This window comes from Balaenoptera physalus (genome assembly GCF_965194825.1).
Source record: "Balaenoptera physalus genome assembly, chromosome: X".
NCBI classification, from domain to species: Eukaryota; Metazoa; Chordata; class Mammalia; order Artiodactyla; family Balaenopteridae; genus Balaenoptera; species Balaenoptera physalus.
The window spans coordinates 104,515,140-104,803,497 of NC_138903.1; the positions used below are offsets into that span (position 1 = coordinate 104,515,140).

General features: G+C 43.5%; 3 protein-coding genes and 3 long non-coding RNA genes across 15 annotated transcripts; 3 read left to right on the forward strand and 3 right to left on the reverse strand.

Moving 5' to 3' along the window:
• Window positions 1-10,658: 10,658 nt before the first annotated feature.
• Window positions 10,659-19,428, forward strand: ZCCHC12 (zinc finger CCHC-type containing 12). 3 transcript variants are annotated; one of them, XM_082446128.1, is made up of 5 exons: window positions 10,659-15,708; window positions 15,877-16,386; window positions 16,739-16,790; window positions 17,019-17,158; window positions 17,585-19,428. In XM_082446128.1, exon 5 carries the CDS (start codon window positions 17,694-17,696, stop codon window positions 18,903-18,905), a length of 1,212 nt encoding a protein of 403 aa, XP_082302254.1. In that variant the 5' UTR covers window positions 10,659-15,708; window positions 15,877-16,386; window positions 16,739-16,790; window positions 17,019-17,158; window positions 17,585-17,693; the 3' UTR covers window positions 18,906-19,428. The 3 variants fall into 3 exon arrangements, with proteins under 3 accessions (XP_082302254.1, XP_082302255.1, XP_082302253.1); XM_082446129.1 differs by having other exon boundaries at window positions 10,659-16,557; XM_082446127.1 differs by having other exon boundaries at window positions 10,659-16,386.
• A 1,426-nt stretch (window positions 19,429-20,854) lies between these two features.
• LOC309652097 lies at window positions 20,855-118,077 on the forward strand. Of its 4 annotated transcripts, none has more exons than XR_014258566.1 (8): window positions 20,855-30,704; window positions 35,766-35,899; window positions 38,761-38,915; window positions 55,733-55,774; window positions 57,043-57,096; window positions 65,436-65,509; window positions 100,026-100,193; window positions 114,568-118,077. It is a non-coding gene; the product is annotated as an uncharacterized lncRNA (long non-coding RNA). The 4 variants fall into 4 exon arrangements; XR_014258568.1 differs by lacking the exon at window positions 114,568-118,077 and adding an exon at window positions 39,697-39,820 and having other exon boundaries at window positions 20,869-30,704; window positions 38,843-38,915; window positions 100,026-105,968; XR_014258569.1 differs by lacking the exons at window positions 100,026-100,193; window positions 114,568-118,077 and adding exons at window positions 39,697-39,820; window positions 87,849-90,887 and having other exon boundaries at window positions 20,869-30,704; window positions 38,843-38,915.
• Window positions 51,158-55,725, reverse strand: LOC309652114. The gene is made up of 2 exons (XR_014258593.1): window positions 55,218-55,725; window positions 51,158-55,181 (listed from the first exon to the last, which is right to left on the reverse strand). It is a non-coding gene; the product is annotated as an uncharacterized lncRNA (long non-coding RNA).
• Window positions 78,072-120,647, reverse strand: LOC309652109. Its single transcript, XR_014258587.1, has 3 exons — window positions 120,538-120,647; window positions 114,717-118,047; window positions 78,072-87,923 (listed from the first exon to the last, which is right to left on the reverse strand). It is a non-coding gene; the product is annotated as an uncharacterized lncRNA (long non-coding RNA).
• On the forward strand, window positions 119,245-156,977 carry LONRF3 (LON peptidase N-terminal domain and ring finger 3). Of its 4 annotated transcripts, none has more exons than XM_082445502.1 (12): window positions 119,245-121,212; window positions 123,768-123,886; window positions 127,059-127,181; window positions 131,128-131,283; window positions 133,277-133,559; window positions 134,254-134,344; window positions 142,304-142,418; window positions 144,615-144,736; window positions 146,886-147,044; window positions 147,634-147,814; window positions 148,826-148,975; window positions 152,100-156,977. In XM_082445502.1, the coding sequence occupies exons 1-12, from the start codon at window positions 120,396-120,398 to the stop codon at window positions 152,253-152,255; spliced, it is 2,472 nt and encodes an 823-aa protein (XP_082301628.1). In that variant the 5' UTR covers window positions 119,245-120,395; the 3' UTR covers window positions 152,256-156,977. The 4 variants fall into 4 exon arrangements, with proteins under 4 accessions (XP_082301628.1, XP_082301629.1, XP_082301630.1 ...); XM_082445503.1 differs by having other exon boundaries at window positions 119,248-121,212; window positions 147,652-147,814; XM_082445504.1 differs by lacking the exon at window positions 131,128-131,283 and having other exon boundaries at window positions 119,252-121,212.
• Window positions 156,978-213,612: 56,635 nt separating this feature from the next.
• Window positions 213,613-286,979, reverse strand: KIAA1210. 2 transcript variants are annotated; one of them, XM_082445488.1, is made up of 14 exons: window positions 260,390-262,141; window positions 257,508-260,309; window positions 254,964-255,051; window positions 254,339-254,406; window positions 244,018-244,088; window positions 238,252-238,420; window positions 231,603-231,729; window positions 231,138-231,287; window positions 227,658-227,813; window positions 224,511-224,619; window positions 220,031-222,730; window positions 218,704-218,867; window positions 217,155-217,257; window positions 213,613-215,690 (listed from the first exon to the last, which is right to left on the reverse strand). In XM_082445488.1, the coding sequence occupies exons 5-14, from the start codon at window positions 244,043-244,045 to the stop codon at window positions 215,515-215,517; spliced, it is 3,882 nt and encodes a 1,293-aa protein (XP_082301614.1). In that variant the 5' UTR covers window positions 244,046-244,088; window positions 254,339-254,406; window positions 254,964-255,051; window positions 257,508-260,309; window positions 260,390-262,141; the 3' UTR covers window positions 213,613-215,514. The 2 variants fall into 2 exon arrangements, with proteins under 2 accessions (XP_082301614.1, XP_082301615.1); XM_082445489.1 differs by lacking the exons at window positions 254,339-254,406; window positions 257,508-260,309; window positions 260,390-262,141 and adding an exon at window positions 280,914-286,979.
• Between the last annotated feature and the right edge of the window lie 1,379 nt (window positions 286,980-288,358).

A 288,358-nucleotide genomic window follows, 5' to 3' on the forward strand; every position in this document is an offset into this window, starting at 1 on the left:
TAGCAATATTAGAATCTTAGAATGTTAGAATTCAAATCTTAACTCTTTTATTTATGTTTCTAAAAATGTTTAAAATCAAAAGTAGTTTTTTTCTTTCTTTCCTTTTCTGTTTTTCTTTTTTCTTTTTTTACTTTTCAAGTTGTCAGAAAAAAACCGCACAGATCCACTTTCTCCCCTCACCCCTGGGTTAGATTAAAAACTGGAAAAATAATGCTGGATAGCTGCTCCTTGACAGTAAAATAGGTAGTCTGGAGGCCAACTAACCATTTTCTCAGGATGGGAGTGCAGTGCACTAAGGAGGCCAACAGATAATCGACAAAACTCAGCCCCAAGAGGAGATTTGGATTAGCTGTGACCTTCACAGCCAAGAGCCTCTCTGCCTGCACGTAGGCGCCCCGAGGAGACCAGAACTAGAATTACAGAGGAAGAAAGCCTGTAAGTCAGGGACAATCTAACTTTGCTTTCTCTATTTATTTATGCATTTTTTTCAACCAGGAGTGATATTAAAACTATGTGACATGGGCACCAACCAATCAGATCTGATGCCAGCTGTAATTTCTTGGTAGGGTCATACTAGTATGTACCAATCCTGGATTCAACAGATTTTTTTTTAAGGTTTTTAAAATAACATTTATTTCTTAAAAGTTAACATGTGCATAATAGGAAACCAAAAAACACAAGAAGCAAAAAACAAAGTCATCCATCATCACAAGCAGTTTGCCATTTGATGTGTGCTTCTAGGTCTCGTTTGTGTATTTATACAACTAAGCATCCATTTTTATGTAATTAAGATCATACAGTTATGTATCATGCTTTTTCACACATCATGAATATTTACCATTTCAAAGTCCCAAAGCTATGAGTATCTTGATAACCAAGAATACACTACACCAACTCAATATGGAAGAAAAAAATGTAATCCTGTCTTTCTTGGTGAAAAAAGTTTCACAGAAGACAAAAATGGCAACAGGCTTCTAGATAAAATTATTGTCAGAGTTATGATTAAAATACTACATTCCCTTAATATTCCATTAAAAATGAGACATGAAGCAACAGAGTACACAAAGTATAATGCTTCTAAGAGGATTCATTATCCGATCTAAACTATTAAAGTATTAGCAAGGAGGCATGTTTCCATTGAATTACTTAACAATGTATTCCTATAGTACAGCCAAGAGATGCACACACATGCATGGTTATCATCAAAATATAAAGATGAACACATCCACATACATCCCTCCCTTTATACTTCCTTCTGCCCCTCTGCTGCCAACCTAATGAACAAGTCCTGACGTACATTTCTCAGAGATGGTTTAACAATTCCATGTCCAAGATGCTGCTTTTTTATCAACTATAACAAAGATATTTACAAATTGGTTAATTCACTAGCTCTACTTTTTATCATACATTGTCACCTCAGGACATCTAAAAAGCCTAGATGTTGCAAAATAATGAATGAACCTTGTCCATAATAAACATAGGTACTTTACAAAAAAATGCACATATAGACCTGTGGTTATAACCTAAAACTGACTTTTAGATATGGAGATATTAGCCAAGAGCCCTCCCCTTCACCCTTCCTCTTACCCCTCCTCCAGCATTTCAGCTAAGTACAGGACTACATCTAGCTCCAAGAGGTGGATTAACATAGACACTCCCAGAAGATACAGCCCTTCCTAAAAACCAACAAAAGGGCATTTATTAAGGGATTATTTTACTACCTCTACTTTTTTTTTTTAATTTTTAAATTTAGTTATTTATTTATTTATGGCTGTGTTGGGTCTTCGTTTCTGTGCGAGGGCTTTCTCTAGTTGCGGCAAGCGAGGGCCACTCTTCATCGCGGTGCGCGGGCCTCTCACTATCGCGGCCTCTCTTGTTGCAGAGCACAGGCTCCAGACGCGCAGGCTCAGCAGTTGTGGCTCACGGGCCCAGCCGCTCCGCGGCATGTGGGATCCTCCCAAACCAGGGCCCGAACCCGTGTCTCCTGCATTGGCAGGCAGACTCCCAACCACTGCGCCACCAGGGAAGCCCACTACCTCTACTTTTAATATACTTTGGGCATTAGGACTTGCTTATTCTTTAATACACAGCAACATTAACTAAAATGCACAAATAGAACAATGGTTAGACAATCTGAACTTGTCGAAAGACTCATGGGCGCAGAACCCTTCTCTCTGCACTTCCTTCCCTGCCCCCTCCCCCCTCCACCCAGTGAACAGTCAGCTTACTCTCCAAGACTCAAGTTTAACAATTCCACCCTCAACAGATATTTTTTGAGAACCTACCACGCCCCTGCACTGCACGATGCTGGGCAAGTCAGTTCCTTTCTCTTAGTTTCGGTTTTCTCTCCTGTGAAAAGGAGTAGGTGATCTACAGGAGCCCCTTCCGGTCTAACCTCCACAATCAATAAAATGATAACATTTGATTGTTTTTAGAACAACAGTGGAAGCAGATATAGAAAAACAGCAGCTGACCCAAGACTTGTAGATTTGAAAATGTAGACAAAAACAGAAAATGATTCTATGAGTTATTGTTTGACTTGAGAACTGGACTAAGAATGAATTCTAAATGTCTTATCTCCATGATGTTTCAAAAGGCACTAGAGGGGAGACAAAGTTAGCTCTACCCAAAAGGTGAGTTTGTCTTACAGCTTTGACATTCCAGCTGCATCCCACTAGCCCTCACCAGCATGCATATGCAAGATACCTTCCCTCTTTTGAGTCTACTACTTTCTTCCAGCATTCTCTCTCCAGCTGCTACCGCCCCCAAATGCTCTCTTTCAGTGGCTGGCAGTGGCTTGTCCACTCTGGCAAGAGTCCATGTTCCAGGCCTTTCCCAACTTCCTCTCTTTCCAGACTCGCCCTGCCTCATTTCCTCTTCCTTTTGGCCTCTGCCTCATTTTAAGACATTTGGTCAGTTCATCTTCGCTAATGTGGTCAAGGAAGTCCAAGATGTTTGTGGATAATTATTCCTGGATAAGATTCATATTACAAGGAGCCTCCCCAAAACCATGCTACCACTTCCATGGTAGATTTTTGAAAATCTTTTATTATAGAAAAGTTCAAACATAAAAGTAGAGAGATTGTTACAATAAATGACCGACCATGTACCCATCATCCGGCTTCAACAATTCAACATGGAAAATCTTATTTCATCTATACCTCCACCCATTCCCTACCCCCCACAAAATGAATTATTTTAAAGTAAAACCCAAACATTATATAATTTCATCTGTAAGCATATCAGTATACATCTCTAAAAACTATGGATGCTTTTTATTTAAAAAATAACTGCAATACCATTATTACACTTAAAAGTTAACAATAATTGCTTAATATTACCAAATATCCAGTCAGTGTTCACATTTTCCCAATTGTCTCATAATTTTTTTTCTATAATTTGTTCAAATCAGGATCCAACCAGGCTCATGGTGGATTTTTGAATATTGATGCTTCGTGATATGCAGGGGCAAGGATTTGGCAACAAACAATTGTTGGCCCTCAAAACCATACCATGTTGGCATCTAGTAATGAATATGGCCCTGTCACCACAAAGTAGCTTTTTTTCTCCTTTCCAGATTGCTGTGACTAAACATAAGTTTAGTGTCCAACTGGACTCCGGAAATTCTTTATAAGAACAGTATGACATCTGTGAAAGAAGTGAAAACTCAAGTTTGGCCTTGAAATTAGAAAGCTCTTACACAACCAGCACATAGGTTTCCTTGGAAAAAAAAACCCTGCACGCTTGCATGAGCACGCACACACACACACACACACACACACACACACACATGCAACCAAATGCCAACTTGTAATATGTCTAGAGAATGGTTTTGCATATGGCAGTACAAAGCATATGTGTGTTGTATCGTTTTTTCCCTCAGGATAAGGATCAATATAAGCACATTGGAAATGTGATATTGAAAGAGCATTTCAGCGTGGATTAAGACCAAAATGGTGCAACCCCTTCATGATATTTTTAAGTGCACTGAAAATCTGAAAGCAGGGTAGAAAAACAGGCTTATGGGTCTGAATATTAGGCCGAGAAAAGTTATGCATGGTTAAGTATGTGCTTCTTAAACCTGCTGAGTGTACACTTAGTCATTCAGCTTTCAGTAAGTTGCTGCTTTGAATACCATTGGGAAATATTGATAATACACCATGTCTATCACCAGCAGGATATAGTAGATATATTGGAGTGAAAAAAAAAGCTGATTAAATTGAACTGTGGAATCTGGCAGCAGCATTCCTGCTGCCAGGGTCTGCTCCATTCCACTTTTAAAATTCATTCATTCAAGAAGCCTTGAAATGAGTATAGATTATGTGCAAGATGCAGTGGTGGATTCAAAGAATAGCACATGCTTTCTGTCATAATGTTTCTTATAGTCTGGGGCAGGGATGGAAAATTTGTTTAATCTTGTGGACCAGTTCTGCCTAGAGTACTGTTTCGAGAAGGATTTTGAGATTGAATTTGGGCCCAGTAGCAAGACAGCTAGGATCGAATAGTGATGTCTCTTACTGTGTGCCGGTGGGAGATGAGTTGAAGCATTTGTGCCACACAGTTGCCACCCTGGGCTGAGGGATGGAGGGACATCTTCATCTATATAAATAATGAATAATCTGCAAGGCAGAATGTTAAAAATTAGAGCTATAAAAAGAGGTCCAAATAAAGTGCTGTAGACAGGCAGGGAAAAGAGTGATAGAAAAATTTCTTAAAGAAGGTGCTAGTTGATCTGCATCTTGAAGTGTGAGTAGAATCTGATGAGATTAACAAAAGGGGACATTCTTATCCTTGGAGGAGTTTGAGTGAAGGCACAGATCATGGTGTCAGGCTGGGTTGTGGGGGAAGATAATGGAGACAAGCAGATGTGTTAGGAGCTCAGTCGAGAGGTGCTGAGGATCTCCTGTGCCAGGCAAATTGGAGAGGAGGGTGCAGATCCGAAATATTTTAGAGGTGGGCTCACCAGGAATGGATGGAAGATGTTTAAGATGATAGAGAGAAGTGGAGGCTTGAGTGGGGGGTCGGGGACGGGGGGGATGAGAAGTAAGAATTCTGTTCTGGACATGTTGACGTGGATTGTTGGAGGGAACCATCGGGTCGTGATTTCCATCAGGGTGGAGGGCACTCAGGGATGGCAGTGAGAGGAGAACGACTTCAAGAGTTGGGGTCGCGGGAGCCAGGCGCCGGGGAAAGACCAATGGGGGAGGGGCGGGCACTCGCAGAAGAAGACGCATTGCAAGACTTCACGGCACAGGGTGAGGAAACCCCAAATCTAAGCTTACTATGGGTCAGTCACGGGACTCCCAGCGAGACGGAGCGCTCACCAGTACCTTTCAGCTCAAGACTAACGCACTGCTGCCATCTGGGGGCAGCATGTAGAATCTGTAATGGCAGCTTTGCGAAAGCCGCTTAGTGACAGGGGACATATTTTGGAGCCAGCAAGAAAGACCTCGCCTCTCAAAAGTCTTTTACAGTTCTTCCTGGAATTTTTTTTTTTTTGGCCACGCCCTGCGACTTGCGGGATCTTAGCTCCCCGACCAGGGATTGAACCCGGGGCCATGGCAGTGAAAGCACCGAGTCCTAACCACTGGACCACCAGGGAATTCACCCTCGAATTCTTTTTAGCTAGCTTGATTTCTCGGTCCCCAATGAAGAAACCATGGGGGCATGTGTTCTGTAGCATCCTTTCTTTCCAGAAGGGTTTGACCTTGACCACAGACTGCTTCCAGTCTGGCATCCCAGCACTGAATTGAGATCTTTCCTGCTGCTCTTGCTATCCTGTAGCTACTGACCAAAGTTCTGGCCTGGACCACAACTCCTTGCTGGACCCACCAAATCCCTGGCTTTGATTGAGTCACTGGCTGGCTCTGACTTTTGATACTGCTGTAGAATATCTTACGTTTTGCCTGCAGGGGCACCACTTACTCGTTGATGTTTTCTTTTGCTAACCTCCTTTTCTGTAATGGAACTGGACCTTCATCTTTTCGTTCATTCGTTCAACAAACATTTATTGAGTGGCTATAGTGTGCTAGGTACTGAGGATACATTGAGGAGCAAAAACAGATGGGACCCCTCCAAAAGTTGTATTACAGTCTAACTGTAAAGACAGAAAAACAATCATACTAAATGTGATCATTGCTATGAAGGAAAGGTTCATGATGCAGTGAGAGCAGGTAACAAGGGAATTCGACCTAGTCTTGAAGGGTAGTAAAAACTTTTCTAAGGATGTGACATTTAAGCTGAAATTTGAAGGATTAGTCAGAATTAGCTAGGAGTTAACTATTCTAAAAAATATGAAACCCACATGGCCAGGCAAAGAAGGAGCCATCCACCTGGTTCCTCTGTCTTCTAGACTGATAGTGCAGTAGGGAGACTCCAAGCTTTACACAGACAATCCCTAGGAGAATCTTTAATCCTGAGTTGGCATGTCAATTAAAGTGAAAAGTGTGTGTTTAAAATCAAAATAATAATTACAACAACAGCAATCAGAAAATCAGGAAACATAGAAATAGAGATAAAAAATAACTACAAGGACTTCCCTGGTGGTGCAGTGGTTAAGAATCCACCTGCCAATGCAGGGGACACAAGTTCGAGCCCTGGTCCGGGAAGATCCCACATGCCACGGAGCAACTAAGCCCGTGTGCCACAACTACTGTGACTGCGCTCTAGAGCCCGCGAGCCACAACTACTGAGCCCTCCTGCCACAACTACTGAAGCCCACGTGCCTAGAGCCCGTGCTCTGCAACAAGAGAAGCCACTGCAATGAGAAGCCCACACACCGCAATGAAGAGTAGCCCCCGCTTGCCGCAACTAGAGAGAAAGCCTGTGCACAGCAACGAAGACCCAATGCAGCCAAAAATAAACTAAATTAATTAATTAATTAATTAATTAAAAAAAATAACTACAAATTAGACTGCCCCTTTTGGAAAAGAATAGAAATAAGTAGATAAAGAAATATTAATTTTCCTGAACTCTTGAAATACTAGATTTTGATTTCTTTCATTTTTATTTTTTTAAGAATTAAACCAAATTTTATTTATTTAAATTTGTATCTATTTATTTATTTATTTATGGCTGTGTTGGGTCTTTGTTTCCAGGCGAGGGCTTTCTCTAGTTGCGGCAAGCGGGGGCCACTCTTCATTGCGGTGCGCGGGCCTCTCTTGTTGCGGAGCACAGGCTCCAGACGCGCAGGCTCAGCAATTGTGGCTCACGGGCCTAGTTGCTCCACGGCATGTGGGATCCTTCCAGACCAGGGCTCGAACCCGTGTCCCCTGCATTGGCAGGCAGGCTCTCAACCACTGCGCCACCAGGGAAGCCCTTAAACCAATTTTTAAAATCTCCATATACACTCACTTGAACTGGAACATAATGTCTTAAATGTTCTAACATATTGGACCTGAACCAAATTAAGATCTCAAAATCTATCTGAACTTCAGATGCCTCATTGTTAAAATAGGAATAATAAGAGCTGCATCCTGCGGGGGCGGGGGGGTTTGGAGACATAGTGAGTTAATACATGCAAAGCACTTAAACTGGCCCAGTAAGCACATAATACATGTTAGTATTATTATTTCAGGGCTGACCTGTTTATAGAGCATGTCAGGGGAAATAGTTTCAGGCTAACGGAACACTGAAGCTGCTTCAACAGCAGGCTACGGAAGAGGCTGGCTACTCCAGCTACACAAAGGGCCAACTCTGACACTAGCAATGGTAAGAGAAAAAAACAATCAAGCCCAGTATATTAATCCTGTGGATTAATGGTTATGTTCAACCCCAGGGCAACCTGATGCAGTGGGAAGTGCAAGGACTTTGGACTTAGATGGACCTGTTTTCAAAACATGACCTTATTTCTTCCAAGCTGTACAACTTTAGGCTTCTTAACCTCTCTGAGTGTCAGTTTCTATTGAATGTAGCAATTCACGGGATATGTTTGAGGATTAAGGGAGTTGGCATACGTCTAACACGTGACTACTCCTTTGGGCTGAGGAAGCAGAACCAGTCTGAAAGAGTGAAACGTCAGAAATGTAGATTTTTTTAATGAAATTTTAATATTTTCATATCTATGAAAAATGGAAAGTAGGACAATAGCAGACATACAACAGGGATTCAGAATTAATTTCTTCACCTTATTAAGAGCTTTAGGAAGAAATAATAACAAATGATAGTTACTGAGCACTTGTGTGTCAAAAACCATTGTCAAGACCTTACAAGGTTTAGCTCTTTAATCCTCACAATAACATTTAAGCTAGATGTGATTATAAACTGCCTTTTCAGATGTGGAAACTGAGGCACAGGAGGAGTCAGAAACTAAGAACTAAGTGGCAGATGCAGAATTTGAACCTAGTTGCTTTGGCTGCAGAGCCTGGATACTTCACCACTATTACCCCATCTTTAGCGCTTTGCTCAGGATCCCAAGGGGTAGTACTTCTTAGGAAAGTCAAATACTCTTCTTTCTTCCTCTACCCTACTCCCTCTCCACCTCTACACCCTCTCTTAATCTCACGGACACTTAATACAGCAACTCTTTTCTTTAAATATCTGGAATAAATAACCTGCCTCAGTCCAACATTTTAACAATTTAGTGTAGTCCACATAAACTCATGCGAATGAGTTTAATTTTATTGTTTTATTCAAAATAGGGCATTTATACAGAAATGTGCATAAAGCACGTATATACATTTTAAAAAATAGAAAAAAAACACCCATGTAACCACCAGTCAAGGTCAGGAGTAGAACATTGGGGAAGCCCTCTGGAGGTCTCTTTTCAATCAAAACTTCTCCCTCACCTGCAGGGTAACCACTATCTTGACTTTAATTTATTTAATATTTATATATTTACTATTTCCTTGCTTTCTTTTCGTTTTATCATCTCTGAATGCATGTCTGAACAATATAGTCTCACCTGTGTTTGAGCTTTACATAAATGGATCCATACCATAAGTATTCTTTTTTTAAAACAGCTTTATTGTGATACAGCGCGCATCCATAAAAGTCATCCTTTTAAGGTGTACAATTCCGTGTTTTTTAAAAAATACATTCAGAGTTGTACAATCATCATCACAATCATTTTAGAACATTTTCATCTCCTCAAAAAGAAACCCTGGGGACTTCCCTGGCGGTCCAGTGGTTAAAACTCCGTGCTTCCACTGCAGGGGGTACGGGTTCGATTCCTGGTCTGGGAACTAAGATCCTGCATGCCGCGTGGTGCAGCCAAAAAAAAAAAAATACAACGAAAGAAACCCTGTACCCATTAGCAGTCACCCCCTTTTTCCTCCTTCTCCTACTCCCAGCAACCATTACTCTACTTTCGGTCTCTCTGGATTTGCCTATTCTGAACATTTCCTATAAATGAAATCATACAATATGTGGCCTTTTGTGACTGGCTTCTTTCATGTGGCATAATGTTCCCAACGTTATAGCGTGTATCAGAACTCCATTCCTTTTAACTATCCATCAGTTGATGGACATTTGGGTTGTTTCCATTTTTTGGCTATTACCAATAATGCTGTTATGAACATTCGTGTACAAGTTTGTATGTTGATATATGGTTTCATTTCTCTCGGGTATTCACCTAGGAGCGGAATTTTTGCATGGTATGGTAATTCTGCATTTAACGTTTGGAGGAAATTCCAGACTGTTTTCCAAAGTGGCTGTATTATTTTATATTCCCACCAGCAATATTTGAGAATTCGAATTTCTCCATATCCTTCCCAACACTGGTTATACAGACATCTTAGTAGGTATAAAGTGGTATCTCATTGTGGTTTTGATTTGCATTTTCCTGATGGTTAATGATGTTTATTGTGTTTGGTTGTGATGGTTTCATGTGTTTATTGGCCATTTCTATATCTTCCCTGGAGAAAGGTCTACTCGGATCTTTTGCCCAATTTTTAATAGGGTTATTTGTCTTTTTATTATTGAGTTATAAAAGTACTTTATATATTCTAGATACAGATATATGATTTGCACATATTTTCTCTCATCCTATGGATTGTCTTTTCCCTTTCCTGACAGTGTCCTTTGATGCACAAAATATTTAAACTTCGATGAAGTCTAACTTATCTATGTTTTCTAATTTACCTGTGTTGCTTGTGCTTTGGTGTCACAGAAGTCTTTGCCTAACTCAAGGTCACAAATTTTTACTTCTGTGATTTCTTCTAAGAGTTTTATCATTTTAGCTCTTATATTTAGGTCTATGGTCTATTTTGTGTTAATTCTTGTGCGTGGTATGAGATAGGAGGCCCACCTTCATTATTTTGTATGTGGATATACAGGTGTCCCTGTGTCATTTGTTGCATAAACTATTCTTCTCCCCCACTGAATGGTCTTGCTCTCCTTGTCAAAAATCAATTGACCATAAATGTATGGGTTTATTTCTGGCCTCTCAATTCTGTTCTATTCTGATCTGTATATCTATTCTCATGCCAATACCAGGCAGTCTTGACTCTGTAGCTTTTTATAACTTTTGAAATTGGGAAGTGTGAATCTTCAAACTTTATTCTTCTTTTTCAAGATTGTTTTGGCTATTCTGGGTCTCCTGCATTTCCACATGAATTTTACGATCAGTTTGTCAACTTCTACCAAGATGCCAAGTGGGACTATGATAGGAATTACACTGAATTCATGGCTCAATCTGTATATCGCCACTTTAGCAATATTATGTCTTCCAGTTCATGAAGATGAAATATCTTTCCATTTCTTTAGATCTTTAATTTCTTTCAACAATGTTTTGTGGTTTTCCTTGTAGGAGTCTTGCACTTCTAAAATTTATTCATAAATATTTTATTTTTTGATGCTATCGTAAATTAAATTGCATTCTTAATTTCATTTTTGGATTGTTCTTTGCTAGTGTATAGAAATACAATTGATTTTTGTGTCTTGATCTTGTATCTTACAATCATGCTGAACTAATTTATTCATCCTAGAAGTTTTTTCGTGGTTTCTGTAGGATTTTCTATATGCAAAATCATGTCCTCTACAAATAGAGATTGTTTTACTTCTTTTTTTCCCAATCCAATGCTGTTTATTTCTTTTTTCTTGCCTAATTTCCCTGGCTAGAACTCCAATACAATGCCGAATAGAAGTGTCAAGAGAGGACATTCTTGACTTGTCTTTATTGCTATGTCATTAATTTATATTCTTATCTTTATCATTTCATGTTTTCCTAATTTTGCTGGGCATATCTTTTTTGCTTTCTTAAATCTTGAAATGGATACTTAACTCATGAATTTTTTTGGCCTTTCATCATTGCTGAAAGATACTTTTCCTTCTAAGCACTGCTTTAGCTACATTCCACAAGTTTTGATATATTTTCATTATTGTTCAACTACAAATGTTTTAAATTCTACTATCATTCTTCTTTGACCCATCAGTTATTTCAGAGTGTGTACCTTAATTTCCAAACATACAGAGATTTTCCAGTTATCTTTTATATTTATCGATTTATAACTTATTTGCATTATGATCAGATTTCAATTTTTTGAAATTATTGTGACTTGCTTTCTGGCCTAGTATATGGTCAAATTTTATAAATGTTCTGTGTGTGTATTCTATAGTTGTTGGTGGGCAGTGTTGTATACATTGGCTATTAGCTCAAATTATTAACTGTATTGTTCAAATATTCTATATCCTCAGAGACATTTTTTTCTCTCCTTGATCAACTACTGAGAGAGGTGTGGTAAGACCTCCCATTCTGTATATTTGTCTATTTGTCTTTTTAGTAAGTTAACTTTGCCTTTATGTAGTTTGAGGTTTTGTTATAAGTGCATAATCATTCCTGGTGAATTGAACCTTTTATCATTATAAAATAACCCTCTATATCTCTAATAATGCTTTTTGCTTTTAAGTGTATTTTGTCTGATACAAACACAGGTATACAAGTTTTCTATCACTTAATTGTTATTTGCATGATTTATCTCTCTCCATCTTTTTATTGTCAACCTATCTGTATCCTTATATTTTGGATTAGTCTCTCTTAAACAGCATACGGGTGTATTTATTAATCCCATTTGACAATATTTTTTAACGTGAGCATTTAGCCCACAAACATTTAATAAAATTATTAGTATATTTGGGTTTCAAGCTATCGTTTTATTTTGTGCTTGTATTATTTCCACCTATTTTTTTTTCCACCTATGTTTTTTTAACCTCTTCTTTCTTGACTTAAAAAATTGACTCAGAATTTTTTTATTCAACTCTTTTCCCTCTCTACTAGTTTGGAAATTTATATTCTGTTGCTATTATTTTAATAGTTACATCCTATTAATTCCTACATACGTAATTACCTTATCAAAGTATAAATTTAATAAATACCTAAATCCCTTTCGATATGATACAAGGCCCTTAGAAAAGTTGAACTCCATTTATGCCCCTCGACGTCTTTTCTTATTGTACGGTACTTTAAGTTTATTTTTTAAAAACAGAATAGACGTTTTTATGATTCCTTCTGTCGTCAGTGTTCACTTACATTGTCCACATACTATCACTTTCCTTGCTCTTCATTCTTTCCTGCACTTGGCTCTTCTAAAATCACTTTCTTCCTGAAGTACATCCTTTAGAATTTCCATTAGTGCAGTCTGCTGGTGACAAACTCTCCTAGTTTTTGTTTGTTTAAAAATATCCTTATTTCACCCTCTTGTTGAAGATTTTCATGAAAGATGCTGCCCTCAGGGTCCCAGTTTATTATGGTCAGGGTCTCCTGGAAGCATCCCCATCCCAGCTTTGACTTCTGATGAGCCAAAGCCCTAGTGTGAAGTGCCTGCATGCCCTCAGCTCCTTTGATGAAAGAACGATGTCTATCTCAACAAAGTTGCTGGAGATGCTTACGTGAGATAACAGAGGGAAAATTCCTGGCACAGAGGAGGAAGGCAGCCGAAGGTAGCTAATACTGTTTCAACTGAACGCTTTAGCTCCTAACCTACAGGTTTTTAAGCTTTCTGTTTTTGCAATTGGAAAATAAAATGTGGCCTCCTTAGGGCCACCAGAGCTGAATCTTCGCGATTGGAAGTGTCCCCCGACACCCGGCAACATGAGACCAGGGATGCTCACTACCCAACATTCTTCCCCTAGCCCTACATGGAGTGACCCTGTCTTTGTTCAAATGACCCCACCCAGGCACCTGATACACAGTCCATTTCCTTCCAACATTTTGTCAGAGCTCTGAGATCTAGTCTTTGTCTTTTATGATGCCACCATGTCCAACTGCAGATCACCTGATTTGGTGATGAAGCTATTTAAATTCAGAACAAGGGTGTGCTGAGAGGCTAGGGTCAGATTTCACAGCACTGGTGAGCCGAAGGAGGAGTCTGAAGGTAACGCATGAGCTAGCTACCGCCAGCATCACCCTTGACTCTGCCGGGTGACCAGCCTGCCTTCTCTCTACCTCCACCACCCTCCACCCTCTGCCACCACCCCCCCACTGTTCCGTCCACAAGAGAAAGGCCACACTCCTGACATGGAGGGGGCTTCATCTCCAAATTGGGATTGTCTACTCCAAGGCATTCTAAGTATTGGGGTTGGAAATAAGAAAGCAGAAAGGAGCAGGTGACGTACGTTAGCAGGCTAAAGAGGAACCCAACAGCAGCCAAAGGACATCAGATCGTTCACTTGCTTCCAAATGTCAGCAGTCAAGGGACTTCCCTGGCGGTCCAGTGGTAAAGAATCCGCCTTCCAATGCAGGGGTCTCGGGTTCTATCCCTGGTCAGGGAACTAAGATCCCACATGACACGGGGGAGCAAAGCTCACGCGCCACAACTACAGAGCCCACGTGCCCTGGAGCCCGCATGCCACAACTAGAGAGAAGCCCGCAGGCCACAGTGAAAGATCCCGCATGCGGCAACTAAGACCCGACACAGCCAAAAATAAAATAATAATAAAGAAAAAAAGCACCAAATGTCAGCAGTCAAGAACAAGAAGCAGCAACAACTTTGCACTTGTGCAGTGCATGCTGCCACCACCCTGACCCCCAAAAGCCCCACAGGGACCTCCTAGTCACACTCTACATGAAGGAAAGGAGACATGTTTTCCCAGAACCAGAAGTAAGGGAAAATAGAGTGTTGTGAGCTGAAACGCATCCCCCCAAAATTCATATGTGGGAGCCCTAGCCCCCAATACCTCTCCTGTATTTGGAGATAGGGACTTTAAAAAGGTGATTAAGTTAAAATGAGGCTGATAGGGCAGGTCTTAATCCAAACTGACTGGGGTCCTTATAAGAAGAGGAAATTTGAACATCAGGGACTTGAGCACACAGAGGGATGGCCCTGTGAAGAGGCAACAAGAGAGCGGCCACCTGCAAGCCAAGGAGAGAGGCGGCAGGAGAAACCAATCCCTGTGGGCACCTTGATCTTGGTCTTCCAGCCTCCAGAACTGTGAGAAAATAAATAAATTTCTGATGTTTAAGCCACCAAGTCTGTGAGACTTTGTTATGGCAGCCCCAGCGCCCTAATACATGGAGCCGCTGGCTTCACCGCCGATTCACTCCGGACTGCCCTGCATGCTATTTCCATGGAGTTACTCCTCTGAGGCCAGTGATGCCAAATCCAGCGAAGGACAGGTCCCCTCAACCTGTCCTTAGCTCACAGAAGAGCAGCCTAGCAACCTGTCTTCAAGTTGAGAAATGGAAGAGTTGTATCAGTAGCAGAGAGCTGTGCTGTGTGTAATCAAATTGTGTTTCGTTTCTTGCACTTCGTCCTCAAGTACAAATGGAAGGAGGAAAATATGAATGAAGAAAGATTGTAGGGGAATGGCTTTTAACCACTATTTAAATATCTACAGGACTTCCCTGGCGGTCCAGTGGGTAAGACTCTGTGCTCCCAATACAGGGGACCCGGGTTCGATCCCTGGTCGGGGAACTAGAGCCCGCATGCCGCAACTAAGAGTCTGCCTGCTGCAACTGAGACCTGGCGCAACCAAAATAAATAAATAAATATTTTTAAAATATCTACAAAGCTATGGACTCGGCAAAATACAGATTCTGTATTAGTTGCCTATGGCTGCTGTAATTAATCACCACAAACTTGGTGGTTTAAAAAAAGAGAAATTTATTCTTTCATAGTTCAGGAGGCCAGAAGTTCAACATCAGTGTCTCTGGGCAGAGCTGTACTCTCTTCCTTGCCTCTTCCAGTTTTTGGTGGCTGCCAGCATTCCTTTGCTTGTGACCACACAATGTCCGCCTCGGTCTTCACGTCACATTCTCCTACTCTGTGTGCATCAGCCCTCTCTCTTCCTCTCTCTCTTATAAGAACACTTGTGGTCAGTTTTGGGGCCCACTCAGATGATCCCGGATAATCTCCGCCACATCAAGATTCTTACTTTAACCGCACCTGCAAAAACTCTTTTACTTTATAAGGTAACATTTACAGGTGCCAGGGATTAGGACTTGATATGTTTGGGTGGACATTATTCAGCCTCCTACAGAGTCCAAAATCTTTGTATACAATTTCAGGAAGATCATGGACTCCAGGAGGAACATCTGCCCTGGCGTTGCATTTCACCATAGGTATGCTGTGAACAGATACGCTGGAGGCAGGTCTATTATCCACCATCCTCTTAACACCTCAGAATCAACTACAGTGCTGGTTAAAAATACAAAATCCCACCCCCAGCTCTAGCCCTCGTCAGTCAGAATCTCCCAGAGGCCGGGCCCAGAATCTGCATTTCCAACAAGCTCCCCAAAATGATTGAGGCAGCCAGCCTTGCACGCATACTTTAGTGAGTATTGGTTAAGAGCCTGAGTGCCCAAGTCCCCTCACTGTTAAATGGACGTGGTACTGCCACCTCCTTCACAGTAAAAAAAAAAAAAAAAAAAAGTCTGTGCGAGCTGTTTGCACAAAGAAAGCGCTAACGCTCTTTTCTTTTCTCCACTCCCCCTCTACGAAGGTGAAGAACTTTTATTGCTTATTTGATTTCCATTCCGCCTCATGTTTAATGCACCTGCCTTCAAAGCCCAGGGTTGAGGCAAGGACGAGAGGGAGAGAGGAAGACTCGAAAACTCCTCCAGTCCCCGCAACCAAGCTGCGCTTGACTTCCCGGGGACCTGCTGGTCACCGCCCCCCGCCCCTCGGCCGCCGGCGCACATTTGCATCCTGCCCGAGGCGGCGCGGGGAGTCCGCCCCCGCGCTCCATTGATTGGCCCCGTCTGCCAGCTCGTCACGCTCTTTTGTCTCGGGGGGCAGAGGATAAAAGCAGCCGCGGCTGCCGTGGGAACCGTGCTGCCTCGACTCGGCTACCACTCGCTGGGTGGCCGTGCGAAGCAGCTCCGTCGGGAGGTCCTGGGTCGCTCAGCGGCCGAGGAGGCGCCCGTCCTCTCCCCCTGCAGGGCCGCGGAGACTGAAGGCGGAATCACAGCTGTCAACGCCGGAGCGTCCGCTGCCCACCAGCGGAACACAGGTAAAGGAAGGGGGCGCGATTGCCCCGCGAGGAGAGAGGAGGGGAAGCCCTACCAGGACTGGGCGGCTCCCCGTTTGGGAAATCGAGGACTGTGCGGCAGGGGGAGGAGCACTCCCGCGGCCCGGCTGCGCTGAGGGAGGAGGTGGGGTTCCACTGGCTGCTGCCGAATGGGTAGGATTTGCCTGGATTGAGAGGGGGGGCGTTTTCGGGGGGAAGTGGCAAGGGGCGCGTTAGTATTGGGGGGAGAATCGCAAAGTGACTGCCTTGAACCCCTTTGCATCTCCTCATCCCTTCCTGGGGGAGGAGTACGTGGGTGTGAGCGTCCAACTCCTATTCCCTTTCTCCGTGGCAGGCGACCAAAGCCGAATCCGAACTTGAATTCTGTACGGCTGATTGCAGAGCTGGTAGGGCACGATTTCCCGGGGGAAATGTAATGGGCGGGGGGCTTGCTTTGGCTTGTATTCAGAGGTGGGAGAAGGAATTTTCCGTCTGGGTACTACGGAGGCTGCCGGAGGAGGAGGCGGGGGGGGAGGGGAGGGGGAGGGGGCGGGCGCGGGGTGGGAGGGAGCGGGATGAGGGATGCGGCTGCTTCTGACCCTTCCCTCCCTGCCCTGCCCTCTGCGGCGGCGCAGTCTTGACGCCCTAAGGTCCCGGATCGGCGACCCCCGGTGGACAGCGATCGACCGTACCCCAGAGGCGAGCTTTCTCACGGAGGCCACCGGTTGCAGAAGCTGGAAGTGAAATAAAGGCGCGCGCTTGCTCCTGAGCTCCTGTAAGAATCTGAAAAATAATGGGGCGGGGGAGAGGGGACTTTAAGAAAGGGGTGTGGTTGAGACCGGAGACCAAGAGGTTAATGAGATCTTATTTATTCCCACAAATCTTTGACCGCTGTGCTCTATTTTGAGAGCCCAATATCAGCTCCATACACTATTACACTTAGAATTAGAAGCAACAGTTGCCGTCCCTCTTGAAGGACTGGCGGGAGGGGATGGATGAGGCTGTAAAAAGCACCCTGCTAACCCGGAGACACCGGCTGGCTCCGTGAGGTTGTAATTGCCAGTCTTCTGGAGGATATTTTTAGGGCAGTGGGCAGATATAAAATGTACTGCAGGATATTCAGGAAGGGAGAGAATACAGCTGCAGCCGGTCCCTTATGAACTCCTCCTCCCGCTTTTTGTTTTGTTTTCTTTTTTTACAGTTCCTACTGAGATAAGAGGAAGGCAGAGCCCCCCAGCACGCCTGCAGATTAGGCTCTTCTAAAGAGCCTGAGCATCTTGTTACGTTCAGAAACGCGGTCTTCGTCCGTCATGGCTAGCATCATTGCGCGCGTGGGTAACAGCCGGCGGCAGAACGCACCCTTGCCGCCTTGGGCCCATTCTATGCTAAGGTCCCTGGAGAGAAGTCTTGGTCCTTTAATGGCCAACTTGGCAGAGAGAAACATGAAGTTGTTCTCGGGGAGGGTGGTGCCAGCCCAGGGGGAAGAAACCTTTGAAAACTGGCTGACCCAAGTCAATGGGGTCCTACCAGATTGGAATATGTCTGAGGAGGAAAAGCTCAAGCGCTTGATGAAAACCCTGAGGGGCCCCGCGCGGGAGGTCATGCGTTTGCTGCAGGCGGCCAACCCCAATCTAAGTGTGGCAGATTTCTTGCACGCCATGAAATTGGTGTTTGGGGAGTCTGAAAGCAGTGTGACCGCTCATGGTAGATTTTTTAACACCCTGCAGGCACAAGGGGAGAAAGCCTCCCTTTACGTGATCCGTTTAGAGGTGCAGCTCCAGAATGCTATTCAGGCAGGGATCATAGCTCAGAAAGATGCAAACCAGAGTCGCCTGCACCAGCTCCTTTTAGGGGCTGAGCTGAATGGGGACCTGCGCTTCAGGCTGAAGAATCTTCTCAGGATGTATGCAAATGAGCAGGAGCGGCTCCCCAGTTTCCTGGAGTTAATCAGAATGATAAGGGAGGAAGAGGATTGGGATGACACTTTTATTAAACGGAAGCGGGCCAAGAGATCTGAGTCAATGGTGGAGAGGGCAACTAGCCCAGTGGCATTTGGGGGCTCCCCACCCATAGTGATCGGTAATGCCAACTGCAACGTGATAGAGATAGATGATACCCCCGATGATGACTCAGATGAGGATGTGATCCTGGTGGAGTCTCAGGACCCTCCACTTTCATTCTCGAGTTCTCCTCCCCCCAGACGCAGGGCCAGACCTCGGAATCAAGTGCTAGTCATTGATTCCCCCAACAATTCCCGGGCTCAATCTCCTTGTACCAGCGGGGGTTCTGGGTGTAAGAATGATGGTCCTGGGGATATGCGTAGAACCAGGAAGCGAAAATACACAATCCGCTGTTCGTACTGTGGAGAGGAGGGCCACTCAAAGGAAACCTGTGACAATGAGAGCAACAAGGCCCAGATGTTTGAGAACCTGATTATCACCCTGCAGGAGCTGACACATACCGAGGAGGAGGGGTCAAGAGAGGCCCCTGGCGAACCCAGTGACCCTTCTGAGCCACAGTGAGGTGCTAGTCCCCAGCTTTAAATGAACCCTAACCTATATACAGAGTGCAGCAATGGGAAAAATGGCGGGTGGTGGTTCTAACTGCCTGAATTAATCCACAAGGTGGCTTTCTTTTGGGATGGAAGACAAAGGGTCTTGAATATTAGCACAGTGGAGGGAGATGGCCTGACCTCCGTCCTTGCTTCCAATCCCCTGCTGCCCAAGGGTCTACCTTCTGTGTGTGCCCCTTTCCTTGATGGCTTTATTCTCTTTGTGAAACTGGTATAATTCATTGTTAAATATTAAAACAATAAAGGGAAGTACAAAAAGTACAAGTAACCCCAAACCCTCCAACCCTTATATAACCATTGTCAACCCTGTGATGAATGTCCTTCTAGATAGTTCCCTATACCTATGTACCCAGATAGATAATACGTATAGATAAAAGTGATCAAATATAAGTGCTGTTCTAAAGTGTATTTTTTCACCAAATAATATATGTTGTAGGCTTCTTTCTATGTCAATAAATATATATCAGCATCTATCTTAATGTCTCTGATACTATTTTAGGAAGAAGTAAAGGAAAAAGGAATAAGAAAAATACAGTAAAAAGCTATAAACGGTGGGGTTATACCCTGAGGTGGAGTTTTTATTAACTGCCCTTTGCAGATGAGGAAAAAGGAAGAAGAAATGGGCTGACATTCCCCAAAGGTAAATGGACAGAGCCCCTTTACCACAACTGACCTGTCCCTTAGGTCACAGAGCCAAACTATGGCACCCACTAGCTGACAACACGCTAATGCTTTCTTCTCTAATGTGTCCAGAAGATTCTGACAGTGGGGGAGTCTGGTGCTGAAGTAATAGCCCAAAATGAGGATCCCAGGGGCTCCGTTCCTGACCGCTTTGGGGAGGGGCAGCTCTCCCTCCTCTGGGTGGATTTCTGAGATCGCTGCTGCCGCTGCTTCACCACATCCTGGTCACAACCGGGAGTCTCTCCTGGGGGCTGACATGGCCCTCTGCCCACTCCCCAGTTAAGGAAAGGGAGCCCAGCACCAGGAAGCTCAGCTCCTGACAGCGCCCTGAGGACACGGGCAGCCCGAGGACGCCAAGCCTAACCCCACTCAACCCAGGAACTGAGAATAGCTGGGGAGGAGCGAAAAGCAATCCAGTTGCCAGGATGCATGAAGGAACACGGGGATCAGAAAGCCTGGAAGCCCTCCACACTATTTTAGTGGAGTGGTGGGCATTCATGGCCTGGAGAGGCGGGACGGGGTTGGGGGGCATGGAGAACCTTCCCAGGAACCTGCCCTGTCCCCTCTCCTGATCTCATATTGGAGGGTGGTAAAAGAGGGAGTATCTGACCTCAGACCCTGAGGGTCCCTATGCTTCTTGTAGGTGTGTAAGTTCCTACCTCTGTGAGCAGGACAGGCTGGGGTGGGTGGTGGGGGGGATGACTGCATTTAAGCCAGGGGGTGGAGCGAAACGAACGCGCACACCTGGGGACCTGAAGCAGCTGTCCTGCAGGAAATCGGTGCTCCATAGAGCCGAGAGGACAGCGCACGCAGCAGCGGGAGATGGTGTGTCAGGGGCTAAGCACAGAGTAAGAGGAGAGCGGCTGAGGGCCCGATGCCCAGGGACACTCACATGGAGACTGACGGGGGCAGGAAGCCCGGTGGGAGTCACAGATTCCAGGGTTTCATACAGAACTCTGGGCTGTGTGTACCAGGAATGGCACAGGTTGAGGCGCCCAGGGAGCGGTAGTGGGCTTCTAATTATGTTAGCAGTTGAGGGAGGAGGGAGGGGGAGATGCCAGGCGCTGTAAGAAGCCAGTGCAGCCTTCCCTGGGCTGCCACGCCTTGAACCTGCCTTGAAAGACACCCCACCCCCGGCACCCCACACACACTGCCACACACTCTCTCTCTCTCGGTGCAGGGGGGTGGAGGCTCAGCCTCCCTAGCTCTGCCATTACTCCTCCCCCACCCCTAGCATCCCAGGTTTGCCTTAAGCCTCAGCGTCCTTAACCCTGCTGGCCAGAGGGAGACTGGGAGGGCCTCTCTGCCTCGGACCCTTTAGCTGAGAACCGGCCAGGAGTGCAGACTCCAGAGGCCCTCTCCTTGCATCCATCCGTGGCACCTCTGGGACCTTTGTAGCCACCTCCATCTCTCCAGAGCCAAAGAGGACCCCCCCATCACCTTCAGGCAAGAGGCAGCTCCACTCAGGCCCCCAAAGCCACAGGGACCACCACCATTTCCCAACTCACATAGATTTTTAACCCTTAATTCCTCATACCTCTCCCCTTCTGCTCATCTTTTCTTAATTTTACTTTATAAACACTTGTTGAATATTTGCCCAAAGACCCCCTTTATGTTGCCATAATTTCTTTCTGGCACCAGGTAGAAGAGAAACCTGAAATGATAGATAAATAAATTCTGCCCATTTCACTACCCTCCTTTTCACTGGAGTTAGCTTGGGAGTTCAGTATAGACCACTGCTTTGAAAATTTGTTCTGTGATTCACCCCCCTTTTCTTCCCTCCTCCATCCTCCTCTCTATTGTATGAATTTGAGATTGTCTAAGTTTTTATTTCGCCAACCTGATGTAATCTGACATTTCTTTTTTCACTTTGTGTGACACTGGCTTTTTCTTTACTCAAGAAATATGTATTCTCCCTAATTAGGAGACATGGAACCAAGACCTGGGCATTCAGATCGGACTAATGGGGTTAGCCTAAAAAAGGCTTCATTTCAAACTATAGGCTTCTTTTCTTCCTTTCTGCCTTCATTTCTCATTGGTCGCTAAGAGATGAAAATCACCCTTTTGTCTTGTCAGAAGAAACTGGCCTCCGAGTACCCTTCTGCGTTATGTCTCTCTCCTTCCGGGCACTCTTTCCCCTTGGTTTCCATGATACCCCTCTCTCATGGTTCCCCCCTCCCTGACCTTCTTGGTGCCCAGTTCTCAGTCTCCTTTGCTGAATCTTCTTCTTCTTCCTGATCCTTCCATAATAGTAATCAAAATCAAAATCATTACAACTGTGATTTATTAAGAGCTTATTGAGTGCCAGGCACCCTGTACCAAGTCCTTTAAACGCATTAGCTCCCTTAATCCTCATATCAACTCCATAAAATAGGTATTACTATTAGCACATGTTTCAGATGAGGAAAGACTCTGCAAAGTTAAGAAACTTGCCTAGGGGCATGCAGCTAGTTAGTGGTGGAGCCAGAGGTCACTCTCCCAGGTGAGAAGGCTATGCTTCTTACACGTCTTAGCTCTCCTGTGTTCACAGCACCCTACGATGTAGGTGTTATTATCTGCATATGAAGTATGAGGAAACTGATGTTTGTAAATTCAGGATAATAAGACCTGTTTTCCCCAGGTGCCCAGTGTATGAGTGCTTAGCATAGGGCTGGTCCATTGTGGGCTCTCAAGAAATGGTAGCTATGATTACTTGGCTAGAATGCATTATTCTGCTACAGAAGGAAGGACGGGGAAAATTCAATGCAGTTCATGCTACGCAGGCAGTGCTTATTCAGTGTTACTCTGACACCATGACAGTTGGGCTCCAGGAGCTACGCCGAACCTGGCCCCTGACAGGCACAAGAGTGGATTCAGAAATGCCTGAGTGTTTAGTGATGGTGATGATGGTGGTAATGATGATGATGATGATGATGATTGATGATGGGATGATAAGGGAACACTTACTGAATGCCGAGGTGGATTTCTCCTAGTTTTGCGTGTCCCCAGAGGAGGTCTCCTTCCCCCACATGTCAGAGGCACTCCTATCCTTTCAGATAGGTCAAGACCAGCCAAGTCTTCCCCAACTCAAACAACTCCCCTGAGCAGCAGACGGGAGCTAGGGGTCAGGGGAGCTGATCTCAGAGGGTCACACAGGCTCCCTAGTGCGTGGCTGGAAGGAGACATGACTGAGGTCTGAGGAGTCCTTTACGATCCAGATAACCCCCCAATCCTGTCACTACCAGGGATCTCAGGGACAGGATAAAAGGGGGCAGAGGGAGTGGGGCTGGGTCTCCCCCCGCATCCTGACAGGGTGTATGGATCTCCAGCTGCAGCATCTCATCTCAGATCGGAGGTCACAGTTTATCATGGCCTCTCACAACTGCTTTCTCAGATATGTACCACGCTCACCATCCCCACTTTACAGACCAGGACGTTGACGCACACATGGTTATAGGACCTTGCCTAAGATCAGACAGCTAGTAAAAGTTGGAGCTGGAACTGAACATCAGATTTGCCCCTCCCCAGAGACTGTAGTTTTTACCATTGTGCTGTAAAGTCATTCCTAAGGTAACAGGTACAAGACATCTGATCATTCTATTGGCTGCATCCTGGGTATGGATTTCTGAATTGTCATACTCACAACCTAAGCATAGTAGGATGGCCTTGGTCTCATTTCTTTTACTGAACAAGGCAGAAAAAATTATCATTTTAGGAAACTTCCATCTCAGAGCCTGAAACCATCTTCTCCTCATATTTATTTTTGTATCCAATTTCTGGGATAAGAAATTACAAATTGTTGGTGAGGACATGGGCAAGAGGCTCTCTCCCACACTGCTGGCAGGACTGAGAATTGACACATTCTTTCTACAAGGCCAACGGGAAAATGTATCAAAGGTTGAATGTGAAAACCCTGAAACCAGCCGTTTAACTTCCTGAAATTGACGCTAAGAAAGTAACTGAACAAGAGTAAACATTCTTATGAACAAAGGTGTTTATTCTAGCTTTTTAAGTTTTTTGTAACAGTGGAAAACTGGAAACAACTTGAAAGACCAGGAGTAAAGTTTGGCTGAATAAATTGGGCTCCACACTTGGAATGGAATGCTATGCTTTTAAAACTCTGGGAGTGCTTTCAGATCATTGGGCCTAACCAGACAAATGAAGAGTGGCCCCTCTAGAAAAGGGCTTAGAAGACCACCAGTCCACCGGGGCTTCTGTGTTATCTGTGACTCCCAATGTGCTGTGTCTATCAGCGTGGTCCTCCCCTTCATCTGGCAAAACTCTTGTCAAATTTCTAGTATCATCTCCCCTGGCACTCCCTCGGGACAGCTTTCTCTGACTCCACTAAAGGTCATTCCTTTCAGCTTAGGTAGTACTTTTCATTGTAACTTCTTGTCTAATTATCTGTCCTCCCCAGGAGGCTTATAACCCCTGTGCAGAGCACAGGGAGTTTTCAATACCTTGGTACAGAATCCAGGCACACTCTCACCTCACGTATTTGCCCTGGCTATTGTAACTCTTCCTCTAGATATCCCTGTGCCTTGACTCCCCACCATGTTCAAGTATTTGCTCAGATGGCACCTCCTCCTGAACAGCCCATTTAAAACTGCACACCTGGGCTTCCCTGGTGGCTCAGCGGTTGGGAATCCGCCTGCCAATGCAGGGGACACGGGTTCGAGCCCTGGTCTGGGAGGATCCCACATGCCGCGGAGCAACTGGGCCCGTGAGCCACAGCTACTGAGCCTGCGCGTCTGGAGCCTGTGCTCCGCAACAAGAGAGGCCGCGATGGTGAGAGGCCTGCACACCACGATGAAGAGTGGACCCCGCTCGCCACAACTAGAGGAAGCCCTCGCACAGAAACGAAGACCCAACACAGCCAAAAATAAATAAATAAATTAAAAAAAAAAACACTGCACACCTGCACCCCCCCAAAATAAAATACTTAGGAATAAACCTGACCAAGGAGGTGAAAGACATACGTTGAGAACTATAAAACATTAATAAAGGAAACTGAAGATGATTCAAAGAAATGGAAAGATATCCCATGCTCTTGGACTGGAAGAATGAATATTGTTAAAATGGCCATACTACCCAAAGCAATCTACAGATTTAATGCAATCCCTATAAAATTACCCATGACATTCTTCACAGAAGTAGAACAAATAATCCTAAAATTTATATGGAACCACAAAAGACCCAGAATTGCCAAAGCAATCCTGAAGAAGAAGAACAAAGCAGGAGGCATAACCCTCCCAGACGTCAGACAATACTACAAAGCTACAGTAATCAAAACACTGTGGTACTGGCACAAAAACAGACATATGGATCAATGGAACAGAATAGAGAGCTCAGAAATAAACCCACACACCTATAGTCAATTAACCTTTTGACAAAGGAGGCAAGAATATACAATGGGAAAAAGACAGTCTCTTCAGCAAGTGGTGTTGGGAAAGCTGGACAGCCACATGTAAATCAATGAAGTTAGAACACACCCTCTCATCATACACAAAAATACACTCAAAATGGCTTAAAGACAGCATAAGACATGACACCATAAAACTCCTAGAAGAGATCATAGGCAAAACATTCTCTGACATAAATCGTACCAATGTTTTCTTAGGTCACCCTCCCAAGGCAATAGAAATAAAAACAAAAATAAACAAATGGGACCTAATCAAACTTACAAGCTCTGCACAGCAAAGGAAACCATAAGCAAAACAAAAAGACAACCTACAGAATGGGAAAAAATATTTGCAAATGATGCGACCGACAAGGGCTTAATTTCCAAAGTATAAAAACAGCTCATACAACTCAACAAAAACAAAAAAACAAACAAAAAATGGGCAGAAGACCTAAATAGACATTTCTCCAAAGAAAAAATACAAATGGCCAATAGGCACATGAAAAGATGCTCAACATCACTAATTATTAGAGAAATGCAAACGAAAACTACAACGAGGTACCACCTCACACCACTCAGAATGGTCATCATTAAAAACTCTACAAATAACAAATGCTGGAGAGAGTGTGGCGAAAAGGGAACCCTCCTACATTGTTGGTGGGAATGTAAGTTGGTACAGCCACTATGGAAAACAGTATGAAGCTTCCTCAGAAAACTAAAAATAGAATTACCATATGATCCAGCAATCCCACTCCTGGGCATATATCCAGACAAAACTCTAATCCAATAGCCAAGACATGGAAACAACCTAAATGTCCATCGACATGATGATGAATGGATAAAGAAGATGTGGTATATATATACAGTGAAATATTACTCAGTCATAAAAAAGAATGAAATATTGCCATTTGAAACAACAGGGATGCAACTAGAGATTATCATACTAAGTGAAGTAAGTCAGAAAGAGAAAGACAAATACCATATGATATCACTTATATGTGGAATCTAAATATGACACAAATGAATCTATCTACGAAACAGAAAGAGACGCATGGACATAGAGAACAGACTGGTGGTTGCCAAGGGGGAGGGGTTTGGGGAGGGATGGAGTGGGAGGTTGGGGTTAGCAGATGTAAGCTATTGAATATGGAATGGATCAACAACAAGATCCTACTGTATAGCACAGAGAACTATATTTAGTATCCTATGATAAACCATAATGGAAAAGAATATATAAAAAAGAATTGTATATAACTGAATCACTTTGCTGTACAGCAGAAATTAACACAACACTGTAAATCAACTATACTTCAATTAAAAAAAAAATAGAACTGCACACCTGGACCAGCATTCTCATTTCCCTTTCCCTGCTCTGTTTGCCCATCACATGCCTCTCTTCTAGCATACTACATAATTTACTGATTTATTATGTTAATTGTTTATTCCTGCCTCTCCTCACTAGACTATAAACATTTTAGTCTGCTTAGTTCACTGGTGTATCCTCAGCTCCTAGAACACTGCCTGGAACATAAGCCGGAGCTCAATAAATGTTTGTGGCTGGAATGAATAAAGTGCCTGTCACACAGTAGGCACTCAGCTAATGGCAGCCTTTATTATTGCTCCTTTCCTGGAACAAATTTTACTGGAGGGGAGTCAGTCAAGGAGAGAACAGTGTACACTGCTGAACCACCATCCATCTAGTTGAGATCAGAAACCTGGGAGACTTCCTAGATCAATTGCTTGCTTCTCACTCTCCCAGGCTGTCACTTATTAGTTGGACCATTCACTCCTAGCATGGCAGAAAGTAAGAGATGGGTTTCTTTGTGGCTACATACATGTCACATCATCAGACCTTAGGTTTAGGTGTTTCAAAGTCCCAATCACTCCATGTGCATTTGTAAATATTAAAGATAACTGCCCTGTAAAATATGAATGTTTTGGGTAGTGTTTGCTCTTTCCCTTTTATTAAAGGATAATTAAGAATAATAATTATGTGGTGCAGCCACTATGGAAAACAGTATGGACGTTCCTTAAAAAACTAAAAATAGAGCTACCATATGATCCAGCAATCCCACTCCTGGGCATGTATCCAGAAAAGAGGAAAACTTTAATTCAAAAAGATACATGCACCCCAATGTTTATAGTAGTACTGTTTACAATAGTCAAGACATGGAAACAACCCAAGTGCCCATTAACAGATGATTGATTTAAGAAGATGTGGTATATATATACACATACAATGGGATATTACTCAGCCATAAAAAAGAATGAAATATTGCCATTTGCAGCAACATGGATGGACCTAGAGAATATCATACGAAGTGAAGTCAGACAAAGAGAAATACTACATGATATCATGGAATCTAAAAAATAGTACAAATAGTACTTATTTACAAAATGGAAACAGACTCACCGACATAAAAAACAAACTTATGGTTACCAAAGGGGAAAGGGAGGGGGGAGGAATAAATTAGGAATATGGGATCAACAGATACAAACTACTGTACATAAAATAGATAAGCAACAAGGATTTACTGTGTAACACAGGGAACTATATTCAACATCTTGTGATAACCTATAATGGAAAATAATCTGAAAAATATATATATAACTGAGTCACTTTGCTGTACACTTGAAACTAACACAATATTGTAAATCAACTATACTTCAATAAAAATATGTAAGACTTGCATGCATAATAAATAAATAACCTAAGATGTAAAAAAAGAGTAAAATAATGAATATTATTTTCATTCGCTATGTGTTGAACATGTCAATGATATAGTAAGAATTATTAACCCCATTTTAGAGGCAATAAATGGGTCTCAGTAAGAGACAGCAACAGGATTAAGGTGTTATATGCCAGTAAACAGATGGTAAGTCTGGCACCAAAGCCTATGAACTTTCCATCATATATCTGAAGTAGAAGTGTTGACATTAATGAGAAAAACTGTATCACAGTGGAAGATCAGTTATTGGGGCAGGGGTACCAGGAAGATATGAACATCTGATCAATTTCCTGTTCATCAAGCACAGGTTAAAGCTGTTTGAAAATCTGTAAGTAAAAGAACTTAAATTTTACTAGAGGGAACATGATGGAGGTTGATTTTAAATATCCTGAATGGACCAAGATCTAATTTAGCTCAGGGAAACATAATTGAAAATAGAATGTCTTTAGTATCACTGATCTCTGAAACTCAAGAAATGACACATAAACTTTTTCCTTCTCTGTCTGCCAGAATGCTTGGTAAAACTATTTTATTCACTAAATAATTTTAGAGTTGTTATAAAAGTAGAGTATTTAGAATGTCACAAAACTATACAAAAGATTTTACATGGTTAATATTTAAATAGCCATAAAAGTATACAGGAAGAAAAAATAAACCATAGGTGAATACTGAACATTGTGCCATCTTTCTTTTAAATCCTTTTTCTAACTTTGTGAGTGTAGATATAGGCACAATTTATTGAGTAAATTTTGTTCTTTTTCTGTTAATAAGTGCAATAATTTCAAAAGTAGAAAATAAAGATTGGCAAAAAGAGAAGTAAGGGGGTGGTAAAGCCTGAGCAAATATAAAAACATACCCCCCAAAAAATACAAGAAATAAACACTGTGCTGTTGCTGGCTGACAAATAATGATCATTAATTGTAGTAAGTATGATTATTTTCATAGACAAAGCAAAAGAATTGGTGGAAACGTTTCTGAAAATAAAATGAGGGACGTTAATGTAAAATCTGAAAGGCTTAGGAAAAGAAAATGATAAAACTCTTTTTACCATTAGAAGATACGAATGAAAGGAGAGAACTGAAGCTCAGCTAGAGGATGGTGGGTGAGCGTGGTGGATGTAGAGGAAGACATTATCATAAAATCACCCAGGCCCCAGCCACATCACAGGCTGGACCTCACAATTACAATGCAGGGATCCTCTGCCCCACTTGGCTTACTATTAAGTGCAGTAGCTCATTGGAATAAAACAAGAGTGGTGAGAGCCACGGCAGGGGTGAGTCAGGGGACAGTCAGAACACAGAGGAGGGCCCTATAATCCGCGGGGTCAGGCTTCTCACAGGGGGTCATGTGTAGGCTGTAGGACTAGTATCCTCAGCAACTGGGAGCTCAAAGGGATCAGAGCGCTGACCAATGTGAAACCTACGTACCTTACCATTGTGGTCAGAGAGCCCCAAGCTGGAGGCCCAAGAGGCAGGAGGAGCACACTTTTCCAAGTTGAAGGTCTTGAGCTGTGGTGCTGAGGTCTCAGGGGCACTGGATGCCAGTGGGGACTTCAAAACCGTCAAGTGCTGGCTTCCCAGATATCACCAGTGCACCTGTTGGTATGACAATGCTGAATTTATCGCTTACCTCTGTAAGGGAGAACCCTCACCTCACAAAGCTTTGCCAGTGTTTCAGGGAGGAAAGAAAGGGCAGAATTTATTGAGAAATGAAAGCATGGTTTAAGGCAGAGGGTCTTTCAACTCTGGGGCTTGATTAGGATTGGGTAAGGATCATGATACCAACAGTCTGGGACTGAGGGAAGCTGCAAGGGGAGGATTTTGAGGAGAGGGACTTCAAGAATTTCAGAGAGCAAACTGTTGCTGCTTTCCATTGAAGAGTTGATGGATCTTTGGGGACGTTGCTGTAGTGAAGAAACTATTTGCCTGGACAGAGGAGTCCTGGAAAAGTAATGCCAACGAAGACAGTGGGCTGGCAAGACACATTTATGTACATAGGATGGCGTGGTTTCGCTTCACAGTGTCCAGGCTGAGTGTGGGGATGGACTGTTTTCTCATATACAAAACACTTTTATGAATAATTCACCTTAGGTATGCGTTTATTTGGTAGTGTCAAAATCCTTTCGTTTCTCTGAATCCTGAGGGAAGATAATACCTACTCTTATCCTGAGAAACAAACTAAATAGCTAGCTTTAACAGTCTGGTAAACCCTTTGGGTGGATTATTTTATTTAATCCTCACAAACACCTTGTGAAGTTGGTACTACTATTATCCCTATTTTATAAGAGGAGGAAACTGAGGCTCAGGGAGGTAATAATTAGCTCACAGCGATGCGGCTACAAATGCATTTTTTCGTAACGTCAACAAAAACCATCTTCAACAAAGCTGCCTTATTCTGTTGCGTTTTTGCAGAAGGGAGCTGGCATCCAGGTTCGAGATAATTATTTGACCATTCTGTCCTGTTTGGGGTCCTTCTCCCTTTGGGGAGAAAGGAGGAAGGGGTGGAGGCCGCCTCCACCTACTCCACTTTGGATCTGGGTCAGCTCCCCTCGGCATCGCCGCTTCGCCCTGGGCCAGCGGCGCGGCCATTTCCGCCGCAGACGCCTAAGCCTCTGCTTGGGCTGCCCCGCGGACCGGAAGCCACTCGCTAGTCCACGCATGCTCCGACCAGCTGGTGACAACAGCGCCGGTTTTGCCCGCTTCCGGCTACCAGGGAGCGCCACGACATAATCGCGCGTGCGGGGAGGGGTGGCGGCTACGTGGTCGGGGAGCCGAGCGCTGGGACGTAGGGGACCGCGGCTTGGAACTCGGGATGGCTGCAAGCCTGCTCAGGCCGCTTGCCTTCCTCCATCGCCTTCTTTCGCTGTGCGCAGACCACACGGTGGGACTGTAGCGGCGAAAGCGACTGAGGTCTGGGCGCAGTTATCTGTAACCTCTTGGCGACCCTGACAAGCAGACGCGTGAGTTTCCCGGGCACCAGGAGGCCCTGGGAGGAGACACCTCACCCTGACTTTGTAGCAGTTTTTGCCCGTTCCGCAACGCAAAGAAGGAGGGACTCGGTCCTAACCTTTCCCCTAGCTCGGAGAGGTGCTGTTCCACCCCCCGGCACCTCCCCCATCGCCCTTAGATAGATGTGCTTTCCTTTAGAGTATCCCAGGGGGCGGGTCTGGAGGGGTGGAGTTAGTATCTATCAGCTGTTCTGGCAGGACATCCTTGCCTAGTAAGCACTGACCAAATTGCCAAAAAAACCCCCAAACACACAAACAAAAACCACTAACATTTTCACAGATATGCTGTAATAGAACAATTCACCTGGTTGTGAACAAGGCTTGAGAGTTGCAAGAAGTGAATTTGTTACCTGACTACAGTTTATTGCTTGGAGTAGGGGCCTGGCACACTCACACTTAAACTGGCAGACCACGGATTGTCCAGATTACACACTGGGATCACCCAACCGGAAACGCATTGTACACCTCATCACGCAATATTCAGAGAGGCTGACTTTGATGTTTCTGTCAGCACAACCCCAAACCCCAACCGACATAAATGCCTCAGAAACTTCATTTACCACAATTCTTACCAGGTCTTGTCATGGAGGAAAAAAGTTAATTTAGAGAGAAACTAAATAATGTAATTGAGGGATTTTTAAAAAAAAAGAGCCTTATACTTTGCATACCATTAAATTCACTCATTTTACGTGTACACTTGTTTTTACTAAACTTATGGAGTTGTGTAACCATCACCAGAATCCAGTTTTAGAGCATTTTTATCACCCCTCCCCAAATTCCCAAAAGACTATTTGTAGTTAATCTCTCCTCATACCTCTAGTCCTAAGCAACCATGTAACCGCCCTCTGTCTCTATAGTTGCTTTTTCTGAACAGTTCATGTGAATGGAATCATACAATATGTGGTCTTTTGTGAATGGCTTCTTTCACTTAGCATGATGTTTTCCAGGTTCATCCATGCTGTAGCATGTATCAGTACCTCATTGCTTTTTATGGCAGAATAACATTCCATGGAATGGGTATACCGCATTTGTTTATCCATCTATCGGTTGATGGACATTTATTTCCACTTTTTGGTTATCATGGGTAATCCTATTGTGAACATTTGTGAGGACATATGTTTTCAATTCTCTTGATTTCACTGCCCTGCTCGGGTGCTGCCGTAGTGCCCTTAGCAGACCTCTGTCATAACACTTAACACACTGCCCTATAAGCTTGGGTTCATTCTCTGTCTCTGCACTGGAAAGGGCAAGGACCATGTTCACTTGTTCCCTGGTCTGGGAGTGGGACTTCTGGGTCATAAGGTGACTGCATGTTGAACTTCTTTAGGAATTTCCAGACTGTTTTCTAAAGTGGCTGCACCATTTAATATTCCCGTCGGTAAATGTATGAAGGTTCCAATTTCTCCACATACGCACCAACACTTGTTTTGTCTTTTTGTTTGGCATCTCATTGTGATGTTAATTTGCCTGACTTGAGTGGTATTTAGCTAGTTTCACTTCACTTTAATGAATACCTATTTTAATATTTTAATCTAGGAGCTGAAATAAATAATACATGGTCCCTCCTTGCAAGGAGCTCATATACAGTTCCTTCAGGGAGACAGGTAGAGATACAGATAATTACAGTACAGTGTGTTAAGTGTTCTGATGGAGCTGAGCAAGGGATGCTATGGGCAGCAGAGACGAGGGACACCTAACCTAGTCTGGGGGGTAGGATGGAGGAAAGTATTCTTTTCTAAATTGAAGTATAGTTGATTTACAATATTATGTTAGTTTCAGGTGTACAGCAAGGTGATTCAGTTATATATTTTTCAAATTCTTTTCCAATATAGGTTATTACAAGATATTGAATACAGTTCCGTGTTCTATACAGTAAGTCCTTGTTGTTTATCTATTTTATAGGTAGTAGTATGTATCTGTTAATCCCAAACTCCTAATTTATCCCTCCCCCCCTTTCCCCTTTGGTAACCATAAGTTTGTTTTCTATGTCTGTGAGTCTGTTTCTGTTTTGTATCATTTGTATCATTTTTTTTAGATTTCATATATGTGATATCATGTAATATTTGTCTTTCCCTGTTTGACTTACTTCACTTAGTATGGTATTCTCTAGGTCCATCCATGTTGCTGCAAATGGCAATGTTTCATTCTTTCTTATGGCTGAGTAATATTCCATTGTGTATATGTACCACATCTTCTTTATCCATTCGTCTGTTGATGGGCATTTAGGTTGCTTCCATGACCTGGCTATTGTAAATAGTGCTGCAATGAACATTGGGGTGCATGTGTCTTTCTGAAATATGGTTTTCTCTGGGTATATGCCCAGGAGTGGGATTACTGGGTCATATGGTAATTCTATTTTTAGTTTTTTAAGGAACCTCCATACTGTTCTCCATAGTGGCTGCACCAATTTACATTCCCACCAACAGTGCAAGAGGGTTCCCTTTTCTCCACACCCTCTCCAGCATTTATTATTTGTAGATTTTTTGATGATGGCCATTCTGACCGGTGTGAGGTGATACCTCTTTGTAGTTTTGATTTGTGTTTCTCTGATAATTAGCGATGTGGAGCAGCTTTTCATGTGCCTGTTGGCCATCTATATGTCTTCTTTGGAGAAATGTCTATTTAGGTCTTCTGCCCATTTTTTTGATTGGGTTGTTTGTTTTTTTGATACTGAGTTGTATGAGCTGCTTGTGTATTTTGGAAATTAAGCCTTTGTTTGCAAATATTTTCTCCCAGTCCGTAGATTGTCTTTTTTGTTTTGTTATGGTTTCCTTTGCTGTGCAAAAGCTTGTAAATTTGATTAGATCCCATTTGTTTGTTTTTGCTTTTATTTCTTTTGCCTTGGGAGACTGAATTAAGAAAACATTGCTATGATTTATGTCAGAAAATGTTTTGCCTATGTTCTCTTCTAGGAGCTTATGGTGTCATATCTTATATTTAAGACTTTAAGCCATTTTGAGTTTGTTTTTGTGTACAGGAAAGTATTAAAAAAGCCTTTTCTAGAAGGCGCTTTAATGTGCCTTGGTTTTCTTTTGTGTATTTTTATCAAAATTACACATGTACATAGTTTTAAAAAGTCAAATACTTCTACAAGGTTGGCTATTTTTAAAAAGAGGAGTCCCCAGCTTTCCTCCCCATTCCCTGCTTCCCCCAAACCAATCAGTTTCTGTTCTTTTAACTCTTTGGATATTTATCTCTATATCTTTAAATAGCAAGCATATTTTTATTTTAAAAGAAAAATTATCAGCCCCAACACAGGCCGAACAATCACCATCCTCACTTGCAGTGATTTCTCAATTGGTCAGCCCCATTTAATATATTTATTTATTTATTTATTTGTTTATTTATTTTTGGCTGCGTTGGGTCTTCATTGCTGCACACGGGCTTTCTCCAGTTGCAGCGAGCGGGAGCTGCTCTTCGTTGCAGTGCACGGGCTTCTCATTGCGGTGGCTTCTCTTGTTGTGGAGCACGGGCTCTAGGTGCGCGGGCTTCAGCAGTTGTGGCTCGCGGGCTCTAGAGCACAGGCTCAGTAGTTGTGACGCACGGGCTTAGTTGCTCCGTGGCATGTGGGGTCTTCCCGGACCAGGGCTCAAACCCATGTCCCCTGCATTGGCAGGCGGATTCTTAACCACTGCGCCACCAGGGAAGTCCCAGCCCCATTTAATATTAACACATGGTTAATCGTGAAAGCCACAGTCACAGTGCAACCTACCTTACCATTTAAATGAAAGAAGACAGGCATTACCAACAGTTAGGTACCAGAATAACTGAAGTAAGACAAGATATACATTTTAAAGGAGCAGCCAAGGAGTTGTTTTCCTCATTGGTATTTTCGTACCATATAACTTCAATAAGCCAGAATCCAATTACAGCTGTCAATTAGGAAGAATGTTATTTTCATTCAAACTTTCAAAGAAAAAGCCAAATCACAGACAAGCAGCATAGTATAGGACAGAGGTTGGCACACTATGACCTGGCAGCTAAGAATGTTTTTTCAGATGAACATTTACAATCAGTTTGATGATAGGGAACACTAAGTTTCAACCACAATAAAACAAAATATTATTCTTCAATTCCATTTTTTCATTGGTAGACCTGTATTACAAAACCGTATAATCAATTATTATTATATTTTGGGTTTCATCAGTAAAGAATTTATGGAAATTTTTTTCTGTCATTATATAAGTACCTACATAATATCCTCGATTTTGCTTCTTGGCCCATATGGCGTAAAATGTTTACTATCTGACCTTCACAGAAAAAGTTTGCCGACTCCTGGTTTAACAGAAGAAACCGAGAAATTGCCATGTACTTGCTGGGTGACCTTGGGAAGTCACTTTACTTCTCTGGCCTTGATTTTTATTATCTATAAAGTGAAGATAAAGGGTGGTGGGTGGATGAGATAAGCTCGAGGGTGAAAGCCCCCCATCTCCTAAGTTTTTTATTAGTTACTTAATTACGCAAATATTTGATCTACTCCTGTGTACTGAGAACTGTTAAAGGCATTGAGGATACATTGGGAAACAAAATTCCTGTCCTGAAAAAAGGATACTGTTCTAAATGAAAAGAGACTTAGCTTGCAATGTGTGGTCTGAGATTGGGTCTTAATTTGAACAGACTAGCTTTATAGGACATTTTGGGGGAAAGTAAGTGGCTATGAATATGGATGGGTCTTAGATGAGATGAAAACTTCTTAACGTTAATTGAGAGAAAGCATTATGCACATGCATTACCTCATTTTGGTAGAAAGTACATATACATATTATATATACTTAGAAAAAGATCTGGAAGGATGTATACTAAGCTGTTAACGGTGGTAATTTCTGGGTGGTAGAAATGTAATGTTTCTATTAATTTTGGTTTTCTAATTTTCCACAGTGAACAAACATACACTGCTTTTGTAAAAATAAGAGATTCTTTCTAATTTAAAAAGTAATCTCTCTCTTCATGGAGCTTACATGCTAGTGCCTCTTATAAGTATTAATATTGCCAAATCTGTCACTTTTTTTCTAGGGGAACACAAGTAAGAATGGAGGGTGTTCTTCCTCCCGCCCCACCCCGAAGGTAACAAAGGATCAAGGCTTTCTCCGTGAAATAGCTGCAGAATGTACACTGAGCCTGCTGGCATTTCCCTTAGAGTTTTACTGGTAAGTAGAGCTTTCGTATACTCAAGGCTTTAGGATGGGGTGGGAATTTTGTAGGGTGGCTGGCATTAAAAAAGGAGGACTAGAGAGGCAGACGTTGGCAGTGTCCAGCTAAGCAGCGTGTCTAATCTGATAGCAGAGACAGGTTTATCTCCTCCATTGATGGACACATCAGGCTACAAAAGCCTGATGTGATCAAGCATTTGAATCATGTAACTACTACTCCTCTTATTCTTATTTTAGGCCAGGGATCTATAAACCCTGACGTCTATTGTTGTAAATAAAGTCTTATTGGAACACAGCCATACTTCTTTGTTTACTTATTGTCTATCATTGCTTTTACCCCGCAATGGCAGAGTTGAGTAATTGTGACAGATGTGAGTATATGACCCACAAAATCAAAAAAATTTACCATCTGGCCCTTTAAAAGGAAAAGTTTGTGGATCCTTGTTCTAGGCTCACCAGAAAACTGTCTTAGTAGGCAAGCCTGTGGGGAGAGAATGCCCACTTTACAGTTAAATTAATAAATTGATGTTGTAATTTATAAACTTCATTCTCTTCTGAGCTTTATTAGCATGTGTCAGTATTCCCAATTTCACATGACTCTAAGTTACTTACAAGATTGGAATTCCTTTTTTTAAATTGAAATATAGTTGACATGCAATATTATGTTAGTTTCAGTTGTACCGTAGAGTGATTTGGCATTTGCATACATTGTGAAATGATCACCATGATAAGTCTAGTAACTATCTGTCCCCATACAAAGTTATTACATGTTATGGGCCATATTCCTTATGCTGTATATTACATCTCTGTGACTTATTTATTTTATAACCGGAAGCTTGTTCCTCTTTATTTCCTTCTCCTATTTTGCTCCCACCACCCTCCTGCCCTTTGGTAACTACCTGTTTGTTTTCTGTATCTGTGAGTCTGTTTTCGTTTTGTTTATTAGATTCTACATGTAAGTGAGATCATACAGTATTTGTCTTTCTCTGTCAGACTTATTTCACTTAGCATAATATTCTCTAGGTCCATCCACGTTGCTGCAAATGGCAGAACTTCATTCTTTTTTATGGCTGAGTAATACTCCAGTGTGTGTGTGTGTGTGTCTGTGTGTGTATACACCACATCTTCTTTATCCATTCATCTGTCGATGGACACTTAGATTGCTTCCATATCTTGGCTATTGTAAATGCTGCAGTGAACATGGGCGTGCATATATCTTTTCAAATTAGAGTTTTTGTTTTCTTCACATAAATACCCAGAAGTGAAATTGCTGGATCATATGGCAGTTCTATTTTTAATTTTTTAGGCACCTCCATACTGTTTCCATAGTGGCTGCACCAGTTTACAATCCCACTCAACAGCACAAGAGGGTTCCCTTTTCTCCACAAAATGGACAAAAGTATGATGAAAAACAGTATACATGTTTATAGTCTCAAAGTATCTCCCCACAAAATGCTTATTCGTTACGAAGGGCAAAATAGTAACTTCACTGGGGAGAAACCTGGCAGACACCACATTAACCAAATGATCAGAGTTAAGATCAATAGTTGTGGAACAAACTGATACCATGTGCCTCTTGGTAGGATGCATTGAGAAGGACACAACATCACATCTGTAGTATTCTTGCCAAAACAAATAATCTAAATTGAGTCATGAGGAACCATCAGACAAACCCAAAATTGAAACCAGTCAGTATTTTTCAAAAGTGTCATGGTAATGAAAGACCAAAAAAAAAAAAAAAAAAAAAAAAGACTAGTGAACTATGCCAGATTAAAGGAGCTGAAGGAGACAGGTGTGATCCTAGACTAGAAAAAGGACATTGTTGGGGCAATTGGAGAAAATCATATAGTCTGTTGATTAGGTTATAGTGTTGTATGAATGTTAATTTCCTGATTTATAATATTGTACTGTGGTTATGGAAGATGTTAACATTTGGAGAATCTGAGTGAAGGGTATATGAGAATTCTTTGTGCTATTTTGCCACTTTTTTCATTGTCTGTACTTCCAAAATGAAAAGTTGAAAATGAAGCATGAGGGACTTCCCTGGTGGTCCAGTGGCTAAGACTCCGTGCTCCCAATGCAGGGGGCCCGGGTTTGATCCCTGGTCAGGGACTAGATCCCACATGCCACAACTAAGAGTTCGCATGCCTCAACTACAGATCCCACACGCAGCAATGAAGATGCCACATGCCACAACTAAGACCCGGCACAGCCAAATAAATAAATAATAAATAAATAAAAATAAATTTAAAAAAAAGAAAATGAAACATGAGTTATTTACCTCACCCCCAAATATCCCTAGGTGATCTGACTGCCGTGTGCAGCGTGGCTTACAGAGGGGCCAGAGTATAAGTGGGGGGACCAGTCAGGAGACTGTGGCACTAGACCAGGGGAGAGATGATGGTGGCTCAGACTAGGGGGATGGCAGTGGAAATTGAGAGGGGTGGATGGATTCAGCACGCATTTTGGCGTCTCCACAGGAAGGACATTGCACAGGAGGGAATAGAAGGGAGACCAGCCTCATTTGAAAAGGATGTTCTCTGCACATTACCTTCAGATAAAGTATAGAACAGAATAGACCCTGCATGTCTATATGGGCTTTTTCATTGGTTTTGTGGATTCTAAATCCTCTAGCATGGAAGCTGGACCATTTATCATGGAGATTGTATTTTATCTTTTTTTTCTTCTATAGTTTTTAATAGTGTTCCTCTCACCCAAGGAAAAACAAGGAAAGGAGCTTTCTTTGTTTACCTGCTGTGTCTACCTCTGCCAAGGAGTTTTCTCTTGAGAATCCCTCTCTGCTCTTTTTAAGAAAGAGTTTGAATTCTGTGTTGTCACTCAAATTGTGACCTTTACAGGGTCCTGTTGGTCAACTTGGGTTTCCACATGATGTGCCCTTCCCTACATTTACGCTCAATAAAAATTTGTCTGTTTTTCAAGGCTCAGCTCAAGAACCACCTCCTCCAAGTTGTCTTCCTGGATTTACTCAGCCTAAAGTAATCCTTTTTCCTAGGTAAGTCATAGCTCTTAGTTTATTCCTTTTATTTAGCCCCCATTCACTCTTTCACAGTTATACTCATTGCTTTGTACTTATTTGTTTATTTTGTTTGTTTGTTTGTTTTGGCTGAGTGACATGTGGGATCTTAGTTCCCCGACCAGGGATTGAACCTGTGCCTCCTGTAGTAGAATCGTGGAGTCTTAACCACTGGACCACCAGGGAAGCCCCTGTACTTATTTGTATTCATGACTTACCTCCTCTACCAGATTTTAAATTCCTTGAGGGAAGGGTACTTAGGTTGTTCGACTTTAAATATTTTCTTTCTCATCATCAGATGCAAAAGAAGTTCAACAGTAAAATAAGTTGATAAGTTCCCCCGTGTACCTTGAATCTAATCTTTAGTTTCTCTTGTTTCTAGTAAGGACTTTTCCTGTGAAATGCTGGAGTCACTCCTTTGTCTCCAGCGATCTCCTTTGTAACTTAAAGCCTGTTTTCTATGACTTTCTTTGCCATTGCTTTAATGGAGCTGCTTCCACCAGGGGGAGCTCCTTACTATAGCTAGGTCAATTTTTTTTTCTTTAGAGGCAAAAGAAAGGAGACTTCATCAGGCAAAATATCAAAGCAATGGGAAAACAAATAGTAGGAAGTAGGAACTGCACATAACATCTCTTGGGACTTGACTTGGTCTCAGCACCAGTTGGCCCAAACGCCATTTCACTTGTTATATTGGGTTTTGGTATGATTCTGGCCCATGTGTAAAGATTTCCCTCTTCCCAATCTTTTATTTCTTCTACAGATATATACTGAGCATATGCTTTGTGTCAGATATTGTTATAGATGCTGAGGCTTCATCTGTGAACAAGACTGACCAAGTCTCTGACCTCATGGAGCTTATTTCATATGTGGGCAACAGATAATAAGTAAGTTAGATAGATAATAATATGTAGTATATTAGGTAGGGATAAGTGCTAAAAAGAACAAATAATGCAAGGCCTTGAAGGCCATTGTAAGAACTTTGATTTTTACTATGAGTGAGATGGGAAGCAGTGGGGGATTTTGAGTAAGAATGATGTGATCTGACATGTTTTAAAAGGATCACTCTTGTTTTTTGGATAATACATTATGTTTAAGGGGATAAGCTTGAGCCAGGCTGGTAACAGTGGAATTTGGGAGAAGTTGTTGGATTTTGGGGTATATCTTGAAGGTGGAGCCAATTGGATTTGCTAACAGATCAGAATGAGGAATCAAGGAAAACAGGGTCACCATGTTACATAACACCAATAGCATTGCATAAAATGTGGCTCGTGCCCTCTGGAGTTGTATAACACAGTGTTTCTGTTCGAGACGATGCCAAGGTTTTCATCCTGAGCAGCTGGAAGGATGGAGTTGCCACTAACTGCAGTGATAAAGACTGTGGGTAGACAAGGTTGGGAGTATATCGGAAGTTGACTTTGGGATATGTTGAATTTCAGATGCCAGTTAGACATCTAAGTGGAGGTGAGGAGTGAGCTGTGGGATGTATGAGCCTGGCACTCACAGGCGCGGTTAGGGCTGGAGATAAACATTCTTGAGTCATAGGCATCTAGATAGTATTTAAAGCTGTGAGATGGATGAAATCACTGGGAGTGAGGAGAGTTAAGAGAAGGGGACCACGGACCCCGCCCTGGGGCAACTCCCACAGCCAGAAGTTAGGCAGACAATGAGGAACCCACAAAGGGGACTGACAAGGAGTGGCCAGGAAGATGGAAGGAAAACCAGAAGAGGATGGTGCCCCGGAAGCCGCGTGAAGAAGGTGCTTCCGGGAAGAGGGGATGATCAGCTGTGAGAAGTGCTTCTGGTTGGCCAAGCAAGATGAGGACCGAGAATATTCGGTGGACTCTAGCAACATAGAGGCCAGTAGTGGCCCGGATAGAAGCCTTTTCAGTGGACAAAAGCTTGATTGGAGTGGGTTCAAGGGAGAAAGGGAAGAGAAAAATTGTACACGGGGAATATAGACAAATCTTTTGAAGAGTTTTGCTGTCACGAAGAGGAGGGAGATGAGGCAGTAACTGGAATGGTGTGTGGGAGAGGGGGTCAAAAGAAGGTATCAGAATGGGAGAAATAGAGCCCAGAGGTAAACCCACGCACCTACAGTCAATTAATCTACAACAAAGGGGGGAGGAATATACGATGGGGAAAAGACAGTGTCTTCAGCAAGTGGTGCTGGGAAAGCTGGACAGCCACATGTAAACCAATGACGCTAGAACACTCCCTCACACCATCCACGAAAATAAACTCAGAATGGGAGAAATAATGGAACGTTTGCCCCAGGAGTACTCACTGGTCGTGGGAGTTCACTAGTCCGTAGTCACATGCGTTTCTGGGCATAGTAGCCAGTAATCCTCAGAGAAGCTAGATGTTGAGGGAGGGGAAGTTGCCAGGTTTGACTGGAACAAACTCTAAGGAAACCCGTGGGCAGCCTTTAATAAAACTGGGCTCAGACCCTCTGCAGTTAGGGAAAGGGAGAGTATCTCCACGTGTGGAAATGGTTGGGGCCATGAGCTCTAGCCATCCCCCTTGTCCACTGGGTGATTCCAGCCTCCTTTGCCAACCTTGAAGGATCTGGCCTCAGTTACACTGCAGACGGCCTGTAGATCCGCTTCCAGAAACATTATTATCCCTTATTATCTCGAGAAGGGAGAGGAAAAGAAATTTCTATAGATACTGTGAGCATGACAAAACCCTAGGTAGAGTTTGAACCAAGTGGGAAAAGTGACATAAAAATTCACGTCACAGTTCCACTAATGACGTCCCTGTTCCTTGGCAAGAAGTGGCCTCAGCAGCAGAAGCCATTGTCGAGCCAGGCTTGCTTCTTAGCTCTGTGTTTTAGTAGTGATGGCTTTGAAAACACAAGTTTTACTGGTCTCCATGTCCTGTTTTTATTTGAACTTGTTTCCGATTCTCATGTCTTCAAGGCCCAGCTCAAGTGTCACTTGTTCTGCAGAGCCTTCTGTGAGCCCCGTCTCAGGCAAAACGAACCATTTCCTTCCCTGAGTTTCTATACCACTTTTTCTCTTTCTATCTTCTCGCACATGTTACGCTGAGTTGTGTGCGGTTGTAAACAGAAAAGGCGGCAGAGTGTAGTGGATAAGAGCACGGGCTCTGGAGCTAGGCTGCTTGGGTTTGAATAGTGCTTCTTGCAAATTGCTTAATCTCCTTTTGCCTCAGTTTCTCACCTGTCTCATCTCAATATAATAATAATAGTAGTAGTAGTGCCCTCATAGGGATTTTGTGAAGAGGAAAGAATATGTGTGAAGTACTTAGAACAGTGCCCAGCCTGTAGTAAGTGCTCAGTAAGCTTTTGTTATTTGTCTCTCTTCTCCTTGAGGAATAAGATGATGCCCTTATGTTAGCACTGGGCTTGGCACAGAGTGCTAGGTGCTTAATACATTTTTGTGTGACTAAACCAGGTTCATGTTTAATGGTTTCATATGTGTATAGCCCTTTCATCAGCTCACTTATTTATTGCTGTGTACTGCTCCACGTAGCGGTTAAGAATGAAGGTTCTAGAGCCTGATGGCCTAGTTTGTGTCGTTGCTTAGCCACTTACTAGCTTCTTAACCCCTCATTGCCTCAGCTTCCTCATCTGGAAAATGAGAAAAAATATTGGAAGTTAAACACAGTTACTGAACATTCGGATATTAACTATATTTATTATTAATCTTATCGTTAATTAAATGATTTAATAAACACGTACCATGTTCCATGGACTGTGCTAGACAATAGAGATGCAGAGGGGCGTACGGCTTGCTTCCTGCTCTAAGAAAACCTCTCAGCTAGTGAAGGCAACAAGTCAGTATGTATAGAGCCTGGCGGAGGGAGGGAGCAATGAGGGGAAATGGGAGGGCAGTAAGGTTTTCTGGAGCAGGTACATCCTGAGCTTTGCATCTGTGGGTTGAGGATCCTGGAATAAGAATGCCAAATGGGTATCAAAATCCCTTTTGTGGTTCATCAGAAATGAGTTTTATAACAGATTTCTCCCATCAATTTCTTTAACAAGACCCCTTAACGAGAGGCTCCACCGTGTATTTGGAAACCCAGAGAAACCATTCTGGGCCAACAACAACGTATCATCAGGCCAACCTAAGTGTACCAAAAATGGTTTTGAACAGTTTTCCTTGAGCAAAACTCCTCTTTCCTTTTGTAGTTAAGCCAGAGAGCCCTCGCAGGCAGAAGACTGTATTCCAGATGCCTCTGTCCTGCCCTCTCCCTCCCTCCCAGTGAATTTTCTGAAAAGGTTGGCATTTATCTTCCCTTCCTCACCCCAACAATCAGGTGAGAGGGAAAGCAGAGAGCGGTGTGTTTTCTAAGAAAAGACCAGGACCCCTTTCTAACTCACACTTGTAATAGGGACCTCTCTGAGATGGTGGGATGGGGCTATATTTACATTCTTGAGATCAAGGTCAGAGTATGGGTAGATGAAAACCTTTGTCTTTTGTCTCTTAGAAAACCAATAAAGCCAGTGAAGCTTGTCTATATTCCCCAAGTAGTTCATAAGAACAATAGAATTCAGAGTTCCTGGTGTTCCTCTGGAGCTGATTTTGGCAAGTGATAAGCAGCTTGTAAAAGGGCTTATTATTGAGTAGAGTTTTGGCTGCCTGACTTTTAAGGTTGGTTATTTATTTTGCATGTTGTATAACAGGAGCATTGGGCAATGCTCAGAAGAGGCCTTCTGGGTCAGAGAGTAAGGACTTCTCTGACCATCCTCTCCTGCCAGAAGATTCCGGGTGCGGAGCACGGGCCCAGGCCGTGGCTTTTGTGTAGCCCCTAACCACCAGCAGGCCTTCTCTTAGGGGTTGAATACATGAACATTTCCATCCAGTCCCAGCCCGAGAAAAATATATGTGTTTAATTTCTCAAACTTACACCGATAATGTGACCTGCCTTTGAAAGACGTGGGGTTTTTTTTGTTTTTTTTTTTTAAAATTAATTAATTTATTTATTTATTTATTTTTGGCTGTGTTGGGCCTTCGTTTCTGTGCGAGGGCTTTCTCTAGTTGCGGCGAGTGGGGGCCACTCTTCATCGCGGTGCGCGGGCCTCTCACTATCGCGGCCTCTCTTGTTGCGGAGCACAGGCTCCGGACGTGCAGGCTCAGTAGTTGTGGCTCACGGGCCTAGTTGCTCCGCGGCATGTGGGATCTTCCCAGACCAGGGCTCGAACCCGTGTCCCCTGCATTGGCAGGCAGATTCTCAACCACTGCGCCACCAGGGAAGCCCGAAAGACGTGTTTTTAAAGACACGTTTTGGTCATGTACAAGTAGTCATATACGGGGTCCTTGTCATCTGAGTAGGTAGGTGCTCTGAAAGGTAGGGCTTCCAGCAGCTTGTGAGGAGTGCCCAGCCAGAAGCATCCCCAGCCCTTTCAGTTCAAGCTTTAAAGCGATGTGCCTCCTACCTCATGCCGGCCTTACTGGCTCTCCAAGAGAGATCCAGACATTTTAGAGACAGTGAGTGAGGGAAGCTCCTCTTTTTTCCTATTCCAAACTTTAAAAGTGAATTGAGCCAGGGCCCTCACGAAACTGAGATGGTCTCGACAGAGAGAAGCTTACTGGTGGCTCTTTTTTCACTTTTCTCTTGTTTGATTTTTATGGGAACCTGAATTTATGAGAAACTTCTGTTTATAGAGGCTATAAGCCAGCATTTGTGTCCAGTGATGTTAGTAAAATGGGAAACAGCAGGAGGTTATAGGTGCCTGGGAAGAGATTTCATGAGCCATTGAATGAGTTTTGGATGCTTTATGATATTTTGAAGACACATGTCTTGGGAAAGGTGGCCTTTACACTTGAAGTTACTGTTTTAGGATGAACCATCCTCCCTCAGAGACAATGTTTTGTTGAAGAAAGTCTTGGAAAACATGTGAGATCCAATCATCCTCATAGAGTTTGTGAGTGTGACTAGGTTAAACTTAGTGCACTAAAGTCTCTGGCATTGGGGATAGGCCGCTACTTTGGCTCCTGTATTAGTCAGGATAGGCTAGACTCTGATGCAGTAACAAATAAACAACACAGGATTATTTGTTGCTCACGTAAATAAGGTTTGATGCAGACTGGTTGGCTCTGTTTAATCTTGTAGCCATGCCATCTGGCACACGTGACCTCCAAGGGCACCATGGCAGAGGAAAAGACAGCTGGAAGCCCGTATGCCTTAGTTGCCTCATCCCAGCCCTGACACACATCACTTCACATATTTCAGTGGCAAGAACTAATCACTTCGCCCCAATCTAACTGCAAGGGGTACGTAGAAGCATACCTGGTGTATTTGGTGGCTGTTAACAGTCTCTGCTACATCACCTGGGTACCAACTGACCCTTAACTTCCCACCCCACTCTCAGGGAATGTATGAGTGATGCTGATTTTCTAATTCTGTAACAGACCTGACTGTGAACACCAAACCAGCTCTCCAACCTGACAGACAGCACTTGTTTTATCTAAGGAAAGGGGACAGGACGGGCAGTGCTCACCTGTTTGACAGGTACAGTCCTTTTCCTTGTCCTCCCTCGTCGCTCACCATGAAGCACACATTCTCACTTCTGCTCTGTCCTGAGAGTCACACTCATATGAACATAAGAATTGCCCCCAGGTCAGGCACCTTTGTCACTCTAGTCCCAGGTTCCAGGTCAGACTGGAGCTGCGGGAGTGTTTGATGAGAAAGTGCAAGAGTTGGCGTGTGTATCTTTCTGCAGGGTAGGCCCTAGACCAGATGTAAGTAAGTTAGCTGCAGGGTGACTGCTTGGCTGGTTAGCTGGTTGGCTTAGAAGAGTGTGAAGGGGCAGCAACATAAGGAGGTAGGGGTTAGGCAAGGCTGTATCTGAAAGAGGGGCAGGATGATTAGTTTTTCCTTTCTCTCCTTTGGCTTCATTGTGATACTCTGTGTGGGTCTTGTTAGCTTGAATCTGGATGAGACTCACCCAAATAGAAAGTTCTGAGATACAGCTCACATCCCCTTACCTTCTAGAATCACTGCCAAACTCATTATGGTTAAAAGATTTCTAAGACTCAGGTACAGCATTCACTTTGGTTGGAGTTTGCCATTTAAATTTATTTCACACATATAAGCATTATGTCCTTTATGATGTGTTTTTAGTTGTTTATCAGTTATTCCAGATTGAACCACTTTTAAAAATTTCTTTGTGTTTTCTTTATGGGAAAACATCGTTCGATGGTTGCTGTTTACATTCCCCCCTTTCTTTCCCAGAAACAAAATTTCAATTCTTCACTTTGACGTTTTCATGTCTTCCTCTTCCTATTTCATACTCCTACTGTTGATTGACACTTTCCTCACTAAGTTTCCTCCTACTTCCCAACATCAAAACCTAAGCTTTTTTCTCTTTTCCATATCTTTAGTTTGAGATGTTGTGTATGATTTCTAGTAAAACTGTTAAGTGATTGAAGATATTTAATTTTGAGCCAGTTAGAATCTCTCAGACTTCTGTGATCTTTCCAAGGACTTCAAAGTAATTCACCTTAAAAACTAAAATATGTCATTGTAGTACTTCATTTATCATCTCCAAATATCTGGGAACTAGGTAGGGGCAAGTTTTATCCCTTCTATCTTAAGAATGGTCAAATCAAGTTTCAGAGATGAACCTCATCTTCATCCTGCTGGCTGTTTGATGTCCAGGCCAAAGTAATCAAATGCTGACCTGTGGATTCTGCATTATTACCTCCATCCTGGGCTAAAAATGACACTGGGACAGGCTGAAGGAGACTGCTCTGCATCGTGTGGGTGCTAATGGTCTGGCAGAGGCAGGACTCTGGGGTCATATGTCCCCAGAAGGCAGGGACCCCAGCATCTAGGCAATCCTCCTTTTATATCTTGTGCGTAGCTGGGCCTTTGCGGCCTGACCCAGCTCTCCCAGCAGGACCCTGTGGTAATCCTCGTCTACAGAGGATGTGGACACAGTGGGGATTTAGCTGTCAATAATATTATAGACAGTAGAAAATTTCAAATGTTGCTTCTTAAAGTAACAAGTGATGGCTGAGGATGCGAGAGAGAATGGCCTTCTCTGCAGTTTATCAGTGAAGTATTGACTATGAAAATGGTTTCTAAATTGTAAAAACATGGAACACATGATGGCTATTGGTACTACATTATGAATTGCATGTGTTGCTTTTCTCCCAGGATTTTAAAGAAAGACCTCAAAGATCTCAAGTATTACCATAGTTAAGAAACTTCAAAATTCACTTTATTTACCTTACTTCTGATTAGTGCATTTTTGTTTTGCTGGAAGGTAGAGCCCATGGCTTAGTTATTTTTTCTCCAGCTTCACTGAGGTGTAACTGGTATGTAAAAAACTGTAAATAATTAATATATATAATTTGGTGAGTTTGGACACATGAATGGACCTAGAAGACATTATGCTAAGTGAACTAAGTCAGTCACAGAAGGACAAGTACTGCATGATTCCTCTTATATGAGGCATCTAAAATAGTCAAAAGTAAGGATGGTGGTTGCCAGGGGTTGGGGGGATGGGGATATAGGGAGGGGGTTGGTGTTCAATAGGTATAAAGTTACAGATATATAGTACAAGATGAGAAAGTTCCAGAGATCTGCGGTACAATGTAGTGCCTATAGTTAACAATAAGGTATCATGTGCTTAAAAATTGATGAGTGCATTTTTTTTTATGTCATTGGGTTTCTCTCTGGATCTGCCTAAGCATGAGAATTCACCTTTTTATGTTTATTTTTATTTTTCTGGTAAAATCTGTGTACGCACATGTTTTATTTACTTATTTACTTATTGGAGTATAGTTGCTTTACAGTGCTGTGTAAGTTTCTGCTGTACAGAGAAGTGAATCAGCTGTATGTACACATATATCCCCTCTTTTTTGGATTTCCTTTCCATTTAGGTCACCACAGAGCATTAAGTGGAGTTGCCTGTGCTATACAGCAGGTTCTCATTAGTTATCTGTTTTATACATAATAGTGTATATATGTCAATCCCAGTCTCCCAATTCATCCCACCCCACCCTCCCCACTTGGTGTCCGTACATTTGTTCTTTACGTCTGTGTCTCTATTTCTGCCTTGCAAACAGGTTCATCTGTACCATTTTTCTAGATTCCATGTATATACGTTAATATACGATATTTATTTTTCTCTTTCTGACTTACTTCACTCTGTATGACAGGCTCTAGATCCATCCACGTCTCTACAAATGACCCAATTTTGTTCCTTTTTATGGCTGAGTAATAGTCCACTGTATATATGTGCCATGTCTTCTTTATCCATTCATCTGTCGATGGACATTTAGGTTGCTTCTGTGACCTGGCTATGGTAAATAGTGCTGCAATGAACATTGGGGTGCATGTGTCTTTTTGAATTATGGTTTTCTCAGGGTATATGCCCAGTAGTGGGATTGCTGGGTCATATGGTAGTTCTATTTTTAGTTTTTTAAGGAGCCTCCATACTGCATACTGTTCTCCATAGTGGCTGTATCAGTTTACATTCCCACCAACAGTGCAAGAGTGTTCCCTTTTCTCCACATGCTCTCCAGCATTTATTGTTTGTAGACTTTTTGATGATGGCCATTCTGACCGGTGTGAGGTGATACTTCATTGTGGTTTTGGTCTGTATTTCTCTAATGATTAGTGATGTTGAGCATTTTTTCATCTGTTTGTTGACAATCTATATATCTTCTTTGGAGAAATGTCTGTTTAGATCTTCTGCCCATTTTTGGATTGGGCTGTTTGTTTTTTTGATATTGAGCTGCATGAGCTGTCTGTATATTTTGGAGATTAATCCCTTGTCAGTTGCTTCATTTGCAAATAGTTTCTCCCATTCTGAGGGTTGTCTTTTGGTCTTGTTTATGGTTTCCTTTGCTGTGCAAAAGCTTTCAAGTTTCATTAGGTCCCGTTTGTTTATTTTTGTTTTTATTTTCATTACTCTAGGAGGTGGGTCAAAAAAGATCTTGCTGTGATTTATGTCAAAGAGTGTTCTTCCTGTGTTTTCCTCTAAGAGTTTTACAGTGTCCGGTCTTACATTTAGGTCTTTAATCCATTTTGAGTTTATTTTTGTGTATGGTGTTAGGGAGTGTTCTAATTTCATTCTTTTACATGTAGCTGTCCAGTTTTCCCAGCACCACTTATTGAAGAGACTGTCTTTTCTCCATTGTATATCCTTGCCTCCTTTGTCATAGATTACTTGACCATAGGTGCGTGGGTTTCTCTCTGGGCTTCCTATCCTGTTCCATTGATCTATGTTTCCTTTTTTGTGCCAGTACCATACTGTCTTGATTACTGTAGCTTTGTAGTATAGTCTGAAGTCCAGGAGCCTGATTCCTCCAGCTCCGTTTTTCTTTCTCAAGATTGCTTTGGCTATTCGGGGTCTTTTTTGTCTCCATACAAACTTTAAGATTTTTTTTGTTCTAGTTCTGAGAATTCACCTTTTTAATTTCCTCAGTGCTTCACAGTTTTGGGGATAGTGCAGGGATGCTCCTCTGTTGGAGGTTAGAGCAGATTCCCCAAGCCCATGTTGCCCTTACTTTGTCAGCACTTCACTTTCTGAAAGAAGAATCTGGCACGGCCTCATGTTTGTTCTTGGTTATTCTTCCCAATTTTCTGTCACTCAGAGCTGTCTGAGCCAGGGAGTTGGTGTGGGCACAGGGGATTTTGAGGCCTGGCCTGATCCCAGGCAGATATTCAGTAGCACAGAACTTAACCCCAGGCCAGGTTTCTGACAACTTCTGTTCTCTGGAAATTTTCTCCAAACCTGGAAAGAAGAAATAGCTACAAACTCCCTCAAACACACAGAGATAGCACTAAAGCCACAAACTTTATTCCCCAAGGCACTTTATTTTCTAGTGCCTTGCTTGTAACATAGCTATAAAGAGTTTTGTAATCTGGTTCCTAGCTGTACAGATTAGAAGCAACAGGAAGAGATGTTGGAGTGGGGGATGGGGGGGAAGAAGCTCAGAGATACTGACAGAGGAAGTGCTGGCTGAAGGCCTGATATCCTGAAAAGAGACAGAAAAACAAAATAGCATAACATAATAAACATGTTGATTCTGATTACTCTGAATTAGCCGGAAAAACATCGAGTGAATTAAGAAATCTGGGAAGTGTGTAATATATACACATATATTTCATGTCAACAAAGATACTGTTTAAATGTTTTGGTGCTTAAAGGGTACGATTCCCTTATCTGTACAAATCCAGTTATTTCTAACTCTGCCATACCTCACCTAAGCTAGAATTATGGGGTATTTCCTGTGATGACAATATAATGCTTTTTTATAGTGAGGATTTGAAGCCCTGAGAGGAGCTGAAGCTAAGTCTTGTTTTGTGAGAGTGATTCAGGCATTTAGTAAGAATGTGATTTGAATCCTGAATTCATTCATTCTCGGATTTGGTACTCAGTAGAGGCATCACATTTCAGACTTTATCTAAGGCTCCCTTAACTACCTCTAGGCTTTTTCTGACATTTTTGCGATTGGCCTAGAAGCCACCTGTGATAGTCCATGGAGGTCCGAGCTGTGTGGGAGTGCAGCTCAGGGCTTGGGGGTCCCAAACAGGAGGTGACTTTGGTCCTCAAAGAAGTCACTGCCAGCCTGTCGTCTGGGTTCACTGTGCTGATGAACCAGCCCAGCCTCTTCGTCACCACCTCTGAGTCAGAAGTCTGGGCAGGGCGCAGAGGCTGATGTGCAGATTCCACTCTGGCAACCTATCCCGTTCTCATGGCCATGAGCTTTCTGACCGGCTGCTGTGAACTGGCAGGCCTTGGGTGGGAGGGATGCTGGTCGGGCCAGGGCTGTCTGCTGCCGTCACATGCATCTGCAATTACCTCCTTCCTTTTGCTGGTCGATTAATAGTCTGGCCACGCACCTCTGCCGGCAGGAAAGTCTGTTTTGTTCACTCCTCTCCCTGCCTGACCCCCCACCCCATGACACAGAGCGTGATTGACTTGGCTCAAAGCAAAGAAACAGTGAGGCTGCAGAGCCTGTAAAGCAGTCAGAAGCATGTCTCACTTAGCCCTTGCAATTGTGCTGCCTTGGCTGAGCCTCTTGCCTCCCTCCCCTGTGCTGGCCCTTAACGTGCTTCACCAAGGGATGGTTGCTAATTTGGAAATTTAACGCATCCACCTTCTTTGGGGATGATTCTTATGGCAGTAGAACTACTGAATAGGGCTGAATACCACTAAAATGTGGTAAAGCACTGGACTGGAAATCAGGAAAACTGGGTTCTGGTCCTGGATCAGCTGTGTGGTCCTAGACAAATCTCTCTTTTTTTTTTTTAACATCTTTATTGGAGTATAATTGCTTTACACTGGTGTGTTAGTTTCTGCTTTATAACAAAGTGAATCAGCTATACATATACATATATCCCCATATCTCCTCCCTCTTTCGTCTCCCTCCCACCCTCCCTATCCCACCCCTCTAGGTGGTCACAAACCACCGAGCTGATCTCCCTGTGCTATGCGGCTGCTTCCCACTAGCTATCTATTTTACATTTGGTAGTGTATATATGTCCATGACACTCTCTCACTTTGTCCCATCTTACCCTTCCCCCTCCCCGTGTCCTCAAGTCCATTTTCTACGTCTGCGTCTTTATTCCTGTCCTGCCCCTAGGTTCTTCAGAACCTTTTTTTTTTTTAAGATTCCATATATATGTGTTAGCATATGGTATTTGTTTTTCTCTTTCTGACTTACTTCACTCTGTATGACAGACTCTAGGTCCATCCACCTCACTACAAATAACTCAATTTCGTATCTTTTTATGGCTGAGTAATATTCCATTGTATATATGTGCCACATCTTCTTTATCCATTCATCTGTCGGTAGACACTTAGGTTGCTTCCATGCTAGACAGATCTCTTCTTCATCTGCCAGAGGGGGAGGGGCAACGGTTGCATTCGATGATCTCTATAAAGTCCAGGTGCTCATCCTTCCATTCTCTTTCCTGTTCATACAGACAGAAATGTTTTGGTCCATTTTTGAGAGTGCCTTCTCTTTTCCTTGGTCTCCATATCTCCCTTCACCTGAGCCTCTCTTGTGGTGAAGAAGTTATGAATCTATTTCTTTCGAAAGCTGCCCAGGGAATTGGGCAAAGATTGTATTAAAGATGCCTAAGTTCTGGGAGTTTTGATTTTGGAACTGACCTGGAATTCAGGATTAATAGAGGTATTGTAGTCCCATCTGGAATTTTATCTCAGAATCACAGGGAGATCAGCCCAGCTAACTGTGCTGCAGTAAGATTTGGAAGTAGACATCTCAGCCGCAGTTTACTCTCTTGCAAGTGACTTGAGCGGGTGCAGGAGGAATAAGCTGTGCCCTCACCTCTCATCCTTAGCGCTGCCCAGAAAAGCAGGGAGGGAGGCTGGAGAGGGTGTGGCAGCAAACTTGGGCCCGGATACCTGACAAGTGGCCGACTTTATTAAATGCCCACTGTTTGGTGACTGAGCCAGGCATTGTGGAGCAGGGAGACTGAGAGGACAGCTTTCTACAAACAAACCCTGCCTCTTCTTGCTTTTGGGCCTCCATCAAGTTGTTTTCTCCAATTGGCAGGCCTTCCCTCTCTTCTTAGCTTATTGAAAATCCTCACCATCCAGGAAGTTCCACCTCTTGTGTGAAGTTCAGCAAACTTTTACTGAGGCCCTTGCAGTTCCCCAGCCCTCTTTGGGGGATACAAAGATGAATAAAGACTTAGTCCCTGTCCTCGGGCGGACCATGCTATATAAATATATTGTCCTGCTTGGGTCACTGTTGCTTCATGTTTTTTCCTTTCTCCTCTTCAGCTAAAGCTTAAGCCCCTTGAGAGCAAAGGTTGTGTTTCGGGGGGCTCACAACCCCTTCAAGTTGGGTGATTCACTAGAAGGACTCATAAGATTCAACAGTGGGTTTAGTCACAGCTAAGGTTTCTTACAGCAAAGGATACAGAGAAAGGCAGTGGGAAAAATATACGCATCGCTCAGGCACAGGCTTCCAAGTTCTTCCCTACCCAGGGCCACACAGGAGCAGCTCACAGCAAACTACAGGGACACCTGTGACATGTCTGTGCCCAGGGAAGTCCACCAAGTCTCAGGGTCTGAGGTGTTTATGAAACAAAACTCAGGACTCCAGCATCGAAAGCAGGTACATGATGACTCTTCTTAAACACTCCTGAGAGGTCCTCCTGAACTGGTACAAACACGCCCCATTTCTCTGGACAGATACGTAAAACAACAAGGTCAATCAGAGACATAAAAAAGCCTTCTGAGGGCCATAGTCCCCGGGGTAGGTCAAGGGTCAATTATGATGCCAGGCTCCCCTGGAGACACACAAGGACTGATCGACAAGACCTTCTGTGTTAACTCCTTCTTCCAAGCTGTGTCTGGTACAGTTCATGTCCCCTCTCGGAGTGCTCAGTGTGGGGCAACACAAGACCTGGCCTCTCCTCTGAGCTCCACTCAGATACACGTCACTATCTACTCACCCCGTCCAGTCCCGTAGACACTGGCATGTGAACCTGTCAAAATCTGAACTCGAACCGCCCCGCCCCCAACCACTCTTCCCCATCTCAGTAACTGTCAGCATCAGTTGCTCTATTGCTCAAGCCCCCAAATCTGGGCATCATCCTTGATTCGCCTCTTCCTCTCACCTCCCACAGCCAATCTGTAATTTCTGTTAATTCTAACTCTGAGGCGCATCCCAAATGTGACCACCTCTCATTCTTTCGACCACCCTGCTCCAATCCACCATCATCTTTCATCTGGATTACTCACCTTCTTAATGTTTCTGTTTGTCTCCCTTATGGTGTGTTCTCCCCTCACCACCCAGAGTGATCCTTCAAAATGTGTACCAGATGTTGTCACTCCCTGCCATTCACAGCCTCCAGTGGCTTCTCAATGTGCTTGGATTAAAATGCAAACATTTTTCTACCCTGCTCGCTCATCATGCTCCAGCTCCAGAGCCAGTGAGTCAGTCTGTTTCCTCCTTGTGTGGTATTCCTTCTTCCAGGACTGTTCTTCCTCTAACTCTTCAAATGCTTGGATCCTTCTCATCCTTAGCATTTTATTCCCACCGTCAGGCCCTCATGGAGACCCTCTCTGGCCACCCTATTGAAGGTAGCCTTGCCCCTTGCCTCACCTGAAATCATGATTGTTTATATATTTGCTGTCACTCAACGCTGGCTGGAATGTAAGCTTGTGAGAGGAGATGCTTTTCTATCTAGTCCACAGTTTATATCCCCAGCACCCAGCACTGTGGCAAATTCAGAGTAGGCATTCAGAACTATTTGTTGGTACATGTAGCAGATAATTAGTAAATACTCAGTATGTGACTACTTAAAAGTGAAGAGCCGGTATCTGCCCCTAAAAGTTTACATTCTACTGGCAAGTTGGGTGAGAACCAGCAGAACACGCAGAAAACTTCTCTGTGCTTTCTGGTATCCAACATAGGGCGTGTCAGTCCTGCTGTCCTGGACAGCAGAAACCAGCAGATGCAGAGGGGCCCCGTCGAGCAGCTCGAATCTCTCCAGCCCATTGCTCTCTTTGATGGGCTTCTAGGGGCCGTTGGAAGGGAGATACCAGCAGCCTGGAAATTCCAAATGGAAGGCAAGGATCACGGGGCATTGCTGTCTTCTGCAGGGTAGGGGCAGTGGTGGTTTTGCCAGAGCAGTGCTCCCAGTGTACTTGCACCATGTTTCTGGCTTCTTCAGAGCCTGGCTTTATGGGTCCCAAGAGATCCTGAAACTGTCTAATATTCTTCAATAAATTTCCTTTCTGCTTAAACTAGTCAGAGTGGATTCTGTAGTTTGCAGCTAAGAACTCTGACCTATCTAACAGGTTGAGGAGGGAAAAAAAGATGGAAAATCAGAATCCTGACTTATAACTGACACTTAAACTTGAGTGGAAAATGTTAAAATTATACTGACGTTGGGGGCATGACTTCGAAATTGAACTAACACATGTAACTATATCCAAGTGATATGCTAAGTTTGAGGCAGAGTAATTTATTTACTCACATGCCTGGGGAAAATTGTGTATGTTTTTATGTGTATGTACAGGTCCATTAAAAAAAAACAAGCATTTGCTTCTTTCAGTTATATGCTATTATAATCCAGCATAGCTTTTATTACAAGTATGTCAGTTACTAAGGGAAAGAGACTTAAAATATTTTAAGAAAGCAAAACTAAAGTATAGGGACTCCCCTGGTGGTGCAGTGGTTAAGAATCTGCCTGCCAATGCAGGGGACACGGGTTCGAGCCCTGGTCTGGGAAGATCCCACATGCCGCCGGAGCAACTAAGCCCGTGCGCCACAACTACTGAGCCTGTGCTCTAGAGCCCGCATGCCACAACTACTGAGCCCTCGTGCCACAGCTACTGCAGCTCGGGCGCCTAGAGCCTCTGCTCCGCAACAAGAGAAGCCACTGCAATGAGAAGCCCGTGCACCACAGCGAAGAGTAGCTCCCACCCGCCGCAACTAGAGAAAGCCCGCGCACAGCAAAGAAGACCCAACACAGCCAAAAATAAATTTAAAAAAACAAAAAAACCCTAAAGTATAGTGCTTAAGGTTGCACCTCTGGTGCAAACGAAAGAAAGAAAACTAAGAGAAAGCAAGGAAGGGATTACCATAAAAGTCATCATAGTGGTTGATTTTAGGATTGGGATGGGATGTGTGTCAGGCTTCTGAGGTGGCTGGCAAGGTTCTATTTCCTGACCTAGATGAGAACAGGAAGGTACTGACTTTATAATGCTCTATTAAGATCCGTAGTTTTCTATGTGTTAGATTTTACAACCAAAAGTGTTTCAAAATAAGTATATCAACTATTCAAATGTAAATTATTTTAATGCATATGTCCCTCGTGTGTTTTCATTTCAGGATCCCTGAAGACTTCATTATGGATTTTGTCTCTGGGAACACGTGAGTTCCTGTACGTGTTTAACAGAGAATTAGCTTAAAATGTGTATCCTCCCTTATGGTCAAAGCCTTACAAGTGAAAACAAAGCACCATTTCCCTTATCAAATTGGCAAAGACTTTTTTTTTAATTTAATTTAATTTAATTTATTTATTTATTTTTGGCTTCATTGCTGCGTGCGGGCTTTCTCTAGTTGCGGCAAGGGGGGGGTTACTCTTCATTGCAGTGCACAGGCTTCTCATCGTGGTGGCTTCTCTTTGCTGTGAAGCACAGGCTCTAGGCGCATGGGCTTCAGTAGTTGCTGTACGCGGGCTCAGTATTTGTGGCTCACGGGCTCTAGAGCGCAGGCTCAGTAGTTGTAGTGCTCGGGCTTAGTTGCTTCATGGCACGTGGGATCTTCCCCGACCAGGGGTCGAACCTGTGTCCCCTGCACTGGCAGGCGGATTCTTAACTACTGCACCACCAGGGAAGCCCGGCAAAGACTTTTTTTTTTTTTTTAAAGTATAGAACTTTGTACAATTAACCCCTTATAGATACACACACACTGTTATTTATTTTTATTTTATTTTTTATTATTTTTGGCTGTGTTGGGTCTTCGTTTCTGTGCAAGGGCTTTCTCCAGTTGCGGCGAGCGGGGGCCACTCTTCGTCGCGGTGCGCGGACCTCTCACTGTTGCGGCCTCTCCCGTTGTGGAGCACAGGCTCCAGACGCGCAGGCTCAGTAGTTGTGGCTCATGGGCCTAGCCGCTCTGCGGCATGTGGGATCTTCCCAGACTGGGGCACGAACCCGTGTCCCCTGCATTGGCAGGTGGATTCCTAACCACTGCGCCACCAGGGAAGCCCCAAAGACTTTTTAGAAATGTTATTACTCAGTGTTGGTGAAAGTATGAAGAGATAGGTACTTATATGCCCTGCTGGTAGACATGTAAGTGAGTACAACCTTTCTAGAAAGCCACTTTACAGTCTGGAACAAGGGCCTAAAAAATATTCGTATTCTTTTTCCCAGTAAACTCAATTCTAGGAGATTTATGTTAGGGAAATGATCAGAGATTATGTACAAGAATGTTCCTTGCAGCAGTTTTGTAATACCGAAATCTTGGAGGCAACATAGATGTTTAACACTCAGGAAATAGTACCATCACAAGGTGAAATATTATGCAGCCATCATTATGGAGGGTTTTCAATACAGGCACGTAGAATGATGATGATGATGATGATGATGATGATGATGGTGGTGGTGGCCAGTACTTATTGATCACTTACTATTTGCCAGGGACGACTACACCTCTTCACGGGAATTCTCGGATCCTTGAAACAACACTTTAAGGTGAGTGCTATGATTATTCTCATTTTGCAGATAAGAAAACTGAGGTTCAGAGAGCTTATGTAACTTGCCCAAAGTCACACTGTAAGTAAGCAATAGAGCCAGGGCTTGAATCCAGGCCTGACTACTCCAAATGTACATAAAGACTGTTAACAGTAGTAATCTTTCGGTGATGGGATTATAGTGATTTTTAAAATTTTCTAGTTTCTATTTTCCTTTATGCTCTCAGTTTTATACAGTAATCACTTATCAGTTTTATAATCAGAAAAAAAAAAGTAGCAGCTCCTCCCAGGTATTGCTGCCACCCAGGGATATACTGACTTCTGGCGGAAGTGTCCAGGAATGAGGGTAGGGCCGAGGGCCTTGGGGCGGGAAATACTGAAGAGTTTCCTTGGGCTCGGCCTCCCCTGCTCCATGGCTAGTCCAGGTTTTTCCTAAGAACACTGCCCCCTAACGGGACTGGACAAGCGGCCGCCTTGGCCTGGGTTCTTTGCTTCTGTACAAGTAGAGTCTTGCTGAGGAAAGGAATGGCATATGAGCAGTGACAGAGGGCAGGAACTGCCTGGGTTTTGAATTTCCTCCTAAAATTGCCTACCTAAATTCCTGCGTTTCACACTGCTTGCCTCGTAGCTGTGTGCTAGGCAGCAAGAGTTCTGACTTGGCGCCTCTGGTATGCTTCTCTGCCACCTCTACCTCTAGACCAGGGGTCAGGCAGCCTCCTTCTGGCTCTGACTGGGCAGCAACCTTGTTGAGGGGGCCTCGTGTGGCCGCCACTGGGTCATCACAGCTTGTCCTGTTTCCATACGTGAATCGGCGACTCCACCTCCCACCTGATCACAACCGGTCTTTTCCCCAAACTTGGGTCGTTGAGGGAAGATGAGGCAAGGAAATGCAGCAGACTCAGTGTGACCCCCTGCTCTAGGCCTGGGAAAGCTTCCTCAGTGCTCCTGCCTTACCAAGAACAAATCAGTCCATGAAAGAAGGACACTCAGGGAGTTTGCCCCAAGTTAACCGAGAGACGTGGGAATGAAACCGAGCTCTCCTGCTTTCTGGGCCCCCTGTGCTGTCTATATTTAGCCACGCTGCCCCGGGCCTTGTCCACCTTGTCTGAAAGCCAAAGCAGGCAGGTTGCTCATAAACATTCCTGTGCCTGCCAGCTCACGCCAGCCAATCATTAGGATGTCGGTCTTAAAATGCAAGGCTCCCCTTGCACCCAACTCCGAGGGCCTGCAGAGGATACACACCAAGGGATTCACAGCCCGAGTTCTTCCCAAGGCCAAGTGACCTCAGACAAATCCCTGAAAGTGAAAGGCATGTGTCTCACTGCTTCATCTTGGCAGGGCTCAGCCAGTGGCTCCCTCTCAGACCCACGGTTCCTGGTCACAGTTCTTTGAGTGTGTTGACCTACTTTCTCCCCTTCAGAGGGAAAACAGAAACCAATACATGTCTCGCGAGTACTCTTGCTTTCAGGAACGTTGATTCTGTCTTCTGGCCCCTTGTCCTTTCCGTGCTCCATTGTCACTCTGCTCTACCCACTTCAAGCATGACTGAAGCGGAACCCTGAGTGTCGCTTACTGTCCCTGTTTCACAGCTGTGTTTTCAGAGGCGGTGTGGCCCACACATCACGGGGATGGGGACAGAGCCTGCCTACCCCTCCTTTCCCTACTATAGCCCCTGCTGTTAAGTGGCATGCGCTGGAGTGAAGTTGCTTCTGCATGAGAACCTTTTGGGAATCAGCAGGGTGTCTCTGATTTTGTGACTGGGCGCGTTATGGACTGAGAGACATCCAGCTTGACTTGACCGTTTCCTACATCTTTGATGTGGGCCTCCGAGAAGAGTCTTAGGTGGCTCAACTCTTTAGTTGCTTTGACAGGCAGAATTCTCCTATGGACAGTGTGTACAGGTGACTCTCAAATACCTACATTGAGATTTTCAGTGGCAAATTAATCATTTTAGGCTGTCTTTACCCTTCCCAGTATGCATGCCATTGCCCGCTTCTCTAGACATCAGTTAGAATCAGCTTGGAAAGTATACACTCATTTTAATATCAGTCTGAGAAAAATTAATTAGATGGATAAATCCTCTGGGGTTCAGAGGTAGGTTATGGCTGCGTCATATGATGAATTCCAGAGTGCCTTTGGGACTATTGACTGGCTTTAATAAGCTGCCATGTCTGTTCTCCATGACCATGGGTAATGGAGTGTATCTTATTTAGCTCCCCTATCCCTGGCTGCTTTGTCTCCTTTCTTCCCAACTCGTCCCTGTGTGCAGAGCAGATCATATATAACCAGCCTGCCTTCTAGCATCCTATTAGATTTCATTGACATTGGGTAACATGTGATTTTAGGAAGGTTCCAGGTCCTTTTCACCAGCTCCAAAATCATATTGGAGTCGTGGTGGCCACAGGAGGCTGCACCTCAGCAGCCGGCTGGGCCAGGGTTAGGGTGAGCCCTCCCTCTGGAGAGCTGAGCCGGCGGCAGGTGGGGAGACAAGGTGTGGCTGCGGACGATGGTCAGGGATCTCTGCTTCTTGCGGCTGTAAAGTGCCTGTCCTGCACTGGATCATCTGGGTTGGTTGGAGGCACAATGAGAATGCATAACAACAGGACCTCTGTCTCCCCAGAACTGGAGAGGGGAGGGGGCGACTGGGATGGGGCACGAGGATGAACTGCAAGCAGTGGATAGAAAGGGTGATATTACTGAGGAGGTGAATGATGGAGGGGACGATAATGAAAGTTATTACCTTACCGTATGCCTCAAAGTTTCCCCAAGACGCTGAAGTGAGAAGAGCCAGACTGGCAGGGTGGAGAGAAGGGGGGCAGCAGTTGGAAGAAGCTCACCGAACCTACCCTGTCATAGCCAGCACACTCTGGTGCCACGCTGACCTATGCAGCCTTCTGTGATGAGGGCAATGTGCTTTGTGTGCGCTCTCCAATATGGCGGTCATTAGCCACATGTGGCTTTTGAACACTTAAAATGTGGCTGATGTGACTGAGGAACTGAATTTTTAGTTGTAGTTAATTTTAATTAATTTAAATTGACCTACATGAAAAGATGCTCATCATTGCTAGTTATTAGAGAAATGCAAATCAATACTACAATGAGATATCACCTCACACCAGTCAGAATGGCCATCATCAAAAAATCTACAAACAATAAATGCTGGAGAGGGTGTGGAGAAAAGGGAACCCTCCTACACTGTTGGTGGGAATGTAAATTGGTGTAGCCATTATGGAAAACAGTATGGTGATTCCTAAAAAAACGAAAAATAGAGCTGCCATATGATCCAGCAGCCCCACTCCTGGGCATATATCTGTAGAAAACCATAATTCGAAAAGATACATGCACCCCAATGTTCATAGCAGCACTATTTACAATAGCCAAGACATGGAAACAACCTAGGTGTCCATCAGCAGAGGAATCAATAGAGAAGGTATGGTACATGTATACAATGGAATATTACTCAGCCATAAAAAAGAATGAAATAATGGCATTTACAGCAACATGGATGGACCTAGAGATTATCATCCTAAGTGAACTAAGTCAGAACGAGAAAGACAAATACCATATGTATGATATCACTTATATGTGGAACCTAAAATATGACATGAATGAGCTTATTTACAAAACGGAAACAAACTCACAGACATAGAAAACAAACTTATGGTTACCAAAGGGGAAAGGGGGTGGGGGAGGGATGGATGGGAAGTTTGGGATTAGCAGATGCAAACTAGTATATATAGGATGGATAAACAAGGTCCTATATAGCACAGGGAACTATATTCAGTAGCCTGTGATAAACCATAATGGAAAAGAATATGAAAAAGAATATATATATCTATAACTGGGTCACTTTTGCTATACAGCAGAAATTAGCACAACATTGTAAATCAGCTATACTTCAATAAAATTTAAAAAGTAAATAAATAAATTGACCTAGCCGTGTATGGCTAGTGTTTGTCCAGTGGGGGCAGTGCAGCCCTAGAGTCACGGTTGACAAGGGTGAGTGGGGCGGTCCACGTAGCACAGGGAGATCAGCTCGGTGCTTTGTGACCACCTAGAGAGGTGGAATAGGGAGGATGGGAGGGAGATGCAAGAGGGAGGAGATATGGGGATATATGTATATGTATAGCTGATTCACTTTGTTATACAGCAGAAACTAACACAACACTGTAAAGCAATTATACTCCAAAAAAGATGTTAAAAAAAAATAAAGCACGGACTGCAGCCGGCAGCCCTGGCGTAAATCCTGGTTTGCCATTTACTAACTCTGTAACCTTGCACAAGTTATCCAACCTCTTTGAGCCTATTTTCTCATCTGTAAGATGGGGAGCCTAACAGTACGGACATCACAGAGGGCTGTTGGAAAGATTGAATGAGGTAATCCATGTAAAACTCTCAACAAAGCGCCTGGCATCTATGAGGCTCTCAGTAAGTGGTTGCTGTCAGGATGTTTTGATGTTAAGATGTTATGATGTTTCGTCCTATCTTACTTTTCTGTGCTTTGGCCCTAGTCGCTGAACATCAGTAAATCAACCTGACTTGCTAAGTGCCTGGAGGTGTGAGGATAATGACATTTGCCCTTATTGACTCCCTTGAGCTCCATAGCACAGGATCTGTTATTTGATTTTGTAACTTTATTGTGTCTGAGCTCTGAATGAAATGAGATTTTTTAATGAAAGAAAAGATGAAATAGTCAAGGTCAGAATAATAACATGAAAAAAGTCACATGTCCCACATTTCCAATTTCCCATTCATTGAACAGGCATTTGCTGAGAGACTAGTGATTACAAGCACAGACTCTGGAGCTAGACTGACTGGGCTTGTATCCATTACTAGCTGTGTAACTTGAGCAAAGTTACTTAATCTCTCTGTCTTTATTTCCTATTTGTCGATTGGGCATAATAATACTACCTGCCTCATAGGGTTGTTATAAATGAATCAATACATGTAAAGCACTTATAGAATTACTTGGCACTGATATGCACTTGATAAATATTGGCTGATGTGATTACTATATGCTAGGCACTATATTAGGTGCTGGTAAAACAAAGATAAGGAAGTACCATCCCTGCCCTCATTAAGCTTACAGGCTAGTAGAGGGAGAGAGCTACATGAACATAGAAATACAATAAGATACTACAGAAAATAAAGATGCAAGATGCTCAGGATGCTGAGGGGACATCAAGAAAGAAGAGAGCAAGTTGGCTTGGTTGGAGGGCAAAACTTTTCATGGAGCTGGAGAACAGGTAGTGGTGGGGTGCATCGCAGGTACATGTTTGTAGAAATAAACAAGGATGATGCATCCAGAGAACTAAAGGCAGTTGATAAATTGGTATGCCTAGGATGTAAGGGAGAGGGAGTAAGCGGAAGACAGGATTGAAAAGGTCGCAGGAAGCAGGTCCTGAAAGACCTTATACATTAGGTTTAAGAATTTGTACTTTATCTTGAACAATGGGAAACCATCGAAAGGTTTTAAGTAAGGAAGTACCATGATCAAGGGATTTCAGAAGGACCCTACTGGCAGCAGTCGGGGGTCAATACTGGAGGCAGAGATACCAGCTAAGAAACTATTGTAGTCATCCAGGCATGAGATGATGAGATTGATGACCTAAGGTAACTGTCACGGGGAAGGAAAGGTGGGGAACAGTACTGGGGATGTTACGAAGAGGTCCAACTGACTGGTGAATACAGAAGGAGGACCAGTTTTGAAGAGGAAGTCGATGGAGTCATTATGGGACACCCTGGGTTTATGTAAGGCATTTGATAGTAGTTCTGGAACTCCTGGAAGAAGGAGGTGAGGACTGGAGATACAAGTGTGGGAGACATTAGAACTCTGCATCAGGCCCCCTTTTTCTCATTCTCTGCTTTCTTCCTAGGTTATTTATTCCCAGGGCTTTAAATACTGTATCTATGTTGATGAATTCAATTTCTAAACTTCCGTCTCTAGCCCTGACCACCTCACTGAAGTCTATCTAGACTTCTATAACTAGCCATCTACTTAGGATCTCCAGTTGGGTGACTCATACACATCTCAAATTTAACATGTCCAGAACTCAGTTCTTGAAGCAATCCCCAACCCCGCTTGCTCCTCCCCTTGTCTTTCAGTCTCAGTGAATGGCACCCACCATCTGTCTAGTTGCTTCAGCCAAAAACCTGAGGGTCAGACACTCTGGTTGTTCCTTCAAGTTGCCTTTGTAAGAATTCCTTCCTCTGCCCATCTCTTTTGAATCTCATTCTACTCTTCAGGCTCTCCTTGAAGTAATCCTAAGATCATACATTTCCCATGGCTTCACCAACCTCCATCCATCTCCTGACTCATTCATTCAGCAAATATTCATTGAGTGCCTTCTAGGTGCTAGAGATTCAGCAGGAACAAGGCAAATAGAGTTGCCACTCTCATGGAGCTTACATTCAAGTGGCAGGGAAGACATATAATGAACAAGCAAACCAATAAATGAAACAACTGCACATGACAATAAACGCTGGGAGAAAGTAAAACAGGAGATGGGATGAGACACTGACCAGGCTCGGGGCCTACTTAGTTGGGATGATCAGGGAAGGCCTCACTGAGGAGCTGACACTGGAGCTGAGACGTGGATGATGAGAGAACATTTTAGGCAAGTTCAGAGACCCTCAAGAGAGAGCAAATTATAGCTGGGAGCATAGCAAACAAGGATGGGATGAGATCAGAGATTTAGGCAAGGGCTCTATCTTACTAGGTCAAAGTAAAGAGCTTAGATGTTATGCAGAGTGTATTCGGAAGTCCTTGGAGGGCTTCGAAGCAGGGAGACTGATATGAGCTGATTTATATATTTAAAAGTGGGCTCTGGCTGTTGTGTGGAGAATGGCCTATGCAAGCAGGGAGACGGGGCAGGAGACTGTTGCAGGGATCTGGGAGAGATGACAGTAGCTTGCATTACATTGGAGGCCACGGACATGGAGAGAAGTAGAGAGACAGAGTATGTTTATTGGAGAGAGGACTGGTGGAATTTGTTGGATGAGGGATGGGAGACGAGGGAGAGGAAGGAATCAAAGGTACTAGCACAGTACCTAGTAGGTGCTCAATGAATATTTGCTGAACGAATGAGTCAGGATATGGATGGAGGTTGTTGAAGCCATGGGAAATGTATGATCTTAGGATTACTTCAAGGAGAGCCTGAAGAGTAGAATGAGATTCAAAAGAGATGGGCAGAGGAAGGAACGCTTACAAAAGCAACTTGAAGGAACAACTAGGGTGGTAGGAGGAGAAACAGGAAAGTGTGATAGTACAGAAGGCAATCCTGTTTCCCTCTCCAGAAGTAACCAATGCTAACAGATGGGTGGGTAGCCTTCCAAATCATCTTCTATATATTTACATACATTCACAAATGTTTATATTACATGCATATGTAGTTTGGGGTTTTATGTAAATGAACTCATAGTACATGCATTATTCTAGCACTTGCTTTTTTTAAAAAAAAAACAGCTTTGTTGAGCTATAATTCACATACCATACAATTCACACATTAATTAAAGTGTACAATTCAGTGGTTTTTAGTTACATTCACAGATAATGTGCAACCACCACCATCGTCAGTTTTTGGAACATTTTCATCACCTCAAAAAGAAACTCTGTACCCGTTAGCTATCACCCCCTTATCCACAATCCCCACCCATAACCCTAAGCAACCACTAATCTCCTTTCAGTCTCTACAGATTTGCCTATTCTGGACTTTCATATAAATGGAGGCATATAATAGGTGGTCTTTTGTGACTGGCTTGTTTCATTTAGCACATGTTTTTGAGGTTCATCTATGTTATAGCATGAATCAGAATCATTCTTTTTATTGCTGAATAATATTCCATTGTACATATAGACCACATTTGGTTTATCTATTCATCAGTTAGTGGACACTGGGTTGTTTCCACTTTTTGGCTATTATGAATAATACTGTTCTGAACATTCAAATACAAGTTTTGGTGTAGACGTATATTTTCATGTCTCTTGAGTATGTACCAAAGAGTGGAATTGCTGGGTCATATGGTAGCTCTCTGTTTGACATTTTGAGGAACTGCCACACTGTTTTCCAAGGTGGCTGCACCATTTTACATTCCCAGCAGCAGCCTATAAGGGTTCCGGTTTCTCCACATCTTCACCAACACTTGTTACAATCTATCTTTTTGGTGATTGCCATACTCAGGGGTGTGATATCACTTGCTTTTTAATTTAAGGTGCCTTGAATATTGTTCCATATCAGCAAATATAGATTTCTTGTGTATATAACTGCTATGTAATGTTCCACAGAGACCATGCTTTTCAAGATGATCCTGTCTGTACTGTTGTGTTATTTCCTCCCCCAGGGCTCAGCAGAATGGACATAGAAACAGCAGTGGTCGATGATTGCACTGATCCAAATTTGGAAGCTGTGTGGCAGGTAAGGCAGGAGGATGAGGTGAGAATGGTGTTGATGGTAATGGTGAGAGAGTTCTTGAAGTGAGTTATCAACCCTGGTGCATATCATTCCTGTGTAAGTGGCAGTGACGAGGAGCTGGCGTGGATGGTATAGCATAGTGGCTGGAACCTTAAAAGTAGGGGTTTTGCATGACACTGGAAAGATAGTTTTTTTTGTTTTGTTCTGATTTACCCATTTCCTTTGTTGAGTTTTTCTTTCTTTTTTTTAAGGTAAGCTGGGACGAAGTGAGAGAGTGGCATGGACTTATATATACTACCAAATGTAAAATAGATAGCTAGTGGGAAGCAGCCGCATAGCACAGGGAGATCAGCTCGATGCTTTGTGACCACCTAGAGGGGTGGGATAGGGATGGTGAGAGGGAGATGCAAGAGGGAGGAGATATGGGGATATATGTATATGTATAGCTGATTCACTTTGTTATACAGCAGAAACTAACACACCATTGTAAAGCAGTTATACTCCGATAAAGATGTTAAAAAAAATCTACAAACAATAAATGCTGGAGAAGGTGTGGAGAAAAGGGAACCGTCTTGCACTGTTGGTGGGAATGTAAATTGATACAGCCACTATGGAGAACAGTATGGAGGTTCCTTAAAAAACTAAAAATAGAACTACCATACAACCCAGCAATCCCACTACTGGGCATATACCCTGAGAAAACCATAATTCAAAAAGAGTCATGTACCACAATGTTCATTGCAGCTCTATTTACAATAGCCAGGACATGGAAGCAACCTAAGTGTCCATCAACAGATGAATGGATAAAGAAGATATGGCACATATATACAATGGAATATTACTCAGCCATAAAAAGAAACGAAATTGAGTTATTTGTAGTGAGGTGGATGGACCTAGAGTCTGTCATGCAGAGTGAAGTAAGTCAGAAAGAGAAAAACAAATACCGTATGCTGACACATATATATGGAATCTAAAAAAAAAAATGGTTCTGAAGAACCTAGGGTCAGGACAGGAGTAAAGACACAGACGTAAAGAATGGACTTGAGGACACGCGGAGAGAGAAGGGTAAGCTGGGATGAAGTGAGAGAGTGGCATGGACATATATACACTACCAAATGTAAAATAGATAGCTAGCGGGAAGCAGCTGCCTAGCACAGGGAGATCAGCTCGGTGCTTTGTGACCACCTAGAGGGGTGGGATAGGGAGGGTGGGAGGGAGACACAAGAGGGAGGAGATATGGGGATATATGTATATGTATAGCTGATTTCACTTTGTTATAAAGCAGAAACTAACACACCATTGTAAAGCAATTACACTCCCATAAAGATGTTAAAAAAAATTACATCATTCACTGTTTTGTCTTCTTAAACAGATAATTCAGAACATAATATAACCTTCCTTTGTGACTCAGAATGGCCATTATGACCATCTGCTTTTGCCCTGGACCTTTGAGGCATGTAGGAATATGTCTTTCCCTATTAAATGGGTCCCAGATTTCTGTGCTTTTGAAATTCTATCTCGTTTAGTTTCCAGCTTTACTCTTTTTGTTGTCAGAGGCTGAGATCAGCGTATTCTAGGTTCTTCTAATGTACAGGTGTTTGACCAAGGACTGACCCCATACACCTCCTGTGAAGTTCATGGATTTTATGATAGCAATTTGACATGCTGTTTAGATGTTTTTTTCTTTTCTAGGTTTGTGGTTATATTATGGCAGAGGTTATGAGAAATCTGATCTCCAGAGAAGTGTTGGTGCTTCTTTAATATGATATAGCTATTTTGGGCTAGTTTTCTAGCATTGAAGGATTTAATGAATAAGTTTGTATTTACCTTACCCACACTCTTTTTTTTTTAAATTTTATTTTATTTTATTTATTTTTGGCTGCACTGGGTCTTTGTTGCTGAGCACGGGCTTTTCTCTAGTTGCAGTGAGCAGGGGCTACTCTTCATTGCTGTGTGTGGGCTTCTCATTGCGGTGGCTTCTTGTTGTGGAGCAGGGGCTCCAGGTGCGTGGGCTTCAGTAGTTGTGGCACATGGGCTCAGTAGTTGTGGCACACGGGCTTAGTTGCTCTGCAGCATGTGGGATCTTCCCAGACCAGCGCTCGAACCCGTGTCCCCTGCATTGGCAGGCAGATTCTTAACCACTGTGCCACCAGGGAAGCCCCAGACTCTTTTTAATGGTAGAGACCTGCTCTGTCCAATACACTCTGTCTAGCCACTAGGTACATGAAGCTTTTACAATTTAAATATAAATTAATTGAGTAAATCAGTAGTACTAGCCACATTTCAAGTTCTCAGTAGTCACATGTGGCTAGTGGCTACCGTACTGGAGAATGCAGATACACAACATTCCCATCATCACAGAAAGTTCTATTTTTCAGCAGTGGTCTAGACTTCAAATCAGTCTCCTCTCAGGTTTCCCCTTTCCAGATTGAAGTCTCATGTTTTCAGCATGTCCTTGTGCAGCAGCCATGTTCCTACTACTGTACGATACCCCCTGACCTCCTACCCTGATCATGTCACTCGCCCTCTGTCAGTGTATTAGTTCCTGTTGCTGCTATAACAAATTACCACAAACTTCATGGCTTAATACAACACAAATTTATTATCTTACAGTTGTAGAGATCAGAAGTTTAAAATAAGCCATTTTGGGACTTCCCTGGTGGCACAGTGGTTAAGAATCTGCCTGCCAACACAGGGGACACAGGTTCGAGCCCTGGTCCAGGAAGATCCCACATGCTGCAGAGCAGCTAAGCCTGTGCACCACAACTACTGAGCCTGCACTCTAGAGCCCGCGAGCCACAACTACTGAAGCCACACACATGGAGCCTGTGTTCCACAACAAGAGAAGCTACCGCAATGAGAAGCCCGTGCACTGCAGCGAAGAGTAGCCCCTGCTCAATGCAATTAGAGAAAGCCCGCACACAGCAACAAAGACCCAACGCAGCCATAAATAAATAAATAAATAAATAAATAAATTTATTTTAAAAAATCAGCCATATTTTAGCTTCCAGAAGCCACCTGCATTCCTTGGCTCCTGGCCCCTTCCTCCATCTTCAAAGCCAGCACATAGCATCTTCAAACCTCTCTCTCACTGTCTGACCTCTGCTTCACATTGCCTTCTCTAACTCTGACCCTCCTGTCTCTCTCTTATATGGACTCTGTAACTAGAATAGGCCCACCTGGATAATCCACGATAATGTCCCCCTCTTAAATCCTTAACTTAATCACACCTGCAAAGTCCCTTTTACCATGTAAGGTAACATTTCCACAGATCCCAGGGATTAGGACGTGGACATCTTTGGGGAATCATGATTCAGCCTACCATAACAGGCAGTGTTCTCCAGTGGCATCTTGTTTTCCTTGAGGACCAGTGCTGCACAGAGTATGCCACACACTGATATGCCAAGGTTTTATGCAAAGGAAGGAGAATATTTTAAAATCTTATTTTCTGCCTCCATCCTCTCTGGAAATACCAAACTTTGGTTGTTCTGACTCCTCAAAATATGATCCTGTGAGTACAGTGGCACAGGAGTATCTTATAGGCAAGACAGATCCACAGCTGACTCAGCGTCCTATCAAGAGTGTTTGCCCCACTGTAACACAGTTGCTCCTTCAGGGCTGATCTCTGCCAGCCTTTCTTAAAAACAAACAACACACACACATACACACAAACAAAAGCCCCCAAACTGGGAGCTTGTTATATTAACCAAAGCAAAGCCTCCTGAGCTTCTCTTTGCCAAGGAAAGGGTGGCAGATGAAAGCCTGAGTCATTCCCAGGAGAAGCAGCAGCAGAAACCAGTGCAAAACTGGTCTTCTACTTCCAGTCTGGACAAGATGGCATAGACTCATTTCTCCTTGCTCCTCCCAGCTAAGTATAATTATGAATCCTAGAAATAATTCAAGAGGCAACCAAAGGAGAATTCTAAAAGATGTAAAGAGGACGGCAGAATGGTTAGGAATTCCAGGACTGGAGGAACACTATGGGAGCCTTATGACTTACTACCCAACAGAAGAAGGCAACCCAGACCCAGCATTTCCCAGCTCCCAGCCTAGCAACAGTGGCTCAGATAGGCTCCTTCTCCCTCTGGTTTGAATGGGAGTCCTGCTGACAGCACCAAGTGAGCATGGCAACTCCAGCAAAGGGAGTCTAACAGGGAGCCCCACTGACAATAAGCAGCCAGGGGAAGTGCCTTCCTTTCCCACCAGGCCAGAGACTCCCCTGCCCCACCAAAAGATACTGTGCAACCAGGGCACCATCAGGAGGAAATCCCACTACAACAAGTAGTCTGGCTCAGGAAGCCTTTGTCCCCATGGTCTTAAGGATCCCCTCTCCCCAAAAGAGATACCAGGAGGGCATACAGCACTGGCAAGTGGAGGGGGGTTCCACCAGAGTAAGCAAAGCCAGGGAAGATTTGTTTCCACAGACTAGAGACTCACTTCCTAGGCAACACCAGCAGGGACCAGTGAGGGCCCCATCAGCACCACATTAACCAATCGGACCAAAACTGCACCACAGAGGCTCTGGAAAGTAAATCGTCATTGAAATCACAGCCTACAAAAGTAGGCTAGGACTTGTGTGCTAAACATAAACATTGACTGCCTGCTAAAATAAAAGATTTAAATAGTCTCCTAACATAGTAGCCGAAATGTCCAGAATACAATGAAAAATCACCCATCATACCAAGAACCAGAAAATCACAACTTGAATGAGAAAAGACAATCAACTGACATCAATACCAAGATGAATCAGATGTTAGAATTATCTGACAAGGATTTTAATGCAGCATCACAAAAATGCTTCAATAAGCAATTGCAACATCTCTTGAAACAAATGAAAAAAATAGAAAATCTGAGCAAAGGAAAAACAAGTTATACAAAAGAACCAAACAGAAATTATAGAACTGAAGAATACAATAGTAGAAATTCAAAACTTGCTATAGGGCTTCCCTGGTGGCGCAGTGGTCGAGAATCTGCCTGCTAATGCAGGGAACACGGGTTCGTGCCCTGGTCTGGGAAGATCCCACATGCCGCGGAGCAACTAGGCCCGTGAGCCACAACTGCTGAGCCTGCGCGTCTGGAGCCTGTGCTCTGCAACAAGAGAGGCCGCGACGGTGAGAGGCCCGCGCACCGCGATGAAGAGTGGCCCCCGCTTGCCGCAACTAGAGAAAGCCCTAGCACAGAAACGAAGACCCAACATAGCAATCAATCAATCAATAAATCTTTAAAAAAAAAATTGCTATACAGAACATCTTAAAAAAAAAAAACTTGCTATATAGGCTCAGTAGTATAGTGGAGATGACAGATGATAGAATCAGTTAGCTTGAGGATAAACCAATAGAACTTACTCAATCTGAGCAGCAGAGAGAAAACAGACTGGAAAAAAATAGAGCCTCAGAAACCTGTGGGAAATAACAAAAGATCCAACATTCATGTCAGAGTCCCAGAAAGATACCAAAACCAGACAAAGGCAGTGCAGAAAAGGGAGAAAACTATAGACAAGTATCTCATGAACTTAGAAAAATCTTCAACAAAACATTAGCAAAATGAAACCAACAATGTATGAAAGAATTATACACCATGACCAAGTGGGATTTATTCAAGGTATGCAAGCCTGGTTCAATATTTAAAAAATCAGTCAAGATAGTCTGCCATATCAAAAGACTAAACAAAAATCATATGCCCATGTCAATTGGCACAGAAAAACACATTTGATAAAATTCAACATTTATTCCTGATAAAAACTCTCAGTACATTAGGAATTCGAGGGGAACTTCCTTAACCATGTAAAGAACATCTACAAAAAACATACAGCTAACATTATACTTAATGGTGAAAGACTGAATGCTTTCGCTCTTAAGATTGGAACAAGGCAAGCATGTCTGCTCTTATCACTTCTTTTCAACATTGTACTGGAAGTTCTAGACAGTGTAACAAGGCAAGAAAAAGAAATTTTAAAACATACAGATTAGAAAGAACAAAGTAAAACTGTCTCTATTTGCAGAAAACTTGATCATCTGCATACAAAATCACAAGAAATCTTTAAAAAAAAAACCCTTCTAGAACTAATAATGGAATTCAGCAAGGCTGTATGATACAAGAGCAACACAGAAAAATCAATTACATTTCTATATAGTAACTGGAAATCTAAAAAAACCAATAACACCTTTTATAAGTGCTCCAAAGAAAATGAAATATTTAGGTATAAACTTAACAAAACAGGTACAGGATTTGTATGCTGAAAATTACAAAACACTGATGAAAGAACTTAAGACATTAGTAATTTGAAAGACTGACCGTGTTCATAGATTGGAATACTCAATCAACATACTAAGATGTCAGTTCTCCCCAAGTTGATTTATAGGTTAATGAAATCTCTATCAAAACCCAAGCAAGGATTTTTGTAGATATAGACAGGCTTATTATAAAATTTCTATGGAGGGAGTTCCCTGGTGGCCTAGTGGTTAGGATCCTGGGCTTTCATTGCTATGGCCCGGGTTCATCCCTGGTCGGGGAACTGAGATCCTGCAAGCCACGTGGTGTAGTTCCCCCCACCCCCCCAAATTTTTTTATATGGAAAGGCAAAGGACCTAGAGTAGTTAAAATGATTTTTATAAAGAATAAACTTTTAAAAAGAATTAACCAATGTAAAGGCTTACTATATAGCGACAGTAATCAAGCTAGTATGGTAGTAGTGGAAGGGAGACACACAGATAAATGGAACAGAATAGAGAACCCAGAAATAAACTCACACAAATTTGTTCAATTGATTTTTGACAAAGGTGTAAAAGCAGTTCAATGGAGGAAGAGTAGCCTTTTCAACAGATAGTGCAGGAGCAATTGACATCCATAGGCAAAATAAGTGAACGTTGACCTAAACATCACACCGTGTACAAAGATTAACTCAAAATGGATCACAGACTTAAAGTGTAAAACTATAAGACTTGTAGAAAAAAAGCCCACAGGAGAAAATCTTCATGGTCTAGGGCTCAGCAAAGTGTTCTTAGGCTTGACACCATAAGCATGATCCATAAAAGGAGAAACTATTAACTGGATTTCATCAAAATTGCAAAGTTTTGTTCTATGAAAGATCCTATTAATATGAGCTACAGAATGGAGAAAATATTTGCAAACTACATATCTGAGAAAAGATTTTTATCTAGAATACATAAAGAATTCTGGAAACTCAAACAATCCTGTTAGAAAATGGGCAAAATATATGAATAGACATTTCACTAAAGAGGATATACAGATGGCAAATAACACATGAAAGGATGTTCAACACCGTAAGTCATCAGGAAAGTGCAAATCAAAACCACAGTGAGGTATTACTACACACCTCTCAGAAGAGCTAAAATAAAAAATAGTGACACCAAATGCTGGTGAGGATGCAGAGAAACTGAATCACTCATACATGTGTTTTTTTTTTAATCAAAGTTCTTTTTTTTTTTTTTAACATCTTTATTGAAGTATAATTGCCTTACAATGGTGTGTTAGCTTCTGCTTTATAACAAAGTGAATCAGTTATACATATACAATATGTTCCCATTTCTCTTCCCTCTTGCATCTCCCTCCCTCCCACCCTCCCCATCCCATCCCTCTAGGTGGTCACAAAGCACTGAGCTGATCTCCCTGTGCTATGCGGCTGCTTCCCACTAGCTTTCTATTTTACGTTTGGTAGTGTATATATGTCCATGCCACTCTCTCACCCTGTCACATCTTACCCTTCCCCCTCCCCATATCCTCAAGTCCATTCTCTAGTAGGTCTGTGTCTTTATTCCCGTCTTGCCACTAGGTTCTTCATGGCCTTTTTTTTTCCCCTTAGATTCCGTATATATGTGTTAGCATACTGTATTTGTTTTTCCCTTTCTGACTTACTTCACTCTGTATGACAGACTCTAACTCCATCCACCTCATTACAAATACCTCCATTTCATTTCTTTTTATGGCTGAGTAATATTCCATTGTATATATGTGCCACATCTTCTTTATCCATTCATCTGTCGATGGACATTTAGATTGCTTCCATGTCCTGGCTATTGTAAATAGAGCTGCAATGAACATTTTGGTACATGACTCTTTTTGACCTATGGTTTTCTCAGGGTATATGCCCAGTATTGGGATTGCTGGGTCTCATACACGTATTCTTCAACAGATTAATGGTTAAGTAAACTAGGACATCCGTGCCATGGAATACTACTCAGCAATAAAAAGAAATGGGGTATCGGCTCATGTAATAACTTGAATAAATCTCCCAGGAATCCTCCTGAGTGAGAAAAAGCCAGTCTTAAAAGGTTATATACTATATGATTATTTATATAATACTATTGAAATGACAAAAAACATAGCGATGGGGAACAGGTTAGGGGGTGCCAGGGGTTAGGGAATGGGGCAGATGGAAGGTGAGTGTGGCTGCAGAGGAAGAATCCTTTTGGTGATAGTACAATTCTGATCGTGTCGGTGGATACGTGAACCTACACATGCGATAAAATTGCATACGACTAAATACACAGACACATACAAACAAATGTTTACAAGTAAAGCTGGGGAAATCTGGGCAAGATCAACGGTTCGCAGCAGTGTCAATACCTTGACTGTGATATTATACTACAGTTTGACAAGATGTTACCCTTTCGGGAAACTGGATTAAAGAGTATGTGGTATCTCGCTGCATTATTTCTTACAATTGCATGTGACTCTACAATGATCTCAAAATAAAAAGTTCAATTGAAAAAAAGATGAAGACAAAAAATTGAGCCCTTGAACATTTTGCCAGAAGCTGGGCTAAGGAATCTGGCTCGTTGCGCGGGCATGGAACTAGTTGGCCATCTGGCTACAGACTAGATGGTTATAAAGAACAGTGACTCCCCCAACCTGGGGATGCAGCCCCTTCAGGAGCCTCTATAATAATCTATAAGCCTCTATAATAATCCAAACAGGTATTGTTCACCTTCTGGAAATTCTCAGTAACCAAATCTAATTGCAAATCACTTCCATGACAAAGCAAGTGTTTGCCATATGTCTTCATATCAGAGGGCCGCCCTAGGAAATCAGAATAGGGTATCTCCAACCTGTCCCTACCCTAGCCCTTCCAAAATAGGAATCACTGGCCTGCTCATTGTTCATGGAGCCAATATGTGAGGCCTGAATGGGCCTGTTAACTCTGTATGGTGAACAGTCGCCACCCCTAACCCTGGTCAGTCAGCCAGCGGGCTCAGACCACAAGAGGAACTCTGAGGGGGAATGAGAAGCTGTGGATGATGGGCTGCAAACCCCATTCCATTGCTGGGCCAACGCCTCCAAACATATGCTCTGCCGCCTTCTTAGATTCAACACCTTCCTTAGGAGGAGCTCAGAGGGTTTTTATGATCTTTTCCGAAGAGCCCTTTTCATGCCCGTTCTTCAGACCTGGAGCATCTTGAACTTATCACTTGATGTTACAGAGGGCTAAACAAGCAATGGGAAAAGTGCATTTTCCCTTTATATTAGTTTTTAAGTTAATATATAGAAAAATTGATGTTATTGGTATACAGTTCTATGAATTTTAACACATGTATAGTTTCATGTAATCACCACTACAGTCAGGATACAGACTGTATCAGGATTCATCCCCCCAAACTCCCTCATGCTGCCCCTTTGTAGTTACACACACAACCCCCGCCCCAAAACCCTGGCAACCACTGGTGTGTTCTCCATCACTGTAGTTTGGTCTTTTTGAGAAAGTCATGGAAATGGAATCATACAGTAGGTAACTTTGAAACTGGCTTCTCTCACTCAGCATCATGTCTTTGGGATTCATCACATTGTTGTATCTCTCAGTAGTTCATTTTAAGATCCCTTTTTACTTAAGAATTGCTCTCCAATTTTGTTGATTAGTTCTCTAAGCAGGCTTTGTAATAGTGCAGCAACAGTGTAATCTGTGTGCAATGAAATCACCTTTGGTCAAATGACTGACAGTTATTAATGTTTCTCTTATCCAGTTCTTAATCTGTTTCTTCTGGTGAAAAAAAAGTAGAGAGGCAAGAAGTAGATAATAATTTCTAAGCAAGCATTATAGAGTTCTAACACCAGAAAGCAGCACCCCTGACTGCCTGAACTGTTCTCAAATCACTTCTCTCACCACTTGAGAAACCTACCAGGACAGTAGTGGCCAGTGGACTTCTAGACATATGCTTCTTGCCCAGGAACCTCCGTGTGATTCTAGAACCAGTCCCATGCACAGGAATGAGTACAATTGCCTAGAAGGTAACGTTTTAAGGAGTTCTTAAACTGCCCTCCCAAGGACCCCAAAATGTCTTTTACTAAGGTTTAATCATGCCAGAAACTTCTACCATTAGAATCACTCATTCAGGCTAAGGAACTCCAGAAGACCTCTCTAAAAAAAATGCAAACGTATCACTTATAAGGATATCCCATTATGACGTTGGCCCTGAGGGACTGGAACAAAACCTGATTTGAGGCGGTGGCCAGGTCTGGCGTGGTGCTCAGTGCTCAGGACTGGGAACTCCAGCTTAAATTAGAGGTGAGGTCAGGGGATGACCCTGCACGGCCAAGTGGCAGCAGGAGATACTGGGACCCAAGGAGGTGGGCTGAAAAGAGGGGAATGTGTCAAAAGAGGAATTGGGACATGGTAAGAACAGAAGTTGCCTGTTTCATAAGTACACCTGGATCATGCCCTGGTGGGCCCCACTCTTGAGCTGGATCACTAGATGCCTTGTTTGTTGCTGTCTTATCTACCTAGTAAGTCAACACTAAGTAAAAGCTCTGAAACCCAACTCAATAAAAGAGTGTTTATGAATCCAGTGTACTTAACTAAGGAGAAAGGCACCTTCTGATCGCAGGAGAGCTTTCTTTTTTATTCAGTTTCCCCTTCTTTTGTGTTTATAGCCTTTTATCCTTCTCCCCAAAGGCAGGCCACTCTTGAAGTCCTACCTGTAAAAGGAACTTGACTGCCAAGTATCAGAGACTTCAGGTGGAGGGTGAATTGAGTCTGGTTCCTGTGAGGGAGGGGAGTCAGTCTCGGTGGCTGGGCTTAGCCTGGCACTGAGGGCAGTAGGACAACCCTTGCACGCTGCATTTAGGAAGCGAACGCCCCTTCTGCCCGGGGTGAACCAGGGCCCTGGTCTTCTTCACCAGTGTTATTTTACAACTTCCCGCCGCACACAGGCACGTACAGTTAATGAAGTAACGGTCGGTGTGTCTGCCAGTAACATAGCTAATTTCTGTTAATTAGCCATAGGCCAACAATGAGTAAATTGGTAGACTGTGCTTGAGTTGACACATTTTCAATCTGATGGTTCATAAAAGAGACAGCTGCTTCTTTTATGTATATGTAAGTGGCTCTTAGTGCATCAAAAGAATGTTTAAAACAACAAAGGAATAATCAAAAGTGCAGTTTATCATCTTGGTTTGTAACAGATTCAAACCATATAATGACAGCAGCCTGTAGTTAAATAAGCGGAGCAACAGATGGACGGCAGAGGCACTGGGGCAGGCGCAGTGGCCTTCCTGAGGGCTTCTGGCCACGGCCCCTGTGCTCCAAGCAGGTGTGCTGAGGTGTGGCCCAGGGAGTGGGAGAACTGATCAGTAAGATAGTCCAAACCTTTGCAAAGTAATAGTCACAGAGGAAGTGCTTTCTGAGAAATAACAGAAATAAAGTGCACCTAGGAAGCTAGTTAAATGTTTGAGACTTGAATGCGAATGGGAAAGAAATGCATCTTTAGAGCTGGTGCAGTCGGAGCCTTTCATGTTGAGGCACGAACATTTTCAACCTCCCCTACATTTTTGTTCATCTGATTTTCCACTTCAGTTGTTCATTCTCTATACCCTGCCCGCCTGTGGGACTGCACGCTAATTATCTCATGGTGGTGAGGTTCCAGGCGTGTGTGATTGATTCATGGTCCTGGGTCTGATATAAATGAACAGGTTAATTTCTTGGCCACTGCTTTTGCCTCTATCCCCGGCCACTTGGGCACAAATGAAAGCCATTTGGTCACGAGAGGGTGAGAGGGTGTAGACGAGAATGAATAATCCCATCCTCGACCCTGGAAAAAGAACTGAAAGGCTATGATTTACACACAAATCAGTTCTACCATCTTTTTGTAGAAACGACAGCATGCTCTTTCCTCACAATCCCACTCTTAAAGTATTTTTAAACTTCAGAATTGGAGTGAGGAACCTAGGCGTTGACACTGGTAAATTGTTCCTAGCTGGCAGTGTGGGAGAAGGTGGGCAGGGCACACTGTCCCTAGTCTAATTCCCCCCCCCCATGAAGTTCTGAAAGGTTGGTAGGAATAGTTGGTGAATTGAGAACAGTAAACACCCTTTCTTTTACGTGTATTAAAATATTCTTAATGCTTATGACAACTGTGAGGGGTGTTATGAAGAGAGGAAAATATTCACTATCTCCTGAAAAGTTAGCAGGGATAGGGAGTAGATCTTGATTTTTTCTTCTTTATTTTTAAATTTTTATTTTATATTGGAGTAGGAAATCTTGATTTGACCAGAGAAAAAAAGTGGTTGAGTTTTCCACTTCTGAGCCATTGATTTGCTCTCAAGGCAACACAGCCGGGTGCTCACATTATCTTTTCTTTCTTTCTTTATTTTAAAGTGACTGTGAATTCTTTTTTTTTAAATTTATTTTTGGCTGTGTTGGGTCTTCATTGCTGCGCGCGGGCTTTCTCTAGTTGCAGGGAGCGGGGGCTACTCTTCGTTGTGGTACGTGGGCTTCTCATTGCGGTGGCTTCTCTTGTTGCAGAGCACAGGCTCTAGGCGCGTGGGCTTCAGTAGTTGTAGCACGCGGCCTCAGTAGTTGCAGCGTGAGGGCCCTAGAGCACGTGGGCTCAGTAGTTGTGGTGTGCGGGCTCTAGGGCATGCGGGCTTCAGTAGTTGTGGCGCACGGGCTCAGTAGTTGTGGCGCACGGGCTTAGTTGGTCCGTGGCATATGGGATCTTCCCGGACCAGGGATCAAACCCATGTCCCCTGCACTGGCAGGCAGATTCTCAACCACTGCACCACCAAGGAAGTCCCTGGGCACTGACATTAGTAGCAAGAGGCCAATCACATTTTTTCCTTTTGACTCTCCTTTTCTTTTACTTATCATATTTTGTGATTGTCCACGTTCTTCAGATTTTTTTCCTGTTATCACGAGCTTGAAAAAGAATGTGGTCAGCTTCCACCCATTTGTATTAATGTAGGAGAGCATTAATACAGCTACAAGAGAAGTAGAGATAAGCCAGAAGTCAAAGAATCAGAGTGTTCCAACCGGAGGAGCCATAGAAACAACTGAGGCCAGCCCTTCACTTTTACACACAGGGAGACAGAGACCCAGAGAGGGAAGGTAGCAGCTCTCATGATTCCCATTCCTGTCCTCTTTCCAGAATGTGATATGTGACTTTATGGCTATATACTTTCCTTTCCAATTATGATTTGTAAAAATTATTAGTTGCATTCCTGGGGCATGAAGCCAATTAGGTGTTAAGAAGGGATCCAGAGCCGTGCAATAGTAGGAAAAGCTAGCCCCAAGCTAAATATTCACCCTGGATGATCAGATCTGGAGTCGACCCTCGCTTGCATTAAGTGTTGGCATTCTCCTAGGTTCTGCTCTTGGCCCTCTTTTCTTCTCTTCAGAGTAGCTCCACAGTTAGGGTTGGTCTGTTTGGCAAATATAAGACTGACTCGGAATTGAAAAGCTACAACTGCAGTTCTTAGGATGTTCCACCTATCTCAGCAGATAATGTATCCCTTGTTCAGTTCAACACCCACCTTTTCACCTGTTCCTCTCTTCACAATTCTTTGCTCTTCCCTTATACCCTGCTGCATTTGTAACCACAACAAAACTTCTGTTTCGTTTTGATAAAAAGAAAAATCTTTTCAACCTGTGTTCCCCCTGTCAGCTATTCCCTTGTCAGCCAAGCCTCTTGAAAGAATGATCCGTACTTGATGTTCTCAATCCTTCCTTTTCATTCACCCCAATGCCAAACTCAACGGACACCTTTTGGTCTTTATTTTAAGGGCTCTTGCTCTGCAGCATTTAACACAGCTCAACCATTCGCCTGCTTGAAACTCTCTTTTCCCTGGTTTTTCTTCTCCAGATTCTCTTACTCCTCTGTTCCTCAAGGATCTTAATTGATAGTAGTTATATCTTGGGTTCACACCCAGCTTAAATCTCCTTTACTCCAATACTTCCCAACCTGTCATCTCTCAGGAAGGGATGGTAAAGCCGGGGACACAGCCAGTGGGCCTAGGGATGGCTCTCTAATGGGAAGTGGACACCGTATCTGCGGGAGTCCATTCTCTCCCCCAGGAATGCGGTGAGATGGAGGAAGCGGACTGCAGGGAACCAGGCTGAGAGGTCGCACAGGCTCAGAGGCTGATGCTACAGTTGTGGCTGTGGGAGTGGATGAGTGACTAGAAGACACTGCCAGGCAGAGGAGCAGGTATGGGAAATAAAAGCAACACTCCCTGAGAACCAAGGAAGAGATCATGCGCTGGGGAGAGATGCGGAGTAGCAGACAGAGGAGGGGAGAGAGGGGAAGAGTTGTGAGAGGAGTAGGAGGGAGACAGGGGAGTGATGAGAGCGAGCACAGGAGACAGCACCCAGACGGCTTCGGAGTTTCTGTGAGGTGCTGCTGTGCTTCCGGGACTACGTTTCTGTGTGATTCCCTGTATCCCTGTAATAACCCTCTCTTTTCCTTACCTTATTTTAATGGGTTATTGTTTCTTGCAACCTTTACCCTAAGGTACCTCTTCTTCCACCAACTCCCCGACCTCACCCTCAGTGATCTCATCCACTTTCTTTTAGTTTAAAATGTTTTTATTCAATGTAATACATGCATATAGTTAAGAAATAAAAGCGTACCAAAGGCTTATAGTGATAAGTAGAAGACCCTATGCCCACCCCTTTCCTGCAGTCACTCTTTGAAGTGTTTCTTAAGGTGTTTACATCAGTCATTTAAAAGAATAAGATTATCCTATTTCTTTTTCTTTTGGTAAAATATACATTGCACAAAATTTACCATTTTAACTAATTTTAAGTGTACAGTGGCATTAAGTACATTCACATGGTTGTACAATCATCAGCACTATCCATCTACAGAAGTTTTTCATCATCTCAAACTGAAATTCTGTATCCGTTAAACAATAACTTCTCATTCCCTTCCTCGCCAGCCCCTGGTAACCACTGTTCCAGGTCTTGTCACTATGAACTTGACTATTCGAGGTACATCATATAAATGGAATCGAACAATATTTGTCCTCTGGTGTCTGGCTTATTTCACTTAGCAAATGTCTTCAAGGGTTGTCTGAGTTGTTATATATATCAGAATTTCATTCCTTTTTAAGGATGAATAATATTGTATTTTATACACACACACACACAACATCATATTTTGTTTATCCATTCATTCATTGATGGACATTTGAGCTATTTGCATCTTTGGCTATTACAAACATGCTGCTATGAACACAAGTGTATAATACCTGTTTGAGTCTCTGCTGTCAGTTCTTTTGGGTATGTACCCAGAAATGGAGTTGCTGGGTCATATGGTAATCCTGTGTTTGCTTTTTCTGAGGAACCACCATGCTGTTTTCCACATTCTACTATTTCTTTTCAAACACTTTTTAAACATCATCTACTGACTTTGTATTATGGTAGCTGAGGATCCATCCACTCTTGAAGTATTCTGTAGCCCTTGTGTGCTGATGACTTCCCATCTACATTTCCAGCTCTGACTTTCCCCTGAGCTTCAGGCTTGTATTATCCAAATGCTTGCTGGACATCTCCGTGTGGGTGTTAAGCTCAGAGTATCCAAAGCATAATTAAAATGCTTGCTCCTGCCCCTACCCGCAAACTTTCTTTTCCTCTGGTTATTATACTGCCCCTACATCAGTGAATGTCACCAATGTCTACCCGGTTACTCAAACAAGAAACCTGCAGGTTGTCACAAACTGCTGCTGGACCTTACCATCCAATGGATCACCGAGGCCTGCTGATTTTACCTCTGAAATATTTCTTGGCTCCATTGTCTTTTCTTCTTCCTCACGGTCACTGCCCTAGTTTAGATGTTCATCCTCTATTGATGGAACCACTTGCCGCAGCCTCCTCCTAGCTCATCTCCCTGCCTCCATACTTGCCCCCGTTTAATTCTATTGCACACTGACCTACGCCAGTTTAGTCTCTCACACCGTCAGGTACTTTTCGGTGAATATCAGTAGATTCCAATGACCAGAGGTCGCTGTGTGTTGTAGTCCTCCTCCCTCACTATCTCCACACCAGGTGGGACGTTCCACTGAAAACAGGACTCTGACCCAGTTCTGCCAGGCATACATTTATTAGCAGTTAGACATAGTCCTGCTGCCTGTCCTCATAAGATCCATTAAGCCCCACGCAGGAAAGGTTCACCTGAAGCACATTTAGCAATTCTCCAGCAGTAGCGTTTTACCTGAACTTCTGGTCAGATCAGGCAACAGACTCGTCCATTAAGTGTCAGGGGGCAGGACCCAATGGATTCCTAGACCTAGAATGCCACTCTGGGATCACCAGTGTTTTAGGCCCCATTCATGCACGGGCAGACAAAAGTGTCAGTCCATAAATCTGGAACACCATTTATTTAACCAGTGAAAGTTTGTTTCTATATATATATTTTTTCACATCTTTACTGGAGTATAATTGCTTTACAATGGTGTGTTAGTTTCTGCTGTATAACAAAGTGAATCAGCTATATATATACATATACATATATCCCTATATCTCCTCCCTCTTGCGTCTCGCTCCCACCCTCCCTATCCCACCCCTCTAGGTGGTCACAAAGCACCGAGCTGATCTCCCTGTGCTATGCAGGTGCTTCCCACTAGCTATCTATTTTACGTTTGGTAGTGTATGTATGTCCATGCCACTCTCTCACTTCGTCCCAGCTTAACCTTCCCTCTCCCCGTGTCCTCAAGTCCATTCTCTAGGTCTGAGTCTTTATTCCTCTCCTGCTCCTAGGTTCTTCAGAACGATTTTTTTTTTTTAAGATTCCATATATATGTGTTAGCATGTGGCATTTGTTTTTCTTTCTGACTTACTTCACTCTGTATGACAGACTCTAGGTCCATCCACCTCACTACAAATAACTCAATTTCGTTTCTTTTTATGGCTGAGTAATATTCCATTGTATATATGGGCCACATCTTCTTTATCCATTCCTCTGTTGATGGACACTTAGGTTGCTTCCATGTCCTGGCTATTGTAAATAGAGCTGCAATAAACATTGTGGTACATGACTCTTTTTGAATTATGGTTTTCTCAGAGTAATATCCACTACAGAAATGAGCAAACCCTCTACTGTAGATTTAGGTAGATTGGTTGAAGCTTTCCAGTAGCTGCATCTGGAGTGTGGACTCATAATTAGAGTCTTCCAGATGCACACGAAGCACTGCTAGAATGTGTTCCTCTTTGAGGTGCTTCAGATATTAACTGTCCCTAGAGTATATGTATATATGTTCATGTACACATATAGGTGTGTGTGTGTCTCGCACTGTCTGTGCTGAGTTTTTGTTTGTGTTTGTTTGTTTGTTTTTTGGCTAGGACGCATGCAGCATCTTAGTTCTCGGACCAGGGATTGAACCCTCACCCCCTGCAGTGGAGGCGCGGAGTATTAACCACTGGACCGCCAGGGAAGTCCCTGTGCTGAGTTTTTTTAAAGTAAGTTTCAGGCTATATAACAAATCTCCCCTCCCATGTACATCTGTCCATATTGTTCCCCTGCATAAAACCCTTCCCTTTCATGGTTCCCTGTTGCCTGTAAAATCAAGTCCACACTCCTTCAAGTGACATACAAGGCCTTGTCAGACCTGCCCCTTACCACTTCCTTTTCTGCACTTTACACTCTAGTCTAGAATTACCAAGCTGCTTTTAGTGAAGCCCACCAATGATGCTCTCCCCACCTGCCTAGCCCACCTTTCCCACTTTCCTTCACCTGGCTAACTCTTACTTATCCTCTATGAATCAATTCAGGCATCAGCCCTTTCAAGAAGCCTTCCCTGGAACCCGATTCAGAGTTAAGCTTGTTTATTTTATTTAACATATGAATAACACTTATTATGTGCCAGGAACTATTCTAAGTACTTTTCATCCTAATGACAACTCTATGAATTAGGTTCTATTATTATCCCTCTTTTCAAATGAGGAAACTGAGGCACATAGAGGTTTAACTTGTCCAAATTCACACAATTGATATATGGCAAAGTCACACTTCAAACCCAGGCTGTCTGGCTCCAGAGTCTGTGCTTATAGAAATCCGTATGCTATGCTCTGTATTTCCATAGCACGGTACGCATACCTCTATCTCATCATTTAGCATAACAGTTTGAAATTCTTTCTTTGGGTATGTGTCTGCTGCTTCGCCATCAGGGTATTAAAGCTCAGTAGTCTCTGAAGTATGGTATAATGGTTAGATCATGCGGTTTGGAATTAGACATACCTGGGGTTAAGTCCCACCTCTGCTCTGTACTAGCTGTGTTACCTTAGGCAAATTATTTAACCTTTCTATGCTTTCTTTTCCTAATGTGTAAATTGGGAATATGAATACCTCACAGGGCAATGGAAAGAATGAAATGAGATGATGTATCCAAAGCACTTAGCAGTGGGTCTGACATAGTAAAAAACAAAGCAAAACAAAAAAGTCTGGTAATGCTTGATTATCACAACTAGTTATTATTATCTCTGCATCTCTAGCAACTACCACAGTGCTTGGAAAATAGACATTTGAGAAATACTTGTTGAACTGAACTATTGTGGAAATCTTTAGACTGACATAGATATCTAAAGTGTATCTTAGTGTGTACGACTTCAGAAATGGTCCCCCATAGTGAAGCAGGATGTGCCACCTCACTTTGCTGGGGCACCCTTAAGAGTTTTACCTCCGAAGGGTAGATAGCCCTGGAGCTCTCCAGTCATATAACTAATAAGCATATCATTCTGGTCCTTGCAGCCATTAGTTTTACTCTAGCTGAAGCTCAGATAGGATAGCTCATCACTTTGAAGTGAGTCTTGTTATCCCAAGTCATCTCATCCTTCAAAATGAAAGAGAACTCCATTTAGTTTCCTTTTCTTAGAACAAGGGCTTCAGAACTTCCCAGGGCTATCCATTCTCGTAGGATCTCTGACCTTTTCGGTCAGAGATGCAAATTTCCTTCCCAGTATCCCAGAGCTTTGATCCCTTCTGTTATAAATTTCACTTGTCAAATGAATGAAAAATACAGTTATCAGACATGCTCAAGTCACCTTTGGATAGTGTTGTGACAGAAAATGTCTCAGGTATCAATTAAGTACCCATCTTTTTGCACCCAAGGGCAGTAGAAGATGCTACTTGAAAAGCTGAAATAAACATATATATCACATCCAGATAATAATACAACCCCCCAGAATACTAAGGGAATGGAAGCTCCTAAGGCAGAATCTTTTGGTTAACTTAGGGCTAAGGAGAAACCTCATTTGGGTTCAGGTGGCCAATCTTTCTACAATATCTGAACCCACTTTCCTCCATAAAGGAGGACAGTCTAATGACCACCGATTATTTCTTCCATGCGGATCTTGCAAGATCTCTAGGCCAATCACTTTTCAGAATTTTAAGTAGAGAGACAAAGTGGAAGAAATTGAACTGAATTTGTATTGTTGGTGAAAAAAATCAATAGTCTGTGAACGGAATGGAAAATTTTATTCAAGCCAACCTGAGGATTATAACCTGGGAGACAGTCTCTCAGAGAGCTCTGAGAACTGTTCTGCCCATTAGAGGTCAAAGCACAGTTATATCCATTTTTGAGACAAAGGGTTATACATCAGACGTATTGATAGTTCACACAATTCAGATCTGCACGTACAAAGTAGTGGGTCATTGTGACCCCTTACAGGGTTAAGAAGGAATGTTATCCCCTAAGGAGTTATCGAGTAGTGTGTCATTGTGGCCTCTTACAAGATTAAGAAGGAATGTTGTCTCCTAAGAAGTGATCTTGCTGGTACCAGGAGAACATTGCTCTTTATGGTTGAGCAGGTATTTCTGCCACTGGGGAGGTCTGGTTGGTGCAGAATGCAGATACACAATGCACACTAGAGGGGAGGGAGGAGGCCAGAGGGTAGAGAAAAATTTTACGTTTACATTTTTCTTGACTTGCCTTAAAATGTGAATTTTTATTTCATCGGTATTAATCCTGGTCATAGCCTATAATCTGGCAGTTTGATTAAACCTCTGATTGTTATGTTATCATTTTTCTCTTTTTTAGAAGAACCCCACCACCTAACACACAAAAACGTCCAACTAGCTGAGGGTTCTGGATTCTCAAGTGCTAAGGGAATAATGACTGGAGTGTGGGTTGGTCAGGAGAGGCTGCCTGGAGAAGGTCTCCAGCCGGATGGTGAAGGGCTGGTAGAATTTCGATGGCAAGGGCTTCCCCGAGTTGAGGAAGAGGGGTTGGGCACGAGCCAGAGCACACAGCGCCTGTAATAAACTAGAGGCGAGGCTAGCGGTTTTATGCTTAGAGCAAAGCCTGGAATTCCCCTCTCTTTTTCTGTCCAGATGGTCAGAAATAAACCACGGAGGTTCCAGAAACACAGAGATCGGAAATGTTCACTCTAGGAAAGTGCACTGGGCCAGAAGTGAAGAGCTGTGATCTCTGATCCTGGTCCTACCACCGATTTGTCCCATAATGGTGGGCAGTTCGTGTAAAGCTTTTTTAGACCATTTTCTTGCCAGTTAGATAGAGATAGATATATGATCAGACTACCACACGGAGTTGGTGGGAGGATTCAGTGAAAGCTTACAAATATCCATCAGATAGAAGTTACTGAGATACTATTATTAAAATGTACCAGTGGAGACACTAGTACAGCTCTTCCTTCCATTCCCTTTGGCCTCTTTAGCCAACACTCAACATGAATTTCACGAGAGGTTGCTGGTTGCCTTTCTAAAAACATATTTAACCAGTTTCTTCATGCTACTCAAAATTTGAAGGTCGAAATTCTAAACTTTGTAACAATCTAAAAAGGAATTTAAGGCAATCTTATGACACTGTTGTGGAGGTTCCAGGCTTCCTCTTATAATGCATGGAAGGTGTTAAAGCAACTGTTCTCTTTGACTAGCCCAGAAAAATCCTCCTTCCTTCATCTCCTTGAATCTAGCCTGCATATCTGAGAGAATTCTGATTATAGTTTATACAGTATAACATTGGTGCCTAAGGGCCATTCCCTTAGCCATTCCCTTTACACCTGTGTTGAATGAAGGGGTTGGTGGACGTTCAAATCTGTGTGTTAACATATAACTTTAATTGGAGACTGAAGATGACCGCTTGTTAATAATTTGGCATATGAATCATTTAAAAAACAAAACACTTCTGGTGAAGAGAGGTGCTAGAATTCATCCTCATCCCCTCCTCCTGAATGTGTATTTTACATAAAATCACACAGATTTTCTTAACAAGTTTAACAGTGTGCTATAACATAATCGCAATATTATACCAGAAGCATTGTCAATGCTAAGTACTCTCCAATTTATAATGCATGAATAAATTCTCTAAAACTCTTGAGAAGAGTATCCATTTTCCCAGCTAAATAATCTTTAAGTTCAAAAGGTAAAATGAATATTTCTTCTTATATGAAATATGGCATATATGTGGGAGTAGAGTTTTGATAAGCGTTTGTGAACTCCCTGCTGGTTGATTTAAAAACCTCCTTGGCAATCGCATGGCAACTAAGGATACTATGCCCCCTTCTACCTAGGGGCGAAGACATGGTGTCTGCAGAATTATGTATCCATTAAGGTAACATTAGATCTGTCATTTTCAACCTATGGCATCCAAGGTCACCCTGGATGCTGGTAACCAGCCAGTAGATGAGAAAAGAGAAAGAGTAGAGAAGGCATGTGAGCTTCTTAGACTGGCCTGAATGTCACCCACACCCCTTCCACCAACATTCCATGGGCGAAGATTTGTCAGAAGGCCCCACCTAGATGCAAAGGGAACTCAGAAATGGTAGTTCCTGTCTACAGAGCCACTTCCCAACCACAACTCAAGCATGATGGAAGGGCAATACAGATATTTGGAGGCTAGCTAAGTGACTTTGGCGCAGTTGTACTGTGGCAGTTACTAATTTCTTGTCTCAGCTCCAAAACTTCCAGACCCTGCTTTGTGATGCTGGCAGTAGGGCACTACAAACCACATTTCTGCTTTGTTGGCTGACTCTATGTTAGGTTCTGCTAATAGGGGGCAGTAGAGGGAGACAGCAAAGCTGGAGAAGGAAGAGACTTACTCCTACCTGTTTGCTTACCGTGGGTTTTCCTGTCTGCTTGTTGTGGTTCCTGTATCACCACAGCCTTGCGTTGTCACCCTGGAAACAGCAGTGTCTTCCTATAGCATCAGCTGTATCTGGTTGCAGTTTTTCCACCACCTGGAAGAATCAGCCCCATTGTGTCTGCTGAGAGACACCACCAACCATCTTGTGCCCCCCTCTTCAGAAGTCTGGGTCCAGCGCCACAGGGACCTTCCTCCAAGCTCAGAGGTCTCAGTACCAGTTGGCAAGTGCCCACTTTTCAGAAGTCTGAGGTTTAGCTCCAGGGACCCCCTCTCCCAAGTTTTAGTAATTCAACCTCTTCTCTCCCCCTGCCCCCCGCCCCCGCGCCACCTGCCCTGCTGCCTGAGGGTAATAGCTGCTTCCTGCAGTTTTTACCTTTGTGAAACCTTAGAGCAGCACTATCCCATAGAAATATAATGTGAATACTAGTTTTTAATTTTCTAGTAGCCACATTAAAAAAAAGTAAAAAGAAATGGTAAAATTAATTTTAATGATATATTGTGTATAACCCAATCTGATCTTTCATTTTAGCATATGATCACTGTAAAAATTATTGAGATATTTTGATATGAAGTCTTTGAAATCTGGTGTGTATTTTACACTTACAGCACATTTCAATTTGGAGGATAAATTTCACCAGAAATACTTGATCTGCCTTAGATTTCATAAAATTTACAGTTGAAAATATAGATTCACCAGCTCATGTTGTTCCAAACATACATAAAAGCTTTCTAATAACTGAATTGAGTATCAATCTGTAACTTTTTATTTGGAAAAAATTGTGCACTCACAAGAAGTTGCAAAAAATACTACAGAGAGGTTCTATGTACCTACCACCCGGCTTCCCCCATTAGTGACATCTTCCGTGATTATAGTCATTGTCAAAACCAGAAAATTAATTGGCACAACACAATTAAGTAGATTACAGACCTTAATCAGATTTCCCCAGTTTTGATATGCACTTATTTCTTGGTATGTCTTTGTGATTATATGGCATTTTATTGCTTGTAGAGATTTGTATAACCACTTCACCACCACAATCAAGAGACAGAACTCTTCCATCACTACAAAGGATATTCCTCATGCTGCCCCTTTATTGTTACTTCTCCCCTCCCCTACAGTGAGCCCCTGGCAACCACTTATATGTTCTCCATCTCTATAATTTTGTCCCTGAGTAATGGAAATAAAAACAAAAATAAACAAATGGGACCTAATTAAACTCAAAAGCTTTTGCACTGCAAAGGAAACCATAACCAAAACAAAAAGGCAAGCCACAGATTGGGGGAAAATATTTGCAAATGATGTGACCGACAAGGGATTAGTCTCCAGAATTTACAAACAGCTCATGCAGCTCAATATCATCAAAACAAACAACCCAATCAAAAAATGGGCAGAAGACCTAAATAGACATTTCTCCAAAGAAGACATACAGATGGCCAAGAGGCACATGAAAAGACGTTCAGCATCGCTAATTATTAGAGAATTGCAAATTAAAACTACAATGAGATGTCACCTCACACCAGTCAAAATGGCTATCATCAAAAAATCCACAAACAATAAATGCTGGAGAGGGTGTGGAGAGAAGGGAACCCTCCTACACTGTTGGTGGGAATGTAAGTTGGTGCTGCCACTATGGAGAACAGTGTGGAGGTTCCTTAAAAAACTAAAAATAGAGCTACCATATGATCCTGCAATCCCACTCCTGGGCGTATATCCAGAGAAAACCATAATTCAAAAAGATACATGCACCCCAATGTTCATTGCAGCACTATTTACAATAGCCAGGACATGGAAGCAACCTAAATGTCCATCAACAGAGGAATGGATAAAGAAGATGTGGCACATATATACAATGGAATATTACTCAGCCATTAAAAAGAATGAAATAATGCCACTTGCAGCAACATGGATGGACCTAGAGATTGTCATACTGCGTGAAGTAAGTCAGACAAAGAGAAATATCATATGATATCACTTATAAATGGAATCTAAAAAGAATTGATACAAATGAGCTTACAAAACAGAAACAGACTCACAGATTTAGAGAAGGAACTTAGGGTCACCGGGGGGAAGGGTGGGGAGAAGAGATAGTTAGGGAGTCTGGGATTGACATGTACACACTGCTGTATCTAAAGTGAATAACCAACAAGGACCTACTGTATAGCACAGGGAACTCCGCTCAATATTATGTAACAACCTACGTGGGATAAGAATTTGAAAAAGAATAGATACATGTATATGTATAACTGAATTACTTTGCTGTACACCTGAAACTATCACAACATTGTTAATCAACTATACTCCAATACAAAATTTTAAAAAATAAATAATTCCTTAAGAAAAAGAATGTTATATAAATGTCATCCTATAGTATGTAACGTTTTGAAATTGGCTTTTTTTTTTCCACTCAGCATAATGCCCTTAAGAGCCATCCAAGTTGTTGGGTATATCAGTGGTTTGTTCCTTTTTATTGCTGAATAATATTCCATAGTATGGATGCACCACAATGTGTTTGACCACTCACCTGTTGAAGGGCATTTGGTTTGTTTTCAGATTTCAAGCTGTGTAAGCATTTGAGTATAGGTTTTTGTGTGAGCCTAAGTTTTCATTTCTCTGGGATAAATGCCCAGGAGTGTGATTGCTGGGTCATAGGTAACTCTATGTTTAATTGTCAGAATGATTTTCAGAGTGGCTGTACCATGTTTCATTCTGACCAACAGTGATAGCGAGATCCAGTTTATTGGCATCCCTATCAACATTTGGTGTTATCAGTGTTTAATTTTAACCATTTGAATAGGTATGTAGTCTCATCTCATTGTGTTCTTATTTGTGTTTGCCTAATGACTAGTGATGTTGGACAACTTTTCATGCATTTATTTGCCATCTGTATATCATTTCTGGTGAAGTGTCTGTTCAAGTCTGTTCCCATTAAAAAATTGGGTGGTTGGTTTCTTACAGTTGAGTTTTAAGAGTTCTTGGTATATTCTGTAGACAAATCCTTTGTTAGAGATGTGATCTGCATATATATTCTCCCAGTCCATAGCTTGTCTTTTTATCTTCTTAACAGGGTTTTTCACAGAGCAAAACTTTTTCATCCTAAGGAAGTTCAATTTATTGATTTTTTTCTTTTATGTATTGTGCTTTTAGTGTCATGTGTAAGAGTTCTTCACCTAACCCTAGGTCATGAATATTTTCTGCTATGTTTCATTCTAAAATTTTATAATTTTACATTTAAATCTGTGATCCAATTTGAGTCAATTTTTATGTAAATTATGAGTTTTAGGTCTAGGTTTATTATATTATACTTTTGCCTATGGATGTCCAATTTTACCAGCACCATTTATTGAAAAAAATAACCATGTTTCTGGGGTCCCATAACCATCGAGGTTCAATGGTTCACTGGATGGACTCACAAGGTTCAATAGCAGGCTTTACTCACAGCTAAGGTTTATTACATCAAAGGATACAGACCAAAAGTGATAGGAAAAATATATGCATTCAGTAGAGTTCAGAGAGGTCATCTGAACCATCTGAAGCCACACAAGGATGTGCTTTCTCTCTATCAGTGAACTACAGGTGTGGAATAACTTTGCCCAGGGAAGCCTGTTCAAGACTTGGGATCTGCGGCTTTTCTGTGTAGGGGAACAGCTCTGTCATGGCAGTCTGGTGAAATTGATCACATAGGCAAAGGCTTGACTGCAGTGTATCTGAGTCTTAGCAGAACTCCTTGTGATCCACTTGGAACACAAGAGGATGGGAGGCACTTTTTGTTTTGTGGTCACCCCTTTCCGGTATGTAGGACAGGGAGCATGGGTTGCTGGTACATTTGGCTACTCTTCCTTTCATTCTCCATGTAAGTAATAATCTGAATCCACAAAGGGCTCGTTGTGTTTTTATTGGCCATAGGCGTCAGACCTTAGTCTTTCCTCACGCTCCACTGAATTGCTTTTTCATCTTTATAAAATATCAGTGCGTATATCTATGTGAGTCAATTCTTTTCAACAGCTTTGTTGGGGTATAACTGACATACAGTAAACTGCACATGTTCAAAGCACACAATTAAGTTTTGACATATGTATACACCTATGAAACCATCAGCACAGTCGAGATGATGAACATACTGCAAAGTTCCCAAGCGCCCTCTGTAATCCCTCCTTCCCCTCTGTCTCCAGGCAATCACTGATCTGTTTTCTGTCATTTTAGGTTAGTTTGCATTTTTTAGAATTTATATTTGAATCATACATTGAATCATATATCTTTTTTCCAGCTTCCTTTGTTGAGCATAATTATTTTGAGATTCACCCATGTTGTTGCATATATCAATAGTTCATTCCTTTTTTTTGCTGAGTAATATTTCAGTGTGTGGGTATATATACAACTAATTGTTTACCCATACATCTGTTGATGGATGTTTGGATTTCCAGTTTTTAGCTATTGCAAATAAAGCTTTTATGAACATTTGTGTACAAGACTTTCTATGGATAATGTTTTCTTTTCTCTTGGGTAAGTATCTATGAGAGGAGTGGCTGAATCATTTCATAGGTGTATGTTAAACTTTTTAAAAAACTACCACACTGTTTTACAAAGTGGTACCATTTATATTACCACCAGCCATGTGATAGAGTTCCAGTTTATTGGCATCCTCAGCAACACTTGGTATGGCGATTCTTTTTAATTTTACCCATTCAAATTGATGTGTAGTGTTATTTCATTTTGGTTTTAGCTTGCATTTACCTAACGATCAGTGATGTTGAAACTCTTTTCATGTGCTTATTGGCCATCTGTATATCTTCTTTGGTGAAGTGTTTATTCAAATCTTTTGCCCATTTTATATTGATTGGGTTGTCTATTTTCTTATTTTTGAGTTTTTAGAGTATTTTATATATTCTGGATACAAATCCTTTATCAGATATATGCTTTGCAAACATTTTCTTCCAGTCTATGAATTGTCATTCTCATTATCTTAACAGTGTTTTTCAAAGAACAAATGTTTTTAATTTTTGTGAAGTCTAACTTATCAATTTGTTTTTAATGGCTTATGCTTTTGGTGTCATATCTAAGAAATCATTGCCTAACCCAAGGTCATGAGATTTTTCTCCTAAATTTTCTTCAAGAAATTTTGCAGTTTTAGTTTCTATATTTAATACTGTGATCCATTTTGTGTATGGTACAAGGTATTAATCCAAGTTATTTTTTGCATATGAACATCTAGTATTTCCAGGACCATTTATTGAAAAGGTTATTCTTTTTCTAATGAACTGCCTTTACACCTTTGTAAAACAAAAATCAGTTGTCTATATTTGTGTGAGTATATTTCTGGGCTCTCTGTTCTCTTCCATTAATATATTTTTCTGTTTGGACATCAATCCCACACTGTCTTGATTATAGTATAGCTTTATAATACTTTTTTTTTTTTTTTTTTTTGGCTGCACCGCGCACATGGCTTGCAGGATCTTAGTTCCCTGATCAGGGATTGAACCCGGGCCCGGCAGTGAAAGTGCCAAGTCCTAACCACTGGACTGCCAGGGAATTTCCTATAATACATCTTAAAATCAGGTAGTGTTAACCTTCCAAATGTGTTCTTTTCTCAAAGTTGCTTTGACAATTCTAGGTCATTTGTATTTACATATGAATTTTAGAATCAGCTTGTGATTTTCTATAAAAATTCCTGCTGGGAATTTGAAAGGGATTATATTGAATCTGTAAATCAATTTGGGAAGAATTGTTATCTCAACAATATTGAGTCTTCTGACCCATGAATAAGGTATAAATATCACTATTTAGATTTTCTTTAATTTCTCCCAGCAAAGCTTTATAGTTTTCAGCATACAGGTTTTGCACATCTTTTCTTGACCAAATGCTTTGGCCAGAACTCTAGTACAGTGCTGAATATAAAGAGTGAGAATGGACATCTTGATTTATTACTGATCTTCTTATAGGGAAAGCACTCAGTCTTTCACCAATAAGTATGATGTTAAGTATAGGTTCTTCATATATGCTCTTTATCAGGTTGATGAAGTTCCCTTCTGTTCCTAGTTTGCTGAGAGTTATTATCAGTAATGGATGAAAGAGCTGTGAAGTGGAAGCTTTGGACCTCACCCTACCTTAGTCAGAATTGTTCTGTTTTATGTTTTATGTGTGGATATTCTCTGTGAACTTTGTTTGCAAAATGAATTCAACTCCTAATAAGAAAAAAAAGTTTGAATAACACTACTTTATACAATAAGTAAATGTATTAGTCAGGGTACTCCAGAGAAACAGAGCCAGTAGGATAGATAGATAGATAGATAGATATGTGTGTGTGTATAATATAATATAATGAGGAATTGGTTCACAATATTACGGAAGTGAGAAGTCCCAAGATCAGCCATCTGCAAACTGGAGACCCAGGAAAGCCAGTGGTATAATTCTTAGAGAATGGATGAATTCCAGTCCAAGTCCGGAGGCCTGGTGTAAAATCTCAGTACAAGGGCAGAAGATCAATGTCCCAGCTCATTCAGGCAGACAAGAAGCAAAACGGGTGAATTCTTCCTTCCACCTTGTGTTCTATTCAGGTCCTCAATGGATTGGATGATGCCCACATTGGGGAGGGCAGTCTACTTTACTGAGTCCACCAATTCAAATGCTCATCTCATCTGGAAACACCCTCATAGACACACCCAGAAATGATGTTTAATCTGGGCACCCCTTAGCCCAGTCAAGTTGACACATAAGTTAACCACCACAGTAAGTTATTGAAAAATTGAATATAAATTTAACTTTTTATTTTCCAGTGAACTAGAAACACATAGGGAAATCTTTTGAAAGAATATTCCTGCATTCTTTGTAAAATCTAGAGGATTCCTAGGCCATGCTTGAAAACGCTGATTCTGGGAATTCCCTGGCGGTCCAGTGGTTAGGACTCCGCACTCTCACTGCCAAGGGCGCAGGTTCAATCCCTGGTCGGGGAACTAAGATCCTGCAATACGTGTGGTGTGGCCAAAAAAACAAAACGAAACGAAACAAATGCTGATTCTGCAGCCTCTTAGAAGAAGTAGAGTTGTAAGACTGAGAGGGAACTTTCCAGAGAAGACTGATCTAACCTTCTGCCCCCAGGGATTGTAGTAGTGCTGGGGAGAAGGTGTGGCGAGTCTAGAGAAGGACATTTTCCCATTTCTCTCACTGTTCTATATCTTAGCAACAAGGCATAAGTTCTGCACAGCCTTGGATTCCCTTGGGATTACAGGCTGCTTGCGGGCAGGAACTGTATTACTTTCTTTTCTGTAGCTCCTTCAGCTGTCTCTCACAGTTCTTTAAACATCTCATGTGCAAATGAGTAAATAAATGATAGGTGGGCGGATACCTTTTCCTTCCTACCATCTCTTGCCCCTTACTTTTTGAGCTCACTCGGCCCAGCTCTAGACAGACTTGTGAAGCAGATCAAGTTTGTCTTTGGTGCCCTTTGCCCACCACGTGTTGCTGTCTCCTGAGTGCCCGGTGTGTCCTCCTACTCGTGATCGTTTCACTCTCAAATCCCAGCAAGGCCTGTTCTTCACAGGCAGCATCCCATGCCTCATCTGAGCTTCCTCATTATGTGTCCTGTCTTGCTTTCTTTAACGATTCCACAGAGTTAGGGTCAGGCCACCTAGTGGATGAAGATTACAGAGAAGAGAGCCTTCAGACTCTTGCCTCAGCATGCAACTAGGGTATCCACAGCACTCTCCTCCCTCTCTCATCACCTCCAAGCACCGAGCCCACCCATGGTGGACAGTACTTACCCACCTCCCAAGCCCCCTTTCCCCTCTCTGAGAACAGTTTTGTGTGATCCTGGGGTAGTTTGGTTTTTAAGGGCAGGTAAGCCACAAAAATAGAGCAAGCCCTTTTTGGATCACCGTGTCTCCCACTACTCATTGTTCAAAGTTCCTGTTTTCCAAGTTGATATATTGAGAAAAGTATAAGCTTCTGCCAGAGCATCCATTTCTCTCCATGTGTGGGTTATCCTGTCCTATCTTGGCTCATAGGAAATAAAGGAAACAAACTATTTTGTTTCAGTTAGGGAGAATCAGTATTAAGGATTTACTCCTTCCTTTGTTTGTTAAACAAATCATCATCATGCGCCCACTATATACAAATAGATTATGATAACAGGGACTTCCTTAGATATCGGTTTGTTTTCTGTTTACTCCATCAGGGAAACTTGAAGAACTGTAAATGGCTCACTAACAAAAGCAAACAACACTCAAACATTTAAAATTAGGCAACTTTCAAACTACCATCCACACATGTTTCCAGGTTTCATTTAAAAGCAAAACCAACTTGAGTACCAGGTGTGAACTTAAAGTAATAGGATTGTTATCTTCTAGAAATAAACCTGAGAGGGTGTACCCTTCCGAAGACATAATCTCCCAGCTAGTGTAGCCATCTTGAGAGTCCGAGCCCTAGTTCTATTGGTGTGGCCACAACTACTTGTCTTTTGGGACTAAAATTAGACCTCACCTCCTGCTTCAGGGAGCCGGCCCTCACCCTCAAGTCTGGGTTTGATGCTCTTCTTCTGGGGTCCCTGAGCGTCCTGTGCTTACATCTATCAAAGCACTTATCACACTGGATTGTATGTCTCCCTTATCTGAAGGTAGGGAAGATGTCTTGTTTGACTTTGTATCCCTGGGGCCAAGCAGTTGCTCAGTAAATATTCGTTAACTGAAAAAAGTCTCTGCGTCATATTTTTGGACCATCTTCAACGATAGCAAATCTTTCTTCTTTTACTGGAGAATGTGATTTTTGGCAAACAGATGTTATTCGGAAACATGTTGGGCAAATCAGGTATTCATCAAACTGAATAACACTGTCTATTTAAAAATGAGCTGTGATCACAATGTATTGACTACTTTTCTTCTGCGATTCATAAACTGGCTCTGAAAACAATTCCGAAGAAGGAATTGCAAAAGGTTTTGACCAATAGAAGCTTCCCAGGGCAATATCTTTGAAAGACTATGTTCCTTTATATGTTTAAGTTGGAATATGTGTTTAGAGAAAAATGAAACAAATATTTGTCCTGAAAATTATCGAACACCTACTCCAGGGAGCAGAGCATGGCGTTTCGAGGTTAAGAGCATTACTCTGGAGCTGGACTGCTTGGGTTCCAATCCTGCCTCTGCAGCTAAGTTAGCTGTATCGTCTTGGACAAGTTACTCAACCTGTTGTTTCCTCATTTGTAAAATGGGGATAGTACCTCCCACATAGAGTCATTGTGAGGATTAGTTGAGTTAATCACATCAAGTGCTTAGAATATAGGGCCCGGTACATAGTAAGTGCTCACTAAGAGTTGTTATTATCATTGTTATCTTTATGATCATAACAATGTTTGAGGCACTGTATTAGCAAATACTAAAGATAATACTTTTTTTACAAAGACCTATCCCTTCCCTCAGGAAGTTCACAGTATAATGGGAAATAATTTATGTTATCATACAACTTGATGGGAGCTCTCAGAAATGCCAGCTGTCATGATGGCAGGAGCAGCTGACATGGGGAAGGGTCTAGTATCGAGAGCATCTCAGTACAGCTCTATAAGCACCAAATGCCCTCCACCCCATTCAGAACATTGTGTCCTGAGAATAGAAGTGTCAGTACGACCAGATATTGATGTTCATGGTAGTGATGAGAACAGAAGGACCTGAGAGTAGAGATCACACTTTTTTACTAAAATACTTCCATTTTTTAAAAAAACAAAGGAATGGTATGCAGTGTCAGTTCCTTTGAAAGTATTCAGTGCTCCTTACTTCACTCCGAATAGGAACCCGTCTGGACAGAGAATTCATAGACTCGATCATCAGTATGTCTCTCTGTTTAAAAAAAAATTGGTTCCAGTTTCAAAAACTAAGATACAGTGTTGCTCTGATCCTGAAAGAATGGAATAATCTGGAAGGATTTGCCATTTTACCAAGAGAGTTTAGAGGTTTACTATGGATTAGAATTGCACCAATATTTAAGAATAGTAACATTAAATAATGATATAATTTACACTTGGGGATGCATTGTTTCATTACTGTATCATTTCTTTTACTGTGCAGAAATTAGTTTTTTCAATTAAAATATTGGTTGCCTTTTTTTAAACCAGAGTTTCCCTCTTTCAGAAATAGTTATAAAAATGACAATTTATGTTGCAATCAGTTATTTTGTATGATTCATGAAGAAACACTTTAAAAATAACTTTGTAATAAAGACAGAAAACTGTTTCTTTACGATTGTGATTCATCATAATTACTTTTGAACATTTGGTAAATCCTATTTCGGGTAATTTTTAAGAAGTACGTTAAAACTCTTTCAGAGTCTGTTTAAGGCCCTCCTTTATGAATTCTGCAGAAGCTTCACTTTGTGAAGAAAATGGGCTTGAGGTAATAAGCATAATGTGAGACAAGGTGGTTATATGTGTTTCTGCCCTCTCCTCATCTTTTCAGTTTCCCTTCTGAGAAGTTGAAAGTCAAGGGATTATTTTGGAGAATTAAAGTAATTGCAAAGAGAAACAGCAAGAGCCTGCAACCTTTCCACCATGGCATGTTCTGTGCTTCTGGGCCCAAGGGGCAAGCAAGAGGTGCCAATTCTTAAGAGACCTGTGATGGAGCCACAGACGTGTTTTCTTAAGAAAGGGAGAGAGGATACGGCAGTGGTAACTGGAGCCGAGTGCTATACTTGGCATTTGTTCCAGGTTTGCTTAGTTGAACTGAATTTCCTGCTTATGGGCAAGATACCATTCCGAGTTGTACAGAACGAGCACACAGCTGTCATCTTCATTTTGCCCCAAAGGCTATTAACAGTTGGTCCTAAAGTGAAGCATTTTATTCTGTTACATGGATCATGAGTAGAGCAATCATAAAGTGTATTGATGTTGGGAAGAAAATCTGCGTTCTGAGCATGTGTATGATTAACACCCTTATTGGACACTAATAATGCTGAGAGTTTCCAACCTCACCTGGAACTTCCTAAGGGTTGTGAAAATGAATTTTTCACCACTACAGCTACTATAATCCCTGGTGCACTTCTTTTTTAAAAAAAATTTCATTTATTTAACTATAGTTGATCTACAATATTGTGTTAGTTTTAGGTGTACAGCTTCAGATTCTTTTCCATTATAGGTTATTACAAGATATTTAATATAGTTCCCTGTGCTATACAGTAAATCCTTGTTGTTTGTCTATTTTATATACAGTGATGTGTATCTGCTAATCCCATACTCCTAATTTATCCCTCCCCCTCCCCTTTCCTCTTTGGTAACCATAGGTTTGTTTTCTATGTCTTTGAGTCTGTTTCTGTTTTGTAAATAAGTTGATTTGTATTAATTTTTTAGATTCCACATATAAGTGATATTATATAATATTTGTCTTTTTCTGCCTGACTTCTTTCACTTAGTATGATAATCTCTAGGTCCATCCATGTTGCTGCAAATGGCAGTATTTCATTCTTTCTTACAGCTGAGTAATATTCCATTGTATATGTGTGTGTGCGTGTGTGTGTGTGTGTGTATACACATATATACCACATCTTCTTTATCCATTCATCTGTCGATGAACACTTAGGTGTCCATGTCTTTGCTATTGTGAATAGTGCTGCTATAAACATAGGCATGCATGTATCTTTTCGAATTAGAGTTTTGCTCTTTTCCGGATATATGCCCAGGAGTGGGATAGCTGGGTCATATGGTAACTCTATTTTTAGTTTTTTAAGGAACCTCCAGACTGTTTTCGATAGTGGCTGTACCAGTTTACATTCCCACCAATAGTGTAGGAGGGTTCCCTTTTCTCCACACCCTCTCCAGCATTTATTATTTATAGACTTTTTGATGATGGCCATTCTGACTGGTGTGAGGTGTTACCTCATTGTAGTTTTGATTTGCATTTCTCTAATAATTAATGATGTTGAGCATCTTTTTATGTGCCTCTTGGCCTTCTGTATGTCTTCTTTGGAGAAATCTCTATTTACGTTGGACTTAGTGACTTGATTCTAATGCATAGAATATGACAAAGGTGTTGGGATGGGACTTCTGTGATTAGGTTACAAAAGATTGTGACTTCCATCCTGCTGGCACTCTCTCTTGCCGTCTTACTTACTCTGATGAAGTTTGATGCTGTGTTGCGAGATGCTCTGTAGGGAGACCCACATGCCAGAGACTCAAGGAGGCCTGCAGCCAACAGCTTATGAGGAACTGAATCCTTTGTCCAACAGTCTGCGAAAAACGGAATCCTGCCAACAACCATGTGACTGAACTTGGAAGCAGATCCTTCCCAGTAGAGCCTTCGGATGAGGTGGTGTCCCTGGCCAGCACCTTGATTGTGGGCTTGCGAGAAGCCCTGAAGCAGAAGACCCAGCTAAGCCACGCCTGGATTCCTGAAAGTATGTTTTAAGCAGCTAAGTTTTGGGGGTAATTTATTATACTACACAATAACTAATACACCTTGCAAGAGGTAACCACTATCCTAAATGTGCTATCATTCCCATACATGTCTTTATATGTATGCTACATTTATATGTATCACTCCCATGTATGCCTACACACACACACACACACGTACAATTACTATATATATAGAGTAATTGTATTACATGTTCTTAAAATCCATATAAATGATATTATAGTATTTGTATCCTTCTGGAATTAGAGTTTCCCTTATTCGTTTTTCCACCGCCACCATTCCATCTTTGCCTCTCTGGGTCTTTCTCTGTGTCTCAGCCTCTGTGAGTTCTAGTCTCCACCCCAGCCCAACCCTTTCTGTCCTGTTCCGTTTACCTGCAGTAGTCCCAAACTGGTGACTTAAGCCTGGTCCCACCTTAGGTGAAGCCCAGCTTCTTCCCGTATGGCTCTCTAAACCAAAATCTCGGCCTTGCTCTTCAACATTACATGGGCCTCTAGGCCAACCTGGATCGTCACTGGGGTTTTCTTTGATAATGGTGCTTTTTAGAGCAGTATGCATCTAAAAGTTTAACGTGCATAGGAATTTCCTGGAAACCTTGTTAAAATGCGACTATGAAGGTCCGGGGAGGGCCTGAGATTCTGCATATCTACAAAGCTTTCAGGTGTTGCTGATGCTGTTGCTACATAGACCCCATATTTAGTAACAAGATTCCAGAGGCTAGATGTCTATCTCTCTCTTTACGAAAATTGTTTCAACTTGACATTTTAATTTATTTTTTAATTTTTATTTATTTATTTATTTTTTAACATCTTTATTGGAGTATAATTGCCTTACAGTGGTGTGTTAGTTTCTGTTTTATTATATTAGATACCAATAAAGGAATTCAAAATAGGCTTACCCAGTGGTAGAAAGTGATGGCTTTCAAAGGTAAGGTGGGCCAAAACAAAACCAAATAATGTAAGGAAAGACTTTACTCGGTGTTATTTACCAAAGAGAAATCTGTTCATACTTAAGCTTATTTACTGAAAGTAAACTTTTATTTTTAACTTGAACAAATGCTGACAAATATATATGTAGAAGGTAGGATAAAAGTCAGATGTCAGTGGATATCACTTTTTGGGGAATGAACTCTGGAGAGATATCAGTGTTGATAAAATTCCCCTGGGCTTCTAAAAAACAAAAAACCTAAAGAATGAAGAACAGATTCTTTCTTTTTTCCTCCATCCTTTTCTTTCTACTCCTCCCAACTACAGAATAAAATAAGAGAAAATGAACAATTATACAACATTAACCTGCACCAGTGACTTTATAAATCTAAGAAAATAGTCTTATGTGTGTATATACTATATCTCAATAAGGAGAGAAGAACAATACATTTTCTTTTTGTAACTTGGAACCTTGTGTATCTGATGGCTTCGACCACCTGATGACCGCAGCAGCCTTGTCTCTGTTGCCCAACACCACAAATGCTTGCCCCACCCCTCCTTTGATCGTCTCATTCTCTCTTTCTTTCTTTTTGGAGAGGCCATTCTGAGATTTAAATAAAGCTTTCTATTGATACTTAAGAAGACTTTGCACAATTTCTGCTTTGACCAAGTAACAGAGACTGGATTTACCCTCTTACTTTAAAGAACCAAAAAACAGGACAAAATGTATAAGCTATACCTGACTTGGCTCCCTGAACTCTGAGATCAGTGTCCGCAACCCAGGGAGTCTTCCAAGCTCTGCCTCAGCTCCCCTTCCCCATGTCCTATCCTGGAAACTTTCTGAAGGCACTAAGTTGGGTCAAATCTTCCACCTTAAGACACTGGGAAAAGAAGGGCAAACTAAACCTAAAGCAAGCCAGAAGGAAATGATAAAGATCAGAGTGGAAATTATTGGACTAGATAATAGAAAAAACAATCAAGAAAATCAATGAAACCAAAAGCTGGTTCTTGGAAAAGATCAACAAACTTGACAAAACTTTAGTTAGATTGACTAAGAAAAAAAGAAGACTCAAATTTCTAGAATCAGAAATGAAAGAGGGGATATTACTACTGACTTTACAGAAGTAAAAAGGATTATGTGGGAATTCTATGAACAATTATATACCAATAAATTAGATGAAATGGACAAATTCCTAGAGAGACACAAACTACTGAAATTGACTCAAGAAGAAAAAAAACAGTATGAATAGATCTATAACAAGTGACAAGCCTGGATTAGTAATTTTAAAAAAACTGCCCACAAAGAAAACCCCAGGCCCAGACGGTTCACCACTGAATTCTAACAAACATTTAAAGAACTAATACAAACTCTTCACCAACTCTTCCAAAAATAGAAGAGGCTGGAACACTTCCCAGTTCCTCCTATGGGGCCAATATTACCCTCATACCAAAACCAAAGACATCACAAGGAAAGAAAACTACAGATTATTATCTCTTATGAACATAGGTGCAAAAATCCTTAGCAAACTGAATCCAACAACATATAAAAAGAATTATGCACAATGAGAAGTGGGATTTATCCTAGGAATACGCAGTTTGTTTAACATCTGAAAGTAAGTTAATGTAATACATCATAATAATTGAATAAAAAACAAAATCACATGATCATCTCAATAGATGCAAAAAAGCATTTGACAAAATCCAACAACCTTTCATGACAGAAACACTCAACAAACTAGGGATGGAAGAGAACTTCCTCAACAAAGGACTTCTATGAAAAACCCACAGCTAACATCATACTTAATGGTGAAAGCATAGATGCTTTATACCCTTAAAATTAGGAACAAAACAATGTCTGCAGCTCAACATTTTATTGGAGTTCTATCCAGGGCAACTAGGCCACAGAAAGAAATGAAAGACATCCATACTGGAAAGTGAAAAGTAAAATTATCTCTATTTGCAGATGACATGATCTTGTATGTAGAAAATCTCAAGGAATCCACAAAGAAAACAAAACACCTATTATAACTAATTAAAAAGTTCAGCAAGGTTGCAGAATACAGGATCAATATACAATAATCAATTGTGTATCTGTATACTTACAATGAACAATCCAAGATTACAAAAACAATTCCATTTACAGTAGCATCAAAAAGAATAAAATACTTGGGAATAAAGCTAAGTGAAGGAGTGTAAAACTTATACTCTGAAAATTATAAGACACTGTTGAAAGAAATTAATGATCTAAATAAATGGGAACACATTCCATGCTCATGGATTGGAAGACTTAATATTGTTAAGATGGTAATACTTCCCAAATTGATCTATGATTTGATGCAATCCCTATAAGAATCTCAGCTGGCTTCTCTTTAGAAAATGGCAAGCTGATTGTAAAATTCATATGGAATTGTAAGTGACCCAGAATAGCCAAAGCAATCTTGAAAAAGAAGAACAAAGTAGGAGGATTCCCACTTCCCAATTTCAAAATTTACTACAAAGCAATGATGATCAAGATAGTGTGGAAATGGCATAGAGATAGACATATAAATCAATGGAATAAAATTGAGACTCCAGAAATAAACCCATGTGTCTATGGTCAACTGATTTTTGACAAGAGTGCCAAGTTCATTCAATGGTGAAAGAATAGTTATTTCAAAAAATAATGCTGAAATGACTGGATAACCACATGTAAAAGAATGAAGTTGGACCATGCCCCACACCATATACAAAAATCAACTTTAAATTGATCAAAAACTTAAATATAAGAGCTAAAACTATAAAACTCTTATAAGGAAACATAGGGGTAAATCTTCATGACCTCAGATTTGGCAAAGGATTCTTATTTATTGCACCAAAAGGATGAAAAACAAAAGAGAAAAATAGATAAATTGGACCTCATCAAAATAAAAAACTTTTGTGATTCAAAGGACATTCATGAAAGTGCAAAGACAGCTCACAGGATGGGAGAACATATTTGCAAATCATTAATCTGATGAGGGGATTGTATCTAGACTATATAAAGAATTTTTACAACTTGATAATAAAAACATAAATAACCCAATTAAAAAATGGGCAAAGGATATGAAATGATTATTTCCCCAAGGAAGATATACAAAATGGCCAATAAGCACATGAAAAGTTGCTCAACATCATCAGGGAAATGCAAATCAAAACCACAGTGAACTTCATACCACTTCATACCCACTTGGATGGCTATAATAAAAAAGCCAGATACTAGCAAGTATTGACGAGGATGTGGAGAAATCAGAACTCTTGTACATTGTTGGTGGGTATGTAAAATGCCACTTTGGAAAACAGTCTGGTAGTTCCTGAAAAGTTTAAACATAGAGTTACTATATAATCCAACAATTCTCTTCCAAGAATTGAAGAATATCTTCCTTCCAAGAGAAAGGAAAATATATGTCCACAAAAAAAAACTTGTTATAGCAGCATTATTCATAATAACCAAAAGGTGAAAACAACCCAAATGTCCATCAACTGATGAATGTATAAATACAATGTGCTATATCCATACAATGGAATATTATTTGGCCATAAAAGGAGCAAAGTGCTTACTGATACATGATACAACATGGATTCATCTTGGAAAACATTATACTGAGTCAAAGAAGCCAGTTACAAAAGACCACATATTATAAGATTCCATTTATTTGAAATGTCCAGAATAAAGAAATCTATAGACAGAAAGTAGATTAATAGTGGCTCAGGGCTGGAGGGAATAGGGAATAGAAAACTAAAGGGTATAGCATTTCTTTCTGAGGTGATGAAAGCGTTCTGAAATTGGTGATGGTCACACATGTCTGTGAATATACTAAAAACCATTGAATTGTACACTTTAAAGGGATGAATATGAATTATAATTATTATAATGTGTATGGTATATGAATTATATCTCAATAAAGCTGTTTTACAAATAAGCTGGTCATTCATAGGGCTCATCTTGTTTGCGTTCCATCTCTCTGGGATCACTGTCCTTTGTTGCCTAATATATAGTGTCTTGAAAATTGTTGCTTCATATTGTCTGGCTTTTTTTTTTTGGTTGTTTCATGCAGGAGGGTACATACAATTTCTACCACATCATCTTAGCCAGAAGTAGCAGTTTCCCTATTTTTTTAATTGCACAAACTGAGGCCAAAAGCAGCTAACTGGCTTACCAAAGTTCATGCTAGTTAGTGGCAGAGTCAGGTCTATAACCAGGATTTCCTGATCTGTAGTCCGAAGTTGAAACAGGATTGCTTCTTGCCTATCCAGGTTCTGGGGCAACTTGAGAGCTGAAGGTTAGTTAACCAGTCATAGACAAAGTGAATGTCTGGGGCTTGAGGATCCCTGAAAGGTCCAGATCAGTTCTCTGCCTTCTCCTCAATCCACAGGTGTTTACTGCACACCTGTGTGCATTACCTTTTGGGAGACATTTCTGGGGACAGAAGAGCAGGTGCTACCATCTCTGGCAACAAGAAGCTCACCATCTATTTGGGAGAAAAGGCTGCACATGAAACATCTCTATGACTCAAGCATGTTTACCTATAATATAATGAATGACTCACTCAACTGTGCAGCCAAGAGAGGCAGGAGGGGTCACAGTGTGCAGGCTTTTCTCAGGAAAGGCTTCCAACTTGAGTTTCAAAAGATGGCAGCATCCCCTGACTGAGTGAGGGAAGTAAAGGCAGGATGTTGTCTTCACAGGGTGTGTGTTAAAGTGCACCTGAGGCCTCAGAGGGTCCTTGGCTATAAGAAAAGCCTGTCTTGGGGTGGGGAAAGAAAGAGGAAGTTGTCCTAGCCTGAGGGCAGACCTGGGGGATTTGATGGAAGTCCTGTGGTGAAAAGGGTGACTAACAGGTCAGCTCCTTTGCCTACAGCAAAATCAAATGCTCCCAGGCAGACAGCTTTTTTTATAGGAAAACAAGTGTCTTCTCAGGTCATGAAAAAGCTGGGTTGTCCACTTGAAATTACAGGACAAATGTTCCAGACCCTAGCTATTCAATCATTCACTGAGCATGTACTGAGCACCTACTATATACTGGGAGTTGTGTTAGGGGCTGGGGATTGACAGGTGCCCAAGACTCGTGGCTTGCCCTAGTTCATGGTCTAGAGGGGAAGACACTTGGACAATGATAACAGATTTCCTTAAGGAAAGGTGCTCTCTTTCCCCACCCTACACCCTGTTAGTCAACAGAAGTGGCCACGTCTTTTCCCTTTGCAGATCCATCATCAGGGTCAGGGGGGACGGGGGAAGGACCCAAGGCCACAACAGCTGGAAGAGGTTTTCACTTCCTGCCGCGCATGGCAGGGCACACTCCCTGAAGACCAGTCCAGAGCTCTCCTTTACAGCCCGGCCCCCAACTCGCCGCCTCCGGGAAGCCTTCTCTTCTGCATCTGCTGCCCCTGTCCCCCCCCCACAGGCTCTCCTGGTTGCACTGAGATGTGTGGACATTGTTTGGCTCCCCTAGAAAAGCACAGGCCCTTTAGGGGGACGGTCCAGATCTTCTTCAAGTTTGTGACCCCCATGGCGTCTGCACAGGTAGGTGTTTGTTGACTGAATCACGAGGGCTTCGGAATCACTCTTCTCACCATCAGTGGTGCTTCTCTTCTACCTGCCCAGGGCCTGTCTACAGAGGGCCTTCCCATCCTCTTCCTGTCTCTTTGGCTCCTCTGCAGGGCCTCCCGGGAGGTTTCCGCTCCCACGGCCGCGTGTGATGCTGGTGGTGCTGTGATGGCGGATACAAGGAGGGACTGCGCCCCCAGGTGAGGCCCCGCCCCCCCCAGGGAGTGACTTGTCCTGTCCCTGGCCTCCGAGACTGCATGTCACAGCCAGACCGGGCTGTGGGTGCTCACCGAAGAGAAGCACCCACACAGGGGTGCCATCTGCCTACAGGAGCCAAAAGCCCTGGGGTGAAGAGCACAGGGTCTCAGGCCCAGCACCTCCTGCTGTTCGTGGAAGCCACAGGAGGGGCAGGGGACCGGCATGAGTGCCGGGGTCTCAGGACTTGATCTTGCTTGCACATCCCAAGGGGGTCACTGCACAGGCCTGTGACCCGGAGCCCAGCCCCTGAGAGTGGCGTGGAGTGTCAGGGCTCCATCCCTCCTGTTGAGCAGGAGCTGCAGGCCTGCCGGATCCTGGGCCTGGCTGAGTTGGCACCGACAAAGGCCCCTTTTCACTCACAGGCTCCCCTAGCTTGTGGGGTTTGAAGCAAGAATAATTTTGTCATCTCACGGTCGGGGTGCAGGGCCCTGCCACTCACAGACACTGCTCCTTTACCGTGTCCTCCATGCCTCAGGATAGGCATAGTGCATGGTGGGCTTTTTCCATAAACTGTAAATTCACCTTCTTCATTCATTTTCCCTCTTCCTGCTGGTTTTATAACAGAGAATCGCACCTCCCCCCACCAAAAAAAAAAGTCTTAGCAGTACAAGTGTCTGAGAGAAAACCAAACATACCCATGCATCTTGGTCTGCAGTTTAAGTCTGATAACACCACGCTCAGCAACTACAGAGCAGGGCCATACTCCCTGGTGAGCAAACAGTGGAGTTTCAGGGAAAATCCCTAATATCTATGAGTGTCATATGGGGTCAGAAACTCACTTTACCAAACAGATTCATGAGAGAGTGGCTTTTCACAATTTGAAGGTATACTTATTTTAAGAGATTCTAAAGTTGTTGAATCTGAGTGACTATGCATTTGTTCGTTTTCTTCCCCTGAGTTTTCAGATAGGAGTTTGTAGAAAGTGACTCATTCTATCGCACAGCTAATTAGTGGCCAAGCCTAGGACTTGGGCTCACTCTTTCTGAGCCCCGGACTCTTCATTTGAGCCTCCCTGGGATGGAAAGGTTTGCTTCCAGATTGCTGTTTAAACACTAAGTGGAGGGGGAAGGGTAAGCTGGGACGAAGTGAGAGAGTGGCATGGACATATATACACTACCAAACGTAAAATAGATAGCTAGTGGGAAGCAGCCGCATAGCACAGGGAGATCAGCTCCGTGCTTTGTGACCACCTAGAGGGGTGGGATAGGGAGGGTGGGAGGGAGACGCAAGAGGGAGGAGGTATGGGGATATATGTGTATGTATAGCTGATTCACTTTGTTATACAGCAGAAACTAACACACCATTGTAAAGCAATTATACTCCAATAAAAATGTTTTAAAAAATAGATAAATAAAAGATTTGTGCAGAAAAAAAAACCACTAAGTGGAATGGAAGGAAAAGAATATCTTGAAGCTGAAAGGTGTGAAGCCTTAGGACATTGACAACCAATTAAAAACTCAGATAAACTAAGGCTTCACACCTTTACATGCTGCAAAGCAGTCAATGGAGAAACAGGATTTGAATTCCTGAAAGGGGATTTACACATAAAGATCTAGGAACTCAGCTAACAGCATATTTGGGAGGAGTGAACAGGAGATGTCAGGGTGGAAAGACAGAGTCCTGATCAGATTCTCCCCGGCTCTGGGACCTTGTACAAATCATTTAACCTTCTTCAGCCTCTGTGGCTCATCTCAAATGAAGGAATGATGCTAATACCTGAGTTATTCCCAAATAGTCAACTGAGGTCATCCGATCAGTCCCCATATCTGCTCCATTTTATCCTAAATGTCTCTTGAACCCTCCACTTCTCTCTGTCCTCATGGTTCCTTCTTTAGTTCATCTTTCTACCTCGTCTGCCCCAGGCTGTGTCCTTTTCATTCCACTCTACACACTGATCCAAAGAGATCTTTCTAGAAGGCAAAGCCGGTTACATGGCGAATCTGCTTAAAACCCTTCAATAGCTTCTCATTACTCTCAGGATAAGATCAAAACCCTTGCCCTGGTGTACAAGGCCCTTCATGGTCTGGCACCTGTCTGCCTCTCCAGGCTTATCTCACTCTGCTCCTCTCTCTTAAGTTCCAGCCATAATAAACTAGTAGCTGTTCCCCAATGAGCCAGCCTCTCTCACCTCCAGCCTTTGCAGTAGCTTTTTCCTCTAGCTAGAACACTCAGCCCCTTCCCACACCCCATCCTCCCCTAACCCTGTAATCCTGTAGGGGAAGTGCTCCCCGAGTCTGACCTCCTCCTCCTCAGTGTGCCCCAGCATCCCATGCTTCTGACATCTTAGCACTCATCACCCTGATTGAAATGGCCTTTTGCCTTGTTGGTTTCTCCCACTCAGTTCTGCAGGACTGTCTTACTCATCATTATGTTTCCAGCGGAGCCTGTTGAATGAATGGTGAATGTTTAAATCATCAAGAAAAAAAGGGAGAGGATGCAAATCATTAAAGTTAGAAATGAAAAAGGGGAAATCACAACTGACACTGCAGAAATACAAAGGATTATAAGAGACTACTACAAACAACTATATGCCAATAAAATGGACAACCACGAAGAAATGGACAAATTCTTGGAAAGGTACAATTTTCCAAGACTAAACCAGGAAGAATTAGAAAATATAGAAAATATAAATAGACCTATCTGTTTAGAAAATATAAACAGACCGTCCCCCTAAAGGGCCTGTGCTTTTCTAAGGGAGCCAAACAATGTCCAGATGGCTTCACAGGCGAATTCTATCAAACATTTAGAGCAGAGCTAACACCGATCCTTCTCAAACTCTTCCAAAAAATTGCAGAGGGAGAAACACTCCGAAATTCATTCTACGAAGCCACCATCACCCTGATACCAAAACCAGAAAAAGATATCACACAAAAAATTATAGACCAATATGACTGATGAACATACATGCAAAAATCCTGAACAAAATACTGGCAAACAGAATCCAACAGCACATTTAAAGGATCATACACTATGATCAAGTGGGATTTATCCCAGGGATGCAAGGATTCTTCAATATACGCAAATCAATCAATGTGATACACCATATTATCAAATTGAAGAAGAAAAACCATATGATCATCTCAATAGATGGAGAAAAAGCTTTTGACAAAATTCAACACCCATTTACGATAAAAACTCTACAGAAAATGGGCATAGAGCGAACCTACCTCAACATAATAAAGGCCATATACGACAAACCCACAGCAAGCATCATACTCAATGGTGAAAAACTGAAAGCATTTCCACTAATATCAGGAACAAGACAAGGATGTCCACTCTCACCACTCTTATTCAACATAGTTTTGGACGTCCTAGCCATGGCAATCACAGAAGAAAAAGAAATAAAAGGAATACAAATTGGAAAAGAAGAAGTAAAACTGTAACTCTTTGCAGATGACATGATGCTATGCATAGAAAATCCTAAAGAAGCCACCAGAAAACTATTAGAACTAATCAAAGAATTTGGTAAGTTTGCAGGATACAAAATTAATGCACAGAAATCTCTGGCATTCCTATACACCAACAATGAAATATCAGAAAGAGAAATCAAGGAAGCACTCCCATTTACCACTGCAACAAAAAGAATAAAATACCCAGGAATAAACCTGCCTAAGGAGGAGAAAGACTTGTATTCAGAAAACTATAAAACACTAATGAAAGAAATCAAAGATGACATAAACAGATGGAGAAATATACCATGTTCTTGGATTGGAAGAATCAATATTGTGAAATTGACTATACTACCCAAAGCAATCTACAGATTCAATGCAATCCCTATCAAACTACCAATGGCATTCTTCACAGAATTAGAACAAAAAATTTTACAATTCGTATGGAAACACAAAAGACCCCGAACTGCCAAAGCAATCTTGAGAAAGAAAAACGGAGTTGGAGGAATCAGGCTCCCTAACTTCAAACTATACCACAAAGCTACAGTAATCAAGACAGTATGCTACTGGCACAAAAACAGAAATAATAGATCAGTGGAACAGGATAGAAAGCCCAGAGATAAACCCACGCACATATGGGCACCTAATTTATGGCAAAGGAGGCAAGAACATATAATGGAGAAAAAACAGCCTCTTCAATAAGTGGTGCTGGGAAAACTGGACAGCTACATGTAAAAGAATGAAATTAGAACACTACCTAACACCATACACAAAAATAAACTCTTAGAGGAAAACACAGGAAAAACACTCTTTGACATAAACCACAGCAAGATCTTTTTTGACCCACCTCCTAGAGTAATGGAAATAAAAACAAAAATAAACAAATGGGACTTAATTAAACTTAAAAGCTTTTGCACAGCAAAGGAAACCATAAACAAGGCAAAAAGACAACCCTCAGGCAAAGGATTAATCTCCAAAATATACAGACAGCTCATGGAGCTCAATATCAAAAAAACAAACAATCCAGTTAAAAAATGGGCAGAAGACCTAAATAGACATTTCACCAAAGAAGACATACAGATGGCCAAGAGGCACATGAAAAGATGCTCAACATCACTAAGTATTAGAGAAATGCAAATCAAAACTACAATGAGGTATCACCTCACACTGGTCAGAATGGCCATTATCAAAAAATCTAGAAACAATAAATGCTGGAAAGGGTGTGGTGAAAAGGGAACCCTCCTGCACTGTTGGTGGGAATGTAAATTGATAGAGCCACTATGGAAAACAGTATGGAGTTTCCTTAACAAACTAAAAATAGAACTACCATATGACCCAGCAATCCCACTACTGGGCATATACCCTGAAAAAACCATAATTCAAAAAGAGTCATGTACCACAATGTTCATTGCAGCTCTATTTACAATAGCCAGGACATGGAAGCAACCTAAGTGTCCATCGACAGATGAATGGATGAAGAAGATGTGGCACATATATACAATGGAATATTACTCAACCATAAAAAGAAACGACATTGAGTTATTTGTAGTGAGGTGGATGGACCTAGAGTCTGTCATACAGAGTGAAGTAAGTCAGAAAGACAAAAACAAATACCGTATGCTAACGCATATATATGGAATCTAAAAAAAAAAAAATGGTACTGATGAACCTAGTTGCAGGGCAGGAATAAAGAGGTAGACATAGAGAATGGACTTGAGGACACCAGGTGGGAGGGGGCAGCTGGGGCGAAGTGAGAGTAGCATCGACATATATACACGACCGAATGTAAAATAGTTAGCTAGTGGGAAGCAGCAGCATAGCACTGGGAGATCAGCTCGGTGCTTTGCGATGACCTGGAGGGGTGGGATAGGGGGGATGGGAGGGAGGCTCAAGAGGGAGGGGATATGGGGACATATGTATGCGTATGGCTGATTCACTTTGTTGTACAACAGAAACTAACACAGTATTGTGAAGCAATTATACTCCAATAATGATCTATTTTTTAAAAAAAGCAAAAGGGAAAAAAAATGCTTTGTAAACTGCAACTTGTTACACCAGTGTTAATAAGTATTATGTAATATTACTGTGTTCAGGTTGGTTATTTAATATTGTTGGCCTACTCACCCATTTTATAGTAACTAATATCACATTTCAATTACATCATTCTGGTTCCTTATTATGCCCAATACTAATAAAGGCTACCACTTATTGAGCATTTAACCTGGGCTACATTCTGCAGTGAGATTTTAGATGTGTGATCTCATTTATTCCTCATTATAGCAAGCTAGGTATTATTATAAGCATTATCCCCATTTTTCGGATGAAAAAAGTAAGGCAAGCTCAAAGAGGTTAATTAGTTTTCCCAATAGCAAATAGCCAGATTTTGAATCCAGAAACTTCGAGTTTATGATCCAAACCCTGATTCTAATCATCTCCCGCTTCTGCCAAAGTCTTCAGATAAGGACACTATCAACAGAGTGAAAAGCAACCCACAGAATGGGAGAAAATATTTGCAAATCACATATTTGATAGGGGATTAATATCCAGAATATATAGAAAACTCTTAAAACTCAACAAAAAAAACCAACAAACAACCCGATTTTTAAAATTTTTATTTGTTTATTGAAATATAGCTGATGTACAATATTATATGTGACAGATGTACAATATAGTGATTCACAATTTTTAAAGGTTATTCTCCATTTATAGTTATTATAAAATATTGCCTATATTCCCTGTGTTGTACTATATATGTTCTTGTAGCTTATTTTATACCTAATAGTTTGTGCCTCTTAGCCCCCTACCCTTATGTTGCCCCTCCTCCCTTCCCTTTCCCCACTGGTAACCACTAGTTTGTTCTCTATATCTGTGAGTCTGGTTTTTTTCTGTTAAATTCACTAGTTTGTTGTATTTTTTAGATTCCACATAGAAGTGAGATCATACAGTACTTGTCTTTCTCTGTCTGACTTATTTCACTTAGCATAATATCCGCCAAGTCCATCCATGTTGTTGCAGATGGAAAAATTGCATTCAGCCACAAACAATCCTTTTTTAAAATGGGCAAAAGACTTTCTCCTAAGAAGATGTACAAATGGCCAATAAGCACATGAAAAGATGCTCAAATCACTAGTCACTAGGTAAATGCAAATCAAAACCACAATGGTATGCCACCTCACACCCATTAGGATGGCTATTATAAAAAGAAACAACAGAAAATAACAAGTGTTGGCAAGGATATGGAGCAATTGGAACCCTTATGCATTGCTGGTAGGAATGTAAATTGGTGCAGCCACTGTGGAAAACAGTATGGTGGTTCCGCAACATTAAAAATAGAATTACCGGGACTTCCCTGGTGGTGCAGTGGTTAAGACTCCACACTCCCAATGCCAGGGGCCCGGGTTCGATCCCTGGTCAGAGAACTAGATCCCACATGCATGCCACAACTAAGGAGCCCATGAGCCGCAACTAAGGAGCCCGCCTACTGCAACTAAGACTCAGTGCAACCTAATTAATTAATTAATTAATTAATTAATAGAATTACCATATATCTAGCAATTCCACTTCTGGGTATATATCCAAAGGAAGTAAAAGCAGGGTCTAGAAGAGATATTTGTATACTCATGTTTGTAGCAGTATTATTTACAATAGCCAAAATGTGGAAGCAATCCAAGTGTCCACTGATGGATAAATGGATATACCTACAAGAGAATATTATTCTGCCTTCAAAAGGAAGAAAATTTTGGCACATGCTACAACATGAATGAACATTTGAGGTCATTATACTAAGTGAAATAAGCCAGTCACAAAAGGATGAATACCATATGATTCCACTTATTTGAGATACCAAGAGTTGTCAGATTCACAGAGACAGAAAATAGAAGGGTGGTTGGCCAGGGCTGGAGCGGGTGGGGAACGGGGAGTTGTTATTTAATGGGTTCAGAGTTTCAGTTTTGCAAAATGAAAAGAAGTTCTGGAGATGGGTGGTGGTAATGGTTGCATAATAATGTGAATGACCTTAATAGTAAACTGTACACCTAAAAATAGCTAAAATGGTAAATTTTACATTTCGTATATTTTATCACAATTTATAAAAGAAGATCCAAGCCTTGATTTTAACCATTTCCCAGTCCTGCCAAAGTCTTCAGATAATTTCCTTCTGATGAATGTTTGCTGCTTTCCCTCCAGATAACCTGCCTTTTCTTTCTTTTTCCTCCTAAGACCAGACTGCTCTCTGCCAGGATCTCTAGAGCCTCACATTGGTCAATGACCCTGAAGAGGGCAGAGTCCAGCCTCAGGCCTCTAGCCCACCCTCTTCCTGGGAAGAAAATGCCTCTGCTCCGAAGGCAGCCAGCACATATTTTACTCACAACAGTCGGCAGATGGCTGTGGATCCCTTCTGTTCCCAGGAATCACATCGGAACTAACCGCGCTGTGCATTTTCCATCACTGGTAGCTATCCCAACGGTGACGTGGGGCATCGTTATTAATAGGTGAAGGACAAAGAGAGAGGGGAAGTGGCTTGGGCTGAGTCACACAGCAAAGTTAGAACTCCGATCTCCCAGCAACTAGCGTCGCCCTGGGCTCTGTCCCACACACCTGGCAGCTCCAGAGACTTGCTCCTTTTTGTACTCTGGGTAACGAACTCTCTAGCTAACCAAGCGGGTCTGACTTGTCTTACAGAGAAATGAAGCAAAATCTTCTTCGGGATGGTATATTATGATCTTTCTGTTTCTAATGGTTGGCAGGAAACCGAGTCCCCACTACTTACTGAATGACCTGGAACACATCATCGAAAGTTTCTGGACCCTCAGTTTTCCCTTCAGTAAAATGTAGACAAGATTTATTGGTGCCTACCCCCAGAGAAACTGGATGAGCTAGGGAGAGGAGTGGGGTGCCCTTATCCAATCTATTCTGCATTACCCTTTACACGGGTGAACTTCAAACCTGGCTGAGCATGATAATCACATGGGTGGCCTTTAAAAATACAAATTCCTGGGCCTTGCCCAGCCTGGCTTACTTGGATTTCTTCTCCTTTCTCCCGGCCAAGTGGCCCCCAGGGTGAAGGGAACCCCCTTGACTTGAGCAGCGGGGTGGTCTTTAACTTTTCTACGTAAATCCTCTCCAACTCAGCTTAAAGGAACCTTTGCTACGAGATGGGAAGCATTGCGTTCTGTCTCCTTTGAGCTCTCCCTTGGACTCACTGTTCCCCCAATTTTGGCACTTCTCACATACTGCTTGTTATTTTTACTTAACTGTTTCAAATCTTTGCCTCTTGTTTCCTCAGTTAGCTACTGGAGGGTAAAAACCATGACCTACCCTTCTCTTATTGCCCCGCAAATGCCAGCTCCATTAGCACCTAGTATCTCTTCAATAAATATTTGTTGAATGGCAAATCTTGTAATTTGGAAATCTGAAATAATTTCTTATTTATTTGGGAGACGTTCTGTGTCCTTTGGAAGCTCTCTGGTCACATGGAAAGAACTTTAAACAAAGAGGCAAGAGCCCTAGCTTCCAATCTTGGCTCTGTCACAAACTCCCATTGTGACCTGCAGCAAGTCGCTTGCCTTCTCTAGCCCTCAGTTCCCTCACTTGTGAAACCAGGGCTGATCTGTAAAGTTTCTTTTAGCTCTGGATTTTTTGGCTACTCTAGATAGCAAGGGGAAGCCTTTTTCATGTCAATGTCTTTAATGCCCACCATGCCTAATTTTTTTTCCTCTAAGGACTACATAATCGATGGATCACCTCCAGTTTATAAAATGAGAAACTCAAGTAAAGAACAAGTAAATGCTTTGGCCAAGCTTCCATGCATAGCGTGAGTGTGTGTGTGTGTGTGTGTGTGTGTGTGTGTGTGTGTGTGAGAGAGAGAGAGAGAGAGAGAGAGAGAGAGAGAGGGTGTGTGTGGCGTTGTTGCTCATTCCTCACTGCAGCTCCCTGGCTTTGACTGGATTCTTCCATCCCAGAGCTGTTACCAGTCCTTCCCAAGTGTAGGACTGTTAACCCTTAATTATCTGCATGCCCACTCTCTCTGTGAACAACCCAGGGCAAAGGTATGACATATTCTAGCTGGGTTTCCTCTTGTCCCTCTGCACACTCCCATGTAGGGTCAGAATGTCCACTGCAGTGTTCAGTACGGTCTGTTCAAATACTGTCCCCTGAGGAGGAAATGAAAGACATAAGACACTAGTCCTTGCCCTCTAGTTGGCCTGGGAGGCTGGGACAAGAATGTGTGGGGAAAAGCTGCCACCATATATAAGGGAGGACCTGGGAGCCAAGTGCTGCTTTGATATATCTCCAATACCTAGAACAGGGCCTGGTACATAGAAGATGCTCAGCAAATATGTTAAAAGAGGTGAAAACTGCCACAGTTTTCAAACTTTTTAATTTTAAGGAAGGGAAAGTCTTTCTTCAATGAAATCATCCCCAAAGCTCACTACATGAAACAGGTGGACGCAAGGTTGCCCTGGTTGAGGGGAGCTAGAGTCGAACCCTGCCTGCTGTCTCCTCTGGGCTCCAGAGAGAATCCTCAGAGCCCAGTTGGAAAACTTGCTGTAAGTCAGTTGAAAAGGAGGGGCGGATCAACTCTTGCTCTTTTTCTTGGTTAACCTTAACCAGGAGGGGATGCTGGCAAAATAAACGGAGGTTTGAAGGACCCAGCCCTCTAAAGGGAATATTTGCATCTGAAAAAGCATTGTCAATTTCTCCTCTCCCCTCATCGTCAAGTTCTAGGGAACTTCAATTATTAAGGGCAGAGGAGAAGAAGTTTTGAGTAGGAGATTTGTGAGTTGGTCCGCAAATGAGTATCAATGGAATGTTTGTTTAAAGAAAGAAGGAAAGACAAGCATTGTGGTAATGTTCTCCAGTATTCAATAGAAACCCACTGGGTGTTATCCTACAGGCAGTCCTGATTTGAAAATGCAATGTAAAACTCTCACGTGGCCTGGTCAGTGAGTGGATGGTGCTGCCTTTTGCACCATTGCACCCTGCAACACGCTGGCAGCTCTTAACCTTCCTAAGTTCCTGGTTAGTCGTGGCACACACAGCTGCCCAGAGGGGCTACCTGATGAGAGCAACTCTACTCGAAGTCTGCAGGACTGAGTGAAACCCACTGCCTGACTTGGCCTTCTCCTTGCCTCCTTGCCATGGCGGGTAAGGGAGGGAAGCCAACCCAGGGAATGCTTACTTGTCAAGGTGGTCCAGGGAGCAAGGCACATCCCAAATCTGCATCTGGAAGACAATTTTGGATAACCAATATCTATTTTTAAAACTTGTCAAAGGGATAAAATTTTTGAATTAAGAGGTCTTCATCATTATCCATCTCATGGCCCTTTCATATAAATCTCTTTACCTGCCCCACAGATTATCCCTGCTCACAGGCACCAGAAGGGACAGGCAGATAATTAATGCCTGGAACCCTGCTACAGATTGTGTCCCCCGCCAAAATTCATATGTTGAAACCTAAGCCCCAATGTGATGGTATTTGGAGGTGGGGACTTTGGGAGGTGATTAAGTCATGAGGGTTCCCTCATGAATGGGATTCATGCCTTTATAAAAGACCTCACAGAGATCCCTTGCCCCTTTCCACCATGTGAGGCTACAGAAAAAAGACAGCTGTCTTGAGCCAGGAAGAGGGTTCTTACCAGACACTGGATCTGCCAGCACTTTGATCTTGGACTTCCCAGTCTCCAGAAATAAATTTCTCTGTAAGAAATAAATGTTTGTTGTTTATAAGCCACCCAGTCTATGATGTTTTGTTATAGCAGCCTGAAAGGACTGATAGACCCCATTCAATAACAGGGGAAACTGAAGGTGAAAGGAGCTCCCCTTAGGCAGCAAGTCAGCAGGAGCTCCAGCTTCTCCCCAACTGCCCGGCATAGCCTTCTCCTCCACCTCTTGGCCAGTCTCCTGACTTCCCCAGCTTCAAAATCTAGCTCAGGTCTGACCTTGAAGAAGAGGACAGCCATCTAGCCACCCCTGCCCTTCCACTACTACTGCTGACCTCACCCCCTTGTCCAAGCCACCATCTCCCACAGCATCTGGACTAGTCTTTTGTACTTAAGTAGTTGAGTTGGGTATCATGACATCTAGTCTTAGGATAGAAGGCTGTCCTTCTAGGATAGAAGGCTGTTCAAGCTGGAGGGAACCTTGGACATTAGGACAAGACCTTGTCAAACTAAGACCTTGTGGGAGGACTCGCCCAAAGTCTCACAGCAAGTTACGACAAAGCCAGGGCTGCAAGCCAAGTTTTCCTATGTGTGCCTTCTTCGCTACATCCTGAGTTCCTCTGTTTCTTTTCTTGGTCCCTTTCCCCTATGTGCCCATGTCCCTTCTCCCTTCTGACCCTCTCCCCCTGTCCTGTCTCAGAGGGAGGCTCTAAGGATAGCTGCACAGTATCTGTTCTCTGGGACCTTGGTGTTGACTCAAGGGGGATTAATGACCTAAAGAGACACAGCCCGGATGGAGCCTGTGGTTCCCAGCTCTGAAACATAACTAGTCATCCTTGACACTGGTTCAGAAGCCAAAACGATGGCTCCCAGAGTTTTAGATCACTTGCCCAAGGTCACTCAGCTAAGAAATGGCCAGAGCAGGCGCCCATTGTAGGTCCTCAGGCCTCTGCGGCGGCACTCTACCTCGGTCGTGGCTCCAGGCAGTACCGAGAGCCTGCCGACTCCGGAGGCCCACTGAGCCGGAGACAAGTCCAGACCCCACCTCCCCGCTTGGAGCAGCGGGACCCTTATTTGCGCGAGTGGCTCCCGTCCGAAGTGTGGGGGTGGGAGGGAGACGTGGGGTGGGCGGTTCACTCTGGCCTTCTGGAAGGAAGCGGGGCACCCTTGAGGCCACTAGCCGTTGTGAGCCAAGCATCGCGGCTTGTGCGCAGCCCCCCACTGTGACGCGCCTGCGTCGGAAGTCTCCGCTCTGGAGCGGCGGACCGGCAGGCAGCGGGGCCGGCCGCTGGAGTGCGCTGGGACTCGCGGACTTTCTTCCGAGCAGCGCTCTGGGTTCCCGCCTTCCGCCCGCCGTTCTCCCACGCCCCCGGAGTGCCCACTGACCCCAGCAGGCCTTGTGCTCGCGGCCGCGCCCATCCTGCCCGTGGCCCCCAGGGCCGGGGCGTCGGCCTCCCGCCCCAGCGCAGGTTCCAGCGTTGGAGGAGACAGAGGTGAGGAAGCGGGGAGCGCGGGGGGCCTCCTCCGGGCGCTAGCCGGCGAGCGCATCTTCTCCGCACGTCCCTCTCCGCTCAGCGAGCGCCGCCAAACTGCTGAGCCCGCCGGGCCCGCTGCTCCGAGTCGCTCCCGGCACAGGAGATCAAGCGCCCTCGGATAACCGCACTCACTACCTTTGGGGGACTCCATGGGGAAGGTGGCCAGGGACCCCGGGTGTGAGGAGCCGGGGCCGGGACCCGGGTGGGGGGCTGCCCGGGGACCCTCCCAACCCGCTTCCCTTCGCACACAGCCGCCGTCGCCCCTGGGAGGGCAAGCCTCCGGCGTCCCCAAAGACCTGGCGGACTGCGCTCCTCGAGGTACCGGCCTCTCGAGGGGAGAGGGGACCGCTAGCGAGCGGCTGGAAGAGGGGACCTGTTTGCTGACGGGTTTGGAGGTGGGATGGGGTAGGGTTTGGAGACGGAGAAGCCCAGGAGAAGACGCTGGTTTTTTTCTTTCCCTCCCCGTCTTCCGTAAAGGAACCACATTGCGAGGGGGAACTAAGGCAGAGTGTAAAGACAAACAACCGCAAAAAGAAGCCAAGAAAAGCTAAGCCCAAGGAAGCAAGCGCAACACTGTTACAAAACTGTCTGGTTTTGTAACAATCGCCCCGCCGCCGGCCAATGAGCGGCGTGGCGGCGCATCACGTGGTGTCGTTTTATATAACACTTTGCTGAGACAAGACAGTTATTAGGCGGCGTGGGGCGGCCGGCATGGAGCTCGTGGAGGCAGTGCAGGCACCGGCGAGCGGCAGAGCGGCGGCCGCGGCAGCCCCGATTCCCTCCAGCCGCCGCTCCCTGCTCCGCGTCCCCGGCCCCTAGACGCCTCTTCCCCACGCATGTCCCTCTCCCAATGGCTTCATTTCAGACTGAACAGATGCTGAGCTTGCCCGCCGAGCTCTGCAGCAACAACTTAGAGCTGGCGGAGCCGGCGGCATCACCGGCCCGCGGAGACACGGACCCCCACCCAGAGGCGGCTACAGAAGGCCCCGCACCTCTACCGACTCGGCCGCCGCCGCAGGAACGGCCTCCGAGGGCCTCGACGCCGGAGTGCAAAGTCCTGCTCACGCAGGCCGACGCCCTGGCGTCTGGGGGGCGCCTCCGGGAAGCCCTCGAGGTGTACCGACAGCTCTCGGAGCGGCAGCAGCTGGTGGCTGAGCAGCTGGAGCAGCTGGTGCGCTGCCTGGCCGAGAAAGTCTCTCAAGGCGAGGAGCCGGCACCGGAGCCCCCGGACGGGAGCCGCGGGGCGAGCTGCGCGCTGGCGGCGGAAGAGGCAGGGGCGGCGACGGCCGCCGAGGCCACCGAGGTGTGGGACGGCTTCAAGTGCCGGAAGTGCCATGGATTTCTCTCAGACCCCGTGTCCTTGTCCTGCGGGCACACCTTTTGTAAACTGTGCCTGGAACGCGGGCGGGCAGCCGACCGGCGCTGTGCGCTGTGCGGGGTCAAACTCTCCGCTTTGATGGTGGCCACCGGGCGGGCGCGCGGGGCCCGGCGGGCTGGGCAGCAGCCGCCGCCGCCGCTGCGGGTCAACGTGGTGCTCAGCGGCCTCCTCGGCAAGTTGTTCCCGGGCCCGGCAAGGGCGTCGCAACTCCGGCACGAGGGCAACCGGCTGTACCGCGAGCACCAGGTGGAGGCGGCGCTGCTCAAGTACAACGAGGCAGTTAGGCTAGGTGAGCCCACCGTGTCGCCGGGGAGCTGCGGGGTGGACCCGGGCGGAGGAGGGCGCGCGGACCTTCGGATGGACCGCGACCGGAGTGGGGGAGGGGGGCTCTGGAGTTCCGTCTCCGACTTCTTCTCTGTCTCTACTGGTTCATCGCTCTCTCTCTGGGTCTCTGTCTATCTCTCTGCTCTTTGTCTTTTTCTGTGTCTCTTGTTAGCTTGTGTGTTTCTGCGTGTCTCAGCCCCTGCTTCTGTTTGTGTCGCTCTGTTTCTCCGTCTTTTTCTTTCTTTCCGTATCTTTGTCCCTCTGGCTCTTGCTCGGTGTCACCGTCTGTTTCTCGGGCTCGCCTTCTCCTTCTGTCTCTGCGCGCCCGGGCCCCTCTTAACACCTGCCCGTAGCTTTCGGGCCAGCAGGGGAACTTCGCACCCTTCCCACTCGCGCGCCGGGGCCTCTGGGCTCCCGCCAGCCTGGGATGTTCGGTCGGCGCCTGCGTCTGCCGCTCCCTCCCGGCTCCCGGTGGGGTGGGTCCGGCGTGGAATTAGGTCAGGAGAGCACTGGTTGCATAAGGGCCGCGAGCGGCCCGGGCCGGGCGGCCCCTCCTCCGCGCGGGCGGGCGGGATTGTGTAACGGCTGAGGTAGCTGAAGTGGGCCACGCTCGCCTCGGAAACCATCCCGCGAGCGTGTGCGGGCGGGGTGGGGGGAGCGCTCGCGCCCCGTCGCCCTGTGACTCATTGTCACCGCTTCCTATCACACGATCCTCGGCTGAAATAGATGCCCCCCCCCGCCCGACCGCCCGCAGCCTGCGCTCTCGCCTCGAACACCAGCCCGACAGCCCAGAGAGCGACCGGCCAGGCGACGGCTCGGGGATCCCCGGGGACCGTGGGCTGGCTGCCAAGGGGCCCGCCTCTGTCCCGCTTTCCCGTGCCGCCTGAGGAGGGATGGGTGGTCTTTGCGGCCTCAAGGGCGATGTGGGCAGTCCCGCGCCCCGGGCCGCACTAGGGCGCCAGAGTTCCCTCAGGGAACGACTTCCCCCCTCCCCGACCCCCCGCGTCTGGACCCAGGAAGTGGCCGCCGAGCCGCGGGTATTGCCCAGCTCTGGCCGGCTGCCAGGAGCTCGGTGGCGGGGCGCGGTGTCTGGCGAAGCGTGCCGGGGAGGAGGCGACAGGGCTGGGCAGACAGGGCTCTGGGATCCCAGGGTGCCCTGAGCCCCACTCGGATGGGTGGAGGAGGGGGTGGGCTGGCGTCTCCACGTGTTGAATCTCCGCCCGAGCTTGCAACAGGTAATGGGGGAGGGGGAGGAACGAGACCCCGTGTGCCCAAGCAAAGCACAGTGTGTGCTGCAAGGAAAGGGACAGAGGAGACTGCAAACTCTTGACTGATGTCTTAAGAGCAAGTAATTGGCACCCAGGCGAACCCTCTGCACACCCCTGGGGGGAAAACCCCAGCAAAGCCTGTTCCCGCAGCAGAAGCTGGAGCCCAGTCCCTGGGGAAGAGCAGGGCAGTATGAAGTAGACAGGTGGCGCCGCTTAAGCCCAGGTCTCCAAGGGAGGTTCCATTCCTTTCAGCGGACCCGTAAGGGCCAGGAAAGCCCCTTCCTGCCCTCCTCCTCCTCCCCCTTTGTTGTTGTCACCACTTTTCCCTGGGGGTTCTTCCTTGCACCACCAGAGGAGTCAGGGTGAAAAATGTCAAGATCTCTTCACCCTTCTAAGAGGAAAGGGACCTCCCCAACAAAGAGTATCTTTGTGCTGGAAGATGGCCAGTCTCTCTTCCTTGCTATTTGAAGTACTACACTTCCCTTCGGAAAAAAAGGAACCTGTCTCCCACCCCAGATTCAGAGTCTGGCAAGTTAGCAATGAGTCTGGCCAACTAGCTAGACTTTGAGCAGATGCCTTCCCCTCTCTGGGCTTGATTTTCCTTGAAGAATGGGTTGATTGAGCCAGATGATCTCTAAAGGCCTTTCCAGCCCTGGCATCTAGTGGTTCAGAGTATTGGTGAGAGCCAGCCTCACTTTATTCCCAGAAGCCTTGTCCATTCACATCTGCCCATCTGTAATGAGAGGATGGAGGCTTGCAGACGCATTTCTATTTTCTTCAGAAGAACTTCATGTGTGCTGGGGTTTGTAGGCAGAGATGTCGCTGATATCACCGGGAGACTAACTTGGACTTGTCTTCCTGGTGGCAAGGATGGGGGTCACATCTGGCCATCCCTTCTCCTTCCTCCCTGGCCTGTTTCCTTGTGGGCAGTACCTCACCCAGAAGCCAGGCTGCCAGTTGCTAGCCACGGCCATGAAGCAGGGTGCCAGAGTTTCCTGTATGTCAAAGTTGCTAATGCACCACTGACACCACAGGCCCTCTAAGGAACTGCTTGAGAGAAGGGGAAAAATGACTTCTTTACAGGTGGGGAAGCTCAGACCCAGAGTGGTTGGGGGGTGTGGTAGGCAGGGCAATATTAGGGCTGGAGATCGAGCTTACCCCTTTGGGTCCCTAGTAGAAAAGTCCTAGATAACTTGCCATTTTGCTCAAGGTTTTTTTGTTGTTGTTTGTTTGTTTTTTCTCATTTTGGCAGCTCCAAATGACCACTTGCTTTACAGCAACCGGTCTCAAATTTATTTCACCTTGGAGTCTCATGAGGATGCACTGCACGATGCAGAAATAGCATGTAAGCTCCGCCCCATGGGGTTTAAGGTGAGTGTGGGATGGGAGGGATGGGAAGGAATTGTACTGCAGACAGGAACTGGCAGGAAGGACTGCCTCCCTCACTCAGAGCAGGGAGAAGGCTCTTCAAAGGAGCTGGGGGGGGGCGTCCCTTGACAAAGGGTGACTTAGGGATCTGCAAGGGAGCTGATCTTCCACTGATGACCCGCAGAGCAGCCTGGGCCTTGTAACACTCTAGAGCATGGACTTGGGAGCCAGACTGCCTGAGTTTATGTCCCAGCTCTGCTACTTTCACTAGCTGTGCGGCCTTGGCAAATTACCTAACCTCCCTGTACTTCATCTCCTCATCTATAAAATGAGGATATTCAAAGCATCTACTTCACAGAGTTTGTTGTGAGGATTACATGAGCTAATGCATGCAGATACTTAGAACAATGCCTGGCACATAGCGTTGTATGTGTCTGCCATCATCAGCATCATTCTTTTCCCAGGACAGTAGAAAGAGGAGGGAGAGAGAAGTATTGCTGGCTCGTTCTGCCATCTGAAGTCCTTAATGTAGTCAGTCAGCCTGCCGGTTCCCTAAACATGTAGGTCACATGGAAGGGTGGGGAGAAAGACAGGTTCAGCATCTCTCAAGATGCCAGGGTGCAAAGTGTCACTTTCTGCATCTCTGTCAGGCCTCAGGACTGGCCCTCAGCCACATTTCAATATTTTGTTTAGAAGATTAGATTTGAGCCTGGGCTCTACTACCTGCAAGCTAAGTGACCATGGGGAAGTCGCTTCACTCTCTGAACCCTAAATGTCCTAGTTTGCAAAACGAAGATCTTGCTGTCTGCCCTGATCGCCTCACAGGGATGCAGTGAGGGTTACAGGTGAGCGTGGCCAAGAGACCATTCTGTGAGCTGTAACGCTGGCTCTTGGTGTAGTCCTCTCTCTACACAACCCCAGCTCATCCAAGGCTGTGATCCCTTATCTGAATCCCATGGGGCCAGATAGGTTCAGAATCCAGAATGTTTCCAATCTCACAAAGACCAGGTATTAGCTCTGGACAGCACCCCACAGTCACACACACTATTTCTGCAGGATATTACATGAAAATACACACTAAGTGGGGCAAAGACTGTAACACATATCATCTTAGGTCAGGTTTTGCCACCTAATGATTTTGATGTCAAGCTTATGAAAATATTGGATTATCAGACTGTTTTCTGGATCTGGGAACTTCAGATAAAACATTGTGGAGCTGCATACTGGGCCATTAATGTCAGAGTGAATCTCGTATGTTCTTTCATGAGAAGGTTTTCATGAGTGATGATGGATTAGTATATTCTCTTTCCCAAGGAGCACAATTACAGTTTATTCAAAGTCACCAAAGTCTTAACCCACCGGAGCTTCAGTGGGAGCATTTCAGGCCTTGTAGTGGCGCAGGCCAGTGAGCTGCCTGGGCGTAAGAGGACTTCTCTTGCAACTCTTTCTGCTCTTTCTGCTTAGGCCCCCTAAGGGCTGGGGCCTCCACAGTGCAGTGGGAGACAAGGCTGAGTAAGCAGTGGACCATTTTGGATGAAACAGGAAAAGTGACTTCCCCCGTGAAGGAAGAGTTGGTGGAAATATTAAACAGGAGTTCATTTCCCCAAAGCGCTGGGGTAAGCAGAGAGGCAGTGACGAGAGAACTCTACTGACTTGGGGGTTGAGAGAAGACTTGAACCGAGGCTTCTGATTCAGAGCCACCTCACACCCCGATTTGCATATTTCCCACCATTTCTATATGAAACGCCCCTATGGGAGGAGTTCACCGCGTGCAGCCCTATTCCAGCCACCCAGCCAGGGCTCGGTGCTTCTCAAACTCTCCTGCAGGCGGTACAGCTCCCAGTAGGGTGAGCTGGCTGCCCTGAGCAAGTGGAGTATATATGGGTTGCTTCTTGGTATGATTGGTCAGATCCCAAAAGCCTCTCCAGGCTCCCAGCATTTATCCCCTCTAGCTGCCCTGAAATGTCACACAAGCCTTTCTCCTGAGGGCCCCTGGAGCACTGCTGGGAAGATGCAACAAGCCATGCATCCGGCTCCAGAAGGAGGGGGAGTTCTGGGGGAGGCCCCCAAGAGGCTTGGAGCAGGGGCCACTGCTCAAGAAGGCAGATCCCGGCTGGCCCCTGTAGCCAGGCCCGAGCCGGAGGGCACCGCGGCCTGTAGAGGTGTGTCGGAAGGGGAGGCCCCGCATATTAGAGCGCCCAGCAGCTGCAACCTGGATTGTTTCCTTCACTAAGTTACACTCGGGGTCAGCTGTGGAGGTGAGGGAGTGGGGAGCAGGCCCCTGAGGGGCAGCCTCGAAGCCAAGCTGCCAGGAGCACCTGTCCTAAGGCACGGAGAGAAGGCAGCCCTCTTCCCACCTCTCTTCTTTTTCCTCCCTCTTCCCCAGGATGCTCCTCTCCTACCCCTTAGGGTTTCTCTCCCAGGGCAGTTGGGCTTGGACCCTGAGGAGCCCTAAAACTTCTTATACTATTTCAAGATGTGGCGAGGGAGCAGATGTGAGCTGAGCCCACCGGAGCCAAAGCATTTGCGCAGGCCCTGGTTAGCCCTCCAAAGGGGCGGTCTGCTTTGCGGGGGGCGGGGGGGGGCACAGTCCTATTTCCAGCTTTGCTACTAGCTACCTTCGAGGTCTTGGAGAGATCACGTGCCTTGGCTCACTTGGGCCTCTTCTGATGAATGATCAGTGAGTGTAGGTGGTCACTCAGCCGGCAACGTGGACTAGGTCTCTGCTTGACAGACCAGTTACCAGGAAGGCCCATCCAGGCAGGTCCTGAAACCTGGTTAGTATGTGCTCAAATGGGGGCTCTTGCTACATTTGGTACCTCCTCCAATACAATGGTGGGGCCAGGAGAGGGGGAGGCGGAGTTGCGGGGGAGGTAGTATGGCACAGTGGTTGAGAATTTGGGCTTCGCTATCAGTCAGTCCCAGGCTCAAAACCTGATTCCGCAATTTCCCACCCGGGTTATTTTGGGCGAGTCATTTCTCTGGGTCTCAGTTTTATCTCCTTGAAAATGGGCTTCAGAACAGTTGCCTACCTAGTAGGGCTATAGATAAGATAGTCCTTTTAAAACCCTTCACATGACAGTGAAAACCCATGAAGCAGTTAGCTGGTGTTATGAATGATAGCAGCATCAAGAGGTGGATAAGAATGGGATTGAATGCTCATGTTTTCTTCCAGGCACACTTCAGAAAAGCGCAAGCCTTAGCCACCCTAGGCAAGGTGGAGGAAGCACTAAGGGAGTTTCTATACTGTGTGTCCCTCGATGGAAAGAACAAAAGAGCAAGAGCTGAAGCCCAAAGGGTGAGTTGAGATGACGTCAGGTCCAGCTGCCCAGTGGGCCCCCATCCCTCTTGTCTTCTCCGGGTGGGGGGAGTGAGGGAGCTGCCCTTCCTGGGATTGGGGGTCCTGAGTGGGTGGCTCCCTGGGCCAAGGGGACAGGAGCGAGACACAAGTGCCAATTGATGGCCCGGAAGCACCATCCTTTTGGCATGTACAATCAGACTGAGCAGTTCCTGCATTTCTGTAGGAGCTGGTGAGGAATGTTCTTGCTTCTTTGACTCGGGGTTTGGGTTGTCAGTGGGAAACAAACAAAACAAAATAAAACCAAATAAGTTAACATGGGGATGGAGGCCCACTGAGGAGATTCTGGCTGTTGGCAAGAGGTCCTGGGTGTGAGGCTGCCTGCAGTTGTAGAACTTTTCTTGGGCTGAGTCACAGCTTCACCAGTCACACAGGGCAGCCAGCTCCTCAGAAGGGATGTTGGGTCCCATCTGCCCTGCCATATGCAGAACTCCAACCTTCAGCTCCTTTGCTAGAAATAAAACACATACAGAATATAGGTCAAGGACTATTACAATATAATCCAAACAGTCATTCCAACCCTTGAGTCCTGGGAGAATGTGGATGTTAGTTTTTAAATACTGGGCGCATTAGTGAAGGCTCAAGCATCCTCAGTTCGTGGACTTCGTTGCTTACTGTTCTGCAATGTATTCTCACGGTGTCTGGCTAGTTGGCCTGGAAGTCGGATGCTAGCAATCAGTGGTGGCCTCTGCTCTCCCACTCCCTATTCACCGCCACTCCCCAGGCGCCTCTGTCCCAGTACAGTGAGGCAGAGCAGTGGATGAAGAAAGGGCGCAATAGACAGGAGTGGTTTCTGAAGGCTCCAGAAAGGAATCTTTAGCAAAATCAATGAACTAGGGGAAGCTGAGCTCTGGAGGTTCTGCCTCTCACGGAAGGTTTCTTTTCCGGGAAGTTGCTTTGGCCTGGTTAGTCAGAGCGCTGGTGGCAGAGAATTGCTCCAAGCTGTGGACCCTTTCCCAAATCTTAACTGTACTCCATAGTGTGAGTAATAATAATAATAATAATAATAATAATAATAATAATAATAATAATAGCTAACATTTATTGAGTGTTTCCTATGCACCCCGCACTGTGCTATGAGCTTTATGGGGAAGATATAATTTAATTTCCACAATGTCCCTATGAGGGTAGGTACTATTATTTATCCCCACGTTACAGATGAGACAGATGGGAAGCTGAGGCTTGGTGACTTTCCTGAGGTCACACACTTAGTGATTGGTGAAAGAGCAATCAAACGCAACCCCACCTGCTTCCAGAGTCTGCCTTGTGAGCTGCTCCACCATCCTGCCTTCCAGGAGGCCTTGTCAGGAGTCTCAGCACCCACTGCTGGGGCTGGGGGGAGAGCAGCAATGGAATTATCCAGGTCTGGGATGGATGGACAGAGGTGATTAGAAGAGCCTTGACTTTTGGGGACAGAGTGTGCAAAGGCCAAAAGAGGCAGGTGTTGGGCTCAGGAGTGAGTGGTTTCTTTATTCTCATTTGTCCATTTCCCAGTTGGCCTGAGAGGCTCTGGTATCATCATTTGGGTTGATCTCTCTTTACAGCCCGATTTTACAGACCACCTAGTGTCATTTCCACAGCTGCCTTAACGGGGCAGGGCAACACATTGTGCTAAGCTCTGAGACCCAAAGAGGCATAAGCCACAGTGTCAGTCCTCAAGGACCTACCTTACAATCTTGCACTTGTTATACAGTGTAATATAAATTTCGGACAATACAAGCAAGCATTTGCCTGTGACGAGTGTTCTGGAGTTCGGAAGCTAGGGTGAGAATTTAGAGGCGAATTTCCACTGAGTGTGGCGAAGGCATGGCAGCTACTTAAGAACACTGAGGACCCTCCGCTGTGCTTATTTACTGGATTGTTCCCATTCCAGGGATAAAGATATGACACAGATGGTCCAGGTTCACTTGGGATTAATTAGCTGCCTTAGCCACTCACAGGCCTGGGTTTCTTTTTAATGTTTGTATTTACCTCAGATTCTTTTCTGCCCTCTTGACCCATCTGGGTCTTTCAAAGGCTGACACTGAAGTGGAATTGACTTCCATTCGTATGTGGCATGCTCATTCTCACTGAGAGTTGACCCCAAATTTTGTTTTCCAAAGCCACTGAGAAGGCCTAGTCTGAGATCTTAGGTATTAAAGGAAGGAGGTCAGTGCTGCTGTTACTTCTGCTTTGTTTCCTTCGAGTTCCCTCTCTGCCTCTCCTTCCCTCTCACCACACTCTACCCTTTTATCCTTGTACCTTGGGATGCCCTGTGGCTGCCCAGTGCTCTTTCTGGGAGAATTCCAGGGAGATTGCTTCAGAAGTGGGTTGGTTGGTCCTGGTGGGCCACTCGGGAGGGCTTCTGAGAGCCAACTTTGGCTCCTGTGGAAGAGGAGCCTCTGAAAGCTGGTATTTATGGCCCTGGGCACCGTGAGTACCTCCCCACCTCACTCCTTTACCAACTTACAGCTGGGAGGGAGGAGATAGAGGCATCTGCTGAAGACTTTGGGTCTGAACCCTAGGCCTCTCCCTGTGCCCTGGGATGGCTAGTGTCTTAATTCAGTTCCATCCAGTGTGATGGGTATTTACTGGACATCTGTCACGTGCCCTCCAGAAGGTGACCATCTGGTTAGAGAGAAAGACTTATATCTGCAACGCAATTTGAGGCTAACACAAGACTGTGTAGTGTATGGTGCTATCTTATGGTGTAGTCGAGAACACAGAAGGACAGGAGAGATCAGGGAGGCTGGGGGAGTAGGGGAAGGTAGTGCTGGAGCTGAGCCTTGAGGGATGAGCAGGGCTTGGCTATGTGGAAAGTGCTGGCGTCAGAAGGAACATCATGAAGGAACTGCTGGGGGCTAGCAAAAGAGCAAATCAAACCAGAGAGAGTTTGGTCAGAGTTTCGGTCAGATTCTCCCGATCAGTTAATACCCTATTACCCAGAACAAGGGGTGGAGCGCCCTTTAGTGGGTCTCAGCGGCAAACTTGTGAATCTGTTTTAGAAGTGAGTGACCTGCCTTCCTGTGTTGTGTTACATACGATAGATACATATGTATATTGATAATTGGCACTTTGACAGGGGAGAACTGAAACAAGGATGTGGGCAGCTGATGGCGCAGCGTCCACGCGACCGCACATCTTTGACTCACGGTCCCTTCTGGGTCTTCTACCTGCCCCCGCACCACTGCCCCCAGCTTATCAATTGCAAAGGAAGCCAGCCATAGACTGGAAGCGGCCTGCCCCCAGTCCTTGACGATACCTGACAGTCTCTGGAAAGTGAAGGCCAGAAACGGGGAGGAGAGACTAGGAGAAGAGGGAGGAAGGTTGGGTTCTGCTTTTCCTAACATTTCACTGCTGAAGGGATTCATGATCCGGGGCTGATGGAGGAGGGAGCAAAATGGGCAGGGTGGGAAGAAATATCAAGGAACCTCGATGACATTTGTCACCTTCCACCCATGGGGGTGTCGTGGACACGACTCCAGGTCCCCCAGCTGACGCTTCTCTCCCGCCTTCACCTCTGCCTCTTTCCTCCTAGGTAGGTTTTGAAATCCCCCTGCAGATATTTCTACGGAATGGTAGCAGCGGAGTGGTGGTTTGTACCTCTGGCAAGGCTGACAAAGGCATCCGTAGTGCCTTTTAAAAATCCAGGTTCTCGGGCCACACTTCAGACCTGGGGGAGCCGGGCATGGGAACTTAGAACCTGGAGATTTCCTAAGCTCCCCAGGCAATTCCGATGCGCTGAAGTGAGGACCCCTACCCCACTGTGTCGGGGTCTCTGGTCCAAGGCTTCCTCCCTGGAGTTTGGCCCCGCAAGCTGTGCCCTTTGCCCCTTCCTCCCCCCCCCGCCCTTCACCCAAGCACCTGTAGAAACTTAAGTAGTGAAGTCTTCTGTTTTATGTCACAGCTTCTCCTTAGTTTCTTTTCACCATCACTCCCGGGGGCTTCTCAGGAACATTCTCCCGATATCCTGAAGCTGTTGGCACCTCACCCTAGATTAAAGGAACACGTAGAGTCATTGGCTACTGAAGGCACCAGCCATAATCTACCAGAGTTGTCACAGGTAAAACTCCACTCACCCAGTTCGCTCGTGACGCTTCGTTTGGCTGTTTTGTGGGCAAACGTGGGGAGTGAGCCCTCACCCTCCTACTTCATTCGGTTCCTGAGAAAGAAGAAATGGAGCCGCTCATGGCTGCGTTCTTTGCTAGAAGGCTATTTCTTAAAGATGAAATTGGATTTTAGGCAGGGGCCCGGGGTTGATGATTTATTACGTTTAGTTTTCAGTTCTTGGTCAGATCCAGCTGAAAGAGTTGACAGAACTAGAAAGGAACTGCCCCACTTCCCCTGGAGCCCTTCAGTCGGGGTGGCTTTATCAGCTTAGGGGTGGAGCCTGGGAAGAGGGCCTGACAGCCCCTCCTTTCCTGCTTTTTGTTTGTGCAAGCTGCTCGTCTTTGAGCACCAGCTAAGTTCCTTGTGCAAAGACAACTCCATTTGATCCCCAAGGGGAGGTAATTTCATATTCCTGCACCGTGTCTTACACGTAAGTAGACTTCCAGTACATATTTGGAGCCAGGGAGAGGGAAGCGACTTAGGAAGTCGCAGGTATTTGAGTCTTTGAAAACGATGGTCTCCAGGCCCTAGCTTTCCCAGCAGAGGGCAAGTGGGCAGAGGCTGGGGCTCAGAAGGGCAGACGTGAAGGCAGAGTTGAGCTCTGAAGATCTAGGCACCTCGGGACATCTGCCTGCCCTCCATCTGTGATCTGTGTTCCTCCCCTGTATGTGAGCCCTGGGGTCTCTGTGGCTTCTTGGATTCTCTGACAGGTGAGAATCTTACATTTCCCTGGCTTCTTTCCCCGCTCTGGAGAATGAATAAAATGCAGGTGTACCTGACTCAAAAAAGGGTGGTGGGGGGCAGAACTTAAGAGTATCTCCTGAAATCAAAGCACCCCTAGTGCATTTCAATACTTGTTTGAGATCATTGTTACAAGATTGAGAACCCTAACACTGAACCAAAGTGTCTGGAGTGACTTCTACTGGCAGCTCAATCTGAAATGAAGAAAAATAGCACCCCTGGCTTTCCCATGTGAGCCAGCTGGGGAGCAGGGATTGGGTTTCCACCCAAACTTTGCCTTGCAAAGCAGTGTACCGTGTAGGCTATGCCTGGGGCTCGTGGAAAGGATGCGGCAGTGCCATAGTGCTGAAAAAACCCTGAACTCCCCAGGTTAGGGACTCAGAAAACCCACATCCTTTTTCTCCTTACCTCATCATTTTCTCCCAGCTGTGCACTGCCCATTTTTCATCTATCTACCAATTTTTTTGGTTGGGGTTGGAGGGGAGAAAACAGCATGAGCGTTTTGACCCGTGTGCTGTGGATGTGGAGTAGAGAGGGGTTCTCTAGGTAAACCTGCATAAACACCTTGTCATTGGATTTGTTTTTTCTAGATCCTTCTCCTGGAAAAAAATTCTTTAAAAGGCTAGAGACATTATTGATCGTTTTGCCAAATGATCTTGTCTCTTTTTCAGACTTTTCACCCAAAATCTAGTGAAAAGACTAATTTGCCCCTAGTTTGTTTGACCAGTATAACACATAGCTCTGGAGCGTGAGGGCACTCGGCAGGCCTGTGAACACACCTGTGCCAGAGCCTTCCCGAAAGTTCTTTGGGAGCTGGGTGTGGGGCTCGAGGATGGCCCGGAATGGCAGTGAGGGTGAGAGGAAGTACTGAGCGGCTGGATGTGCCCTCGCTGTACTGCATGCCTTGCTTTCCCTCAGGTAGTGCCTGGGGACTGATTTGGAGAGGCACTGCACTTGCCATTCTCCAGTTCAGCGCGGCCCAAGGACTCTCTCCCCACACGCCTTTCTGTCCTTGCCTCAGACAGAGGTTCCTCCGCCCCGCCCCAGCTGGGCCTGCCTGTGCCCTATGACCGCCCATCAGTTAAGCTGCACGTCCTCTAGATGGTCAGCACTGTGCGGTATCTTCTCACTGTGCCCCTGGGGAGAAGCATCAGAGGCCGATGTTGGTCGTGAGTAGATCCTGATGTTTGGCTCTTTCTTTCCAGGAAACGCTGGAGCGCCCACATTGTTCTAGTCAGGAGGCGGCAGCAGCCAGGGGGCACAGAGGCAGCCCGATGAACCTCGTGCCGGTGAAAGGGGACAGGCGGCAAGACGGCCCGGAGGACCAGGACGGCCCAGAGGACCAGGACGGAGTGGAGGAGGAGGAGGGGGCCGCTGCCTCTCCCCAGGCTGCCTCCAGCAAGACTGGCAAATGCCAGGAGAAGAAAAGGAAGCGCTGCCAAATCGAACCCCAAGACCCAGAGGTGCCTAGGAAAGCGTCTAAGCCAGGTGCGGACTCTCCCCGGGGGGCAAGCGGCCCGGAGGAGGGCCCGGCTCACCAGTATACGGAGGTCCCTCACCCTCCACGGGAGGGCTCCGCGGCTCTGCATGGGGCCCAGCTCTCAGCTCTGCCGCCTCCGGGGTGGCTGTGGGGTTTCTGTGAGAGCACAGCGTCGATTACTGACATCTCATGCCCTCGATGGTGTCACTTCCTTCCAGGCCAGCCTCTCGCTAACCCCGTCCCCATTCCGGGAGGGTAGGGTGAGGGCAGCGCGATCAGGCCTCACGCCGCTCGTTCCCAGTCGTGTTCCTGTAGGCAGGCATCTGAGAAGCAGCCGCCGCAGCTTGATACCTTTCCCAGAGCGGCTGGCAGTGCCAAGATTCAGTGTCAGCTCTGAAGGCCTGGCTCAGTCCGCGGAGTTGCTGCCGCCGCCGCTTGTTGAGTGAGGTGCCTGGTGCATTTGAAGGAAGCCCCCAGGGCTCCGGACGGTCCCTGACTTGCGCGTCTCTTTATGGGACTGTTGGAAGCCTGTGAGCGCCTGTTTCAGGGTACCCCATTCTCAGTGGCTCACGTGGCCACTACATCAGTTCTCTGGGAGGTGGTGAGAGCGGCAGACTGAAAAGATAATTGGGTTCTTTGCCTCAGAAGTGCTGTTTGTGAGACCGAGGTTGGTTCACCTGTGACTTCTGCTCTAAACCACAGGTCCTCCCGCTGCTCCGGGGGCCAGACCTGCTCTCAGCGTTCCACTCGCATCTTTTGACGCCTCTGACCTTGAATGCTCCCTCTGTATGAGGTATGTGATGTGTACTGTCACCGCCGGAGTGTTCTTCGCCTCTGGTGTCTGGACTTGTCTGCTAGTGAACTACTGCTCGGTCGGTTAGCGTGGAAAAGCGTGGTTCTAACAAAATGGAAATCACGCCGTTAACTGTCACACGGGCTAGCTTGTGTCCCTTGTTTACAGACTGCGTTCCCCGCACTCCTGACTTGGAAATACCTAGAGAGTGGGAAGAAAACGGTCTGCTCAGAGGTCACAGACTGATGGCCCACAGGCTGGATGTCTTTTGTTTGGCCTTCACGGGCTTTGGGGGCTTGTGAAAGGTGAATGTTTTGAGACAGGACACGCACTCCAGTTGGTCACGGCCCCCCTCCCATGGCCACTGCCTTACACCAGCCTTCCTCTCACATTTGCTTTGCTTTCCTGGCGCCTTGTAGGTGTTTCAGTTTGTGACCCTGGAACTAATCTCAACTGGCTACTTGATCAAGATCTCAAAGCTCAAGGGCCAGTGTCAGCACCACAGGCCTATTCTTTGGAAGCCAAGAGAGGGCCTGACTAGTTTTTGTTCTGGGCCCTGCACAGTAGTCAGTAGTGGGCATGTACCACTTGGCCAAGCGTCTCTCCTCCACTCACTGCCACATCATCTCTGCTTTCTCAGACCTCTGGACACACAAATTATCCACATGCCTGCCCACCCTCCAACAGACACAAAAAGGAAACTGCTACAGCCGTGGTCTGTGCAAAGAAATTACTTTCACTTGTTTCATTTCACAGCTGTGGCTTTGCGGCTAAGAGGTGCTGCTCCAAAGCCAGGGTGCCTGGGTTTCAACCCAGGCTCTGCCACTTACTGGCTGTTTGACCTGGAGCAAGTCTGGCACTTTCTCTGCCACTGTTTTCTCATGAGTAAAATAGAGAACACTAGTACCTGCTCTATGGGGTTGTTATGATTGAGAAAATCTATTTAAGACACTTAGAATAGTGCCTGACATATAGTAAGTACTCAATAAATGTTAACTTCTTTTCCTAGACCAGAGGTTCTTTAACTTTAGGTCCATGGGCCTCTGAGGGGGTTCTATCTATGGATTCTAATAGATCTAAGAATTCCATGAAGTTATATGTAAAAGTGTGTGTGTGTGTGAGTTTTCCAGGACAAGGTCCACAGCTTTCAGTAGATTCTCAAATGTGCCTTTTTTCCCCCCAAGAGAGCTTTAAAAGGAGGCTGAGATATTTGCACAAAAGTTGTTAAGATGGTTGAACCAAGAGAAGAGATGTCAGGAAAAATCTTTCGGTCCACCACACAGATGGATCCAGCCAACGGAGGCTCCTCAGAGGTTTTCTTGCCCTTTACAAGCACATATGCCTTCCATGTCAATCCCAGGCATTTGTACTCGGAATGACTTTTCTTGTCCTCTGAATAAAAATGAGTAAGGTAGCCATTGCCTGAACACATACTTTTTCTCTCTCTCAAAAAAAATTAGAGTTGTCAGATTTGCTCAGAAGCTCAGACAGACTCGATAAAGAATGTTAGCAGCACTGGAAGAAAGCCTTCCATATACTGTCTGAGTTGAGGTGGAGTGGGCGAGGGTAGGATGGGCTGTATAACCAGTTCCCCTCCCCCTCACAACAACATAGCAGGTGGGTCGTGCCAGAGCCAAGTTGTGAGATGATAGACAAACTCTGCTTCCAAGCAGACAAATGGGCCTCCACAGGTAATAACGCCTTTGTGGCTCTCAGTCTGTGATGTGAGCCATGGTCCTTCAGAGGTCAGACTTTGATAGACTTGATTCAGCTCACTCAGAAAGCCTGGGTCTTTGGTGCACTTACCCTCCTTAACACTCCTGCTGGCATCCCAGGGACGCAGAATCAAACACGCAGACTCATCCTGTTTGTGTTTTCCCTGAGGGCTAAGAATCCTGAGGTTGAAGTTCTTTTGTTCCCTTTCCTCTGCTTTCTCCCTTTCATCTTGTTTGTCCCTGATCTCAACAGGGAGCTTCAGAGAAAGGTTAGAAATTTGGTCCAAGAAATAAACACCAAGAGGATAAGACCCCCTTCTAGTTGGCTCGCTCTGAGTTTAAAAGCCATTATTTCCCTTATCCTGCCGCTCTGTTCTAAATGAGACTTCAAAGCAAAAACCCATCTTTGCCTGGAGAAGCTATTGTATGGGCTGGTAAGTTACCGGGGCCGGGGGTGGGGTGGGTGGGCGGGCCTCTAGCTGCTTTACGGTGAAAAGAAGCCTGCCAAGTCTAGAGAACGTTTCTGATCGCAAGGCTCTTAAAACTGTAGCCCTAGTTCAAAAGCATGTAGTTCCCCTTCCAACAGGGCTTGTCTCCAAGTCAGAAATCACATGTTGACAGAGGCCATTTCAAATATATGCTTTAGCTTGAATTATTGCAGTCTTGGAAAAGCTCCTGTTTCTACCTCTCTTCAGTGTTTTTCTTTTTTAAATTGTTATTAGGATTATTATTACGTTCTGTTATGACCCTCATGTGTCTTTGGTGGAGAGGGTTTAAGGGTAGATATTTTCAAACAATCTGCCGGGTCATGAAACTATAGACATTTGTACCTCCTGTGCAGGTTTCTAGAATGAAATCCAGTGCCGTGGTGCTGCATTGGTAGAAGACAAGTTAGAGTGTGAATTTATTTGTTCTGATTCTAGAGGGAAAATCAGGAGCGGCTTATAAATTCCTCAGGGAAAATGGTGGAGAGAGTGAATGGAACAGCAGTTGGAGGGCGAGCTAATGAGAAACTTTCCAGTCTCCATTCCGAGTTTCCCTTGCTGGACGGGGAGAGCTCCGCTGAGGGAAGTCACTCTCTGCCCCTCAGTCTTTAGTGACTGCAGATCCTCCCTTGGGATTTACCTGCTCCAGATATCCTAGCCCTGGGGGCCACCTCTGGGGCTGCTGTGAAGCAGCACTTCTGGGGTGACAAGGATATTTTGAGATGTGGAGCAGGAATGTTTGATATTTGAACCAGTTACCTAATGGCCCAGTGACCTCTTTGTCAATTGAAATGAAAAGCTTTATATTTAACCTAGTTTTAGCTGCTCAAGTAGCTGGATGTTAAGGAGTCAGTTCACTTTCTGTCTCTCTCTCTCTCTCTCTCCCCCTGTCCCCTCCCTCCTCCTCATTCCCTCTTTGCTCTCATTTGATAGCAGCAAAAGAGCACAATACAAGGATGTAACTGGTGGGAAAAGATAGCTATTTCCAGACAAGCCAAACAATTTATCCGGGCTGACATCTAACTGAAAGCATTTATTATTACTATTGTTTACTCCATCGCTGTGACAATGTAAAATGCTTTCTTGTGAGAAAATCTGGCCCTACTCTGATTTATAAATGCCCCCCTGAAGTGTTTTCCGAAATCATTACCTAAACTGGTAAATAAAAGGGAGAGGGCTTTGAGTATATATCTATTTCTAGCTCTATCTATATAGAGAGAGTTTCTCTCTCTCTCTCTCAAGCGCGACCTCTCTCTCTGGCAGTGGGGAGAAGGAAGGGAGAGAGACAGAGAGGGAGAGAGAAAGGGGTGTGTGTGTGAGTGTGTGCATCTACATGTACATGGATGGTATGTGTTCTAGGTAGAGATGAGCGCACAGTCGTGTGTCGTGTCGTGGCTGTGTCATGCAGTGGAGAAGGAAGATGGGCTTGTGACTCACGTGTGACTCCACGTCCCAAGCCCTGCTACTTATTAGCTGGCTATGTGACCTTGCGCAAGTTCTTTAACTTGTCTGAGTCTTAATTTCCTCAATAGTAAAATGGAGCTAGTCAAATTATTGCCTATGACTGTATAAAGTTAATTTATATGAAAAACAGTATTGTGCACAGCCAGGATAGCAAGAGAAATACATTCCATCTGTCCCCAGTCACTGTACTCAGTCAGCCTGAATATAGAAGTGGGTTGAGTATTGAAAGATGATGTATTCTAAGCATCTGAACCTTGAATTATTTCAAAGCAATAATTATGCAGCATCTGTGGCAGCATTCTTGTTTGTGACCACTCAGATCAGGAGCATTTTAATCATAGCTCTTGCTAAGAGTTGCTGTATCCTTTTGTGTCTGTTTCATTCATCTGCTCATTAATTGTCAGTATTTATTGCAATTAATTGGCCAGCTATATCATTATTATTTGTATGTGGATTACATTCTTTAATGAACAAAAGGCTTGAAATTCTCAAGAAAAATAGTTTTGCAGATACAGATTCATCAATCAGTCTTCATTATTAGCGTCGTCAAATAATGTATAAAAAGCATTCAGATTCATAGGTCTCAGATCACTGAGGAAATGAGATCATCTGGTTTGGCTGCTTCTAGTAGTTAGATCACAGCAGTAGTTCCCAAAATCAGCCTGCAAATCTCAATTTTGAAAAACACTTTAAATTGTGAAATAGACACAGTGGGAAAGTATGTAAAAATATGAATATATTCTCTTAACAAAATATTGTAAAGAGGATACTCATGGAACCCCTCTCAGCCCAAGAAATAAAACATTGCCAGGACTCCAGAAGCTGCCCGTGTGCCCCTTCCAAATCACGCCCCCCCACTGCCCCTGAAACCACTATCTTGACACCCTTGTATGTATCTCTAAAACAGTGTAATTTCGTTTTTCCTATTTTTAAAAAAACTTTATATAAGTGGAATTATCCAGAACGGATTCTTTTTTTGTGGCTTCTTTTCCTCAGGATGAAGATTTATCCATGTTATTCCATGTAGGTGAAGTTTGTTCATTTTCATTAGTGTATAGTGTCCCATTGTATGAATCAACCAAAATCAGTTATATTCTAGATGGATATTTGGGCTGTTTCCAGTTTAGAGCTATTATGGACAACGTTACTGTGAACAGTTTTTATGTCTGCTGGTGCGTATATAACTCTTTGCCCATTTTTGATTGGATTATCTCTCTTTTTCTTACTGACTTTAGGTGCTCTATGTATGTTCTACATACAAGTCCTTTGTTAGTCACGTGTGCTGCAGATATCTTCTCCAGCTCTGGCTTGCCTTTTTGCTCTCTTAATGGCACCTTTCGACGCGCTAACAAGTTCTTAAGTTTAATGCAGTAACAATGATCAATCTTTTCATTTACAGTTAGCTTTTTTGTGTGTGTGTCCTGTTTAAGAAATCTTTTTTCCCCCCCTGAGGTCAGAAAGATGTTCTGTCTTGTCTTCTAGAAGCTGTACTGTTTGCCTTTCACATTTATCTTTACAGCCCACAGGGAATTGCTTTTTGTGTATGGTGTGAGAGGCAGTCCAACTTCTTTGCCCCCTATGGATAGCCAACTATCCCAGATGGCATTATTGAGAATGCTATTTATGTATTGAAAATCCTCCCTCTGCTTTGAAGTGCCACACTTGTCATAAATCAAGAATCTGGGTCTCAGTCTATTTCTGGGCTTTCTTTTCTATTCCACGGATCTATTTGTCCTTGTGCTAGTCTTACTCTGTTTTAATCACTACTGCTTTATAATAAGTTCTGATGTCTGGTAGAGCATGTCCTCCTACATTGCTGCTATTCAAAAGTGTCACAGCTCTTCTTGGCCCTTTGCCTTGCCTTATAAAGTTTAGAAATCAACTTGCCAAGTTCCACAAAAACAAACAAGTAAAATAACCCATTGGGGTTTTTATTGGGACTTAGTTAGGTCTTCTTTACTTTCTTTCAATGAAATGTTTACAGTTTCTTTCAATAGAGGTCTCATAAACTTTTGTTAGGTTTATTCCTGGGCACTCAAAAGCAATTGTAAATGTCATCTTTTCAAAAATGTATTCTCTCATGCTTGTTGCTGGTATATAGAGCTACAATTGAATGGTGTGTGTGTGTGTGTGTGTGTGTGTGTGTGTGTATTTCTCTAGCTTCCTTGCTAATTCTATCAATTCTCATTAATTCTAATAATCATTCTATAGATTCTTTTAGATTTTCTAAGTTCATCATCATACCATTTGTGAAAAACAACAGATTTGTTTTTTCCCGTTTAAGTCCTCAGACATTTTTTCTCCTTGCCTTAGTACACTGGTTAGGACCTTCATCAAAGAGGTTTTTTGAAAATTAATTTTACTTTTTGGCCGATTTAGTAACTAAAATTTATTAACTCGGGTAAACAGATTAACTGCTTTTTAAACAGGTTGATAACATTTAAAAAGTAGAAAACAGTAAATATATGAAAAATCTCTCTCCTAGTCCAGACCTTGATTGGCTTGTTAAAAATATCAAATCTCTGCTCCTCCCCTTGACCTCCTGAATTGTAAACTTTATCCAGTGAGACTTTGCCACGTCTGCGTTTTTAAAGTTCCACCTGGGACTCTGATAATTAGGTTTGGAGACCAATAGAGTAGATTCGCCTACGCAGAGGTTAGTAGGATTGTGTAATACAGTGATTCCCAACCCTGGCTACACATTAAAACCACCCCAGGAGCTTTAAAAATCCTGATGCCTGGCCCTTACCCTGGACCAACTGATCTGCATCTCTGTAGGTACCATCCTGGGCCTCTGTAGTTTTTTAAAGTTCCCCAGGTGATGGTGGGAGGGGGGTGGTCTGGGGAGGAGCAAGAGGGAGGGTTTACTCAGGGGCACAAGGAGACACTTGGGGGTGACAAGTGTGTTCATTATCTTGGTTGTGGAAGTGGTTTCATAGACGTGTACATGTGTCAAAACTTATCAAATTGTACACTTAAAGTATGTGCAGTTTATTGCATGTCAATAATACATCTATAAAGCTATTTAAAGGAAAAGCAACACACGTGGTTCTCACACACAGCAGTGGCTGAGAATCATTGTTCTAACAGAAAAGGCACACTACTGGAAGGGGAAGTCGTGTACCTTTTCTTTTTCCATTTCATCTGCCAACAGTTGGCTGTGTACTCTTAGCTCAGCCACTTCATCCCCTCTGGATCTCAGTTTCATTCTGATTGGTGGGTTCGATTTTTTTCTCAAGTGCTTTCCAGCTCTGACGTTTTGATTCTTCTGTTCAGCCTGGCTGTGTGGGCCAGGCTGCTGGTGCACCTCCTGGCCGCACGAGGGGGCTGTGCAGCCTGCAGCCTCTTCCTCTCAACTGAACACTCTTGTGAGGTCAAAACAGGCTGGTCAGGCGTCTTTCCCTTCTTTCTGTCCTCTTGGTGGGTGCGAGCTCCGCTTCTGAAGCATCATCTTCAGCTGCCCCCGTCCAATGGTCCTGCTGCAGGTGAGCCTTTCTTTAAGCAAAATAAATCCATGAATCTCTGAATGTACAGAACAGCTTTTTAAAAGATCCTCAGATTGCTTTGAAAAAATAGCTCCTACAAAACAATTAAAATAGGATCTAATTAAAGTATGTGTATACATACACATGTATATATGTATGTGTCTGTCTGTCTATCCATCAGTAAGCACATTAATAACATTACTGTGTTGTCCCTAGGAAAATGATCCATCCATATAAAAGGCAGTTATGTTTGTTACAGGTGCAATTTTGAGATCCTTCAGGCTGTAAACATTGCTTAGGTGAAAAATGGAATCAAGGTTAGCAAATAAGCCTAGTGTTTTTCCACTGTAGTATGATATAGAGTGCTTAAATCTGGGAGCATGTGTTTGTTTGTCTATGTGTTTACATACATTCAGGTGAACAGGTTGACTAAGTATTTTAGAATGGAATCTATTCAAGACACTCTGGGCATTCGTCTTCATTTTTCTAGGACCTGACAGGGAAAAAAATGTGGATGCCCTGGAAGAGACTGACTAGAACTAATGTTACAAAATGATCTAGCTATGTCCTAAATTTTAATAAATGCATAATTTAATGCATTTAAATCCAGCTCAGAAATAAAAAGCAAATGCTTTTCTGAAGTGCAACAACAGCAGGGTGTTTTTTTCTAAAAAAAAGGAAAAAGAACCCCCTCCTACCCCCGCACGTAGAATTTCCCAAATAATACTATAAAACCTGAACACTGAATAGCTCTGTCTTTCATGTTTGGTCTGATTGCAGTTTTCTTGCATTCTGATTCCTAAATTTCAGATTATTCTATGAGCCAGTCACAACACCTTGTGGACACACCTTTTGCTTAAAATGCCTTGAAAGATGCCTAGATCACAATGCGAAGTGTCCACTGTGCAAAGATGGTCTTTCACAGGTAAAACGTTCTTTCTTTCTTGATTGGGTTAGCTTATTTGGAATTGGGTACGAATACAGCATCCTATTGGATCCCAAGCCACTGCACTGTGCTAGAGCAAAACACCCCCTCAGACCATTTATTTCTCCTGTCTTAGAGCCACCCCTCCCATCTCCACAAAGTCCTCCAGGGAAATGAGGCAACATCTAGCTTTTTATGAACTGTCAGTAGTGAAATTAATTTGTGTTGGAAACAAAAGTATCAAAATGATGATAAACATGGATCCTTGTTCTAATCCCATCATGGCACCTGATTCACTGTCATGTTGGGTGAATCTTCTGCCCTCCCTGGGCTTGGACTAGATGAGCTCCGATGTCCCCTTATCATCAATGTTTATTCTGTGGTTTGAAGAGATCACTCCCAGGTCTCCAGGAAAACCTCACAGACCTTCACTGTGGTCCTTGCCCCACTCCTCAGCTGCGGCTGTACTTACTAGCAGACATTTGTCTGCTGAAAAATCTCTGGGGCTTCCAGATTCTCTAAAATGAATCACACAAACTGCCACCTTTGTCTTTCAAATGGACTTGCTGTAATTTTCTGTAGCACAAGCAGATCTGGGAATCCATCTTGTCCCCCCACCCCAGGGACTTGTGTGCCATATTTTACAATCAGTATAAATGTCCCTTGACCCCTGTCATCCCTGAGGAGAGGTTGGAGATGATGCAAGACTATCTCTAGGTGAATGTAGATCCAGAGAAGTCATGTGTCAAGCTTTCCCAACACCCCAACATTTAAATTAAGGGAAGGGAGTGAAATAATCACTCAGGATAGCCCTGAGGGTGTGTATTGGGCTGGGGGGAGGGTCAGTGTCATATCTGGCCTAGGTGAAGAGGTGGTATTTGCTGTCCTGATTGTAGGTGAGAAGCCCATGGTCCTTATACTTCAATAATACATTTGTGTTGTGGTAACACTACAACATTCAGATTAACAGAAAGAAGGAAAATCTACCGTTAAAATTTTAGTATGTACCTTTCTTGGCTTTTTGTTTTAGCATCAGCGGAGGAGTCACCTCCTTCTTGGAGAGGCTACCTCCTGAGTCATGGCTTTTCCCCAAAGACTGGGACTGGGCAAAGCAGCCCATTTTCCTGCAGCCAGGCAATGGCAGTGGCTGAGAAAGCATCGTGGAGGCAGAGGCTGTGAGGTCCTGGACTTAGGGGCTAGAAGATATTCCCATCTATCTCTGTGTCTTCACACAGGGTCACACTTGCACCATTATCCAGAGAGAGAAATATCTTATTCCGATCATGTTCACTGCGGAATAGACAGACGTAGCCCGTACTGGGAAAAGAAAAAATGTCTGAAGCCTGCCGTTTTATACTCAGGAGCTCCCCCTGCTGGGTCTGTGTGGGTAGTTTCCATAGCCGGCAGTTCTCTGCAGATGTTTTCGTTCCCATTGTCTGGTTCACACAAAACACCCATTCCTTACAGATCCCTGGATGTGCACGGACTAGGGGTGTTTGGGAGGAGAGTAATAGTGAAAAGTGACAACTGAGCCCGAGTTAGGTTATGAAATCAAGGTTTACAACATAAATCCAGTGATACCTAGACGGTATAATAAAAACAAATAGGCAAATGAAATCACCAGTATAGCTTTTCTTTTTAAAACTAAAGTTAGAGGAGAAAAAAATATGTATAATATATAGACTTGAAATATCCTGAATCCCAAGCATTGGGGTGGGGTTGGGAGTGGGGCACAGCAGGAAAGGATCAATAATTGAAAATTGCTTTTTAGTTCCCTGAACCTTTTGACCACGGACTTTCAGCATATCCCAGATGGAGACCATTTCTGGGAGCTTATAAACACAGTAATCAGAAAAAGGAAAGGAAAGGATTTTCTCCCTTTTTTGACAAGAACATGATCTCAATCAATTTCAGTGTCTTAGGAAAGCTATGGCATTTTTAATACTCCATTGCAGGTCTTTTTCCCTTTTTAAAATAATTTTTCTAATTTTAAAAGTAATTCATTGCATGTGGTTTTTTTTTAAGCTAAACTCTAACCTCCAGAGAATATATACATTATGATAGTATCAGCTGCCAATGTGTGGGTCTAAATTACTCCAGTATGTGGGTCATTTAACTGTTCTACTGATTACATCAGAAGTGCTGTGTGTTTTTCTGATGACTGCATAATATCTAATTGCCTTGTTCCCCGTATAGTGCTTGGCATCAAGAAAATACAGTAAAAATGTCATAATGGAGGAGCTAATAGCTAAATTCCTTCCAGAAGAACTCAAGGAACGAAGGAGGCTTTATGAAGAGGAAATGGAAGAACTGTCTAAGTATGCATATGCACATTGCTGTTTTCAGTTTTACTCATACCAGGTCATAGAACTGAAAGTGCACATTCCCTCCTAACTCCTCATTTAGTGATACCATGTTGGTAGCTTGAAATTGGCCACAGTGAGAGTATTTACACCACAGAAATTGGAAAATGCTGTAACAAGGGCTTACCCGCTCCATCCCCAGAAAGCCAGTTGTTATTTACCAGCACCCACTGAAGAAACCTAAGCCGAACCACTGACCAGGTCACATATTGGCACTAGTAACTGGGTATCACAGATACCAAATTATTGGAATAATTTAATCAGGGGGGCTTAATGAAGTGCAGTTGACCCTTAAACAACATGGATTTGAACTGTGCGGTTCCACTTATACGTGGATTTTTTTCAGTAGTAAATACTATAGTACTACACTACCCGATCTGTGGTTGGTTGAATCCATGAATGCAGAACCGCGGATACAGAGGAGCTTTGGATACCGAGGGCGACTCTTAAGTTATATGCTGATTTTCAACTGGGCAGAGGGTTGGCGCCCCTAACCCCCGTGTTGTTCAAGGGTCAGCTGTATCCAGAAGACGGTTTTCAGGTACATAAGGAGGTTCTACGAGGTTAAGAACTTTGATATCAGCCAGACCTGGGCTTATGATGCAGTTTTGCCACAAAGTGAGTGTACTTCATGACCCTAGGCAAGTCACTTAACCTCTCTGGGCCTCAGTCTCCTCATCTGTAACTTGGGGATAATAATAGTCCTTGCCTCATGGACTTGTTACAAAGATCAAATGAGCTAGTGCATAGTAAGCACTTAATAAAAGCAATAGTAAGAATGCTGCTTGTTATTACGCTTCCTCTTCCATCACAGGTATTGTGAGAAGTAGAGAGTAGGGGTGGAGAAAGAAGTAAGGCTCCAAGCTCTTTGCCTGGCTGGAAGAACAACTCACTTAGCAGAAAAAGCAGGAGGAAATCACTAATTTCTGTCTCTCATACTGCTGACCCCCCCATCTCCCCATCCCTGGTGGAATTCTCACAGCATTCTGGGGGCAAAGTTCCCGATGGCAAAAGCTGTTCTGGTTTTATGCTCACCCTGTAGAGAACATTTCTAAACTGCCACCAGTTTATTTGTGCCTCTCACTTTGAATAACACACTGTGCTGGGGAGCCAGAAATGAAATCGTTCTTTGCTCATTAACAGATCTATCTACTCAAGGCATCTTTATCTTTATTTCTGATTCTTAAGTTCACCTTGAGTCTCTCTGGGCCCTCTTCTCAAATATCATTTAATGTCTGATTAACAAACACTGGAATATACTAGGTGGATTTCTCTTTAAAGGAATCCTAAATTTAATCCTTTTGAGACTTGGGCAAATGATCTTATATCTATTGGTAAGTTTATGTTCAGATGTCCCTGTATTGGATTTACTAGACAAATAAAAGAACAGTGATCCAGGAGGAGCTGGCCCGGTTGGTGGTTCCCCATCAGGCCATGTGTCTGCGTCTTCATGGGCACATGTTGAGAGGCAGACTCGTAGGTGTCGATTTCAGAGCTGCTGCACCAGTGTGTCTGGGGGGGGTGCAGTGGCCTGTTGTCTGCGTTTACGGGCCTCCAGTGATTCTGATGCACAGGAGCGTTTGAGCATCACTGGGCTAGATTACTCTTGCCTCTCCACTGCTCCCTCCTCCTCCCAGCTGGGCCTGCCATGCAGATCCTCTGGGGGCTTTGCAAATATGTGAGATGCTCACGGGCATCTTGCAGAGATTTTCCCACCATTCCTCTGGAGAGCTGGGTCCACTTTTACCCCCCTTCCCCATACTGCCAGCAAGACACCTGGAGAGATTGTTTAGAGTGGAGAGCATGAAAGAAAGAAAGAAAAATATGAGGTATAACTATCACCGACAATGTTACGGTACTAGAGAACTTCATTACCCAAATTAGAATGTGTAGAATGTCAATTTTAATCGTAGCCCTTAGGCTAACCTGTGCACCAGATAATGGGATTCAGCCCACAGCACCAGATGCATTTTAGTATTTGTTATCAGCCTCAACTTGATGTCTCCTTGCCTTCCTGCAGGGGAACCACATGGTGAAATTTGACCAACCTTTCTGTGTTCTGCTTCAGTGCTGTGAGATTCATGTCATTTGCTCTTCCTGACAGCTTAAATAAGAACGTGCCTATTTTCGTGTGTACCATGGCATATCCCACGGTTCCTTGTCCCCTGCACATCTTTGAGCCTTGTTACCGTCTGATGATTCGTAGATGCATTGAGACAGGCACACGACAGTTTGGCATGTGCCTTGGAGATCCTGTCAAAAGGTAAGTGAGGAGCTATGCAAGTAAAGGGAGGTTGGGTGGAAAGGGTTTTTTGTTTTACTTTGGGGCCCTCCCAGGAGCATTTGTAAGGATCAGGGTCCCTCTGGCCCCTAGTTTACAGTGTGAGAGGCTGCCCGTTTAAAGGAACCCCAGGATCAACCTTTTGTTAAACAGGTGGTATATACTCTAAAACGTGTTTTATAAGAGTGTGGTCCCTGGAGTCAAACTGCCTGGGTTCATATTCCAGCTCCATCCTTGGAGCAAGTTTGACTTTGGGCAAGTTACTGAACCTCCGGTGACTCAGTTTCCTTATCTGTAAAGTGGGTACAATAATAGTGCCTACCTCGTTGGGTTTGTTGGGAGGATTGGTGAGTTAATAATGCACGTAAAGTACTGAGCACAGTACAATAAATGGTAGCAGTTACACATTAAAATTTTTTCTCACACAGGCACTGCCTGTGGTGTTATTGCAGCTATAGACCCTGGGACAGGGAAGAAGGCAGAAGTCCCTCAGGACACAACATGAGGTTATAGAAATGGGGGGAGGTGCGCAGGCCAGGGAAACAGCTCATCAAGGATTTACTTTCTTGAGTCCATTCCCAATAAACAGGTTTGCGGAATATGGCTGCATCCTAGAGATCAGAAATGTTCAGTTCTTTGCTGATGGCCGCTCAGTGGTCGACAGCATAGGCAAGAGGCGCTTCAAGGTCCTCCATCAGGGCCAGCGGGATGGTTACAACACAGCTGACATCGAATACATTGAAGACCAAAAGGTGAGGGTGGCCAGTGCCAAGAATCCTGAAGCCAAGCTAGTCCTGAAGCTTGGCAGACCAAGATGATTGCAAAAGGATTTCTGGGCATGGATGGGGGCCTTGGGATTTCTCACTGATTCGCTGCTGCCACACCGAATGCTGCCAGGTTCCTGTTCGATTGTGGAATGGCAGTGAGCGCGCCCCTTGTCTGGGCTTTCCCTGCTTAGTTGCTGATCTATATTCATGCATAAGAGGTGCCAAGCCAGACCAACCCTGGGGCCCATTTAGCACAGGAGTTAGGTCTCTGCCAGGGATACCAAGATCTGGAGCTGGATCTATACATATGTATTTTATTTTTTGATTTATTTATATTTTAAACCTTTTTCTTTTGAGATAATTGTAGATTCACATACACATGTCTATTTTTAAATGTGCAACCTGGCCAAGAGCCCTTCCCAATAATCCATCATCCCATAACACAGAAAGATGACATGTCCAGTTAATCCTTGGTTTTCTGAACTAACGGGTAGAAGAAGAGGTAAATGATCCCATAAGCGTTTATATTTACATTCACTACATAGTACAAGATTAATAAACATTTGCTCAACGAATAAACGTATTTGCCTTGGAAGATAAAGTTACATACGGAGACACAGCCGCTGCTCCCTCTCTTCCCAGGGAGCAGTGGGAAAGCAGATGTAAAAAATGAAAAGGAGAGAGGCGTGAACAAGCACAACCTCGTTTAACAGCACGCCTCCACTCAGGCCAGTTAGTGTCACTGGTTTGCTATATGTCTGGCTGTTTCAGCTCATTTACCCAGCTGAACCTTTCTCTGTCCTCCACGCTCAGCAATATTTACACACAGTCCATCATCTGGCTGAGGAGCCTTTCACACACTACACAGGAGAAAGCCAGAAGGGCGAGTCTTCCCGTAGGGTGACGGGATGGATGCTCAAATAGGCAGGTGTCAAAGGGGCTCTAGGCATGATGGAGAAGGCACAGAATGCTTCACTTCCACTTTGATACTTTCAGGTTCAAGGAGAGGATTGTGCTGAGCTCATGGGATTACATAACTGTGTCTATGAGCAAGCGTCATCATGGTTTCATTCGCTCAAAGCATCTCTGAAGAATCGGATACTCAGTCATTTTGGTCCAATGCCAGAGAAAGATGCTGATCCCCAGGTATCTAAAAATGTCTCTTTGTAATCAGTCGCCCCCACCAGATGAGAGCGCCTAGGGTTTGTGATTAGATACGTGTGTGGTTTCCATCCAGCACATTTAGTGTAGAGAGGAAGATGGATCCAAATTGGTCTTGTTTGGCTGGGCAGTAGGCATCATGGGTAAGAACAAAAGGACCCCAAATCAGAATTGGAGTAACTAAAGTAAAGCAGTAGGAACTTGGATCCTATCTTGGAGTCTTTAAGAGATTAGTTAAGTGAGAGGATGGGAACACAGGCACCATCAACAGAAGAACCTTTAATGTGAGTCCAGATTCCCACCATGATGATGTGTTAGGGTGACAAGATTCACAAAAGGCCAGGCTTAAGAGAAGGGTACCTAGGGAGCTGAGACCAAAGGCTGCCACTTCCTGGAGGCTTCATAACTCTCCCCCTGATTGCTGCAGGAACAAGGAGTGAGGAGCTAGGGCCAGCCACCTTACAGGATTCCAACTGCAGGATCACGGAAACCTTTCATCCCCAGGTCCCTCCGTGCTTAGCCCTGCAGGTCTAGACCCTTGCCATTGTCCTCATCAGGGATGAACAAGTTTTCCTGAGACAACTGACCCAATCCTTAAATTTACCCTTGGCTGAGTTATACTAGAAAAGAGTTCATTAGATTCTACTGGATCAGTCTACTTCCTGGAGGGACAGGTCCATTTGAGAGATCAAGCTGCAGATCTGAAGCTTTCCAGCAAAGTGGAGATAGTTAAGTTTCACCAAGCTTTGCTTGCCTGGTATAAATTAGGGAATCCTCTCTCTAGGACAAGGCTGGAGATATCCTAGTCAAATATTTTCCCACCATCACCTTTCCACATTCTGACCTGGTTCTTACGTAATCGCCTCCATAACTTCCTTGATTCTTTCCCTGTACTCATTCCTGACTTTATCACAATAGTAAAATAGAATATGTATATTCTGACTTCCATGCCAAAAAACTGGTCCTACTTATACCTCTCTAGCTGTGTGACCTCGGGTAAGTCCTTTCCCCTTTCTGACTTGTTCGCCCATCTCTGAAATGAGGGAGGTAGACAAGGAGGTGTCTAAAGTCCCTTCTTCCTCTTGCGTTTTGAGGCTATAAAAGACCAGTCTGTTCCCTAATGCACTGCAGTGTCTTGTTTTCTCCGGGCCACAAAGGTGGCTCCTTTCCCCGCCCCCGTTCAAAGGCATCGTGAATGTTGGAGGGAGAAAGGCCATTGCTTCCAGATGATCCAGCTCCTGGCTCTGGGCCACTGTGACTCAGGACTACAGCAGAGCTCTGAGAAAGCTCATGATCAAGTTGAATGTTCCCCTTCACCTTCTGGAAAGCATTCTCCCCTAGTCAGGCAGAAGATAGCGATCAGCAATGGTAACAGTATCTTCCACAAGAGAAAACACAGGTGCCACTGTGTGATTCTTAAGGGCTCAGGGACACAGAAAGCCGAAATCTTGGGTTTCATTTCATTTCTTATTACGACTGTTGCTTCGGCAGCGCAGCAGCAGAAAAAATAAAACCCATCCAGTTTGATCCAGTCAATGCTGTAGCCCCAGTGGTCCCATTAATAAGAATGTTCTAAGCCTCCACAGGAGGTTTCTTAGGAACCACCACATGTATTAACATCAGCTTAAACATCTTTGTTAATGATCCTGGGAAATACAGTTCAGGATATGTCAATCTAACATTCAGAACTCATCCTAGGAGGGATAACACGTTACAGACTGCAGCGAGGGACAAAAAGAATCCAAATGGAGCTAGAGACACAGAGAAGCAAAGAGGCAGTGAAGGTTGGGGGAGAATCAGGTGACCAGTTTGGAAACAAACAATCCCGCATGTAGAATGTGGTTCTCTGCAGTCCTAAAGCCAACTTTCTGAGGGGTGTGGGCAGAAAGCTCATTTGGGGCTTAGTAGGAAATAAGTCACCAAGGTCTACAATGTGTACCTGGGACACTGCCGACAAACAGAATTTTGGTGCAGGATCACTGTAGGATAGGAAAGCTCTTTATTAGAGGAAACCTGGGATGGAATATATTTCTATGTGACTGTGTTTTCCAATTGGAATTTTTGCAAAGTGGGATTGCTGTGCTTTGGGGCTGTGAATCATAGGCTCTGGTTTTAGGGGAGAAGCTAGCCGTGGCCCCGTTTAGTGACCTGGCATATGTGGACTCTGTTGCCTTCAGCCAGAAACAGGGAAATGGAGGTAAGAGACATGCACAGCCTAAGGGGTCATGAGAACTGAAGACCCAGATGCTCTATGCATCAGGCCAAAGGGCCTAAACAGGATCTAAGAGGTGGAAGAGGCTGAGTAGTTGTCTCTCGGTATCCATGGGGGATTGGTTCTAGGAGGCCCCATGGATACCAAAATCCCTTCTATAAAATTATGTGGTGCAATGAGTACAATCAGCCCTCTGCATCTACAGGTTTCGCGTCTACAGATTCAACCAACCAATTTCGATCCATAGTTGGTTGAATTCATGGATATGGAGGGCCGACTGTAGTAGATAGTTCAGCTTGTAAAATCACACTGGCTAGAAGGTATGGTGTATTTTTTAGGAAATTGATGTGTTTGCTTTAACCACTACCAAAAATAACTGCAGCTTAAACTAGATAGAGAGTGTAAGTCGTAGAGATGGAGGGCTAGGGCAGCCCTGTTCCGTGAGATCATTCAGACCCAGGCTCCTTCCTGACAAAGCTCTACCATCCTTTGAGTGTTGCCCTCATCCTCCTGATTGAAGAAGTCTGATCATCAGCATGTCCGGGTTCTAGCTAGGGGAAGGGGAGAGAAAGAGGAAAGTGAGGGCACATGCCCCTTTCTCAGAGCATGGCCCAGAAGTTACACTTATCACTGCCCTCTACATCTCCTTAGCCAGGACTTTGTCTTATGGCCTCACCTAGCTGCAAGGGAGGCTGACAAATGTAGCCTTCCCACCCCCACACCCTGGGTGGCTGTATGCCCAGCTAAGATAAAGGGAAATAGAGATGGGGGGTAATTAGCAATCCCTGCCACACACAGAAGCAGTTCCACCTGGGGTGTTTCCTGGCAACTTTGGAAGCCTACAGGTTAGGATCACTTCCGCAGGAATAAGACGAACCCATTGCATTTCTCTTGCAGATCAACCCCAATGGCCCGGCCTGGTGCTGGTGGACATTAGCGGTTCTTCCATTGGAAAGCCGAGCTCAGCTCCCGTTCCTAGCAATGAGGTCCCTAAAGGATAGACTGAACGGTATTCGGCGAGTCCTGGCCTTTATATCCCGAAACCAAAACTAGTGAGTGGATTGCTGAAAAGGAGCTCCCATGCTCCCCTCACCACCGTGGGGGAGTCGTCTTGTAAATATACCTAATTGCAATAACATCTTAGAAGGAAGTATCAAACAGAGGCATTGTCCTGCTATTGATCAGAAAGAAATTAAGTAGAAAGACCAAAAGAATGTGATCTGTTTGAAACTTTCTTTCTTAAGATGCTTCTTGACATGCTGCACAACTACATGCACAGCAGAGGTTGTTTAAGAGCCCAGAAGAAAAAAAATTTTTTTTGATTTTGACATAAAAGTTTCTCAAAGTTTAAAGTGGTTTTGCTTTAATTTTCTGTCTTTCATAGATGAATGACTGTGTGGTTGAAATGTGATGCCCAGTTACTAATCATATTGCTGCATTATTTCACTGACTTTTGAGGTGTCATTCCAAATGGTTCATATTTTATATAGCATTGTGTAAAATAATGTTCATACTTCCTTCTGTTTTAATAATTTATTTTTTGCACTACCGTATCTTTTTTTTCTACATGTATGTTTGTAACTATTTAAGTGTGCATTACTGAAAAATACTGCTTTATTTATTGTTGTGGTTTACCATGTACCTAGGGGGAAGTAACAATACTAGAAATGTACAATTTTTGCTTTAACAGTTTTTGCTACATTTGATCCCAGTTCTTGAACCATTTTTGTATCTATCCAATTGGATGCTTAAAAGGAAGTTCAGAATCATGCCAAGATCATCTATCCTTACAGATTCTATTTTGCTTTCAATTTGAATCCAACAATATAAAATACTTCAGGGATTTGGCATAGGTTGTGGAATAAGCCAGGGTACAATAAAAGTAATCCATTTTCTATGTGTCATACAGAGCCAGGCTGAAGGAATTATTTTTCTGGAATCAAGAGATGAATAAGAGGAGTGTCTTTTATTACAATCTCTTATAGGCATTTATTTCAGCAATCTAATTATATCTTAATTTCTCCCCAGTGCAGTTAGTAATGGGACTTTTAGGCAGGATAATATTTAACCCTTCAGAGGTAATGGTTTTCAGTCTGGTACGTCACAGCCATGCCCAGCTAGCCTCCATACCCCACCTCTTCTTAGGGTTCTGAGGATCAGGGCCTGGCAAGCATGTGTGCAAACGCTTGATGAAGGACGGTTCATTATTAAAAGTGTAAAGAAGCCAGGAAAGAGGGCAGAACCCTTTAAGAAACCCTCAAACTATCTTTTTGGTTTTTAAATCTTTTCAAAGGAAGCAATTAATCCATGATTTTATCTAAACACGGTCTTTCCTCCTCACTGAGATGAGCCAAAGATTTCAATACAGGGCAAGAATAGTGGTAAGGGGGTAAGAGTGAGGTCTTGTTTAGCTTGCTTAGTGCCAGTTTGATTTCTTTAGTGCCAGGACAACCTGAAAACAGGAGTGTTATAATGACAGAGTGAAATGATTAGGACAGCGAAGAAGTGAATCGTGTTGTTCCTACCATCACGCAAATTATCCTCCCGCCATGTGACTCTGGACAGCTGCAGTGCGAGACTCACACGCAGCCCATCCACTCTGTTCCCGCTAGAGGTTAATGCCTCAAGTAATCAGTCTGACTTCTTCCATCACCACATGTGGCCAGAAACAGAAAAGGGGGAATGAGATGATCCAGGCAACAAAAAAGAGATTCATGTACGCAGAAACCAAATAACCTTTTCTGCACTTTCTTAATGAACACCGTGTTGTCAGAACATTATGTTACCAGGTTTGATGTTTGGAGCCCAACTGGGCTGGTAAAGAATGGAAGCATAGGCGTGGTTACTGCCTAAGCAAACTCTACAAGGCTCAGGTAGGAGGAAATGAAAGGCTCCCTCTCCCACCTGGTGCCCAGCCTTGTGGTCATAGCACAGTCCTAGGACAGTAATTTCCTACTATCTAGTGTAAATGCAACAAAGAAAAGGGTCATAAGTGTCTTGGATTGCTAGATGTGTTACTTTTGTGATTTCACTTTTTCTGAGCACCAGTTTGTCAGCTAGCAAGTGGTGGGGATAAATACTGCATGTAGGGTTCTTATAACATTACATGAGATAATATAATATATACATCACTTAGCATAGTGCCTAGCACATAGGAGTCATTCAACAAATAACAGCTATGATTAGATTATTCATAGTTACAGAATATCATCAGGGGACTACATTGGCGTAAAACCCTGCCTTTACACACAATACCCATTTGCAATTCCTTTAAACTTGGTTGGGGGAATCCACACCTCTGATTTTCATACCATAACTTGATGATTTACATGTAATTCCTTTGGGGGTCAAGTCTGTTTGGGAAAATGAAAAGACTGGAAAACAAATTAGGGTCAGAGATAAGGGAGAATCCCATGCCAGCAAATTTTTCCTCTTTCAAGAGGGCTAAAAATTAGTGTTGTTTGGAGGTCTAGAATTTCTGATATAATGGAAGCCTTAAGTTCTAGCTCCATTAGAATAACCAACTCATCATTTCCTGCTATCCCAAATGTATAAAGTTCCACATCATAGAATATTTCACGTTGATAAGAGAGGACCTAACTGCAGCAAATGTAGCTTGGCTAGGCAGAATTGCACTTTTCTCTCAGTAGCCTGGATACACATTTGGACTGTTTTACATGTTTTACAGCAAGCTTTTGTTTCAGTAGTGGTGGGAGGCAAAGTGCAAGGCTAAGCCTTGGCTTTCTTTGATAGGTACTTGAACGGGGTAATCAGTTGGACATGACCATTTCACTGCTTGTAAATTGATTTTGCTGCAAAGCTTGGGAATAAAGAGTATATACAGGAAAAACATAAAGTTAAATCTAGGCCAGAAGGACAAGACTTCCCCCTTGGTAGTTAGTGCCATTTATTCAGCTAATTTTTCTGTTTATTGTGATTTACCTACTCTTTTCCTAGTAGGTTATTTTCTCTGTGTGTGTGTGTGTGTGTGTGTGTGTGTGTGTGTGTGTGTGTGTATATATATATATATATATATATATATATATATATATATGAGTGTGTTTGTGTATATATGTACATGTGTGTATATATATTAGGTACCAAGCAGACATTATGCCTTTCTGCTTCGTACTGTACTATTGCTGCTAGCTAATAACCAGCAAAATGTAGAAAATGAAAAATGATAAAACTAATTTTCTGTAGACAACTTGGAGAAAAGAGTGCTTGCTCCTTACTCAGTGGGGTAGAGAACTGACTGTGTCAACAATTTGCCTTTTCTGAAGGCCAACTGCTTCTAGCCCCTTGCTGCCGCAGCATGCTGGGACTCGTGGAATCACTGCACATGTGGCACTTCCAGTTCTGCCTGTGAAGCCGGACTGGGCTCAGATAGTCCCCTGTGACTGGCTGTTGGAGCAGTGGAGCTCTGAGGCTGGTTCACAGCACTCAGACGTCTCTTACTGTCAATAGATCGCACACTGTTGATGGACAGGAACCCGCTGGGGGCTGTGTTTCCCTCACCAACTCCGTTTCCAAGATGGGAGTTTTATTCAGGGACTCATTCCTTGAGTTCCCAACATGCTGACTTTGCATCCATTTCTGTTTCCTAAGGCAGAATCATAGCAGAGATATGTAATTGAGATGCAAATAGAAGGCAGCCCAAATAAGGGAAAAGGACAGATTTTCAGCCCATTCTTGGGCTTGAGGAATGAGGTTTTGATTTGATAGAAGAGAGTTCTGAGAAGCAGCTGGCTGCATGGGCTGCAATTTGTGGCCTTTCCTGAGTGCAGAAAGAAGGAAAAGGAGCCAAGTAAAATGTACACATTTGGTTCCTCTTTTTTTTTTTTTTTTTTTTTTTTTGGTTCCGCTTAGAATGATAGCTCCCACTCTGGATTATGCACATCCAGAGGTGAAATGAAGACATTTTCCCTTACAAATGGGTATTTTCAAATGAGCTAAATTAACCTTGAGAGAGAAGTGCCTGTAATCTCTGTTCCTGGTGTCATTTTAAAGCTTTTGCTTCGTGACTGTGTAGCCATTTAAAGTTTACAAAGCAACACTGTAGCTTATGCATCATTTTAAAACTTGCTTGACATTTATCTATAGTCAAAGCAACAATAATAAACAACAACAAAATCAAAGGAGAACAAATAGTTCAATGTGGCATCGTAGGCTTATTAGATAAACTAGTTCCGTCATTTTATGCAGTTCTCAGTAATGCCAGGATTAAAATATCCAGCAAGCCATTTAAACAGTGGCAAATGTGTCTTCGTGTTTGTAATTCCAGTTGTTTGTTAAGCAGCCATTTTACTCTTGCACTGTAATGAGCTGAAAGGGGAATTAAGATAACGCTTTTTTTTTTCTTCCCATATTGTTATTCAACTACCTCTATATGCTTGATGTCTCTTTAGGGTCTTCTTTCCTCTAAATCTGTACAAAAGAAGTTTCAGCTCATCTATGTTGTAATAACAATGTGATATAGACAGTCTCTGTGCAAGCTTGTTGTTCATTAAAAAATGTTTCCTATTGTCTCACTTTGTATCTAACACAACTCTACCCATACTTTAGGGCAAAAAATGCCCAAATAACTTCAGTATCTTTTTGTTGGAAGCTGAATAGAAGGGAAAGGGATGGGAACATCTATTTTGTTCTTGTTCCTATTGTTTGTAATACATTTGACCAGAAGATCTTCCAAGGAAATAGACCTGCACTCAGAAAGCAAGCTCTTATGTGACAGTGAGGCAGGTGTGACCTGATTAAACTAATTGTTTAAAAATGCACCAGAAAAGCTTGTTGTTACTAATTATGTTGAAACTTTTTGCTAATAATCTGCCCCTACTTTATTTGTCAATCCATTCATATATTGAGTTTGCTTAAAGCAGAGCGCACTACCTACTCTGTTTTCTTTGGCATGATAAAATGTTCATGAAAGCAAATTACACGTTTTATTTCAATTAAATGGTTTCTCAACAATAGGCTAAAGCTAAGGCCCACAGCATGAACCCTTTGGCAGGAAAATTGGTAAAATTGACTAAGACAATGAGCAATATCGACTGAGCTGACTGGCACGAGAGCTTCAGCAATGTCTCACCTCCTTTACGGTACACGTTAGTCTCGTGCCACTGAGGACTTTACACAGGTTCTATTTTACCACTGACGAAAAAAAGACATAGGGGTAGAACAATTAAAAAAAACAAAACAAAACCGGGCTTCCCTGGTGGCGCTGTGGTTGAGAGTCTGCCTGCCAATGCAGGGGACACGGGTTCGAGCCCTGGTCTGGGAAGATCCCACATGCTGCGGAGCAACTGGGCCCGTGAGCCACAACTACTGAGCCTGCGCGTCTGGAGCCTGTGCTCTGCAACAAGAGAGGCCGCGATAGTGAGAGGCCCACGTACCGCGATGAAGAGTGGACCCCGCTTGCCACAACTAGAGAAAGCCCTCACAGAAACGAAGACCCAACACAGCCATAAATAAATAAATTAATAATTGAAAAAAAATGTTTATGTTGAAACAGGCGAATAAATCTGACTTTATAAAAAAAAAAAATCCGAAATGATAGAAAACTCCACTTGGGCCTGACCTTGTTCTTTGTAACAGGATCTTTCGGGTAGTTGAGAAAAATCAGAACTCCTGCCAACCAGGGCCCAGAGGGAATGCTTGGCTCTGTTGGACTTTGCCCTTCCGTGCCTCATCTGCTACTGTCTGGTTCTCATGAGATAGAGCACACGCTGGCCAAAGGCACATCTTCCCTCCGAGGCAGTTCTTCTTCCCAGAATGCCTGCCTAATCCTTTCTGGAGAACTGGACTGGATCATCGAAAAAGAAGATCTTGTTTGAGCAAAGCCAAAGCCAACACTTTCTGCTTCCTCTCCTCTGGGATCCACCCTTTGAGTTCTCCAGGGCCAAAGATGCCTCCCTAGAAGGAACTCCCAGTCTCAAAATAAGATAGAAGCAAAAGAAGGGAAGGACAAATGCCCTAAATCCACAGGCTCCCAGATGTTTAAACATTTCCTTCCCCTCTTATGTTTTATGAGTTCTTAACTCCAGGAGGGGCTGAGGTGGGATGGGAAGGGGCTGGTGTCAATACTTTCCGTACTGGCTTCTTCCAGGCAATGCTGAAGCTTCCCAGCCAGACTTGTCCATGGTCAGCCCAGTGCAGAGCCATGCCCTGGTCAAGGCAGAAGAGTGGAGGCCCCAAGGAGCCCTGCTTCTGGATCTCGGAGCCCACCTCTCCCACCCTTTCTAGTTTTCTGCGGGTTTCCCCATTTCAACTGATCCTCCCATTGACTGGCCACCCACGTTTACTGTCCACTTATACACATGTATTAGCCAATGTCATTGTTGCATTAGAAAGCCCTGAAAAACCCTTTCCTCTGCTTATTGAAGTGTTGCCCTCTAGCCCTCCTGCAGAACACCACCTACCTCCCAGTAAGTCAATATCAACAATTTCTGGATACCACAAGTGCAATGAAATTAAGTCCCAAAATAGCTTACTTAACAGAAGTCCAGTTTCGCTATAAAAATCTTGCTTCTCTTGGATTTTAGAGGTGCATTATGGAAATACTCAGCACGGTCTCGGGAACAGGGGAGATCACTGCCCCTCTGGCCCATCAGGAAGCCCATTGCCACACCTGGCGTGCAACTGCATTCTCAGGACCACATACTCCTCCTGCAAGCCCCAGTGAGCACTTTCGTAAGAGGACCAGGGAGGAGGGCTAGGGAAGGATGAAGCCCACAAATGGAGTTAAGCTCTTCAGTTTCGGCAGTCTACAGGGATGAGTTCCAACTGGTGGGAGGGAAGGAGGGAGGGAAAGAAGGGTGTGGAAATGGTTAATCATGACAAATGAAGTGACTTCCTTTTCACCGCCTTCTAGACAGAACTTCAGGCATCCTCTTCTCATGGTGACTGGATTTGATCTTCCATCCTGATGGGGGATGCCACTTATGTCCAAACTAAGACTGCAGTCATGTCTTCAGGAAGCAATGACTGTCATGTTCTTAAACCCTTAAGCATTCAAAGACCCTGCTAACATGCACTGAGTGTCCCCTGCATGCCAGGCTCTTTTCTAGGTTTTTAAATATTTAGCTTCTTGTGGGATCCTCCCTATGATCTAGGAAGTAGATCTCTAGCCCCACGTTATAGGGGAGTGAACTGGAGCACAGGGTGGTTACATTACTTACCTAGGGTCATACCGACTAAAACCTGGGCAATGTGATTCCAGAGCCCACACCCTTAACCACTATTATGAGCTGCCCACCACGCGGTGCTACAGACTCAGGAGAACAACTCAGCTGGTGGATACTCGGTTGGGGAACCTGCAGTAAGGGGGACAGCAAAAGAGCAGCTCCCATTTACCGAATGTGAACAATGTACTGGGTGCTGTGCTTCACATTATCTTGCTTGGTCCTGAGGTAGGTGCTGTTATCACCCATCATTTACAGAGGAGGATGCTGCGGTTTGGAAAAATAAAGCAACTTGTTGAAGGCCACACAGCTGGGAGGCAGGGAGGCTGGGCTTGGGATCCAGGCTGTCTCACTCCACAGTCATTAGACTGCCTCTCATGAAGCCCACTGCTCTCACTTCTCGGGCCTTGGGTTCCTGTATTCCCACCACTGCCTCCACACCCACACCAACAGACATTTATCTACCTTAACGGGAAGACCAGAAGCAAGAGATTTCAAGGTTGGTTCATAGGTCCAATAATCCCATCAAGTGCCTGGTCCACTTCCATCTTTCCTGAATGTTTTTAAAGCCTCATTATTAATGAAACAGCTTCACAAAGAAAAGAAGGATGTCTACCTAGTCCTTCCCACTCGGGGCCAGATGCCTGAAGGGGAGGGGTTTTGTTGGCCATCAGCAATACAGGGCTATAAATCCACAGATGAAGGGATTTTTTAAGTAGAATAAGGTACTTTGAATTCTCCCTAGAACAGGTTGTGACATCTTACTGGTTCCCTCATTAATTATGAGTTAAATAAAATCTTTGATGTGTGTTCAAAAATAAATAAGTGGAAGGGGGGGGGTCTTCTGATGCTCACATCTACTTCAAAGTTCAGATGGGAGGGTGTTCACCAGAGGCCTTTCTGCCTATAGGAACTGGCAGCAAAATAGAGGCTCAGCGACAGTGGTAATTCTTAGTCCAGGTCCTGCAAGGGCAGTAGCACCTCCAACTCATTCACTTATTAATGGAACAAGTATTTACAGGACACATTATATGCTAGGCACTGGGCTACAAAGAAGAGCACAACATGTCTGTTTCCTTGAGAGGCTCACAGCCTAGGGAAGAAAACACAGAGCATCATACAGAGCATTACTTTCCTCAAAGGAAAATCACCTAAGCTTGCTTGGGGAGGTATTCAGGGAAGGCTTCCTGGAGGAGGTGATGCAGAAGCTGAATCCTGAAGGATGAGAAATTTTCCAGATGAAAGAGTAGAGAGGGGTTGAAGAACATTCCAGGCAGAAGAAACACATGAAAAAATCTAGTGGTCCATGAGGAGAGCATCAGCTAATCGTGTGGAATATTGTGAGCAGTTCAGCCCGGCAGAGCACAGGGTTCAAGGCACGGCGGTTCCCGACAGGGAAGCAGGGCCCAGTGCCTCACACTTTTGTTTTATCCTGATTGAAACCACCAGCTGCTCTCTGGGAGGGCTAGCGTGTGAGAGCCCAGCCTGCCAGCCAAGTCAGGGTCCGTGGGGTAACCGCCACGGGAGTCCTCTCGGCACAGCCTGACTCCTGCTGCTGAGCCCAGGAGCCCCGTTAGGGTTTGGACGAGAGAAAGAGAAGTGGGAGTTTGTGGGTTGGACATGCTTTGAGGAGTGATTGGAACCTTCAGAAGTGGGGAGGCCAGGGTGGAGTGGGGAAAGAAAGGAGTTGGCAGGGCTGGAGTGGAGGGTTGTGATTTATAAGACCTGAAGGCTTTGGGACAATGGGCCCAGATGAATCTCCTCACCTTGATCAGCCAAACATAAACCAGGGCCCCGGCGGGAGCTGGCTCATCCTGGCTCACAAAAGCCAACTGTTAAGATTTCCGAAATTTTACAAGGTGGTTGTGAAACACAGCCATTATTTTAAAACGAGTTATATAAACCTACAATTAAATAAATTACGTTAAAAACAAAGTAATGGATACTCAAAGTTTATCACCTCCTAATTGTTGTACTACTTTTCACTCTCATCAGTGACGTCAGGTTGGTAGCCGAAACCAGCCATGGTGTGTGATGTACAGCACACTGGAAATTAGGGGTCCTCTCCCAGGGAGCCATTTGCTACATTTTGACCAGCACAGCGCTGGCTCTGGCTCTTTTTCCTTTCTCCAACTCTCAGCTTACCCCCAGTGCCAATAGCTGTTTTCAGGAAAATGCAGTCCTGAAAACTAATTCATGTGGACATGCAAAGTGCTAGGAGTCCAGATTTCTGGTTTGGGCTCTTAGATAATTTATTCGTGCTTTAACAGAGTCTTCTGGGGATGCCAAGATGGTGTGATTGACATTTTCAGAGCAACCTTTTCAGCGGCTGTTGAAATGGACATAATAGACCACAATCCCCTCTATGCTTTTGTTTGAGGTCATCCCTCCACACTCACCCCCTTCAAACCACAAGCCTGAAACTATTCCCCCGGCCTAGGATTTCTGTGGAATTAAGCAGCTGAATGCTCATCATTCATCCCACTAAGGTCATGACAAAATGGACTGACAGGTCCTCAGCGCAGGAGCTCCCAGCTAGAGAGATTCACTTTTACCACCACTACACAAGGGTAAATAATAATAATAATAATAATAATAATAGCAGAAGCAGGTAATATATATTGAGTGCTTACTATGTACCAGGCAGTGCACTTTAGTGCTCACAAGAGTTCTGGAAGGCAAATACCATTACCATCCCCATTTTATAGACGAGGAAACTGAGGCTCAGAGAGGTTAAGGAACCTGCTCAAAGGCACAGAGCAATCAAGCCGTGGAAGGAGATAGGAATCCAGGCAGTCTGCTTCCAGAGTGCTCCTTTCTCACCACGGCAGGGAGATTTCTCCCATCAAAGGTGTCCTCATGGCTCTTCCCCTGGCTTGGCTGGGAGTCATCCCCTCCTCTCTCTGACCAGCTTGTTCTCTCTGCCTGCCCATTACAGGACGGCACACCTAGGGGCTTAGATGTATGGCTGAACTTGACCATTAAGTGAGAAAATCACAGAAGCTGAGAAAGTCCCAGACCATTTCCATTTTATGATCCTTCCAATGTATTAAAACAAACAAAAATATGAGGAAATGCCAAAGATAAGGTTACAGAATTTGTGGTAACACATTCACACATTTAATACAGAGCTTAATGCAATATAATTTTGCTATTCACAAGAGAAGTGGGGAGTTTGCTCAATGAGGATAGAGTTTATTTTGCAAGATTAAAAAGTTCTAAGAATCTGTTGCACAACAATATGAATATAGTTAACACACCTGAACTTTAGACTTAAAGTTGATTAAGATGGTATATTTTATGTTATGTGCTTTTTACCACAATTAAAAAAAAAATCTTATAGCGAGTATACAGAAAAAAAACAAACAAACAAGGAAACCCCAAAGATAAGGTTACAAAATTTGTGACCTGACATAAGGCTTCTGGCAGCAGAGGGCCTCTCACAAGTACTGTCAATTTCATACTCGGTTTCACAGCTCTGGCCCGCACTGTAGTTTCCAGAGGGACTGCACAAGCTTGAAAACCCTTCCAGGCTGAAACAACCTTGTCCTGACTTTTTTGTTCATTCAAGCAGATAGTTTAACCTTATTTCGTCCTTCTTTTGTTGGAACTTTTAAAAATTGAAGTATAGTTGATTTACAATATTGTGTTAGTTTCTGGTGTACAGCAAAATGATTCAGTGATTCAGCTATATATATATATATTTTTCTTTTTCAGATACTTTTCCATTGTAGTTTATGACAAGACGTTGAATATAGTTTCCTGTGCTATACAGTAGGACCTTGTTGTTTCATCATTCTTTATATTGCTGTATCTCTCTGGTTATCACCTTTATTGTGTCACACACAAATGCAGAACTTTATGTATCTGCTCTCTAGAAAAAGGCATACACACTATTTTGAATACACTTGGCATATATACAGTTTACAGACCTCCTTGGAATCAATGAAGCCCATTCATGTGCTCTCTGTCTAAGAACTTTCTACACACTAAAGTCCACACTCTTTTTTTTTTTTTTTTAGTTTTTGGCACTTTACTAATTTTCCACATGTGAAAACCATAGTTATAATGTTTTGATTTTATCAATATAAAGGAATAGTCATCAAGGTAGGAGAATATTATTTTATTTAACCTTTTGTTAGCTTTATCTGCAACTTTTCAATATGTATAAACATGATACACATACTTCTGTTGGTACGCTTGCTCTGGACCCTGCAGATTTAGCGATAGCCCTGGCTTTCACTATGAGTGTGAATGTAAAGTCCACACTCTTTAATAGGAAGTTCTAAGCCATAATTATTGGAGGTCACCAAGGTTAACATAAGAGCCCCATAATATTTCAGGGATTTGGTGGTGGTTCAGCATATCAGGACAACATGCTAAATTTGAACTTGACCCAAACTCCCAACTTTCCCAGTCTGACCAGTATGAGGACCCAAACTACCAACTTTCCCAGTCTTGACCAGTTTGAGGACTGCACCCCACACCTCCCTCTGACTTGGTCTCCCCAGCATGCTGACTATTTGGCTACAGCCTAGAATTGACCCAGAAAACAAGCAAATGAAAATACTCATTGAATCTCTCTGGGGCCATTCTGTGTAAATAGAAAATGTATATAAGTCGTTCTGCCTTTGAGAATCTGCTAAAAGCCATATACATAGGTACATATATTTGGGGGCTCTTAGACCCCCCTGACATGCATTTATGGACCATCCTGCCTAGAGGACCATAGGCAGCTCTATTTACTCTCTGCCTTCTGACCTGGGCCCTTCTTGAAATAGTCTTTCTCTGACTCTAGGGTCTAAGCTAAAGCCAACTGGACGTTCACCTCCTGGTTTCCCCCCCGTTTTATTCAACTGGTAGCCTCTGTCCTTGCCCCACCACACCTGAGCGCTCCCATCTTGGATCCATAGTTATATTTCCACCTGGTTTCCCTCCTTCACACCTTTAGCCCTTATTTTCTGACGCTCTCATTACACCATTCTGGTCTTTTGGTCTCCACGTCCCTCTTTCCCCATCAGCCTCTGAACACCGCGTGCCTCGTCCTCCTCTGCCTGGCCCAGCTCATGGTTCCCAGCGTCTCCCACAAACAGCCTCTGCCTTATTCTCCTGAAGAGTTTCCTTATGGCTTCCCAATATACATTTGCATTTTGATTATGATTCCCATGGACTTTGGCTTTGCCAAAACAGAAACAAAGCCCACACCTCAGGAAGCCATGTTATATATTTTTTAAAAGTCTCACTCTGACTCTCCTTCTATCCTCTACTGGCTTCCACCATTCAAAAACCCTCCTTTTCCAGGAGTAACCTTACACCTCTCCCCACCTCTCCCATCCCTTAGCTGTGGAGCTAAATGGTAGAACATTCTGTCTATATGGCTAAAGAAAAGTGGTCATCAGATTGAGTCCAGAGATGTATATGTGGGGCTCACAAATAAAACCACCTCATTTTACTCTTTTCAGACAGAATTTTAGCTAGGTCACTTCTAATAATAGCCATCCATTGGGGAAAATGAATGACTACCAATTTACAAAATGGGATTATGGAATTTTTCAAACTGAGCACTAGATAGACAAACTCTTGGGTTAACACTCCTCGTTGACCTAGAAGCGCATTGCAAAAAGAAAATAGCGTATTTCTGATAATGAAAACATGGCCCCTGTACCTAACGTTTTTTAGGTTAACAGTGGTGTACATACACTGTGATCCCTCTAAGGGCAGTGGGACCACATTCTAAATCATTTTCTTCAGAGCTTATCTTGAGGAACATGATAGTCATATCTTCCTGGATATCCCCACCCATCTGGTCCTTGGGACATGAGTTGATACCTTATATAGGAACTAGCTGCTGTTAGAGGAAGGAGTTTGAAGTTCAATGGTTCATCTAGAAGAATATCAGATCAGGAGATTTAAGAACTCCAGATGTATCAATTTGGGTAAGTGCAGCCACAAAACTTGCTGGGACCTCAATAGAGGACTGGTAGAGAAGGAAAAGTAGCTGGTATTAGATAAGATTGCGGGAGGGGAAGACAACCTGGTTTGCCCCTAGAAGGGTCAAGGGGATGGAGTAGTGAGTCCTCCCAAACTAATAGTGCAGGGTGGCAAACTTGGGGAAATAAACATTTGTCCCTGTTGTGGGCTGAACTGTGTCCCCTGCAAAATTCATATGTTGAAGCCCTAACCGCCCCCCAGTACCTCAGAATGTGACTGTATTTGGAGATACTGCCTTTAAAGAGTTAATTAAGTTAAAATTAGGCCATTAGGGTGGGTCCCAGTCCCATCTGACCAGTGTCCTTATAAGTAAAGGAAGGGGCACATGAGGATACAGTGAGAAGGTGGCCATCTGCAAGCCAAGGAGAGAAGCCTCAGGAGAACCAGACCTGTCGGCACTTGAACTTGGACTTCTAGCCTCCAGAACTGTGAGAGAATAAATTTCTGTTGTTTAAGCCACCAACCTGTGTTATTTTGTTATGGCAGCCTTAGTGAATGAATTCCATCCCCTTTCTTTTGAACTTCCCAGACTCTAAACCCCCTTCCAATATTTGAGGAAGTCCCCACTGATGAGTATTGGGGGAGGCAGAGCCTCTCTAGCAGCAGCAATGGTTGCATCAAGATGCTGTTCAACGTTGAGAGCATTTAAGAGGTCAGGTTGCCATGTCTAGTGCCCATTGAAGGCAACTGTAGGAATGTCCTGGGCAGACTAGCTCTACAGCTAGCTTGGCTCCCTAGCTCTCCCAGGGATTCTGTGAGCTACCAAGAACCTTTAAATAAATACGTTTTCTCCCTATATCAGTTAGAGATGGTGTCTGTGGCTTATGATTAAGACCACTGACCGCCATGATTCAGGTCTGTATCTGTAACCTGGGAGTAATTCAACTGCAAAAGTTTCTAGGTGTCAGGCACATTCAAAGTTGGATGGGTGATGGCCTCAGAGTTCCCAGGATTGAGGTAGTTTTGAGCAGTGCTCCAGCCATCGGAGATGCTCTCAAGAGGAACACCTGACCTGAGGTGCTCTTTTCTTTTCTCTTTCCTACTTCCTTTCGTTCCTTCCTTTTCATTCCTCATCCTTAGCTAATGCTTTGGCTAGCCCACAGACGTTGTTCAGCCCTAAGTGGGGCCCTTGGGAGAAGGAAGCTGTGAGTCCTTCTTAGTCTGGGCTGTCTTGGGAATAAAAGCTGCCTTAGAATGCGTCCCCCTCTGCCCTATCCCAGCCCTTCTTGGACTCAGCCATGAAGACTGGTAAATAAGGAAAATACGACATTATTTTTGTGTAACCTTTGATTCTCTATTACTTGGAAACCAAGGGTCATCCTGAGACCAAGTGGCAGCTCTAAAATATCTATAAAGAAAGACTATCTATATATCTATTAAGGGCAACAAATAGTTACTAGTGGGAGGTGGGGAGTTGGGCCAAGAAGCAGGGGCACTCCGTGTGGCCGGGGGCTGTCTTGAAACTGAGTTTATATAACTAGCACACTACTTCTATTTAGGTGGTATATGGTAGAGGAGCAGGAAAACCAGAAGTCTCCAAATATGGTCCTTTTGACCTTTTACCCAATATTTTAAAATATAGGTTGTCCTTATCAAAAAAGGCTTTTAATATTTTTATTTGAGGGTAACTTTGGGAGACAGATGGGTATAAGGGGGTCTGTATAGCTCTCCCAAGCTACTAGTTGGTGCCACCACTCCTGGACAGGAGGCATCTATGGTCCCCAACATTATATCAGAAGGCAGTTATTCAGCCCCAAGTTCAATTTTGCTCTTAGGGACTTACACTGCTCCTCAGCCACCTGCCTGGGGCCTGACTTCCGGTTGCCTGGGCCCCTACCTCTGCTCATTGGTCTCCCAGGCACAGGACTCAGGGCTTTTGTGGCCTAATCCCTTGGGCCTAGAACATAGTTTTAGCTGATCATTTTGCGGTGTGACCTCAGGCTTGCCAGACTTCGATACCTCCAACTCTTCCTTGCCATATCTTATAAATGCTCTGGTCTTTCCTTCTCCATTCCAGCCTGTGGAGTCTAGGCATGACATTGAAGTCAGTCCTTTGGCAAGAGCATACACAATTAGGGGTAATTTTCAGGTTATTATTTCTCCTTTTGGGGAACTCAGTAGGATTATTTGATTGAAAATGTACAAACACAAAACAAAACAAGAAACCCAGGAGACAAATTGAATTTGTCTGAGGTAAAAGGCTTTCAAGCATTCACCGGTGTGGAAGAGCACATTATACTTAAAATATACCCAATGCCTTATTGGATAGTTGATTTAACTTTGTTTTAACATTTTATTAGGGGGAGAAAAAGGTCAGTGGAGCAAAAGTTTCTATAGCAACCTGGCAGCCGCACCTCTTGTAACCTATGAAATCATTAAATTATGAGGTGCAACTAAGTCTGAGACGGGCTTTGTGGGAATTGGCTGACCAATGGTTATATAACTGGAATAAGTGATGGTTTCAGCCCACTTATCAAGGAGGAGCCAAGTAGGTATTTACAAATGCCTGAGGCTGTGTAATATGGCCCTGTTGTTAGGAAGGCCTTCAACCTGGGGTGGGGATTGGGGGTTGGGAATATATATGTTGTGTACATGTATTCAGGAATGGGAGGTGGGGAGTGCCCTAAAGAATGGGAGGACAAAACCTGAGAAAACAGAAAGCCTAAGGCTTCATTCTGAAAAGCTTGGTGCTACTCAGACTAGGTAATCCCTGCTGGTCTGGTTCCCTGGCAAGAATGGGCAGGCCTCCTTTTTGGGGGGAAAGGGTGGGTGGAGATGAGTACAAGCCAGATGTACTTGAGAGTAAAGTGATGTGTGGGCAAGAAAACACAGGAAGACCAGGATGGCATGCTGGCGGGTACCAAAAAACAAAGAAACAACAACAAAAAACCTAGGCCTGGGAACCTGAGGATTTACCAAGGTTAAAAGGGCTAAATTGCCCAGTAGACACGTCCCCTGCAGCCCTCAGTCTCCCCCGTCCCAAACCTATGACAACAACCGGAAATTCCCGTTTATGCTCAGGTAGAAAATTGATGATAAGTATAGAGACTGCTGGAAATGAATATCCGCCATTAGTTTCTTTTATCTCAGCCACACCTCTGCAAACCAGATGTAAATAGATGAATCAACCCACTTTCGCTAAATGTGGGGAATTGCAGAGCCTCATATAAGGCAGCTACTTTACTTTGCACCTGTAGATGAGAATGGTGTTTGACTTAGAGAAATTTGTTCCCTGTCTGGGTAATACAATGAAGGATTGAGAGAGGGAGATGCATTCTATTTTCTCAGCGTCCTGTGGGAGGAAAGTTTGTCACCTGATCAACATCAGCCCCACCAGAGGGGCCAAAGACCCCATTCTCACCAGCTACGTGAATGTTGAGAGACCGGTCTGGGGGGCTGCCCAATTCTTGGACCCTGGAAATTGCTTCTGTGTCAACCTCCCTTGTGTCTCAGAACCCGCCTCTGCCCTCCCCATCCCCCAAACAGCACAATCAGGCACCTTATTTGTGTCTTTGATCACATTTGTCTGAGAGAAGGCAGGCGTGGGAGACGGAAGAATGTTTAATTCCGTGGGAGTGGTGGTGAGGGAGGCCAGTTTGGGATAACAACCAGTGCCACAGCACTCATGTGTTGGCTCTAATACTGAAGTCCAGGTCATTTCCAAGTTGCTGAGTGACCTTCAGTCTTCTGTGAGCCACAGCTGCAGCTGAGTCATAGGCACAAAGAGAGAGGGTGTGCTTGCTTCTTATAAGCCTTCTTCCTTATCCCCTCCCCATATTCTTCCTAGTTACTCGAGGAAGGGGCTGTGTCTTCTATGATTATTATGACAAAAGTCATGATGGCTTTGGAGTCACCGAGATCTGTCATTTACTACCTATAGATGACTTCCTCTGTCTGAGGCTTAATTTCCTTGGCTACAATATGGGGAGAAAATAGTACCTCATGGTGTATATCAGAGGATTATTGTGAAGTTTAAACAAGATCAATCATATAAAGAAATTTTCAGAGTCCCTGTCACACATAAGTACTGAATGAGTGTGAGTCATTATCAAGTCATTGCCCCAAATTATTTTGGAAATATGTTTGGAAGTTTCTCTATTATGAGCTCGGTTATTGAGAATCATTTCCTCAAAACCTCATCACCCTGGAGGAAGAGGCAGTGATCCAATCTAACTTCTCAAGCGAAGGACTGACCCCAAGCATGTGTTGACCACATCAGAGGGCACATACCCCACAAAGTTGTGCATGAAACATCACATGGGCTTCTCTCTGTGCCTCTCTTGTACACGATAAGGAGCGGATTATGCAGTAACTACCTCCCGCTTGTTAGACTTCTGTGAGGGGAAGTGGTGTCCCAGGGTTCTCCATGTTTATGCTAATGGAATGGTTTGTCCAAGCCACATAGAAACATGATGCTTTTCCTCACTGTCAGTAGAACCTGTCCTTTGGCCACCTGGGTGTCCCCTGGGTTCCCTGCACATTTGACATCCCTTATAGGTATTCCTTGGGTGCCCTGACATCACACTCAACCAATGGAACTGACCAACCCTCAAATTGAAGGCTATTTTGCTAGTTTCTTTCTCTGGAAACAGCACATTACATTAATTGAGATGTTTCCCTCTAAACGTCTACATTTATCTTTTTTTTTCTTTATTTTTTTCCTCCAGAGAAAGGGAAGTCTGCAAGTGAGCTTCTATGAAATGTCGCTTAGTCTTTTCTACAACAGGTGCAGAGAGACAATTTCAGGACTGGGTGTGCTTTTAATATCCTCCCCCAAAATCAATAAGGACCAATTTTCCACACAGCCTTTCAATTCTGGATTGTAGTCATGAGAAATCGACAGGCTTCCAGGCTCGGGAGAGAACTTTTTTTTTTTTTCAGGAACAAATTTTCGGTAATGGTTCATACACACAAAGCCAAAGGCAAGATCAGCGCAACGTTTTAATTGTCCCAGACACAGTCATCAAAGAAGTATTATGTGGGTGCCTCTGAAGCACCCCCATGTGTTCCACATGCAAAGGGTAGAGGCACATAAATGTCGACGACAAGGCGTGGGCTCCGCAGCCTCGCTTGGTGTGCTCATGACACACCCCTGGACTGTGCCAACCTTCTCCTGCAGCTTCCTGCAGGGCTGCCACTGTCATCCACCCCTCACGACAGACTACAGCCATGGGCAGAAAAGCTCTGCAGTGCTGCTGAGGAGCCTGTGCAACTTTTCCTCTGATCGTCTCATGGATATATTGTTAAATCCAGTCATTTACGCGTTTTCGTTTTTCTTACCTTTGGGCTAGTAGGGAGCAGAGAGAGTGCACTTTTCTGTCATAGGGGACTTCTGGAATTATTGTGATATTTAAAATTGGGCAGGTCCTTAGAAACCATCTAGTCCAATGTCTTCATTCTTTACAAGTGAATAAAGTCCAGAGAGATTGTTGTCATTTACCCAAGGCCATTATAACAATTTAGTAGCAGAATCAGAACTAGAATCCAGTTCAGTGCTCTTTCCGGGACAACATGTACTTTCCACTGTATTGGCATTTGTTTTACCTTAGATAATAACAGCTAATTTTTTTTGGCCACTCTCTATGTGCCAGGAATTGTGTTAAGCACATTATTGTTTTCAATCCACAAAACAACGCTAAGAAGTAGGGACTTATATTTTCCCCACTTTTATAGACAAAGAGGTGGAGGCTTAGAAAGGTCAAGTAACTGAGCCAAGGTTACACATCACACCATACAACTCTCTTAATATTTAATTTACTAAACTAACTAATCTAATCCAAGAAGAAGAGTACTCAGACTAGAGGGGATATTTATGTTGACCAGACTCTATAAGGCAGAATGTCAGAATTGATTTGTACATTTGTTAATTTGTATCCTGAGAAGATAATTTCCTGCATTAACATTTACAAAGCTATTTCTAGGAGGTTCTCTTCCCTTCTGAATGCTCTCATTGACATTCACCACTGTGATAAGCCCTTGCAAACGTGCACAGGTTGGAATTAAGAGGGGGAAGGCAAAAATTGAAGAATTAAAATATTGATTGAATAGGTATCCTGGGATGTTTGGAAAGGATAAACCTATTTATTCCATTTGTCTTTTCCAATTATTCATAAATCTCCTCCCACTAAATTTTGGTAGAATAAAGCCACTTGAATAAAAGCCACTTGAAGTAATGGATCTATCCTCTGTGTTTGTACCTATCTGGTTTTTCCCCCACAAAATGTCTTCATACACACTTCCCACCTTCCTTCTCCTCTGCAGCTGAGCACTAGGTACCCTCTATATCACCCAGATAAACCATAAAGCAACACTTTGAAGCAACTCATTTAATCCCTCATATGGGCAAAAAACCCACAAGAGAAACCATGCTAGGATGTACAGGTTATGAGGACCTGTCTGATTATTTAGTGAATACCTCCTTCAGTTTCCATTCAAATCACTTGGGTCCCTATTATTTCCATGACACTGTCTAAACATTTTACTGTTCCTTGGAAGTAGAGTTTGAGCTGGTAGATGGAGTTGGTAATCTGGAGAGTTGGACTTTAGTCTCAGTTATCCTTTCAGAGGCTCAGTTTCCCCTAGGCTATTTAATACCTACCTTTCCGACATACAGAGTGGCTATAAAGACAACGAGAAGAAATACGTGAATGTTCTTGAAAAGTTACAGGTTATGCAAATGCAAATTATCATTTGTGATGGCTAATTTTATGTGTCAACTTGACCAGGCCATATGGTGCCCAGATATTTGGACAAACATTATTCTGAGTGTGTCTGTGAAAGTGTTTCTGGATGAGATTAACATCTGAATCAGTAGACTGAGGAAAGCAGATTGCTCCCCCCAGTGTGGGTGGGCCTCATCCAATCAGTTGAAGGCCTGAATAGACCAAAAAGGCTGACCCTTCCCTAAGTAAGAGAGAATTTCTCCTGCCTGACTGCCTGCAAGCATAGACATCAGCTTTTTCCTGCTTTTAGATTCAACTGAAACATTAGCTCTTCCTGGGTCTCAAGCCTTTGGCCTTCAGACTGCAATTACACTATTGGCTGCCCTGGGACCATGATCTGATTTATGTTTTTAAAAGATAACTCTGGTATGGAGACTGGAGTGTGTGTGTGTGTGAAGAATTAAAGCAGAAAGACCAGGTTGGAGGCCATTGTAGTCATCTGGGAAAGAAATAATAGTGGCTTAGCTTAAGGTGGTGGTACTTGAGATGGAGATAAGTGGATGGATTTGGAATATGTTTTGAAGGTAGAGGAAATAGGACTTGATAAGAGATTTCAGGTGAGAGGTAAAAGAATGGAAGGAATCAAAGTTGACTTTTAGGTGTTGGGCTTGAGCAACTTGGTACTGAAGTGGGAAACACTGTAACTGGAGGTGGGGGTAAATCAAGAGTACAGTTTTGGACATATTAAGTTTGAGATGCCATACAAGTGGAAAGCTGGACACACATGTCTGGGGTTCATGGAAGAAGTCGGTCCTGGAGATAAACTTTTGAGGGTCATCAGTATTGACAGTATTTAAAGCCATGGGACTGGCTGAGATTGCTAGAGAGAGTATATGGGGAACAAGAGTCCCAGGACAGGGCCCAACACTTAGAGATTTAGCAGACCAGTAGGATCCAAAAAAGGAAATATAAAATAAGGAGTTGGTGAGGTATGAAGAAAATCAGAAGAGTGCTTTCCCAGAAGTGAAGAAAGGAGAGTGTTTCATGAAGGAGAGTGTGAGCAAATGTGTTAAATGTTGCTAAAAGGTAATGGAAGAGGGGAGAAGAAATGACCGCTAGGTTTGGCAATATATCAGATTTATGCTGTAAAAGATCACTCTAGTGTCAGCATGGAGAAGGCATTTGAGTGGATGGGAGATGGTGGCAAGATTGGAAACCGGGAGATACCAGTTAGAAAATCACTGTTACCGAAATTTCAAGAGAAAGACCATAAGGGCCTGGATTGAAATAGTGGTATTGAGGGAGAAGAGGAGGAGATAGACAAAGAAAATCTCTTAAAAATAAAACAAAGTTCTCTCATAAACACTTCTTTCTCTCCATTTCAACTGTTCCTATTTCAAGACCTCATTAGCCCTAAAAGCACAGGGCTTAGAAAAACCCAGGGATTATCCAAACTAAGCTCTGATATAATGCTTCCCGAATTAAGCATTAAGAAGTCATTCCCCTGGGCAAAAGCTTTCCATAGCAGAAATAAAATTAATATACAAAAATCAGTTGTATTTATCTATACTAGCAATGAACATTCCAAAAATGAAATTAAGTAAACAATTCTAATTACAATAGCATAAAAATCATAAAATACTTAGGAGTAAATTTAACCAAGGAGGTAAGACTTGTACATTGAAAACTACAAAACACTGTTGAAAGAAATTAAAGTAGATTCAAATAAATGGAAAGACATCCTATATTCATGGATTGGAAGACTTACTGTTGTTCAATGGCATACTTCCCAAATTGACCTACAGATTCAAGGCAATCCCTCTCAAAATCACAGCTGTATTTTTTTAGACAAAATGGACAATCTGATTCTAAAATTCATATGGAAATGCAAAGGACCCTGAATAGCCAAGACAATCTTTTAAAAGAAGAACAAAGTTGAAGGACTTTTCACTTCCAATTTCAAAGCTTACTACAAATCTACAGTAATCTAGACAATGTGGTTCTAGCATAAGAATAGACATATAGGCCAATGGAATAGAATTGAGAGTCCAGAAACGAGCCCACCATACATCAATGGTTAATTCATTTTCCACAAAGGTACCAAGACAATTCAATGTAGAAAGAATACTCTCTTCAACAAATGGTGCTGGGACAACTAGATATCCACATGCAGAAGAATGAAGTTAGACCCTTACCACGTACTATACATAAAAATTGACTCCAAAGAGATCCAAGACCTAAATGTAAGAGCTAAAACTCTTAGAAGAAAATATAGATGTAAATCTTTGTGACCTTGGTTAGACAATGGTTTCTTAGGTATGACACCAAATGCACAAGCAGCCAAAGAAAAAATAGATAAATTGGACATCACCACAATTAAAATAGTTTGCACTTTATTATGTATTAACTTGCTCTTATACAGATTGATTTTGTTTACTGACTTATTTTAGACTTTCTGTTGTCCCTTTTCTAAAAATTGAATACTAATGTTGAAGCCTGTGATTTCCTAATTTAGAAGACATGATCTCTAGCCATCTGATCAAGTTATACAGAAATATAATAATATACAGAAAAAGAAAATGCCCATTTTATCATCAGTGGCTTCATCTGATCAGGCTTAAGAATGTTTTCACCAACAGGGGGTGAAATTTATAGTTGAATATAGGACACAGATGTTCTTAGAAATAAAGGGGACAAAAACATGGATTTCCTAATTCAGGAGTTATCCACTATTTACTTCTATTGAAGTCATATTTACTTACTTTCCTAAATTTACCATAAATAAAAAGTTTAAAAAATCCTAAAATAGCTTGATAATCACAACTTTCCTTATATTCCTGCAATTCTCTTTTGCTTTATTTGGTACCAACAAAAATGTTTGGGAAAGGGGGTCCAAATGGATAAAAGATGTTCTAGGAACATCAGTCAAAAAGCACAGCGCAGGGAAACCAACCACAAAAATGCCTGAGGGATCTGTATTCTGATTAATGGAGGGTTAGATAGAATGCATAATTTACTATGTTTTGGCCCTTACAAAATTTCCTGCCCTTGTCCTAATATTGGTGTTCTTCTCAGCGAGGTTGTCCTTGGACCTCCTGTTTAAAAATCTCACCTCTACATTTCCTATACCTCTTTCCTCTATTTTTCTTTTTTTTATTTCTTTTTTTCTTTTCTTTTAATTTCTTTTTAATTTTTTATAACATCTTTATTGGAGTATAATTGCTTTACAATGTTGTGTTAGTTTCTGCTTTATAACAAAGTGAATCAGCTATATATATACATATATCTCCGTATGTCCTCCCTCTTGCGTCTTCCTCCCACCCTCCTTATCCCACCCCTCTAGGTGGTCACAAAGCACCAAGCTGATCTCCCTGTGCTATGCGGCTGCTTCCCACTAGCTACCTATTTTACATTTGGTAGTATATATAAGTCCATGCCACTCTCTCACTTCGTCCCAGCTTACTCTTCCCCCTTCCCATGTCCTCAGGTCCATTCTCTACATCTGCATCTTTATTCCTGTCCTGCCCCTAGATTCTTCAGAACCATTTTTTTTTAGATTCCATATATATGTGTTAGCACATGGTATTCGTTTTTCTCTTTCTGACTTACTTCACTCTGTATGACAGTCTCTAGATCCATCCACCTCATTACAAATAACTCAATTTCGTTTCTTTTTATGGCTGAGTAATATTCCATTGTATATATGTGTCACATCTTCTTTATCCATTCATCTGTTGATGGACACTTAGGTTGCTTCCATGTCCTGGCTATTGTAAATAGAGCTGCAATAAACATTGTGGTACATGACACTTTTTGAATTATGGTTTCCCCAGGGTATATGCCCAGTAGTGGGATTGCTAGGTCGTATGGTAGCTATATTTTTAGTTTTTTAAGGAACCTCCATACTGTTCTCCATAGTGGCTGTATCAATTTACATTCCCACCAACAGTGCAAGAGGGGTCACTTTTCTCCACACCCTCTCCAGCATTTGTTGTTTGTAGATTTTTTGATGATGGCCATTCTGACTGGTGTGAGATGATATCGCATTGTAGTTTTGCTTTGCATTTCTCTAATGATTAATGATGTTGAGCATTCTTTCATGTGTTTGTTGGCAATCTGTATATCTTCTTTGGAGAAATGTCTATTTAGGTCTTCTGCCCATTTTTGGATGGGGTTGTTTGTTTTTTTGATATGGAGCTGCATGAGTGGCTTGTAAATTTTGGAAATTAATCCTTTGTCCATTGCTTCATTTGCAAATATTTTCTCCCATTCTGAGGGTTGTCTTTTCATCTTGTTTATGGTTTCCTTTGCTGTGCAAAAGCTTTTAAGTTCATTAGGTCCCATTTGTTTATTTTTGTTTTTATTTCCATTTCTCTAGGAGGTGGGTCAAAAAGGATCTTGCTGTGATTTATGTCATAGAGTGTTCTGCCTATGTTTTTGTCTAAGAGTTTGATAGTGTCTGGCCTTACATTTTGGTCTTTAATCCTTTTTGAGTTTATTTTTGTGTATGGTGTTAGGGAGTGTTCTAATTTCATACTTTTACATGTAGCTGTCCAGTTTTCCCAGCACCACTTATTGAAGAGGCTGTCTTTTCTCCATTGCATATTCTTGCCTCCTTTATCAAAGATAAGGTGACCATATGTGCGTGGGTTTATCTCTGGGCTTTCTATTCTGTTCCATTGATCTATATTTCTGTTTTTGTGCCAGTACCATACTCTCTTGATGACTGTAGCTTTGTAGTATAGTCTGAAGTCTGGGAGCCTGATTCCTCCAGCTCCGTTTTTCTTTCTCAAGATTGCTTTGGTTATTCAAGGTCTTTTGTGTTTCCATACAAATTGTGAAAATCTTTGTTCTAGTTCTGTGAAAAATGCCAGTGGTAGTTTGATAGGGATTGCATTTAATCTATAGAATGCTTTGGGTAGTATACTCATTTTCACAATGTTGATTCTTCCAATCCAAGAAGATGGTATATCTCTCCATCTATTTGTATCATCTTTAATTTCTTTCATCAGTGTCTTATAATTTTCTGCATACAGGTCTTTTGTCTCCTTGGGTAGGTTTATTCCTAGGTATTTTATTCTTTTCATTGCAAAGGTAAATGGGAGTGTTTTCTTAATTTCACTTTCAGATTTTTCATCATTAGTATATAGGAATGCAAGAGATTTCTGGGCATTAATTTTGTATCCTGCTACTTTACCAAATTCATTGATTAGCTCTAGTAGTTTTTTGGTGCCAGTTTTAGGATTCTCTATGTATAGTATCATGTCATCTGCAAACAGTGACAGCTTTACTTCTTCTTTTCGATTTGGATTCCTTTTATTTCTTTTTCTTCTCTGATTGCTGTGGCTAACACTTCCAAAACTATGTTGAATAATAGTGGTGAGAGTGGGCAACCTTGTCTTGTTCCTGATCTTAGTGGAAATGGTTTCAGTTTTTCACCATTGAGGATGATGTTTGCTGTGGGTTTGTCATATATGGCCTTTATTATGTTGAGGTAGGTTCCCTTTATGCCTACTTTCTGGAGGGTTTTTATCATAAATGGGTGTTGAATTTTGTCAAAAACTTTTTCTGCATCTATTGAGATGATCATATGGTTTTTCTCCTTCAATTTGTTAATATGGTATATCACATTGATTGATTTGTGTATATTGAAGAATCCTTGCATTCCTGGGATAAACCCTACTTGATCATGGTGTATGATCCTTTTAATGTGCTGTTGGATTCTGTTTGCTAGTATTTTGTTGAGGATTTTTGCATCTATGTTCATCAGTGATATTGGCCTGTAGTTTTCTTTCTTTGTGACATCCTTGTCTGGTTTTGGTATCAGGGTGATGGTGGCCTCGTAGAATGAGTTTGGGAGTGTTCCTCCCTCTGCTATATTTTGGAAGAGTTTGAGAAGGATAGGTGTTAGCTCTTCTCTCAATGTTTGATAGAATTCGCCTGTGAAGCCATCTGGTCCTGGGCTTTTGTTTGTTGGAAGATTTTTAATCACAGTTTCAATTTCAGTGATTGTGATTGGTCTGTTCATATTTTCTATTTCTTCCTGGTTCAGTCTCGGCAGGTTGTGCAGTTCTAATAATTTGTTCATTTCTTCCATGTTGTCCATTTTATTGGCATAGAGTTGCTTGTAGTAATCTCTCATGATCCTTTGTATTTCTGCAGTGTCAGTTGTTACTTCTCCTTTTTCGTTTCTAATTCTGTTGATTTGAGTCTTCTCCCTTTTTTTCTTTTGAATCTGGTTAATGGTTTATCAATTTTGTTTACCTCTCAAAGAACCAGCTTTTAGTTTATTGATCTTTGCTATCGTTTCCTTCATTTCTTTTTCATTTATTTCTGATCTGATCTTTATGATTTCTTTCCTTCTGCTAACTTTGGGGATTTTTGGTTCTTCTTTCTCTAATTGCTTTAGGTGTAAGGTTAGGTTGTTTATTTGAGATGTTTCTTGTTTCTTAAGGTAGGATCGTATAGCTATAAACTTCCCTCTTAAAACAGCTTTTGCTGCATCCCATAGGTTTTGGGTCATCGTGTTTTCATTGTCATTTGTTTCTAGGTATTTTTTGATTTCCTCTTTGATTTCTTCAGTGACCTCTTCGTTATTAAGTAGTGTATTGTTTAGCCTCCATGTGTTTGTAGTTTTTTACAGATTTTTTCATGTAATTGATATCTAGTCTCATAGCGTTGTGGTCAGAAAAGATACTTGATACGATTTCAATTTTCTTAAATTTACCAAGGCTTGACTTGTGACCCAAGATATGATCTATCCTGGAGAATGTTCCATGAGCACTTGAGAAGAAAGTGTATTCTGTTGTTTTTGGATGGAATGTCCTATAAATATCAATTAAGTCCATCTTGTTTAATGTATCATTTAAAGCTTGTGTTTCCTTATTTATTTTCATTGTAGATGATCATTTAGATGATCCGTTCTTCTGCCTCATTTATTCTGCTATTGATCCCTTCTAGAGAATTTTTAATTTCATTTATTGTGTTGTTCATGATTGTTTGTTTTCTCTTTAGTTCTTCTAGGTCCTTGTTAAACATTTCTTGTATTTTCTGCATTCTATTTCCAAGATTTTGCATCATCTTTACTATCAGTATTCTGAATTTTTTTTCAGGTAGACTGCCTATTTCCTCTTCATTTGTTAGGTCTGGTGGGTTTTTACCTTGCTCCTTCATCTGCTGTGTGTTTCTTTGTCTTCTCATTTTGCTTAACTTACCATGTTTGGGGTCTCCTGATGCTTTTAACATGAAGTTATGGGTTTTGAGGGAGGAAGACCACAGAGGTCAAGTGCCTTTCTCATCACATCATATCAAGGGTACATGCTATCAATATAACTTATCATTATTGATGTTGACTTTAGTCACCTGGCTGGAGGCACTGTCTGTCAGCTTTCTCCACTGTAACATTACTCTTCCCAGCCCCCTCCCCCCACCTTTACATACTGTACTCTCCAGAAGGAGGTCACTATGCCCAGCCCACACTTAAAGAGTGCGGGGTTACACTCCACCTCCTTGAAGGCAGAGTATCTACATAAATTATTTGGAATTCTTCAGCACAGGAGCTTTGTCTCTTCTCCCCCATTTATTTATTTATTTATTATTTATTTAATATCAGTATGGACACATGGATATTTATTTTATACTTCGGGTTATAATCCAATACTCTCATTATGTATTTTTTGGCTCAGCTTATTTCAGCTGTGTTCACTGGAAACTCTTTCATATCGGTTCCTGTGTCTCTTTGATATACCCTCATCATTTGGGGATTTTTTGTTTAGCACGTTCTTATTCTCTGTCACTACAAGATGCTCCAGACTCATCTTATGTATTCCCTGCCCCAGTCCCGGAATCAGCCTTTTCTCCAAGGAGACCTGGTTCTCTTTATTGGAGAATAGCATTAGAAACCAATATCAGGGGACTGGGTGTGCTCATTGCTACTGGAGTGTTGTTGCTTCTAGGCCCCTTCAGTGACAGAGCTAGGAGATATATGCATACATACTAACCCATGTATACTTGCATATCAAGAATTATTTCTCATCTCTTCATCTGTATCTGTGTTAAGCTGGACATGAGTTCAAGCTGATATCTCTAATTGGTTATCACATGTGTCATTCTGGTTTCCTCCCCTTGCTTATCTGTAGCCTCCCACTACAACCTCCCACTACAGGTCGGAATCTGGTTCCCACCATCTGCCATCCATTTACTTAATTGGCCAATGTATACATGTACAGCAATTTTAGAATTGGACCTGTACCTCCATGAGAAACACCTTTACCAAGTAGAGTAGAGTGTTTATGTACTCTCTTATCTTCAGCTTTACATTAGCCAGTCAAAATACCATTTGCAAAGTTACTTAGGTCAGCATCGTTTTCCACACTCCCTTCAGGGAGGTTATGTCATATATTTGTAAAACAGCTAGATTCATTAGTCTGCATCTCATACTGGGGTCCTCCAACCTCCTGGTTGGTTAGAAAAAATTTTTTTCATATATTAAGGTTTACTTTTTGTGCTGTAAAGTTCTAAGAGTTTTGACGAATGCATAGTGTCACGTGTCTACCACTAGAGTAGCATACTGATTACTTCTATCACACTAAAAAAATCTCCCGTGCTTCCACTAGTCAAACTCTCCTCCTCTCCAAACTGATAGCAACCATTAATCCATTTTCCATCTCTCTAGTTTGCCTTTTCCAGAATGTAATACGAATGGAATTATACATTATGTAGCATTTTTGGTCTGACTTCTTTCACTTAGCAAAATGCATCTAAAATCCATCCATCCATATTGTTGCCTGAATTAGTAGTTTTTTACTTGTATCATTGAATTCCATGGTATGGAAATACCACAATTTGTTTATCCATTTATCTATTGAAAGACACCTTGGTTGCTTCCAGTTTTAGCTTCAATACAACGCTGTATATGTTACCATTTCGAACTTAGCCAGCCAAATTCAGAAACACTTGCTGAGTGTTTCAGTGTTAGTAATCTTAACAGGCTTTCAAGTACTTCTAGGGCAATCAGATCTCTATTGCTCCACGCTTCAGTTTGGAAAGAAAGTTTGGATTTAATGCAATAGGAATAGATGCACATCACCAGGTGACACCTTTCCTACCTATATTGTGTCACCCAGAGAAACTCATCAAGAGACAAGTGTATGGGGGGAAAATATGGGAAATGATGTGAAGCAACTGAAAAGGTTGAATAACGAGAGACTGGGGTCCTTCAGAACTGGATTTCTGTTAACAACTCAACAATGAGATAAAGATAATAGGACTGAACATTTTAGTAAAGATACTTCACATATGACAAAAGTTTCCAAAATCACAGCACACAGACCTTCTCCACGTTGTTGCAGTGAGTGGGTTGCTCCTGTGCAAGTAGGGATCTAAATTTAAAGTTTCAGAGATAATTGGTACAGAAGTATGAATTTTAATTTGAATTTGTTATTGTGGGTCTGTGATTTATGCATAACTAAGGAAATACTATACTCAGTTTTAGAAAACTGTTGTCAGCATATTATTAATTGAAAAGATGATGCATCAAAATGTTAAGAGAATATTTTTTAAAAGAAGATATGTTCAGTAGCTGTAATCAGAGTTAACTTGCTTTGAACTGTAGTTCAAATACTTATCTTTTAAAAAAATTAATTAATTTATTTATTTATTTTTGGCTGTGATGGGTCTTTGTTGCTGCGTGTGGGCTTTCTCTAGTTGCAGCGAGCAGGGGCTATTCTTTGTTGCGGTGCGTGGGCTTCTCATTGCAGTGGCTTCTCTTGTTGCAGAGCACGGGCTCTAGGCACGTGGCCTTCAGTAGTTGTGGCACGTGGGCTCAGTAGCTGTGGCTGTGGGCTCTAGAGCGCAGGCTCAGTAGTTGTGGTGCATGGGTTTAGTTGGTCCACGGCATATGGGATCTTCCCGGGCCAGGCATCAAACCCATCTCCCCTGCATTGGCAGGCAGATTCTTAACCACTGCACCACCAGGGAAGTCCCTACTTATCTTTTTTTTTATTGAGGTATAATTGATTTACAATATTATGTTAGTTTTAGGTGTACAACATGGAGGTCAATATTTTTATAGATTGTACTCCATTTAAAGTTATTATAAAATAGTGGCTGTATTTCACTGTGCTGTACAATATATCCTTATCTCTTAGTTATTTTATACATAGTAGTTAATCCCCTACCCTTATCTTGCCCCTCCTCCCTTCCTTCTCCCCGCTGGTAAGCACTAGTTTGTTCTCTATATCTCTGAGTCTGTTTCTGTTTTGTTATGAGGAAATAAAATTATTTTTAGGACAGGATTAGAAAATTTTTAAGCATAAAATTCTCTCTCTGCCCATTTGGGCCACTACCCCCTCCTCTTTAGTATGCATTGTGTATCTGCATTATACATGAACTAGATCCTCTTTGAAGACACAGGAAGTCCTGCTCACACACACACACACAAAAAGCAATTTTCTCTTGTCTCCAGCAAAGTAACTCCTTGGGAAATAACATTCCCTTCTCAATCCTATAATAGGTCACAATGACCCACTACTCGCCTGCTGGACTATGTAAACTGTCAATATGCTACTTTGATGTATAACCTTTTGATGCATAACCGCTTGTCCCAAAAATTTATATAACTGGGCTTTGACCTCAGAGCTTTCTGAAAGACTGTCTCCTGGGTTATAATCCTCAGGTTGGCTTGGATAAAATTTTCCATTTCTTTCTTAGATTGACTATTGATTTTTTTCAACGACAGTTATATTCATTTGTTTTTTATTTTTTAGATTCCACATATAAGTGATAACATAGAGTATTGTCTTTCTCTGTCTAACTTATTTCACTTAACATAATGAGATTATTATCTTTGAAAAGATTAAGTAAAAGTTTAGCTATTTCTTCTACAAGAGATGTTTTAATAGTTAGATTTAAGAAAACGATTTGACAATGTATTATGTAAGCATGTTTCTTCAATGTAGAGTAGGCACATGAAATAAAACTAAAATATTTTTATGCAGGAACACCTTGTCACTAAACAATTATTTTGTACCCACTTTTGATTTTCTGGTCTATATGTTATTTTGATACTGGTGACACTGATGAAAAGTGACTATGCTAAACAAAAGGGAAAAACAAATGGGACAATATTAAAAAACTGAAAATCAAACCAAAACTTTACTAGTATTATGCTGGAAATAAATCACAGTAAAATTAATTTAAATTACTTAAAATTAAAATTAAGAAGCCGAATATAGAATCACCATCCATAAAAGATAAACTAACACTTATTTCATAGCAAATGAGATTAAAATCTATAAAATATGCAAAATATTTTATATTTTAGATTTTATAAACATGTATTTATACTTACTATGTGATGTTCCTTTCCCCATACATTATATTGGGTTTACCTTAATATTTTTATGATTTTAAAGGTAATATATACACATCATAGAAAATTAAATTTAGAAAATTATAAGGAAGAAAATTAAACTTTCCCATAATCCCACTACCCAGAAACCACCATCGTCTTTTCTAGTTTTTTTCTTTACATATAAAATTTATAGCCATTTAAAAAATAAAATGGGACTCATGCTGCATATATAAAGTACTTTAAGTGTCCTATGTTTACAGGAAAAAAAAAGATAATGACAGGATTTAATGCACGTGTCTACAATAAAGTTAAAAAGTCAATAAAGCTTATTAACTGTATAGCCAAATAGGAACTTGTTTTTGTGGTTGGTGGATATATTAAGCAGTTCAAATCTTCTGAAAAAAAAAAACTGGACATTAATAGAAGTGACAAACACAGATATCCTCCCTTTCTCTCTCATGAGGACTGTAACTCAAGAAACCAAATCTAAAAACATCAATCAAGAACAGGATAGAAAACGCAGAGATAAACCCACGCACATATGGTCACCTTATCTTTGATAAAGGAGGCAAGAATATACAATGAAGAAAAGACAGGCTCTTCAGTAAGTGGTGCTGGGAAAACTGGACAGTTACATGTAAAAGAATGTAATTAGAACACTCCCTAACACCATACACAAAAATAAACTCAAAATGGATTAAAGACCTAAATGTAAGGCCAGACACTATAAAACTCTTAGAGGAAAACATAGGCAGAACACTCTATGACATAAATCACAGCAAGACCCTTTTTCACCCACCTCCTAGAGAAATGGAAATAAAAACAAAAATAAACAAATGGGACCTAATGAAACTTAAAATCTTTTGCACAGCAAAGGAAACCATAAACAAGACGAAAAGACAACCTTCAGAATGGGAGAAAATATTTGCAAACCAAGCAACTGACAAAGGATTAATCTCCAAAATGTACAAGCAGCAGATGCAGCTCAATATTGAAAAAACAAACAACCCAATCCAAAAATGGGCAGAAGACCTAAATAGACATTTCTCCAAAGAAGATATACAGATTGCCAACAAACACATGAAAGGATGCTCAACATCATTAATCATTAGAGAAATAAAATCAAAACTACAGTGAGGTATCACCTCACACCAATCAGAATGGCCATAGTTTAGTTAAAAAACTAAACATAGAACTACCATACGACCCAGCAATCCCACTACTGGGCATATACTCTGAGGAAACCATAATTCAAAAAGAGTCATGTACCACAATGTTCATTGCAGCTCTATTTACAATAGCCAGGACATGGAAGCAACCTAAGTGTCCATCGACAGATGAATGGATAAAGAAGATGTGGCACATATATACAATGGAATAGTACTCAGCCATAAAAAGAAATGAAACTGAGTTATTTGTAGTGAGGTGGATGGACCTAGAGTCTGTCATACAGAGTGAAGTAAGTCAGAAAGAGAAAAACAAATACCGTATGCTAACACATATATATGGAATCTAAAAAAGAAAGAAAGAAAAAGAAAAAAAGAAAATGGTCAGAAGAACCTAGGGGCAAGACGGGAATAAAGATGCAGACCTACTGGAGAATGGACTTGAGGATACGGGGAGGGGGAAGGGTAAGCTGCGACAAAGTGAGAGAGTGGCATGGACATATATTCACTACCAAATGTAAAATAGATAGCTAATGGGAAGCAGCTGCATAGCACAGGGGGATCAGCTCGGTGCTTTGTGACCACCTAGAAGGGTGGGATAGGGAGGGTGGGAGGGAGAGAGATGCAAGAGGGAAGAGATATGGGAACATATGTATATGTATAACTGATTCACTTTGTTATAAAGCAGAAACTGACACACCATTGTAAAGCAATTATACTCTAATAAAGTTGTTAAAAAATAAAAAAACAAAAACAAAAAGCAAAAAACATCAATCAAAAATGATGTTACTAGTAAACAAACAAAAAACAGATGAATAGATAAAGAAAATGTAGCATATACATACAATGCAGCGTTATTCAGCCTTAAAAAAAGAAGGAACTTTTTAAGTCAGAGAAAGATATCATATGATATCACTTATATGTGGAATCTTTAAAAATGCTATAAATGAACTTATTTACAAAACAGAAATAGACTCACAGACATAGAAACAAACTTATGGTTACCAAAGGGGAAAGGGAGTGGGGGAGGGATAAATTAAGAGTTTGGGATTAGCAGACACACATAGCATATATAAAATAGATAACCAACAAGGACCTACTGTATAGGACAGGGAACTATATTCAATATCTTGTAATAACTTATAATGGAAATGAATCTGAAAAGGAATATATATGTGTGTGTGTGTATGTGTATATATATATATATATATATATATGCATATATAGAAAGAGAGAGAGAGAGAGGTATAACTGAATCACTTTGCTGTACACCTGAAACTAACACAACATTGTAAAGTATACTTCAATTTTTAAAAAATGATTCAAAAAAAGAGTATTTATGGGGAAGGTGAAGGAGATTAAAGCATAACAGCAGTTTCCTATTTATTTTATGGAACTTAAATATTAAGATGTTCAGTGATCTGTCAAGACCATTCAACTATTTGGATAAAATAGAGACCAGAAAGCATTACTTCAGACAGAGAAAAAAAAATTCTTTCTCAGATCTATCACTGAAATAAATTGGAGAAATTAATAAATGATAAATTAAATTAACAATAAAAGATAATACTGAGTTTATTAATTCTATTTTATAAAATAATTGGGCTTTACATGTGGTTTCCTTAATTTTATACCCCCCAGATTCCTTTGTACTATTCAAGGAATGAAGTTAGTAGTTACACACTGAGACATTAAAAAGAACAAACACCAGAGATAAACTCACACACCTATGGTCACCTAATCTATGACAAAGGAGGCAAGAATATACAATGGAGAAAAGAAAGTCTCTTCAATAAGTGGTGCTGGGAAAACTGGACAACTATATGTAAAAGAATGAAATTAGAACACTCCCTAACACCATGCACAAAAATAAACTCAAAATGGATTAAAGACCTAAATGTAAGGCCAGACACTATAAAACTCTTAGAGGAAAACGTAGGTAGAACACTGTGCGACATAAATCGCAGCAAGATCTTTTTTGACCCACCTCCTAGAGTAATGAAAATTAAAAAAATTTTTTTAATGGGACCTAATTAAACTTAAAAGCTTTTGCACAGCAAAGGAAACCATAAACAAGACGAAAAGACAACCCTCAGAATGGGAGAAAATATTTGCCAACAAATCAACGGACAAAGGATTAACCTCCAAAACAGCTCATGCAGCTCAATATCAAAAAAACAAACAACACAATCAAAAAGTGGGTGGAGACCTAAATAGACATTTCTCCAAAGAAGACATACAGATGGCCAACAAACACATGAAAAAATGTTCAACATCACTAATTATTAGAGAAATGCAAATCAAAACTACAATGAGGTATCATCTCACACAGGTCAGAATGGCCATCATCAAAAAATCTACAAACAATAAATGCTCTAGAGGGTGTGGAGAAAAGGGAAGCCTCTTGCACTGTTGGTGGGAATGTAAATTGATACAGCCACTGTGGAGAACAGTATGGAGGTTCCTTGAAAAACTAAAAATAGAACTACCATACGACCCAGCAATCGCACTCCTGGGCATATACCCAGAGAAAATCATAATTCAAAAAGATACATGCACCCCAATATTCATTGCAGCACTATTTCCAATAGCCAGGACATGGAACCAACCTAAATGTCCATCAATAGAGGAATGGATAAAGAAGATGTGGTACATATATACAATGGAATATTACTCAGCCATAAAAAAGAATGGAATTGTGTCATTTGCAGAGACATGGATGGACCTAGAGACTGTCATACAGAGTGAAGTCAGAAAGAGAAAAACAAATGTATATTAACGCATATATGTGGAATCTAGAAAAATGGTGTAGATGATCTTATTTGCAAAGCAGAAGTAGAGACACAGACGTAAAGAACAAACATATGGATCCCAAGGGGGAAAGGGGGGGGTGTGGGATGAATTGGGAGATTGGGATTGACATATATACACTACTATGTATAAAACTGATAACTAATGGGAACCTACTGTATAGCATAGGGAACTCTACTCAGTGCTCTGTGGTGACCTAAATGGGAAGGAAATCCAAAAAAGAGGGGATATATGTATACGTATGGCTGATTCACTTTGCTGTACAGCAGAAACTGATACAGCATTGTAAAGCAACTATACTCCAATAAAAAAATTAATAATTAAAAAATAAAAAGTAAAAAAAAACCCCAAAAACAAAAGAAATAAAATAAATAAAAAGAGTAAACAAGAGGGGTTATAAAAACAAAAAAGAAGGAACTTCTGCAATATACAATAACACTGATGCACCTTGAGGACATTATGCTAAATAAAATAAGCTAGTCACAGAAAGAGAAATACTGCATGATTCCACTTATATGAGGTATCTCAAACAGTCAAGTTCATAGAATCAAAGTGTGGAATGATGGCTGCCAGGGGTTGCAGGGAGGGGGACATGGGAAGTTATTAACCAATCGGCATAAAGTTTCGGTTAAACAAGATGAATAAGTTCTAGAGATCTGCTGTATAACATTGCACCTATAGTCAACGATAATGTATTGCACACTTAAAAATTTGTTAAGAAGGTAAATCTCATGTTAAGTGTTCTTACCCCAATAAAATAAAATTTTAAAATATCTTTTAAAAAAAGAATGATGTTAACAACCACGCTGGAAAGAAGTTTTTACTTTTATTTCTCTAAAGATATCTCATTAGTATAACTAAAGAAAATTATACTGCAATCAGAAACACGACATATAAAAAATTCACACTATATGGAATCCTGTGTATGATATATTGAAAAAAAAATGAAACGACAGAGACATGCATGGGAACAAAGTATATGAAATGTTCTCTATAAAAATAAATTTATGACCGAGGTATACGATACCTATCAGAATGGCTAAAATAAAAAAATGACAACGAAGAATGCAGGTGAGGATGAATATCCATCACATGCGACAGGTGGGGGTTTGCAGATGCCAGTGATACAGGAATTCTCCCTGGCAACCCTTCAAATCAGAAGTTGCAGGCCTTTACACACTTGTGATTTTGTGGTTTTTCCAAATGTGAGAAAATTTATATTTGATGAAATGTGCAGATAGCTAGCTGCTTGGCAACATTTCTCAGGAGAGTTAGGATTACAGTAAAAAGTGAACATTTCTAGCACTCTTTCTGTGAGATCCTGGGTTGGCTCCAATGGTCTTAAAGGAGCATTGCACAATGCCTTCAAAATTAATTAATTATCCCAATTCATTTTATACTAAAGATAAATCAAAGCATGAAATGCTCCCCCTCCCAAAAAAAACCCTTTGCTCTAAAGTGTATTTTACCCTCCCTTCTTCCTCCACAAAGCCTTCCTAGGCACACTTGACCCTCAGTGAGCTCTTCCTGTGAGAATTCCTCCTGCATTTATGGGCCAAGCTCAGGTGGCATTCAAAGAACCGTGTAATTAGCATATTCCTCTGTGTTCATGTTCTTGTTCTGTTTGCTGTCTCTCCAGTCAGGTGGTACACTCCTTGAGAATAAGGTTAGCATCAGATACCTTAGTTATACCACCTTTTCCACCCCCTCAGTAGGTCAGAACAGTTTGGAACCAAACGAATGTTCAAAAACAACACTTGAGAATGAACTGGGGGATGTCATCAACATAAAGTCACTGTTCCTCTAAAGCATTTTAAAAATAGCTACAAGAGGGCTCCTGCATGAGAATTAGTTAACAAATTATGTTGGGCTCTGTATTTAACCACCCTGAAGTTTGGACCTGGCTCCCCTAGGCTCTTAGCTAGAGATTACAGGGAAAAACCAGCCATGGCTGCAAGTCTTGTTGAGAAGTGAAAAGACACTGTCCAGGTGTTGGTGTAGGAACAACAGCAGAGAGGAGCTGAGTCATCTCCCTAACTGGAGCGTGATCAGGACAAAAGGAAGTATGATGCACACTGGATTGTGGGATTGCGATTTGTTACTAAAAGAAGTCTTCCTCTGTCTCCACAGTGCCTGAGATTGCCTCTGTCATTTCATTTATTGTGCTGTGTTGTATTGTGAATGTTTCAGACATTTGTTAGATTGTGTCTGGGGATTCTTGAAATGAAACTGAGTGGCAGGTCTGCAACCATAGCCCTCAGTCATTTTAGTGATAATATCAACGTCCTCTAGCCAAAGACTCCCAGGAACACACATGTAGTGATCAAGCTGGGTTTGTCACTTGCTGCAGTGAGAGAGTACGTACACCATGGAGAACTGTGAGGCATCTCAAGAAAAGGGTGCTAAAGAAACTTATTATAGGATTTGAGCTTTGGTTGGGTGACTTGGGGGAGGGTCAAAGGAAGCTGTGGTTCACTCTAGGTTGGGTGCTGTCAGAAAGCAGAGCAGTTCTGTGATTGAGTATCTCAATAAATTTTATCTGGAGTTGGGGGCAGACTAGAGTGAGGCTGACACTGTAATTGGTAAAGAAGCAGTGGTCACTCATATTAGGCAGGAAGGAGAAATATTCGGTCATTTCTGTGGTTTGGACAATGTTCATATTTTGTCTGTGACTACCCATCATAGTCGCAGAGCTTCCTTGTCTGATATTGATGTCTTGTGAAATTGTTTGGGTTCAACAGAACACCAAGCTCTAGTTTGGTGTTGTTACTAGTGCCAGGCCAGCACCTAGCAACACCAAGGCTAGCCGACAGTACCAGGCTAACTCCTGGATGTTAGGAAATGCTTTTCTCTTTTTAGTTTGGTGCTTTACCAGTAGGCCATGTGCAAGGGGGCTTCCTTAAATGCATTTCAAAGAGGCCTGACCTCCCCCTCCACCCCACAGGCATTTCTGTGTCTAAGCCCACATTCTTTTGCCCCCACTGCATTGCTCTAGCTCCATCTACTCATCCCCTGGCATATTTCGGGGGCCTACCCCAAGTCCTACATCTTCCATGAAGCCATTTCTGATCATTCCACTCCAAAGGACTTTCTTGCTGCTCTGATCTTGGTGCTTTTATAGTTTTCTCTACTTTACTGGCACTTTTAGGGCCTAACACTACATGCAATCTATGTATGTAGTGATAAGAGGTAACATGCACTGTTAATTGCCTTTTACTGCATGAGTCTTATCTCTCCAAATGAACCCTAAGCTACTTGAGGGCAGGGATCATATGCTGAGAATTCATGTTTTTTATGTCCCAGGCTCTGTTCTAAGTTTTTACATGTGTTAACTCATTTAATACAACAAGTCTATAAAGCACTATTATTATCTCCATTTTTCAGGTGAAAACAAAACACCTCTTATTAGCTCTTCTGCTACCTCCCCTGCCCCTTCTCCATCCAGTTCACTAATAGGCTGGTTAATGATGGATAGCAAAAGGCAGGGTAGCGGTGTGTGGAGATTTTCTCCCCAAATACTTCTCAGGTATAACTCACTCTACATAATATCAATACATGTTCTTGAAAATCGACATTAATAAAACTGTTGGCTTAAACAGAAGAGCTACCACTACTATGTGGATTAGGATAGCATTGTGAGGGTTTATGAAGATAGATCAATGCAATTTGGCATGTGGTATCTCCTTAGACTTTCACAACAATGCTACCCTTATCCTCATTTTACAGGTAAGGAAATCACAGCACAGAGCAGCTCCCAAAAAGAAAAGAGGAAGACAAGATAAAAAGGTAAAAAAGAAAAGAAAGAAAAGTAGAGCTACAGATTCAATGCAATCCCTATTAAAATTCCAATGGCATTTTTCACAGAAATAGAACAAACAATCCAATCATATGGAACCACAGAAGACCTCAAATAACCAAAGCAACCCTGAGAAAGAAGAACCAAGTAGGAGGCATCACACATCCTGATCTCAAACTATATTACAAAGCTATAGTAATCAAAATAACATGGCACTGGCATAAAACAGACACATAGGTCAATGGAATAGAAATAGAGCCTAGAAATAAACCAACCCATATACGGTCAACTAATATTTGACAAGGGAGCCAACAATACTCAATGGGGAAAGGTTGGTCTCTTCAATAAAAGGTGTTGGGAAAACTGGATATCCACATGCAAAAGAATAAAAGTAGATCCCTATCTTACACAACTCACAAAAATTAACTCAAAATGGATTAAAGGCTTAAATGTAAGACCTGAAACTGTAAAACTCCAAGAAGAAAACATAAGGCAAAATCTCCTTCATATTGGTCTTCGCAATGATTTTTTGGATAAAACACCAAAAGCACAAGCAACAAAAGCCAAAATCAACAAGTAGGATGATGTCAAACTTTTTAGTGCTTCTGTGCAGCAAAAGAAACAATAAAAAATGAAAAGGCATTTCAGACTACAGAATGGGAGAAAATATTTGAAAACCATATATCTGATAAGGAGCTAATATCCAAAATATATAAGGAACTCATACAACTCAATAGCAAAAAACCAAATAATCCAATTGAAAAATGGGCAATGGACCTGAGTAGACATTTTTTTCTAGGGAACTCATCCAAATTGCTAACAGGTACATGAAAAGATGCTCAACATCACTCAGAATCAGGGAAATGCAAGTCAAAAACACAATGAGATATCACCTCACACATGTTAGAATGGGATCATCAAAAAGACAACAAATAACAAGTGTTATTTGAGGATGTGGAGTAAGGAACCCTCTTGCACTGTTGGTGGGATTGTAAATTGATATGGCTACTATGGAAGACAGTATGGAGATTCCTCAAAAAATTAAAAATAGAACTGCTATATGATTCAGCAATCCTACCTCTGGATATATATTTGAAGAAAGTGAAATCACTATCTGGAAGAGATTTCTGCACCCTCATGTTCACTGCAGCATTATTCAAAATAACCAAGACATGAAAACCACCTAAGTGTCCACTGACAGATGAATGGACAGAGAAAATGTGATACACACACACACACACGCACACACGAATATTATTTAGCCATAAAAAGAAGGAAATCCTTCCATTTATGACAATATGAACGGACCTTGAGGGCATTATGCTAAGTGAAATAAGTCAAATAGTGAAAGACAAATACTGTATGATCTCACTTATATGTAGAATCTTAAAAAGCCAAACTCATAGAAACAGAGAGTAGAATGGTGGTTGCCAGGGACTGGGGACTGGGGGAAATGGGGAGATGTTGGTCAAAGCCTACAAACTTTCCATTATAAGATGGGTAAGTTCTGGCTATCTAAGGTAAGCCATGGTGACTATTGTTAACAATATTGTATTATATACTTGAAGGTTGCTAAGAGAATAGATCTTAAATGTTCTGAGAGAAAGTGGTAGTTACGTGATGTGATGAAGGTGTTAACTAACTTTATTGTAGTAATCATTTCACAGCATATACATGTGTCAAATAATCATGTTGAACACCTTAAATTTATGCAATGTTATGTGTCAACTGTATCTCAATAAAACTGGGGGGGAAAAAGGAAAGTGGAGGGCCAAAGTGAGAGAATAGTGGTGGAGCTTTGTGGGGGTGGGTTAGGAGAGGTGAGGGAAGGTTTAGGTAGGTCTTTTTTTTATTGTGAACCTGGAAGGACAAGGAAAAGAATCCAGGACTAGAACTTTCCTGGAGGCACTGCCTAGCCAAGCCTCCTGGAATAAGATCTGAGGTAAGAGTTGCCAACAAACAAACAAACACCCGAAACAAAAACTTGTAATTTGCCTTCTCTCTACCTATAGCAAAGCCCAATCTCTACTCCAAAACACAGTTCCACCGCTCCATCCGGTGGCAGTCTTGAGGTAGTGCACCGAGAATGTCTGCCAGAGCCACCCAGACTGCATCAGTACCTCGACGTGGCAGGGAGGACTGGCCATGTTATTATCTTTTAATCCTCAGGAGATTCTAATGTGCTGCTGTATTTGAGAATGGCTGGCCAAATGTGCATTTTCCCCTATGACACAGAGACTTTTTCTGGTGCCAATCAGGATGGCAGGTGGCACCTGGGCAAGGTGCTAACCTGGGCAAGGCGCTAACCTAGGTCATCGCTTTGTTTTTTACATTCTCTCCCCAGGAGTTTCACTCTTTCTCATCAATTGCCATTTCTCAGTAAGGGATTGTGTATTAGGTGCTGGGAATACGGCACTGCACAAGACAAACAAGGACTCTGTCTCATGGAGCTGACAGTGAGGAAGATAAGCAAATCTGTACTTACAGATGGTGATAAGTTCTATGAAGGAAATGGACATGGTATTGAGATGAAAAATGACTGAGGTGAGAGAAGACTTCTTTGAGGAGGTGACATTGAACTGAGACTTGGAGAATAAGAAGTCAGTTATACCCTGAATAGCCAAAGCAATCTTGAGAAAAAAGAACAAAGCTAGAGGTATCATGCTCCCTGACTTCAGACTATACTAAAGAGTTACACTAATCAAAACAGCATGGTACTGGCACAAAAACAGACACATAGATCAATGGAACAGGATAGAGAGCCCAGAAATAAACCCACACACTTATGGTCAATAATCTACAACAAAGGAGACAAGAATACACAGTGGAGAAAAAACAGTCTCTTCAACAAGTGATTCTGGGAAAACTGGACAGCTACATGTAAAAAAATGAAATTAGAACATTTCTTCACACCACATTTGGACACATTGGACCTAGGATGCAAGACCTGAAACCATAAAACTCCTAAAAGATAACATAGACAGAACTCTCTTTGACATAAATCATAGCAATATTTTTTTGAATCTGTCTCGTAAGGCAAAGGAAACAAAAGCAAAAATAAACCAATGGGACCTAATTAAACTTAAAAGCTTTTGCAAAGCAAAGGAAACCATTGACAAAATGAAGAGACAACTTACCGCATAGGAGAAAATATTTACAAATGATATGACTGATAAGGGGTTAACATCCAAAATATATAAACAGCTCATACAACTTAATATCAAAAAAGCAAACAATCTGATTAAAAAAATGGGCAGAACTTTTGCAGCAACATGGATGGACCTAGAGAATATCATACCAAGTGAAGTAAGTCATAGACAGATATTATATTGCTTATATGTGGAATATAAAACATAATACAAATGAATCTGTATACAAAACAGAAACAGACTCACAGACATAGAAAACAAACTTACGGTTACCAAAGGAGAAAGGAGGGAAGGGATAAATTAGGAATATGGGAATAACAGATACAAACTACTATACATAAAATACATAGGGAACAAGGATTTAATGTATAGCACAGGGAACTATATTCAATACCTTGTAATAACCCATAATGGAAAAAAATATATATATATAAATTATTCATCTTGCTGTACACCTGAAACTAACAAAATATTGTAAATCAACTATATTTCAATTAAAAAAACAACAAAAAATAGGCAGAAGACCTGAATGGACATTTTTCCAAAGAAGACATACAGATGGCTAGCAAGCACATGAAAAGATGCTCAACATCACTAATTATTAGAGAAATGACAATCAAAACCACAATGTAATATCACCTCACACCTGTCAGAATGGCCATCACCAAAAGAACACAGATAACAAATGTTGGCAAGCATGTGGAGAAAAGGGAACCCTCATACACTGTTGGTGGGAATGTAAATTGGTGCAGCCACTGTGGAAAACAGTATGGGGGTTTCTCAAAAATCTGAAAATAGAGCTACTATATGATCCAGTAATCCCACTCCTGGGTGTGTACCCGGAAAAGAGGAAAAGTCTAATTTGAAAAGATACATGCACCCCAATGTTCATAGCAGCCTTATTTACAATAGCCAAGATATGGAAGCAACCTAAGTACCCAATAACAGATGAAAGGATAAAGAAGATGTGGTATATATATACAATGGAGTATTACTCAGCCATAAAAAGGAATGAAATCCTGCCATTTGCAACAACATAGGTGGACCTAGAGAGTATTATGCTTAGTGAAATAAATCAGACAGAGAAAGATAAATACTCTGTTATTGCTTATATGTAGAATCTGAAAATAAACAAATGTATATAACAAAACAAAAACAGACTCAGATATAGAAAACAAAATAGTGAGGGAAGTGGGGACGGGCAAGATAGGGGTAGGGGATTAAGAGATACAAAATACTATGTATAAAATAAATAAGAGACAAGGATATATTGTACAGCACAGGAAAATATAGCCATTATTGTGTAATAAATTTAAATGGAGTATAATCTATAAAAATATTGAATCACTTTGTTGTGCACCTGAAACTAATATAATATTGTAAATCAACTATACTTCAGTTAACAAAAAAGAAGTCAACTATAGGAAGAGTTGAAGCAGGGCTTCTGCCAGCCCATAGAGTGCCTTTGTTCCAAAAGAAAAATTAACTCTTCTCTGAACACACATAGCCCTGCTGACTTGTGCTAAGTGCTCACTGTCACTTTGAGGTCAAGAGATAAAGCACTTTCTCTAGGGAGTTACAGTCCCACACCATGGAGTATGGCTTGGACAGTAGACTGTGGGCTAGGTTTCAGCTCACTCTACACCTCAGCTGGATACCCTTGTGCAGAGAACAACACGCACAGTCTTAGATGGGAGTGGGGAGTAAGGACCCAGCTTCAACTCTTCCCATGGCTAACTTCAAGCAGATGGAACTGCATGTGCAGGAAAGAACTTCACGTGCTCTAGAAACTATGAGACCAGTGGCAGGCAGAGGCCAGATCACACAGGTTCTTATAAGGTAGAATAAGGAGTTTGTATGTTATTTAATCCATGAGAAGCAGTGAAGGTTTTTAAGTAGAAGGAGTGAAAGAATCTGAGTTACATTTTAAGAAAATCTATCTGGTTGCTGTGCAGAGGATCTACTGGAGGGGCAAGACCCCTCCAGTATTAGCACCCCAAATTCCACCTGCCACCTTAATTCCCCTTTGCCATGCAACCTAACATACTCATAGAGTTCCAGGGATTAGGAGGTTATTGAGTAGTCAGATCAGAGACGGTGATGGTTTGGATTAGGACAGTAGCAGTTGAAGAGGTGAGAAACGGACAGCTTTAAGAGATATTTTGGAGGTAAGTTGTGTAAAGGAATTAATGAAGGATAGCAGGATTTTGACTAGAGCCACTGGGTGGGAAGAAGTGCTGTTTCCTAGGATGGAGAAGACAGGAAGAAGAACAAATTGGGAGAAGGAGCAAACCAAGAATTCCATTTTGTTACAGTAGCCAAGATACGGAAACAACCTAAATGTCCATTGATGGATGAATGGATAAAGAAGATGTGGTATTGGGACTTCCCTGGTGGCGCAGTGGATAAGACTCCATGCTCCCAATGCAGGGGGCCTGGGTTCGATCCCTGGTCAGAGAACTAGATCCTACATGCATGCTACAACTAAGAGTTCTCATGCCACAACTAAGGAGCCTGCCTGCCGCAACTAAGACCTGGTGCAGCCAAATTAAAAAAAAAAAAAAAAAAAAGAAGAGTGGTATATACATGTAATGGAATATTACTCAACCATAAAAAATGAAATCTTGCCATTTGCAACAACATTAATGGACCCTGAGGGCACTATGCTAAGTGAAATAAGTCAGACTGAGAAAGACAAATACCATACGATCTCACTGATATGCAGAATCCAAATTTAAAATAAAACAAGCTCATAGATACAGAGAAGAGATTGGTGGTTGCCAGAGGCAGGGGAATGGTAGGTGGGTGAAATGAGTGAAACAGGTTAAAAGGTGCAAACTTCCAGTTATAAAATAAATAAGTCACGGGGATGTAATGTACAGTACGGTGACTATAGTTAATAATACTGTATTGCATATGTGACAGTTGCTAAGAGATATCTTAAAAGTTCTCATCACAAGAAAAAAAAATCTGTAACTATGTATGGTGATTAATGTTAACTAGACTTATTGTGGTGATCATTTCACAATATATACAAATCATTATGTTGTACACCTGAAACGAATATAATGTTATGTGTCAATTATACCTCAATTTTTAAAAAAGAATTCCATTTTAGCCATTTCAGGTTAAAGATATATGTGTAAGATTGTCAAGTGGAGATGTAAAGTAGAGTTTGTTATGACACTGTAGCTCAGGGGAGTAATTTGGGTCAGATATATCAATTTGGAAATTATCATCATTTGGGCTATTTTTCAGGCCATGAAAAAGGATCAAATCACTTAGGGAAAGAAAATGCAGAGAGGTAAGTCTCAGAACAGAACCCAGAGAAACTCCAGTTTGAGGGAATCAGGTAGATAGTGACCAAAGTGGGAAAAAATACCCCAGGAGACTTGTGCCACAGAAGTGCTGAAAGGCTACTATTTCAAGAAGAATTGTGTGGACAGCTGTGGCTGAAGGATCAAGAAAGATAAGAATTAGAAAAGTGATCCATGACTTTGACCATATGGTGGTCATTGAGGATCATAATAAGAACAAGAGGACCAGACTGGAAAAATAAGAGTGTGGGATGCTTGAAGTTGAGATTTTTGGAAGTAATGTCGATTTTCATTAAGAAAGGTCTGGGACCCTGGGCGTGGCACTGGGAGTAGATGACATATCATTGGAAATGAGGAAGCTAAGAACAGAGAGCCTTGGGTGTTGAGTGGTGAACTTGTCAAGGATTTGAGATGGAGAGGAAGTGTAGTGAGGTTTCCAGGCAGTCTTGAGTGTGCTTGTGATCACAAATTTGTGGCCAAACCAGTCAGGCAATTTTTAATATTTTCAGCTGCTTCAATATAGACAAAGAACCATGTGGTTCAAGTAGGCTTGGGGTTTTGCCTAGTGGATATGATAGGCAGCTAAGAGGAGAAAGGAAGTGGACTGACTTTAACAAGGGAGTGTGTATTGGTTTCCTATTGCTGCTGTAACAAATTACCACAAACTTAGTGGCTTAAAACAATACAGGTTTATTATCCTACAGTTTTGAAGGTCAGAAGTCCAAAATGTGTTTTACAGGGCTAAACTCAAGGTGTCAGCAGATCTGCATTCCTTCAGGAGACTCTGGGGGAGAACCTTTTCTAGCTTCTAGAGGCTCCCTGCATTCGTTTGCTTATAGCCCCCTCCTCCATCTTAAAAGCAAGCAACGTTGGGCTGAGTCTTTCTCATGCTGCCATCTCTCCAGTTTTCTCTTCTAATGCCCTCTTCCAGTTTTAGGGACTCTTGTGATTGCTCTGGGCTTGTCGGCATAAACCAGGATAATCTCCTTATCCTAAGGTCAGCTGATTAGCAACCCTAATTCCATTTTAACCTTAATTTCCCTTTGCCATATAACCTAAAATTTTCACAGGATTTCAGGGATTAGGTTGTGGACATCCTTGGTGGGGGGGTGGGGGTGGATCATCATTCTCCCTACCACAGAGTGATTATAATAGTGTTAATGGATGGACTCTACACTGGGTAAGGAGGCAAATGGAGAAAACGGTGGGCAGATGAAGAGTAAAAATGTGGTGGAATCAATGAATTGGAGAAGTAATCTGAAGGGATTGAAGAACTGTAGCACTAGAGTAGAAATTTTCAAAATGGAGCAGTTTCTGGTGATGAAAAAGGCTAGTGTAGAATCATATCACAGAGGTGAGTATCTGATGTAAAGTTGTAGAAAAGACCAGCTAAAGCAGTCATGGCTACCATATGACCCAGCAATCCCACTACTGGGCACATACCCAGAGAAAACCATAATTCAAAAAGACACATGTACCCCAATGTTCATTGCAGCACTATTTACAATAGCTAGGACATGGAAGCAACCTAAGTGTCCATCAACAGAGGAATGGATAAAGAAGATGTGGCACATACATACAATGGAATATTACTCAGCCATAAAAAGGAATGAAATTGTGTCATTTGCAGAGACATGGATGGACCTAGAGACTGTCATACAGAGTAAAGTAAGTCAGAAAGAGAAAAGCAAGTATCGTATATTAATGCATATATGTGGAATCTAGAAAAATGGTACAGATGATCTTATTTGCAAAGCAGAAATAGAGACACATATGCAGAGAACAAACGTATGGACACCATACCGGGGTGGGATGAACTGGGAGACTGGGATTGACATATATACACTATTATGTATAAAATAGGTAACTAATGAGAACATACTGTATAGCACAGGCAACTCTACTCAGTGCTCTGTGGTGACCTAAATGGGAAGGAAATCCAATAAAGAGGGGATATATGTATACGTATAGCTGATTCACTTCGCTGTACAGTAGAAACTAACACAACATTGTAAAGCAACTATACTCCAATAAAAAAAAAAAGCAGTCATGGGATCTTGGCGCTGATGAGCTAGAGGGCGGATTCCATGATGGTGCTTGCTGGCACTGGTGTCCACACAGTGGAGGGAGCTCCCGGGAATGGCTGTCACCAGTGTCTGTGTTCCCAGGGTGAACTGTGGTTGTTTCCTGCCTCTCCAGGACACTCTCAAAGATCAGCAGAATTGTAGAATTACAAATTAAAGAACGCACCTCAGAGACCAAGAAGCAGCTGATGCATTTCGGAGTTGTTTTGCAGAAACCAGACCCCACCCAGACAGAGGGTGCTGAGCAGTGAGCACAGAGTCCCCAGACGGGCTGGGGCCTGAAGATTGGTATGTTAACCCCTGTGGCCTCACCTTGTTACCTCACCACCCACCAATCAGAGAACTGTGCACGAGCTGATTACATTCCCAGTGACCCTCTCCCTCACCTTGCATTTAAAACCCCTTCCCTGAAAGCCATCAGGGAGTTCAGGTCTTTTGAGCATTAGCCAACCCTTGCTCTTCTTTTCTTGGTACCTTGCAATAAATGCTGTACTTGCCTTCACCACACACTCATAAAAAAGAAGTAATGGAAGTGAAAGTCTAGGGTGTGGGATGGGTGATCCAAGTGGATGTTAAAGTCACCAAGAATGATGAATGAGCTTCAGATTTGGGAGGACAGCTGAGCCTTGAGGAAAAAATGTAAACCCCACAAGCTAGGGGAGCCTGTGAGTGAAAAGGGGCCTTTGTCGGTGCCAACTCAGCCAGGCCCAGGATCCGGCAGGCCTGCAGCTCCTGCTCAACAGGAGGGATGGAGCCCTGACACTCCACGCCACTCTCAGGGGCTGGGCTCCGGGTCACAGGCCTGTGCAGTGACCCCCTTGGGATGTGCAAGCAAGATCAAGTCCTGAGACCCCGGCACTCATGCCGGTCCCCTGCCCCTCCTGTGGCTTCCACGAACAGCAGGAGGTGCTGGGCCTGAGACCCTGTGCTCTTCACCCCAGGGCTTTTGGCTCCTGTAGGCAGATGGCACCCCTGTGTGGGTGCTTCTCTTCGGTGAGCACCCACAGCCCGGTCTGGCTGTGACACGCAGTCTCGGAGGCCAGGGACAGGACAAGTCACTCCCTGGGGGGGGGCGGGGCCTCACCTGGGGGCGCAGTCCCTCCTTGTATCCGCCATCACAGCACCACAAGCATCACACGCGGCCGTGGGAGCGGAAACCTCCCGGGAGGCCCTGCAGAGGAGCCAAAGAGACAGGAAGAGGATGGGAAGGCCCTCTGTAGACAGGCCCTGGGCAGGTAGAAGAGAAGCACCACTGATGGTGAGAAGAGTGATTCCGAAGCCCTCGTGATTCAGTCAACAAACACCTACCTGTGCAGACGCCATGGGGGTCACAAACTTGAAGAAGATCTGGACCGTCCCCCTAAAGGGCCTGTGCTTTTCTAGGGGAGCCAAACAATGTCCACACATCTCAGTGCAACCAGGAGAGCCTGTGGGGGGGGACAGGGGCAGCAGATGCAGAAGAGAAGGCTTCCCGGAGGCGGCGAGTTGGGGGCCGGGCTGTAAAGGAGAGCTCTGGACTGGTCTTCAGGGAGTGTGCCCTGCCATGCCCGGCAGGAAGTGAAAACCTCTTCCAGCTGTTGTGGCCTTGGGTCCTTCCCCCGTCCCCCCTGACCCTGACAATGGATCTGCAAAGGGAAAAGACGTGGCCACTTCTGTTGACTAACAAGGGGTAGGGTGGGGAAAGAGAGCACGTTTCCTTAAGGAAATCTGAAATCGTGGATTGTGCCAACTTCCTGACGTGGAGAAGATCAGGAGTTATGGGTGGATGGCTGGAGATGGAGGGCAGGCAGCAACTGAACACCAGTGATAGGGAGTGGGACGTCCTGGATGGGTCTGCACCCCTGGGCAGGCTCAGGCAGATGACTGAGGCCCTGGAGACTGACCCATGGACTTCTGGGTCACGTGCTTGCCATGAAGAGAGTCCCAATATCAGAGCTGGGAGGAGACTCTCCCTGTTTTGCTTTAGGTACTTACTGAAGGCACACTCGCTCAGCATTTTCTTTTCTTCTTTGTTTGCTGGTGCCAATTAGTTCTCACTCCCAGGGACTTGGACCCAACTCCAACCTCCTAGGGAGATAGCTTGCTGCCGCTGCAAAAGCACCATCTCCTCCAGGGTCCTCTTCACTCCTGTCATTTCATAGCTATAGTTTTTCATTGGCAACAGCTTGCTCCATGACAATAGCTTTCTCCATGGCAAGCCCAGTGCCCAGGCCCACCTCCCTGCACAAAGAAGAGGCTCTAGGTGCACACTTTGTTACCAGAGACTTAATGATTGACAGCAGTCATCATGTTGTGTTTCAGCCCTGCTGAGAAGTAGAGGAGACAACTGGAGAGGATATGATTGAGTGTAAATATCAATAGAATCTTGGCAAATATATCGAAACACCAGCACTGTGTGCAGCTGGGAGGGCCCAGCTTCCAGAAGTCTCAGCCAACCCCTCCAAGAAGGGCCCAGGAATGATGGTGGGGGAGACAGTAAGATGGGGACCGTGGACAGTTCTGCCATCTTTGAGTTTCATGTGTCAAACAAGAACAGACACAAATGACAGTTCCAATGGCGAGTGGCATTGGTACATTGGAAGTTACCCAATAAATTTGGTAGATGTGTAAATGCATGATTTAATGAATAAAACTGATAGGTTTGGGTAGGAGGTGAAAAGGATGGGAGGGCACTGAGCTAGGCAAGAGAGGAAAGGATTGGTGGCACAAACAGGAATATGTGCTTATATAGGAGGTAGAAGACTTTCTTAGTAATAATTTTAGTAGTAATAATTATTAGTAGTAATAATTACGGCCTCAATCTGCTTTCCAGGCCCATCTGCCACGCTGCCCATGCTGGAGCCATTTCATTCCCTGGACAGGTACACATGCACACACATCTCTTCTACTATGCAGGCTGTTTCCTTTCCATGCAGAGACCTCCTTCCCCTTTCCCTGCCATCCTTCATTGCTAGGTAAACTCCCAGTGATCCTTCTAGGTCCAGGTGAAATGCCTCCCCTTGAGTACCTTCCCAGGCACCAACCCACTTCCTTCCTTCCCCTGTCCCAGTTAATCATTCTCTCTCCCATACTCCCATAGCACTTTGTGTTCATCCCTGTTTTAGCACTTGACACTTGTGTCATCATTGTCCAACTGTCTGCCTCTAGACCATGAACTAGAGCAAGTCATGAGACTTAGGCATCTGTGAGTGAGGCCTCTCTAACACAACCCTGGGTATATAGGTGGGTACTCAATACTTGCCTGGTGAATGATTGAATAGCTAGGATCTGTAGTGTATGTCCTATAACTTCATGGGTCAACAGATGGTATTAATATTGCTAGGCTGTTGTTGTTTATTTAAGGAGTCAACGCTGAATTGTTGTTTTTACATTGTTTATCTGGGACTCTCTTCATATATGGGTTTTATGAAGGGCAGACTGCATTGGACTGGATTTTTCCTAACAAGTCCATAGAACTATTGCCAGCTTTCTTGTCTCTGATCATAAGAGGTAGAGAAACTTTCTGATGAACTGGAAGTGGTGAAGCAGTGTGCTCATTCATGAATAAAATACTTATCTTTGCCAGCTAGACTTATCAAGAGTAAAATATCACAAAGAGAAACTGCAGAAACCACTATACAAAGGCCCGCATACCCCTCATGCTTTTCTACCAGTGGACATTTATTACCAAGTATTTTGGTAATGGTTTGTCTGAATTCCTTGAATGTCTTTGATTTAGCTGCTGTGTCTGCTTCATATTGAGTGTCACAGAGACTTGACTCTGATGGTGTTAAGCTATGTAGCTGCTTTTTGTTAAATTGGGGTGAGCAATAAGGGACTTGAAGGTACCTTGAACTCCAAATGAAAGATCACCTTTCATTGTATGGACAGAAGCACTGTTTTAGCATCATATCCTATACCGGCACTACTGTTCTTTATGTGTGAATTAGGACTCAGCTCTGAAATCATTAGTCACAGTAATCTTGGCCATTTCATAGCTGTTTTTCATTGGCAGCTTCCTAATGAGCTTGTCTTTGGGGTGCCAAGTGGCAGAGCTATGGGACTTCTTTAACAGATTTGAGAGATATAGTCAGATAGTCAATTAGCATTTTTATTTACTTTGGGAGAGATTTGAATTCCAAGACCTGCCTGAGATTTTCCTGGTAGTACTTGCACTAACAAAACATGTCAAAAATTTCATACTTGTCATCCTAGGAGTTTGGCAGTAACAGTATTGAGCAGACTAGGACTGAGGTGGGTGACTGCTGAGTTTAAAATGACTGACGAATTAGTAGCTATGAACAGTCTGCATGGAACTACTCTGGGTCAAATATTTTTGAAGAAGTTGAAAAAACACTTTGTATAACCTGAAGTGGAATCTGCTAAGATGTGTTACAACCGATGGTGTTAAAAAATACGTGTGGAGAAGAAAAAGAGTTAGTGAACAAATATACAAAACTTGTGAAAACATAAGGTCTTTATCTCAGAGTTATTCATTATATTATTTATCAGCAGTTACATTGCAGACAATATTTGAATCTCTCATGTGTCATTAAACTGATAGTGTCAAAGGGGACCATCATTCACTCTCATTAACTTAACCTTCACAGTTCTGTGAACTTTTGTCAGAAATAGAAGCTGAATATCCTGAATTTCCCTTCCACTGTGTGTGTGTCTGTGTGTATGTGATTTTTTGAGCTCAAGGTGGAGACTGAATTATTTTTGATTGAGGACATCTCCCTCAATTGTTATTATTGAACACTGAATGGCTTTGGAAATTAGCTTTTGTTGTAGGTTTGATAATATTTCTTAATGAACTAAACCTAAAATGACAAGGCAAACAGTGCTCATATACAAAACTTCTATCATGGTAAAGTCATTTCAATGACAACTAACATTATTTGAATCAAAGTAATGTCAGGCTGCTTTATACTCTTCACATGCTTTCTAAAGTTAAACTAAGAAGCAGATCTCTATTCCCATACAAATTTACAGTAGATATATATTCAAGCTCAGACTATAGTTCCAGCAGCTTTTTTTCAGACCTCTATGCAAGTACAAAGGAAATTTCCATATTTCAGACCCACTTAACTCTGCAGTTGAGGAGCTTCCACATAAACTTCAGTTGGAAGGGATTATTCTGCAATGTAATGACATGCTAAAAGGCAAATATCAAAAGAAGAACCTAATAGAATTCTACAATTCCCTTCCAAGAGATGAATATGCTAAATTAAAATCATATGCTTGTGGATTGATACTAGGATTTAGAAGTACCTATCTCATGGACTGATATCAATATTTGCCAATATCTGTGTGAAAAGACATTTGCAAAGGTGAACTACATAAAACTTCATTTCAGAACAACAGATGAACATATGCTATTTTGATAATAGAGAACACAAACTCTGGTTGTCAATTAAGCAAAATGTTATCCTCCCAAAAGAATTCCATTCTTCTCATTAATAGGCCTATATTTTTAAAACATTGTATGCGATTATTAATATTTTTTAGTTTCAACAGTAAAATATTTGTGGACATTTGTTTCCTCTTCTGTCATGTAAGTACCTACATAATAATCTCGATTTTACCCCTGAGCACCTCCAAACCCAAAATGTTAACTCTCTTCCCTTTACAGAAGTTTCCTCAAACCCAGGTTGTCAATATATTGGACCACTATGGTTTTTTGGACAATCATAAAATTAAAAGGACAGGAGCCTTGTGAACCTGAACTTAGGGTAACACCTGAGGCGTCAAAGAACAGGGAGGCGACTGAGCAATCCTACAACCGAAGGGCCTTGGTCGTTCGCTGGGCGCAGGGCACGTCAATCCTCGCTTGTCAGCAAATAAGCTTGGAGCTCGTGACGAGGGGGCACGGCCCACCGTCTACTCTTCTGGCCCCGCCCCCCGTCTGCGGCCTAGAGGAATCTTTCCCACACGGCCTGGCCCACTGCTCTCTGAGGCCCAGCCTCGGTGGGCCGCTCCCGGCGTCGGCCCCCTGCCCTCCCTGTCGTGGGACCTCCTCTCTTGTCCCGTCAGCGGCCTCCCCGTCCGGCAGCCACAGCCCTCAGCCTCCCCTCAGGGCAGCCACCTCAGCGGCCACCGCCTCCGCGGTCGTCGTCGCCGCCACAGCAATCGACGCCCGCCTGGTTGAGGTAACTGCCCGGTGCCATGTCGGCCACGGGGGATGAAGACCCGGCCCCGGGAGGCCCAGAGGGCCCCGCGGGCGAAGCTGGGGCCCAGGCCGAGGCGGCCAGAGCCGGCGACCGGGGGCACCGCGACTCGGAGCCTCGCGGGGGCGACGCGGCGCCGGGGGCCGGGGCAGCTGGAGTCGCGGGGGCCTGGGGAGGCTCCGGGGAGACGACCCTGGAAGGCGGGGGCGCCGAGGAGGACTCGGACATCGGGCCGGCAGAGGAGGAGGAGGAGGAGGAGGAGGAGGAGGAGGAGGAGGCAGGGGGCCTGGACCTCGTCGTCGAAGGGCACCAGTCCCCCATGAGGGGCCTCTACTTAATACTCCTGGGGCTGGCGTACTCACTGCTGCGCCGCATCCACGACAATGACCACGTCCTCGTCCTGCCCCCGCCGAGATCGCGCCACGGCTTGGCCTGGCTCCCCCAACTCCCGGCGCCCGACGGGCAGGGGCAGGGGCAGGGGCCCGCGGCCCAGGAACCCGAGGAGGCGGAGGAGGCTGCGGCGCCGGAGCCTGAGGAGGCGGAGGAGGCCATCGCCCCTGAGGGTGAGCGGCTGGCCGGGGGGTCGGTCGGGAGACCCGGGATCCCGAGGGACCCAGGCTCAGAGGGGGGCCTCGGGAGGTGAAGCCGGGAGTCGGGGCCTCCAGGAGCTGAAGGCCAGAGGGGCCCAGTAGAAGCCCAACTCCATAACGACCTCTCCAGTTTCGGGGTAGTGGGGGGGGGGAATAAGCTGCCCTCTACCAACCCCTGGTAACAGGTCTGAGATGATCGGTGCCATTTATGAGGCCACAGGTGAAGGTCAGTGGAGGCAGGTGTTCGGGAGGGAGCTTGGGAGGAGATGGAAGAGAAAAGAGCAAGCAAACGGCTTTTGGATCCTGGCTTTTAAAAACGTCAAGATTCTTAGAAAGTTGATCCCAGTACATTATGCACTGATACGGGAGCACTTGGTCACGGTGAAATATCCAGGGGGGTGAGGAACTAATGAGCTTCACCACAGATTTTTGTCATCGAGGCAAAACGTGTTTTTGCAACAAAGTTCTGACCAAAACATACAGAATGCATCAGACCCCGACGATTCTGATCCATTCCCTAAAGGGCCAGAAGTAATCAGCAGCACAGGGTGACAGATTTACTGGAAAAAGAGAAATAATGTCACTGTGCAAATGATCAAGCAGGAGCAAAGTGAGGGCCATGGAAGTGTGACAGCAGCCAGAAGGAAGGTGCCCAGCTACTGTTTTCTTAGTTGCTCCTATCCTTCTGCGTCTCCTGAGGGTAGAGTACTGGATGTTGGTTGCTATTCCTTTTGAATTGGGATTTTTTTTCTGTGAATGTCTCGTCCCAAAGTCTGTATTATTATTCACTAAAGGAACAACTAAATATCCGGATGAGAACGCCAATGAAGAGGCCCAAGGTGCTGAAAGTGAGGGGGAAAGAGAGAAGTTTAACAAAAAACAAGAACCTGAAAAGGATCTGAACCCAGCAGGACAGACCCAGAAAGTCCAGGTAGCTGTGTATAGCTTTGAAAATAACCCAACGGTTCCCAGGCACTTACCAATTTGTTTTCGTTTTTTAATTCTACCAGTGAATTAAGAAAAACATGTGTTTAAAATTAGTTTAACAGTTCAAATTTACCTAATAGAATGTTAATAGAACATTCATGCACCTAGTAATATAAAATGCATTATATACTGAAATATACTTCATGGCTACTCATTTGTCCTTGTGAGCTCTTTTGTCCTCTACCTGTAAGACTACTAACAAGTTGTAAGTGTATCAATGCCTAAGACCAATCTTTGTTTAGAAAACAGTTACTAGAAGCAGCAGCAAAAGTAGCTGGGCTGTGTGCACTAGTGGGGCCTTCATTACTTGGCCACAGAAGTGCAGTCTCCTGTACTAAGAGATGACGACTTTTAGAATGTGACTACTTACAAATAGCAAAACGTTCAGAATTTCATGTAGGACCACATTTAGTGATTAATACCTAAACATTTGTTCGGTTGTAGATTTTTTTATTTTATGTGACAGTCAAAAGAAAAGCAATTTAGTCACAGGATGACTCTCGTTTATCACTGAATTGGTAATGAAGTCTTAAGGTATATCTTGTCTTTGAGTATATTTAAATGACTAACATTTTTTTCTGCATTTTCACAGCTGTGTATTTCATGGTAATAGCCTTTTTCTCATATGGTAGATAATAGAAACTGAAGGTCTGGGAGGGTAAGGGAGTATCATTTGTGGAATGAGCATAGGCTTTTAAGGTGGAGAGAGTGATTTAAATCCCAGAATCGCCTCTCAAGGGGGAAAAAAGCATTTATGGTGTTGGGCAAGAGGGAGACAAGGTTGGTATGATCACATGATTGAAGCCATCGGTTGTACAAGCACCCTGTATCCAAGGTGCAGGTTACAAGAGGAAAACGTGTTGTTCTTCTCTACTTGTTTAGATAGAGCCCTCAAATGCAGCACATACACAAAGGGCTGACCATTTTCTTAGATTTAGAAAGTCTCTGGTGCTGGTTAGTGCTGCATAATTGTTAATTTTCTCTCATTTTATCCTGCAGTTGGGAGGAATGGAAAGAAAATGAAGAAAGAAGAAAGGATCTGTTGTTCACGATTTTTAGGTTTTTCATTTTTCAGAAGCCCATGGGAATGTTAATAACAATGATTCCATTCCAAAGTTCATTACCCCAAAAATGATATCCCAATAACATTTGACTTTTGTCTTTTACAGATATATTTGACAGCATTTTTTCTAGATAAAGATAAATTTGTTTTAAATTAATAAACTGAAATGTAGGCAGATTTTATGTAGATAAATAATCCTGATTTTAATCTCTTTTACCTTTGTTTGACCAATTCATTGAAAGGCATCACTTTCTACCATTCGGTAAGCCTGTTTTAAATTCTTTTACTGCAGCCCAAAATAAACTAAAATTTCAAGTTTAAAACAATTTTTGTGAAGACAGAAATGGAGGTGGAGCCTTTAGAGTTGTGCTGTTTACTACATTAGTCACTAGCCACGTGTGGCCGCTGAGCATTCAGAATGTGGCTAGTCTGAGTTGAGATGTGCTGTAAGTGTAAAAAATACTGTAAAGTCTCATTAATAACTACACATTGAAATGATAATATACTGTTAAATAAATATAACATTAAAATTACTTTCTCCGGTTTCTTTTTACTTTTTTAATGTGGCTACTAGAACATTTAAAATTACACATGACTTGTGTTATATGTGTATTTCACAGTACTGCTGTGAGCTTCTGAAGGAAACATGATGGATGGCCCAGCTTGCCTGGAGGCCAGATGGTGCTGCAGAGCCTGAGCCCAGACACTGATTTGGAAAACTGGTTCTCAAAGTTTGGTCCTTAAAATAGCTTTATCAGCATCACCCAGGAATTCTTAGGCTCCACCCAAGACCTGCGAATCAGAAACTCCGGGAGTGGGGCCCAGCAGCCTGTATTGTAACAAGCCCTCCAGGGGACTCTGATGCAGCTAAGGTTTGAGAAGCACTGGTTTAGAGCCACACGGGGAGAAGCTGAGACCCACCTGTGGTGGGACCAGCCTTCGTTCACTGCCTTGGGACTGTTTTAGGTAAACTAAATGGGATGGCGGGGCTGGACTGGAGGGGAGATTAGAACTCACAGGGGCTGAGACACAGAGAGGTTAAGAATGGGTGATGGCAGCAGAAAAATGCATAAGGGGAAAAGCTGGTTCCACAGGATAGAAAGCCCAGAGATAAACCCACACACATATATATGGTCACCTTATCTTTGATAAAGGAGGCAAGAATATACAATGGAGAAAAGACAGCCTCTTCAATAAGTGGTGCTGGGAAAACTGGACAGCTACATATAAAAGAATGAAATTAGAATGCTCCCTAACACCATACACAAAAATAAACTCAAAATGGATTAAAGACCTAAATGTAAGACCGGACACTATAAAACTCTTAGAGGAAAACATAGGCAGAACACTCTGTGACATACATCACAGCAAGACCCTTTTTCACCCACCTCCTAGAGAAATGGAAATAAAAACAAAAATAAACAAATGGGACCTAATGAAACTTAAAAGCTTTCGCACAGCAAAGGAAACAATAAGACGGAAAGACAACCCTCAGAATGGGAGAAAATATTTGCAAAAGAAGCAACTGACAAAGGATTAATCTCCAAAATATACAGGCAGCTCATATAGCTCCATATCAAAAAAACAAACAACCCAATCCAAAATTGGACAGAAGACCTAAATAGACATTTCTCCAAAGAAGATATACAGATTGCCAACAAACACATGAAAAGCTGCTCAACATCACTAATCATTAGAGAAATGCAAATCAAAACTACAATGAGGTATCATGTCACACCAGTCAGAATGGCCATCATCAAAAAATCTACAATAAATGCTGGAGAAGGTGTGGAGAAAAGGGAACCTTCTTGCACTGCTGGTGGGAATGTAAACTGATGCAGCCACTATGGAGAACAGTATGGAGGTTCTTTCGAAAACGAAAAATAGAACTACCATACGACCCAGCAATCCCACTCCTGGGCATATACCCTGAGAAAACCATAATTCAAAAAGAGTCGTGTACCACAATGTTCATTGCAGTTCTGTTTACAATAGCCAGGACATGGAAGCAACCTAAGTGTCCATCAACAGATGAATGGATAAAGAAGATGTGGCACATATATACAATGGAATATTACTCAGCCATAAAAAGAAACGAAATTGAGCTATTTGTAATGAGGTGGATGGATCTAGAGACTGTCATGCAGAGTGAAGTAAGTCAGAAAGAGAAAAACAAATACCGTATGCTAACACATATATATGGAATCTAAAAAAAAAGGTTCTGAAGAACCTAGGGGCAGGACAGGAATAAAGAGGCAGACATAGAGAATGGACTTGAGGACACGGGGAGTGGGAAGGGTTAGCTGGGACGAAGTGAGAGAGTGGCATGGACATAATATGCACTACCAAATGTAAAATAGATAGCTTGTGGGAAGCAGCTGCCTAGCACAGGGAGATCAGCTTGGTGCTTTGCGTCCACCTAGAGGGGTGGGATAGGGAGGGTGGGAGGGAGATGCAAGAGGGAGGAGATATGGAGATATATGTTTATGTATAGCTGATTCACTTTGTGATACAGCAGAAACTAACACACCATTGTAAGGCAATTATACTCCAATAAAGATGTTAAATAAATAAATAAATAAATAAATAAATAAATAAATAAATAAATAGCAAGCTGGTTCCAAAAGGACGCAAACCTGATACTGTGTATAGGAAGTCTAAGAAAACATTCAATCACCATATATTGATTGTGGATACATATAGAGAGTAACAGGCAATGCATGTGAAAGATGTATGCAAATGTAGCATACAGAAAGGCATGCAGTGGAAAGGTAAACACATTTAGGATGGTGGTCACCCCTTGGGGAAAGAAAAGGAGGGGGATCCTATTGGGAAGGGCTCCACAGGGGGCTTCAACTGTATTTGTAATGTTACACTTCTTAAGCTGGGTGGTGGGTACATAGATGTTGATAGTATTATTCTCTATACCTCTGTGTAGGTCTGAAATATTTCATAATTAAAAATGAGAAAAATAAAAAGAGGAAAGGGAGAGAATAAGCTTAATATCTAGACTCCGTTTAAGAGGGAAAAAGGTTAAGTCATATTTGATCAGAGGATCAGAGATAGGGAAGGGACTGGGGGGTTGAGACTAGACAGCCTCATTTCTGCATTTAGTTAAGGCTTCCTCAGTGCTCTCTTGGTAGCATTGATACCTTCTCTCATATTCTGTGGTAGCACATCTCATATTCTAACTTATATTAGCATTATTTTTTTATTTGAGGTGATGAGTTCACTTAAAAGCAACCATTTAAAAGTGAACAATTAAATGACATTCACAATTCTGTGCAGCCACCACATCTTTAGTTCCAAACATCTCCATCACTCCCAAACCCTGTACCCATTAAGCAGTCACTCCCCATTTCCCCAGCCCCCAACTCTCTGGCAACCACCGATCTGCTTTCCATCTCAATGAATTCACCTATTGTGGACATTTCCTGTAAACGAAATCATACAGTATGTGAACTTTTGTGTCTGGCTTCTTTCACTCAGCATAACGTTTTCAAGGCTCATCACGCTGTAGCGTGTATCAGTACTTCATTTTTATGGCTGAATAATATTTCTGTTGTATGTATATACCGCAACTTGTTTAATCCATTCGTCTGTTGATGGACATTGGCGTTGTTTCCACCTTTTGGCTATTGTGAATAGCGCTGCTATGAACATTCACGTCCAAGTATTCGTGCATTATTTATATATATGTGTATCTACTGCCCCCACCCCACCACCCCCAGGACTGTGAACTTCTGAATGGCTGGGGCCTTAAAAGCTTTTATCTTTCTTTCCCAAAGTCCTAGGCACTGAGTTTTCCACTTAGTAGGTGCTCCACTAATGCCTGTTAAAGTAAACTTAACACTTCCACAATCCTTTTTTTTTTGTCACCAGTGTTGATATTTTAAAATGTATTATCATGTATTCCTTATGGCTAGAACCACATGGTGAGACAGAGGCACAGGCCCCTTGTCATCATTACTCAAAATGAAAGGGCAAGCCAATAGACAGTTTTCCATATAGGGTGATTTGAGGGGCTTCAAACTAGTTCTGATTTGTTAGTGTTTATGCCGTGCTAGTTGTAAATATAGTATTGCTTCTAGGCCCAGGCAAGAGATATCTCTGTCTTGAGCTCTATGCTTTAGAGGGCCCACTTTGGCCTTCTTCCAACCACACCCATCCCTATAGGGCCAGGAGCCCAGCCCATGGGAACAAGAGGTATGCCCCTGCTAGCCCATGCTCCAGGCACCTGGCACCCCTGAACAGTCCCAAGCCTGCTTCCAGGGCCTGTGTGCTCCTCTTAGAGCTGTCCTGGGGAGGACTGACTGCGCTGCCAGGGTATGTGCTCCCAGGCCTTAGGGGAGGGGGGATTGTATGCCCAGAACAGGGGATGGGGCCTGGCCTAGGAGCCAGGGCATAGGCAGGGGGAGGGGAGAGGGGGCAGCTCTTCCCACAGCATTGGGGCAGAACTTAGAGATGTTGGCGAATTCTAAATCCCAACCTGGCCTTTCAGGTCATTATGAAAGTACATTTGTCTTGGAAGGAGATCCAGCATGTTTTATTTAATGGTTTATTAGGTGATTTAAACATTTCAAATATTCAGATATATCTTACGTGGATTCCCAACTGAACTCTTCTTCTGAACGCTGCAAATATTACAAATGTTACAGGAGGGCCAGGTTAAATATTCACTCTATCACCCCTTCCCCTTGCTCATTCTGTGTTACTCTGTTACCTGAGCATAGCGGGGCCCCTTCCTTTTGATAATGGCTTGTTCCAGTAGCCCATCTTGCAGTAGGACTCAGGCCTAGTCCCGGGGCCAGGCTGGAGTACAACCACCATCTTGTCCCCTCTACTCATCCCCATCTGCATGTTCTCTCCCACCCGTCTCTTTGCTCCCCAGGTATTTACACATGTGAACACCTCCTCTTCAATACCACCTCTCCCCCATACAAACACCCACCTGGAGGCCATCAGCTTGGTCAGGCACACCTGCGTAGGGGTCCTTTATGCTCCGCACAACCTCTTAAGATCAATTTGGTTTTCTGGCAACCCTTGGGTCTAAGTTGTCAATAACCTATTCAATTTCCCTCCCCACGTGACAGACGGAGACAGACTACAGAACAGGCTTTATTGAATTTATTTGCTTTGCATATAGCAGAAATCAAGAATGCTAAAAGAAGCTGAAAACTTGTCAAAATGTGCCTCTAGGCATTAAAAAAAGACTTAACCTCTTTACTGAAAACAGATTTTTGTTGCTAACTGTGAAAAGGAAATTGTTAATGGAGAGTTCTTAGAGTAAGAATAACCTAATAGTGGTCCACCCTGAGAAAAGGGGGAAGGGAGGTATAACAGTTAATCTACCAGCATTGCCTGGGTAAAGGGCATCTACCTTAATGAACTGTTCACTATGGGAATACAAAGGAAATCAAACCCAATCAATCAATCAAAAACCTAGCATTATCAAAAAGGTAAAGATATAGTATGAGGAAAAATAGATGTTTTACAGAGAAAACGCAAAACCAGCACATGATTGTACAATATCACATTATACCATCATCAGGAAAACCAAGCACCAAGGGTTTAAATTAGCTCTGGCACCTCACAGCCTCTCTGAATTTGTTTTTTGCATGAGGCAGCACCCTGCTTGGGATTTAAAGGCACAGTTATGTCTAGGTCTGCATTTCTGTTTAAGCAAAGTAGCCCCAAGGTGACAGAGGCAGACACAGTGAAAGGTATACTAAGACACTTCTGGGTTTCCTGAGAAAATGAGCTAGGTACTGTCCAGGCATCCAAAGGGAGCTCTCCATTAGTGTTTAGTGTGTTTGGGGTTGGAATAGAGGGGAAGGACTTGGGGTGGCTGGTTCACTGGGGAGGTGGGGGCTGTCCAGCCTAGTGACTGTTGAGGTGTGTGTGCCTCTAGGAATGAGGGGAGGGAAAGGCTGCTTCAATCACTTCAGGCTTCCCGTTAGCAGAAAGTCAGTTGTTCTGTGGCTTTGAGGGTGCAGTCTTGTCTTAGGTTAAAATCTTCTGAAACAGAGACTGCTGAGGGAAACGGACAAGAAACTGGGCTACTCGGAGGTTTCCACCTTAAGGCTGGAGACAGGGCATAAGACAGCTCTCTAGTGGCCCCAGACTTCCTTGTGGAAGGCTTCCCATCTGCTCCATTGAAAGCACAGCTTTTGGAATTTGCAGAATTTTGAATTTCAACAGGGTCTTAAGTGCTTTAAAAATAGGATATGTATGAAGTGCAGTACACTTCTGAGCAACTAGAAAGGGTCACAGTGGCACTGGGGCAAAAGGTCAGACACTGATGGGCTAACCATCCAGAGGAATATGATAATCCCCAAGGAATGTTATGCCCCATAGGAAGGTGCTCACTGCCGCCAGACTTGTGACAGGTTGACATGGGACACGTGCAAAGAGAGGTCTGTATAAGTTGCAGGTGTTGGGAGCCCTCAGGGATACAAAGAAGGTGTTTCAAAGGGCAGTGGGCTGATTGGGGGACTGGCTGTGCAAAATTTTTCTTGGAGGCCCAGAATTTTCACTTCTACCACCTCTTCTTAGGGGGCTTTGCAAAGTTTGGAGCAGCAACCAAAGAACTGAAGCATTTAACTAAGCTCATAAAACCTAAAAGCCAATCCTTGGACCAAATCATCTGGACATTTCCATTAGAATGAATTTATTTGATCAAGGGAAATGACCACCTCTTAGTTGCTCCAACAAAATGCTTTCTCCCTTCTACAGCACATTGTTCAAAGTTAAAGTGTTCTCAGTTCGACAACAGTGCAAACATTTTACACAGTTTTTATAGAGGAAATGCTGGGTTTTCAGATGCTGGCAGTGACTGTACTGAAGGTTAGGCATTCATGGCATCTGTGTCATTCAACTAATTATTAGCTTTAATTCCCCTTTTAAGGCTCTTATGCTTAATAAAAATGGTTACAGTAAATAATTCACTACGTGGCATTAATACAGCTACTGGGAATTATCATTTAAAATGCTGATACTCCACCCAGGAGCTATTTATTGCGTGAGTTTTGCTACATGGCTCCATGCTTTGGCTTTCTTCTTGGCCAGGGAGAACCAGACTGGCTCAGCTGGCTCAGCCGGCTGTTGCAGCATGGCTGGGAGAGTTGAAGACCTTCTGGTTTCTTTTTCCATAGAAGGTACTTGAAATATCTTCTCATCTTCGAATCCCACTGGAACCATAGCAAATAACACACAAGCAGTAAGAAGCCCCAGAGATACTGAGGTATGTTTATGGGATGCAGTAAAAATTTTCCTCCTTTCAGGTTTCCTCTGGCTTCGAAAAGTCAGTGCATGCGCAATGCCATAGGGTGGTATGTGTAAAGGGTAACATCAATATGGCTAGAGCCACAGGGGCCTGACATGGGAAGGCCTGAGAGAAAATACCTACAGCTATAACTGCCAATCTTTGGGTGGTTATTATTGGATTGTCTTACACTTTTGAATTGAGACCAGAGAGGAAACATGTTGTATGGTATCTGTTCAGTTTTTTAAATTTCATATTAGGTAATATTGTTTTTGTTTTGCCAATCCATTATGTTGTATGAAATGATTGTTGGTGACTCAATAGATACACCCAGTAAAAGTCTATGCTAAATAACATTATATCAACTACTCCTACCTAGCAGCCTACTTCACTATTCCCCAGTTCTACTCCTTCCCTCATCCTGCTTTACGGTTGATTGACTTAGTGGCTTAGACTCAACCAGTGGTTCTCAACCCTGGCCACACATTAGAACCACCTAGGGCTCTTTTTAAAAATACAAATGCACATGCTATTTCCTGAACTAATTGAATTAGAATCTCTAGCAATGGATCCAGGGCCATCTATAATTTTTAAAAAGCACATCAGGTGATCCTAATGCACAGTGCGAGTTGAGAACCGCTTGATAGGATTACTGTGCCCATGAGACTGTTCACAGCTAGAAGCAGGTCAAGTGCTGCTATATCATGGCCAGATGGTGGGTTCCTAAATTCCTAGTTTAATTTCTTCATGAGGCGGACTAAGGCAGAGAACAAAGATGACTCAATATAAATCTATCCTCCCCTCCCCCTGCTCCTTCTGAAAAAAAAAAAATCCCTCTGGCACATGACTCTACTGATGAGACCCCATTCTGTTCTATCACAGCACAGTGTTTTTTTTCAGCTTTCAACATTTCCCCACCTCTCATACCTCTGCTCAGAATACAGAGGGGCTGAAACAAGCCTTTTAAATAGTTAAAAAACAATTCAATACCATTGGGCATTTATAGTGGATTATTTTCCGCAGTTTCACTGGGAATGTAGAAGGTGAGAAAATACCGTTTTGCTATGGACTAGAAAGTGGCTTGGTTCTTTCCTCTTGAATACCAGCCACAGGAAAGTTCTAGTGAGTGATCACCATTTTGTTCCGATACAGCTTCCTCGATGGGGTAAAAGACTGGAAGACCCTCTGAAAATTACACATTGGACTGACTTATAGTAGTCATAATAATTGGATTTTCCTAAAACAAGCTAATATCTGTATCTAATGGAAGACCCATGAGAGAATCATAAGCTGATTTGGGGGAAGAGACATGTATTGTCTGAAATTGCAAAAGTTTTACAACTTCTGCCAGGGCTATTTTGGGAGTGGGGGGTTGGGGTGTGTTTTTTACCTGCTTTGGTAGACTTCGGTGGCTTCGGTGCTATCTTCTCCCGTCTGTTGACATCAGAAGTGAAAACCCTCCTTGGTTGGTTTTCATCTGCAAGGCCAGTTCTCTTTAATACAAAAATGAAAACAGAAAGCTTGTAAGTCCTGACATGAAAACAGCAAATTACTTATTCAGATCACAGGGTGCAAGTCCTGTCCTGGGTATTATAAGTTCAACATTAATCAAAAGGAAAGAGAGAGATAAGGAAAGAAATAGCACAGAAGGCACCTTGGTTCAGAATTTAGGTTCACAAAATCTAAGCTGGTTCAACTTTATCACCTTTCTGAGCTGGGAGAAAAGGCTGTCTAATCATACAAACAGTGTAAACAGGTTAACATGAGAATTATGTAACTTGACAACAACCTTTTCTCTAGGACTTTGCCAGCACTTAACAGAAAGCTAACAGAAATGCGGTGGTCACAAACAAATCTTATCAGTTAACTGACGTGAGTTCCATAGATTTCTACGTAACAAAACCTATTTACATCTGACGTGCGCTCCTTGCATTACAAAGTGATATAACAATAGGTCTTTTCAGAATTGTACAGTTTAAGCTTTTCAAATTAACCTCTCCACAACTGGTCTAAATTAATTAGTTTATATACCCTAGTGTATTTCCCTCTGACAAAGCTTTAACCAAGGTGGACTTTGCCCCCTGTATGATCCTGCTCCCTTAAAAATACTAATAATGAAATGAAAAGATCTTTAAAGCAAAGAGTTAAACAGATTTTCACATGATCCCACAACAAATTCAGTAAGCACCTAAAAGTATAGGAACTTAGACATGTCGATACGTAAATTTCATTGAGTTTTCTTGAGTCAGTTTTATGTAGTTTTGACAAGAGGGGTTCTCATTCTAAAACTTCCAAAGACATTGAAAATGGGACATTGGAAGCAAGACATCATCCCAGCATGCCTGATCCACATGTGGTACCATTAGCCTAGTTCATCACATAACTTCTCTTTTAACCTATAGGGAGGTACCAGACCAAACCAAATCAATATATGGAAACCCAAACACCAAACATTACCTTTATTTACATAAAGTTAAATCATTATGTACTGATATGGAAAGGTGCCCAGAAATAAAATAAGTGAAAAATAATATGTATAGTTTAATTCCATTTATATTTTCTTAAATACATATTTATAGGCCTAAAATATCTGTAAGAATAGTTACTCAACTCTCACCCCAGTGGTGACCTTTGGGGATTTTTAATAACTACTTATTTCTCAACCAATTTCATGGAATCCTGCTCTAGAATATTTAGGACAGGATTTGATTTACAGAATCTTCTCGTATTCATTACTTTTCACAAATCCTTTAAGAACATAAAGTGGAGCACATTTCTATGAGTATAAAGCAAGTCTTTTCCCCCAAAGAGTTCCCTTGCCTTGATTAATACATCCAAAGAGCTGGGGAGCTGCATGTCTGGGAAAGTTCCCAATGTAAGCTTAATCAGTTGGCTCCAGCACCCTTTTGGAGTGTTTTGTGGGCTGCTCCAGGTCTTACCCCATATCTAGGTTCCTTAGTCTCAGCCTTGGCTCCAGCTCTATTCTTGGTTTTTGGCTCTTTCACAGGAATGTTGGCCTGGAAACTCCCCTGCCGCTGCTTTATCATAGTTATCCAAGCTGGCTCTGAGGTGGCATGATCTGACTGTCGACCAGGAGCTTTTCCTGAGAAAGGAATGAAAGAAGTTAGAACTAAAGTGAGGCAGGGGCTTCCCTGGTGGCTCAGTGGTTGAGAATCCGCCTGCCAATGCAGGGGACACGGGTTTGAGCCCTGGTCCGGGAAGATCCCACATGCTGCGGAGCAACTAAGCCCGTGCACCACAACTACCGAGCCTGTGCTCCAGAGCTCGCGAGCCACAACTACTGAGCCCGCGTGCCACAACTACTGAAGCCCATGTGCCTAGAGCCCGTGCTCCACAACAAGAGAAGCCACCACAGTGAGAAACCCGCGCACCACAACGAAGACCCCCCCAACACAGCCAAAAATAAATAAATAAAATAATTTATTTAAAAAAAAAATAAAGTGAGGCAGGCAGGGTCTTGAGACTGGCTGGGACCTACCCACAATAATGTCCCAAATGGGGACCTTGTTAACTGCCAAATGAAAATAAAAAGATAACATATAGAGAAGGGCCCCCTTCTTTTGTGCCCTCCCCACAACTTGGCAAGGCAGGAGTTCCTTGAGTAGATAAGAAGCTGTACTTCAAAGTTTGCAAAGCATCCTCTTACTGGTCCCTTTGCCTCCCTTGTCCATCCCTCTTCCTATCCCCATCTCAGGGTAGGACAATGGGTGCCAGGTGAGCTGGGAAAATTCCTAGGAGGCCAGACGCTTAGGTCACTGATGTCATTTCTCTGACTCCAAGGAAAATCTTATTGCATTTGTTACTTTGTGGTCTCTAATGCAAGTGTGTGGTTGAATGGATACGGTTATAGGCATGGACAAGCCTGTGTGATGATGAGTCTGAAGGTACAAAGGCTTTGAGAGCGATAAATGCTCCAAAAATCACCTAGCCGTGGATTCTTAGACATTTCAGGTGACTTAAGAAGCTGTGGAAGTACAAACATTTACGATAAATTAAGATTTCAAGCTGAGGGTCTGAACATAGTGCTCTGTTAATGAGCTGGCTTTTAAAATCTACATGGTGTTGAGGGGAGCGTAATCCATGTAAAGGTGTTTTGAGAAAAGCATGAACTCCCACCTACATGTAAGGTGTATGGGGAAAGGGGGATGGGCAGGTGGTTATGTGTCCATGACAGAGTGTGGACAAATGTCCAGAGGGGACCCCTTTGGGAAACAGAAGGAAGCTTGGTAAAATCTTTTTTCTCACCCTTATACTTCTGTGAGGAAGAGGTTTTTCTCAGTCGGACCCCAAAAACGTTTTCAATGTCAGCCCAATTGGTGGATGAATTTGAATGGCTGTTATCTTGATCACCACTCTCAAGAACTTCCTCCTTAGAGTAAGTGTCCCCAGAAGTGGACGTTTGCCAGACAGGAGCATCGGTGAACTTCACAGCTTTGGTAGCAGGAATCAGGATGTTCTTAATGAGGTCTTCGGAGCCTTGGCTGTGTTTCTTGGTTTTGTCTGGAGAAGCTGGGTCTCTCCATAGGGACCAGCAGCTAGGATCGCTCTCCAAAATGGTTCCCTCAGCAGCAGCACTCATGGGACTTGAATAAGCCTGTCGCTGATGTGCAGGGACTGCAGGAGCCTGAAAAGGGTGTCTGGGACGCAGGTGCTCTTCCGAGCCGCTCCACTCCGCAGGTGCACTCACTGGGCCTGTTGAGAAAGCCTGTGGCTGAAATTCAGCCTCATCTTCGGCTTGGCCAGGGTGTCTGCCAGGCAGCTGCTCTTTAGAACCACTCCACTTTACAGCAGTGCTCTCTGAACGTGAGAAGACTTCTTGCAGGCCTTCAGGCCTCCCCAAGCACGGTAAAGGGCTTTTCGTAGGCAGCTGCTTCAAAAAAATGCCTCCCTCAATATCGGTACCCTCGTAGCCTGAGAGAACTTGGTGCCCGACTTCAGGCCTCGACAAAGATTTGGAAGGTTGATTTGAAGACAGGGGATCCTCGTAGATGCCCTCCTCAGTAGAAGGGCTCTCTGAAAAGATTTCCTGGACCATAAACTTCATGAACAACTGGAAAAGATGATTGGAAAGCAGCGATTCCTTAGATATGCCTTCTTCAACTGCCATGCTCTCTAGACGTGAGGACATTTCCTCAACTTTAAACTTTTTAACCGACCGGGCAGGATATTTGGGAGGCAGTGACCTCCCAGAAATTCTCACCTCAACAGCAGCACCCTCAAAACTTGACATTTGCTGGAGTTTAGGTCTCACAGTGGACTGGGAATGTTTGGAAGGCAGGAGCTTGGTAGAAGCACCCCCTTCAATGTCGACACTCTCTGGACCTGCAGAGATTGGTTGTTTGACTACTGGTCTCATCGGGGCCTGAGAAGTCACTCTGGGAGGCTGCGGCTCCATGGAAATGCCCCACTCCGCAGCACCGCTCTCTGGACCTGCAGAGGCTTGTTGCTCGGATGTAGGGCCCACCCAGGACTGGCAAGGGTGCCTGGTAGGCATCTGCTGCACAGAAGCACCCCACACTCCAGGTACGTTCTTTGAAGCCCAGGAGACTTCTTTTTGGTCTTTGGGCCTCCCCAAGGCCTGCGAAGGGGGTCCGAGAGGCCGATTTTCCTCACAGCTGCTCCAATCCTCAGCACTACTGTACTTTTCGACATAACTATTTGCTCCTGTGGAGACTTCATCTTCAGGCTCCCCCAGAGCCTGGGAAGCGCATCTGGGAGCCAGCTGCTCATGGGAACTGCTCATTTGCACGACAAAACCTGATTCTGCAAAGACTTCTTGGCCATCTTTGGACTTCCTCAAAGGCTGGAGAGAGTGCCTGGGAGCCTGCTGCTGCCCAGAGCCGCTCCCCTCTTTGGAAGCACTCTCGTAACACGAAAAGACGGCTTCCACTTCTGGCTTCCCCAAGGACTGGGAAGAGTATCCAGCAGCCCACTGCCTAGGAGACTGCCGCTGCTCGGGACCGCTCACTCCCACGGCTGAACTTTCTGATTCTGGGAAGACTTCTTGTTCATATTTGTGCTTCTTCGAGGGCTGGAAAAAATATCCAGGAGCCAGCTGCTGCTCAGAACGACTGCCCGCCTCTGAAGTACTCTCTGAATCTGAGGCAACGGCTTCAGCTTTCAGCTTCTGCGAGGACGGGGAAAGGCTTCTGGGAGGCAGCCTCTCTGCAGAAGTACCTCCCTCTACCAAAGCTCTCACGGTATCTGAAATGCTTGCTGTAAAGGCCTGGAGAACGTTTCCAGGAGACTTTTCTTTGTAGGTATCTTGATCTGACTTCATTTTAAATTGGACACTTTTCAAATCAAAGCTGGACACTTCTTCCTCTTCTGACTGGCTATGAGAAGGATCCAGAAACCCCTGATCCTCCAGTGTCACTGAGAAAATATCTTGGGTTGTAGAAGGGCTTCCTACCACGGGTAAAAGAGCAGCTCCGGCTTCCGTCTTCTTGGCTCCAGAAGCCCCATCTTCATGGGATGGTGATAGACCACTAACCATGGACTCTTCCATGTCTTCAGTTATGGGTTGTGATGCTGATGCTTTTCTGGCTTCAAAATCTATACCGGCACTTCTCCTTCCCATGTCATCTTTATCTGAAAGCAGCTCCTGAGGAGTAGCGCTTTCTGTTTGTGCCGTTGGAGGCTGCTCCATGACTTGCTTCTCCAAGGGCAGGTGCCAGGAAAGGAAATCCCTGGCAGTCTTACCGGCAGGTGGGGACCCAGCTCCATTACCCAGGCCAAGTGCTCGACTGGATGGTTTAAAGCTTCTCCCTTTGGATCCACGCTCACTTGCTTCTGAAGTACTTGAGCCTCTTCTGCCACATTGTCTTCTGTACGCTGCTGGAAATGCGTAGCCCTGACTCTCAGCAGCATCTCTGTTTGCAGCCTGACCTGTTGTCTTCTGTTCATAAATCCCAGTTTTGTTTCTCTGTTCCCAGCCTGAGGCGCCTGTACCAAATAGAAGTAAGGAAAGGAAAGATGTGTACTTTTGATTTTGTAAAATAAGAATACTCCTCCCTGGCCCAATGGGTACCTATCTGCTATTGAATTCCCTAGCGTGGAGAAGTAGCTATTCAGAAGACAGAGAACAACTTGGTCACTATTAGCCTTCTGTGGTGGGAAATTTTTAAATCAAAGTGAAATCCTGTTTTATGAACTGATTCCAAGTTTGGCACGTCACCATTATATCAATACTCTGTTCCACCATTAGATGTGAGACACAGCAAAAGGCAATTTTTGAACTTGTAACAACGATTACCTTTTAGGAAACTGACTGGGGCAGGGTGAAGGGAAATTTTACTTCCTATCTAGTATTTATATTTTCTACTTAATTCTACTTAATTTTTAGATAATATGCAGGTATTGCTTTATTTTTTAGAAAGGTGTCAACAGGGGTTATCTGGAAGGTAGGATTATGGCCCCCCATTTCTTCTGCTTTCAACTCTCTTTATTAAAATAATCTGATGTAATATACATGCAAAGCCATTCTTGGAAAGCCTTAACAATTGCATCGGTCCACAGGCTTCAGGTCAAGCACAAGGCAGCAGTTCTACAGACTGCTCCTCTCCTCTCTACTACTTTTACTAAGGAACTTATTTTAATCCCCAGGTGGGAGGGTCCTCGGGGGCCTCCCCTCCCTCCCTCATCATCCACTGGTCCCTAGCTCCATCTAGTGGTTTCACATCCAGCATATAGTGCCAAGCATGGGGTGCTGTACTCCAAACCACTCCCATGACATGGAAAACCAAAGTATCTGCCCTCATGGACACTGAATAAGTATTATCCTCTGTGTGTAAAAGTGACAGCTATTAAAAATAAATATGAAAAGAGGATAAAAAGAAAGCAAAAGAAATTACTCATTTAATTTCTTTCTTGTTTTGTCGTTGTTATGCAGAAGAGTTTTGTGGTTTTGTTACTTTTCATGGGAAAACGTATTTAGGGATATCCTGCCTTTGAACCCACATGTGAAATGTGAAATCCTTTGTGGCAAAAATATGAAATAGCTGTTTGACTTAGTTTGTGGAACAGGAATTTTGGTTTATCAAGTATTGCTTGAAATTAGATTGCCATCAGCTGGAGCTAACATCCACGTACACACACACACACACACACACACACACACACACACACGCGCGCGCGCGCACACAGAGATGTTCACTCCAGTGGTATTTGTTGTTTGGGGATTTGATGGGTGTTGGCTGCCAAGGACATCTGTTTGCATCTGCCCAAGCCCTCTTTGCCCGTGGATATGGGAACTGGTCTCACTGTTAACACAAGACCTTCTCTCTCTACTGGAAGAGAAAAGCAACTTTAAAAAACCAGGGTTTTTTTTCGCCAGTTCTGTTATTATTATCTGGTTCTGTTGCTGAGGGGGAATGCTGAAGGGGAAATCACTGGCTGCCCTCAGATATCTGGGCTCACTGAGGAACTCAGCATGTACATTAGACTTAGAATTAAACAAACTTACAAACAAACATAAAACACCTCTCTGGTTGGAAATTCATTTAGGTACAATAGGAACCCAGGTAGGACCCTTTACCTAAATCTCACACAAGTGGCAACTGTATTAATTGGGCAGTTTAGATGGATAAACTTGGACCACATTAGTATGCATCTTAAACTGAAAGCTCTCCGAGGACCAACAACAGCAGGCCTGGGTTCCTGTCACGTAGCACCATGCCATTAAGCTTGAGGACATGTTTCTGGGTGAGGGTGAAGATGTGCCAACCTGTACTGTCTTTCTTCGGCTTCTTTTGGTCAGCTTCTTTCGGTTCGGTTGTGCTTTTCTCTTCTTCAGAAGCCAGTGGAAGGCTTGGCTTCTCCTGCTTTGGTTTTGCCTAAAAGAGGGAAAGAAAGAGCTTGAATCAGACTTAAGTGCTCTGAACCCACCCCTGCATGGTTGCCGAAGAAAAAAGCATCAGGAAAAAAGTCCTTACTATCCAAATGGCTCTGTTGGGAGCATAATAATACAATTCACAATGGAAATTATTTCCAATGGCGTCCATAACCTGGTGATCATTTTACCTATTGGAAGTGGTTCACCTAGATTTGAAGTTTCTGATCTCTGAGTGATATGCTGCAGGGAACTCTAGAAAACACCCCAGAAATCACTGACCCACACTGCAAGGCCATACATCTGAAAACAGGGTTGCTGGGCCTGACAACAATCATACTCAACCAAAAAAGGTAATTAAGAAAACACTTCCATTTACAATAGCATCAAAAAGAATGAACTAATTGGAAATAAATTTAACCAAGGGGTTCAAGACTTGCACACTGTGAACTACAAAATATTACTGAAAGAAATTAAAGAACTAAAAAAATGAAAAGACATCTCATGTTCATGGATTGGAAAACCTAATGTTAAGATGGTGATACTCCCCAAAGTGATCTACAAATTCAGTGCCATCCTTATCAAAATCCCAATGTGTCTTTTTGAAGATATGGAAAAACTGATTGTAAAATTCATACAGAATTTCAAGGGATCTCGAATAGCCTAAACGATCTTGAAAAGGAAGAATAGAATTGGAGGACTCACACGTCTTGATTTCAAACCTTACTACAAAGCTACAGTAATCAGGACAGTGTAGTACTGGTATAAGCATAGACATATAGATCAATGGAATAGAATTGAGAGTCCAGAAATAAACCCATTCATCTACGGTTAAGTGATTTGCAGAAGGGTGACAAGACCATTCAATGGAGGAAAGAATAGTCTTTTCAACAAATGGTGCTGGGACAACTGGATAGCCACATGCGAAAGAATGAAGTTAGACCCTTATCTCACACAATATGTAAAAATAAACTCAAACTGGATCAAAGGTCTAAATATAAGAGCTAAAACTCTTAAAAGAAAACATAGGGTAAATCTTCATAATCTTAGATTTGGCAATGGTTTCTTAAATATGACACCAAGAGCACAAGTACCAAAAGAAAAAAATCAATAAATTGGAATTCAACAAAAATTTTAAAATTTTGTCCAATTTCGTTCTCTTGATAAAGTTAAAAAACAACTCACAGAATGGGAGAAATTTTTTGCAAATCGTATATCTGATAAGGGTGTAGTATCCAGAATATAAAAAAAAACTTTTACAACTCAACAACAACAAAAAAACAACCCAATTTAAAAATGGGCAAAAGACTTGAATAGACATTTCTCCTAAGAAGATAATACAAATGGCCAATAAGCATATGAAATGATGCTTCACGGCATTAGTCACTAGGGAAATGCAAATCAAAACCGCAGTGAGATACTTCACACCCACTAGAAACAGTGTATATAAAAAAAGGAAAATAACAAGTGTTAGCCAGGATGTAGAGATATTGGAACCCTCATATATAGTTGGTGGGAATGTAAAGTGGTGTAGCTGCTGGGGAAAACAATTTGGTGGGTCCTCAAAAAGTTAAGTATAGAATTACCATATGACCCAGCAGTTCCACTTCTAGGTATATACCTAAATGAATTAAAAACAGGTGTTCAAACGAAGACTTGTGTATGAATGTTCACAGCAGCAATAGCCAATGGTGGATAGGACCCAAATGTTCATCAATGGATGAACAGCTAAACTAAACATGGGACATCCATACAATGGAGTATTATTCAGCCATAAAAATGACTGAAGTACTGATCTGTGCTACGACATGGATGAACCTCAAAAACATTATGCTAAGTGAAAGAAGCCAGACACAAAAGGCCACATATTGTATGATTACATTTACATGAAGTATCCAGAATAGGCAAATCCAGAGACAGAAAGCAGATTAGTAGTTACCAGGGGCTGAGAGGGAGGAGGAATGATGAGTGACTGCTTAGTGGGCCTGGGGCTTCCTTATGCAGGAACCAAAGCCACTCTGGAAGTGGAGAACGGTGATGGTTGCACAACATTGTGAATGTACTTAATGCCACTGAATTGTACACTTAAACATGATGAATTTTATGTTATGTGTATTTTACCATGATAAAAAATGTTATCTAATTCAATCCTTCCACCAATTCAGACTGTTCCAATTTGTCTGACTTAGTGCTATTGTCGTAGCCTAAATTCATAAATCAGTGAGCATCCTAATTTGGCTTTGAGAGTTTGACGGCCATCTGTCCTGAGCAGGAGCAGAGCCTATGACAGAAGCAAGCATGTGAGCTCCATGACAACAAGGAATGTTAAAGCCTGTGCTTTCACTTTGGTCCTAACCAAATTGTTTTTTTGTTGCCATATCTAACTGAAGGCTGCTTCCCTCCATAGAATCTTTTAACATCAAAACAGAGTTTTGCGCTGACTGGCCAATTATCTTCATAATAAATTACTTTTCTGTATACTTTTTAGTCCCCAAGGTTAATTGTTCTAAACTCTACTTCACTCTAAAAGCCCTCTCAAGTTCAAAAACAACCAATCAAATTAACCGCACAATAGTATGAGAATGGAAGTGTTGATATGAGCACCATCTGCTGATTTTCCAATTGTTGATGGGTATTTTTTGGTTGGCAAAGCTAGACATATGAAATACACATACCTGCCCTCTTGTGTCAAATGACTTTTCATACGAATGTGTGTCTATCAAACAATACTACATGACCTAACCTTTGAGATTTTGGCATTTGAATCTGTAGAGGCTTTACTTCCATAAAAATCTCTATTGTTTTCTTTGTGAAATAACTGAAAACAGCCACAAACTTTTTTTTCAGAAATACGGTCTTCCATTGCTTATAAATTACAGTGCTAATTATTTGGTTTGTAAAATTGGACAGAAAATGTAAACCACCAGGCAAATCAAAAGCAAGAATGGCAGCTCCTTCCCCAGACATCCCCCTAGTATTGAGCTACAGCAGGAATAAAAGCGTCCCCCACAACCTGCGACTTAGGATGGAGCTAACACTTGCCTTCTTCAATGTCAAGGTCATGTGTGATGAATGCTTCTTTTGTGGGCTCTTCGGTGGCTCATCATCAACAGAGATTTCTTCAAAATCCTTAGAGACTGTGTCAGATCGAATAAGAGGTGGGCTGATGCTGGGTTGGCGTGGGCGCCATGGTGGGATCTGTCAAGGAGGAGGATAGAAGGAAAAAGTTAAAACTTGTGTGCCTTCCTCCAAATTACTTGTTGCTTAATGATTGAAGGGCTAAGAACCCAAAGTGAAAACAATGAGCCAAGGAAAGAATCTCCTACCTCCTTGTCTTCCCTTCCAGTACGTACTCAAACCAAAGACAAAGAGCCTTGGTTCACTCTCTGGGTTGCTGCACACTTTTGCCAATCCCCAAAGACAGAAACTTCAAATTGCTTGTTTGATCAAAACCAGAATCCTGGTGTTACCTCCTACTGATGCCAACTATAAATCTTGTTTGAGTCTGATCTTTGTTTTGATCTTGGCCCTGTCTTTGGAAGTCCAGATCTTGTGAAGGTGAGTCTTTGAGTTATGATCTGGGCTTGGCATCCAAACTCCAATCCTGATTTCTATCACTCTATCAGTCCAGGAATTGTCTGGATCAAATCTTGACCGTGGTGGTTGCTTATCTTAAGCCTGTCAAGATTGATTTTCTGGGATTTTTAGAAAATCTACAGAACTAGTCCTGGTTAGAACTGGTTTACTAGTTTTCTGAAGTAGATAAAATTGATCATTTGGGTTTACCTTGAGCTTCAGCAGACTGATTTAGTTGATTCCAGTTTGAAGTTCATGGTACACTTGAATTTGAGGCACTGGTCCCTGACATGGTCCTCTTGATGTGGATCAGAATACCTGATTTTATCTTTAACAAATACTGGCTAAGCATGTACAGTGTACCATACCCATTTTAGGCAGTGGGCCTACAGCAATAAACAGAACAAAATCCTTGTTGTCATGGAGCTGACATACTTGCTTCTGTCATAGGCTCTGCTCCTGCTCAGGACAGACGGCAGTCAAACTCTCAAAGCCAAAGAAAAGGGGCCACAGTGAGTTTCTGCCTGTGGGGTACTCCCAGCCAATGTCTAAGGTGCCCTCTTATTACTACCAGGCCCCACTGGGGGCTCTTGCGGAGAGACCCTGGGGATTAACCATCCCCAAGCCCAACTGTGATAATAATCACTATACTAATGGCAGCTAACTTCTACTGAAGGCTTTACTCTGCTTTAATCTTTATTATTTCCTTCCCCTTGTTAGCTTTGGGTTTAGCTTGCTTTACCCTTTCTAGTTCCTTAATCTGGAGAGTTAAGTTATTGATTTGAGATTTTTCTCCCTGCCAGGCAGAGAGTGCTCTCCATAGATGTATTTCATTCAAACCTTACAATTCTTTGAAAGCATTTGCTCTTGTGGTCTCCATATTACTGATGGGGAAAACCAGGTCTGAGAAATTACATGACTGGCCCTAACTCTCACAGTGGCAGAGCAAGCATCTGAAAAGGTCTGCTTGTCTTTAAGCCTATGTTCTTAACCCATCTGCACTCCTGTCTCCTAACTACAGGGGCCAGGAAGGGGATGGCCCATACTCAAGTTCAGGAAGTTTAAAGGCAACAGCCAGAAGAGGTGGTGCGCCTGCTTCCTTAAGAAGGGCTGCAGAGGGAGAGTTGGGTCTGTGAGCAATAAGAAAAGCTGCTTTGTAGTCTCAGTTTCTTAAATTACTGAATTCAGTTTGATTCAACAATAAGAAGATGCTAATAATCTGCTATTACCTCTTCTTGTCAATTTGTCCTCAAATAAAAAGAACATGAAACATCTTGAAGAGTAATCTAGGCACCCACATTCCTAACACTTCAGATAGGACCTCAGGTGAAAATTTGCCAGTAGCATATGCTTGTCAGAGATGAAGCCATGCGTGTCTAAGTATGCACAGCTGGGGCGGTGAAACTCCGAATGGCTCATGAAATCACTTATGGTTCCTTTGGCCGTTCACTCCTCTCCTACTTAGATAACTGTGGTAATCCTAGAGCTAATACATGTCGATGGGCGCTGACACCCCCTCTCGGGGGGTGGGGGATGCGTGCGTTTATCAGATCAAAACAAAAAATTGGCTCGGTCTTGGTATTTCTAACAAAACTGTATGCCTGGATTTCCTCTCCCGCAATCTCCCAGTTGCTCTGAATGTCACTTAATCCATTAAGAATCCTGCTCCTTCAAGGGACCCAACCATTGGCCAAGTCCGTATTTACCCCAGCTTCTATGCAACACTGCATGTCAGGACCATTGACTTAATGCTATCAAGCACCCTGTCATTTAGGAATGTCACCCTGGCACTTAAGGGAAGTTTCCCACGCAAACATCAATCTGGTTGTTGATGACTCAGCTTCTGTTAACACCCTACTCCATCTTCAGCCCTGTTTCCCAGGGGAGGGACTAAGGGAGCAAACCAAAAGTATGAGGTGTGGGCCCAAACCAGACATTTGAAAACCTGTCTTTGGGCTACTGTAGTTTTCCCTGCCCCCTTCATTGTGGGAAGAAATGCCCCTAGAATCTTTTTCTTATCTTTTTTTATTTTAATGGGCTATCTCTTCTATAAGAGTCTCTTTGTTTCTGGGACTGAGAGGAGGAAGAGAAGGAGGAGTCCAGGAAACAGTTTTCCCCTTTCTGAATATGAGAAATAACCCCGTGGCATTTGGCCATGTGTACCTGGATTTTTGCCACTGGATGCCAAGGGAGTATAGCTGTGGAGACAAGGGAAAGCTGGTGTTGATGTTTAAAACTGAAGAAGACTGGAAAGTTCATGGAAGTGACTTTTCCTGCTGTAGTGCAAGAGGCCAACAGTCTGCTGACCTAGGGGCTGCTTTACAACCATAAGATCAGCGCTACTGGTGACCATCTCAGTGTTTGCTTCTCCACCCTTCATGGCTAATGTACCCAGCAGAACTTCCACACACAGTATGAAAACCAGAGCGAGAGATAGGGGCTCTTAAGCAGACATGTCAGAAATAAGCCCCAGTTACCTCTTGCCAAATGCAAAATAATCAGCTCTCTAGTGGAGAAGAGTCTGACTGAGCAATGGGTAGGGGTAACTGGAGGTAAGAGACTTTTCTACGTATGTGTTGCATTTTACAGAGACTAAAGATGTACCCTCCTTCCTGTGAAGGCAGGGCCAGAGAAGCTCAACATCTTAGAGATCGGGGTAAGGGAAAGACTATGGGTTTGGAGGTCAACACATCTGGGTCAGAGTTCCAGGTCTACCACTAACTATATGGGTCAGCTTGAGCAATTTCTTTAATCTCTCTGAATCTTTATTCAATCCTCACGAGCAACCCTTTGAGGTAGATATTAATATTATACCCAATGTAGATGAGGAAAGGAAGGCTTAGAGAGGTTAAGCAATCAGCCCAAAGTCTCAGAGTCAATAAGTAGCAGAGCAAGGATTCAAGTGTAGGTCTATCTGTCCGACTTTGAACAATTCTCCTCGATTACCTCAGTGATCTTGGAGCCTGCTACCTCAGTGATCTTGGTGCCTGCAACCCAGACTCCACTTCTGGGCACATATTGCGGTGTAGCTCCAAACACAGCCCCATGCGTACTACCAGTCCAAGCTCTAGGCAGAGTTCTAAAATCATGAGATCTCTGTGGAAGAAAGAAAAAACATGGGGGTTGGAATGCCTGCACATTAACAGTGGAATGTCACTGTCATAATACTTAAAGCATTCTTGGGGTGTGTAAAGAGAAGTGAATATGGTGATACCAGCCAACACTGTGTGCCGGGCACTAGGTAAGCACATCATGTATTTATTTGTTCTCTCATTCAATGTTTCCAACAGTGGGGTAGAATCAGCTGAGAAGCAGGTCCAAATTCCTCCCTCCTTGTTTTTTGACAGGAGAGGAGTCGGGAATGGAAGATGAGTAGTCCAATTAGGCACTGATGCTCGAGTTCACTATTACCTGAAGCAGTCTGCCTCTCTGGACCTCTGGAGAGGGGCATATTCTGCTTCCTGATCTTTCAGACTCACACTCCAACATGAAGATGCTGTCATGGGACAGGGCTTTGTTCCCCATGCTGCTCTTGGCCCTGGACAGGAAGGAAAAAGTCTTATGAAAGCAGCCAAGGGAACCAAAGGAACCAAAGACACATGTATCAATATGTCTATAATATGGCCTACCATAGACACCTCAGAAGCATATGTGCTGACACAGAAAGTTGTCCGTGAGATATAGAGTGAAAAAAATAAAGAATAGTATGGTCCCATTTAATACATATACATATATTACATACATATGTAGTTTTGTGTTCATAGAGAAAAGTCTGGAAGGACATCCACCAAATTGTTAGTGGTGGTTCCCTCTGAGGAATGGCACTAGGAACAGGAGGGGTATTTTCATTTTATACTCTATGTACTTCTGCATAATTTTGATTTTTTTAAATGATCAACACGTATCTTTTTTATATAATAGCTTTACTTTTACTGAGATATAGTTTACATACCATACAATTCACCATTGAAAGTATACAGTTCAGTAGTGGCAACACTGTGGAAGGGGAGGGAAGATCCTGAATCTTGCTATTATTAAGATGAGAGTTATAAAATATCTTTCACACCCAATTTGTGTCTAATGTTTTTGTTTTGATTAAAAATATCAAATATGTGCCCAGATGCTGGATACTTTCATTCACCAGGTCTTTTCCTCTTTCACACAAGGGTTCTGCAATATATTTGTCCTGTTTTCAAAGTCATCTTATGCACCCACCCTACCCACCTCCAGCTTGCTAAACCCAGATGGAAACACCTTCTGATTGGGAATGGAACCAGGTTGATAAGAATTACATTAGGACAAATCAGGGGAAAGTTAGAAGCAAATGAAAGGCTAAAGGCACAAAACACTCCTTTGGGGATGTGGGAATATATTTCACCTTTTAAAATTTTCAACCAAAGACATCACAAGAAAAGAAAACTACAAACCAATATATCTTATGAATATAGATGCAAAAATCTTCAATGAAATACTAGCCATCTGAATCCAGCAACATATAAAAAGAATTATACACTATGACCAAGTAGGACTTGCAAGGAATGCAAGGTTACTTTAATATATGAAAATCAATTAATGTAATATACAATATCAATAGAATAAAAAGAAGAAACCACATACATGGTCACTTCAATAGATGCAGAAAAAGCATTTGTAGAATCCAACACTTTTTCATGAAAAATACACTCAACCTTGACGGAGAACATCTGTGAGAAACACACAGCTAATATCATAATGATGAAAGACTGGATGCTTCCTCCCTCGGATCAAGAACAAGACAAGGATGTCTGCTCTCACCACTTCTAGTCTGCATTGTACTGGGTTCTAGCCAGGGAAATTAGGTAAGAAAATGAAATAAAAGGTATCCATACTGGACAGGGAGAAGTGAAATTATCTCTAATCACGGATGACATAATCTTGTGTATAGAACTCCTAAGGAACCCATTAAAAACTACTAGAACTAATCAATGAGTTCAGCAAGGTTGTAGGATGCAAGACCAATATACAAAAATTGATTGTATTTCTATATACTTGCAATGAACAATCCAAAAGTGAAATTTAGAAAACACTTCCATTTACAATACCACCAAAAAGAATAAAATATGGATGGACCTAGAGATTATTATGCTAAGTGAAATAAATCAGACAGAGAAAGACAAATACCATATGATCTCACTTACATGTGGAATCTAAAAAACCAAACAAAAAACAAGACAAAACAGAAACAGACTTATAGATACAGACAGCAAACTGGTGGTTGCCAGAGAGGAGGGGAGGTGGGGGGCTGGGCTAAATAGGTGAAGGGGATTAAGAGATACAAACTCCCAGGTATAAAATAAATGTCACGGGGATGTACTATACAACATAAGGAATATAGTCAATAATACTGTAATAATTTTGTGTGGTGACAGATGGCTACTAAACTTATCATGGTGATCATTTCATAATGTATTTGATCAACTCAGTATGTTGCACACCTGAAACTAACATAATATTGTATGTCAACTATACTTCAATTTAAAATTTTTTATAAAAAAGAATAAAATAGGAATAAATTTAACAAAAGCTGTGTAAAACTTATACTCTGAAAACTATAAAACACTGATGAAAGAAATTAAAGAAGACCTAAATAAATGGAAAGACAACCTATGTTCACAAATTGGAAGACAATCTTGTCAAGAGGGCAATACTCCACAAATTGATCTACAGATTTAATGCAATCTCTTTAGAAATTTCAGCTGCCTTAAAAAAATTTTTTTTGCAGTAATGGACAAGCTGATCTTAAAATTCAAAGCGAAGTGCTAGGGACCACAAATAGCCAAAACAATCTTGAAAACGATGCATAAAGTTGGAGGACTCACACTTGCCAATTTTAAACTTACTACAAAGCTACAGTAATCAAGACAGTGTAGTACTGGCATGATAGACATATAGATCAATGAAATAGAATGGAGAGTCCAGAAATGAACCCATTAATCTATGGTTAACTGATTTGCAAGAAGGGTGCCAAGACCATTCAATTGGGAAAGAATAGTTTTTTTAATAAATGGTGCTGGGACAACTGGATAGCCGCATGCAAGAGAATGAAGTTAGACCCTTATTTCATGCCACATATAAAAATTAACTCCAAATGGGTCAAAGACCGAAATATAAGAGCCAGAACTCTTAGAAGAAACCATAGGGGTATATCTTCATGACCTGGATTTGGCAATGGATTCTTAGACATGACACTAAAAACTTAAGCAACAAAAGGAAAAAAAAACAGATAAATAGATTTCATCAAAATTACAACCTTTTGTACTTCAAAAGACAACCCACATAATGGGAGAAAAACTGTATACCTGATAAGGGACTTGTATCTAGAATATATAAGAAACTCTTACAATTCAATAATAAAAATAAAAAAGAATGAAATTTTGCCATTTGCAGCAACATAATGGACTTGGAGGAGATTATGCTAAGTGAAATAAGTCAGACAGAAAAAGACAAGTACTGTATGATAGCACTTATATGTGGAATCTAAAAACTACAACAAACTAAGAATAAAACAAAAAAGAAGGAGACTCACAGATACAGAGAACAAACTAGTGGTTACCAGTGGGAAGAGGGAAGGTGGAAGGGCAATATAGGGGTAAGGGGGGAAAAGGGTTACTATGGGATTATATGAAATCATGTGTGTGAAACTTTTGAAAATTGTAAAGCACAATAGAATTTAAAGAATCTTTCATTCAAAAAATAAAAATATAGATAACCTAATTAAAAATGGACAAAGGATCTCAATAAACATTCCTCCAAAGAAGGCATACAAATAGCTAACAAACCCATGAAAAGATGCTCAACATCATTAGTCAGCAGGGAAATACAAACTCAAACTATAATGAAATGCCACTTCATACCCACTAGAATGGCTAGAAACAAAACTAAGATAACAAGTATTGGCAAGGTTGTAGAGAAATTGGAAACCCCATACACTGCTGGTGGGAATGTAAAAGAATTCAGACACTTTGGAAAACAGTCTGGTGGTTCCTTGAAAAATTAAACATTAAATTACCATGTGACCCAGCAACCTCACTCCTAGGTATATACCCAAGAGAAATAAAAATATATCTATCCAAAAACTTATACACAAATCTCCACAGCAGCATGCTTCATAATAGCCAAAAGGTGGAAATAACCCAATATCTGTCAATTGATGAGTGCATAAAGTGTAATATATCCATGCAGTGGAATACAATTCAATTTTTAAAGGAATAAAGTACTGATACATGTTACAACATGGATGACTCTTGAAGACATGCTAAGGGAATCAAGCCAGTCACAAAAGACCATACATTGTATGATTCCATATATATGAAATATCCAGAATAAGCAAATTTATAGAGGCAGAAAGTAGATAAGTGGCCACCTATGATTGGACTGGGGTTAGGCAGGAATGGAGATTGACTGCTAATGGGTACAGGGGTTCTTTTAGGAAGGGATGAAAATGTTTTTAAATTAAAGTAATTTTTAATACTTCAAATACTTTTTTTCCATTTATTATCTTTATTACCAAATTATACATGTAGGTTGGCATTTTTAAAAAGAATCTGTAAATGGTAACTAGAGTAGCAGCTCAGGCAGTGTAGGGCTAGCACCCACCTTGTCATTGTGCCTGGCTGAGGGATGAGCACGTGGGATATTTGACTGTGACACACTCCGAGGACAATGTGGTGTTCTGGGGATTAAAATGGCACCCACGCTAAGGTGGCTTGTGGGCCAGCAGGGGAGGAGAGGAGGCAGATGTCTGCCAATTTGAAGTAAAGTCCTACCCACATTTTCCCTAAAACTCTCCTACCCAGGTGACCCTGGTGGTGAAGGTAAGATTCTCTGCTTTATGAAAATAGCAGAAAATTAACGTGACTCTAGAGAAACACAATGGAGTTGTTTCTGATGCAGCACTGGGAGAGCATCTCTACACGTTCGCTCATTATGCACACATACACACTTCCATTCACTGCTTCTCTATGACCTGCTGGCTCAAATCAGGCTCGAGACCAGTGTAGGATCTGTGACTACTCCACCTCCCCTGCTTTGTGCAGAAAAACTGCAAGGAAATGTTAGGCCATAAGTGGGCTTAGAAACTCTGGCCTTTCCATGCCGTGCATCAGCCAGAGTATAACCATTGAACTGGCTCTCGAGTGTCAAGCCCTCCCTGATCAAAGGATTACATTAGCACCAGCTGTGGTCAGGGTTGTCGGAAACCAAACCTCCTGTCCACTCCCTGGAGGCAAAGAAAAGAAAACACATCCAAAATCCAAATAAAATCTTGGCCTTAATTAAAGGCAATAAAGTGTAGTACACCAGCACCCACGAAAAAATCAAATAGAGGAATGGGATTTGTCCGTTCTATCAGATACAGCTTAAAACACTCTTGGAAATAGATACTGGACCTATTGTACAGCACAGGAGAGGGCTGGCCATAAGTTTTGTTATGACTGATCGCTTCAATGGATGAAAAAAGCTGATCTCCCTAACTCCCGAGTGATATTCTCCAGGGTTTCTCCCCTAGCAATTAAGCAAGAGGTTCGGGTCAGGGGTGAACTTCAGGCCTCCTAAGGTATATTCTTAATTAATTTACGCTCCTTGCAAAAAAAAAAAAAAAAAAAGACCAATCTCAGGTCCTTAGAAAAACACGCTTCCTCATGTATGAACTAGTTCATGCACTTATACTCACTCCCTCTCACTCTCCCTTCCTCCCTTCCCCTCACTCTCCCTTCCCCTCACTCTCCCTTCCTCCCTTCCGCCCCGCCCTGCCCCAGAGGTGCACATGCACACACCTTCTTAGTCTGGAGAATACATCAGACTAAGTGGACCATTTTGAAGGGAGAGGCGCAAGTAAAAAGGGGCAAGGTAGAACTTCAGTAGAGACAGCCCTTGCCAATTTGTAGAGACAAAGCAGAATAAACCCAAACTTCCCTCTCCCACCTCACCCTCTGGTTTTTTTGTAGGGCTAGTCTTAGTTTTCCTTAGACCTCTAATGCAATGGTCTATAATGGTATGATTTGTGAGGTACGAGGCAAGCCCCTTTGCAAAACCATCTCCCTTGCTAGTAAAGCTATCTGAAATACCTCACATTCAATGCACTCATTAAGGTCCTTTTTAAGGAGACCTACGTGCTGTTAGTGGGCAGTATGACATGTTTGCTAACTGTCCCATTACCTCCAAGTAAAGCCTTGAGGGAGTGGGTAGCACTACACGTGAGCTCTGTAGGGAGTCCAGATAAGTCTGGAGTTTAAGGCCAGGGGAACAGACCCAAGTGGAACTCCATAGACAGGAATCCAACTGATCCAGGAACAGCTGCAGGTACTGGGTATCCAGATTTTCCACAATAAGAAGTGGAAGTTGAGGCTTCAAAGATGAAAATTTGAATAGGAGTGGCAATGGTGGCTGAGAAACAGCCTTCCCCACCTCCTGTGACCGGTTACGGCGTTTCCCCCAGTCTCCTGGGACGGAGGGAGAAATGCATTTGGATTCTTCGCTTGCTTGCTTTTTTGTTCTTACATTAACACAGTGATTTCACCCTTATGCCCCAACCCAGCTAGATGGCTTCACTATCTAAGACTTTAATCACGCATTACGAGATCTGGAGTCTGAGGGCTGGGCAAGCAAACCAGATCAAGCTTCCTAAACGACGGAGGCCATCCTGACCCTATGAAAGAGAGTCCTCCAGCTCCTAACTAATGGTAGGCCCCTACATGTCACTGTAGCTGTGACAGCGCAGGTTGCCCTGATCTACCCGCACCCTCTCACACAGCACTCTTGGGGGAGGGGGTATGCATTTGTCACGCTCCATCCAACCCACTGAGCTGTGCAGCCCAGACAGCAAACATATATATATATATATATATATATATATATACATATACGCGCACAGGGAAAGGCCTCCAGACCCAGCTCCCACAGGCAGGGAGGCCGAGAGTCCCTGGGACCAAAGGCCCATTGGAGATTTGGCTGCCAAAGGGGGACCTGGATCTAGCTACCTGCCCCTTGCCCCGCCCCCACTCCCCGCCCCACCTGAGCTTACCCAGGCTTGGTTTGTTGACGTTCCCAAACTGGCTTCACAGAAGAGATGTTAATACTGTCACTGGACAAGCTTGGTTTGAGCCTCCTCTTTCCCTGGGTATCTTCAGGCTCTTTTTTCTTCTTCTTGCCAAAAAATCTCTTGAAGCCTTTAAATTTGGATTTCTCCTTTCCTGGAAGTTAGAATTGAAAGTGAGGCAGAGTGTGATGGTGGAAGGGAAGACAGGAGAGGAAACGGCCCTTGTTGCAGGAATGAGCACTATGATCCCAGAAGCCCTCCAGGTCTCGGCCCTCGGCCCCAGTGCCCACAGCACCTTTCATCTGGTTTGTTCTCTTCTTAGTAACTCACTAACAAAGTATCTGAGTCTCTGGTGAAAGCAGAAGCTCAGATCCCAGCTTGTGGCCTCTGGGCAGCCTCTATTCTGGCTCAACTCACCGTGCGTTCACTTGCCACTCAATTTCAACTATTAACACACACCTCTTTAGAAGTTCATTCATATGCACTAAGAAGTTCATTCATATGCAGCAATTCTTGAGCCAACATAAGCACTTGGTACCCTGGTCGCTGGAGTCATGGTGATCCAGTTGGGGAGGGAAGCTTCCACATGTGACAAACTCTTCAGGACCCTTGGAAATCCCTGTGGGAGTTGGTACTGCCCAACCTGTGCACTGAAAGGATGCAGACCCAAGGAGTGAGTGCAGTGGGGTTGGTGCAGTCAGGGAAGACGTCCTCAAGGAAGGGATTTATGAGCAAGGGAGAGGGCTGGGAATGGGGAAGAAAGGGCTGCTGGGCAAAGAAGCTCCCTGTGCAAAAGACATGACAAAATCACCTACCAAAGAGTTTTGCAAGGGAGGATGTGTGTGAGTGTGTATGTGTGTGTGTGTGTGTGTGTGTGTGTGTGTGTGTATTATGTGCATTGTGTATGTTCTTCAATTATTACTGATTGGTTCAGATTATCTACAGTGCTGATGCCCTCTGCACATGCAGATAATTGAAAGTTTGCTCTATCATAATAAAAAACCAGGGCAGCAGTGAGGAACATGAGCTTTAAATGCTCCTCAGGCTCTGTTTGGGCTGATTAAACAGAGTTTAAGGGTGTGCTTTGCAACAAGACTCTTCTGAAACTTCAGCATGCCTATGTGTATGGTGAAGCGCCAAGAAACGGGGTAACGGTGTTGTCTCTCCAATGCATGTATGCAGAACGTCTGGCAAAACACACTTCGGGAAATGCTGAAGTAGGGCTCCTTCTAGAGCTGAATGCTATGGCCAGTTTGTGTACTGATTAATTCTAGGCCTGCCTATTCAAAAGGTTTCTAAACTTCAAGGCCTCTCTTAAGTCCAGTTTCCCACCATCACTACAATTCACGCTCCTCTCTGTACACCTAAAACTTGACTGTCGGCACCACAAGTTTTACATCTGAATGTTCTCTAGTCTGTGCATTCATTTATTCATTCACCTATTCAATGAACGTTTATTAAGGTCAAGCACTTACTATGTTTTGGGTATCAGTGAGAAAGGAATAAGATACAGTTCTACGTCTTGGCTACTGTCCCCCACATCTAGGCTGTAGGCGGGCCCTCTTTAGCAGCCTCTTTAGCAACTAGCACAGTGCAAAGCACGCAGTGACACTCAAGAGACAACTGAGTCCATTGAGGGGTGCAGAATACCAACACAGCTTGTCACTTCCCTTAAACTGAGATCACTGAGCAGAGCCATCCTTAAGCATCCTATAATTTATACACTGGCCCTTATTGGGGTTGACATAAATTATAAACAATGTGGTAAAGAGCTTGGCATAGGATCTGGCATGTAGTAAATGCTAATAAATGTGAGCTAAAATTAGGGAATCAATAATTGTCTATTAAGACCAGATTCAATTCTATCTGTAGAAATGATCTATCAATTCTATCCATCTACTCTATCTATCTAGCGATAAGGGGAAGAACCCCATATCTATAACTCAGTAGTTAACTCTAAAATATACATGATTAGAAGCAGAAGCCAGCATGGGTTGGGGCAATACAAGAAGATGGTAGGGCTGTGTGCTTGGTAATTGTTGCTTAAGTAACTTCAGTTTTGAATGATTTGAGGAATTTCTCATCTACTAGGATGTACCTATATAGATAGGGTCATGGTTAGGATAAATTTGGCAATTCTACCTTGAGATAGACAGAATAAAGAGCAAAGGTACAATAGGAAACATGTTTTCCCAAGCTTCCTTCTTCTATTTTTTAAGGAAAAAATTAAACTAATTTCTATGATAATAAATTATTTTAAATGATATTTGACCTCACAGAACCACTGTGAGGATTCAACGTGAAAGTGCTGAAAAGTATACAGGATGGAGTAGGCTGGCTCTAAAGTAATCTCTATTTTGCTCTCCGGCCTTCTTTCTTAATCTTCCCACCCCCAAAGGATTTCTAAAATCCATGAAATAGTGAGATTTTTATGTAAAATCCTGATTACTATACTATACTAATTACTATAATCAGTTTTTTGCTGGGATGTATTTACCAACTGGACCTCTGGGGAAAATGCCCTTATTTGTAATATTTGCCTACTTCTGTGGTGTAAATCCTCCCATCATGGTCAATTTCAAGCTACTAACATGACATTTAGGGAGAGATGTGCACAGCCTCCCAAGCCAGTGTAAGGTAGCTCCAACACACCACTAAATAACTCCTGCCCAGTGAGGATGAACTGGGCAGTGTCCCCTCACAAACGGGAAGGAGCCTTTGCAGGCACTGCCATTGTTCAAACAGGAGGAATGAGACTTATTGATTCTTGACAGGTGGATCCTCTTCTGGCCTTCTGAAATGAGAACAACTTTCTGCTCAGAGTGTTTGGAAACCTAATGATTATTGCCCTCCTTGCTTTGAAATCCCAGAATGGAAGGGAGGAGGGCAAAGCTAGACGATTTGGAGTTGCAAACCTGCTTCTCACAAACCAGCAAAGACAGAGGGGACAGAATCAGTAGGTGGTAGCTCAGTCTGTGACACAATCTACAAACACTTAATAACTGAATAAAAACACTTCTAATAAACTTTTCAGGCTGTAAAACTGAATGTACCAAACATAGTCATTGTATGAGCAAACCAAATTATGCATTAACACATTTTTATGTTCCTAAATTAACCAAACGACTAGTGACTATAGAACTGGAAAAGGTGTTAAAAATTAAGTATGCATATATTCCAATGTTTCCCTAGTCTTCCATTTTTGCTCGGCAGAAACAACTTATTTTCCCACGAGGATTTAAAATACCTTAAGCAATGCATGTTTCTTTCAACCCTGGCCACTAGGAGGCAAAGAATGTTCCCTTTCCTCCCTCGGGGGTAGCTCTGGGTATAGTAGTGGTATAGCTTTGTTGGTAGGGAGTTGGGGAGACACCAAGAGGTGGGTGGGCTGCCCATGGATCTGGGGCAGTGACTTGAAAACTGGACATAGCCTTACTAAGCAACCCATTGCCAGACATCCAGTTCAGCTGCAAGAGTCCAAGTCTTCAGCCTGCTCTGGCTTAGGAGAGCTCTCCACCCCCAACAGCATCAGACCCCGTGTATGGAGACCCTGGGAGTGAGATACAAAGCTGGGAACTGTCCACGTGCTATGTTACTTTCGAAACCCTAATGGAATCCGAGACACTTGCCATATATTCACTGCTGTAAATTGGCCTTTCAAACTTTCTTTTGCAAAGGGGTGCCTTTAAATTGCCAGCAGCTGGGGCTTCCCTGGTGGCGCAGTGGTTGAGAGTCCGCCTGCCAATGCAGGGGACACGGGTTCGAGCCCTAGTCCGGGAAGATCCCACATGCCATGGAGCAACTAAGCCCGTGCACCACAACTACTGAACCTGTGCTCTGGAGCCCACGAGCCACAACTACAGAAGCCCTCGTGCCACAACTACTGAAGCCCGCGCGCCTAGAGCCCATGCTCTGCAACAAGAGAAGCCACCGCAATGAGAAGCCCTCGCACCGCAACGAAGAGTAGCCCCCCGCTCACCGCAACTAGAGAAAGACCGTGTGCAGCAACGAAGACCCAACGCAGCCAAAAATAAATAGATAGATAAATAAATAAATAAATTTATTTATTTTTAAAATAAAATTGCCAGCACCTGAGCCCTGTGTGGGCTGGTTTCCAAAGTTGCTGAAAGTGTAAAGGTAGATAGACCTAGACAGCAGGTTTGGGTCAAAACCCACATTTGTATCCAGCAATGTCTATGGAGGTCATCTATATACTGGGTAGCTTATGCCACCACAAGGCACAGCAGTGGTGGTCAGTGAGCTGACAGCTGTTTGGACTTCTCCTGTAACAAAGCCATTGACTTCCCTGTCCAAGCCCAAGGACTACATATTCCCAAACAGGCAGTAGCTTTCAACATCCTCATCCACCGAGGGCCTGCAGTGCATCACATACCAGAAAACAGCCCATGGAAGCAGTCCTCTCCCCTACCCCCAGACAAGAACACACTTAAATCCAATGAAGAGATCATTGCTTTGGGTTGTATATTTGCTTATTTGCCATGCACACAGGCAGCCCTTCTGGGTTGAACTTGAGCTTTCAAAATGCATCGCGCATAATGGTGACCTTGTTCTCTTGTGTGGCTGCTTGGAAAGAAGACTCCTCTACCCAGCCTTTCTTCCCTTCAGCCTCCCAACAGCACCTTATTCTCCGGCGGGCAATGACTAATACTAAACATGTACCCAATGCTTGGTCTCTGTAAGAAAAACACCTTGGGAACAGAGAAAGGGCATTTCCTTACCTCCACTCTTTATCAAGATGCAGCGCATTGACATCTTTTTTTCTAGGCACCTGTCTAGCTCATATCCAAAAAGATAGATCAGTTCATTTGGCAGTTGGGGTTGCCTTGGTGAGGAGGCCTATCATTCACTTATTTATTCGTTCATTCATTACAAACTTTTGAGTGTCTAATCACTCTCTCTGAGACCCAATACTGAACAATGGTGACGCAGAGATGAAGCGCCAAGCCCTGCCCTCAAGGATCCATGCACCATGTTCAGATTCCCCAACTCACATCACTAGTGAAGTCAGGCCTCCGGGAAGCCACAAGAAGGTTCCCCTCTCTCTGTCCTTCCAGACCGAGTCCTCTGCACCACACTAAGAAAACTCAGCAAACATTGAAGAACAACCCAGTGAACTGTTAAATTCAGTTCTGCCTTTAAATTCAATGGCTCATCTTATGTCTTATGGTTTCTCCCCTTCCCCCCACCTTTTTTCAGTGTCAATAAAGCTTATCATTGTTTAGTGACCTTTGCCTCTCTATTACCCCACTCATGGTCTCCTATCACTCACAGGTGGCACCATAATTTATGCAATGGATAGGTTTTGCGAAAGAAATTTTTGTAAATTGATTCCCATTTAACAGAAGCCTATGGTGGCTTCTTCGTTACTATCCCCCCTTTACTCCTCAAATTACAAATTTATCTGTTGGTTAAGTCTGGATTATTATCTACAGCAAAACCTCAGTTGAATCTCTCAGGTCCTGGCCTGCTCTGATTCTTTTTCTTTCTGATTAAGCAGAAATACTTCGCCTGCCTCAGTAAATGGAACCTGCTAACCGTCCCCAAAGAAGATTGCAGAGTTTGAGATGAAAGAGAAGAGATTAGAAGATGGAAAACTAAATATGGACTGAGTCTAGTGTCATTAGAAATTTGATATGAACTTGTTTTCTTGTGACTTGATTCTTTTTTCTAGGGGTTAAACACATTAAACAAATCTAGTTCTAGTTATCAGGATTTTATTGGGTTACTTACCTTCATCACTGGCCTCCAGAACTTCCATGCTGCCAGAAATTTCACTTAGTGATTCAGCTATAGTTCAATCACTAAAATAAAATATAGAGCAAAAAACAAAAAATCATTTACTATCTAGGATATAATACAATCATTTTACCCTACTCCTTATCCTCCAGTTAGATTCTTAAACTATGCAAGAAAAGATATACAAAGGGAATTGCCATTAGAGAGAATTATTCTTCCTTAAAAAAGACAATGATTCCACATATATGAAATGTCCAGGATAGGCAGACACATAGACACAGAAAGTGCCTTGCTTAGGGCTAGAGGGACGAGGGTGATTTTTTGAGTGATAGAGGACAGGGTCTCCTTGCTGATGACAGTGTTCTAAAATTAATTGTGGTGATGGTTGCACAACTCTGTGACTATATTAAAAAGCATTGAATTGTACACTTTAAATGGGTGAATTGTATAATATGTGAATTGTAGCTCAATAAAGCTGTTACCAAAATATAAAAGACAAATGTACAAAACCTGATCTACTGCTTTGTGTTGGGGCCCATTACATTTGGAGGCCTGTTACTATTCATGGGTGTGCCCAGGCAGACAAAATTGTATTGATAAGCCGTAAAGAAAAAAATTGAGATATTTGACTACATAAAAATTTTAAACTTTTGGCCAAAAAGAGTAAAGGGTCTACAAAAGAATAACAAACGAGGAAGCAATACTTACAACAAATATAGATAAAGGTGCCAATTTTCTTAATTTGTCAAGAGTGCATGTAAATCAATAAATGACCAGCAACTGGATATAAAATGGGGCAAAGGATACAACAGGAAGTTTATAGAAAAAGAAATACATAAAGAAAAGCTCAGTCCTACTCATAATTAAAGAAATGTAAATCAAAGTATCAAGTTAACATGTTTACCTATCAGATTGTCCAAAAGTTTTAATTTTGATGATATTCCATGCTGACAAGGATGAGAAAAATGGACACGCTCATACATTATGAAGCGTAAATTGCTCTCTGAAGAACAATTTCACAGTATCAAAAGTTAAAAATACATATACCGGGCTTCCCTGGTGGCGCAGTGGTTGAGAGTCTGCCTGCCAATGCAGGGGACACGGGTTCGAGCCCTGGTCTGGGAAGATCCCACATGCCGCGGAGCAACTAAGCCCGTGAGCCACAACTACTGAGCCTGCGAGTCTGGAGCCTGTGCTCCACAACAAGAGAGGCCACGATAGAGAGAGGCCCGCGCACCGCGATAGAGAGAGGCCCGCGCACCGCGATGAAGAGTGGCCCCCGCTTGCTGCAACTAGAGAAAGCCCTTGCACAGAAACAAAGACCCAACACAGCCATAAATAAATAAAAATTTAAAAAAAATACACATACCTTTTGATCCAGTAGCATCACCACTAGAACTTCACCCTGTAGCTGTACTCACACTTGTACACAAAAATATATATGCAAGAATGTCTATCACAGCATTGTTCTAAGCAGCCCAAAGTGGGAAACAACCAAAGTGACCATCAAAAGGATAATCCTCCCATGACTCTGATTCTATATCACGGGAGAATTGTCTGTCCCTGGGCTCCTTTCCATTAGTGCAGATAATCAATTGAGAGCCTACTGTGCACTTTCAGTCTAGCCTTCTAGCCAGGGAAGCATGTCAGTTGATAATCAAACCTTTATAAATCAATGCTGACATTTCTGATGGGAGTCTGTGGGTGGACGGGAGGGGGGGATCTGATGAGCAGGCCCAGAGAAAGGAGCAAGAGCGCTGCGGAGAGGCCAGCAGAGACTGCCCTCATCATAGCTCACCTTGGGGTCTGGATGTGACTGACTCAAGTACCATCAAGTTGGATTAAGTAGATTCTGGAGCCCCCCTCCCTACACTAGATCTGTCCTGCTCCCAGAAACAGTCAAGCTGCCATTGCTGTTTCATGGACGGGCTCCAGGCCCATCCCGTGCTGCCCTCTAGCCGTTAAGTCCCTGATACTTCTCTGGAGCTAGACAGGGGTGACCACAGGCTCTGAGGTTAAGGTGAATTTGAGAGGTCACTCACTGAGAGTGACTGAGGCCTTGGAAAGCAAAAGCTTCCAAACCACAGGGAGAGCCGACAGGGTCCTGGTGTCAAGATGGCTTGAGACCCTCTCACTGAGAAGTCCTATGGTTCCCCACAGTGTATGTTCTTTCTCGCTGCAATGAGTAATAAACCTAGCTTGTTCAACAGCAGGTGTGTTGCAGGTGGGCTTTGGCTGAAAGGTATTGACACTTTATTCAAGTCACTCAAACTCTATGAGCCAATATCATAATTCTACCTGAAGATGACAACCCCAGGCCCACACAATGCTCACTAATTACCACACACACATATACACACACATACACAAGTTCCATCTGGAGATCTGGACAGAGCAAAGGGGTAGGGGAATTCAGAAGGCCCTCAGAAATTCAGCAGGAGGACAGGAGAATTCCTTGGACCAGGAACAATTCACATCACTGGCGAGTCCCTAGGCCATCTTAATAAACATGGCAGCACCCCAGCCCCTGCCACTAAGAAAGGCTTCTTAGACACTGGGGAAATAAACTACCTCTGAACTTTAGAGAAGCCCGTGGAAAAGGAGCCCATTTTCCAAAATGCCAGGCCACAGCAGGCTAACATTGCCCCTGACCCACCACTGTCAGGGGCAGAAGAAGAAAGGGGAATGATAACCAAAGAGAAAAATATGAAAGACAAAAGCAGAACAAAGAAAGAGGGCATCATGGCGGCATCTGCATCCCTGGAGCGCTAATAGAATCATTGGATCTAACTAACTTTTGAATTTAAACTGTCTCAAATTCTTTCTGGCATACTTACCTTGTATCCCTGACTGCAGGCCCTGAGGACAGTAGAACCATCGGCTGAGCTATCTCCTCTTCCAAACCAACCAACCAACGACCACAACAAAACATATAAACCTCCCCGTGATTCGAAATCCTCTTCCTGTTACCACCCATTTCTCTGCCTCTCTTTAAAGCCAAACTCTGAAAGGTTATCTATACTTACTACCTTTATGTCTTCACTTCTTATTCTTCTGCACTCTCTCCAGCTGGCCTTCCAAATCCAACTGCTTCCAAACTGCTCCACTAAATCTGCTCTCGTTCCATCCACTCGTCTGTTACTTGACCTCCCGGCAGCGTGTGACACTCCCTCTTTTTTGAATAATTTTATCACTTGCCTTTCTGAACATCACGTTCCCTTCATTTTCCCCCTACCTCACTGGCTGTTCCTTCTCAACCTCCCTTGCTGTACCTTTCTCCTCTCCCTGTTTTTGAAATGTTGTAGCATCCGAGGGCTCTACCCTTGGCCCTTTTCTTTATCTACAGTCATTTCATAGACCAGCGCCATTAAATAGAAATGTTAATGTGAACCACAATTGCAAGCCACATAGGTAATTTTAAATTTTCTAGTAGCCACGTTCAAAAAAGCAAAAAGAAACAGGTGAAGTTACTTTTAATAATATATTTTACTTAACTCAGTAGAACCAAAATATTATCATTTCAACATGTAATCATTATAAAAATAATATCAATGAGATATTCTATGTTCTTTTTTTCATACTAAGTCTTTGAAATCTGGTTTGTATTTTTCACATATAGCACATTTCAATTCGGACTTAGCCACGTTTCAACTGCTCAGTAGTCACATGGGGCTAGGGACTACCATATTCTAGATGATCTCATTCACACCTTATGAATACTATCTAGACACTGAACTCCAAAATTTCTATGTCTAGACTGGATCTCATCCCTGAACTCCATATTCCTATAGCCAACTGTCTATCCAACATCTCCACCTAACGGCGCATATCGGCCGATTGGGTCCCCTCACACTCACTCCCCCTGGGTTTTATGTGCTCTGGCCCCATGCCCATGCCCCCCGACTGACCACCCATCCTGCTACCCTCCTACTTTCTCCCTGTGCTCCAGCCTCACTGGCCTTCTGGCTAATCCCCAACACAGCCAGCCCCTTTCAATCTCAGGGTCTTTGCATTTGCTGCTCCCCCTGCCCGGAGGGCTCTTTCCCCAGCTAGCTGCATGGCTGCCTCTTTGATAGCATTCAAGTCAGCTCAAAGGGTCCCTCCCAGAGAGGACCTCCATGATCAGCCTAGTTAAGGCGTCTAGTCTCTCTCCATCACATTATCCTTTACTAACATCTTCGTAGCACTCATCGATGTCTGAAATTATATTCTATATTAATTTAGTTACAGCCTCTTATCTGTCTCCTCTACTAGAATGTAAATTCCATTAGGGCAGGGGCCTTGTCCATTTTGTTCAGCACTGGATCCCCCAGCACCTGGAATGGTACCTGGTACATCTGTCAGGCACTTGCTAAATGTTTGTTCAATGAATGCGTAGATTCAGTGAAAGAAGGAGAAGTAACGTAAGAACCATCTTTGTGGTCAGAAATTTCTTAGAAGTCGAGGCATGCTACAGGACGCAAAGGAAGACCTGTTGTGGGGGGAAGCTCCTTATTTGCCAGCTGAGCAGGACCTGCCTTCCCTCCCGGCAAGGTGGGCCCCTCTTGTCCTTGTCACAGACAGCCTACTCCCGGGTGCCCCGGCCACGAGACTCCTGCGTGTGGAGCCCCACTCAGCTGGGCGAGGCCCAGATCCTCCTAGAGGAGGCTTCAGGAACAGACACCACCACTGGCAAAGCTTCTTTCCATCTACCTCAGGCTGACTTATTAACCAGAGCTCTGCTTCCCCAGTATCTCCTCACAGAGGGCGAAAGACTGTATTTCTTTCATGTGTCTCATTATGGCTAATATAAGTTTAAAGTGAACTGGTTCCTTAATTATACCAGGGCTCTTTAATAGCGGCCTTGGCGCTGCCTCCAGGCTGGTCTCTATTTTTATTTATGATATTTAGCAAAATGTTACCTCAGTGGTATCTCAAAAAAAAAAAGTCACAACGCTCTCTCTAAAATACCAATCTGACCATGAGCTTAGACTAGTTCACAGACTTCCCGCTGCCTGCAGGACAAAAGCCAAGTTCATCACAAGGTTCTCAGCGATCGGGTGCTCCCTGCCCCCCTCCCTTCTCCAGCAGTCCAACCCCACGCGCACCCTCATGGTTTGGTCTCCCAGAATCACCAGTCATTCCCTAAATACACCATGTTCTTTTGCATTCTCTGTGCTCTGCACAGGCTGTTCCCTTAGCCCGGAACCTCGCCTCCCTCAGCTCCACATCCTTGAAATCCTACACATTCTTCAAAATCCAGCTCAAAGGTTACCACCCTTGCCTCACGCTCTCGCCCCTTGTACGTGCCCCTGTCATAGCTGATATCCCCTTGAAGACAGGGACCCCATTTCACGTATCTGGAGATCCCCAGCACCTAGCGCGACACCAGGCCCGTGGAAGGTGCTCGCTGTGTGTTTTTATGGATGGATGAATGCAGGAGTTGTGGGAGGGATGCAGTGACGAATAGGCATCAGTGGGGAAATGACCCCCTTTTTTAAACATACAGGGACAACCTAAGACACACTTGCAGCAAAAGACCCTTCTGCATGAAGTCCCATGAAAAAGCTGGCAAGCCGTGTAAGGAAAGAGGAAATAATGTACGTTTTTATCCAGTAAAGGATGAGGGGCCTCCAGAACCACTTCCAAAGAGCATCAAGTCCTGTAATAATGGTCATCAGGAAGTCTGGCCCAGCCGAGACATAAAGTTGCATTATCAGTCATTATTTAAATGCTTGCTTGCTCTCTCTAGGCCAACCTCAGGGGCTTAAGCCCCAGAACTGCCTTTTCCTTCTCAAACTGACTGAAGAGCTGAACAAGGACTCTAGGGGGAAAAAAAGAGAGAGAAAAACAAGGAAAAAGGCCTGTCTTCCAAGGTTGTTGAAATTTTTTAACCACAGCCTGGTTCAGATTCAAGGATTCAGAAGACTTCGCTTGACAGATTTTCTGCCTTCCCAGAGTGGGGAATGCTAATGAGAAGCAGCTGGCCTAATTTTTTAAAAAATCTGATAGGATGAAATGTTTTTCATAGAGTCTGTGGTAGGCAGGTGGCCCCCAAGGTTGTTGCCTCCCTGGTTTGTATGCCCTGTAAATCCCCTCCCCTTGAGAACACTGTGGAGGTTCCTTAAAAACTAAAAATAGAGCTACCATACGACCCAGCAATCCCACTACTGGGCATATACCCTGAGAACACCATAATTCAGAAAGTGTCATGTACCACAATGTTCATTGCAGCTCTATTTACAATAGCCAGGACATGGAAGCAACCTACGTGTCCATTGACAGATGAATGGATAAAGAAGATGCGGCACATATATGCAATGGAATATTACTCAGCCATAAAAAGAAACAAAATTGAGTTATTGGTAGTAAGGCAGATGGACCTAAAGTCTGTCATACAGAGTGAAGTAAGTCAGAAAGAGAAAAATACCGTATGCTAACACATATATATGGAATCTAAAAAAAAAAAAAAGAAATGGTTCTGAAGAACCTAGGGGCAGGACAGGAATAAAGACGCAGACATAGAGAATGGACTTGAGGACACAGGGAGGGGGAAGGGTAAGCTGGGACAAAGTGAGAGAGTGACATCGACTTATATATACTACCAAATATAAAATAGATAGCTGGTGGGAAGCAGCCGCATAGCACAGGGAGATCGGCTCGGCACTTTGTGACCACCAAGAGGGGTGAGATAGGGAGGGTGGGAGGGAGACGCAAGAGGGAGGAGATATGGGGATATATGTATACGTATAGCTGATTCACTTTGTTATAAAGCAGAAACTAACACACCATTGTAAAGCAATTATACTCCAATAAAGATGTTAAGAAAAAATAAAAATAAAAGGGCTCTGGTTTTGCCTCCAGTTCTGCCTTCCCTTCCTCCTCATTGTACCTCACCCCTAGAGTAAACCAGGAGAAGCGCAGAAAGACCCAACTCATGCCACCCCTAACCCCTTAGATCTTCTGCTGGGGGCGGGGGTTAGTAATGCAGAGAACTTGACCTCAAAGGTTCTTTCTGCCATCTCCTTAGCGGCCTCAGAGCCTTGTTGATGGGGAGTTCTATTCTGTCTTGTCAATCCACATAGCCTCTAATTGAAAGCTCTGCTCTTTCACAGTCAGGGGCAATTCATATTACACAATTAATACAATGAATGAAATTGCTGAGTCCTAACTCTGTGCCAGCCTGGCACTGTGAAAATGGTTTTCCATGCATTATCTCATTGAATCTCACGAGAGCCCTATGAGGTAGGCTTTCTTATTTCGTTTTTATTATTTTCAGCCCCATTTCCCAGATGAGGAAACCGAGTCTCACTGAAATTAGGTAATCTGGACAAGGCCATACAAGTAATAGAGCTAGGACTCAAATCCAGTTCTGGAGGATTTCAGAGCCCATGATTTGACCACTACACTCTGCTCCCTCCTTACTTGGCAAAATCTGATAAGTATTAAATGACCACTCACTCCTACCCCAAAGAATCTCATGTATTAGCCCATTCCAGGACTTGAAAGCAGGATAACTGGCCAGGTCATTATCAGCCCCTAATATCTTTGCCAAAGATTTGTTGGTCATTTTAACAATAGAGAGCCCTGCTAAAAATGGCTCACTGGACACATATATTGTGATGAGAGATCACACGATATTAAGAGGGGATAGGTCTGTAGCATGGGCCCCTTGGGTGGCCAGGCTGAAGTGGGGTACCAGCAAGGGGCGCGAGAAGCATGGGGACCCTGAGAGACTCAAGGAAGAGCCAGAATTGAGTTGAGGGGCCCTGAGGATAGATGTCACAGCTTTAAGTGCATGTTGGATGCCAAGAGCTCTAGACCCAAACTCTCCGCCAGCTCTCAAGTCCATCCCAAGCAGAGTATGTCTGAGGCTTTTTATTTTATCCTGTATTTGTTGTGGCTGCTGTTATCACTGCTCCCAGCAGTCAACAAGCCATCAATTGGGGGTGGGGGAAAAATCTCCAAGGAGGGAAAAAGGGCAAAAGAAGAAGAAAAGAGGTTGGTGGTGCTGAGGCAGGCTGTGACTTCTACGTGGCTGGTTAGATTCTGGCGGGAGATGCAGGGGAGATAAAGGAGGAAGAGAACTCAGTCACAAGAATGTGCCCCCCTTTCTGTTTGAATTAAAAAAAAAATCCCGCAAGGACTCAGAGGCAAAAAATATACAAATCAGTTTTCACTGCAAAGTAAAGGAGCTGTTACAGTGGAGGATTACTGGACTGAATGTCAATATTATGACATAGTATGAGTGTGTTTCGTGTTTGGTAATTGCAATCATTGTTGCTTTTGTTGTGGTCATCCATTTACAATGCTTGGTGTCAGTCTATTTACCTCTTGTAAAAATAAAATACAGTGTGTGCGTAAAAAATAATAATAATAATAATAATTCCTTATGATGCAAAAAAAAAAAACGTGCCCCCAGCCCAAGCTGAACTATCTACTATCTGTGACTTTCGTGACGCCAACTTGTACCTTTGGGGTTTTATCTAAGGTCCTTTAGCCCACAGGGAGGGGGCTGGAGAGGCAGTCGCCTCATGGCTATGATGAATAGCCTTTGGTCTCCCGGTTCCGGGCTGAAATAGAGAGAGGTCTCAGAGTGAACTGTGTCACCCCAGGGAGGGAACGGGCAGAAGGAAAGGTGTGCCGCTGTCGCCTAGGGGCCCAGGCCCGTGGAAATAAACATGCCTCCAAGAATCTGAGAGCCCTGGCCAATCTCAGTCAAGGTCATATTTAGGGGTCTTTAAATCCTCAGATTTCCTTAGCCCTTAACACCACAGACAGCCCTGCCACAGGGCAAAGAAACAGCTGTTTATCTGGGGCTGCAGGGAGAGTTTTCCAAAGGTTCTCTGGTTCCCAGATCTCCCCCTTTCTCCATGGCCTAAAATACCCACCATTAGAATTAGGACCATTAGAGTTAGAACCCACCATTAGAACCAGACAGCAAAGTCAGAATATTATTTCCCAGGGCTTCTCTCTTTGCACCCAAAAATCTTCATGCAGACCTACTATATACTCAGTCTTGTTTTGGGGGCCATGGAGACAATGACAAAATAAAACAGTTAACATTTACTGGGCATTTAATATGTGCAGACACTGAAGTGTTTTGCATACACCATCTCATTTAATCCTCAGAGCAATCCTGTGCGGTAGGTACTATTTATTCTCACTCCTCCCCCATTTGGTAGATGAGGAAACTGAAAGGCTAAGTAACTGCCCGGGGTCACATGCAAGTACATGGTGAGGGCAGGATTTAAACTGAGGTAGTTTGACTCCAGAGCCCATTAAGTGCTATGCTAAAACAACCCACTCCCTGATGACGAAGAAAAAAATACACATGAAAAATTGAGAGCGGTGCTTGATTGGGAATCAGAAGGCCTGGGTCCTGATTGTGCCCTTCCTACAGATTATCCTTGTGGCCTTGCCCCAGACATAGCTCCTCGCTGGGCCTCAGTTCCTGCATTTGTGTTCTTTTGTTGTTGTTGTTGCTGTTGTTTTTTGGCCACACTGTGTGGCTTGTGGGATCTTAGTTCCCCGACCAGGGATGGAACCCACGCCCCCTGTACTGCTAGCGCGAAGTCTTAACCACTGGACCACTGGGGAAGTCCAGTTCCTGCATTTGTAAAATGAGGAGGTGAGAGAAACTTGTCATGTGTTCTCTTAGGATATTTTAGGACAAGTATTCATGTTAAGATGAGGACTCAAAGGCTAAACTCTTGGGCACTGACTCCATATAGGAGGGGTCTGCAGGGCCCAAGAGTCGTGGCACAGGAAGCCAGAGTGTGTGTTGCACGCATGCGTGTGGTACAGGGGACCGGGAGGCAGAAATGAGGCAGAGGGCCAAGGTTAAGCTGGAGAAGTGTGTCCAAAACATATCACCAAGCCGAGCTGGGCAGGGTGTAGCAAAGCAGGGCTAGAACGCTGAGATCTGGCTGTAAGTGAGGTCAAGGAAGAGGGGAGGGAGGGTGAGAGTGAAGGGGCGCCTCAGCTGGGAGGACTGGGGGATGGGAGGCAGCACGGCCACAGGAGGTTCTGGAGGGCGCTTGTGTTGGCGGCTCCATTTAAAGCGAAAGGGACTGGAAGGGACCTCTCGGTGTAGGCTGCAGTCATAATGAAAGGCCTGGGAGGAGAAGCCCACCTTCAGAAGGGCCATTTGCTAGGCAGAAGAGTTTGACAGCTTGCGGCCGGAAGCACTGAGTGCCAGCATAGGTGAGCTGGGGATGAGGGCAGAAAGGGCAGGTGACAGTCACAAACGCTGAGTGACCAGGAAGAGCCTGAGGACCGTGGCCCGGAACGACGTGCTTGGGGCACTGAGGCTTGGGTGGTATATCTGGCTCACCTACACCCCTTTTGCCCGAGGTCCAGTCTGCTCTCACACCTGACTCTCATGCCTCTTTGGTCCAGTGCCTGCAAGAGAAGCCAGAAGCTTCTGGAGAAATACTGACAAGCCACAGGAAGGAGATTCCAGGACAAGGGACACCAGATAGCAGCGGACTGGAAAATGGAGTGTCCCAGGGCCTGGGGCTAGACAGGACACCAAGAGGGTGGAGAAAGAGGGACCCCCTAAAAGAGGGCCCACAGCCGGGCCAGGCTAGATGGCAGCTGGTAGGGGAGGAGAGAAAGGCCCAGATTGCCCAGGGCAGAAAGGCGATTCCTGGTTCCCTCCGGTGTTCACTGCGGGCCGCAGAAGCAGAGGGGATCCCCACGCACAGCACTCAGGGCAGCCTCACACTCATTCCCTCATTCGGCTGCCGTCACTCCCGACAGGGAAGAAGTCAGTGATGTGTGCAAGGCTCTTCCCACCCGGGTGACCACCTCACAGGAAAAGAAAAGTGGCAGTGAGACCCAGGAAGGAAGAAAGCTACCAGGCTTCCTTCAACTTTAAGGTGTAAGAATTCCTAGTCAGAATGGCCTGGGGACAAAAAAAGCCACGCTGGGAGCAGTGCCCGGGGGGTGGTGCTTACGTGGCGGTGCGAGGTGGCCGGCCCCTTCCCACGCTGGACACTGCTCTGTGGTCCACTTGAGAGTGAGAGGGAAGCACGGAGCCAGCATCTGAGGAATACATGAGATAATGCATGAAAAATAGCACAGCACCTGGTACAAAGTAAGTGGTCAAGAAATAGTGGGGGTGGGGGGGAGGGATAAATTAGGAGATAGGGATTAACAGAAACACACTATTATGTATAAAATAGATAAACAACAAGGACCTGTTGTATAGCACAGGGAACTATATCCAGTATCTTGTAAAAACCTACAATCGAAAAGAATCTGAGGGACCTCCCTGGCGGTCCAGTGGTTAAGACTCCGTGCTTCCAATGCAGGGGGCACGGGTTCGATCCCTGGTCAGGGAGCTAAGATCCCACAAGCTGCGAGGCGTGGCCAAAAATAAATAAATAAAAATTTTTAAAAAAGAATCTGAAAAAGAATATATCTCTATATATCTATATATATCTGAATCACTCTGCTGTACACCTGAACTAACACAACTTTGTAAATCAACTATATTTCAATTTAAAAAAAGAAAAGAAATAGCAGGGTTTTTAAAACTACTAGTACAGATATGGACAATGGTGCGAGAAATGGGTTCGAGGAGAAAGGCTGTAAGTCACCAGCCTGCGTGACAATCACTGATTCCAGGGACCTCACCCCCAGGGATTCTGATTCTTCCATTGGGACGGGGCCCAGAGATCTGCATGTTCCATAAGTTCCCGGGTGATGCTGAGGTACAGAGTTCAAACACCCCGCTTTAAGGAGACCCTGCTATAAATCATGTTGGCTACTGGGCCTGGCTGGAACAGAAAAGCTGAAATGGGAGCCATAAGAAATGGATGTGGTGGTGAAGAAAAAGCAACTCGAATGACATCTAGAGAGAACTGTGGCCGCAAAGGAAGGCATTTTGTTTTTCTAATGAACGTCTCTAAGACTTGAGCCTCCAATGAGTCCTAGAGCAGCTGATGGAGAGTTGACACTCCAGCCCTGCTATGAATTAGCTGTGAGGCCTCGGGCACACTGAGTCCTCTCTCTGGGCTGCAGTTTCCTCACCTAAGAAGTAAGGGATTGGGCTGGACTTGGATCTAGGGGTCCTGTTAGCCCAGGCATTCCAGGATCCTATGATTCATCGAGACAATCAATCAAAGTTCCCAGTTCATCCCTAGAGAAGCCAGATTTTGAAGAGGCCCCCTATAAGCCTTGCTTGAGTTGGCCATCAGGGGACCAGCCTTCAGAAGCCTGTTGATATTTTCAGAAAACGCTCCTACTTTTAGCTTGTTTAGAAACCTAAGCTATTTTTCCCATTTTAAAAAAATGCACAGGGTCACAGGAGATTTGATTTAAAATTCACCATTCATTTTTTCTTCACCTTTGAAAGAAATTTTTTAAAGTTTTTTTTTTCAAATCAGGAGTTCATCCCTATCAGAGAATTAATATCTCATCTCAGAGTTTCCTTCAATTCTGAATAAGCAAACATAGGCCATTTCTACATGAAATAAGGTCTTCAGGTCATTGACATTTGGCTTCGGAAACCACAGGCACAGAAGGAACAAACACTCTTCACAAGTAAAAGTAAAATTATGTCCTTCAAAGACTGAAGATGAAGGTTTAGTGGGGATTTTTTTTTCCATCTCATTCCCTTAAAGGGCTTCTAAAGACCCCCTCCAAGTATCACAAATGAATAGTGAACTAGTCCAGAAATCTCTGTTCATACGTTTTACGCAAACCCAGGAGAGTAGACTTTTCCTGCCTTACCTACTGGGCTCTGCTCAAAATGTGAACAGGCAGATATGCCTGGGTTCCCAGGACCCTTTCTGTTCCCTAACCTCCGTGGGGCTCAGAAGAGTCTCCCTCTGACTTACTTTCCTCTCCATTCTTCCAGAACAGTTGGGCTTATGGAAAGGGGAGATCTGGATGCAATAAGGAAGGGGAAGTAACCATGACCCACAGCTTACAGGATGGGCTGGTCCCTGGGTCATGAGGCCCCCGGGATAGGCATAATGACCTTGTCGATGTGAAAATGTAACATGACTTTATCAGTCTTTAGTAGAATCTTTTCTGAAACACAGTACCTACCATTTGTTGCTTTTTTCCTATCCATATCTAGACTTTCCCATGTCTGTATCTCTTCTTTTTCTTATCTAGACTTTCCCATGTCTGTATCTCTTCTTTTTCTTTTTTCTTGTTTCCATTCCTCATTTTGAACATCTACTGTATATGCTATAGTAGATAACTGAACTGTATTGTTATAATGTGTTGTATTCATAACAAGGAATATAGTTCCAAATGTTCAAATAAGATGAGTACACTGTTTTATGTTTCAACTTTTTAAAAAATTCAAGCAAGTTGCTTTAACAATATGGGGCCCTTTGTTTATTTTTTCCCATTTAGCCTTGGCCCCAGTAGATAACACCCTTCCCCTCCCTATCAGGCTCTGAGTTCTTTGAGGGTTAGAACATCAAACTAATAAGGATCCCGACAAGCTGTGTGACCTTGGACAAGTCATAATTTGTTCATACCTCAGTTTCTTTATCCACAAAATGAACCTGTCTGAGGACAGAACTGGGGGGATGGAGGGAGTAGGTGGGATGAAGGAGGCATGGATGTCACAGTATCATGTCTTTTTGTGCAGTGTTCTTGAGTCTCTGATCCAGTAGTTTCTGATCCAGTAGTTCCTTTGTCACAGAAAGAGAAATATGGCACCTTGACCTTCTGAGGAGGAAGCATGATGTAGTTGCAAAAGGATTAGGCTACGGAGTGGGGCAAATCTAGGTGTGAATCCTGGCTCTTGTCAATGACTAGCCTGTGATCTTGGGCAAATCACTGAACTGTTCAGAAATGCAGTTTCCTCATCTGTCTAGTGGGGCTAAGAGTACCTTCAGCATAGGCTAACTGTGAGGACTCATTCACTTAATAACTGTTTGTTGAGCACCTACTATGTGCTGAGAAGAAATCAGAATAGTGCTCAAAAAAGAGAAGGGCCCGCTCTCACAGACAGTTTGGTGAACTAACTCACATAAAGCTCTTGGCATGAGGCGTAGCACATAGTAAGCTCTCAATACGTGGTAGCTACCATCATTGTTACCCTCCCTTCTCCACGGGAAGGCTGTCCTTCCCCTGGTGTTAATGACCTATGTCCCCCTTTGTCTTCATTGGTTTCCCAAAAGCAGGGGATAAGACTCCCTGTGTTATCCACACTCTCTCCAGCAGCCAGCCCTCTGGAGACCAGCAGTGTTGTCAAATGGCTCTGTGCACTGGGGTCTGGGGCCTGGGGCTGTGTGAAGACAAAGCCAACTGCGTCCAGCTTGTGTCCTTTGCTCGTTAGCTGTCACTGGGTCAAGCGGCCACAGATATGGCTTGAGTTTAAATTCCAAATGCCTGGAAAACCCACTGTCCCCAGAAAGCCTCTCTCTGGGCACACAGAGTATGGTGACTTCTCTCAGGGGAACTCCTGAGCCCAGGCGAGGCTGTTCAGGCTCCTCATTTACACTGTATCGTGACTAACTCAGAGCCCTGTGCTTTAGCCTTCATCCTAGTCCGTCCCTAAACAGTTCAGACTGCTCTTCCGGACAAGGTAGTAGCACAGCAAGGAGAATCCTTTCCCCCTTTCCTCTTCTCAAGAAAGATCTAAACAGTTCTCCCAGGCCACCAGCAGAAAACTCTCATTTTCCTTTTCCCTCTCAGAAGAACAAAGACGGGATTATGACTCATTAGTTGGTTCAAAGTTGTTCTTTTTTTATCAACATTAGGCGGCAAGGGAACTCACATTCGCTAAGGGCAACCTATGTGCCTGTCAGTTACCTGATTGAATCCTTGTGACAACCCTGTGAGGTAGGAGTCATTCTCTCCATTTTACAGATGAGACAACTGAGGCCCAGGAAGGCTCTGGCAGTCACCCATGGCCACACAGCTAGTAAGTAGCATTGTGAGGATTCAAGCCCATGTCTGACTCCAAAGCCCCATGCTCATTTCTCTATATGGTGCCAAATACGTTCAGCAATTGTACGTGTGTATCTCTCAGGCCAGACACTATGCCGGGTGGCTGTGCCCTGGGGCAGCGTGGCCTTCGATAGCACACCGTAAGCTGCTGTGTGAGGTGCCGTCTTCTCTCCTTTTGGGCCAGATGCCTTGCTCCTTCATTAGCAGCCTGGGGGGCCAGGCTGGTCAATACACTGCTCTGGTTTCCCAACCCCAAACGCCAAACTTCCACGTATCCTTAAAGTGGTACCTGGGCTCTCCCGCCACATTACTGGCTGGGTGTCAGACTGAGGAAGGCCTGACATTGTGAAGAGCTCCGAACTTCTGCTGCTCTCCAATACAACCTCCCCGATTCAGGCGCTCCCATTCTGAACTTAAGATGGTTCTACCAAGGCAGAACTTTTGCACCGAATGTAAACAAAAGCACACTTGTGAGCAAACTTATAACATAAACCTTACACTTATAGACGGCCCTGTGCTCTTCAAAGAACTTCCACATCCATTTGACCGTCCAGACAATTCTGTGACATAAACAGGGAAGCGACATTGTTATTTTTATTATTCCCATTTTACAGATAAGAAAACCAAGGCCCCCAAAAGGCATGGGGACACGTCTATGGTAATGCTGTGAGAGCTGAGTGTTAGGGCTCTGCTTCTGAAGTGACCTTTAAATAATACCCCGGGGAGGACCCACTTGTAAGCCCTGCAGAAGCCCTATTTACATGATGACAATTACTATATTAATCATAAATCTCTGGCAATAATTACTAACATCTCTCAAACTCTTACTGTGCTGGGCACTGCACTACATGCTTCATTTCTCATGCATTATTTCTCAGTGGATACCATAATCCTTCGAGGACTAGGTCCCATTATTACCCCCATTTTACAGCTGAGGAAACGGGCTCAGAAGGATTAGAGGAACATACACAAGGCCACAAAGCTAGGAAGTGGTACACAGGGGACCCAAGCCCAGGACTGTCTGATCCCTGAACCACACTCCACTAGACTACAGGGCCTCTAAAGTTGAGTCCAATTTGGAAGCCACTAGCCACATGGGGTTATTTAACTTTAAACTCATTAAAGTGAAATAAAATTAAAATCTCAGTTCCTCGGTCACATTGGCTGCACCGCATTTGCTCAATAGCCACACGTGGCTAGTGGCTATTGCATTGGACAGCACAGATAGAGGACATTTCCATCACCACAGAAACTTCTACTGGAGAGTGCTGCTCTAAACACTTAAGGGCGGGCCTCCCCAGACTTCTACTTTGGTAAAATGTTATCCACTGAAGGCAGGGTTTCTCAATCCTGACACTGTTGGCATTTGGGGCTGGAGAATTCTTTGTTGTGTGGGCGGTCCTGTGCATTGCGGGACGCTAAGCTGCATCCCTGGCTTCTACCCACTAGATGCGGGTAGCACACCTTCCCCTAGTCTTGATGACTGGACAAGTCTTCAGATATTGCCAACCACCCCCTGGGGGAGCCAAATTGCTCCCCACACCTCTGCTAAGAACCTCTGGGTTAAGGTTAGCGTATGTATTTGAAGAATCAAATGGCAAATCTTATCATTACCTTACCTTAGCCTCCTGAAGACAAGCCATTTCACTGACACTCATTTTTTTCTAGTGAATCACAGTCTATACAGGAATTTGCAGTGAATGAGTGGGTTTAAAAGCTATTGAAGATTTCATGAAAGAGTAAGACCATTTAACGCAGCAGGATGAGCGTGAAGACGCCAAGAAGGGATCACTACAATGTACTGTACGATTAGTTCCTCCAATTTGCTCTCCATTAACCTTATCTATGAAATTGCCAAGGAAGGATAAGAAATGAATCGGTTTAAAAAGCTAAAGGAATGTCAGCGTAGAAAATCAATGAGGAAACCACAGGAGCAATCACATCACATACTGCATTTTGGCTACCAATTTCCAGAAATAACAAAATATTGTGCTATTTGAGAAACTGGTGAAAGAATCCCCAAAATGCTAAAGTTGGCCCAACAGAATATGGGCTTTCAAGGGATTCAAAAGAAACTAGTGTAAACATTCCCATACAGAATGCTGAAATTTTGGTTACTGATGAAATAATATACTTTTCCACATTTTTCGTACATTCCCAAGGAAGCTAAAGCTCCTTTCAACAAATGGAACACTCCTTAGAAAGCTGCTAAAGACCAAATGGAATTTGTCAACCGCATCTTCAGAGAAATCTCTGAACGCTTTTATAATCATTCCCTCCTAAATGAAGTTTCACAAAGAATTAAATATTTTAATGATGTTATAGTCAAAGGAGACAAAGTTTTGGTAAACCGGTAAATATGGCAAGTAGTTTATCCAAGAACTTTCCAGAAAGCCGGCTTTCTCCCCACCTCCCCAGCAGAGGGTGAGGCTGGGGGCCTAGGGCGGCGCCCCCTGGGTAGGGACCTGCCACCCCATGGCTCCCTTATCACGCTCATGAATGGACAGGGCCTCAGACAGATGCCACAGGGTGAATGCAGGTTAGCAAAATGCAATAGCCAGTCTGGGCCCCTTGCCAGGGGAGCTGGAGTTAATAGCTTTTCTTCTAAAACTAGAAGAAGCAAAAAAAAAAAAAAAAAAAACGGAAGAAGGGAAGGAGAGAAGGATGCAAAGTGCCACAGGGATCTCTAATGACCACATTAAACACTCTTAATAACAGTAAGGAGTGGAGGTTGGGTCTGAGCTGGCAGGCTGAGGGGCTGCAGCTACGTGCACATTTCTGGTGCTTTCTGCTAGTTCATATTTGCCTGCCCCAGCTGGAAGGTCAAATGGAGCCAGGCTTCAGGTTCATCATAACTCCCCGGATGCAGGTCGGCCTCGGGTTCAGGAGAACAGACTGCAGGTGGGAGGGGAGATAGCCCTGAAACCGTCAGCCACTGGAAGGACGTGGGGGTAGGTCTCCTCCAGCATCTGGGTGCCAGGGGGCTACCCAGGGCCAAGAAAGAATGCATGGGCCCCCTGACTACCAACAACTGGAATTCAGAAAAAGTCAACATGTGTGTCCTCTAATCTCAAATAGCAGCCTGCACTGCTTTGGGGGGCATCAGGGAAGTTTTGCAGCCAAGGGGAGAAGACTGGCACATCAATTACAATAGTTCTTCCCTGGTTGGGGGTCAGGGGCTTGTGGCAGAAGCGCTCAGCCTCAGCTTCCTGCATCCTGCTCTTAGAGTAGAAGAAGCTGGCCAGCATGATGTGAGGGACCCACCAACCTGCAAACTCCCCCTGATGACCCCCGAGCATCAGAGTGACACAAATGCATCCAGGTCATATCGAAATGCACATCGTCTGGAGTAATCCATCCAGGCCCACTAACCTAGCATCCATCGGCCAGTCTGGCCAAGAGCTAGCCCCTGGGCCACAGGATGGCAATGTGTTAGCCAAGGGGAGTCCACAACCTGGGACACCAGAGGCTGGGAGAGGAGGGCAAGATTCAGGCCCAGAGCACCCGGAGAGGGAAGGGGCTGAAATGGGAAAGGGTTGTGACAGGACAGACTGAGGTTGCCAAAACCAAAGCTGCCCTAGCTCACTATTTTGCCTCGGGCTGAATCGACATCTGCAGCAGCCCACTGAGGGGCCACTGTATCCCATGATGCAAGCTTTTCGTCCTTTGCTCAGGGGATGATTTTTCCTCTTTCCCAGGCTGTACAGCTCTACACCGGAAGACGGGGTACCAAGGACTCTAATCTTACATTTGTCATTGACTGTGTGACCCAAGGAGAATCACTTAACATCTTTGGGGTCCGGTCTCCTCACCCTTAAAAATGAAGACATTTTCACCCATCCCACCATTACAGGATCTTGTCTGGTTAAGACAGTTCTTGGGCTTTTCCTCCATCTCCTCATGTACTTGTACAAAACGGTCTCGCATAACTCAAGAAGCCTACTATTTTCTCCCTTCTACCAATACACATATTAATTGATCCCTTGATAATTTGCCTGTCACCTTCTGTCATTCTATGTCTATGAAAAGAACAGAACTTAACAGCTAGTTATCTTAAGCAAGAGCTATATCTAACAAGAGCTAGTTCCGAATTTAAACACCAAAACCGGTACCCTAGCAACTCACTTGGTTACAGTGAGGGGCCAGTGGGGCTAGTGGCATGGAGTCAAGCCTATAAGGATATGGGTGCCTCTGAACATATTTCCGCCGCTGGCCAAACAGCTCCAACTCATATCATAAGTGTAGCTACCTGTATATAAAATCTAGAATGCAACTGTGATGTGCAGAGGAAACTGTGAACCAATACTGTGTTTCCACCCAAATTCAACTTTCAAAGCCTACTGGGCTTCCTTGAAAGGGTGCAACTCTCCTGAGGTGGCCAAGCTGTGATTCTAGGAAACCCCCCTCGGGGGGGGGTGTTGAGGGGATAGAGGGTGGCAGGAAACCCAAGGCTCACAGGGGGAGCAGTGAATGTTCCAGCAGCCCAATTTCCCCCCTGGTCTTCCTCTCCCACTACCCCCTCGAAAAATCTCAGAGAAGGGACCCTAACGCCACATCAAATAACTGGAAGACTGCATATTGTACAGGTTGGAACAAATTTCAAAAATGAAGACAACTCAGAAAACGTAAGGTGATTTTCTCCACTAACCCAAATTCTGCTTTATGTTTCCATTCCTGTCGCCTCCTTCTTCTGGTCTCTCTCCCACTTGTCGCCCCAGGCTTGTCTATCTCCTGTCCTCCTTTACATTCTGTCCTACTGAGCCTACACCTCCCACCCCACCTCCTGCAAACTGCTGCTGACGGGCCGACAACTCCCTAAAAAGGCAAGCTCCTCAAGGACATCTTGGTTCAGTCAACAACATTCCTTCAGCAAATATTGGTGCCAGGCACTGTGCTCGCTTGGTTCCGGGAGAGGAAAGCGTAAGTTTCTTCCACGATGCTCAGCACAAAGCTTGCTACAGAGCAGGTGCACAATATTTTTGACTGCTTACTGAGTCTCCATACCGTCTAGGTCCCGCGAGGGACTCCAAGCCTCTTATTTATAGAAGCCTTGACTCTATAATAATCTCCTCAAATGCTCTCTTATCATTTCTCTTATTCCTTCAGCCCAGATTCCATAAATCATCAGATGAGCTCGGGCCTATAACGGTGGCCACAGGAAGTGGCCATTTGGGCCACTGAGTCCCCTTTTTCCACCCCCAAAGACCTCAGGCTGGCCCAGATCCCCTGCATGGAAAGCGGACATTCGGACGAAGGGCCCCTGCTGCATTTGCAAGCAGGAGGATCTAATAGAAGCCAGCACTGAACCCCAGGGAGGAAGGGCTTGCACACCACCTGGGAGCAGCAACAATGCCCTTAGCATCTCCCACTGTAAGGACTGTCACCTCCCTCCTCCTCCCAAAGGCTTCACCGTCTACCTCTCTGTCATCTGGTGCCATGGCGAGTTCCACAGAGAAAGCCTATAATTTCCACAGCATCCATCCGAGGCCAGAGGTTGAGGGCACAACAGTGAGCCCGGGAGCTGGGGTGATAAAACAGTTGCAAGGACGCTTTTCAAGTTTCAAGAGTCCAGGCCCATTCCCCACCGGAAGCGCGGGAGCGCGCTCTGGTGCCAACCGTGAGGAAGCCGCAGAAGGGGCTACCCACGCCTCCATGCGTGAACCTCCCGTCTTTGGCGCCTCAAATGGAGTGCCACGAAAAATCACATGGAATACCACGGTGGGCCTGCAGGCCAGGCCCTGTCCGGTCCCTGCCACACGGTGCCTTTCCATGAAGGCAGAGGACTGCAGGGACCCGCCGAACCCGTGCAACTCTCGACTTCAAACTCAGCTGGTCCAAAACTGAACTTGTTTTCTCTCCTTAATCCACAATCCCCTAAACCTTTCCCTCCCACCCAATAAGCCAGGTCACAAACTGGGAAGTCCTCCTCAGCTCTACCTTCTCCCTCAACACCCACTGTCAACTAATCAATAAACTGTACAGATTTGAACTCCCAGATAGCTCTCCAATCCACCTGTAGCTCACGCTCTCCACTGTACTGCCCCAATTCATCAACTCTCAGTGGACCAGAGAAGTTTCTTCTTGATAGCTCTTTGGCTATTACTCAACTCATTCCATCCCCACCATCTACAAAACCACCAGAGGGAACATTCTAAAACTCAAATTTGTCCAAGTCAATTCTTGTTTTCAAATCACCTCCCTGTCTCCCTAGGGCCTTTAGGTGAAGTGGAAAAACTTGGTGAGACAAAAGCAATGGCCCCAGCTACGTTGTGCTTAACACTCCCTCTTCCCCTGGGGACCTCAGACCATTTACATCAACTAGAGGAGGGACAGACTATAGACCTACAAGCTGCCTAGCTGTGCTAATTCATCACTGGTGTGCCATACTATTTTTCACTTCTCCACCACCTCTACCCAAAAGTGCTCCCCCCTTCGTCCCCCAACATGGTGAATCTTACCTACCTCCTTTGTGAGGTCTTCCCTGTCCCCTCTCCCCAACTATAGCCTCTCTGCTCGCTAATGTCCATATAAGGTCTTGGACACACCCATCACATTGTAATTGCTCAAACTAAGGCCTCTCCAGGACAGAGATAATATTTTATTCATCTATGTATCTTTAGCACTCAACACAGGACCTAGTCAGGGAGATCAAAAAGTACAGACTTCCAGTTATAAAATAAATAAGTCCTGGGGATGTAATGTATAGCATGGTAGCTATAGTTAATGATACTGTACTGCATATTTGAAAGTTGCTAAGAGAGTAGATCTTAAAAGTTCTCATCACAAGAAAAAAATTTTGTAACTATGTGTGGTGACAGGTGTTAACTAGACATTATGGTGATCATTTAGCAATATATACAAATATCGTGAATCAGTATGTTGTACACCTGAAACTAATATCATGTTATATGTCAATTATACCTCAAAAAAAGGCCTAGCCCAAAGTAAGCATTCAGTAAAGTTTTATGGAATGAATTAATGGCCTCACTAAATCTCTATCCCCAATAACAACAGGTCAGTACCTAATGAGGGTTCCCTGACTTTGGGCAAGAACAGAATCTGAAAAATTTCAAGGGACTTGAAGTCTGGCCTTGACTGGTACTCAGTGTGACTTCTTATCCCCAACTCAGCTCCTCCATCTCCAGTCCCAGATAAGAGGCACAAAGAAAAACAGAGAAGCAGTACTGCGTAGCCTTGAGCCTTTGGTCACATAGTTTCTCCACACTCTCCAAATCTCCCTTCCATCCTTTGAGGCCTAGTCTGGAGCTTCTTTCTCCGTGAAGAAAGGTCATTCTCACCCCAATTTGACAAGGAATTCCCCGTCCTCTGAACTCCTAGAAAGGCTATTTTCCTAGGTAAGTCTGGCACCCATTATAGACCACCTTGTTGGGTCAGTTAATTGGCTTACCAGGGAATCTCAGAATGTCAGAGCAGGAGAAACCCCGGGAGATCATCTGGTCTGACTGTCTCACTGTGCCCAGGGCCCTGAGGCTTGGCGAGAGCAGTAGCTTGCCAGAGATTCCAAGTCTCCTGGGAAGTGTGATCAAATAGGTTCCTAGACTCCACCCTAGACCCATAAAATCAGAATAAGGCTCTGAATGAGCCCCAAACTGCCCTATGCTACATGTTTGTTGCGTTTCCTCAAGAGGCTATTTGATGGCAGAGGCTCTTTCTTCCTAGCTCTCTGTGTCTCCCACAGCACTCAGCACAGTAGTGCCCTATAAAGTTTTCTTCAGTGATAAGCCCCTGGGCTATTCTCCATGAGAAAACTCAAATAAACATAGAAACCCAACTTGAAGTTAGTCTAGCCGAGGGTACCAAGGAAGAGGTGGCTTCGGTAGCCCTCCCCAGATGCTGCTTTCTGTCTGATTTTCTAAGTCATCCCTGACCAAAATGATTTCAGGTTAGAAGATTCTATTTCCTAGGAGGACAAAGGGTCAATTACTTGGACCCCCTCAAGCATTTTCCTTAACTCTCCTATAGGGAAAAAATCAACATTCCAAAACACACACACACACACACACAAATGCATGATTACCCGGACATCTACTGGGGTCACAATATTACACTCTATTGGTGTCTATCCTCAGCCCAGGCCATGATCCCAGAGAGCCGTGAAGCTTAATCACAAAGGCTCATTACAGTCACAAGGCTGAGCTCAGGAAGGCAGGAAGAAGGCCTCAGACACTTTGGTAACTCTTTCAACAGGGAGGATGACAAAATAGGCTTTCTGCTTGAGCCTCAGTTTCCCAGAAATTCCCACAAAGCCCCTTCCCCAAGATTCTGACCAGTCAAGGTTTCCCTCTGCCGAGAAGGCCAGAGATAGCTCAGGCTCTCTCCCCACTGGCTCCACTGACCCTGGGAAGAAAAGTGGCCTACCTGCTTGTCAGCCGTCAGAGAACAGCCATGGAATCGGCCCCAACCTGGCCCCAAAGTTCCTTCCATTAACGAAAGGCCACTGGCCTGTCCCTGGATCTGTGAGCGCAGTTGCACAGGCAGGAGAACTGGCTCGAGGAAGGAAGGGTTGCTCCCTCCCTCGCCAGCCATCCACTTGCAGCAACCTGGCTAGCGAGTGCTCCTGGAGCCCATTACTACTCATTCACATCCACAGCTTATCTGGCCACTCCCCTGGGGATGGAGGTGACCAGGCAAGCTCCCCCGAGCAGGAGGCCCAGAGGCAGGACAATTACCTGAAGTCCCCAAAAAAGTATGAGCTGTGTCCTGGGAGAGCAGAGCGTCTGCGGGGGCGGGGCGGAGGGGGGAGCGGCGGGAGAAAGGCCATGTTTGGTTGATAATTTCCAAGGGCTCACGCAGAGCCAGCAACAAAAGATGTGACGTGAAAAGTCAGACACCAGGTAGACACTAGAATGGAGGTAGGCTTGGAAAACAAGGGTGGCAGCAAGTGAGAAAGTCCAATTACCTTGAAAAGGGTTGGGGGTGGGCGAGTTGAGGCCTCAGGGTTCATGGGCAGATCATCCTGCTTTAAAGCCCAGGGAAGCTGGGTAGATGCTACAATTTTCTGGTGAGGCCTAGACAGGGCCTTGTCCTCATAGAGTTTAGCCTAGCAGGGCCTTTCCCTCACTTAAAGAAATCCAGACCCAGCACTGATGCCCCCCAGCCCTGTGTCCCCAGAGACCACCACGGTTTGGAAGCTAGAAAAGGCCATTGGCATCACAGTGAGGCCTCTTGCGTGTGAGAGGATGTCAGGCACTCATCCCCAGTCCCCCATCAGCGGGATGTGAGCTTTGAATTCTTTTCCTACAAGTGAGGGGGAGTAGCCCTGAGTCATCCACATTCTCTCCTGGAGTCTCCTGTGTGGCCACGGAAACCAGTTCACCAAATCGGGCTGGCTTTGCTATGGAGGGTTTCCCAACTGATGTACCACTTACCAAACGACTGAGATAACAAGACCACCAACGCCAGGAAGGCGCCGAGGGCAAGAAACACTCCAGTTCCACCCAGGCCCATGCAGCTTGACGATACCACCTCAGCCCATCAGTTTACTGAGCTTCATTCTTGTCAGCTGAAGTCAGTAGAGCCCAGAGGACCCATGGATTATATAAACTTTTGGATACATTTTAGATCTAGACAATTCTATGAGAAGGACAGTAAACCCTTATAATCCTGGGGGGAGTAAGGGGAGCCCTTCCAAGGTCTGTCACTCTGGGACATTTTAACGAGAAAAAGAAGAAAAAGATCTATCATCCAATTGAGCGCCATCCTTCATGCAAGGCACCACTCACATACTTTACGTGTGTTATCTAACCTAACTCTTATAACAGTAGGGCAGAGGTGCTATAAGTAGGCCCACTTCGGAGAGGTTTCATGACTTGCCCGGGACCACACAGCTGATATGCGGCAGAGCCAAGGTTCAGGCCCAGGGCTGTGGGACTCCAAAGCCCGTGCTCTTAACCACCGCACCTGTGCTTCTCAAAGCCAGAGTTTGGTAAATACGAGCAGATTCCCAGGCCCCATCTCGGATCTACTGACAGAATCCTGGAGCGTGGGCCTGGGAATATGCATGCTTAATACCACGCCAAGGGGTTCTGAGGCACCGGGAAGATTCAGGGCCCCGCTCGACACTCTGCCACCTCCTGAGGTGGCATACAATGTAGGCCGGAATGCTAAAGCCTCCACGCCAGGCCCAACGTTGCTCGGCAATCCTCCCAGCAAATCTGCCACCTGGTACTGGCCACTAAAAACCAGGAGTCTTTTAGCCGGGCCAGGTCTGCTTAGCCCCTTCCTCTAGACCAGGGACTCCAAGCTTTTATGGGGTCACACACCTCTTTGAGGTTTGTTGAAGGGTCTGCGCCTTCCCCCTCCGCCCCCCAGACACATCCACACAGAGTCCCGCACTCCTTTGGGGGCCCCCTCACTATACACACATAATCCTTTGCATAGTTTCGGGGAGGATAGAGATCCTCTGAAGCCCCTGCATGACCACCCACCCAGCCCAAGGACCCCACGTTACAGAAGCTTCCAGTCTAGAAATCTGAACCCAGATTAGCTCCTGTGGTTTTATTTTATTTTCATCCTTTCTGTGTTAGAGATACACAATGGAGTATTATAGGTGAAATGACGTGTTTTCTGGGATTTGTTTTAAAATACTCCCAGGAGATGAACTATAAAGGAAGTGCTTTATTCCTTCATAGAATCAAACCTCAAAATCCTACGGTTCATAACAAGTGAATGCAACTCCTGACTCTGAATGCTGTACTGAAGGAGAAAAAGGGTGCAAAGGACATCACTGAAATATGGATGGTGGAGTAGAGGAAAGTATGGTATATTAACCTTACTAAAATTGAAGTGTACATGCTTATGAAAAGAGAAAATCTCGATTCTTAGGAAGCCCATACATGTACATGAAGCATTCAAAAGTACAGAGCTTTGATGTCTGTAACTTAGCCTCAAATGGTTAAAAATATTATATATAATAAATAGGAAACATAAAATATAAATACATAGAGAGTGAGCACAGATAATAAAGCAAATGGTGTAAAATGTTTAAAAAATAATAAAATAAAATACTCCCAGATATGTGAGGGTGGGGGGGGGGGGAGGAGTGTCAGGATGGATGCCACAAGATTGGCCACTGTTGAAGCTGGGAGATGGGTACATGGGAATTCATTCTACTGTTCTCTCTGCTTTTGTCGAAGTTTAGAAATGGCCATAATAAAAAGCTATAAAAAGTTAAGTTGAACTGCATGGTATGTGATTATATCTCAATAAAGCTGGTTTTTTGTTTTTTTTGTTTTAAACCAACCTACTGTTCTAGACCTGCCTAAATCTGCCAATGGACACACTAAAGGCCAAGAGAGAAACATTTACTTTCCCACCTGCTCTTCCTTCAGGCAACAGAACGGTTAGTCAAGATCTCTTGGTCTTGCTAAGATGGCAGGAACGGCCCCCAGCAGGCCGCAGTGAGGTGGGGAGCATGAGGGGGGAGGGTGTCTAGCTAGTTGCTGTATATGAAGGGCCACAAGCTGGAGGCCTAATTGCCTCTAGTAATAGGTGTTACTCCGCTAATAATGAGCACAATAACGATAATTATCACTTACATTCCATGTTCAGAGCACTTTACAAAGAGAAACTTAAATGTAGCGGACATCCCCTGAACAGGCCTGCTTCCCTGCTGTCTAAAGCTTGCAATAAGAAAGAGGTTTCCTGAATGATTTTTTATAGAGGAAGATAGTTCTTAAAGCTAACAATTGGCCATGAGATTTGTTAACAAGACAGACCGCAGAGTAATCACCAACAGGCTTTCTATACAGAAGCCTGGGGGACGAGGGGCTGAGGAGTGACCCCACTGCCTACATGCAAACATCTGCAAAGAGTCCGCTCACTCCGCTTCGTACCTATGAAGCCTGAAGCGGCCTCCTCCCGTGGGTCCCCCAAATACTGCAGCCTTTGCTTGGGGAAGTGACTAAACACACAGCAATCTGCAGAGCTGGCCTAGCCACGCCTTCATGTTTTACAGCATGGGTCCCCCTGTCACTGTAATTTCTTTGTAAAATGGGGATGACAATGGTTGACGTGGGGTTTCCATGAGATTACGGGCATATCTCATTTTATTGCGCCTCACTTTATTGCACTCTGCAGATACTGTGATTTTTACAAATTGAAGATTTGTGGCAACCCTGCGTCAAGCGAGTGTCTCTGGGCTCCATTTTTCCGACAGCAATTGCTCAGCGCTTTTTAGCAATAAAGTATTTTTTAGTTAAGGTATTACATTGTTTTTTAGACATAATGCTATTACACACTTAATAGACTACAGTACAGCATAAACATAACTTTTATATGTACTGGGGAACCAAAAACATTGGTGTGCGTCGCTTTACTGAGATATTTACTTTATTGCGGTGGTCTGGAACCAAACTGGAGATACCTCTGAGACGTGCCTGTGTCTAAGTAAAGCCCTCGGAACCGGGCCTGGGCACAGAGGGAGTCCTCAGTGAATGTTATTCTCATTCATGCTGTTTTCTTTGGATGGCTGCACTACAAGCCAGTCCCCCAGAGCTCACGTGGATGTGCTCTAGGCCCGAGAGGAAGTGACCAGAGTGTGACATTCCAGTCTTCACTCAGGGTGGGCCATCCAGTGGCCAACACTTCAAGTGCAATGACAAACTCTGATGGATTACAGTGAATCTGCACCTCGTGGTCAAATGGCAATTAATTCCTTCCTCGAATTCTCCAAATGGAAGTCTTACATTAGCTACAAAAGGAGAAGAGATGGCCTCGTCCTGTAACCTACTTCTTTGCTATTCTCTTGCTTTAATTAGTTTTGTTTTTAATAACTTTATTTCTTTAAACAATTTTTCTATCCAGAATGGTATTAAGGCATTTTTAACCAGTCCAACCCTCTAAGGATGCCCTCTGAAGTCCAACCAGTCTGCAATTCTGTAAGCGGAGCCCTGTAATCTGCTCTTACACATACACCCTGCTCCTTATTTTGATTTCCTGTGAGTGGTACTTACTAAGAATGCCAGCTTAACAAACAAGACTGAAAGAAACCTCTGCAACTCCCAGGAAATAAGCAACATGGGGCATCTGATTTTCGCTACATAGAATCCTGAGGGTCTCTTGGATGAATTTTTAAAAATAAAAACAAACCCTGCTTTAGGAAATGTAGCAAAGACCATAAGGAAAGAGTAACTAGCAAGCTCAGGGCAGGTCCAGCTACACAACAAAACAGACCCCACTGCCACAGTCACTGCCATTAGTCACAGCCATGTTCCTCTGGGACCCTGGAGACCACATCGGCAAAGAGCCACAGGCTTTCGGGGCCTGGTGAGCAGGGGTCAACAGATGACAAACTGTGTGGGGCTCAGAGCCCAAAGAGCCTCTTACTATCTCTGCAACAATAGCCCTTCTGGGTGACACTGGCCCCGTTGTCCTCCCACTTCCATTGTTCTGCCCAGGACCCAGGGTTTCAGGGGCAGGCTCTAGCCATCTTTGATGAAAAGGCTCGGTTGTGAGAAACCACAAATGGGAGATGGTGGCATATGCACTCTGGGCTGCACTTACAGAGGGTGCTACAGCAGGGGCTCAGCACCCCAGCCATCTGACCCCTGTGGCAACAGAGCAGGGCTCTCTGCCTTTTGAGGAGCCACTCGGCCACCAGCTTACTGCCCGCCATACAGTCCGTTGTCTCTGGATCCCCTTTTCTATCCCTGCCTCTCTACCCTGAGCCTGATGCCAGATGCCAAAGCAGTAGCCACACTGTGGAGCAGAACAAGAAACCCACATGTTAGCGAAGCAGCAGATTCCTCTGGGCAATCTGGATCCAGCTATAAATGTGGGGAGCATGAGGGAAGGCACACAGCTGGGCAAGAAATGCAGCCAAGTCCATTTTTCCTTAGGCAGATGGGATTCGTCTGCTTTGCAGATCACTACGATAAATTTTAAAAACAATAATTCTGGACTTCCCTGGTGGCACAGTGGTTAAGAATCCGCCTGCCAACGCAGGGGACACGGGTTCGAGGCCTGGTCCGGGAAGATCCCACATGCCGCGGAGCAACTAAGCCCGTGCACCACAACTACTGAGCCTGCGCTCTAGAGCCCGTGCTCTGCAACAGAGAAGCCACTGCAATGAGAAGCCCGTGCACTGCAACGAAGAGTAGCCCCCGCTCTCCACAACTAGAGAAAGCCCACGCGCAGCAACGAAGACCCAACACAGCCAAAAACAAATTAATTAATTAATTAATTATTTTTTAAAAAGACGAATTTGTAAAAAAAAAAACAAACCAATAATTCTATCACAGGTATGAAATGTACAGTGTGGGGAATCTAGTCAATAATTATGTAATATCTTTGTAGGGTGACAGAAGTCAACTAGACTTCTCATGATGATCATTTTGAAATATACAGAAATATCAAATCACTATGTTGTGTACCAGGAACTAACATAGTGCTGTAGGTCAATTATACTTTGAAAACAAACAAGTAAACTCATAGAAAAAGAGATCAGATTTGTGGCTACCAGAGGCAGGGGTTGGGGAGGGGAACTGAATGAAGGGGGTCAAAAGGTCCAAACTTCCAGTCATAAGATAAATACTTACTAGGGATGTAATGTACAACATAATAAATATAACTAACACTGCTGTATGTTACATATGAAAGTTAAGAGAGTAAATCCTGAGTTCTCATTACAAGGAAAACATTTTTCTTCTATTTCTGTAATTTTGTATCTGTAGAAGATGGTGGTTGTTCACTAAACTTACTGTGATAATCATTTCATGATGTATGCAAGTCACATCATTATGTGCTGGGCACCTTAAGCTTATACAGTGCTGTATATCAACTATATCTCAATAAAACTGCAGGGGGGAATAAAAATAAAGCAATTTCTTTAAAAAAAAACAATTCTAGATTAGCTTCTCTCTGATGCCCAAATCTCTACTGCCGACTGTAGTGCACACAGGGAGATCACACTGGTTTTGTTATGAGTGTAAGTCAGGAATGGACTGGAAAGGCATAGATGTGCTATAACAAACTCTCAGACTGAAGTATAAAATATTTCAATTCCCTTGGAGCTAGACCTGAGTCTTAATGCATTAAAACTGTCTTCACCAGAGACTTCAAATAATCAGCAATTTTGTCCTGGCTTGCCCTAGCCCCTTATAGGGAAATGGGCCAAATCAGAAGACAGTGGGGAAATTTTTGAAGTGGGGAACATTTAGAGCACATCCACGTGCAGCCCAGTCTCCCAGGTCTCTCTCTCTCTCTCTCTGTTCTTGGCCATTGGTTGTCAAATTTTAGTGGCACCGAAATCACCTGGGACACTTGTTCAACAGGCAGCGTCCCAAGCTTGCCCCCAGTCACTCAGTTGGATAGTCAGCTAATATTCACGGAATACTGCTACATGCCAGGCACTGTTATAGGCACTAGGGATCCAATAGTGAACAACACAGAATCCCTGTTCACAAAGAATTTACAATTTAGTGGATGAAATAGGCAAGAAAGAAAAAAGGTAATTGCAAACATCCATGAGTGCTATAAGGTGGATACAATATGGATGTGATATGGAGAGACTAGCATGGGGTGTGATTTTAGAGATGGTGATCGGGGCAGGCCTCTCTGAGAGGGTGACATTTGACTGAGGTCTGAGTGAACAGGAGTCGGCCATGGGGAGGGTGTTATGTCAGAAGGAAGAGCACATACAGAGACCATGCTGAGATAGGAAAGTGCTTGATTCACTCCAGGGTAGAAGGACAGACAGACGGAAGGCCCAGAGAGTCATTTTCAGTAGATCTTAGAAAAGGGCCAGGAAGCTGCATTTTTAACAAGAGCCCCCTGCCAGGTGGTTCAGAGGTGCAGGCCCAGTTGAGAACCCCCAGACTCCACTGTCATTCAGAGCCCTGACCTCAAGGCCTGCAGTATCACCCCACTCAGCAGACACGTGCTAAGTGTTATTCACTGAGAAGGGAAAGATTTCAAAAAATAATTCCACTGGAAAGTTCCTTGGGAGAAGTGATTTTGTCTGTTTTCTGTCCATGGTGCCTAGAATTGTGCCTGGTACACAATGATAGCTGATGAATGAATGAAGGGCGGCCACACCAAAAAGCTCCTGGTGCTTGATGAGTTAATTTTCAATGAACCAGAGTTTTTCTTAAACAAACCTTCATAAAAACCTAAATAAAAAGCTCTTGCTTCCTGCCCACTAGTTACCCAAGAATGCTTCATGAGAAGCTCCCATTTTCTCAGCAGCCATGTCCAGGGTAGTCTCTGCATTTTGAGGTAGGAGCTCAGTCTCACTGCAGGGCCCTGTGGGCTTAGAGGAGGGAGAACTGGTTGAATCAGCTGAGCTCACACTTGGGACCAACCAGTCATGGCCACAGTCACTGGACTCCCTGGAAGGCCCACATCTGAATTCCTTGATGCCAGGTGCCACCTACAGGCTGATGGGAGTCTGGCCGATTCACTCAGGCATCCTGGTCAAGGCTGCTGTGGGACCTGCCCAGAACTTCTGAAGCCTCGGCACGATCCATTTGGATAACTTGGGTCTGGGCCATGTTTGGGGGCCTCCCACCTGCCCTTTTATGCATCCTTCTCAATGCCTCTTACCTCAGGCAACCAGGACCATTGGGATGACTTTAACCTGGACCCATGATGGTACCTGGCCTAGAGGCAGGCCCACAATACCTAGGCAGGGCTATAAAATCTGAATTCCAGATATCTTTCTCTCTCTCCGGCCTCCTTTACCAAACAAAACCTTCCTGTGGAGACTTCTGCTTCCAGGAAGATGGAGTGGATGTACTTTTCCCCATTCCTCCTGCTAAATACAAATAAGAACACTGGACATTATGTAGAAGAAGACGGACTAGAGGCCTTAGGACACGAAGAACAACAATGGTGGGGAGTTCCCTGGGCTTTCTTTTTGCCTCACATATCTCAGACTTGGGCTGAAGAAGCCAACAACTGAGAAAGGACAAGAGACGCAGTCCAAAAAAAGCCCCAGGAAAAGCCTGCTCTCCCTAGCCAAAGAACCAGGAAAAGGAGAGGCCATAAGATAGAAAACAAATTTTAAATAAATACTCTACTCCAGCCAGACACCACAGAAAAACTGTGGCCCCATCCCCATTAAAGGCACCGAAGACCTAGTGGGGATCCCACACTTCCACCCTCCCACCAGGATGGCCTCAGAGGAGGCCTAGTGGAAAATGAGGAATTTCACTGCTGCCCAACAGTAATGAGGCGCCGCCACATGGGAAGGCACACAGATACAAAAAGGAAGAAATAAAATTGTCCCTATTTGCAGATGACATGGTTGTATAAATAGAAAATCCCAAGCAAGCTACAAAAAATCGAGAACTAATAAGTGAGTTTAGCAAGGTCACAAGATACAACATAGAAAAATCGATTATATTCCTATATGTTAGCAATGAATGCGTGGACACAAAATTTTAAAAATACAATACCATTTACAATCCCTCAAAATTTTTAAATATTTAAGTATAAATCTAACAAAATATATACAACACCTGTTTGCCGAAAATTTCAAAACACTGATGAAAGAAATCGAAGATCTAAATAAATGGAGAGACATAGGGATGCTCATGAATTAAAAGATTCAACATAGTAAAAATGTCATTTCTCCTCCAAGTTATGTATACGTTTAATGCAAAACCCAGCAAGTTTATTCAAAACTGCATATGGAAAGGCAGAGAAACTAGAATAGATAAAACAATGTTGAAAAATAACAAGTGGGTGGAATCAGAGTGATAGACACATAGATTAATGAACAAAACAGAGAACCCAGAACTAGATACACAAACACACCCAACTGATTGTTGATAAAGGTGCAAATGATGCTGGAGCAAGTAGGCATCCATAGACCAAAAAAAATTAACTCAAAATAGATGATGGATTTAAGAATAAAATGTAAAAAAACTTTTAGGCAAAAAATGTAGAAGAAAATCTTTAGGATCTAGGGTGAGGCAAAAGTTCTTAGACTTGACACCAAAAGCATGATCCATTTAAAAAAAAATGGATAAGGGGCTTCCCTGGTGGCGCAGTGGGTGAGAATCTGCCTGCTAATGCAGGGGACACGGGTTCGAGCCCTGGTCTGGGAAGATCCCACATGCCGCGGAGCAACTAGGCCCGTGAGCCATAATTACTGAGCCTGCGCGTCTGGAGCCTGTGCTCCGCAACGGGAGAGGCCGCGATAGTGAGAGGCCCGCGCACCGCGATGAAGAGTGGCCCCCACTCGCCGCAACTAGAGAAAGCCCTCGCACAGAAACGAAGACCCAGCACAGCCATAAATAAATAAATAAATAAATAAATTTTTTTTAAAAATGGGTAAGATGGACTTCATCGAAGTAAAAACTTTTACTCTGTGAAAGACCCTGTTAAAAGGATGAAAAAACAACTAGAGAGAGAAAATATTTGCAAAGCACATGTCCAACAAAGGACTAGTATCTAGAATATAGAAAGAACTCTCAAACTCAACCTCAGACAAACAAACAATCCAATTAGAAAATGCCAAAATGACATGAACAGTTATTTCACCAGAAAGGATATACAGATGGCCAATAAGTACATGAAAACGTGCTCAATATCACTAGCCATTAGGGAAATGAAAACTAAAATCACAATGACATACCTAACAGAAAGGTTAAAATGAAAGAAAATAGTGGCAACGCCAAGAGTTGGTGAGGATCTAGAGAAACTGAGTCATTCGTATGTTGCTGGTAAGGCTGTAAACTGGTTTGGCTACTCTGGGAAGCAGTTTGGCAGTCTCTCAAAAAAATAAACATGCAACTACTGTATGATCCAGAGATTACACTCTTGTGCCATCTATCCCGGAAAGATGAAAACATGGTCACACAAACACTTGTATATGAATGTTGATAGTAGCTTTGTTCATAATAGCCAAAAACTGGAATCAGCCCAGATGTCCTCCAGCAGGTGAATGGTTAAGCAAACTGACAATCCATGGCCACAAAAAGAATCGGGTCCTGATACATGCCAACAACTTGGAAGAATCTCCAGAGAGTCATGCTGAGTGAAAAAAGTCAGTCCCTAAGGGCTACACATCTGTATAATTTTATTCAGATAACATTCTTGAAATGACAGAATTATAGAAAGGGAGAACAGATAAGTAGTTGCCAGGGATTGAGGAAGGGGTTGGCGGGGGGGGGGACGGAAGTTGGTGTGGCTGTAAAAGGGCAACATGGGATCCTTGTGGTGATGGAAATAGCCTGCATCTTGACTGTATTAATGTCAATACCCTGGTTGTGACATTATGCTATCGTTTTTCAAGATGTTCCCATCGGGAGAAACTGGCTAAAGGGTACATGGGATCTCTCTGTATTATTTCCTACAAGTGCATGTCAACCTAGCTCAAAAAAAAGTTTAATTTAAAAAGAAAAGACCCTTCTGTTCCTCTGTTTGTCCCCTTCTCTTGGACCCTGCTACAGTAATCCACCCTGAGGTGTTAGTGGGTAGTCAGGGCACTGAAATTATCCCCATCTCCCATTACATCTCAACAAGGGCTTCTGGAGATCATAGAAGGGCAACTTTTTATAGAACTGCCTTGAATTTAAAATCAGGACACCTTGAGGCCTGGTCTTAATATGCTTTGTGACCTTGGACAAATTGCTCAGCCTCTCTGAGATTCCATTTCATCCTTGTAAATAATTTTTGAAGATTAAATGGAAGTGTGAAAGCACTGGGTAAGTTGTAAAGCAGTACACAAAACGGAAGGTCTTCCTCTCTCTCTCCCTCCTTTTCAGTCCTCATTGCTACTGATTGGAGGAGGGGACTGTGTCCTAGGTCTTCTTGTATGACCATGGCTTAGCCTGAGTCACTGCCCCAGGAGGTGTTTAGTCAGTGCTTATTAACGCTGTTAATGGCAGAAGATGTAAAGCCAGGGGTTAGTGCCAGCGGGGGAGAAGGGAGGTTCAGAGCCCAGCAGGACAGTGGTGAGACTTTGAAGGCCCTTCGTAGCATCCCACGTAGAGAGCTCCCTGCCCTGGGCAAAACTCCACTCCGAGATGCCATGGGATGGAGAGCCCGGGCCCATGGAACAGGCCAGCTGCCAGTTTGGGGAACCAGAGATGATGGGAGAGAAGAAAAGCTTCTCACTTTGACTAAGAACTTTCCTCTTCGTTATCACCTCCACTCCCCATAACCATCCTGAAGCAGGCCTGGCAGGGGGCATCCTCACTCCACATTTACAAATGCTAAAGCGAGACAGGGCTGAGACCTGCCCAAGGTTCACACAGCGAATGAGTCAGTGGCACAGCTGGGGCCAGACTCCCGGGCCAATCATTTCCCACAGCATGGATGGCATCCAAATGGAAAAGCTAAGGCAAGGGAAACGCAGCCCCGCGCCACCCCGACCTGGAGCCTCTCCTGAGGGAATTGTGGCCAGCCTCCCCAGGCCCTTCCCCACAACTTCTGATCTGCAGGAGCTGCTGTCACAGTGGGCCTGGCAGTCTCTGCGGGGTGCTGCCCAGGGAGGCGGCTTCCCTTTCTCCTAGCTCTGAGCTTTCAGTGACCTATTTAAAGGCAGAGAAACCAGTCTGGGGTTTGGGTCTCTCCCAAGAGGGTGTCTCCCACAGGTGGCTCTCCAGGGCCTTCCCAGGCGCCTCTTCCGGTGGCGACAGCTGGGGTGAGGTGGGGAGGGTGTTTTCCTCTTATCTGTCCCCAAAGGCCCAGTGTCCTTGGGGGGAGGTGGCAGTGCCCCACCCCCCCGCCGGGCTCTCCCCACAGTGCCTCACCAGGTCTCCGATGATAAAACTGAAATATGAAAGTGCACGTGCTGCTTGGGAGGTGGAGAACCGGAAGCTATGTTCTGGGATTAGTTCATCCATTTGCAGATTGCCAACTTGGAAAGCCGAGCAGCTCTGAGGCCAGGAAGGTTTGAATGGGGGATTAGGGGCAGGGGGAGCTGCAGCAAGGACTCTTGAACTGTTAGCAAGTCACTGGGCCAGCCCTTCCTGAGGACGGCCTTGGGTCTGGCCCCAGGCTGTGCCCGCAGGCCACTGCTCCTGCCCTCTGGTTGCTCTCAGTCTGGGATGAGGGGACAGGGCAGAGCTCCCAGGGGAGACATGAGGACAAGAGCATATAATTAGGCCAGTCAGTTTTGGCTTCCAGGCAACTCGTTGGACCTTCAGAAATTCACCTAACCATTCATTCGTTCCTTTATTCATTCACTCTTTACCCATTCCTTCACTTAATAAATATTTATGCTGCGCCTATCACATGCTGGGCCCTGGAAGCACAGTGGTGAAGAGGGCAGGCTCTCTGCCCTTCTGGAGCTTACAGCCTAGTGGAGGAGAGAGGGGCAGGGGGGCTTGTTTGGATAGGGGACTTAAAAGAGGCCTCTCTTACCACGAGGCCACACCCCACCTCCTAAAGATCCTAGGATGCTTTCCAGTTAGTGCTGCCAAACCTGAAATCTAAGTGTCCTGAAGAAACTGCCAACATTTTGCAGACATGGGTCCCTAGCACCTCATAAAAACCTTCTCCCTTCTCAGGGCCTCTCACCCGTAAAGGAAGGTTGGAAGAGGGAAGAAAGAGGAGGATGAGGTTACAGTGAGGAGGCCCCTTGAACAACCAGCTGTTCAGCCAGTGTGTCATTCAGTAATCCCTGCCTCCCAGTCGCTCCAGAAAGTCCCTCCCTGTCTTTTAAAGTCACAGTAACTCAGGACCAGTTGGTTCGACTTTCCTCCATCCGTGCACTCAAGAAGAATCTGCTGAACAGCCACAAAGCGCTGACACTTCTCTGGGAACTGGAGATGCAAGGGTGAACTGGATAGCCACGTTCTCCTCGGGAGCTTAGAGTCTAATCAGTGGAAGCGACAGAGATTAATTCCTTTCATGAATAACTAATTAATTACAACTGTGCTAAATGCTTTGATAGAGAGGCAAATCCTCCCCATCGGTTCTCCCCCATCCACTGCTTGATGCTCGGTATTTCCCCCTCAGGGTTTACATCCTCCAGCTTAAGGCCAGACTCCCTGTTACAGCCCTAATCTTACCTAGGAGTAGATTTTGATCAGAGGAGACTCTGCCAGCTCTCAGTTGAGGGAAGAAGGGAAGGCAGGATACAGGTAAGAAGGGGGAGAAGTCTTCCCTCCTCAGCCTTTGTGGATATCTCAGCCGGTCAGGGCGCATGCCTCACCCTTCTTACCCGCTGCGGAGAGCTCAGTGCGGCGAGGCAGAGTGAGCAGCCTGAGCTGCCGTGTTCTAAGTGTCTGCTATGTGCCAGGAACGAGGCAGACATTTTCTCTCATTTTCACAACAAATCTTACAAAGAGGATACTATTTTTAGCATCTCTTTAAAGATGTAGAAACTAAATAAATAAATAAAGATGTAGAAACAGCTTCAGAGAGGCCAAGAAGCTTGATATACCCCAGTTAAGATCCCAGGTCTAGGCTGGTCCCAAAGAACTTCTTTGAAAGAGACTATAATAGGAGGGGTCAGGGAAGGCGTTCCAGAGAAAGAGTCCAAAGGAGTCTTCTCCAGACCCCCCTCCATCCTCGGGACCCAGCCAGCACTTGCACATCCACAGCTGTTAGGCTCCCAATTCCCTGGAGACAGGCTGTAAGCTGGAGATCAGATAAAGAGCCAGGGGACGATCAGGACCCCAATTCAGCTACATGTTTGGTTTCAAACCTCCCGCTCCATCAAGTCGGGCATCCCCCAACCCTCACCCAGAAACCTAAGTGGCCTAAAATCTGAGTGGTGTAATTTCAGGGTGCCTCCCCCCACAACTTGCTAAACCTGAACTTCCATCCTTCCTTTAGTTTAGGGCCGTTTTCTCCTGTGTGGGGTAGGGACCAGCTAGGTCCCCTCAGCTGCCAAAAGGCACCTCCCCGCCGCTGCCAGGAGAGGGCGCGTGCTAAGTGTTCTCACAGTGAATCTCAAGTACGAAAAAGCTTTCAGTGGCTGTGGAGACAAGAGAGATGGTCGGGTTGGAAGGGAGAAAGACCATACTGGGAAGAGGGCAGGCCTGAAGAATCATGGTGGTGGAGTGTCCTAACTTTGTGGATGTCTCAGAGGAGAAATCAGTGTCTCCTAAAGTAGCCAAAGAGCAGGCTTAAAGTCTTTATGCAAAGAAAACCAATAAATGAAAACCTGGGCACTGAAGAATTGACCAGAAGGAAGAACACTAAGTTAATACTAGTTGATGCTAGGTTATGGGAATATGATATATATATATATATACAGTCGCCCCTTGGTACCTGCGGGGGATTGGTTCCAGGACCTGCTGTGGATGCCAAAACCCAAGGATGTTCAAGTCCCTTATATGATGTCATAGTATTTGCATATAACCTATGCACATCCTCCTGTATACTTTAAATCATCTCTAGATTGTTGATAATACCTAATACAATGTAAATACTATGTAAATAGTTGCCTGGAGCCTGGAAAATTCAAGTTTTTCCTTTTGGAACTTTCTGGAATTATTTTCCCTGAATATTTTCCATCCACAATTGGTTGAATCTGTGGATGGAGAACCTATGGATATAGAGGGCTCTCTCTCTATATATACACATATACATATATATATACACACACACATATATATATGCACATATATATGTATACATATATAAAAATATAGGATTACAATATATGATATGATATAATGATATAATGATATGATATACGGAGAAAGGGAGAAGCATTCCCCACCACCCAGGAGCTGGCCTTGCACTCACAGCTAGGCTTTGCTTTTCTCCTGTTGAATATAAACAATTTCATGAACAGTAACATTGTAATAGGGAGGAGCCAAATCTGGCTGCATGTTGGATCAGTTTCTTTTACTTTAACCTTTGCTCCCATTGCTTTTGTTCACTAAAAAGATACTATCTATACAAAATGGCCTGCCTGGGGAGACCCTGCCCCTCTGCCTGAATGTTAAACCAAAGTTCCTTTGTTCAGGGAAACATCTGGACCCTGTTCCCCTGTGGATGGCTGCAAGAAACAAGAAATTAACACATCCCCTCCGGGAAGCTGGACATTCCAGGGGACATTTACAAATCCTATGGGCTTTTTATTTTATTTCCTCATCTCCTCCCCTTCTCTGTGCTGTAAAAGAAACTGGCATCCAAACCCCGACAAGATAAGTTATTTTGAGACTGTAGTGTGCCATCTTCTTGCTCTGCCGGCTTTTCAAATAGAGTCCTATTCCCTGCCTCAACACCTCGTCTCTGATTTATTGGCCTGTCATGCAGCGAGCAGAGTCAGCTTGGACTCGGTAACAACATCAGACAAGGCCACTCTGTGACAGTGATGGACCAAGGCAGAAATATGACCACTCCTTAATCGTGTCTGAACCCAGGCAAAACATGACCGTTGTCCAAACCACAGAAATGACCAAACATCTCCCTCTCCTGGCTAATATGAGTGGCTGCTGCTTGTTTACCAATTACAGCTTTAGCATCTCTCTAGTCTGCCCTCCTTCTAGATAAAATTTCTTGAAATATTCAGTCACAGAAGTGGCCCTGCTTCCTAATAGCACCCAATCTAGAGCAAACCCTGGCTTCCTTAAACCCTCCCCACATCACAGAACACAAGCCCATATCCTGTAGGTAGTTTCTAACAACCTCCTCTTGAGATGGCCATGGTTCCCCATAGTGTGCACTGCTTCTTGCTGCTGGAGAGTGCTGAATGTGTGTGTGTGTGTGCATGTGTGTGTGTGTGTGCATGTGTGTGTGTGCGTGTGATAGGTAGATGGACAGAAAGAAATATATAAATGTTCGTATAAATGTATCTCACACACATATAGTTTTTTCCTACATGATTTGGTCTTAATTTTAAACTCTTCACTTAACATTAAAATGGAACCTTGGTTGGACCTCTGAAAAACAGTAAAATCTCATTAATTGAAAGAGCCATAATTCACAGTACATGAGTACAGACAGCCGAAGTTTACCTTTGCCCCAACTATAAAAAAAAAAAAATGAGTAAGCTATGAAAATTAATCATCTGAATATAAATGGCTGGAGACAGTTCAACTAGTTTGGAAGGAGCATCATTTGCATGCAATTATGCACTAATTACCTTACCTATTCATTAGCAAAGGTCAAGGTTAACCTCTACTTAGTTATATCCTATCAGGCATTAGTTAAGTTTACTGTTTTACTTGAAGATAACTTATTCTTAAACAGTCTATGAATTGGACTTTTTACTATTGTAGGGGGCCTTCATCTACTAATTATTCAGAAATAGTGAGACCAACTACCTTCGGGGTTCTTCAGTTGATTTGTGGGGCAAAGGCCTGTGAATCAAAACAGTTATTCAGGCCATTTTGGCAGACAAGTAATTTGATAATGATGGTGATATTTCTTCACCATTCAGAGCTGAGCCCCGCCTCTCAGTCCTCTCTAATCCACGGTTTCTCAAACTTGCACTGTAGACATTTGGGGCTGGGTCATTGTCTGGGGGTTGGGGAAGTCTGTCCCGTGCATTATTGGATGTTCAGCAGCGTCCGTGCTTTCTACCCACTAGATGTCAGTAGCACCTCCCTTCCCCACCCGGCCCTCACGTAACAATCAAAATTGTCTCCAGACTTTGGCAAATGTTCCTGGGGGGCAAAATCATCCAGCTGAAAATCAATGTTTTAAGCCCAGAGTCTTGCTAAATGGTTTGCACTTCTAATCGCTTTCACCTCCGCTCCCCACTCACTTAAAATAGACAATGGAGAGTCATCTGTAGTCTTGACCCTGGCCTACTGCTGCCTCCACATAGGTGAAAGGGCTACATAAAACCAAGGCACAGTCGGAAGACTGAGGCTCAGAACAAACCCCCACTCAGCCTCCTGCAATGGAGGAGGGTTCCCAGGCATCTCTCTGTCACCGGCCCCTTGGCCTTTGAGGGGTTTTCAGAGGTGACCATTGCTTAACTCCCTTTACCCTACAATTGTAGGAGGGAGCCCTTGCCTCCCAGCTAAGTGCTAAGTACTGGGCACCTACTATGTGTTGGCCCTGGGTTAAAGAGAAGGCTAAGGTGACAACGAACAGACAATCCCAATACAGTTTGACCAGGGATCTGAGAGAGGAAAACCCAAGGAGGCTGTGGGATCCCCAAGAAGGGTGCCTGGCCCAGGGAAGGGCCCCAGAGAAGGTGACATTTATTGCTGTTATGAAAAAAGAATGGGAATTAGCAAGACAAAGGCTAGGCTGGGCTGGGCTGGGCTAAGCTAAGGCCAGAGAGGGGTCTAGAGCAGATGGTTGAGATAGCATGGTCTGTGTGTGGAGGGCAGTAGTTACCCCAGGTTGCTGAATATTTCCCCAGCTTCAGGAGGGAAGAAATAAGAGATGAGGGCAGAGTGGTAGGCAGGAGCCTGCTCACAAAGGGCCTCGTGTGCCAAGCTAAGAGGGGCATTCTTTATCCTGAAGGGTTGCAGGTCTTGAAACACCCCAAGAAACACCTGGCAGACTTGTTAAAATGCAGATTGCCTGCTCCTGCCCTCAAAGGTGCTGATTCACTTGGTCTGAACTTGAGGCCCAGGCATCTATATTTTCTTCTTTAGACTGTTAGTATGGTGGATTACATTGGTTGCTTTTCAAATTAGATTCTGCCTTATATTACATTATCAGATAACTCCACTTGGTTGTGGCATATTCTTCTTTTTCTATGTTGCTGAATTCTATTTACTAATATGTTATTGAAAATTGTTGTGTCTATATTCATGAGGAATACCGGTCTGTGGTTTGATTGACTGATTTTTGGACCATCTTTATCTGGTTTTGTTATCAGGCCGATGCTGGCCTCATAAAATGAGTTGAGAAGTGTTCCTTTCTCTTCTGTTTTCTGAAAGAAATTAGGTAGAACTGGTGTTATTTCTCCTTTAAATGTTTGGTAGAATTCACCAAGGAAGCCATCTGGGACTGGGCTATTCTTGGTGGAATGTTTTAAATTAGTAATTTAATTTCTTTAATAATTATAGAACTATTCAGGCTATTTAATTCTTCTTGGGTGAGTTTGAGTGGTTTGTGATTTTCAAGGAACTGGAACATTTCATCTGAATTGTTAAATTTATGATAGAATTCTTGGAGGTATTCCCTTATTATTCCTATGATGTCTGCAGTGTCTATATTGGTATCCCGTTTCATTCCTGATATTAGTAATTTGTCTTCTTTCTTTTTCTTTGTCAGTCTTACTAGAGGTCTGTCATTTTCATTGATCTTTTCAAAGAATCTGCTTTTGTTGTCATTGCTTTTTTTCTGTTGTTTTTTTTCAATTTCATTTTTTATTTCCTTATTTCGCTTGCTTTGGGTTATTTTGCTCTTCTTTTTGTAGTTTCTTGAGGAGGAAGATTAGATCATTGATTTGAGACCTTTCTTCTTTTCTTATATAAGAATGTGATGTTGTAAGTTCCCCTCTCAGCACTGCTTTAGCTGCATCCCACAATTTTTGATATGTTGTACTTTCATTTTCATTCAGTTCAAAATATTTTCTAATTTTCCTTGAATCTTATTCTCTGACCCATGGATTACTCAGAAATCTGTTGTTTAGTTTCCAAGTATTTAGAAATTTTCCTCTTATCTTTCTGTTATTGATTTCTAGTTTGATTCCATTGTCATCAGGGAACTTACTCTGTATGATTTAAATTCTTTTAAATTTACTGAGGTTTATTTATAACACAAGATACAACCCATCGTGGTGCATGTTCTATGTACACTAGAAAAAAAATGTGTATTTTGCGGGAGTGGGTGGAATGTTCTATATATGTCAACTAGATCAAGTTGGTTGATGATGTTGAATTCTTCTATACCCTTGCTGATTTTGTCTCAGGCATCAACATTTTAAACCAGATTTGGGGAAATGAAATGCAGCCCTCACTTAAGACCCACTGCTCTGGGGACTGAGTAGAGGATGTTGAAAATCTGATTTAAGGGCACCAGGAAAAAGGACTCCCTGACCCCAAGTCTCTCCCACACAAGTGCAAAATATAATGGTTTCACTGACCTAAAGCTCCATGTTCCCTGGGACGAAGCACTTGGGATTAGATACATTTAGCTGATTAAGTCTTTTCCACCCACAGAGCAGGATGTAGAGATTGGCTGGCCCCTAAGAGAGTATTGACTCTCTTAGGGGAAGGGAGCACAAGCAGGGGCAGCATTACACTGGAGTTTCTATTATAATTGTTCCTATTACAGCTTTGCCTAAGGCCTGCCCCCTGGCTCTGTGGGCCTGGAGGAGCCTGGTGGGAAGGCCCTCAGAATGCTGGCAGCTCCCATAGGGCAGGTGGGAATGAAGGAAACCTAGATGTTCCTCAACTGGCCTGGCCTGGCCTGGGCCTCCACCCCAGGATGGTCCTGCCCAGCCCAATGCCCATGCTTATCTGAGCACAGTTCTCTGGGGTGCAGGTAGCCTGGAAAGTCAAAGCCAAAGGATCAAAGATAGCACCTTCCTTCCTTTCTTCCCTGGGGCAGCACAAGTAAGGGCCACGATTTCCTCCTAGCATGTACTGTTTGCTTGTTCCAGCCCCAAGGAGCACACTGCCCTCTACTCCTCTCTGAGCATGGGCCCCACAAGCCCCCAGCCCCACACCCCCAACTGCAGTTTTCCCTGGGAGCAGCAAGGTGGGGGCAACAGTGTGAGAAATTGTAAGGGGGTGCATGGAGAACCCCAACTTTTAGCCAGATCTCTCCACTCCTCCTCTCCCTTCCTCCTCCCAAAGTATGGCTGGAACAAAGATATGGGCGCCCAAGGAGCCAGGTACAGGAAGAAGAGATGGAGACCAGAAGAGAAAGCAATCAAAGGTAGTGGTTCTTAACCATCAATGGGTCCCAGAGTCTTTTGAAAATTTGATAAAATAGTTTTGGACTTTCTTCCCAGAAAAAAAAAAAATGCCCCTGGGATGGACCCACAGTTATGCCTTCAGTTTTGGGGTGTTTGCAACTACCTAAGGAGTAATCCTTGGGCCCCACTCTAAGATCTTCTGGATTAGAGGAAGTGGCAACCTGTATGTCCCTCTTCCCCTTCAGGGGGCAGAAAGCTTCCTTTCTCTCTAACCCCCCAAGGCATTCTCCTCTCCATCTTCTTGAGTAGCCAAGATGTTATATCCAATGACAAAAGACAATAGGCAGAGTCTTAAGGGACTCCAAATAGCTAAAACAATCTTGAAAAAGAAAAACAAAACTGGAAGACATACTTCCTGATTTCAAAACATATTAAAAAGTTACAGTAATTAAAACAGTGTGGTATTGGCATAAACACTAATGGAATAAAATAGAGAGTTCAAAAATAAACCCTTGCATATAGGGTTTTTGACAAGGGTGCCAAAACCATTCAGTGGGGGAAAGGACAATCTTTTCAACTAATAGTGCTGAATAGTGCTGGGAAACTGGGTATCCACCTGCAAAAGAATGAAGTTGAACCCTTACCTAGCACCATATCCAAAAATTAACTCAAAACAGATGAAGGACCTAAATGTAAGACCTAAAACAATAAGACTCTTAGAAGAAA

Coding starts and splice junctions, on each gene's coding strand:
- ZCCHC12 (XM_082446129.1), top strand. CDS start 17,694: ATGGCTAGCATCATTGCGCGCGTGGGTAACAGCCGGCGGCAGAACGCA.
- LONRF3 (XM_082445502.1), top strand. CDS start 120,396: ATGGCTTCATTTCAGACTGAACAGATGCTGAGCTTGCCCGCCGAGCTC. Junction 123,887..127,058: donor TCCGCCCCATGGGGTTTAAG/GTGAGTGTGGGA, acceptor GTTTTCTTCCAG/GCACACTTCAGAAAAGCGCA. Junction 147,045..147,633: donor CTTGGAGATCCTGTCAAAAG/GTAAGTGAGGAG, acceptor TACTTTCTTGAG/TCCATTCCCAATAAACAGGT.
- KIAA1210 (XM_082445489.1), bottom strand. CDS start 244,045: ATGGAAGTTCTGGAGGCCAGTGATGAAG. Junction 231,730..238,251: donor CGTCAACAAACCAAGCCTGG/GTAAGCTCAGGT, acceptor CTTCCTGTCCAG/GGCCAAGAGCAGCATGGGGA. Junction 222,731..224,510: donor GCCGAAGAAAGACAGTACAG/GTTGGCACATCT, acceptor TATTTGGTACAG/GCGCCTCAGGCTGGGAACAG.